This window comes from Phoca vitulina, unplaced genomic scaffold, assembly GCF_004348235.1.
Source record: "Phoca vitulina isolate PV1807 unplaced genomic scaffold, GSC_HSeal_1.0 scaffold32, whole genome shotgun sequence".
In the NCBI taxonomy this organism is placed as follows: domain Eukaryota; kingdom Metazoa; phylum Chordata; class Mammalia; order Carnivora; family Phocidae; genus Phoca; species Phoca vitulina.
The window spans coordinates 12,623,353-12,886,876 of record NW_022589735.1 but is presented as its reverse complement, the minus strand read 5'-3'; the positions used below and the strand labels follow the sequence as shown (position 1 = coordinate 12,886,876).

Here is a 263,524-nt window from a genome sequence, read left to right as displayed (position 1 = left end):
CATGGAGCACTGGGTGTTATGCACAAACAATGAATCATGGAACACTATATCTAAAACTAATGATGTAATGTATGGGGATTAACATAACAATAAAAAAAAAGAAAAAGAAATTAGAGGTAAGAAGAGAGAAATGGCTTTAATCGCCTGGGAAGGAGGAAGGCAATATTAACAAGGAAGAGATACACAGACTTCTGAGAGTGCTTTAACCTGGGACAGGCTGAATTCCTGCACTTCTACAGAGAAATTCTCCAACTCAGAATAGAGTGTTTATCTACTAAACTGCATAAAGATGGTATGGCAGATACTTGCCAATTTTCAGAAGCCTTGCTTACATTTGGGGAATTCCCCATATTATAAGTCCCCATAGGAGACAGGAGCAAATTCTAGACAGATGCTGAAAATTCTAGAAACTCACTGCTTGGGGCTTCTCCAGCAGGTAGGGTATGGGCATGTGCCCTGGGCCACAGCCTTTACATTGGAAGGCAGCGTGCAAAAGATGCAGAGACTGTGGGGAATTCCCACTGGTGGAGAAGGGGCGTGAATGGACCAGCTCCTCAGGCAACAGCAGCAGGGGACACACTGCGGGTTTAACATAGAGGTGGTGGCGCCCATGTTCTTCCACAATCTTCTCACCACGCCTGCTCTGTGACACCATCTTGGGCATTTTTTTCCCTAGCTACAGAGCCCCAAACTGGTTTTCAAGCCCTCCTATTGATTCTGTAACCTACCCAATATTCTTTTATGGAATTACTTTTCTGCCTAAAACAGTCAAACTGAGGGAATATATAACCTCACACATGATGTATATGAAATATACATATGAAACTATAATAGGAAATATATACGTACATATGAAATTCCCTGCTCCAGTGCAACAGATTTCTGTCAAATTCCCATAATCTTACAACTCGATAGAAGGGAATAACACCATTACCTCTATTCAAACCCATTATTTGACAGATGGGTTTCCTCTGCTGAGGGTTTAAGAGATCACCAAGGGTCAACCAACTCAGAGAGCAGAGTGAGGATGAGAATGATTTCTAGTTAAATGCCCTTCCCACCACACCATGTTGATAGCAACCTTGGTTATTGGGTGCGGTATTTCAGTTATAGATTGCTTTTGTATTGATTGGATTTCATTTTGTCTTAAGAAAGATCATTCTAGGTTTGTATTTGATTGAGTATTTGGTTATATTTGGTTATCTATTAATTTATTAGTATTAAGACAGACAAGACCATGATGGGGACCTCAGAAAAAGGTAGTTAACTAAGAGTTAGGACTCAATGGAGTAAGAATAGGAGGAATGAGGATATGGCAAGCAAGCTTGTGCTATAACTCTCCCTGGTTTGGAAAAAATACTTAATTAAAGCAGCATCCTTTCGTGTGGTGCTGCTTAGTTGGTTTTGCTGCTCTGGAGCCCAGAATATGAATGGAACCCAGTTCACAGATACATATAACAGTTAGAATATTTCCTCAACTCTGGACCATGTGAGGAAAACAAAAGGATTGGTGAAAAGAAATGAACTCAGTATACAATGAGAATTATCTACATGTACAACTAACTTAAACACAACAATACATAGTAAACAAAGTTTTCCATCACGTTCAAGTGTCAATTTCTGATTCCTTGATGCTTTGCAACAACTTACAGTTTAGCCTCTAGCTTAGATCAGTTGGAAAACTTTCACTTCTTGAATTGTCCAGTGCTGTAGATATTCATCTATATGTGAATGCATTTTTGTCCCATGCTACCTTGGCTTTATGTTACCTTCATATATCAGGGCCATAACTTTTTTGTGAAATGAACTGTTCCTCTCTACACCCAGTAATTGCTGAAATTCTTTGTAAAATACTGATATCCCAACAGGATTCCTCGGGAGAACTGTTTCTCTCCAACACACTTTGCAAAATGCCTGGCACTAATATACCACCTACTTTCTCCGGAATGGCTTCACTGACCTGAGCATTTTGTGCTCTAACTAATCTACACCTTACATTTTTTATTTTTCATTTTCTGGCATGACAGGAAAATGGAAAGTCTTGCTTTTAATCATTCTTTGACAAGTAGTCTGCCTTTCTTGTTAGGATCCAAGTTGAAATCAGATTCACCATTGTGTAGAAATGTGGACTTCACACACTCTCTCACACACACACACACACACACACACACACCACACACACCACACACACCAGTTCACATCCAGGATCAAGAGGCTTGCAAAGCCCAAACAGGGAGCCTACAGGATTGCCATATCCTTTATCCCAAGACACTGCTGAAACTCAAATCTTTTCCCTAAGCAGAAGGTATTTAGTCCTATCTCCTTGAGAAATCCAATTTTAATAACTTCCCCTTCTCTTCCAAAATGAAGCTGAACCGACAGCTCGCTTCTAACATCCTTTAAAAGTACCGCAAATTATCTACAGGATAGAGGATCCATTGTATGGGTTATCCAAACTATAATTAATCTAAAAATGACACATCCTGGGATGTATAATGCATTACCTTTCTGAAACCAAATTACAGCATTAATTATATTTGGCTTCAGCAAATATTAACATTTCTTTACATGCCCTAAGCCCAAACATCTAATGAAGAGACTTGAGTATAAGCTGGAATCACACTGTTCCCCAGAGAAAGCCAAACTTACCATTTAAACCACAAACAATAACCTACAGAGCAGTTCATCCCCACAGGACGGGTCAGCTTTAAGCCAACATTTGTTCTGTCCGCTAGAAACGGTGGGTCTGTCCCTTCCACCTGGACTTAGATTATCTTAGCTAGCCTTGCTGGTGGCAGAGTCCTTGATACACAAGGGCACCTAAACTGTTTTTAATGATATACTTGCGGCTCTCAAAGTGGATAATCGAGGTCCGGAAATGCTATTATTGTAACAGCTCCCACAGTAACCCTCTATGAGAAGTTCACTTGCTATCTGCCTGGAGTCTAAGGGTCCAAATGTTTCAAGTCTGGAAGGTGGGAGTGGGGGTCGAAGGGAGGCAAAATGACGTTCACAGCAGGATTCCTGAAAACATCAAAACACTGTCTGTTCTTGCCTTTTGTGAAGTCAGCCCTTGAGCTATTTGTTCAGGTTTCCCTACCAACTTCATGATGAATGAGGTTTTCCAAGGGCTTTTCCACACAGCACTGTTATTTCACTGGGCTTCGGTGAGTACTTTAAACAGATGAAGACAAAGAAAGCCAGCCATATAATTCAGTGTCTGATTGCTTTTCCACATGTCAGTAGTGAGAAGTACAACTCTGCCTTGAGCAGCTCTGAGTGGCTGCCTGATTGAATCCAGTAAAGGCTGATAAATTTTGGAATGCTCTTTCAGCACAAGAAAAATAGCATCTCGATGGAATATGGTACTGCAGTACTTTGTGCCTTGCAAGAGACACCTCGAAATCGGGGCTTTTCACCATGGGGCATGACGAAGGAGAAGCAAAAGGGCATTTTCCAACCCCCACCCCCATCACGTCATCAACATCTGGAGGATGAGAGCTGACCCACATTTTTTTTTTAACTTCAAATGATTTTTTTTTTTTTGGAAGCACTAAGTGCAATTATAGTACATAAGCGATGGGTTACTAATTTAGAAGCTAATTAATTTCAATAGTGAGTGTTTCCAGAAACAAAATCTTAAAAGATACAGGGAGGAATAAACAGAGAGTTTATTCTACTTATATAACACATTTTCTACCATCTGGGGAATGAAAAGGGTTTTCTCCAACAACTTTCCCGGGATGGGATGAGAAAAGAGACCCAGTACTGAGATCCATATGGGCTAGACCTTTGGAGCCTAGTAGCCTCTCTGTCTCTACAAAGAAGAAAATCTGATCATACTGGAGCGAGTCGACCAAAAACAAGGGGTAAAGAACAGGATCAAACTTTGGGGTACAAGTTAGTGCAAGGGGGAAGCAGGAAGCCCTGAGTTAAGCACCAAGTCACCTCCATGACTCAGCTGCAGAAACATCACCACTTGGTGCCTCAAAACCTTCCCTTGAGGGTAATTTTTGCTCATATATGCCTTTGAAAGAGTTGGTGTAAAAGGCTCTAAGTAACACATCCATGAGGAGAAGCGTTCCCTGGGACTCCGGGCACAGTATATTCTGCACAGCGACATAACAACAGCTCTCAGTAAAATTACACATAATCAATAGTCTGTCCACTGATCCAAACGCCCCAGGGGCCCATCTCGGAAGATTTTATAGTATATATATTCCAGGCGTGTGTATGGTGGAGCCTACTGATTCCCACACAGCTGTTTTCCTCCCGTTAGCACATGATGATTTTCAAGTGTTTTACTAGAACAGATGTTTTAAGAGCATGCTGAGTACACGTCTTTCCTCAACTTTTTTATTTACATACACAGCGGATTGCCATGCTGCTGTCCTTTTGATTCTGTGGGGGTAGGGTGCGACCAGCCAACAATGTCGACTTTCTTCAACATTCTTAAGCAGAGGCACTTCTGACTCGTTCCCTCCCCACGGTCATTGCTCGCAGAGACCCTCTCAGTCTCTGTCCCTCTGTCACTTGCTCTTCCTCTGATCCTTTCTCCCAACACACTGTTTGAACTCGGTTTCTGCACATGGAGACTTTTTAAGCTGGAGCAAACTGAATACACCCATGTCCTATATAGAATGCAATTTTCTCTGTTGGGTTTGTACCGGCTCCAAATAGTTGAATTTAGATAACAGCTTATTTCCTGAGAGTCAACACGTACTTCTGCTTGAACCTACTGCAAAGTCAATCCCCTATTCGTGCCACAAAAATCTGTTACCATGGAAAATAATATTCTGCCACACGTTCATCAAAAGAGGCTGCCAACCTTGTCGATTTTGCATCAGCAGAATGTACACAGCCCTAAATGGAAAAGTTTTCCCACCTAAAGAACATGATTTCAGGTCTTTAAAGCAGGGACTACAGATGGATTTGTGCCTTCAATAGTATGTTAAGTGATTCTCCGAAGTATCTTAGTAGGTAAGTAAAGGTATTTTCCCGGCCCTCACTCCTTGCCAGTTTATAAACTGCTTCTTTCAGGATTAACACAATTGTCCAAGGGACTTCAGAATTTTTCTAAATTTAGAAGATTTGAGGAAGCGAACTACAGGTGAGGAGAGAGTGATTATCCTTTTGAATTTCTCTCTGCCCATAGAGACAGGGCCTTCCTCTTCACAGTACTTAAATTCAGGACAGCTTTATTCTTCCCACAAATGCATCTTCAATTCAGAGCTTTAGGAATTGTCAAATGTCAAAATCAAATGGCCATTTCATGTCAAGCTCCCCTTCACAGCAAACCAATCAGCTCACAGTCAATTGTTCAACCAACATTAACAGAGTCCCAGTTATAATTTATGTTCTCTGCTACGTGCTGGGGATCTTGGTGGGAGGAGACATGGCCATTTTCTGGTAGAGAAGAAACACACTATACACAGTAAATAGCCTCTTGAGCCACCAGAGCCTTGTGCAGAGGACAGCACCAAGGACACTAGGGAAATACTCACCTCTCCACACGAATGAATGAACTCACTTTGAGGTAGAATTTCTATAGAAGGGAACTTCTCTTTCCCCCTTCCATTCCATTGACTACTTCTGACTGAGAAAGAAGGACTAGCGTTGGTGAAAACAAATGTTAATGATCAAAGCGGTGTAACAAGATGCTAAATGGGGCTTTTTTCCCTGCAATTGTGGCATGTCGGCTGAAGCATCAGATCTGAAGACACTAGAAGACGAGAAAGTGCTCTTTCTAAGGAGAGATGTTAGAGTATTCTCATAAGACTTATTAAAGGTGGCAGAACTTGCCTATCAGTGTCCATCTCCCACTTCCAGCCCACATAAGAGAAGGCTGGAGATTCATGAAGGAGTTTATTTAAAGGGAATTTATAGAAGTGGAGAAGGTGGTGACATTATGCTCCCCCCCTCTACCTCCCATAGGTCCTCGGCCTGTGGGAAGGGAAGTGGCTTCTCACCAGCAGATGGCTTCCTGGTGAGTATATCAGAGACCAGGCTTATGCCACCACTGAAGCTGAGTGCAAGAAAATTCTTGGCAGAAATTAGCACTAATTCCTAGATTTGGGGGAAATTCAACAGGCAGCCTCATGCCTGTTGAGGGACATGCCACGAGGGACATGCCATGACAGGGACAATCATTACAGGGCAAGAAGGGAGCACGGCATTTGTTCAGACTTGAGTAGAAATAAATTTGAAATTTCTGTGGCCAGGCGACACCTTGGGGAGTAGTAACCAGGCATGAAATGCCTGAAGGGGCCTCACCCGAGAAAACTGACTGTAACCAAGTGCTCCCAGCAGGAAGCATCTAGAGTATACACTGTTGGGGTCCGGGGTATCTGAGGAAAGGGCCACAATGCTCATTAACCCGCATGAGGGAAGAGTAGAGGGTGGAAGAGGGGAGTGGAAGGCACTAGTTAGTCAATGTCTATGCAACAGAAGGGAATAGAGATGTAGAAAACAACTCAGAACCCCGGCAGGGTCTGTGTTGGTCAGTGTGGGCCATGATAACAAAACGCCATATCCTGGGTGGCTTAAATAAGAGAAATTCATTTCTCACCGTTCTGGAGGCTAGGAAGTCCAAGATCAAGGTGCCAACCAGTTTGGTTACTGGGAAAAGCTCTCTTCCTGGTTTGCAAATGACCATCTGGTCACAGTGTCCTCACATGGTAGAAAGGGAGAGGGAGCTTTCCGATGTCTCTTCTTACGCAGGCACGAATCCTCTCATATCAGGGCCCCACCCTTAGGACTTCATTTAACCTTAATGACTTCTGCAAAGGCCCTGGCTCCAAATGCAGTCACACTGAGGGGTAGGCCTTCCACCTTTGAGTTCTGGAAGGAAACAGTTCCGTCCACAGCAGTGGCATTTAAAAACAAACAAACAAGCAAACAAACAAAACAAATAAATGGACTGTAGGAAGGCATCTGATGAAAATAAAATCATAGGTGCACTCTCTATCCACACACAACATGTCTTAAAGATAAGAGGTTGGGAGAGAAAGTGTCTGATTTTCCGCTTAACTCTTCTCTGAGGAAAAGAAATGGGAAATGATCTGTAAGTACAAAAACATGCCAGAAGGGAAGTTCATTAGAAAAGCAAATCACAATGAGGAAAAGAAGAAAAGGAAACAGGGAGAATGAGCCTATTGTGTTCATAAGAAACTGTATAACTAATTGAATGCATATGGAGTCTATGGTTGATTTATGGTGGGAAATAAATTTAAATACAAATGCCATGTTAAAAATGATGTAGGATCTTAAACTTCAAAACTCTGAGTTTATAGAATACCTAAGTATGTAGAAAAGTTTAAAATAAAACTGACTTGAAGAAAGAGAAATTATAGAAAGGAAAATTTCAACTGTGCATTTACTGCATTTATAAGAACCTGATTTATAACCAAATCTTTGGGGAAAATTTGTTGGCCTGCTTGAAAGAATAAAAGAAAATGTAAATATGCCAGATAAATGGGTGGGTTATTTATTATAAACTCTAAAATAGTCCGTGCTTCTTAAAGGAAAGAAAAAACTACAGTGAGATATGAATTTAAAGTAATAAAGTTCAAGATGGTAGACTCTGCATACGCCTTTGCCTCTTCTCCTTTGAAACTCATTAAAATGGCAGTTAAAAAAGACACAAGGAAGTAAATTCATAAAAGTGCTGAGAACATATGGGACATCAATGGACCAGATATTTTTGCAGATTTCTGGATGACAGAGTAGGGAATGAATGGTTCTACGTATACATGGAAGCAGAGGGAGCCATCACTCAAACCATGATCAGAAGGGAGGGCTGAAGCAGGAAGTTAATCGTGGAATTCTCCAGAAAGCACAAGTAAAAAGAGCAGGAGGACCAATTGCCAAAATTTTTAAATGCCATAAAATGGATAGAAAATAAAGTTGAGACATCCTTTGGACGATAGAGCAGAAACGACGAAGACATTGAAAATGGGAGCAAAAAGATAAGGGACATATAAAATCAATCCAGGTTGGCCAGAGTCTGATTAACAGAAATCCTATAAAAAGACACAGAGATACAAAGGAAGATTCCATTTTACCCTGATGAGGGGCCTGGGGGCATGTAATAGAATCCAGAAGAAAAGAAATGGAATCCTAGCACACTACATGTCTCGGCAGTAAAAAATAATTACATACTTATAGCAATATAAGAGATTGATTATTTTTAGCCTCCAAGGCAACAAACATAGAGAGCACAGAAAGTATGGTTGTAATTGCAGGACAGAATGTAAATGTTATCAACCTTGACAATATAAAAGCCAAAATTAAATTGAAGGAACGTGGGAAGAAAAAAAAAATGTAAAGAAGAGGCAGGCGAGAGAGTGAAAGGACTTAACGTTTTCATCCCAAGAGCAAAATCAAGTCAATTGACTAGCGTAGAGGGAACAAGAGATAGGATTATTGATACATTTTCTAAAGTTATGAAAAGAACCAAAAGGAAAACTGAGAATACTAATGTAACCACCGAAGTTAAGGAAAAGGGTGAGGGAGTCAAAGCATCATCTCTCACAGCAGGGAGTAAGGGGAAATTGTCCAAGGTCATCAAATTAAGAAATAGAAGTGGGTGGATTTTTTTCAGTAACTACCAGAATTTCTTTTTAATGATTCAAAGAGATGCTGGTGGAAATGAGCCTGGGAATGTGAGGAAGAAGGCAGGACGGTTTCCCTCCTCATCATAAGCTCGTCTGTATTCCTGATTTCTTACCTTGGGTCTATATTACTTGGACAAAAACAAATACATAAGAACAAATTCACCAAAACTTAAATATTAAGCCAAGCCAACTGTCTCCTTTTTCCAAATGCTGAGTGAAGTCAGGGCCATAATCAGGAGCGGGAAGCAGATTTAAATCTTGCAAGAAACTGACTGAAGAGTAAAACAGCCAATGTAAATAACTCAAAAGAAATGTATAGGAACTGAAACAAACAAACAAACAAAAAACATCTTTTATCCTGTCTCCTTTCTCTCTCTCTCTCTCTCTCTCTCTCACACACACCCCCCACAGAATTTGCACATATGATTATACCCCTGTATCTGTTGAGAAACGCAACACATTGTAATGACTATTTCTTCATAGATTCAAATAATAAATCCTTGGATAAAAATTAACTTATTCTAAAAATAAATTGTGTGTTCCAAGACACAAAATGTGAAGCAAATGGTAAACATCTTTTCACCAGCTTTCCCAAATAAATGATCAAAAGAGGCAAATACCCCAACCAGGCTACTACACCCCGAAGATGCTTGATTCAATCCAAGCGTGGGTTAGCGAACTTTCTCTATAAAGGACCGGAGGGTAAATATTTTCAGCTGTGTGGATCATACTCCCCTCTGCCATTGTAGCATGAAAACTACCAGAGACAATACACAAATGAATGGGCGTGGGTGTGTTCCAATAAAACGTATCTACAAAACAGGCTGTGGGCAGTATTTGGCCCAAGGGATACAGTTTGCCCACCCCTGAACGAAAGGATCCAGAACATTAAGGCAATTGCCAATTATTAAAAGGAAAGCACATACTCCACAACCTAAATCACTTTGGCTAATATTACAATAACAAACAATATCCCATCGAGTAGTGTTCTATGTAATTCCTGATGTTCAAGTGCCTTTTGAATAAGCTCTGGTCAAAAAAGAGCTAAAACATATCCATTCCATTCCCCTTCCCTTCCCATCATTCACACAACAGTAAAAGAAAAACAATGATCAAGTCAGCTGTCTCCGGTTAAGGGCCCCTTTTAGACAGCTAACATATTCGATCTCCTATTTCTCCATCAAAATGAGAAGCCCAAGGGCTTCAACTTTAGTTACGTTTGAAAATATCATTAAAGGAAAAACCGTGCCCCTCTCTCAATGACATCTAGCTTTAAATGGCTCACAAGGGATGTTTAGTGCTTGAAACAGCCGACATTGGGTAAACATAGAGATGAGCACCTGACCAGGACAGAGAGGGCTCGCTGAATCTGTAACCTTAATCACAATCAAATCACATTAGTAAAGCAAGTTGGTGTTCCAGGGGCCTAACTGAATATTAAGTTTGTTTGTTTGTTTAATGAATGGGCAGTGTGGATAAAAAGCGAGATTCAAATATCCAATCAGCTTCCACATGAAAATCCTGATTATATTTGTGATGGCTGTGAGCGAAATAGGGTCCTAAATAGAATTTTAGATAGCATTAATGATATGACCAAAAAGGATGAAAAATCACAAGTGACAAGGAAAAGCACATTTGTTATCTGACAAAAAAAAAAAAAAAAGAGTAACAAGGGATATCAGGATATCCTCCAACCACACAAAGGAATCCTCAAAACTGACTTGGGCAGCTCCTGTGAGATACTACATGATTATAATTACAATGCCCAAGTGCAAAGGGGAAAGACACCCAAACCTTACAAATCACAGTGTATCCAAGCTTGAAGGAGACTGACAACAATAACCCTTGGCACGTGTACAAAAGATTTAATTCTAACTAAAATGAATGTTGTATAACAGTAGAAGACAGGTTTGGGGAAAGCGTACTTTGTTTTGTGTTTTGTTTGGTTTTGTGTTGGTAGCTTTAGAGAAAAATAAGCTCATGAACATACCCAGTGAATACACTCCTGGGTACACACTAGCATGGATAAGAACAAAGCTGGGGAGGCAATTTGAGATTCAGTAAGATTTTTTAAATGATCAATTCTCTCTGCAACTACTCCAAATCCTTCACAGACAAAGGATATTTCCCAATTCTTACCAGAAGAAAAATATATGACCTACACACAAAGCTTATTTGTTCAAATCCCGCCCCAATCTTCACAGATACTTTTTAATCAACATGCAAATGAGGCATGCTTCCCTGCAAAATTACTGGTTCCTTATTTAATTTTAGCATTAAAATAATAATTGTCACCTAAAGACTCTTCCTTAGCCCAAAAGCTTTCAACATTTGAAAACTGTATGAGCACTACTCAGCCGAACATACACATTCATTAAAAGAAATAGGAGAGTCCACCATTATAAATGAAGGCTTCTTTTCCCTAGGAAAAAAACTGCAAAATAAAAGTAGGTCTAGAGGAACACCCAGTCCCCTTTCTTGTCAGTCCTGCCTTTGCTCACTGTGTTCAGGTACACACAATGTCCTATGAAATGACCCACACTCTTGATATTTCTTGGTCCCTATTTTGTCAAAACTACCCATTATCCCAAGTCTGGGGTGACCAGCTAAAGATCTGAGAAAGTATTTCAACCAAAGCTATCACTGACTGGAAAGGAGAGTTTAGCCCTTCCCAAATAGCAGATGCATTTAACAGGAACCCTCCACGCTGTGGGCATCCCTGGGTCCTGTGACTGAGTCAATGGGACAAACAGCTCAGGGCCAAGGGGCCTTAAGCACCTGTTGAGTCACACCATCTGTTCCGTCTTCGAGCTGACCTACACATATACCAGAATGTCCAGTGGACTAATCGATGTGGACTCTGTTTGGTAACTTGGGAGTTCATGATAAAAAGCCAGAGAAAAGAGTTCTCCATGACAGAGAGAGATGTGAAGCAGATAAACTCAGTCTGTGGACAGAGTGGTCAAGATCACTGGTGAACTGGCATCTTTAAGCAAGACATCTCTTATCTCTTACACAGTGTCAGTTTGAAGTTCATTTTTAAATCTCCATGAGGCTATAAGCTTGTATTTTCTAAAACATATTAAATGAATGTTTAAAAGTTGGTATATTTGGAGCACCTGGGCGGCACAATCAGTTAAGTGTGCGACTCTTGGTTTCAGCTCAGATCATGATCTCAGGGTTGTGTGATCGAGCCCCATGTCGGGCCCCACACTCAGTGTGGAGTCTGCTTCAGATTCTCTCTCTTCCTCTGCCTGTGCCCCTACCCCCCACGCACTCTCTTTCTCTCTCTAAAATAAATAAATGAATCTTTTTTTTAAACAAAGTTAATATGTTCGACATAGATTGGTGATGGACAGATGATGGATACATTTCATACACTTATGTATTTATCCCATTATATTATAGAGAACAGAATTAATATTTCTCAAAATGGATCCAAGAACCACATGTATCGGAATCACTGGCTATTTCTTTTAAAACACATATTCCTGGGCCCCACCATAAAGTTTCTGATACAGAATGTCTGGGCGAGCCAAAAGATCTGCACTTTTAGTAGATTCCCTAAATGATTGTAATGACAGTATTTCCAGGGAATGCTATGTTATACTGCTTCCAGGTCATATTTTGTTTATTGATGCCCAACATCATGGTAACATGCAAAATGTCTTAAGAAATAAGATAAGAGTTTCAACAAACTGAGGGTTGCTGGAGTGGGAGGTGGGGTGGGAGGGATGGGGTGACTGGGTGATGGACACTGGGGAGGGTATGTGCTCTGGTAAGTGCTGTGAATTGTGCAAGACTGTTGAATCTCAGATCTGTACCTCTGAAACAAATAATGCAATATATGTTAAGAAAGAAAAAAAGAAGAAGAAGAATGTAGCAGGAGGGGAAGAATGAAGGGGGGGAAATCGGAGGGGGAGAAGAACCATGAGAGACGATGGACTCTGAAAAACAAACTGAGGTTCTAGAGGGGAGGGGGGTGGGAGGATGGGTTAGCCTGGTGATGGGTATTGAGGAGGGCACGTTCTGCATGGAGCACTGGGTGTTATGCACAAACAATGAATCATGGAACACTACATCTAAAACTAATGATGTAATGTATGGGGATTAACATAACAATAAAAAAACAAAAACAAAAACAAAAAAAACTGAGGGTCCTAGAGGGGAGGGGGGTGGGAGGATGGGTTAGCCTGGTGATGGGTATTAAAGAGGGCACGTTCTGCATGGAGCACTGGGTGTTATATGCAAATAATGAATCATGGAACACTACATCAAAAACTGATGATGTAAGGTATGGTGATTAACATAACATAATAATAAAAAAAAAACTTAAAAAAAAAAAAAGATAAGAGTTTCAAAACCAACAATCTGAAAACAGTAGTCATCCCCTCCTAAGGCCACCAGGACGCTTGTCTTGGTGACAATGACAGCACAAGAAACAAATGAAAACATCCAGTCCTCTTGATTGCCTAGACTGGAATCTGGTATACGGTCATTTCTCCCTCATCTTAGTGGTTAAAGCAGCCACAGGGCCAAACCCAAAGTCACACACAGAGCCCTATCTATTTGATAAGGATGGATACCTGAAGACACATGTCAAATATGATCAAGTAAGTGTTGACAGGGTAGGCAGAAATGGGGTGGGGCTCTGAGATGAGGAGTAATTAAATGAGTAATTAAAACAAGAAGGAGCCTTATAAAGCCCAATGAAAATAATGTTCAATAAATCAAGTAATGTAACTCAATATTCAATCAAGTAACTTAATATTCTGCAAATGAATTTTGCATGTACTCCCCAAAAAAAGGGAAAAAAGGAAAAGAAAACCAACAACTTCAGACTGTTGCAGTAACTTACTCAGGTGACTGACTTCTCTAGGTGAAGTTACTGACCTACTAAAGACGTTCGAGCTCAGGCCAGAAATCATTCCTCTCCCAGCTCTGCCCTGTGGGTTCTCCTCTCTGAAATAACATCCACCAGTCCTGCAACTAACACTGAAATTATTATAGTCTATTTTTAAAACAAGTTAATTTTTTTAACAAGAAATTAAGTGGGTGCTTAAAATATATCCCATCTTTGAGTCTGATTTGATGAGCCTTCAAGAAACTTATGATAGGAACTTAAATAGGCAAGATAAACCAACTACGTAAAATAGAGAAAGAACACATCATTCATATTTCGTGTAATTCATCAACTATCCTTTTCTTTCAGCCTGGGTACTAGGCTCTGCAAAGGCAGGGGAAGGGGTCACACGGCAAGGACCCAGAAGAGATACAAAGTATAAACGATTTCAAAGAAAGGAAAAATCACCTAAAGGAAATCAGAAAAGCTTTTGTAGAGTAAACAGCACAGACGAGCCTTGAAAGATAGGTAAAATTTCAACTGGTTCTGATCTAGAGAATAAAAAGGGGGAGAAATCCAGGCGGTAAGAACACCATGAACAAGATATACAAGTAGAGGTTAGAAATAAATTGTGCACATCACAGCATAGAGGTTGAAACAATCAATATATCAAACATCCCATATGAGTTAACCACCGCATCAGAGGCTAGAAATACAAAAATTAATAGAACCTGAGCCCCCCTCTTGAAGAACTCACAGTATGAAGAGAAGCATGTTGAGTTCTTGATGGATGAGCTCAGAGGATAATCAGCAATGTGACAGCAGAGCCATGAAACAAGGCTGCACATTGGAAGGAGAAGAAGGAAAAGCCAAGGGGAGAAGGTTACACAGGAAGAACTGGGAAAAAACACTTGCAACTTTCAATTACACCACACTCAAAGATCAAACAGTCCTCATAAAGTTAAAACTATACCAAGATGCTATTTCTCACTGGTTAGGCTGACAGAAAACCCCATGCCTGGCAGTTGAGAGTACTGTTTGCAAGGCTCTAAGGAAATCAGGGCTCTCACATGTTGCTGGGGGAAATGCAAAAATGGTACAATCCCTTGGAGCAGGAGGATTTAGCAATATCTAAAATACCTTTTTTTTAAAGATTTATTTATTGGTTTTAGAGAGAGAGCGAGACAGCGAGAGTGGGGGCAGGGACAGAGGGAGAGGGAGAGAGAGAATCTCAAGCAGACTCTTGGCTGAGCACAGAGCCTGACTCGGGGCTTGATCCCATGACCCTGAGATCATGACCTGAGCCAAAATCAAGAGTCAGATGTTTAACTGACTGAGCCACCCAGGCGCCCTAGAATACCTTAAATTACATCTGTGGTTTGCATTGTACTCCAAGGGAGAGTGCTCCTCTAGATCTAATTTGGAGGAGAGAAGGAAGGACATATTGAAAACACCCAAGGATACAGTTAGCCAGATTCAGTATGAGTAAGATTCTAACATACAAATGATTGCTATTCCAAAATAGACGGCATGAACAGGGGAACTGAATTCAGACTGATTCCTGAGTAATTCTAAGGAATTATCATTAATGCTTAGATGTGCTAATGCCATCAGGGTTTGTTTTTTTTTTTAGGTTTTTTACATTAGAGATACACACTGAATTATTTATAATTCAAATAATATGCAGTCTGAGATTTGCTTTAATCCCCTTAAAAATAAAGTATGGGGAGATAAGAAAATCAAAGCAGCAAAGTGTTGACCATTATTGAAACTGGCTGATAGGTAAACAGGGATTTATTATACCATTTTTGCTTCTCCTGTAGATATTTGAAATGTTTTATAGTTGAAAAGTTTTTTTTTAAAAAAGGAATTACTGAAATATAACAGTATCATCTGGAGAGTGCCATGTCTTTGATGCTACCAGAAGGGAAAAGTGAACATCAGCTTCTAGGACTGCAGAAAGATCCAGGAAGAGAGCTCTCAGGAAGACCACTGGGCTTATCCATTTCTAGGACAATTACAGTCTGACAAAAGGTCAGACCAGCGGGAAAAGCCAGATGGCAAAAGCCTGGAAGAAGAGGTCAAGGGGATGAAATGGCAAAAATATAGAGAGACAATTCTTATAAGTTTTCCAGCCATTATTGAAAAGAGAGAAATTGGATATAGAATACAATCAAGTGTCAGGATGACTAATAATTAAATACCACAGTATCACTGAGTCAGTCGCATATTTCTGAAAGTCACTAAATCTTCAAAAGTATTATAATATGGAAATGGCACTAGGTTAGGAATCAGAATATCTAGATTCTTTTTTTTTTTTTAAGATTTTATTTATTTATTTGAAAGAGATAGAGAGAGAGAGCACAAGTAGGCAGAGAGGCAGGCAGAAGAAGAGGGAGAAGCAGGCTCTCCGCCGAGCAGGGAGCCCGATGCGGGACTCAATCCCAGGACCCTGGGATCATGACCTGAGCTGAAGGCAGCCGCTTAACCAACTGAAACACCCAGGCACCCCAGAATATCTAGATTCTAATTGCAAACATTAACTGGAAGAGCATATCCATCAGTGAAAAAAAAAAAAAAGGAGTAGTTTTGAAGATGTAAAACTCTAGGAATGTGGTTTGGGATCATCCTTCCTTCAAGGTACCTAAGAAGTGGGGAGGTTGTGGGCCATAACAAAGAGCCAAGAGAATGAAATTCAATGTCTTGTTCAACCAGCGGGCTCAACCACCATCTCTGCTTTGTACGTGAGCAGAGATGGAGGGATCCCTCAAACAAGAAACAGAAACAAGGAACCAGGCCCAGACTGGAGTATGAGTCTGCCTCTGGTTACCGCAAGGAAGTAATTTATTACCACCAGGCTATGGGGAAAGTTGGCTCTGACTTGGTCCACATGTCCCCTACCGTGAACTATCTCCAGATGCTAGCTAGAACTGCTACGCATCATCAAAAAGTTAAACACGTCTGAAACATCTCGTGAATAAGCTCCAGGCAAGTTTGAGGGAAAAGGTCAAGTGTGAGGACAGGAATTCCTGGGGCCCACAGCTCTAACCTGTTAGCTCTTTCATCTGACTCCAAATAAATACCTTGTAACAGAAAGTATATCGTCAATTCATTTATTCAACAAACATTTCTTGAGGCCCTAATATGCGTGAGACGCCACGCTAGGTGTTAGAGATGGAAAAGTAAATGTTCTTCACCGTAATAGCACTAACACTCATGACACTATCAATACAGTTTTGAATGCAAGGGAGCTTTACTTACAGGTGAGGAGGACCGGGAGAAGAATCATGATGCGCCAACATGAAAATATCTTCCTGACTCAGAAGGAACTGATCTGTTTACCCACACCTTGGGAGAAAATCAGGAAGCACGTTCTAGCAGAAAGCGATTACAAACAAAGCAACCGCAACCTATAAAGGAATACAGAGAAAATAATTAATTTCATAGAAAACTGAGAGAATTGGTGGGGGAGGGGGGATGCCCACAGAGAAATACAAAGGAAAACAACTGCACAAAAGATAATGCACTTTATCAACACTTCCCATTTTGAGTAGATAACGACTTCCCCTGGTCCTGGCAAGAGACTTTGCATAGGATTTAGAATGTGGAAGTAGTTAAAACACCCATCTACTTCAGGCTAGAAGGAACATTGCCAAATTTCATCTGTAACTAGACAGAGCAGAGTGTGGATCAGAAAATTACAAATGTGCTCAAGTCTAGGCTCTTGTAAGTTCTAGGATACTTTCCCTTGGCTTTTTTCAGAAAATACACTACACTTTATCTTGAACACTACCACTTTATCTTGAGTAGACGGGGCAAGTATGTTCTCACCTTGGTCAAAATTGCAAAAGGAACATAGGATGGGGGTTCCTACCTCTTCTCCAAAGTAAGGTCCTGGAACTGGACTAGCTCAGAAACTGGCAAGAGTGACGTATTTTACGTAGCAGAAGAGTTAAATCAAAGATGGATAAAGTTGGATTCTGCTTGCAAAGTAGGCAATTTCCATAGAAATTCACCGTATAATCAACTTGAGGAAGAAGCTCCTTGCTCAACTGCTCCTTGATCTCCACTTCACAGAACAACTCCATCACACAGGTACATAACTCTTGCATCCTTCACTAGGTACTCACCCAGGTTCCACCTTACTTGACGTGATTGGTTTGATAGGCAATTCCCCTACCTGACAGAAGAGGGCAATGTGGAGCTTTTGGCTTGCACAGGTTCAGCCCCCTGTTAAGCTCAGTGTTAACAATTCTGAGCATAAACACACAAATGTATGTTCTATCATCCAGAAGTGCAAAATCAGAAAAACGTTTGGCATATAAAGAAGACAAAGATGGGGAGCACTCATGTAAAAAAGAAATAAGAAAGGGAAAAAAAAAAAAGCATCCGAAAAGGGTTATAAGTAGGGGGGGTGGGAGTGTGAATGACCAGACCCATGCAGATAATATTCTGTCTCAGTTAATCACATGCTCATGTGCTTCCTTCTTCGAACTCGCTATGACAATGTCATTTGTCCATCTTTTGTTTATTTCACTTCATGAGCTCCTTGTCATTTAATTAATGCTTTTAAATGAAACATGAAATTTCTTTATCAATTCATTTGAAAATATATTCTGACTTGTTAATCTCTCTCTTCTTTAAGATTTCTATAGCTTACATTACAAGAAATGACAAGGGCAATTATCATTAAAAACCGAGCAGAACAAAGCTATGGTAATGAGGAGTGCTATAATTCATTCACCAAGATGTTAGGTGATAGAAGGATAAAATGAACCTACCTCTGTCTTTCTGATAACAAAGCAATTACAACTTGTAAAGTAATACAGAGAAAATAATAATTTAATAGAAAACTGAAAGAATGGTAGGCACAGAAAAATACAAAGGAAAACAACTCTGCACAAAAGATAATTCATTTTATCAAAACTTTCCATTAGGAGTCGAAAAAGACTTGCCAAAAATGTCAGGATGCACGGCAATATTTTTCCCAGGAAAAATAATTTTCTCTTATTAGTATTCAGAAGGGTGCTAGCAGAATGATACAGTGAAAAAAGTTCAATCTGTCTTTGGAAGTAGTAAGCAGTAAAGCATAAGAAGAGGTAAAGCAAGGATAGTATAATACACACACACACACACACACGCAGATGCACATACACATACAGACATACACAGATTTATACACACATACACATAACATCAACATACGAAGGCTTAAGTTAGCATTCTAAGAATCACAGACCAGAGACCCCAGGATTAACATTCTGAGCAAACAAATGATATTTGGACAAAGTGAGAGACAGCGGCCCTTATGACCTTCAAAGATGCATGGGAGTCCTCCAGCTGCCCGGATGGGATCAGCAGCCCCAGCGCGGGGCCAGACACACCCCGTTGGCAGAGCGCCCCTCTGGGGACCAGTGCCACTTAAGACCTGCTGCTTGAAAAGTGTTAACCAAGGAACTTCAGCATCAAACCGGCAACCAAGCTTCTGGTTGTAGCCCTGAAACTCACTCCCGGAGTCTTCAATCACCCCTGTTGTTTCATGTCTAAATTGGGGGTGGCACAGCTTACCTGTCAGGGAGGCCGTGCAGATCAGGTAATGATTACAAAGTACTCTGGAGCTCGGTATTAAATGTTACAGAATACAACACAGGCCAGACTCTGGCCTACCCATCTGACGCGGGCTCTGTCCCTCTCCCGTCACAAATCATGTCACTCTCCCAGGTGTTCTGATTGCCAAAGAGGAAGCCTGGCAATCAGGCTTTCCTTCCCACATTTAGGGAAGGTTGTGTCTTCCCACAATAGCTGCCAGAGCGGTGCTAAAGCGGATACAAAGAATGTACGTCCTTTATGAATGAAGAACGAAAGCAGAAAGCTGAAGTGAGTGTTTTTCTGTTCCCTGCATGAAGAATGCATTTCTCTCTTCCTCTCTCTCTCTCTCTCTCTCTCTGTCTCTCTCTACCTCCTCTCCACTCCCTTACCCATGCTCTCTTTTTCTCATTCCTGTTTTTTCAGGCTCTTTCACGCATACACTTATTCTTAAAGGTAGCTTCTCAACTTTACTATGAAATAAGGTTCATGTCCCATGTATGCATAGCATAACATGTCAGCCCTTCCCAAAGCCCCCACAGTCTGGGAATGGCCCGTCACCATGACAACCTGTAAACCTACACATGATGAACATGTGGTAATTCAGTGTGGTCCCTCATCAGATGCTTGAATCCCCTCCGTGACACGCTTACATGCCTCCAGTGATGATGAACTCTACTCGCGGCCTGTCCCACTGACAAAATTCTTACTTGACAGTTGTTTTGTATATTGGTCTAAAATCTGGTTCCCGATCGTTTTCATCCTTGTTTTAGTTCTGCACTTTGGAGTCACACAAATATCTAATCCCTTGTCTCTTTAAATATCTAATAGCAATTACCTGCCCCGTCAAAACTCTACAAAGCCTGGCTCGGAATTCTTCAAAGCTTTGCTGTTACCAGCACAGATATAGCTTACTTGATCTTCGCAAAGGACAGCCCTGTTTGACAGCCACAGGGTCATTTTTTTTTTTTTAAGATTGATTGATTGAGTTTAGAGAGAGAAAGAGCAAGCTGGTCAAGGGGCAGAGGCAGAGGGAGAGAGAGAATCCACAAGCAGACTCTCCGCGCTACACAGACTCCACATCGAGTCCGGAGCCAGACCTGGGGCTCGATCCAAGACCATGACCTGAGCTGAAACCGACTCAACCAACTGAGCCACCCAGGGGCCCCCCAGGATCATTTTTAATGGAATCAGGATCTTACTTCAATATTAAGGGCTTTAGCAATGCGTGCTTCTTTCTGGGGGCACAGCCAGATAAGTGAGGAGAGCAGAAGTGGGCAGGAGTTTCCAGGGGTGTCATGGACAGGTGGGGATGCGTTGGTGTGGCCACAGAGCTAGCCAGCAAATTTGCTTGGCTTGAGAAGAGGCTCTGCTCTCTGGGAAAAGAGCTGCAGGCTGGTGGGCAGGAGGCGGATGCACGTCAAGGAGAATGCAAAGCTCAAGAATGGTTTGAAATTGATGACATGAGCAATAGAAGTTGCAAATGTATGCTGTATTTGGTTATCGCTAATTTTCTAAGGTTTGGGAAGACTAGAAAAGTCATTATTTTACCAAATATTTAAGGAGTATTTGTTAAGCACCTACTGCTGCACGGGCACTTTTCCAGGCACTGGGAACTCCGTGGTGAAAAAGATAGACCTTCAAAGTCCTTGCCCTCATGGAATTTACATTCTAGTGAAGGACACGGACAGCATACAAGCAAATACACACAGATTACCATAGAGTGCGCTCTAGAAAAAGAAAGCCATTTCTTTTTAGCCTCTTTTATCTTTATGCTTCTTATCCCTAAAATGAGCATAACCATCCTTAAAACATAATGCTATTAGAAGAATTAAATTAGGTAACATAACTAGCATCTGGCACAAAGTAGTTGCTCAACTAATCACTAAGGTTATTACGTGACTTTGGCCACCCACTTTTTTTCCCTGCCCCACACAGGGTTTGTCCCCAGCAATCTATGGGGAGGAAGAAGTTGGGGAGCTACACGTTGCCGGCTCCCCAGTTCTGTCTATTCTGTAGCCAGATGAGTCTTGTGCCATGTAATCCACACCAAGAGACAGGCTGCTAACGGTCATGTCTCCGCAGAAGAGTACGATGGGTATTAATGTTTCCTCCTGCCCTGCATCCACATCCTGACTTCACCTTGGGAAACTATCCTTCCTCACACTCAGCTCACACTTGGCTCACTCGGCTTACCAGTGAAGAGAGTCTGATCCAAGAGCCAAATCTCCCACCCTCCATGATTGTTTGGGGGTAAGCCCAGTGACCAGGGATGGCCCCCCAGATAAAACCCTAGATCCTGCTGTGCAACTATCAGGAAGTGGTACATTTTTTCCACGGAACTTAAAATAGGGTGAATGTGAACTTGGATCTTCGAGGGGCCCTTTGTTCCAACAACACAGTGGGAAGAAGAGCCAAAAGAGGGCAGGAGACTGGGTCTGGAGAGAGATGTGGGCCCACTAAAGTCACACTTGAAGCCAATGAATATATGAAACAATACATCCCGTTTTTATGTAAGCTAGTTTGAATTTCAATTGGAGCTTCTGGCAGTTGAGGCTGAAAAAGTGCTTCTTCTATGTTTAGCTACAAGCTTATCAAATTTTCCTACAGCAAACATGGCCCGGACGTAGATGGAAGAAAGGTTAAGTGGTTCTTCAAGGACTTTTCAGTGACTGTTCCAAAGCCATACGAAGTTCAGTGTAGGGTGGCTAGGGTAGTAGGGGGATATCGGGTGCTGGCTTCCAATCAGCTACTTTACCCTCTCAATACCAACCAGGGCAGACCTCCTGGGCTGGGCTTTTCCATTCAACACAGATGTCCTCCATGTACTCTGCGTGCACCGTGCTCATTCTCTCCCTCCTCCTTTTGCTTCTGTTCTTCCCACAACCATTCATCCACCTCCCAAAGCTAACACCAGGAGTATCCACCCCACTCCTCACTCCTTCTTTCCCAGAACCCTCCACAACTCTCTGTGCCAGGGTCCTCCTCTCCCTCCTGCCATGCAAGTCTATCACTCCCAGCTTCAAATGTCAGCAGCTTTTCTTGATTTCTTGGGTTAGTGAAACTCTATGGAAAGTAAGGTCTCTCTAACCCAATATCCAGTAAGGAGAGAAGCTACAGCTGCTTTCCCCAGAGGATCTAAAATCTAAAAACATTTGACTCTATAAGATAGCTAAGAAACCAACATCTTGACCTCATCATGGGGAAAGGCATTCCAGCACACCCAGTGGGAAGTGTGCGTTCACTGGTGACAAGAAGTAGGCTGGACAGAGAAGCCATTCAGTAGTGAAGTAAAATTAGAAGAACAGAAGGAGCAAAGATAAGAGTTTAGGCATGTACATAGGGTATATGGGCAGAGGGAGACCAGTGTACTAGTGAGACTTCTCAACTGGTTCAGACGGTTCATTTTTTAATAAGTGGAGATTGTGTTGGATTACCAAGGCAAAATGAGATCACAGAAGCTCTGAAAGCTAGATTGAAATGTATACTCCACCATCATAGGCGATAGGAACCAACCGTGGGTTCTTGAGAAAAGAATCAACAAATTGCAGCTAGAAATAGGAATCAGGCAACAATAAACAGGAAAGGTTTGGAAAGAATGGGCCTAAAGTAGAAAAGACACTCCAAGAGCTGTTGCAGTAATTCCGATCCTCATGCGATTTTTTTTAAATATTAAAAATAAGTAAGTGTACAATGTTCAACTATCTATAAGAAGAAATCAAAGTTTATCCTGGTGATTTAACCTAAAACACCAGATGAATATCCAGTACCACACATCTCTACCACCACCAGCAAACATCACCAATGAGGGGACCATAGATGTTTGCCAGCATGCTAAACTCAGATATGAATGCAACTTCTCACGTTAATTCTTTGCAGCATTCACGCCCAGGCAAGAATCAATGAAGATATCTCAGCATCTCTAATCTTTAAGTGTTTTCTATGTTGTGCTCATAAAGAATGTACTCTCAGATAGACATGGATGGTAAGGAAATTAAGGGGTTTTGGGTTTTCTTCCTCTCCATACAGGGAGCATTTCATTTGTTCTTTTTAAATGACAAATCTACTTAGGGACAATGAGATCAATGTGTTAGTGCAGCTACAAATAGAGTAAATAAAGTCTATAGGTTCTCTGTATAATCAAATGGGGGTAAGGGTGATTTCCTATGTACCATTTAGACATTTTCCCTATGTCATCTCTGGAGCAATTTTTTGGACTCATCTCAAAAAAAAAAAACTGCTTAAAAAGTAACATTTCACTAAAAGGCACATTTTTCCTTCTTCTTCTTGTCAAGAGTGTTAAGATAAACACTGTACTTTCAGCAGATAAATAATCATTCCAAAAGACAGAAAATACTCTTGACATTTTTACAATAACAGGTTATTAATATAATTCACTGTGGCTGAAAGCCTGCAGAATACATTTATAATGCAGGCTGAATAAAGGTTAAGTGTATTTTCTGTTTTATTCTGCATCAAACATAAATACCTGTCATACCAAAACCTAGAGTAGACAGAACTTTCTTAGAAATCTATGAATCCCAGAGGAAGATGAGCCATTGAAAAAAATTCCTCTTCTCTAGATAAATTCCATATCAAGTAGACCTAGAAGCCAAGACTAAAACAAGAAAAAAAAATCACAATCAATCTCCAAGGTAATGTCTGTCAAAAATCACCCTGGATGCCCCAACAACACAATCCCACATCAGAATCACATTGCCTTAATGCTCTCACATCAACCGCCTGAGAATGAGTCATCAAGGAAATCTGTGCTCTTTCCACAAAGACACTGCTCTTGGTTTGATTTTGTTTTGTTTTTTTCTGGGCAGCTCCTCAAGAAGAACATGAACAAACAAAAGTGCATATCTTGAAACATACAGACATCTGCCCCGTTCTTCTGAAAATACCTCTTTAGGATTCTCAAGAAGTTGTGATCTTCAATTAAAATGAAACCAGAGATTATTTATATCAGTGAGCGCTCTAAAAATAAGCCAGATGACGGAGAGATTGGGTCTTCTACTAAAATATTTACAGGCCAAAGAATTTGAAGGGAAGCGGCTCTTGTTTTTCAAAGAACTTCTTTGCTCATTGTCGAATCCTAAGTATATATGAATATACATGGCTCTCAGCATAGTAGCATACTCTTCCCATCCACTAAAGGAGAGATTTACAAAACACATTTGTTTTCCAAAAAGATTCTGTACTTTATAAAAGGATGCACCATAGGTTTCCTTTAAAAAGCGTACTCCCTGCTGCGTTTAAAATTAGTCAATTTACAAAAATGTGAATTAGCCACAATTCTCCAGAAATACATTTGTTGCCTCAAACAAGGCGCCCTTACTGAAAACTGCAGGTCTGAATATTAGTTCTCAGGAAACATTTATTTCAAGCTCTTCAGTAAAATAAAACAGCATTTAGAGTTAATAATCACTGGCTTGTATTATTAACCTGGCATACGACAAAACAACTCCTGAAATCTTCAATTTTCCTTCCGCATGTGCTGGCAGCTCCCTGCCATTCACACCCATCATCTGCCTTTTTAATCCACCCTAGAACACAAAAAAAGGCAGGCCTCCCCTTAACGCTAGACTTTTTGGGGCACCTACATCAGGCCATGCCTGTCCAGCCCCAACCCCGCCTCCTGCCAACTACCCGCCCACCCCGGACTGTTCCACTCGGCTTCTCCCACCCCCACTCTTTCCTTTCAGCTCTCAGCTCATTTCTTCAGGATGCATTCCTTAACACCACCTCAGACTAGATCTCTCTCCTATTCTCTCATAGCCACCTGTATTTTTTCTTCACAGCACTTGTCCAGAGTTTGCATTTAAATAACTGGGCTTCTTTGACAAATATCTGTCCTCCCCATTCCTGGTTTCCTGAGGCAGAGACCGTCTGTTTTGCTGATCATTTCGTCTCACTGCCTGGTGCCAGGCATCGCACACAGTGGGCTAAACAAGTGAGTTCTACTCTCTCCTCAATTTTCTTCACCATTTTTTTCTAATTATTATTTGAGTATAGTTGACACAATTTTCTTCACTACTTTCATCCCTTACTTTATCAGTAAACTTTACTAAAAACATACACGCATTATCAATCACACTTCTTCAAAGAAGTGTACCGTCTACACCCATTCTTTTCCGCTCTTCTCAATGTCCTTCTACACCTAGGGCTGCACTGAAACCAGTCTCCCAAGGTTTGCCAATAACCTTCTCCTAATGAACAAATTCAGCGGCCACCTCGAGCTCATCCCCATTCACGTTCCTTCAATGGATGTTGATGTCCTGCCCTCCTTCCCTTGATTTCTCCCTACCCATCTCTTTCTCGACCCTTTCCCTCTTCCTCTTGGCATCTCCTCAGGATCACCTTCCCTTTCATCCCAGCCTTTCCTTCTGACTGACCTCCCTATCTCTGTTAATGATTTTATCATTCTCCCAGTCCCCAAGTTTTAGAGCTGGCCTCCCAGATATTCATTTAATCAATGCCAGGGGTTCCCTCGGGAAGATACCTACTGTCCAAGTTCCAGTTCAGGTTCTTCTTAAGACTCCTGCACCACTTCAACCTGCCTCCCCACTTTTGTCCATTCTGGGCACCACACAACCTTTTTCAAACACAGCTCAGCCACATCGTCCCTCCTTAACACGGCATCAAAAACTAAATAACAAAGCCTCAGTTTGATTCTAATGGACAACATGGCATTGCCCCCCTAGAAAAACTGAATGATTCCTAAGCATGTCTAGCCGTTTTCTAGTTTCTCACTGTTGGTCACACACAAACTCGTAACTACATCCTTCCCATTCACTCCAGGCTAGCTAAGTTTTATCCATATTTCAAGAACATTGTAAATACCTCCTCCTCTCTGGAAGTTTTTCTGGTGTCTTAAATGAATGGGATCTCTCACTCTTTCACCTCTCGTAAGCCTTTGTATTGGCTTGGTATCATAATTATTCATGCTCCAGAGATACCATCCTCATAAAGTCTTTAAGAATAAGAAGAATCACAGGCTTGTACCTCTGAAATAAATAATACATTATATGTTAAAAAAAAAAAAAAAGAAGAAGATAGTAGGAAGGGAAAAATGAAGGGGGGGAAATCGGAGGGGGAGACGAACCAGGAGAGACTATGGACTCTGAGAAACAAACTGGAGGGGAGGGGAGGTGGGGGGATGGGTCAGCCTGGTGATGCGTATTAAAGAGGGCACGTATTGAATGGAGCACTGGGTGTTATACGCAAACAATGAATCATGGAACGCTACATCAAAAACTAATGATGTACTGTATGGTGATTAACATAACATAATAAAAAAAAAAAAAAGAAGAGAGAGGTAGGCAAACCAAAAAAAAGACTCTTAACTATGGAAAACGAACTGATGGTCACCAGAGGGGAAGTGGGTGGGGGGAAGGGTGATGGGAGTTAAGGAATACACTTGCTGTGTGATAAGCACCAGGTGATGTATGGAACTGTTGAATCACTATACTGTACACCTGAAAGTAATATTACACTGTATGTTGACTAGCTGGAATTTAAATAAAAACTTTTAAAAATATTTTAAAAAAAAAAGAATAAGAAGTATGTCTTAACTTGGAAAATGAGCACAGTGCCTTGAAATCCCAGATTATACTGGAAATCCTCCTTTAAGGACTATATTTTCCCTAGTAAAAAGATTCTCTGAGGGATTTGTTTTAAGAATTTATTTTACCAGGGCTCTTAATTGTAAATAAATTATTTTGGAGAAATTATTGAAATTGTCAATTGGCATAAATCGAATTTTCAAGGGTATTTATTTCGATGGCTTCTAAGAGCATATGATGTTTTTGAAAGCGAGGCAATAATTAATAAGGCAAACAGATGAAGGGGTTCAGAACGTATCACCCCCAAAATATGCCACTTTGGTAGAAAGCTCCCGAGAAACAGCCGGTGCATAAAGAGTTCTATGACGTCTTCCTTCTACCTAAAAACAAGTCATGAAATTTCCCATGAGAAAAATGTCCTCCCTGTATCAGGAGGTGAAGAATATTTTCATCACAGACTGACAGTTGATGCCAAAATAGAGCTATCTAAACAAATCTACTAAAAATAACCCTTATCTCTGTTAGTTTCCTAGTCTCACTGTCCCACAATTTACTGCCCTTCAACAAAATTCCTTTGTCTTGTCACTTCTCCACAAATGTAACATTTCATTGTTTTAAAAAAGTATATAAGCTCTTGGTTCTACCTGCTTCTTCAACTCTTCATTTCTTTTATGAGGACTCTTGTGTGCATGTAAGATATTAAATGAAATTTGTGTGCCTCTCTCCTGTTAATTTAACTTTCAGGCCCAGGCACAGAACCTAAGAGGGCAAAACAAAGTTTAATCCCCCTTTCACAGGATGGAAGAATTTAAAGTTTTGAAGATTTAGTACTGGTACATTCAATACAAGTGCATTAAAAAAAAATGTTTTTTAACCCATCAGGAACACCTTTCTTAATTAACAAAGTATAAGCCAAAGGCCTACTGCTCTCATAGGAGAACATTTTTCATTTATTCAAAAGAAAGGAGCAGTCACTTGAAGAGAGTTGCTGGAGCCTTTGGAGTCTGTTACTAGAGAAATACCAGTGGGGTCTAAGGTCTCCCAAGCTAAAAGTTAACGGCCAGAACCTCCCTCTCAATCATTTTTCTACACCTACTACACAGATGAATAGGTAAAAGTCTGTTGTGAGTTGTGCTAAGACCTCCCACACAATCACTGAGGCTCGTTTATTTAGAACTGGTGGGCGTAAGCAATACAGAGTACATGTGTTTGAATGTCTTTTTCCTATATACATAAGGTATTGCTAATCAGTTACATGATACCCAGGAGCAAGAACATGGGGTTTCATCAAGAAGAATTATACCCTGAGTCTTCTGTTTGCAACAAAAGCTAAAACATTAACGCAGAGTAAAAATAAGTTTGTTGCATCTTAAAGTTTACAAACCGTTGGGAAACATCCACAAATTAAAAATGAACATTCTAAGAGTTATAGAAGTTTCTGGAGGATCTGAAGACTGAGATTGGTTTATGGCAATCAGTACAATTCCTGAAAGAACTCGATCTTTGTTATGATTGTTTTGTGAAGTCATTTTTTGGTGAGAAAAGTTTGCAGCACTACATCTGAGATGCCCAACAGATCCAGAATATTTACACCCACCCACACACACACACACACACACACACACACACACACTAACTTTAAAGAAAAGAAAATTTGTTTTAATTTCTATTAGACTATTTCTTATGGACTCGAAGCTGTCAGACGTAGAAACATTAGCTTTTGTTGTGCCCAACTTTCTTGTGATACTGTGCCTTTAAATTATTAACTTTTAAGGGAGGGACAAGGACATTGCTCCAAGCATTTTCCTAAATCGGCGTACTCTCCAGGATGACTGGAACAATGACAATGGCCAGGAGCCCATTGTTCAGTGTGACCTGCCTTACTGCAATGGCCCGGGATGCCTGAACACGGATCTGAGGTTGTCTTTCTGGTTTCAGTTGCCCTGTTCTGTGGGCATTGTTGCTGCTTTAATTCCAGTATTGTCGAATCTAGTACCTTCAGTTCCTTTGATAATTTGCATGCATTTTTTTTCTTAGAACAATGAAAGAATCGTCACAACTATATCATTTTTCATAGGAGCCAAGTAGTCATTTGCTCGGGGACAAGGGTGCAGAATTGGGAAATCAGTTCTCTCTTCCATTTTACAGTCGGCCATCTGAGCATCGCGACCTCTCTGCCTTATGACATCAATCAAGTATCTTACGTGCTCTTTGAAGCTGGTTCACTGTCATTGCTCTGAGATTTTCCAAATATGAAACCTCTGTAGGGGGGCATAGCTGGTGTGCACCATGGTTTCTCTGAGGCAATGACTCTGAGCTTTGGTGATGGGGAAATCCGAATCCTTTCCCTAGGGAGCCCTCAAGCTCTCTCTCTTTCTTCTCTCTGAGCCAGAGGTTCTCAAACTGCCCTATCCTCCACAATCACCAGAGAAGCTGATAAAAATCAATCCACCCAGGCCTGACCCAGGCCTGCTAAAGCCAACTCTGAGAAGACCTGGAGAGAAAGCCCCTCCCCTTCGTCCCTGGAATGGGGCACCTTGAGGAGCTGTGGTTTGGAAAGCCTCCCCAAGGTCAAGAGAGACCCACAGATTGCTGCTAGTGTCTGAGATCCCAAGTATGCTGAAAAAGGGACAAATGTGAAAACGAGATTTCAAAAATGGTAAGATATTTTTAAAACTTGAACTAACACCTGCAAAATATACGTGTGTGTATACATTTGCATATATTGTCATATGTATATATTTGTATATATACATATAGGCATACTACACGTAAATAATTATGCTATTCGTATGACAATTTCAGGATGTATTAAAAAATTCCTTCAAATCGCACTCCAGACAGTATGGCCTATTGATGGACCAAACATATAAAATCACATTTTGAGTACATTCTTAGATTCTCCTAATGTATCCGTGTGCCTGTAAGTACAACCTAATTTGCAGAAAACATCAAAAGTCAGAATTTGAGATTTTATGAATGGGAGTGAAAGAGGGCTAAATGGTGCCAACCCCCAACACAGGCCTGCACTTAGAGATAATGAACAGAAAGCACCACAATACCTAGAACAGAATAAATGTTGGCTGTTATATAATTAGTTCCTACTCACTTCCCACAACGCCATGGGGGCAAATATGTAAATTAAGAGACAAACTCTTGTGTTCATACATAAAAGTCCCAAGGTGATCTCTCCATCCGCCAACTTCTAATAACTCTTGTTTTGTTAAACATGAATTTGATCACATCCCTTGTTCAGTGTCTGTTTAGCTATATTTTTTCTTGTTTTTTGAGAGTGAAATTCTTTTGAGAGGAATTCTTAACTTTGTACCATAAATCCCCTAGAGAGATTGTGAATGCCATAAAATTCTATGTAAAGTGTTATATGTCTATGTGTGCACTCCCCTTGCTTTGAAAGTGGCACCTATAAGATTTTCAAAGGGATTCATGACCTCCCAAATTTAAGATTTTCAACAGAAACTATTGGTATGGCTCGCACCCATTTCAAGTTGCGCACACAAGGCAGCATCCCAGTCCCAGATTCTCAAGGTGCTTGATGACCAAGCACAAGCCAGGATCTGAGCCAGGATCTGATCTAGAACGCCTTGGACAGCCAGGTCCCCTTGGACTCTGTATGTGTTTCCTAGGGCTGCCATGACAAGGTATCCCAAACTGGGTGGCTTAAAACAACAGAATTTTGTCTCTCACAGATCTGGAGGCCAAAATTCTGAAATTAAAGTGTCGGCAAGAACACGCCCCTCACAAAGCCTCTAGGGGAGGGTCCTTCTTGTCAATTTCAGCTTCTGGTAACAAGCGTCAAGCACTCCTTATCTACAGGAGCAACTCCAGGCTTGGCCTCAGTCTTCATATGGCCACTTCCTCTGCGTGTCTTCTTATAAGGACATCAGTCATACTGGATTAAAGGTCCACCGTACTCTGGTATGACCTCATCTTAACTGATTATACCTGCAACAACCCTACTTCCAAATAAGGTCACATTCTGAGGTATAGTGGGTTAGGACGTCAACATGTCTTTTGGGAAGGACGGATTTCAACCCATGGCAGGCTCTATTCTTCCATTTACTTTGCTGATAGACATGAAGGAAGGAAGGACAACCAGCAGGTACTGAGATTTTTCTCTGACCTCCATCTGTGCTTGATACTTTAATCTTCACACACTCCATTTTTATCAACAAGGACACTGAGACTCAAGAAATTGGGTAACCTATTTAGTGATAAGGACCCATAAAAGGCCAAGTTTGAAAATGAATACAAGTTCCTGTGATGACATAGTGTCATTCATGTGTAGTTTTAGATAAAATTCATGCAATATACAAAACAGATCCCTGAGTAAATATGCTCCCTGGGCAAATATAATTGTATTGCATGTTATAATGTGTTTTAGAAATAGAATAAAGTGACACCAATAAATTAAACTAAACACTTAGCATCTGGGTGAGAGATAATCACAAGTAGAGCAACATTAAAATAAAAAAGCTTACCATTAAAGGTCCTACAACTAGTATACTTATTTATGGTTTATTCAGAATTCTGTAAGATAGCATTCCTTTCAAGTTTTATATTCTACTTTTTGGTTATTATGGTGTTTTACAGCAGAAAATTTGTTAGAAACATAAAAGGGGATGCTATGCCATCATTTTTGTCCCTGGGAAAAAATATGTGTATATTTTTATATTTATAATATATTATATTATAATATATTATAGAATGAGCATAAAACGAAACATGGTAAAGAGGATTCTGTTATATGAAATCAATATTAGTAATTTATGACATAACAAAGTATTAAATAGCTAAGCTTTTGAACAACTCCATAAGGATTAGAAAATTCTTACACATCATTCATATGTGGAATTTAAGAAACAAAACAAATGAACAAAGGCAAAAAAAGAGTGATACAAACCAAGAAACAGACTCTTTTTTTTTTTTTTAAGAGAGAGAGCACGTGGAGGGGGGAGGGAGGAGTGGCAAAGGTAAAGGGAGAAAAAGAATCTTAAGCAGACTCCATGCTCAGCAGGCAGCCCAACACAGCCCTTGATCTCATGACCCTGAGATCATGACCTGAGCCAAAATCAAGAGTCAGTCTCTTAATCAACTGAGCCACCCAGGTGCCCCTGCACTAAGAAACAGACTCTTAACTACAGAGAACAAACTGACGGCTATCAGAGGGGAGGTGGGTGGTTGGATGCGTGAAATAGGTGATGGGGATTAAAGAGTACACTTATGATGAGCACTGAGTCATGTATGGAATTGTTGAATCACTATATTGTACACCTGAAACTAATATAGCACTGAATGTTAACTATACTGGAATTAAAATTAAAAACTTAATTTAAAAAAAAGAGAGAGAAAAAGAGGGGGCATCTGGGTGACTCAGTCGGTTGGGTGTCCAACTCTTGATTTTGGCTCAGGTCATGATCTCAGGGTCCTGGGATCAAGCCCCACGTTGGGCTCCATGATCAGTGGGGAGTCTGCTTGTGGATTCTCTCTCCCTCTCCCTCTGCCCGGTTCCCCACTCGCTAACACTCTCTCTCTCTCTCTCTCTCTCAAATAAATAAATAAATCTTTAAAAAAAAATAAGAGAAAGAAAATTCTTACACAGCTACTCTTGAAAAAAGCCATTTGACTTTTTACTGAAAGAGAGCATCTGGATGTATTAATTATCTTGATCTTGGTAATCATTCCACAATGCACATGTATATCAATCAACACGTTGTACACTGTAAATACAAACCATGATATTTTTCAATTATTCCTCAATAAAGTTGGAAAAAAAAGAGTATCTCAACACATTGGAAATCAAAATGACATGAGTTTCTTGGCCTTTTGGCTAAGATTAAGTGTAGTATCTGTTCTTATCAGTTTCTCATTTTCCAGACAAGGCACAGGGACAGTAGAATTATAATCCTCAATGATGTCCATGAAAATGCTAAAATTGGAGGATTTTAATAAAATGTAATTTTACTTTATTACATTTTATGCATAATGTTTCCTTAGTTCAAAATCTACACAGGCCAGTCTTTCATAAGTCATAAAAGAAGCTGTGGGGAACAGCAGAAAGGGCATTAATCTGAGTGGGGAATGCAAGTGAAAGGTCAGGCTTGAGCAGGAAGGGGAGCAGAGAAAAGTAAAAAAGAAACCACAACACAGATCAGGAGACACGGGTGTCTGGCCCACACAAACAAAGCTCTCCATCAGACCTTCAAATAGGGGCGCCTGGGTGGCGCAGTAGGTTAAGCATCTGCCTTTGGCTCAGGTCATGATCCTAGGGTCCTGGGATTGAGCCCTGCGTCAGGCTCCCTGCTCAGTGGGGAGTCTGCTTCTCCCTCTCCCTCTGCCCCACCCTGCTTCTGTTCTCTCTCTCTCATGTTCACTCTCTCTCTCTCTCAAACAAATAAATAAATGAAATCTTAAAAAAAAAAAAAGGCCTTCAAATATTCAGATTCTGTCCTGAGTAAACCATCAGGGGAACAACCAGCACCCCAAGTTGCTCGATCACAATGAAGACTTGGTTCAAGTCTACTAGACTCCTTAAGAGACACAACCCACCCAAGTTGTCCCCAGAATTCATTCTTAATTTGTTTAAAAGATAAGAAAAAATATTTTGGATTGATGTGGATTATAGTCAGCATGCTGATTTCCAATAGGACTAAAAGAACAATAAGTTTCATCTCCAATACGTATATAACATTTCATGTGACTGTATGTTCACTTCATAGGACATGTACAGAAGCAGCTCTTTTGTGCCACAGAAAGAGCATAAACCTGAGGATAAATAGCCAAGCTGAGGTCTTCCATCCACCAGATATGTGAACCCTCATTTAACCCTCTGAGCTCTGTCTTTCCAATAGGTATCTTTCTTCCAACCCTTTTGCTTTATATTGTTTATGACAATTTCACTATCTTAAAATACATTTTTTTTCTTAAATTAGTAATATCTTTACTTTTAAAAAGGTTGGGATGTGAAAAGGCATGGCCAAAAATTAATATTTAATGGGCTCCGCACTGGGTGAGCAGCCTACTTAAAAAAAAAAAAAAAAAAGTCATATATTAAAAAAATCAGTGACCAGTCTTTCATCAAAACATGGTGAGTTGGGGGGCACCTGGGTGGCTCAGTCATTAAGCATCTGCCTTCGGCTCAGGTCATGATCTCAGGGTCCTGGGATCAAGCCCCACATCAGGCTCCCTGCTCCGTAGGAAGCCTGCTTCTCCCTCTCCCACTCCCCCTGCTTGTGTTCCCTCTCTTGCTGTGTCTCTCTCTCTGTCAAATAAATAAATAAAATCTTTAAAAAAAAAACAAAAAAAAACATGGTGCGCTGGCAGATTCAATTAAGACCAAAAATAATATACTCTATCCCTTAACAAATTCCACCTTTAAAATTGCTGTAAGTTTATCAAAAATGGAGGCCTAAAGAGAAAACACATAAATTAGCAGAAAATAATCTTTATTTTAAAAGGGCTATTAAGTCATCATGGCATATAATCAAAGAACTAAACTGGTTTTATGACCAAAAAACTGATCAAATTCCAGAAATGTGCTACCTGCCACGCTTAAACACCTCTTTGCTGAAATAGAGAAATGGCATGGGATTTAGAGTCAGTTGTATGACCAGTATGCAATAAATATTGCTTTGAATTAGATGTGATTTAATTTGCCATGACTTCTGCATCTCCAGAAACCCACTAGGAGCTTAGCTGTTAAGAGGAACTCAAGCATATAGTGCTTTTGTTAATCATTAATGGCCCTGTTCCACCAAAATTAAATTTCCACAGCTGCCAACCACAAAAGTTTGGTTGTCTCCTGAAGGCTAGAGTTAGAGTCTGATCCAATAACGGACAATGTAGCTCACCTTCAGTTATAAGCAATCACTCTGTAACCCTTAACCCTGCAGGTAAAAGGATCCAACCCACTAACCAAGCATAATGTCATCAAGAAAACTACTCACAGTTTTCCAGTTACAGCAACAGATTATCAAACATACTGATTACTAAATTTCTAAAGAAAATTCAAGAAAAACAATCCATCTCTCCTGACCCCATTACCTCAACCCCAATTCATTCTCTTAATTCAACTTGTAAGACCAGTCAAAATACAGTCATATTTGATGATAGGGAAATTTTAATAGTTAGCATTTATGCAATGCTCCTATGTCTTTGATGTTTTACAAGCACTATTTTATTTAATCATCACAACATACCCATAAAGGAGGTAGTGAATGTTAAATCCATTTTATAGATAAAATTACTGAGGCTTAGTAAGAGTAAGTGTTTTCCCAAGTTCACACAACTGGAAGAGGGATTTCAATTGGTCAGACTCCAGAGCCCATGGTTAAGAATACATGCTCCAGAACATCTATTATCAACATGAGAAGGTTTCCTTTATTTCTTTTTGGTGAAAAAGAATTTTTTTTAACAGCAAGATTGTATGTTTTTAAATATGTATGTGTGCATAAAGTAAAATCCACATTTATCCATAGAAAAATACCTGAAATGACATACTGGAGGCATTAATGGTTCTCTTTTCTGAGGGATAGAGTCATGAGGGAGAATTCATTTTTTTATCTGTATTTTCTACATATTTTTTTCATAGGCTCCACGCCCAACATGGGGCTTGAACTCAAGACCCTGAGATAAAAAATCACATGTTCTACCCACTGAGCCAGTCAGGCACCCATGTATTTGCTAATTTTTCTACAACGATCGATAATAAAAAAGAACAAAGTTATTTTGGTTATAAAAATAACACGCCAGAGTTTACATTGTCAGAGAAGGAAATCACAGATTAGGCTTATTTTAATGATGAGTTTAACAGAAAACAGAAAAACTGAAGGCCTCGATGAAAATTAAATGACTGTAAAATAGCATGAAAAGATGCTCAACAGCACTCACCCTCAGGGAAATGCAGATCAAAACCACAATGAGATCTCACCCCACACCTGTCACAATGGCTAGTATCAAAAAGACAAGAAAGAACAAGGGTTCGTGAGGATGTAGAGAAAAAGGAACCCTCTTACACTGCTGGTAGGAATGCAAACTGGTGCAGCCACTGGGGAAAACAGCATGGAGGTTCTTCACAAAATTAAAAATAGAACTACCCTATGATCCAGTAATTCCACCATTGAGTACTTACCCAAAGAAAATAGAAACACCAATTCAAAAGATATTTGCACCCCTATGTTTATTGCAGCATTATTTACAATAAACAAGATATGAAAACAACCTAAGTGTCCACTGATAGATGAATAGTTAAAAAAATGTGGTCTATATATAGAGAGAGAATAATAGCCATTTGCAACACATATGGATCTGGAGGGTACTATGCTAAGTGAAATAAGTTAGACAGAAAGAAAAATGCCATATGATTTTACTTGTATGCCAAATCTAAAAAAACAAACAAGCAAACAAAACAGAAACAGACTCATAGATACAGAGGACTAGTGGTCACCAGAGGGGGAGGGTATAGAGGGGTGGGTGAAAAAGGTGAAGGGGATTAAGAGGTACAAACTCCCAGTTATAAGATAAGTAAGTCTCAGGGATGAAAATTACAGCATGGGAAATACAGTCGATAATATTGTAATACTGTTGTATTACAATGTTAAGAGACGGTGACCACACTTATTGTAGTGAGCACTGAGTAATGTATAGAATTGTCGAATCACTATGTTGTACGCCTGAAACTAATAACATTGTATGTCAGCTATACTTCAATAATAAAAAAAAAGTTTTTAAAAGACTGTGAAATCGGTATGGATTAATAGAAGTTATATTAGGAAAGTCTTGTAGTTATATTTGAAATAGCTAAACATACCAATCTGGGAATCCAGTATTTTCTGAGGAGCACTTTACGAATCAATTTCTTTATGAATCACAAATGAAAGACAAGAAGTATTATAATGCTAGCCATGCTAAGAGGAGACTTCATTCATCTTAACAAGAAATTAACATTCTTGAGCAAAAATCATCATAGCATCTGACCTCTGATCTCCTTGTGGAAGGAAATTATATGTTCCAAATTCCTCTGTCTCTTGATAACATAACATTAAATCAAACAGTTGGAAATAGGGAAAGACTTAATATCTCTGACTGGAAACTATGAATCCAAGAGTAAATCTTCCTGGTTCCACAAACACGTCAATTTCAAGCTCTGTTCCTGAACCCTCTATTAACTGCTTGATTTTATTACTGATTGAAATTTATATCAGGGATGATCATTATAGCTATCGCATATTGTGATTCATTTATAATTTTAATAATTCAGCCTACACCATTCCCCATATGCAATAACTTCCTAAAATAGAGTAAGGGAGTGAAAATCAGGGATACTACATTTTTGTGTGTAGGCACAGACCTGGGTGCACTAATCATTTTTTTCTGAGCATGCCACCTCTCAGAGTGGGCCCTCGGCAGCTAATCCTTGTTCCTTTGCCTTTCTGTCTGAAGTGTGAGAGACTGAGGATACAGTCAGTGTCCGTGGGTGAGGGTTAGAGGTAGAAATCATTCAGTGTCTCCCACAAGACGGGAATTTGGTACTAAAGAAAAGAAGGGGGGCACCCAGGTGGCTCAGTTGGTTAAGGGTCTGCCTTCAGCTCAGGTCATGATCCCTGGGTCCTGGGATCGAGCCCCACATCAGGCTCCTTGCTCGGCAGGGATTCTGCTTCTCCCTCTACCCTTCCCCCTGGCTCTTGCTTTCTCTTGGTTGCTCTCTCTCATAAATAAATAAATAAATAAAATCTTTTTAAAAAAGAAAAGAAGGGGTCAGGAACTCAGTCATTTGAAATATCAGCATGATGTATATCGGCTCTGAAGAAACTTGTGTCAAAAGATAGTTTTTAAATAGGTAGAATCATGATTTTCATACAAATACCAAATGAATACATGTCAAGATATTATTTAACTCATTAATTAATGAGAGAATCAGTAAGATGTCAAAAAAGAATTCTAATGAGTATCCAAAGAATTTCCTATATGGGCAATGCTGAAATGAATTTTGCTAAAAGATGTGGTCAATATCCAAGGCAATAAAATGTAATATTTGGAATTATCTCGGGGGAGGCATCAATTACATCCCACGTACTTGACAGAACTTGTTTGCATCTCCCAGGGACCAACTGCTTTATTCTGAACATCAAACCTCTACACCACCCAGTAATTTTTGTGCCCGGTTACAAGTACTTCACAATTTTTCCTATAACACTAGTACAATCTAGATGTCCCCTAGGCCACTCTTCTGGGTGTACATTCTTCTTTAATATCCAAGCCCTGGCCCCGACACAGTAGGCAATCCTGCACCCTCCCCAATGTAAATAACAGTTCCCCTTTTGTCACTCCCTAAAGCACCACTAACAGAAGGGCTGTAGGATTTAACAGATTCCTCCCAAGGGTTTGGGAATAACAGAGGGGAAATGACAACACAGCATAAAACAAGATTTTAACATTCTTAATTTTTTTAAAGATTTTATTTATTTATTTGAGAGAGTGAAAGAGTACAAGCAGGATGAGGGGCAGAGGGAGAGGGAGAGAAAGAATCCTCAAGCAGATGCCCCGCTGAGCACGGAGCCTGGCACAGGCTCAATCCCCCAGGACCCTGAGATCATGACCTGAGCCGAAATCAAAAGTCAGCAACCCAACCAACTGAGCCACCCAGGCGCGCCAAGATCTTAACGTTCTTAAAGTTTATTTGGCTATCCCCACTCGTGGGAATTTCTCCTGCTTTACTCCATAGATCTCATCCAGTTGCTGAAACTCCACAAACCTTAGTTTCAGGGCACATACAGCAGCAGAACACCGAAATTTGACAGAACACTCTAGTGCTTTTCAGTCAAGGGCCTTCTTCCAGCTTCGGTCACGGTGGTGGTGGTGGTGGTAGTCAGAGAGCTTGAGTTTCACAACCCAAAAAAGCCACTGTTAGGCTTTTCTAAATAACTCAGCCTGAATTTCCATCCTTAACAGGGGAAGAACCAGCCAGAGCTTTGAAATTATAATTTTCCTTAACATGCTCCAGATCAAATCCTCAAACAGTGCTCCAACCACCACAAAAGTATCCAAGAGAAGGAAGAAATCGTAAAATGTACGTGTTCTCCATTTCTTTTTTTTTTTAAAAAAAAAAGATTTTATTTATTTATTTGACAGAGAGAGACACAGCGAGAGAGGGAACACAAGTGGGGGAGTGGGAGAGGGAGAAGCAGGCTTCCTGTCGAGCAGAGAGCCCGATGTGGGGCTCGATCCCAGGACCCTGGGACCATGACCTGAGCCGAACGCAGACGTTTAACAACTGAGCCACCCAGGCGCCCCTACGTGTTCTCCATTTCCAAGCGAACCGCATGAGTCATGTCACTTTTGCTCCGTGATAGTACAAGTAGTGTATATAAATTAGGCTCTAAGTACTTTTAAAGTTTAGAGATAAAAAATAAACTATTAATATGTAAATCAAATTTCACAATGTTATTAAATCGCCAATTAGAGACATATTTCTTCTGAATATTTCTAGAAGTTAAAATTACGGACTTTAGAATTTCTAAGATGTGGACAATAATAAAAGTGGCTCATTTTTAAATGTATTATGTACACTTCTGGTAAAGGAGCTAAGACGGCTTAAATCAGTGACACCTCTTCGGCGAATGACACAAATCATCAAAACCAAGGATGAAAGGACAAAAACAATACAGTAAAGGAAAATGCAAGGAAGGAAATCTCCCTTGTTTATTGTTGTTATTTCAAAACTCTCTCAAGGGCAGCACGTCTTGATTCTCACGCCCTCATGTAGAGAACATAGGAGCCATTTTATAGACAAAATAACTCGGGCATACGGAGGCTACATGATTTGTCCCCCATAGAGAGTTTGAAGTAGGAGGTCCAAGTCTGGAAATTACATCATCTGACTCCAAACCCAAAGCTTATTCTTTTCCACCATGCCATTTTAGGTTACAGAACGTAATTTTAATTATTGCAATATAGGTGTAACCAACCACATAATTTTGGAATTGTCTAGCAAATTCAATACCTTTAATACTAAGACCCTAAATTTCAAGTTGACTAGAAATTTGCAATAAAACCTCAGCACCCCAGTGCTGAACGAAATACCCTAGAACTGTAAGACCCACAGCTGACAGAAACAAATATTCCCATAATTGCTATCAGCCCTCTAATCATTGTCCCTGACTCCTCAAATCTTTTACCACTTGGTTGTACTTCTAAATGCTTGGTCTTGAATTACCTAGCTACTATAGAGTTGGGGAACCTGAAGTACCTTGTTCAGGGGACTGTGATTGTTACATCACCCTTCCCATTCAAATCACTGCACGGAAGAAATTGTGAGGGCAATAATTAAGCCCTCCAGCGACTACCTTGATAATCTGACTGCTAAATCCTTTCAATTGCACTGATCTTCAACACAAGAACATCCTTACTTGCAGCCAGGCTATCATCCCAGGCCATTTCCCTTTCTAGATTGCTGCTACATTTTCCCCCACATGCCTGCCTATGCAGGATCAGCTCATAGTAAATCTATACGCAGCACAGGAAACATCCCACAGATAATGAATTTTACTGATATCACGTAAGAACTGTCAATCATCACAGCTCCATTACCCTCATGCTGGCAGCATAAAACAAATTACCACATTTGCTAGTGTTCTTATAGTATGTGCTCTTTGGATGCTTTGTGTTATTTTTATCCTGGCTGTTCTTTGGAGATATTTAGTTATTCCAAGAGAGTGGGAGAAACAGAGGAAGCTAGCACGTGTCAGCTTCTCCCATGGTGAGATCTATCTACCTCACCCAAGATAATATTCTTTTTTTTTTTTTTTTTTTTAAGTAGGCTCCACACTGGGTGTGGAGCCAAATGTGGGGCTTGAACTCACCACCCTGAGATCAAGGCCTGAGTTGAGATCAAGAGTCCGACGCTTAACCGACTGAGCCACCCAGGCGCCCCCCAAGTCTTGAAAAAATAACTTTTCCTGAATCATTTGGAGCTTGCTGTTGGAAAAAGAATCTATTCTAGAAGAAGCTAGTACTTAATGCTTTGGAAGGAAATTGCCTGTTAACAATTTCAAAAGGAAGAAGGAATTTTCTGAAGCATCAATTCTGCTTAAAAAAATTATTCTTTTCTAGTGTCACCCACTCAAAAAATTGTAATAGGAAAGTAAATTCAACTCTCACTTAAAGTCAGCATGAAAAACTAGCTATGTATTTTTTCAAACTTCTTTTAAATCTCTCAAAATTACTGAATTCCAAACTCTCAGTAAGAGCCGCTTTTATGGTCTTGCCATATTTCTTCAAATATCGAAATCTCATAGATTTGAGACTGAGATTAGACATACTAATAGAGACCAGTTTTACATCAATTTATGAAACTTCTTTCTGTGTCTTAGTAGATGGAAGCAAGAATAATTCATTTCATGAAATCAAACATCTTCAAAAATAATTACATTTAAAAACATTTGCATATCTGAACCATGAACCACAAGGAAGGGGCCCTTATGGGCTGTGCCTTAGCTTTTCCCATGCAACTGCTTCCCCAGTGAAAAAGTATTTAATTAAATAAGTACTTAAAAGATTGAGATTTATGCGTGTCAATTCACCAAAAATATGGTTTTTCAAATGAGATAAGTAGTTGGGATTCTTTCCTTTAGCGAATAAGAATGTGGTCCAGGGCGCCTGGGTGGCTCAGTTGGTTAAGCGACTGCCTTTGGCTCAGGTCATGATCCTGGAGTCCCTGGATCGAGTCCCGCATTGGGCTCCCTGCTCAGCAAGGAGCCTGCTTCTCCCTCTGACCCTCTCCCCTCTCATGTGCTCTCTCTCTCTCATTCTCTCTGTCTCAAATAAATAAATAAAATCTTAAAAAAAAAAAAAAAAAAAGAATGTGGTCCATTCTGGGGCGCCTGGGTGGCTCAGTCTGTTAAGCGTCTGCCTTCGGCTCAGGTCATGATCCCAGTGTGGGATCGAGTCCCGCATCAGGCTCCCCACTCCACGGGAAGCCTGCTTCTCTCTCTCCCACTCCTCCTGCTTGTGTTCCCGCTCTCGCTATCTCTCTGTCAAATAAATAAATAAAATGTTAAAAAAAAAAAATGTGGCCCATTCTTTCTTTAAAATTTATCAGGAGTAGTACATGTGTGTGTATATATAATATATATGTGCAATATATAATATACACATGTATATATACATATATGTAATATATGTGCATGTGTAACATATGCACATATATGTACGTGTGTGTACATATGTATTGTGTTATATGTATGTACATGTGTGGTGTGTGTATATATGTAATATGTGGTGTATGTAATATATATGTGCATATACATATATGTAATGTAAAATATATGTGTAATAATATATATGTATATATAATATACAATAAGGGAAGAATAGGCAAAGGTAGAAACAGAGAGGAAGGAACAGTAATTTTGCCAGAAATGTTAGCACAATTTTACTAGGTAGGATTCACCCAGAATGAAAGAAAAACAGACGTAGTGGTAGGTCCAGAGTGGTTAAGACCAGCACTTCGCATGTGTATTCCTGAAGGTAACAGTGGCATCCATTGCCCATAGACATATATTGAAATAATCAACCCTCTACACCATAAGCCCTGAAGTCCCTTTCCCCCAGCACACAAGGGATCCAGGACTCTGCTGGGGCCCAACAGCTATTCTTAAGGCATCCTTGGGAAGCATCTTCATTGAGTGTCCAAAGAAAGAGAGAGCTACATTTGTAAGCCCAAGTCATACCCCTAAATGACTTCTGGGGAGGCTGCAAATGAGATGACATAGAGCAAGCACAGCAAAATTCCCACTCACATGAAGATTGACAGCCAATGGAAACTGGTCTAGACCCTGTCAGCTCCCGGGCACTCAGCCAAGCCCATCAAGGACAGTCCTCTCTGCCTCAGGTTCGCATGTTGTTACCCCAGCTCTGGAGCCCCGGCACTCAGCCTTCTCCCTGCTCTCCACCACATGGCCAGCTTCACATCTGTGTTCTCTTTATCCAGGTGCGCCAGAAGGCTGCTCTTGTTTCCCTTCAGGACACCCTGAACAACTAGTCAGGAAGAGTTTCAAATACCCATAAAGTAAGACTGCAATCATAAGCAATTAAAAAAAAAAAAACGACTCCTGGGGCACCTGGCTGGCTCAGTCAGTAGAACATCCATCTCTTGATCTCGGGGTTGTGAGTTCCAGCCCCATGTTGAGTGTGGAGTCTACTTAAAAAAAAAAAATTACTCCCAATCCATGAAGGGTTGGGGAGTGGGGGTGGGGTGTGAAGAGAGACTTGCATGGCCCTGTTGTCAGAAGACAAAACCACTTGATTCTTTCCCCTCTTCCAGAAAGAATCACAGAGAAAGGATAAAAATCACTATTGCCATCCAAATCACTATTGCAGCCACGCCATGAGACTCCAAAGAGAAAAAAAAAAAATCTACTCTTACTCAGGCAAGCTGGCAAGCAACAGAGGAGAAGGAGAAGGAGTGCTGGAGGTCTCTGTGTGAGGGAAAGGAAGCAGCTTTTCTCTTTGAAACGCAGATGAAGGTTAAGTCCTTGGAGAATTCTGACTGATGATTCTCTTTCATGAACGAGCACATCTTAAACACATTTCCCTTGAGAAGTGGCATCATCATGTCATTTCATGGTCAAGGTCACTAAAATGCTCCAAAAATAAGTTTGAAGCAGGGAGCAAAAGGAAAAAAGCAAAAAAAAAAAAAAAAAGGAGCTTTGACAACAAAATGATGACGTGAACAGGTACGTTGTACAGCGGCCCGAGGCTCCTAGACTGACAGGTCATTGAGCCCCCGCGGATGTGGTCTTGTGTGTCTCTTTCTTCCCCTAATGACTCAGCCTCTTTTCCGTGGCTGCACACTCATGGGAAGAAAGATGGCAGAGGACATGCACAGTAATCAGAACAATTAGTTTGGGAAGATCACATAACACGGATCCTAATACAAAGGGATACAGTTCAAAGAAAAATTCCAAGTCTGACATTTCTTCAGGGTCACTGTCAGAAGCGCTGGACGCATATGTGACAGTGAGCCTGGGCTGTTTTAGGGAGTCTGGCAGAAATGGGCCCAGCATGTCAAACGCACCACATCACCCAAGCCAAGCTCCGTGACTTCTTGGATGTTTATTTTTCAACCTTTAATCCAATACCAAGTCCTGTTCCTCCTTCTCCAGAAGCCTCACTGATAACTCTCTTTATCCCTTTATTCGATTTCTGTCTAGGCTGTGGTTCTCCGACACCTCCCCGGGCTGCCTGAAACAGCTCCCTGTCATCTGGGCACTTCCAAACTTCAGTCCAGTCCACAGTTCCTTGTCAGATCCCTGTTCCTAACCCACCATCTCCTCTAGTTCTTTCCCACCAATGTAAAACATGTTTTAGTTGCCCTTTCTTCTAACAGCAATAACCAAGAACAATAATAATAGTAGATCTCTTAAGCATATTGTCCTCTCCAGCCCACCACCATCCTCAGCTCTTTTCTTCATCATCATGTATTTGGAAAGCACGCTCTTCATTCAACATCTTCATGTCTGCAAACTCTCTTCTTCACCCCATCATACATTGGCTTCTGCCCCCTCCACCCCATTCCATAAGGCTCTGCCTAACACATCCATCCACATGCTTCCACCTGTTAAACCAACAGCAAGATCCCATCCTTCCCCTTCAGGATCTTAGTGCAACTCATAACAATAACCAAACTCTCAGGGAAACTCCCCTTGCCAACTTTTAAGATCACACTCTTACACATCCTTCCTTAGATCTTTGTTTTCTCTCTTCTTTTCCAACCCCTCCTGTCCTAACCCTCAAACTGTCGTGTTCGCCAGGTTCCATCCTGAGTGATACTTTCACCTTTCTAGCCCAAGTGCTCAGCCCAATAGTGGCCCTTAATTAATGCAGGTTACTGGCTTATAGACTTTTTCAGATTGATGGTGTCGTTTATCTATCCCAGAGCTCCCCATTGCATGCCAAGTAAAGTGTAAGGTCCTCAACCTAGAATTATAAGCTCTCTACCATCTATCCGTTCCTCCCTTTACACCTCCCTATTTCCCTTCTCCAACATAAACCTTTCCCCAGAAATCCCACCACACTCCCCACTGAGACTTTGCTCAAGTGGTTTCTTTGCTCTGCTAGACCCTTACCCTCTATCCTTTTATGCCTACACAAGCCATGCCCATCTTCTATGATCTGGCTCAAATTCCATCTCTTCTCCAAGGCCTGCCTGACCACTCAAGAGAACAGCCATCTTGCCCTTCTCATACCTTCCATCAGTTCTTCTCTATTATGTATTTGGATATATGTTTTCATGGTTACTCACCTGTTTGGGAAGGGATCTGGGAGGGATAGAAGGGTGTATGTGTCTGTAGTGGGGATGGTGACTGGGAGAGTGAAGGAGTGTAAGGATATGCATGCGTGAGCTCTGGGGTAAATTTCCCTAGAAGGCACTGTACTCCATTATCTGCTAATGGACATACCTCCTGTCAAATACAGCAACAGACCTCTACTTGGGGCTCAATAAATACTTGGTGGAAACCGAATTTAAACTGCCAGTCTTTATATGGTCCATTATGAAGGATCTCGTTGTTATGGACTGAATGTTTGTGCCCTCCCCCCAAATTCATACATCGAAATCCTAACCCCCAATATTATGGTATGAGGAGATAGGTCTTTGGGACATAATTAGGTCATGAAGGTGAAGTCATCATGAGTAGGATTAATGTCCCTATAAGAAGAGACACAAGAGGGGCGCCTGGGCAGCTCAGTCAGTTAAGCATCTGCCTTCGGCCCAGGTCATGATCTCAGGGTCCTGGGATCAAGTCCCGCATCGGGCTCCCTGCTCAGCAGGGAGCCTGCTTCTCCCTCTCCCTCTGCCTCTCCCCGTGCTTGTGCTCTCTCTCTCTCTCTCAAATAAATAAATAAAATCCTTAAAAAAAAAAGAGAGAGAGACAAGAGCACTTGCTTCCTCTCTCTCTGCTCTCCACCATGTGACAATATGAGAAGTCAGCAGCCCCCAAATCAGAAGACTTTCACCAGACCCCAACGGTGCTGGCACTCTGATCACAGACTTCCCGCCTCCAGAACTGTGAGAAATACATTTCTGTTGTTTATAAGCCCCCCAGTCTATGGTATTTTGCAACCGTAGCCCAAACTGCCTAAGACACCATGAACCACTACATACTCTCCAAAAGAAAACCCTGGGTATGCAGCATGGGGCGTGAGGTCCCTGAGGACTTGGGAAAAGAAATCATCCAATGACTCCCTCCCAAAAAACAACCCAGGCCCATCAACAGATGAATGGCTAAATAAACTGTGATACAGACATACAAGGGGTTATTATTCAGTCATAAAAAGGAACTGAATTTTTATATATGCTAGAACATGGATGGATCTTGAAAGCATGCTTAGTGAAATAAGCCAGACACAAAAGGACAAACACTGTGTGATACCACGTATATGAAATACGGAGGATGGGCAAATTCATGGAGTCAGAAAGAAGAACAGAGGGCAGGGGGCAGGGAGGGCTGGAGGAGGAGGTGAGAGTTGCTATTTAATGGGTACGGTGCTTTTGTTAAGGACGATGAAAAAAGTTCTGAGTAGAGGATGGTTACACAGCACTGTAAATGTATTTAATGCCACAGAATTGTACGCTTACAAATGGTTCAAATGATGACTATTATGTTATGTATATTTTACCATTTAAAAAAAAAAAAAGCACGAGAGGCCACCCGATGAGCAGATTGTGGAGAAGGCAGGGAGCCCCACTGGCCTTGCCTGGCAAACTCTTGACGTCTTCCCCAGCAGACTGCACACTTGCAGATGACGCAAGCCAGCTGAGACACAGGAAGTCTCACACATCTCACAGTGTGCTGACACGTCCTTTGGCATCTCCATCAGGGGGCAGTTCCTCCCCAAAACAGAATGTACCAGAAATTCCAAACGCACAGAAGCATCTCAGCAGCTAAGCTTCTCCGCAGGGGGAGGAGAGGATTTAGTCACCAGAAGGTGACTTTACCTCTCTCTTGAGGAGTCTGCCATGTTGAGCAAGAATCTCCCTCCCTCTGAGCTTCAGCCCACTTAAGGTAAAGTGGGAGGAATAACACCTACCTTGCAGTGCCATTGTGCTATTTTGTAGCTCAACAGACCTATGATACCTAAAACACTTGTTATGGTGTCTGGCCCACAGCAGACTCTCAACAATGGTAGCTAATAATACTAGTCATTCTTAGTTGTAGTCTAATATTCTCTCTATTTTACCAGCACTATGCCTCCCAGAAATGGAGTCCAGCAAATTCTTTCACACATCATCACCAAAACCAACACCTGTTCTTACTTGCTGAATCCCCAAGAAGGAATCATCTATTTCTCAGAGATTTGACAGTTCTGTATCAGAAAGAACGCATTGCAAACTACTGACTGGTGTTGGCAGCCGCAGAGAGTGACAAAGGGACAGAGCTGGAGAGAAAATGTTCAGGACTGCTGAACCTGGAGACTCACTGAGGGACAAACTTCCCGAGGCCCCCCCAGGCTGTGGCTGTCTCAGCATTTCTGAAGAGCACCACCAGCCTTGCCACTGCAGTCAGTGAGACCGCATCTAAATCTAAAACAGCCTACCTGACAAACGCCCCCAGAAAATGAGGAACAAACATTCGCCACGCACTTGAGACTCGGCTCTCCGGAGATCCGAGCCTTTCCTGTAGGAGGGGGATCTGTGTCCTTCACACGCATCCTCTGGCTGAGGTGTGCGTGTGAGGGAACTTCAAGCAGAGATAATGATGGAAATTAGGGATGAAAGAATTATTAGGTCAGCAGGCCCACTGCAATATCCAAGAGAAGGTAATTGGATCTTTAAAATGAAAAAAGTAAAACAGGGAGAGTAGATACTGCTCCATGCTGAGCACTCACAGAGGAAAGTCAAGTGACTCAGACAGTCAATCTTCAGTCCAGAACATTTCCCATCTTTGGGAGGAAAGGACTCCCGGACTTCCCCGTACTGATCTTCGATTCGCCCTTCACCCGCACCATGTCTATGATCACGCTCCAAGGCAAGTGCGGACGAAGAGAAACACCAGAACCTTGGGAAGACTGTGGCAGACAGCATGTCATGTGAAGGAATGGTGAAAAAAACTCATTTACTGGCATCTCCAAGGAACATCGATTGAAGAGGCAAAAGTTACCAGATAGAAGGAAAACCACTTTCTTCATAAGGGGAAAGAACAGAAATGCTGTGTTAAGTCTTTTGCTCAAACCTGGTATCCACATGGAATCGCCACAGAGAAATGCCCACACACCATGAATTACATAAACACATCTGGAAGATTCTGGATGGATCATTCCAGCAACGTAAATGCTCTCTAGACTTACAAAATATGTAAAAAATATTTGAGGATAAGATGAGAGAAAAGGGATAAGTGAAAAACCTTGAAAGCATCCAGCTTCGTATATTGTCTTTATGGCTTTGATGAAGAGCCTAGTTTAGTATTTTGTTATTTAACACATATTTGGATAATATAGCAATTTTCATATAACCAACGATGGGAATAGCAATGAGACATGAGAAGGAACACTGAAGATATTTTAGGTTTATCGATGTCTATTTCTACTACATATTGTTTGCACACATATATCCACACACACACACAAGTGTATACATATACATACATACTCACATATACCATATTTATACACATACACACATATGTAATAGAAGATAATACCTATCACAGATCCCCTATAAGGCAAACATTTCAAAATTCTCTTTTTTTAAAGATTTATTTATTTATTTTTAGATGGAGAGAGAGCATGCAAGTGGGGGAGAGCAGAGGAGAGAGAATCTCCAGCAGACTCCCCGCTGAGCGCAGAACCTGACATGGGGCTCAATCCCAGGACCCTGAGATCATGACCTGAGCCAAAACTAAGTCAGTCACTCAACTGACTGAGCTACCCAGGTGCCCCTCAAAATTCTTTAAAGGTACTAACTTACTTAATCCTCCTAACTCCCCATGAAGTAGGTACTATTAGCATCCATATTCATACAGACAAAGAAACCAAAACAAAAGAAATTTAGTAACTTGCCCAACATTTCCTGCAGAGCCCATTTGGAAGACAGACAGACTCCTGAATCCATGTCCTTAACCAACAAGAAAAAGGACACATACAAACACAAGGTATAGATATCGCTTGGACCTGGGCTTTCCCATGTCTAAATTAAGCACTGACTGCACCTTTTGTTATTCACAGAACACACTGAAACAATCACAATAAATGCTCAAAAAAACAATTGGAAAAAAAAATGTTTGAAACTTAAACTAGTTTGGAAAATCTGGAACAAGGTAATCCACTGAGATTTGAACATATTGCGTTAAATATTTTTTCTTCCGCTTGTCTTTAAAACTGTTTGGAGTTTTCATGAGCTGTAAAGACTCAAGGGAACCAGTCAAAGTATCCTTGGAGAAATTCTGAATACTACTAAAACTAGCTGTCAACCACAAATCAGTATCTAGCTATTTTCCAACCTATTTATAGAAGTGTGGTTGTGAAATACATCTAAAATACAAAACTGAGCACATTTATCTGAAGATGGTACTTTTAGCAACAACCTTTTCAAACAAACAAATGCTGACTATCTAAAGCAAAATAATTGCATTGTGTCAAAATGTTGGGAGTGGACTATTTAAGTCACCCATGAAGCTGGTATGATAAATAGTGGAATTTCACCAGATGGCAGCTTCATTCCAGCTACCCGAGGGCTTAACACTAGCACCAGCCCAGATCTGATTTTTTTTGAAAGAAAAAGAAATGTGTCAGAAGCAGACAACATTTCTGGATTTCCAGTGAATAGTCTCAGAGGTACTAACATTTCATGCTCACGACGAATTCAAGACTTTGAGATTTACTCTAGCATGTGTTCTATATCATATTCTGAATCAATTTTCTTTTCAGAGGTATTATTGTCCTGGAAATTAGACAAATGCCACATGGTTCCAAAGCCCCTTCTATGTTCATTCTCAATGTCTGCACATTAGCTTTATTCAACAAAATCAACCAGGAAAAATCAATACAAAAAGAATTTTCAGCCTCTTTGAAGCTCAAGATCTATAGAAAAGTAGATACATGCCAGGACCTTATGAGGTTCTGAGCAAATGCAGATGTCACTTACTGATATTGTTTCATTCGACAACAATTTTTTGATCACTGGTTCATTGTCATCTATGTTCAACTGGAAAGCTCTGGGCATTTTGTTTAATTATAGCTGACAACCTGAAACACATAGAGAAGTCTGATCTCCATTACAATTCATAGCTCTTAAATAGAAACTTGGGATAATCTAAAATATAGATCTCTGAACTGCTTTGGGGGGGGCACATTTTGTTCTAATTTCTAAGTACACAGAAATTCTCTTGATTTCTCTACCAAAAAGAAAATATAGCATTTAAAAACAATAGCATTGCAAGTTCTGCTCGATCATTTAAGCTAAACAAAGTCTTGATTTCAAGCAATATATATAATATAATATAATATATATATGATAAGAAATCTAAGTGGACAATAGTCTTCTTTTAAGAAGGCGATTTGGGCACCTGGGTGGCTAAGTCAGTTAAGCGTCTGAGTCTTGGTTTCGGCTCAGGTTCTGGTTCTCATGGGTCCTAAGATCGAGCCCCATGTTGGACTCTGTGCTCAGCAGGGAGTCTACTTAAAGATTCTCTCCCTCTGCCCCTCCCTGTGGGCGCTTTCTCTCTCAAATAAATAATCTTTTTTTAAAAAGGCAATTCAACATCCACATAGATTGGTAAAGATAACTACCAATTTTGCCATCATGCTAGATTCCAAAGGCAAAAATAAATAAATAAATAAATAAATAAATAAATAAATAAATAAATAAAAGCCATTATTTTCTGTTATAAGTGAAACCAAAAAAAGGCCAAAAGGCACACAACCTCATTCTATGAGTTATGGTTTTATGTTACCGTGGTTTTTCAAAATGCACTTTATAGAAAGGAGTTAAAGTACAATTCATGAGCTTTTGGGTACTCTGACTTTATGCACACTGTGTGTAGTAGAAGTCCAAAGGGTTCAGCACAAACCTATATCTATAATTAGTATTGTCAGGTTCCATCTACTGGGTCCTTCTATGCAGTGTACTGGGTGCTTTGTATATTGGGTGTAATCTTAATAACAACCTTTTCAGATTAACAAACTAAGGCAAAGAATTGTATATACTTGCCCCAGAGACACACGACACCATGTGAAAAATGTTCACTGGCCCCAAACTTAGATCTTCCTACAAAGCTGGCCTCTTTCTTCTAAATCACATTCCTCCCAGATGTTAATCCACAGTACCCATCCTACCGCAAATCACTCAATACACCTTGCATCTTCATTTTTAAAAGCCACAATAAGGGGTGACGAGGATGTTAACTAGACTTATTGTGGTGATCATTTCAAAATATATACAAAAATCAAATCATTATGTTGTACACCTAGAAACGAATATAATGTTACATGTTAATTATAGCTCAATAAAAAAGTGATAAAATTATATTACAGGTAATTGCAAATTCCTGGCAAAAATAATAAATTTAATTTAAAAATAAATAACTTCAAAGAACTAAGGCAAAATCTTATGCCTTATGGCTGCTGACCATGTTAAAATTAAAGCTGTTTTAGTAAAAATCTCATTTATTTTAGATTCCTTCCTCTTAGTTTAACTGGGAATTTCCAGGAAGAGAACTGTATGAAAGAGAGGTGATATATTTTCTAAAACTGATACAACTTCCCCTCCGTTACTACAGCCAGTATACCAATAACTTGACTGCTATAAATGATTGGTTTGTTTTAAAAATACATGGGCCTTGGAAGGCAGAAAAATACATTTAGTAGATCTACGCAGCAATGTGAACATGTGTATATGTTTAGAGAGATGGGGGTCTATAGATCTATACATAAGGTAGTTGTATAAAGTATACAATTTGAGGTTTTAATAATGGAAAGTTGTTAGTACTAATGTTCATTTTATTCAATATCTGGTCTCAGTAAAATGTGAGTTATTGATCCTCTTGTATAAAATATATACACACTTTATATGGTATTACTTTGAGATGTTATGAAACGTTCCCCTAAATTAGGACAATTTCATTATTTTGGATTGTACTTCCTGTCTGCATGATCTTATTTCAAATAGTTAATGGCTCATCCATGACATCCTTTTCACAAAATGTACTGGCAGACCAGGACGAACTATCTGGCTACTTTCTATCACCCCTCCCCTTTTCAGACTTCTTTTTTTTCATGAGACCTGTATAAGCCTGCCTCCTCATCAAAACCACACACTTTGAAGAAATTTAGGGTTGTGCTCAGAGAGGCGGTTCATGAAATTACTCAGCACCAAATGGAGAATGTTTTCAACAGCTTAGGAAATCCAAATGAACAACGCATCCCTAAAGATGGTCCTTGGGCCGAAGTCTTGATATCTGAATTGGAGAGTGTTGAAAACTCTCCAAAATTGGTTTGCAGGAGATGCTTACCGTGTGCTTCTGTGATATGCAAGTTATCAAATTTTAAAATTGCATGAGGAATTCATAAACACCCTGTACTTATAAAAAAAAAAAAAAAAAAAAAACCCCACCAAACCCCACAGAGTATCTCATTCACAGGATGAAAAGCATGTCACAGGGCGCCTGGGTGGCTCAGCTGGTTAAGCGACTGCCTTCGGCTCAGGTCATGATCCTGGAGTCCCGGGATCGAGTCCCGCATTGGGCTCCCTGCTCAGCAGGGAGTCTGCTTCTCCTCTGACCCTCCCCCCTCTCATGTGCTCTCTCTCTCAAATAAATGAATAAATAAAATCTCTTAAAAATTAATTAATTAATTAAAAAAAAGAAAAGCATGTCACAGCTGTGATGTTCGCCATGAAGCAGGACCTCCTCCAAGGGAGATGCATGGCAGTAGAGTTACAACTCACAGGCTTACTATTTAGGAGTGAACAAAAAGCTCAATAAGTGGAAAGCCTTTATATTATTATGTTGTGGGTTTTAGATGAGTTTGAGCACTTTCTTTTTACCTTTTAAAATAATAACATATTCGTATAATGTATGGTAGTGGTTGACACCAGCTACGTAGAGATCTGGGAGGCTGTATGATATAAAGGGAGACAGACAGATCCAAAGTCAGAAAAATTTGTGTCCATGCCCTACGTAGATCTAACTCTAAGCCCACTGGATAGGAAATCACATACTTTATTCAGGAAAGTTATAGATATTTTATTAAGAGATATACTTAAGGGGCCCCTGGGTGGCTCAGTAGGTTAAGCATCTGCCTTCAGCTCAGGTCATGATCCCAGGGTCCTGGGATCGAGCCCCACATGGGGCTCTCTGCTCGGTAGGGAGCCTGCTTCTCCCTCCAGCCCTCCCCACACTCATGGTCTCTCTCTCTCAAATAAATAAGTAAAACATTAAAAAAAGAGAAATATCCTTAAAAATTAAGTAAAGCTAGTTTATACTTTCCTGATTGTTTTCTTTTCTACACGCATTTAGGAAGTCTCGTTTGAATATGGGCTTTGAATAGTGAGTTTAGCCCGTCTAAGAGGGTTAAGATTAGGAAGATAGATAATAGCCAGTTACTCTAAATAACTAAATGTATATAGTTATAATAATAATTTTAAAAAACCTGTACCACACACCATGAGCTGTTTTAATCACTTAATATATATTATTTTATATAATACTGACACAATCCCTGAAAGGTCATATTCTTAACCCCATTTTACTGGTGAGGAAACTGAGTCTTAATGCAGCAAAATTACTTTCCTAAAAGGATATACTCTCAAATGGCAGAGCCAGAATCCAGGCCTAGGTCTCTTTTACTCTATGCTTTATGGCTTCTCGAAAATATCCTAAGGTACATCTCATCAAGTCCCCAGTCACATTTTTTCACCTATATAAGACATTTAAGTTGAAGAGATCCAGTAGAATTTTACCCAACCTCCAACATTAGCCAGCTTAGGGACTAGAACTTGACCATAAGCTATAAGGAAAATCTGTAATTTAACTTCAAACCATAAACGCCAGACAGGAATACAAATCTGTTCATAGCCCAAACTGAAATCGAGACCTTGCTTTCTTAGAAAAAGGGGGAAAAAATCTCCACCTGTTAACCATGAGTCAACAAACCACATCTTGTTGTGAAGCCACTCAGGTAATAGTAACCTCAGATATGGAACAGGTTGGGACAAGAATACAATGTCTGCGGTGAATACGTGAAGAGACATACAACTCACTTGGAGCAAACTTCGTTCCCTCAGTGGCATCTCCAGAGGAGGACCATTCACTGAGCCTGCCCTTCAGGAGGGAGGAAAACTGCACCAGGGTTGCGCCTAGAAAATTCTGACAGAGGGCAGTGATAGCACCCACCCCAAAACTCCCTTCCATCCTCCATCCTCCGCGATAAACTCTCTCTCCTCCTTGGGACATGTGGGGCCCAGGGCATAGGGGAAATTCCAAGAGAGACAGCAGACCACTGAAACAGCACAGAGCCTTCAAGCACGGGGCTCAGGGAGACCAGAGAGGCCTTGTTCCCATGAAGCCAGCTCTGTTTCTCCTTAACGCACATGCCTACGAACACACACAAAGCCTGTCGGGCTTGGGTGACTTTTATTCCTTTTCAACACCAACTTCCATGTGTCCTTGGTGTTTTTGAACTGGGTGAAGTTGTTGGTGAGCATGGGCCTCCTAAGAGCAAGGCTGGGCCCCACTCAGTGGCAGCCCGCGTGGCTTGGTCGGCTATCCCTCCAAGGGCAAGGCCAAGAGCTCATTCTGGCGCCACAAGCAAGGTGTAACACATTATTCAGAAGTCAAAGATGTGATGTAACTCTCTGAACTCAGATTTTCAAACTGAGCCCTTGAAGATAACATGGTGTTTCTTAAGGCCCTAATATGACTTTAAACATAGCTAACTCACAAGCATGCCTTTTGTTTGCTTGTTTTCTCAAAATGAAACACATCTGTGTTTCAACACAAAAGGTGTCAATGCAATGTGTCCATTAATTCTCTTCCTTTCCTAAATCCAAAAAAAAAAAGAAGGCCACGGCACACACTTCAACTGTTTAGTCCTCTTTTTGTGTTTCAAAGGCTCCCCATCAGTTGAGCAGTATGATCATTTGCACCATCTGTGCAAGGGCGAGAAGTGCATTATTATCCAAGCGAAGGCTAAGGGTATTCTAGCAAGAAAGGCATCCACTCGTCAGAGAAAGGTTATGCAGAAAAGCTCCTGCCAGAAAACTCACTGTTTCCTTCTCTTTCTCTCTCTCGCTCTCATTTGAAATTCATGAGGATGAAGTGCAGCTTTTGTTTCCCATCAATGAGATGAGCCTTAATACACTCTTGCCAAAAGCAAGCTTACACAGAGTAATTGTTTTTCATCTAAATTGCATGTCCAACCTGCTTAGTCTTCAAAGAACATAGATGCTATGGCTTTGATACCCAAATGCAGAATGACAAAGGAGAGGGTACAAGGCACACAGGCACGATGAGAATTTTTAATCACCCCCTATCTATCAGCAGGCCCTGGAACTCTGGGGCAGTGAGAGGGGAGAAAAAAGAGGAGATTATTCATAAGGTAGATAAGGTTCCATATTTCATTCGAGACCAACTCCTTTTTTTTTTTTTTTTTTTTTAAGGGGGAAAAAGGTGATTTAGAAGGAATTAAGATTCCCCAAGGTGTTTTTAATCTCTTTTCACTCCAGGGCCAGGTGCCCCATGTAACACTTAAAAGGGTTTCAAAAATGAAAGTAAATGCCTAGAACACAGGAAAGAGATATCCATCTACACAAAGCATCTGCCTTTGTTTAAGAAAAAAAGTAGTTTTGGCTTTATGAACTTCACATCCAGACGTTTTATAATTTTGATGCATTAGTTCTTAAAGACTTTTGCCCTGTGTACACTACAGTCAATATATAAAAAGAGGCAAAAAATCATCAATACCTAATATTTCTTTTAGATATCAAACCTCCTTTACGTCAACGAGTGAGGTCATTTCGTTGCACGTAACTGGAGAGTGTTTGCAAGGAGATCTATGCGATGTGAATAAAAACCACCCAAGGAGACGGAACGCTCCAGTCTGCTACCTATTTACCACTTTTAGCAGGTAGAGATGCCGTCGAAAAGCTGGGTGGATTTTGTCATTGATCCTTGTGCTTCACTGAGTCACCAGGTGCTGAGACAAAAGATTTGATTCTGTTTATTGCGTTTGTTCCAGTTAATTTAATTCTTCTTGCCTGGTTTAAACTTCTATTTTTCTAATTACCTTGCTAAGCTCTACCAGGACTGGAGCGCTGCTAGACCTTGCTTGCACTCAGAGAACGTGGGCACAAACAAACTCGCATCTGCGGCTATCTATAACTATAGCTACTGTCCTGTATCATGTCAACATGACAAGTTTTTGACCCTAGACAGCCAATAATAGAAAATATCTCCCAGCATACTGGCAAACAAGAGATGGGGTACTAGCAAGTGCATGAGGCTGCACAAGGCAGAGCAGGGGAAAGGATGTGGTTAGAGATGTGGGCATTAGGGTCGGCTTCGCGGTTAAATGCTCTATACAACATCACCTAAACCCTCTGTATTCTGGGGTCACCGGCCAACTGAGAGCCGTGGCCAATCTCCGAAATGACGCCTCCCGTCCTAACAGTCTGTCCTTTCCATTTCGGCGCTTGCCTTTCTTACTGGAGAATCCATTTCAGATTTGGAATAGAAAACGGCATTTTTACCCTACGATTATTAGGATGTTATTAAACACTAGAAAGCGCTGGCATTATGCAAGGTCCTTGAAAATATAATGTCAGTTTACAATGTTTATACTGCAGGTCCGGGTTTGTCTAGACACAATACAAAGACAGAGAGAGATGTTAGATACAGACGTTTACCGGAGACCCATCATCACCTGGCCTTTTATGACACAGGTAGAAATGTTCTAAGAAATTTCTGTGAAACTATCTTATGATTTAGAAACTGGACACTATACCCATCAAGGTCCAGGTATTTCTCAAATACCCAACCCACTTATGTATTAGCCAGGAAGTTGAGACTCTTGGTTATGGTTTTCAAAAAACCAAACCAAACAAAAAAAAACAACTTAAGAAAATAAGGGCATTTGGGGCACCTCGGTGGCTCAGTCGGTTAAGCATCTGACTCTTGGTTTTGGCTCAGGTCATGATCTTGGGGTTGTGAGATCGAGCCCCGTGGCATCTGCTTGGGATCCTCTCCCTCTCCCTTTGCCCCTCCCCTTGCTCGTGAGCATATGTGCACACGCGCTCTCTCTCTTTCTCTCAAATAAATAAATAAATAAAAATCTTTAAAAAAAGAAAATAAAGGAAATTGTTGATTTATATAACCTAAATTTTCAGGGGTATCACTAGCTTCAGGCATGGCTGGATCCAGACACTGATGTCACCAGGGCTTGGTCTCTCTTTGTTTTAATTTCTTGGCTCTGTTTCCTCGAATGCTTCTTGCATTCTTAGGCAGGCTTTTAGTATATGGTAGCAAACATGTTACCTCTAAGCTTAAATGGAGGCTAGGCAGGAAAAGAACATCTATCAGCTTCAGATCATGATCTCAAAATTAGAGTTTGTTCTTCTATCTTTATGTTAAATTAGAAGAAGTCAAGTCATTGGTACTGTGTAGTGATTAGAGACCCAAACTGAAAATTTCCGAAAAGGGCAGTATCACTATGGCAGTTCTTTAGGGATAGAATCTCTATTTGGTCTTTGCTAAAATAAATTATTTCATTTTACACCAAGCTCTCTTTGGCCGGATGCAATGGTGTCTTTAATGAACATGATCACGAAAGTCCTTTATTTTGCCCCAGTTTACTGAAGGACAAATGTACCAGAGGTCAAGAAGTACAATTAAAAGAAAAATGGGGAAGACAAGGATTCTAGTTCTGACCCCAGCAGTTTGAAAAATCCTTAAACCCTCGGTTTCGTGAGCCATAAAACAAGAGAGCTGAATGAAGTAATTGTAAGGCTTGTTTCGGGTTCTAAAATGTTATGAATCCATGTAGTGCTGACCTTGCTGTTATAATGTTGCAGGTTTTGTTTTTTGCTTTCTTGATAATATTTTTCCCTTAACAAGGGAAACCTAGGGTTCAGAACCCTAGTAAACACTGACCATGAAGTAGGTCAGAAACATCCTGCAAGAGATGAAAGCATACCGAAGTTTTGCAGGAATTAAGTAGCTAAGCCAGTGGCGCATTCTCCTGAACACTTAGCCTTCCACGGGAAAATAAGCAAGCACAGAAAGCAGTCTACCCAACCTCAATGCAAGCTGAGTACCCACATATTGATCTTCTGTCTGACTGGGTCACGGGGTTGCTGGTATACATTAAGTAGGGAAAGGACTGAAAATTACATTAATTCAAATGGCTAAATCAATATTTAACAATGCAGTTAGTGGTAGTTGACCTTAAATGCACCTTTAATAAAACAAAGGTGATTCAGGCCAGCCTCCAGCATATGCCATTCAGAAATATGAATTAATGCAGAACAGATACGTTAAAGAGTCCTATGAACACAGACACCTTTGCAGATCAGGCTGACTGAAAGAAGGTCGAAGCTGCTCTCTTAACAAAGGCAACTTGAATTTTATTCATGTGATGCTATGCCTTCATTCATCACCTCCCTCCCTTGTCTCAAGGCTTGGGCAGCCTTGATTTCAGCATATTTAAAAAAGTAGGAAAAGGATTTCTACAACTATTTCCCCAGGAAATTATTATAAATCTTTAGCGATAGCTTTGTAACCTTGAGCACTCTCTTCCCGAGCAAACATAGATATTACCAGTTGTTACTCCAGGAAGCCTGTCTTACTATAACCTGATTTGCATATATTTGCGTATAACCGTATCAGTTTGGACTCGGCTTGCGTTAAGGATGACTGAAGGAAGTTTGCTTATGTTAAAAGGGCTACAAAAAAGAAAAAAACAATTAAGGAACAGATCGAGGCGATCTCTTCAAGACGTCAGAGAACAATCTCAGATGTTTATTAGCTATCAGGCTCACAGATGTGAGACTTTTCCAAATGGCCTTCCTGCCTGCAAACTACCTTAAGCTATAGAGCATTCTAGTTATCACTACTAAGGACTTGGTGATAACTCCAAGGAAAAGGTCAATCTAAGAAGCTATTTCAATATACCTTAAGGCCGCAGGAGGCTCTAGGGAATTGCCGCAGGAGCAGAGGAAAGTTTCCATGATTTTCTGACCCAAAGATGCCAGGGCCAGTGGTGCCATTTCCTTCGCACTCCGGTTTGGTTGCAAGGACAAATGTGTGATAATTAGAAATTCTCCTGAAACATTTCCCTTTGATTTGTTGCTTGGTGAGGACTACAGTTCCTCTGCAGCCTGGCTGCTCTCAGGTTTGTCTGCTGGTTACCATGGCAACGCGGCTCTGCGCAGCCGAGGAGCTAAATCAGCATTCTGCCTCCTGCAAGCTTCTGGCAGTAGAACTTCAGTAGGCATCAGGCAGTAAGTTTCGCCGCTGAATGTAAAACCAAATGCCGAAAATACGATCGTACACTTGAAAGGGTGGAGAACATTCCACAGAACGAGATCACAGTTTCTTTGTCATCAAGGACAGAGAACAAATATGTGATCTCTCCTAGGCCCAGCCACAGGCCCTCTGGTCGGGGTGGGAGGGGAGTGCAGGGCACTGGCAATAAATGTGAGCATCCCCAGCTAATGCGGAGACACGAACAAAAGTTGCTTGTGACGCCAAGAAAGGCCAGCAACAGCTTAGCTCCTGGGGATTTCCTCTGCCCCCGGGGCATCCCACATACCAACCACTAGGCACATCCACCTTTTCACATCATCTTGATGTCCAAATATTCACTAAATTTAAAAATATTGCAGGACAAATGATCCAATCAAGAAATGGGCAGAAGACATGAACAGACATTTTTTCAAAGAAGACATTCAAATGGCCAACAGACACATGAAAAAGTGCTCAACATTGCTTGGCATCAGGGAAATCCAAATCAAAACCTCAATGAGATACCACCTCACACCAGTCAGAATGGCTAAAATTAACAAGTCAGGAAACGACAGATGTTGGCGGGGATGTGGAGAAAGGGGAACCCTCCTACACTGCTGGTGGGAATGCAAGCTGGTGCAGCCACTCTGGAAAACAGTATGGAGGTTCCTCAAAAAGTTGAAAATAGAGCTACCATACGACCCAGCAATTGCACTACTGGGTATTTACCCCAAAGATACAAATGTAGGGATCCGAAGGGGTACGTGCACCCCGATGTTTATAGCAGCAATGTCCACAATAGCCAAACTATGGAAAGAGCCAAGATGTCCATCGACAGATGAATGGATAAAGAAGATGTGGTATATATATACAATAGAATATTATGCAGCCATCAAAAGGAATGAAATCTTGCCATTTGCAACAACGTGGATGGAACTGTAGGGTATTTGCTGAGCGAAATAAGTCAATCAGAGAAAGACATGTATCATATGATCTCACTGATATGAGGAATTCTTAATCTCAGGAAACAAACTGAGGGTTGCTGGAGTGGTGGGGGGTGGGAGGGATGGGGCGGCTGGGTGATAGACATTGGAGAGGGTATGTGCTATGGTGAGCGCTGTGAATTGTGTAAGACTGTTGAATCACAGACCTGCACCTCTGAAACAAATAATACATTATATGTTAAAAAAAAAAAAAGAAGAAGAAGAAGACAGCAGGAAGGGAAAAATGAAGGGGGGGAAATTGGAGGGGGAGACAAACCCTGAGAGACTACAGACTCTGAGAAACAAACTGAGGGTTCTAGAGGGGAGGGGGTTGGGGGGGTGGGTTAGCATGGTGATGGGCATTAAAGAGGGCATGTACTGAATGGTGGGTGGGTGTTATACGCAAACAATGAATCATGGAACACTACATCAAAAACTAATGATGTAATGTATGGTGATTAACATAACATAATAAAATAAAACAAAAATGAAAAAAAAATTATAGGAAATTCATAGTGATAAGTGCATAAAGCCCATTGTGATAAATGCCTACATCAAGAAATAAGAAAGATCTCAAATAAATAACCTAACTTTGCATCTCAAGGAACTAGAAAAAGAAGAATAAGCAAAGCCCAAAGTTAGAAGAAGGAAGGACACAGCGAAGATTAGCGTGGAACTAAATGAAATAGAGACTAAAAAGACAATAGAAAAGATCCATGAAACGAAGAGCTGGTTTTTTTAAGATAACACAATATTGACAAAACTTCAGCTAGACTGGGCAAGAAAAAAGGAGAGAGGACTCAATAAATAAAATCAGAAATGAAAGAGAAGATATTACAACTGATACCACAGAAATATAAAGGATCATAAGAGACTACTGTAAGCAGTTATACCCCAACAAATTGGACAACCTAGAAAAAATGGATGATTTCCTAGAAACAGACAACCTGCCAAGACTGAATCATGAAGAAATAGGGAAGCTGAACAGACCAATTACTAGGAACGAGACTGAATTAATCAAAAACCTCCCAAGAAACCAATGTTCAGGACCAGATGGCTTCACTGGTGAATTCTACCAAATATTTAAAGATTTAATACTAATCCTTCTCAAACTCTTCCACAAAATAGAAGAGAAGGGAATACTTCCAAACTCACTTGATGAGACCAGCATTACCTCGATACCGAAACCAGACAAGGACACCAAAACAAAAGAAAATATAGGCCAATATGCCTGATGAACATAGATGCAAAAATCTTCAACAAAATATTAGCAAACCAAATTCAACAGTATAATCAAAGGATCACACACCATGATCAAGTGGGATTTACTCCAGGCATACAGGCTTATTCAACATCTACAAATCAATTAGTGCAATATACTGCATTAACCACATGAAGGAAAAAAATCATGATCACCTCAATAGATGCAGAAAAACATTTGACAGCATGTTTGGTTTTTTTTTTTAATTTTTATTTATTTATATGTCAGAGAGAGAGAGAGCATGAGCAGGGGGAGAGGCAGCGGGAGAGGGAGAAGCAGGCTCCCCGCTGAGCAGGGAGCCTGACGTGGGACTCGATCCCAGGACCCTGGGATCATGACCTGAGCTGAAGGCAGACGCTTAACCGACTGAGCCACCCAGGCGTCCCCATTTGACAGAATGTTAAAATCAGTTATATTTTTTTTAAAAGGTCTAGATGAAAATTAAACGGAGTGCTTAAAATGATCAAGATTGGGGCACCTGGGTGGCTCAGTCATTAAGCGTCTGCCTTCGGCTCAGGTTGTGATCCTGGGGTCCTGGGATCGAGTCCCGCATCGGACTCCCTGCTCGGCGGGGAGTCTGCTTCTCCCTCTCCCACTCCCTCTGCTTGTGTTCCCTCTCTCACTGTGTCTCTCTCTGTCAAATAAATAAAATCTTTAAAAAAAAAAAAATTAAAAAAATAAAATAAAGTGATCAAGATTAACTTACTTTGTACTTTTCCCTATAGATTTGTTTATAATTAGACAAATCTGAACCCAAAAAAACATTGATTACTATATTTCTCATCTCCCAGGCTATGATGTTTAAAACAGTTATAAATTCACATTTCTGATAGACCTAGCTAAACATTCAGGCAAAGAAGTCACAGAGATAACAGGGTCATGTAAATTATCTATGCAAATTATGAACTGCATGTAAATATTTATTTTTTCCTTTATCAAAACTATGCCAATAACCTGATAACATCTATCAAAGGCCTTATAAGGGAGTCCTTGGTCCCTAGGAGGCTAAGGAGAAATAGATTATTGCAAACCAAACGATCTCATTGAAAAACAACTCAAAATTCAGGCCTTATCATTTTTTTAAAAAGATTTTATTTATTGGGGCGCCTGGGTGGCTCAGTCATTAAGCATCTGCCATCAGCTCGGGTCATGATCCCAGGGTCCTGGGGTCAGGCCTTGCATGGGGCTCTCTGCTCAGTGGAGGGCCTGCTTCTCCCTCTCCCACTCCCCCTGCTTGTGTTCCCTATTTGACAGAGAGAGACACAGCGAGAGAGGGAACACAAGCAGGAGGAGTGGGAGAGGGAGAAGCAGGCTTCCCGCAGAGCAGGGAGCCCATGCAGGGCTCAATCCCAGGACCCTGGGATCATGAACTGAGCCGAAGGCAGACACTTAACTGACTGAGCCACCCAGGTGCCCCAGGCCTTATCATTTTTATTAGCAGACACACCACTTTTTAAAAAAGATTTGATTTATTTATTTGAGAGAAAAAGCATGAGCAGGCGGGAAGGGTAGAGGGAGAGGGAAAAACAAACTCCCCGCTGAGCAGGGAGCCCAATGCACGACTCGATCCCAGCACCCTGGGATCATGACCCGAGCCAAAGGCAGATGCTTAACCAACTGAGCCATGCAGGTGCCCCGCAAACACACCATTTTTCAAGACGAAGACCTAACATTTGCCAAACGAATATCTGGATCTGAGATTCTGGTTAATTAAACACAAAACATGTGCACTAGTAAAAAAAAAAAAAAAGAAAAAATCAGTAATGTGTAATACAAAGAACAGACACTCTCACTTCTAACCCATAAACACGGTCAGTCTCCTTCAAAGCACGGAATTTCATTCCAGGATGCAACAAAATTTTAGAAGTGTCAAGGGGACTTCTGCTTCCCCTGAAGATGTGGAATGAGTGTTGGCCAAATTTTTCTGTAAAAGGCTAGATGGTAAATAATTTTTACTTTACAGGCCATATGGTCTCTGTCACAACTACTCAATTTTTAGTCACAGAAAAGATGTAAACACAATGAGCATGGCTGTGTTTAAGTGAAACTGTATTTATGGAAACAGGTGATGGCCCACAGATCAAAGTTTGCCAACACTGAGTACAGAAAGTCACAAGTGAACGGTACTCTCACCCCAACAATGAGAGCAAGCTGAAAGATATGCAAAGAATACTTTTCGAGCCCATCAGAGAGCCAAAGTCCCTGGGTAAACTAACGAACTAAAAGCCAGAGTGACAAACTGCCATGGATGGGAATAAGGAAAAAAAGTTACAAATCCAACAAAAATCCTGAAAGCCAAGTAGGGTTGGTAGAACAAGTTAGGGTCCCTGGGAGCTCCAGACACACAGAGTCTACACTTACTCATCGACTTTTTCCTAGGCCTAAACCAAGCTGTCCTAAGAAAAAAGCAGAAGAATGGAGAGAGATCTGCTCTGTGGCACAAACATACAGGGCTCTAAGTCTGATGGCGGAGAGGTGAACCCGAGAAACCGTCCAGCCCTGGGAATCCTGCATGAGTCCAAGGTCTCCCACTGAGGAGGGACAGAAATGCTGAGAGATACCCAGCCCTGAGGCATAGGCACTCTGGACGTGTGGAAGTCGCAGGGCAGGATATTTGAAGGAAACGCTCTGAGAGCCCAGGCCTCATGCTGAGTAGGAAGCAGTATTGAACCACGGGGGAACATTGAAGTCTGTGGCACACTGATCGTAACTAACTGACTAAGTAACTAACTGACTGACTAACGCAACGACAAAGCCCAAACTCAACTCACTACGGACTAGATTGTTCCAACCCACCACCTTCACGGCCTGAGAGAAGAAGGTGTATTTCTTCCAAAAAATAAGCATTATTTACCTCAGTCTCCCTGTTCTTACACTCAAAAAAACAAGAACAAAAACAACAAGAAAATATGACCCATCATCAAGAAATAATCAATAAAACCAGATGCAGCAATGGCAAAGATGTTTGAGTTATGAGTCTTGGACTTTAACACAATTGTCAAAATACTAGAAAATAACATTACTTATTTCTGCCATATCTGAAAAAACAATCCAGTCTTATTTAAAGGAGCAATATAACAGAACGGCATATAATCTTAACACATTGCCCATAATCACAACAAAGAATAGATAAGATGCTACTGAATGAGGAAGCATACTAGAAACATTAAGCTTTTTAGGGAGAAGCTTAATTAAGTGGGTAATGCAATACACCGTTAAGACTAGGGCAATCTTGATAACAAAAAGGGTACTAAAAATCACTTCATAATTATTGAAATAATTACTGGCCAAAAAGAAGCTTGATTGCATTAATGGCTCTATAAAATACTGCTATCAAAAATTATTCTCAAACATAAAATTTCTTTCTAAAAAATTACATCTATGTATATTAAGTCACCTAGTACATATCCACTTTGTTCAACTTCTTGGCCATATCTGTTTGCAATGCCATGTTACTTTTTTTCTAAAGAGTGTATATGCTAAAGTGAGCTTATTGGTATTAATTTTTCACAAAATTACCAGCAAATCTTTGTTAAATTTGCATTGCTGGCTAATCAATTTAAACTTGTTGACACGTTCAAATGACTCTTCTATATAGACAATAATATTTTTAAATTAAGACTATATTCTCTCTAAAGAGGCTGAGATACCTGATAAGCTCAGAGCAAACTCTGTTAAATGGAAGATAGTCTGAACTCTAAACTTTTTCCTATTGAAATACCTTCCATAATTATTTTCACAGGTGCTATCTTTTTACCTCCATATAATGTACACATTATCTCTTTCCTATTTCTGATTCTTTTTTTTTTTTCTGTTTGATTCTTCTAAATGCAGCAAAACCTTAGGACTTCTCCATTCCATTCCAGTCCAGTATATAAACTTATCTTACCAGAAACACAGCTCCATCAAAAGATTCAACCAAAGAATTGAGATATTGCCAACCACTCCTACAAAACCGCAAAATTAAAATTTGAAACCACTGCATTTGATTAAGTAGTTTGGTTATGCTCTTGCTTTTTAAGGATAACTTTCAATGTCTTCTTGTTTATAAGTGTTGTTTTCGGTTACTGAAATTTGCTAAAAACTTAAGTTTTGGTGTTAAGTTTGTTGAATTGTTTGCTTGAAGATTTTTAGCTCATTTTGAATAACATGCACTAAGATATTGAGTGTTTGTTTATAAAAATGTTTAATGTTATTGTGAGACACTTAGGTCGGCTTAAAAGTCAATGTTTGAAGGCTCAAACATTTCCACAGTCTGATTGATGACAGGCAGTAGAGAGAGAAGGAGCTTACTGACAGTCTGGTGCCTTATTGTGCTTTGTGTACATCAGCTTTGTTATAAAATTTTTGTTATTTTCTTATCTTTGTGTGATAATGACAGCTTTTTTAAGGTTCTTTATTTTCTCGTTAACCTTTGTTACTGAATCTTACAGTATCACTGACAAGGTCATTCGTGTCACTTTCAACAAAATGAAGCCACAGTACCTTCTTTTTAATTCCATAAATTGAAAGAACAAAAATTGAATTACTATTAGAATTACTGATCTCTGTTGGCAGCATCTGATGACACTTAACAAAATATTGGCGTATATCACTGTTTGCACAGTTCTTCTGCTAACGGAGCCAATGCTGTAGGAGCCATGGCTTCACTTTTGTATGTGCCCAGGAAAACTTGAAGTTGAAAAGGAGCACAATTAATTTAGAGGAAGACTCATCTGATCTGAAGAGACATCCTACATCACAGAGTAAATATACCTTCTACAGGGGCACATGTTAAATTACTGCCTTCAGGCAGAGTCTTTAAAACTACTAACTCTCGAAGTAGTTCCTGATGGTCCTTTAGCAAATCAGTGTCTTCTGGTTTTGTTGTGGCTTTTTAATAGACTATTTTTGAGAGTCGTGTTAGGTTCACAGCAAAGTTGAGCAGGAGATACAGAGATTTCCCATACACCGTCTGTCCCCACAAATGCACAGCCTCCCCTTTAATCAACATTCACCACCAGAGTGCTGCATCTGCTAAAATCAGTGAGCCTACCTTGCCACAGCATTATCAAAGTCCAGAGTTACATTAGGATTCACTCTTGGTTTTCCACAATCTGTGGGTTTGATTAATGTATCTTGACATATATTCACTATTACAGTTGAATACAGAGTAGGTTCACTGCCCTAAAAATCTTTTGTGTTCCATCTATTTATCCCTCTTCCCTCTCCGTCCCAAGCTACCCCTGATCTTTTTACTGTCTTCATAGTTTTGCCTTTTCCAAAATGTCATAGAGTTGGTATCAAACAGTATGTAGCCTTTTCAAATTGACTTCTTTGACTTAGTAATATGCATGTAAGTTTCCTCCATGGCTTTTCATGGCTTGACAGCTCATTTCTTTTTAGTGCTGAATAATAGCCCAGTGTCTAGATGTATCACAGTTTATTTACCCATTTACATACTGAAGGACGTCTTGGTTGCTTCTAAATTTGGGCCATTATGAATAAAACTGCTATAAACATCCACTTGCAGGTTTTTGTGTGGACCTAAGTTTTCAACTCCTTCGGGTAAATACCAAGAAACATGATTGTGAGATCATATAGTAAGATTATGTTTAGTTGTGTAAGAAACTGCCAAAGGGACTTCCAAAGTGCCTGTACAATTTTGCATTCCCACCAGCAATGAATGAGAGTCCCTGTTGCTCTACATTCGTTCCAGCATTTGGTGTTACCAGTGGTCTGAAGTTCGGACGTTCTAATAGGTGTATAGTGGTACCTATTGTTGTTTTAATGTGCATTTCCCTGTCTTCTGCTTTTTGTGTGGTCAGTGGTACCATTATGGTATTCATGGTGAATGGTAAACATTACCCATTCATTATCTAATTCATTAAGAAAATTCTTAGTATTTAATTTTTATTATACATCTACTTCCATTTTTGAGGTCATTGCAGACTAAAAGCCGTGCTGCAACCCCCAGCTAACAATTCTCTAGAGTAGGTATAGAAAGACCTCCCAGTGCTGTGCCCCTTCAGTGGAATAATTTTAAATGTGTGTTTTGCACCACTCCCAGAGTTTCTCTGCAGAACTAAGCTCCAGCCATGTACTATGGAAAATGGCTTAACTCTGCACCCTTTACTGGCCTCCTTCCTTTCTGATTCCTTTCCCCTCTACCCTACCAATATTACCTGCACTCCATAAATAAAGCACTTGCACTCTAATCCTTGTCTAAAGTTTGCCAAAACTAAGATATTTGTAGATTTATACCATAAAATGAATAATGAAATCTCTCTATGCAAGAGCAGTCAGACTATTCTCTCTGTGCACTTCTATTTCAGCTCCCATTTCATGAACACCTAACCCAGAATTTCCCACTGATCCCACCTTATGTCAAACTCATGGCTTCAAGAGTTTCCGGCTGAAGCAGTGGCCTCGGGGTAACTGGCTAGTCCACCAGGTGACCTGAAGGGGCAACAGCACCAAATATGTCTACCACTGCTCCAAACTGGAGGAAGTTAGGTGTCTCTCATCATTATTGACCAAGAACACTTCATTCTTATCGTTGAGCACCCTGCATGCTGGTCTTGAAAGGGAGATATTGGTTACATTGCCAACACACCGCTTATAGGTCTCACATACTTCTAGACAAGACCACGGAAGAATCCAGAAACACAAAATGGAGGTCTACTTAACACTTCCCAGCTTCCTTCAAGGCAACTAACAGTAATAATATTTTGTTTTTAAGTGGAAAAAGAAACAGTACAAATGCTGAACTAGATGGGGCACCAGGATGTTAGAAATAAACCAGGTCTATCTCAGGCAAACTTAATGAGATTGCAAAGTCACAAGGGCAGACACTGAGTGTAGACTACACAAAAGCCATTCACAGAATCCTTCTCCCATTACTCTCTCAACTTCACCACTGGAACCCTAGAGCACCTTCTCAGGCTCCCTGCACCTACGCGTAGCCTCATGACCCAGTTATGGCCAGGGATTTGTATGGAGATACTACTGGGTGGGACTTTGGAGAAAGCTTCTTGGAAGAGGCAGACTGGCATGCCCCTTCAGCCCTTGGCCACTCAGACTTCCCCTTTCTATTTTCTTATATTCAAAAATGATGGGTTGAGGTCCAGTAGCCATCTTCCAACAGTGAAGAACAAGGAAAGATGGCAAGAAAGATGCCTGAATGCTTGATGATATTGTTGACACTGTGGAGTAGCTGCACCAGTCTCTGGACCTCTGATTATATACATATAAAATCCTTCTCTGTTCAGGTGGCTGCAATAGGGTTTACTTCTAGTCACAGTGAAACACTTTCTTAATCAAAATGCATCCAAGTTTGGGCGCCTGGGTGGCTCAGTTGGTTGGGCGACTGCCTTCAGCTTGGGTCATGATCCCGGAGTCCCTGGATCGAGTCCCTCGTCGGGCTCCCTGCTCAGAGGGGAGTCTGCTTCTCCCTCTGACCCTCCCCTCTCTTGTGCTCTCTCTCTCACTGTCTCTCTCAAATAAATAAAAAATAAAATCTTTTAAAAAAATGCATCCAAGTTCTTTCAATAAAAATACCTAACACTCATTATACCTATAGAAGTGCTTCTCTCTCCACTAGTCTTTGTTAATTCTACCTAACTTGCCCTAAAATAGAGTGGTGATGACTTACGACTGGTACATGTCAGATCTGAAGTGTCATTTGAATTCAACAATTTTTAAAAAAAAATACTACCAAACAATCTTAATATACTTACTTTCTTTTTAATTATTGAGCATTTTTTAGAGGTTACCTGATATTTTGTTTTTATGCATATAAGTCATCACAACTTCATTGAAAACTCCTTGAGGGCAGATACAGGATCGGACACTTGGGCTTATCTTATGAAATTTATCAGTAATTAAATGGAAGTACTTTGCACGTCCTTTTAATTTTTCTAGTATCAGGAACTGTTAGAAATGTTTTCTTAAAGCTTTGTGTTCTAAATGTTTTTAAAAGCTCGAAAAACTTTCTCTGATTCAAGTTATCCCCAAAATTAGCTTGAAAAGTAGATTCCTTCTTTCTTAGATTAGTTTTAGGTAAACTGATTTTTATATCCCCTTAAAATTGTTTTAAGTTGATTGGCAAGAAGCCAGCTCTCAAAACTGCACAAATTAGCCACCTGACTTAGTTATAAAAAAAAGCAAATAATTCATTTGAATCCCTCCCCCCAAAAAGCTATTTTTTACTTCCCTTAGAGTTGATCTGCTTTTAAATGAGAAGATGATTGTAAATCACTGTGAATTGCTCCTAGACTGTGTTATATTGTTCCCCAAGATGAACTTTAAGAGGCAACTTGTGATTTATGTATTTGTGATCAAAATAGAGACAGCTTTTTGCTGTGGGAGCAATTTGTATTCTATTTTACATCCTTAGTCAAATGCTAGGTGTACGACTGAGGTAGAGGGATGAAGAGGACTAGTAGGTCTCAGTGCTGGAATCTACCTGGTTTTGTAAGATCTACACGTGAATCACTTGATGGGTCACAAGCTGGTCTGCAGGATCTACTTGATAATTTCTATGTATGGATCAGTCTTTTTTTCCCAACTACACAGGGTTACTGGCAGGCAGGAAAAGTGCCTTGTATACATCATTTTCTATCTTCACTGCATGATGTGCTCCTGGGCACATCGTTGAAATGGAATGAATACCATTCAAATGATTGTCTGACACCTCATAAATGGATAGCTTTTTTGGGAGACTAAGCCCTTCCAGTAATTACTAAAGAGAGAAGAAGAGAGTGTCCTTGATTCCCAGTATTTGTAAGCACATATTTAATAAGACAGCTTCTCAAGGGCATTTCTTTCCACTTTGAAAATCACTTGGAAAATACTTAGCACCTGTTCTTAGAATCGGTATTGACTTGAAGGAAAATGCTTACAAATTCTTTATGAGTTATTTCTTCTGTAGTCTTCCTCTTCCTTATTGTATTCTCTTACTGCCAAAACCAAAAAAACAAACAAACAAAACTTCAACAATCTCAGTTCTGTAGTAAAGTAAGCAACCCTTCACCTTGATTTTAAAGCCTCCCCGTTTGCCCTTCTGATTTTATCTGCTATGACAATTACTTGTTCCAGCCAAGTAACCTGAATTATACAGTCCCTAGATGTAAATCATGTATCCCTGCTTCTACCTTGTCTTGCCATTCTCTCTACCTAGGACACCTTCCTACGGCCTTTGCCTGTCCTGATTCTACTCATCTGTGAAGACATCTTCCAAATGTTACATCCTCCATGATCTTCCCAAAGGGAAATGAGCTCTTTCGTCCTTAAGCCTCCCTGGTCTCTTGTAAGGTTTCCCAGGGTTCTCGTTTGATTTTGTCATATAAAATGATGAGGTCTCCTTTACATAGTTTTGTCAGCCTGTCACACAGAACTAGAAAACACCATTTATTCAGTGGTAACTGTGCCTGGGACGGCTAGCTCTCTGCATGTTGGCACCAGGTCCTCACCGTGACCCGTATCACTATCCCCATTTTACAGATAAAGAAAAGCTAAGCACAGAGTGGGGACTCAGATTTGGGCTTACGTATGGGGTGACCAACAGTCCTGATTTGCCTGGCATGCGGGATTTTCTGAGATGCGGGACTTTCAGCGCTGAAACTGGGACAGTCCTAGGCAAAATGGGATGGTTGGTGGTTCTACTTCCAGAATCCACGTTCTCTCAGGAAGCCCTTCAGTGCACTGCGCACACCCAAAGCCTCAGAGGTGGGAGAGGGTGGCTATTACCCTCCAGCAGGGGGGAGCTTCCACTCACACGCACACACCCCATCCTGCCCCAGTCATGAGCACAGCTGGGTCACAGTGAGTGAGCTGCTGACAGGAAGGGAAGCCCAGACTGGGGTGTGGGCTAAAGGAGGTCCCCCCACATCTAGCCCTGTCCCAACTCCTCCCCCTAAGCTTAAGTTGGCTTCTCTCAGAGGCCTAACTGCCAAGTTTTGGGGACTTTGATGGGTTAGTGGGTATTAGTTCAATACCTACACTCTCGCTCCCTATGGGGGAAACACAACAAAATGCAGATCTTTGCAGAGTGGCAAGAAGATGCTGGAAAAAATACATTTACTCAAACACCTGATTGACCAAATCACTCAATCCCTTCAAACACGTCAAGGGAAGGCCTAACACCTCTGGAGACCCTGAGTGCTTCAAACATACTGACACAGCCAAGGCTAACAAATCTGTCCACCCAGACAAGCACAAACAACAACCATCTGACATAACCTGGTCATCCGAGACTATCTGCCCCAGAGAAACAGACTACCACCCTGAAGCGTCCTGGACAGACAATTTGTGCAGAAGCAGGCTGGACTGACATTTCCTGCAGCTTCAAGTCTCGCGAGTAGAGATCCCCGTGGCTTATTTGGGCCTGACCATGCTGTGATCCCTCAGGATCAAAGGTTCCAATCCTGGGGCGCCTGGGTGGCTCAGTCCGTTAAACGTCTGCCTTCGGCTCAGGTCATGGTCCCAGAGTCCTGGGATTGAGCCCCGCATCAGGCTCCCTGCTCAGCGGGGAGTCTGCTTCTCCCTCTCCCTGCTGCTCCCCCTGCTTGTGCTCTCTCTCTGACAAATAAATAAAATCTTAAAAAAAGAAGGTTCCAATCCTATCTGCTCATTTGTGAGGATTTTAAACCTATGGATGACCTGACCTTTCCCCAGACCAATTAAACCAGAGAGTCCAGAGCACTGCACAGGTGAATACGATGTGCACACAGGGTTCAGAACCATTGCTCTAGAACAATGACTCACTGCACTGCCCCTGGGCTGGCATCACTGGCAATTTGTTCTTAGGCTAACAGGGAAAACTATGCTATAAGATCCAACAAATTCTGTGTTTCCCTTGACTCTCCTTACAACGAGAGGTGTCTCCATCCGTGGGAAAATGACCCGAGCGGCAGAGCTTGGGCAAGAAAGATTTAATACGCTATGTATGTGAAGATGTTTAACACAGAAATATAACTCTGTGATACTTAAGCCACAGGATTTCGCCTCCCTGTCTCCATTTTCCTTCACTGGATCCAGCTCTGTCTTTGCTGTTTTTGCAAGCATTTTCCCTAAAGTTGAAAGTCTCTTGAGAGAGCACTCCCAGGTCTCAGAGTTAGCTTCCCACCGTGATCTGGAGAGTTGCCTCTCCTGAAGCTATCCACCCTATTGTAGATGTTTTTATGTCCCAATCTAAGTCATGCTAGAGCTGCTCAGTCTTCAGTTAAGTATCAGCCTCCCGTTTACACTTGTTAATTTGGACTCCGGAAGTGGGTAAAAAATTTCAGGACATTGCTTTGTTAATTTCAAATAACTTATAGAAAAAAAATTATTGGAATGATACTCTGAAAATGTTGTGGTCCGAATTTTCTAACATTTACTTCTTAAAATTATCCTAATCACAGTAATTATTTTTCTAATGTTACATTAAAAGTGGCAGTTTAAAATGTTGGACAGGAAGAAGATGTGATTTAATGAAGGGCATCTTTCTCCACAATTGACAGGGATGTTAAATCTTTTTTTTTTTTTTTTAAGATTCTAATGTGGTCTAATTACTTTAATTTAAAATTCTGGGTATGCATGTTTTATTCATGACTTTCTAGATGATTGAGAAAGTTTTTGCTGCTCCTTTGAAGCTCTAACTTTGGAAATATAACAAATAATGAAGCCATCATATTTTCAAAATGCTCAGATAGAGGAGACTTTTGAAAGACAGTGTAATTGTGAATCAAAGCTTAATCAGCTGCTGTGAAATGAGTTTTTAATTATTGCATTGCCCCTGATATGCTGGAGTTCAGCAAGGTTAGGAGAATGACCTCAGACATATTTCCTCTGGAAGGGTGGAATGTATTTTCTTCTGCAGCATATTACCTTGAATATTCCGAAACTAAGTCGTTCTGCTTCCCATGAAAATTCTTCTCAGAAACAATTTTTCATGCTAACCCTTGGTTAATCTCACACAAAAATTGAAAAGTGTCACTCATTTTTCTCTTACTAAAATGTATTATTTTTGCAGTGGACATAATGGCTTCTGAGTCAGAATACTCACCTACTCCCCCCTGAAAACTCCACATTTTCCAAAGCAGTTTGTAAGTTCCTTAAAGAGGGTATGAGAAAGGGTGCTCAAAGCATAAATCTTTAGATTTCAAAATTCTGATCAAAATAACTGGTTTTAATTCAAGTGGCCAAAGATAACACAGATTTTCCAAACCGGGGAAGTGTGGGTTTGCAAAAAGAAGCTCTCTGGACAGCCAATGCTTGACATCTCTTGAGGTCAAGTTCAACTCAAATTTCCATTTTTAGCAAGTGGTAATCTGCGTGAGTTGAGAGTGGAAGAAACACGATGTACACAACTTCTCAAACATTCTGCCTCCAGTGTAGATATCTATACTACATATATTCTAATTTCAGATCACTAAATAAAACTGAGAGATCTGAACTTAAACATTTAAACATTTAAGAATCTTAAGAAAATTAGTACATCATCACATGCCCAAAGTAAAATCAAAAGACTTGATTTCAATTCCATTATCATGTTTTTCCTTTAGATTGTAAAAAACAAAAACAAAAACAAACACACACACACAAAACAAAAAAAACAAAACAAAAAACCAACTTTTGCCAAATGAAAATCTAGGTTCTACCAAGAAATTGGCACTCACATCTTGACCTCTTCTAAAGCTCTCTTTGAACTGAACTTCCAGTGCAATTTTTAAGGAAGGGTGTTTAACTCACTTATGTGAAAGTCAAAATCTCTCCATTGCCTTAAATATATATATTCAATCAAATCAAAGAAACAGGTGTAGATGTTGCATGAAGCATGACTCAGAGTTCCTACTGACAGTTTTCCTTTTTGAGGAATGCAAACAACCTGAGGCTCATTTAACAAGAATAAGTAGGATCCTGAAATAAGTCTTACTTGGAGAAGAGTCGTCATTAAAATGCTGCACGGAGGTCTGATTTGCATAAGATCTGATTACATTTGCTAGCTGTTCACGTATCTGTGCTGAATCGATGTCACTTCATCAACATACAGGTTATCTTTTCTGATCACTTTAGAATGGCCTCAAATTCTAATTGAGAAATACAGCACTGCACTCGCCACACGTCCCTCTGTCACAGGCTTTGTGTGCTACTGCTTGGCTGAACAAGGAGATCCATCAAATCTTATCCAGCATTTCTAACGTTGAGCAAACCTGCGGAATTTATTTCTTGAAAATGCCACCTATGAAATGATCAGACATCTCTGCCACTGGAAATGGGGATGATAAGAGCCAGCAGACGTACTAGAAAGAATAATAGTTAGCATTTATTGAGCAATTACTAACTGCCCGATCCTAAGCTAAGTGCTGCCCAAGCATTAATTCTATCATTGAACCTTCTGGTAGCTCCTGTTAATAATCTCATGCTTATTGGTGAGAAAACCAAGCCTTAAAGAGGTTAATGTGCCCAGTATCACAGGCTCCTCGGTGGTGGAGCCAAGACTCAAACTCTGAAGTCCATGCTCTTCAATAGATGTTTCCCAGGAGCTGAATGATCAATGTCCTCTAATTATGCAGACCCAACCAAAGTTAAATCAAAGATCTGCTCTGTTGAAAATTGAAACTTCCGAAGCAATTCCACCTCATTGAGACAAAAATCCTTCCAAGGTGTCAGCAAAGAACACTGACCTTTCAATGACACTGAGCCCAGAATAGGGCCTGAATCCCCTTCCACCTACACAAACACACACACACACACACACACACACCCCTGCATGTTGGTTCTTCATATCTCAGGCACTACCTCCTCCAGCCCTTAACTTCCAACCACAGGAAAGGAAAATTGACAGAAAATCAAAACAATGCTTTCCATAATGCACTGAAGCTCAGTTTCTGTTCAGGATTTCTTCTGTAGGCACTGCAAACATAGTCAGGAATTGGTGAGAATATGGTAAGCAAGTAACAATAATAGAACTAAAGAAATTCCCCAAATTATTATGGAGCCATAGTGACCACTGTGCAACTGTATGGTTAGCACTAAACACAAACGTATGTCTGAACCACACACAGAGATACACCCATCTATGAACATGTGAACATGAGGCTGAAGGAGGGCTGTGGAATTAGATATCCACCAACGTGCAAATGGAGGGCTTCTGTTGCACATGGCCAAGGTCCCAGTTCCACCTACACTCTCTTGGAATACAAGCAAGGCATTTGTGCATAATTCCACTTCTCCAAAAAAGACGAAAACTCAAGGACTGTGAGCCCTAGCCCTTATCAGAATGTTGGGGCTTCCCTTGCCACATATACTGAATATGGAAGTAATTTAAATTGCTAGAAGCCTTGCCCTGCTGAAACACACCTGTGAAAACAACAAAAAAATCCAGATTAAAATAAGGGATCATTTTATGTAATTAAGAGATCTTTGTGTGGCTGAATTAGAAACATATCAGCTCCTAAGTACCATATATGATATTCCACAATGAAGACCATCGCTTCTGGATATATTTGCCAAGTCCCAATGATTCAATCAGTAAATATTTATTGAGTACCTACTATGAGCAAGGCACAAGGACAGACACGAGGGAATATAAAATAACTGAGGCTTGTGCTCCTGCAGTCCTTACCCTCCCCGTCCACCAAAATCATCAGAGGAAGCAGAACCCAGACAGGGAGCAGAGCAGGCCAACTCACCTGAGCCTGCTCAGGACTCTGTTTCCTCATCTCGGGTTGGGTTACAGGCTTTTACTTTGCAGCACTGTGTGCGAAGCTGTTTAGGGAGGCCGAGGTGCTAGTGTGGTCCGCGTTACGTATGCAAGGATTTTAATCAGTTGAGTGGAGACTCTGTGTCTGAATACAGGATGCAGTGTTGCCAATCCTGGAAACAGTCTTTCTTTTTTCCTAAGATATGTGAATGAAGAGTTGCTGTCTTCACCGGGAGGTGGCACCTAGGGTTCTGAGGAAGGAAATGCATAAACCTTATGCATGGACCTGTGTACAAACAGCTTCTGCATAGACATACAGGATAGCTTTTTTTAACTTACTAATAGGAGCTGTACACAGAAGTAGCTCCTATTAGTTAAGTCTGTGTCAACTGCTTGGATTTTTTTTTTTTTACTTGTACATTTAAGGCTTTTTCTTTTGGTTCATTAAAGTCTGAAAGTTGCATACGCTGGGGCGCCTGGATGGCTCAGTCAGTTGAGCCACCGACTTTTGATTTCAGCCAGGTCAAAATCTCAGGGTTATGAGATTGAGCCCCGCGTAGGGATTTGTGCTCAGTGCAGAGTCTGCTTGAGATCCTCTCTCTCCCTCTCCCTCTGCCCCTACCCCCACTCACACTCGCTCTTCTCTCTCTCAAATAAATAAATAAATCCTTAAATAAAAAGAGAAAGAAAGCTGCATATGCTAAGTGTGAATGGGGAAAGAAAGCACAAAGAAGGCAATTACTCTCTAGAAAAAAATATTACTGGATGTGCTCTTAAAACTAAGCTGAATTAATCACGAATCTATCTAAATCCCTGAGAGAAGACAAAAGGTTTCCAAATTATTCCATCTCATCTGCTGTTCACTGAACTGCCAGAATTCACACAAAAGTAATATGTGTAAAAACAACAACAACAGCAACAAAGCAGTGTTTTTCTATTTCAACTGAAATACCTAGACTCCAGATTAGTTTCCAGAACACTGCGAATCACTTTTTAGCATCTCTGAGTGGCTCTTGTACCTGTCCCCCTTGTCAGAGAAATCACTAATACATTTTACTCTTTCACTTAGGACCAGTATTTAACTTACTTTGGCCTGGGGAAAGGAGACATTTGAACCATATTTGGATCAGTTTTACGCGCTGATTAGAACAGAAGGTTTCCATGCACAGTCAGAACAAGAGCCTAATGAGCATCAGACAGATAAGGTAGGTTGGCGTGAGGACCTCCTCACTGGGCTCTGTGCCTGATGTGAGCTAAGCGGCTTCTCCCCTCTTTCGCGCCCACAAATATGGAAAAACATCCCTTTCTCTCCCCTCACAAATGCTGTGGAATGGATGTGAAGAAGCTGTAACCAAACTTCCCTTTCCACTCCCATTTTTTAAAAGATTTGATTTATTTATTTGAGAGAGAGAGCGCGCGCATGAGAGGGGGGAGGGGCAGAGGGAGAAGCAGACTTCCCGCTGAGCAGGGAGCCCCATACGGGGCTCGATCTGGGGACTCCGGGATCACGACCTGAGCCAAAGGCAGACGCTTAACCGACTGAGCCACCCAGGTGCCCCTTCACTCCCACATTCTATTAGAATTCCAGGTTTCTCTGCTTCTATCGGTTATTGTAAAATCTTTTACCTGGTGCCTGGCCTCCAGCCTCGACCAGTGAAAGTCACCCTAAATCATGCCCTGATTAATCTCCTCTCCACGATGACTTCAGCCCTCACTGCTTGCAGAGTAAAATACAAAACTCTTTAACACGGTGTTAAGCCTCTCCACGTCAAGGCCCCTGGGGAAGTACATGTCAGCCGTGCCCCCATCAAGGTCATGGTGACAACTGAAACATGTCCCCACACACTTCCAAACACACCTAGGGAGACAGTATGTCCCTGGGGACACATAGACAAGCCTCGTGTCACTCTGTAGATGCACACAAGCAGCCCCGAGTCTGTTTCTAACCTTGAATACACTTTTCTGGGAGACATCTCCCCTAACGTAAGCTCTTAGACTCCTCCATTAAATACTTTTTTTTTCCTCAAGGCACATAAATTAACAGGAAAAAAACACATAAGCATTAAACAATTTGAAAAATGTCAGGATGACATAGGTTTCCCTAAAGTGCTTAGAGTTTTGTAGAAGAGGATTCTCATGTGAAATGTGCATGACTAGTCCTATTTCCCCTAAAGCCAAAGGAGGAATCATTGTCCTATAAAAATGTAAGTAGAGCAAATCCTGGCTCTGCCTTCCCCAAACTTCCCAAATTTGATTCTCAGTTGTCTCTCCTACTCATATCTTTATTGCCCAGATTCTGCAAAAGCTTGAGGATATTTTAGCTTTGGCATTTTTTTGAAAAATAACAACACGACTTCCTGGAGCACAATACAGTAGAAGACACTAAATTTGGAACTCCTTGAGAGTAAACACTGTTTTAATTATATCTGTGGCTTTATTTTCTAGCCAACTGCCTGTCATTATTAGGGTAAGAACACGATGGGGAAAGCAAATGGTGGAAGGCAGGGGTTTCAGCCCTTAATCTGTCACCTACTGTGATTTGGAGTGAAGCCCTTAACCTAACTCAGTCTGAGTTCAGCTGCTAAAGGGAGGTAGTAATACCAGCCATTCCACAGGATGTTGTTATGAGGACTAAATGTGATAATGTATTATAATGTGGTTTGTAAATGATAAACACTCCATGATATTAGTTATTATCACTCCCAAGTACAGGCTTGAAATCATAAAATGAGTAGAAAATAAGACAAAGCTGAGCTCCTGCAAAACAAAAAAATCATGAGCGACAACGTCAAAACCTGAAAAATGTCTTGTCCATCTGAAAGTCTTCCAGTAACAGATCTCTACAAGAGAAGGGGGAATAAAAGAAGAAAATGCCTTTGAAATGTGGCAAATTGGATTTGGTTTCTGTTCCCCCAGTTGAATTGGCCAAATCCAACAATAAATGGAAACAAAAACTTTTGTTTTAAAATGATGTGGTTTATATGTCAACGTCATTTGTATTAGACTGACCTGCCAAATGAAAACAAGTATAAAAGATGGATAAGATACACAAAACAGATATTTGGAGTCCGTAGAGATCAAGTAGATTAGCCAGAACTTGAAGGACTAAATCCCAGAGAGAAAACAAGCAGTGTGTGCGTCAGAGGTAATCTTGACATTAGCCTCCACGTTTTCCCTCCATACCATTTTCTGACTCATTGCACAAGAAAAGAGCCAAACTGAAAGCAGTAGCTTGGAATTTAAAGCAGTCTCACTGAAGATGACTGACTGACTGATTGGTTGATTGATTGATAGCCAAATTTAAGGATTTCGCAGACCAATTTGATAGCATATTTAAAAAGAAAATGAAAAAGATCACTGACAAACTGGAAGACAGGTCTGCAGAAATGTCCAGCTTGAATCTTAAACAGAAAAATGGAAGGACAATACAGAAGAAAGCATCAGATACTGAGTAACTCATGATTAAATGCTCTAACATACATATAATTAGAATCTCAGAAGGAGAGGGGAAAGAATGGGACACAGCAACATGGAAGGCACGAATTACCAGCATGGGAACTGAAATGGAGATTTCCTACAGCTATTACAGAGCCTTAAAAAAACGAGAGGATAGTATGGATACATAATGTTCATGGATTAGTCTCCATGTTGTACAGATATCATTTGTCCCCAAATTGATCTAAAGACTCAATGCAATCAGAATCAAAATTCCATAAAGAGGGGCACCTGGGTGGCTCAGTTAGTTAAGCCTCCGATTCTTGGTTTCGGCTCAGGTCATGATCTTGGGATCGTGGGATCCAGGCCCACGTTGAGCTGTGCTCAGTGTGGAGTCTGCTTGAGATTTTCTTTCTCCCTCTTCCTCTGCCCCTTCCCCCCAAAAATAAATAAATCTTTTTTTAAAAATTCCAGAAAGACATATTGTGGAAACTTAATAAGGTGTTTAAGACAGATATAGAAAAACAAGGGAACAAGAGCAGCAAAGACAATTTTAGAGAAGAAAACAACAATGTTGGAGGACTTAGAGTAGGAGATATAGGACATACAAAGACTAACTATAAAATTATAATAACTGGTGTGCCTGGCTGGCTCAATCAGTAGAGCACGTGACTTTTGATCTTGGGGTTCTGAGTTCGAGCCCCACGTTGGGCATAGAGTTTACTTAAGAAAAAAACAAAAAGCAAAAAAAAAAAATAGAAAAATTTTTAAATAAGTGGTAAAATTATAACAATTAAAATAGTGCATTATTGGCACAAAGACAACAGATCAACAAAACTGAGTCCAGAAACCAATGCATACATATATGGTTATGAAAGTGCCATCACATGGCAATGTAGTTTAAACAAGTGTTTAGAATAAATGATGTTGGATCATTGGCTATCCATATGGGAAAAATGTTACCGTTGATCCCTACCTTATACCATAATAACAAAAAGAAAAAAATCAGTTCCTGTTAGATCATAAATAATAATAAAGCTTCTAGAGGTTAATACAGAATATATTTAGAATCTCAGTGTAAAGAAAGATTTCTCACATAGGACATGGAAGGAACATAAAGAAAAACATTCACAAATCAAATTTCATTACAATTAAGAAAATCTATACATCAAAAAATACCATTATAAGAGTGAAAGACACAAGCCGCCAAGTAGAAAAAGATATTTGCAATATTCATTTCCAAGAACTCATGTCCAGAATATATAAGGAAAATTACAAATCCACCAGAAAACACAGGGAACCCAATTTTTAAAAATGGACAAAAATTCTTGTATGGGTATTTTGGGTTGTATGTATATATATGTGTTTGTGTGTGTGTGTGTGTGGTATATATATATATTGTCCAAATTGCCTAATAAGTATATGAAAAGATGTTTAACATAACTCATCATAAGGAAAATGAGATATCACTACATAATCACATTTTTTAAATGACAATACCAAGCGTTAGCAAAAATTTCAATCATCTGGAACACTAGCAATAGGAGGATACGCTAGTAAAACCGCTTACTGTCAGTATCTGCCAAAGCTAAACATGTGAATCCCTATTATCGGACAATTTTACAACATAAAAGCATACATGATGCACAAAAGACACAGATAAGAATGCATATATGCGTTAAGTTCTCAAAGCCAAAACCAACCCAAACGTGCATCAACAATGGATAAATTGTTGGAACAATTTATAATAAATGGTGGAACAGTCTTTGAATAAAATGCTATGCAGCAGGGGTCAGCAAACTCTCCAGCCTGTGGATCGAATCCACCCCTGCCCATTGACAGCATCGTCTAAGGCTGCAGAGTCCAGGAGCTGCAACACACAGCATATGGCCTACCGAGCTGGAAATACTGCCTACCACAACCTTTACAGAAGAAGTTTGCCAACCTCCGCTACACAGCAACGAAAAGCAATGAGCTACTACTTCTACAGCTACACACAACAAGACAATCCCGAGAGATGTCATACTGGCGGGGGAAAGCCAGACATGAAAGGATGCATGTTAGCATTTAGTTTATATGAAGTTCAAAAAAGTAAAAGTAATAGGAGTGACAGAAGCCGCAATGCTGGTTACATTCTAGGAAACGTCATAACTTGCTTAGAGGGCAATGGAACAGCTGACCACTGTCTTTAAACGTGACCCTGTCGTTTATTTATTTATTTATTTTAGATTTTATTTATTTATTTATTTATTTGACAGAGAGAGAGAGAGAGAGAGAGCATGAGCAGGGGGAGCAGGAGAGGGAGAGGCAGGCTCCACACTAAGCAGGGAGCCCGATGTGGGACTCTATCCCAGGACCCTGGGATCATGACCTGAGCTGAAGGCAGATGCTTAACTGACTGAGCCACTAAGGCACCCCTGGCCCTGTCATTTAAAAGTGAGGATGAAGCAAGCAGAACTGGAGAGAAGTACCCACACCCGACTACACCTTCCCTGCCAAACCATGGAGGTCACTGGCAAATCTCTTAGAGCGTCAGATCCCACGATGGCTTCCCAAGTTGGGAAGACAAAAGGAAGCAAAATCAATTATTCAATAGCTCCTGGGCAGTTAAGATAAAATCTTGTCTCAGATCTCCTCTGATCCCCATAGGTTTTAACTTCTTTTTATTTGAATAGTAGAAACACACACACACACACACACACACACACACACACACACGCAACATGAACTATAATAATCTACACTAAATAGTGTTTCAGTATCAGCTAAAAGACTATATCTACCCCAAATCCACCTCCTTATTCAGATGCATGAATGAAATTGCCTGAAGCTCGTAAGAGTATTGATTTTGGAACAATAATTAAAATCTAATGGAGTTAATCAGTTTCACATAGAACTATAAGTTTCATCTAAAGACATGATAAATTGCTAAATAAGAATATCTGACTGCTGATCTACTCAATTTTTAAAAATTCAGATTTCATTTTCTGACAATGTTATTCATTTTAACTGAGAGAACTATTCAGACCATCTGAAGTGCTGGATGTTTTATTCTAAGAACGGAAAGGAAAAGAGAATCATTTGGTTCTTTATGGGGGTCAAATTATACATCAAATAAAGTATGAAGTTCCTTCACCAGATACATTTCATAAAGTTAAATGGTTCTTTCAAGATTATGCTGACAATAGAGTCTTCAGTCTTTGTTATAATATAGTCTACGACCTCACTAATAAGGATAATAATGTATCATCAAAAAATGCTGTTAATTGAAAACTGCAAGTCTAATTAACCAGGGATGTGACCATGCATAATATATTATTAATAGAATAAAAAGATTGCATTACACCAACACTACACAGAGAAAAACTACAAGGACAGTCCACAGTTCAAAGACTCTTCACATCCATTTTGGCAAAAGTTACTGATGGTATTTTCCTTTCATTAAACGGTAGGCTTCATAGCAAAATGACTTAAAACCAGAAGAAGAAAGTCGAGCCAGATTTAAAAGATGGGTCACAGGGCAGCTGCTTGGGATCCAGTCTATAAAGGGTCCCCACACACGGCTGGACGACATCAGAAATACGGTGCCAATTAACTCATGTTTCCACGTGAAACTCTTTACATAACGGCTAAAATGTAAATGGGTCCCACTCCCAATGAATTAGTTCCCTCTAATGAAAAATATAAATACTCTGTCCTTGCACTCACTTCTTTCCATTGAGTATTTTGTGATATACACATGCACATTCACTACTGTGGGGGTCACGACTATGTCTGGAACCAAACCTGGAAAGAGCCAGCTGAGAGTTACCGGAAGTCAGCAGTTATAGGCAATTAAATTTCAACATTAAAGAACATGTGGTACAAGACTGTCTCTAGAGAAAAATGGATTTATTTTATTAACTAAATTTTAAATTCCATGCCTCTTAGGATGTTCCCTTATAACAGGAAAGGCCTTTTTAAGGATCTAACAAGTCAACTGTGCTATGGGAAAATGGAACTCACTTTGCCAACATTAAAAGAGAGAATCCAGATCAAGATGACTTATTGACAGCATGTTAAAATCTCCCCATTACAGCAGCTAGTACTTAAAACGGTAGGTTAAAGAGCATGGATAAAGATACAGATATGTAAATACATTTATTTGTTGAAGAAAAGAAAGTAAAGCCTCCAAGGGTTAGAAATAGAGAGGAACTCACTGATCGATACGAAAGACTCAGGGATCGAAGGAATTTGGATGTGAGTTTGGGATACTGAGACTGGGACCTCAAAGGTCTCACAGGATCGCTTTCAAATATACCTCATACAAGACAGGTGGCTCACGCCAGGCTCTTCTGCTGTTCAAGCTGGGAGCTGCTTGTCCAAAAATACCTCTGCCCACCTGTACACAGATGTGGCTGGGGGAAAAGTAGAATCTCCCACAGGAAACAGAACCCAGGCCTACCCCATGTAGAGTACAGAGCCCAGGGTCACCCCAACCGCACAAAGCGAGAGCCCACACTAAACTCCATTCCAAAGGGCTGGGATGGAGGGGTTTTAAGGACTTCCTAAAATCCAAGGTGTCTCTGTTGATTGAGCAAGAGCTAACTTTGATTCTTTTGAAATAAAGAATAATAATGAAATAAAAGTAAATAATAATGAACGAGGCAGAATTTCGGAATACAGGGAAACCAAAAGGCTAATCCAAAAGTACTTCAGGTGCCCTTTATTTTCTATCATCAATATTTAAGCAATAATCAGATATTACCATAGTATTGCATCACTTTAGCCCTCTGTGAGATGTATTTTGCTTTAGATAATAAAGCAGAAGTGGGGCGCCTGGATGGCTCAGTTGTTAAGTGTCTGCCTTCGGCTCAGGTCATGATCCCGGGTCCTGGGATCGAGCCCCGCGTCGGGCTCCCTGCTCCGCGGGGACCCTGATTCTCCCTCTCCCACTCCCCCTGCTTGTGTTCCCTCTCTCGCTGTGTCTCTCTCTGTCAAATAAATAAATAAAATCCATAAATAAATAAATAAATAAATAAATCTTAAAAAAACAAAAGAGAGAAAAGCAGAAGTGGACCCCCATATCTATCACTTTGCATTTACAGAGAATAGACAAAAGAGTTTTGCCACAACCAGGAGATGGCTCCAAATTGGGGTAGTGTTCTAATTCATTTTGTCTGACATGTCTTCATCTGAGCATGTTCAGTGAGCATGGCTCTCTCTGCTTCATAGTATGAAAACTAAATAGGAAGCTGGAACTATTTTTCCAGAGAGAGATTTCTTAATGGGAATTCTGAACTCATTACATGTTTCTTTTGCTGCAATATTTTAAAATTTTATTTCTGGTAAAGGTGTGTATAAATCTTAGTGTGATTAGCATCAATAAAAGAAACAACTACACCAATTGCTACATTCGTTTGCTTCCTACAAGGAAAACATATGGGAAGGGTTAGTAGGCTTCAGACCTTTACATAAAAATTTGACTGAGGATCGACTGAAACAATCCACTTTTTGATGTATTGTTTTGATAAGTTCATTTTTTTTATTTTGTTCAACAAATGAACAAGATTTGAAGCCATAGATATATAGATACATAGATATAGATATATAAAATAAAAATAATAGTGGGTGATGTGCTGAAAAGAACTTTAAAATAAGTGTTCAAGATCTTTAAAGATGGGTAGTAAGGAGGGCACTTGTTGTGATGAGCACTGAATTCTACACCTGAAACTAATATTGCACTGTATGTGAACCAACATTTAAACAGAATTTAAACTAGAAATTAAATAAAAACTTGGGGGGCGGGGAATAAAGATCTTTAAGAATGTAAAAGTGGTATTATGGTTCATAAAATAGAAACAAGGGTAATGAAGCAAGAGGTACTTAGAAATGAACATTGTAATCACTGGAATCTAAACATTGGAAAAATAGACCATATCATGCATTGGGCACAGCCAAAGAGAAAAATTGCAAAAGTGGAAGATGGAATTGAGGAAATCTCTCAAAGCATACCATAAGGAGATAAGACACAGATATACAGAAGTAGATCTAGAAGTCCCAAATGCACTGAACAACGCCAGAGGGAGAGAATGGTGGAAAAGCAACATTCAAGGAGATAATTGCAAAGAATTATATAAAATTGAAGAAAGACATAAAACCTCAAGTTGAAAAGTCCACTGAGTGCTACACAAAATAAATTTATTTTAAAAACTCCATGCCTAGGCATATTGTTACTAAAACAAATAAACAAAAAGTTTAAGAAAGTAAAATTCTTAAAAGCTTCCAAAGGGAAAAGGCATTAACTGCCAAAACTGGCAGATTGGTGGTAGACATCTTGTAATAGCAACATCAGAAAAACATTTCAGGAACAGAAGTCAATGGACAAATATTTTCAAAGGTGTACAGGAAAATAACTATGAACAAATTGTCATCTTAAAGTGATAGCAAAAATAACACTTCAGACTCAGAACTGAAAAAAAACTATCCACAGACCTTCACTGGACTGTGCTACCATTAGCAAAAAGAAGAAACTTCTAGAAGCAGAAATGGGAAATAGGTACAGTCAGCAAAGACAAGGATAAAACGTACCAGCAAATTTAAATGTGTCAATTTTTCAAATAACAACAATATTATGTAATTTTTTTTAAGTGTTAGAACTTAAATTCTGTGCAATAATCATACAACACTGTCAACCAGTGGCCTGTGGAAGGCAGCTGAAGCTTTTCATTTTGTTCAGCAGTAGCTGGAGATATTTATTCATTTTAGAATTTGTCAGGAAAAAAAAATACTATTATCAACTAATTCAAATTTAAAATAAAAATAGAGGGGCACCTGGGTGGCTCAGTCGATTAAGCATCTGCCTTCAGTTCAGGTCATGATCTCCAGGTCTTGGAATCGAGTCCCACATAGGGCTCCCTGTTCAGTGGGGAGCCTGCTTCTCCCTCTCCCTCTGCACCCCCACCCTCGCCTGGACTCACTCTCTCTCTCTCTCTCAAATAAATAAATAAAATCTTTAAAAAAATAAAATAAAATAAAAATAAAGAAGGTAAAGAGGGAAAAGTCATACCGAAAAAGAAGAATTTTCCTCTATAGGATACAGAAGAAGAGAATTTTCAAACATATCTTGGGGATACCTGGGTGGCTCAGTCGTTAAGTGTCTGCCTTCGGCTCAGGTCATGATCCCAGGGTCCTGGGATGGAGCCCCGCATCGGGCTCCCTGCTCAGCGAGAGCCTGCTTCTCCCTCTCCCACAACCCCTGCTTGTGTTCCCTCTCTCACTGTCTCTCTGTCAAATAAATAAAATCTTTAAAAAAAAAAAAAACATATCTTGGATTATGCAAGTATTTTCTACATGTCCTGAGTATACTAGCCAGTTAAAAGTTAATTCCACAGTCATGATTCAAAGGTAGTTCTGAATAAAGTACAATATTATATTTATTCTACATACCAAATCTCTAATTTTTTTTTAAAGATTTTATTTATTTATTTATTTATTTATTTGAGAGAGAGAGAGAGCACGAGTGGGGGCAGGGAGCAGAGGGAGAAGCAGGCTCCCCGTTGAGCAAGGAGCCCAACATGGGGCTCTCGATCCCAGGACCCTCAGATCATGACCTGAGCTGAAGGCATATGCTTAACCAACTGAATTACCCAGGTACCCCTCAAATCTCTATTTTGAATATATGGAAATATTTTAAACAATTTTTAATGAAATATAATTCGCCAATATTCATATTAAAGCATTTCTAGGTACCCTAGGCCGCAGGTGATTCCCTGTTGTTAATATGCTCAGCATCAGCATCACTGAAATATCTCTACTAAAACGAATGAAAAACACAATTCTCCTTTTTCAGTTGTCAATGGAAATATTTTTCTTGTTCAGCATAATGAGGTGAGACTTATTTTTGGTAAAGCCCCTTGTAAAAAATATGCATAATGAGTTTCCTTTTAGAAAATATGTATAATAAATTTGTATACCAGGATACAGCCACAGAAAAGGGGGGAAAAATCTTACTTGATAACAGTACAAAGTTCCTCAGTTAGCAATATCAAGACTCAACTAACATTACTATCCTACTGCTCAAAACGTAAAAAGCACTGTTTATTTTTTTTTTAAGATTTTTAAAATTTGACAGAGAGAGACACAGCGAGAGAGGGAACACAAGCAGGGGGAGTGGGAGAGGGAGAAGCAGGCTTCCCGTGGAGCAGGGAGCCCAATTCAGGGCTCGATCCCAGGACCCCGGGATCATGACCTGAGCCGAAGGCAGATGCTTAACGACTGAGCCACCCAGGCACCCCAAAAAGCACTGTTTGGTCTACCTTTCAACCAGTGTCCTCACATCTTAGCCTTCTTACTAAACTTACTTTCTTAGTAAATTTACTAAGCTTACTACAGGTTTTCATTTCAAGGCCAGAGCGCCTGACGATGAGCTGCCGAAATTGTAATTACTATTCCCACATACGCACGGTCATACATAAGAAGAATTCAAAGCTCTTTCAAGTCATGAATATTGCCATTCTCTGTTGGGATGAATTTTTCCATTCTATAAAACAGAGATGTGAAAGTAGGAGAAATAAAATGAATGTCTATTTCCCACATCACACACTGAGACAAAGAACAAAAGGAAGCTCAAGGCTTTTGCACATTAAGTGTCTTGTTATACTGGATACCATAATAGTACACAGAGATTTCAATGCCATATAGAATATTCTAAATAAAACTAAGTTAAAAAAAAAAAAACATAGAAAAGCAAAGAACCTTTCCAACTTCTTGTATAAAGCAATGTTAACAGAACAGCTCAGCAAAGACAGTTTTCCACCTTGAAGAGAAAGGTTGTAATTCTAATTTTTACTTTTGAATAAGCTCTTGCCGCCTGTATTGAACGTGCTTCAGTCTAATTGAAAATGAAAAATCTTCAAGTTGGAGAAACACAGTGACATTCAGAGCCTCAGGCTTGACTCACAAGTAATATTTTTATGGTTGCAGAAAGTGGAAAAACAGATATTTTGGCTTGTAGTATTAAATTTAATTCATAAAGTTTAGTAGCAATACTTCTGAGAACAGAGAAAAGTCAGCTTTCAATATAGTTAGTCCAGAAAAAGAAAGATATATTGCTGGTGCAAAATTGCCTGCTCAAAATTTCAAAGTATAGGCTTTAGGGTTCTGAAACAGGGGGAGATATAAATAGTTTATTATACATCTCAGATTGCAAAAGTATCAAAAAGATTCCCTTGAGTTAATATAGCTACCTAAAATCAAAGAACAAAATAACAAAGAATGGAGTTCTTTATTTTTGTCAGTTCTCTTGTCATTCATAATAAATTAATAGAATTCTGGTTTTTCTAGTTTCCTGCATAGATATTATGAGGACCATACGAAACAGCTTAGAAACTAGCTTATTTTTACAAAGAAATTATACATTTTTAAGAAAATCAAGGGAAGGAAAGTCTTGGTTTGTGAGTATATGCACAGAATAGAAACCACTTCTGAAGATCGAACCACATTCTTTCATTGTTATCTGCCTATAGATCATTGTGCTGACCCGTTTGAGACTGTTATGCCCAATGAGTAAGTATAAAAATGAAGAAAATTTTTCCCAAAGAGTAAATGCACCATCTTGTTCATTTCAGGATTTTATCTATATGGTGGTGGGGGAGGGGGGGGAATGCCAACAACTCCAAATATTCAAGTAATGACTTCAAAAGGGCTTTTCAGTTTACATTATAATGTACACCTGTAATAAAACAACAAAGCCCTTTAAAAATACATTAAGAGAGGAAAATAATTACATTTATAATTTAAATGAAATTCTGCAATTCTTCACTTTTAAGGGAATATAATTTTTCCATCATCTACCTGATTCAAATCCTATTTCATCTTAAGAAAGAAAAAAAAAAAGACCCTGTTCCATCTTTTCAGAAGGCCAGCAAACATTTTACTTTATTAATGGTATCTAATTTTCAGTCGACAGAAATAGATCGTACCAGAACATTCTTCCCTCACTGTCACCATCCCAAAATTCCTTATTTTTTCTGGTGCCCTCAGCGAATGCAAGATTTGATTAACACCAGTTACTACATTTTTGTTCTACCAGAATATTAAAAATATAATGTGGCTTCCTCAAATAAATTTGCAGAGGCATAAAGCTTCTTATAGCATATATAGCACAAAGACAGAAGTGTAAACATTAAAAACAACTGAAAAGAACTCATATAACACTTTACGCTGGAATGAAAATTAAATTTAAAAAGAATATTCTACATTTTGGTGTCAGTCGTGGCTCAAAAGAAGCAGATGTGTAAAATTTTGTCAAACGATACACACAAATATTTTAAAACCACAATTAAGGAAACGTGTGTTTACAAAGACTATCTGATTATAGACTTATTAGTGATTTTTTTTCTTTTTTCTATATCTCTTTTCCAAATTTTCTACAAAGAATGAATGTTTTCTGTAATGAGAAAAAATGATCAAATTAATAAAACATATCTCTGAAAAAATCCATTGACGGGATATCCAACAAGAGTTGGTTTCATGGATGAATTTTTTCAAACCTTCAATAAATAAGCAGATATTTTGATCCTGTTTATACTTTCCCAGGCCATAAAAAAAATTTTACAGAGCTATCGTAAAAATGATATTAAACTTAATAAATACAGCATGAAAAACTACCAACCAATCTTTTCCTGATTATATATGTACAGCTGCTAAATTAAATATTAGCATATAGACTCAAGGAGTTTTATTAACAGATTATTATGCCATGACTAAATAATATTATCAGGAATAAGAGGATGGTTGAATATTAGAAGACTGTTGGATGTAACACTTAATATTTGTAAAATACATGATTATAGATGTGAAAACTCAAAGATATTTTCTTTAAAAAGCTATTAAAATCATGTGAAAAGATGCAAACTGATTAAAAATCAGTTGCATAAAAAGCAGATTTTCTATGTAAAAAAATCATAAAATGTACTTTAAAAAGAAAACTTTCAGAAAGGAAGACAGAATAAATTAAACAATAAATGAGTAGAAACTACATTTTTTAAGGTTTAATTGGGGATAGTGGGAGATAAAAGTAATCTTAAATGGGAAGATCTATTTTTAGGGGTGATTAGGGAATTATGAAGCCTCTTGAAATTAATCTAAGATTCAATGTAATATAACCAAAATTCCTACAGATTTCTTTTTCTTTTCTTCCTTTCTCTCTTTTTTGTCTTTTGTTTTGTTTTTTTTACCTGGACAGGAAAAAAAAAAAAAAGCCATTCTGAAGTTTACATGAAAGACTAAGTGTTTTTAAATGACCAGGAAAAAGTCTTAACAACTAAATCTAATGACAGGGGAGTAGCTCTGCCAAATATAAATATACATGTGACCCTGGAACAACACAGGTTTGAACTGCCCAGATCCACTTATACACAGATTTTTTTAAATATAAATAAAGCACAGTATTGTAAACCTATTTTCTCTTCCTTATGATTTTCTTGATAACATTTTCTTAAATCCTTTTTTTATTTTTTAAAATTTTATTGATTTGAGAGAGAGAGAGAGAGAGAGAGAACAAGCAGGGGGAGGGGCAGAGGGAGAGGGAGAAGCAGGCTCCCCCCTGAGCAGGGAGCCTGATGCAGGACTCGATCCCAGGACCCTGGGATCATGACCTGAAGGCAGATGCTTAACCAACTGAGCCACCCAGGTGCCCCCTTAATAATATTTTCTTGGGGCACCTGGGTGGCTCAGTTAAGCATCTGCCTTCAGGTCAAGTCATGATCCCGGGGGCCTGGGATCAAGCCCCGTGTTGGGGAACCTGCTTCTTCCTCTCCCCTCTCCCCCTGCTTGTGCTCTATCTCTCTCTCTCTTTCTTAAATAAATAAAAATCTTTAAAAAATTTTTTTTCTTTTCTCTAGCTTACTTTATTGTAAGAATGCAGTATATAATACATATAACAAATACATGTTAATCTTTTGTTGTCAGTAAGGCTTCTGGTCAACAGTAGACTATAAGTGGTAAGTTTTGGGGGAGCCAAGAGTTATAGGCAGATTTCAACCTCACAGGGGGTTGGTGCCCAACCCCCACATTGTTCAAAGAAGGATCAACTGTGTATTATGAAACTGTAATAATTAAAAAAATATAGTATTGCACCAAGAGAGAAATGGATCAATAGAACAGAATTTTAAAATGTAGAAAAAGACCTAGGTATTATTGCTCATTTATCATCTGATAAAGGAGATATCTCCATTAGAAAATGCTAGACCAGAAAAAGTGTGGGGACAACTTATTAGTTATTTAAAAGAAAAAAAGAATTGGAAGTGAGACACCTACCTTGCTGTTTACTCCAAGTTAGTCCCAAATGGATCACACATTTGGAATGCTTTAAAAAAAAATAGAAATACCACAAAAATCCATGGATTTAATAGAGTATTGGAATGAAGAAAGCCTTTCCAAACATGTCACAACTCCAAAATCCATAAATAAAAAGATAAATAAATTTGGTCACCTATTTGGTAAAAATAAATTTATACAGAAAAAAAGTTTAATAGACACTTAAAGTCAAAACACAGAGAAAACTTGGAAGAATGATTTGCAGCACTGTAATGAAAAAATTTTTCAACTACAAAGAGCACTTACAAATCAACAATAAAAAGGCTAAGAGCCAGAATGAAAAAGAGGCAAACATATGACCTACAAATGACCAAATAGTCACATAAATATTCAACTTGCCACCTAAAGAGATGTTAATTAAAACAAATATCTACCAGTTTGGCAAAAATTTAAAATCCTTAATACCCAATGTTAGGAATATTGTGGGCAAACGGAGGTATAAATGTATTTACTTTTTGGAAGATAACATGTCATATATATCAAAATATATCAAAATGTTTAGGATACAAACTCTTTGATTCAAAAATTCTATATCCAGGAATTTAACCCACAAATACGTTCACACAAGAGTGCAATTGTATATAAATACATAAATACAAACACACACAAATTTCTTTACTGGAATATTTATAATAATAAAAGATAAGTAGTACATTACTTATCTATTACAGAAATACATAACAAAATTTCTGAAAATGTAGCTGCTTAAAACCACGGTAAACATTTACTATCTTCCATGGTTTCTACAGGTCAGAAATTTAGGAAAACTGCAACAGGATAGTTTGTCTCTGGTTCCTTCATGGGGCTGCAGTCATCTGAAGGCTTCACTAGAGCTGAAGGGTCCACATCCAAGGTGACATGGTGGTTCTGGCTTTTGGTGAAAGACTGGCTTCCTCTCCAGAGGATTGCTTGAGTGCCCTTACAACATGGCGGCTGATGTCCTACATAGAACATGTAGACCACGATCCAAGTTCCAGGGCAAAGCCACAATGTCTTATATGACTGTCTCAGAAGTCACACACTGCCATTTCTACCATATTCTGTTCTTTGGAAGTGAATTACCAAATCTAGCCCACACTCAAGGGGACAGAAATTAGGCTCCATCTTGGAGAAAAGGAATGTCAAAGAATGTGTGGATGTATTTTAAAATCACTACAGCAGGAGGGGAAGAATGAAGGGGGGGAAATTGGAGGGGGAAAAGAACCATGAGAGACAATGGACTCTGAAAAACAAACTGAGGGTTCTAGAGGGGAGGGGGTTGGGAGGATGGGTTAGCCTGGTGATGGGTATTGAGGAGGGCACGTTCTGCATGGAGCACTGGGTGTTATGCACAAACAATGAATCATGGAACACTATATCTAAAACTAATGATGTAATGTATGGGGATTAACATAACAATAAAAAAATTTTTAAAAAAATCACTACAGCAAAAAACTTAAATGTCTATTAATGAAAGGCTGGTTAAAGGAAGTATGGCCATCATTTCCAAACATTTTTTACAGCATACTCCTTCAGTTAAAAAAAAAGAGAGAGAGAGAGAGAATTTAAACACACATGTCTGATATGAAAACATAAATTATATTTTCCAATTATATACATAACATGAATTATAAACTTGATAATATCATGTGTATGTTACAAAATAGAACCAGAAATTTTGACTTTTCAATAAGATAAGCATAAGTGGAAGAGCTAATAATATTTTCTTCCCATGACCCAATGAATCATCTTGAGGGGAATGTACATACTTAAGAGACCAATGAAAGATACGTAGTCATTGAAAAAAGAAATGATTCTATGAATACAAATGAGAAAATGCATCCAAATAAGAAAAGCAAAATGGTAAACATTAGGTATCGGTTGATGTGTATATTCTTTGTTAAAGAATATACACATAAATGCTCACACACACACATAAAATTTATACAAAACTATGAAAGAAACTTAATAATGGTTATCTCTAGGAAGCAGATTTCATCAGACGGGAGATGAGAAAAAAAGTTGTATTTATCTTTTTATTCCCTTCCATAACTTTTGAACTTAATATGTACATGTTTTCATTTTGATAATTACTTTTAATGTTTAAAAAAAATATATGCAGGGTGCCTGGGTGGCTCAGATGGTTAAGCGTCTGCCTTCGGCTCAGGTCATGATCCCAGGGTCCTGGGATCGAGTCCCGCATCAGGTTCCCTGCTCAGCGGGGAGCCTGCTTCTCCCTCTGCCTCTCTCTCTCTCTGTCTCTTATGAATAAATAAGTAAAATCTTAAAAAAAATAAAAAATAAAAAAATAAAAAAAATATATGCAAATTCGTATAAAATGAAAGCAATGCAACAAAAAATGAGTGAAGGACATGGGAAAATAGTTCTCAGGGAAAAAAAAATTAGTAAAAATGTCTCTTAAACATTTTTTTCATGTTCATTTTCACTTATAGTAAGAGAAATGTAAATCAAAACTACACAGAAATAACACTTTTCCTTTATCAGATCGGCAAATACCCTGAAGTTTGATAACACGCTGCCTTGGCAGGGGAGAAAGTCACTTTCATTCAGTGTTGTGAAGGCTCTAAATGGATACAACCCCCGTGGAGAGCCATTTGGCAATATCTGCCAAAATTTAAAATGCACATACCCTTTAACCCAGCAATGCCACTTCTAGAAATTAATCCTACAGACATATGCAAATAACATATGTCCAAGGTTCTTTGTTGCAGGATGGTTAATAATAGCAGAAGATGAGTATTAACCTAAATGTCCATAAACAGGCATCAAGTAAGATAAATTACAGTAAATCCTTTCCATGTAGTATGACAAAGAGATTGGAGTAAGATCCTCCTTACATATATAAGCTCAAACACATTATTAAATAAGGGGCACCTGGGTGGCTCAGTTGGTTAAGCGTCTGCCTTTGGCTCAGGTCATAATCTCAGGGTCCTGGGATCAAGCCCCACATGGGGCTCCTTGCTCAGTGGGGAGTCTGCTTCTCCCTCTCTCTCTGCTACTCCCCCTGCTTGTGCTCTCAATCTCTCTCTGTCAAATAAATAAATAAAACCTTTAAAAATAAAATTAAAAAAAAACATTATTAAGTAAAATTTTTAAAGAAGCAAGGGCAGGGGCGCCTGGTGGCACAGTCGGTTGAGCGTGTGACTCTTGGTTTCAGCTCAGGTCATGATCTGAGGGTCGTGGGATTGAGCCCCCCATGGGGCTCTGTGCTCCATGGGGAATCTGCTTGAGATTGTCTCTCCCTCTCCCTCTACCCTTCCCGCTCATACACTCTCTCTCTCAAATAAATCAATCTTAAAAAAAAAAAAAAGCAAGGGCAGAACACGGTGTATAGTGTGCTACCATTTGGAAAACAAAGTGGGGAGGATATATATTCATATTTGCTTATTTACATATAAATTCACTGGAAGGAGACAGAAGAAAAATAAATGCCAGTTGTGGGGGGGGGATCTGAATGTCGGGCAGACAGAGCAGGGAGGCAGACTTTTCACTCTCTACACTTTTATACCTTCTGATCTTTGATCCATTAAAATAAATAAATAACATAGTACAGGTCAATGATATTGGCTAACACCTAATAGTCACGTGCCTTGTGCTAGACAATCTACTGTTTTACATGTTATTTTATTTAGTTCACACATTTTACAGATGAGGACACTGAAGCCCAGGGAGATGAAGAAGGAGCCAAAGACCTACCATTAATTAGTCAGGGGGTAGGCCTGGTCTATTATCCCAGGAGATCTGAGCCAGATGCCATGCCACCTCTCGCAACTAAAAGGTGTCAACAGTAACACTTTGTTAGAAGGCACAGTTGTGATCACTTGTTCTTCATGCCAGTCAATAATTATCAATACAGAAGTGATTTTTTTCAGTGATATTATCTTAAGACTTTATGGAGAATATTCAAACGGAGTCACCAGAAATGCACTAAAAACAGCAATCAGGAAATGTAGATCTTAGCCCAACTCTGCCATAACTTTAATTTCTCTTGGCCTTCATTTCTACCTAGAAAAGATGGACTGAGGAAATATCTAAGTTTCCTTTCAAAATCCAAACCCATTACGGAACCCAAGTCACCTGCACGATCACAAATCTGCCACCATTTTGGGGGAGTCACCCTTTCCTGTAAAGCCAAGTCAAATGATTTATGTGCTTACCCCAAGTCATAACGGACGGAACCTCCCCACCTCTTCCCCCTTCCAGGAGTCATATTTCCAATGTGTGTACGGCAACATGAGTTGTTGCCAGACCGTAAGCCAGACCACAAGGAAGCCTGCTTCTCTGCAGCTGCCAAACACCTGCCCATGCTGCAATCTGCTTCCATCCCTTACTCATGGTCACTGCCAAGAGCGTGGACACCGACACCTCTCTTTATCCCACCACAGCACCGCTCACACAATAACAAGCATTTTCAGGCATTACTGAAAGGTTATAAAACAAGACAGAAACAGCTATAAATCAATAATGAGGGAATGCCCTGTTGTCTATAGAGTATTTGAATCACTTGGCTGCATGAGGGGCTGAGGGCAACGCCTATTTCTAATGAGGAAACAGGAGAAGCTCGACTCCTTCCTCCTTTTCTAAGCCCACCACTTAAAATAAAACTCCCTTTATGAAAGGCACAGTAATCTGTAGTTATAAGAGGGAGTTTTAAGCCAGATAAAGTTGGTTTTAGTCTGAGTGTGGGTTCCTAGAAGGGGAATGCCCAAGGAAGTGCCCACCGAGGAGAACTCATGAGCTTCCTTGTGCTTAACCACCCATCCCCTGAAGGTCATAAGCTTAATAAAGAAGGAGAAAACAGCTTTGCTGTTTCTCCTAATTAAAACATCAGCTCTGTAATAGGTGAAAGCAAAGCCTTCACGTTTCCAAGTGATTTAAAAATCCCTTCCTTCAACAGTGTGACAGAGAGCAAGAAAATTTACACACCCTTGGGGCAAGACAGTGAAAGTGTATGACTGTCCTATGCAGGTAGATGCAAATCACTGGTGGGGATGCACTGGTCAAATCTGTTAACAAATATTACAGGGCACACTGTATATCTTTTCCAGAAACAAAATGACCTCAGATCCTGTATTAACAACAGTAGGAGGAGTTTCATTATGTCAGTGGCAACCTATAGTTAGTCTCTCAAAATCATTTTAAATGATCACATGGAGAAGACAAAGGGCAAAATACATGGCATCTTTCAGGTCTTTAATGATGCTAGAGACCTCTCAGATTACCTCCAGCATTCTGTATGATTTTGCATTAACTCTCCAGATGAGCACCCAAATCGTGGGAAGCAGTGTCCTTTTAGAATTTCCATCTACAGCTGTTTTAAATTACTCGAGTCCATTCTTCTATGGCAGTTGGCATCCTCCTTGACTCGAACAGATGAAAAGATAATTATGTCAGGGAAACGGATGGCTCTGTTTTTCCTACTTCAGGCATGAGAAGCACCTCTTTTCCTGGGCTCACCACCTCACCCTCCAAACCGCCAACGAAGATATTTGATGGTATTTCCTTCAGAATGGGCCGGGCTTTTCCTGGTGAGTTCCAAGTGGGTCTAATCCTGCGTCTAGTAATTTTCCAAAGGAGAGCACGCTATATTGTTCCATGCCCAGTGGATTCCAACATGGGTATGAAGTCCAGTGTCCTAGTAAGGATGGGCATGGGCAAGATCCCCTGAAGTCAAGCCTGGGGTTAAGGCACTCCCCAGCCCCTCACCTCAGGGCCGTGGCAAGACAGCGGTCACCTTGAAGTCATTGCTTTGTCAGCAGCTGGTGGACGTTTTGTTAGTTGGGGGGGGGGGGTGTCCAAGATGCGGTGACTGAGCAACCTCTGGGGCCGCAGAGTGTAAAGCAAGGCAATCAGAACTGATGCCATGGAAGAAGTGTTCTGACTCACACTGACATTCTATGGGGCCAGGGCCATGAACTCTCTGGGGCCAATGCCATGATTAGATGGTATGGTCTTCATTTGCAGATCTCATTTAAAACAGGCAGCAGGCAGGTGGGTGTGGGGAGTGTAGTTACGTACCCATACAAGCCAGGTATGGTATAAGAGCCATGCGTTTCTTTTTTTTTTTAAAGATTTTATTTATTTATTTGACAGAGAGAGACACAGCGAGAGAGGGAACACAAGCAGGGGGAGTGGGAGAAGGAGAAGCAGGCTTCCCACTGAGCAGGGAGCCCGATGTGGGGCTCGATCCCAGGACTCTGGGATCATGACCTGAGCCGAAGGCAGACGCTTAACGACTGAGCCACCCAGGCGCCCCGAGCCATGCGTTTCTTCCGTAGCTACTTGTCTAATTCCATGCCAGATGGTTTTCTAAGAATGGGGACATTCGACCATTCCTCGAACTGCAGCTGCTACCCTTTCTTTGCTCCCGTCATCCCAATCAGCAGTTTGGATGGACAGAGAGGGAGCGCAATACCACAGACTCTCCACGAAGTCCGCTCAGGACGCAGAGAGATGCTTTCTTTCCGTCAACTCTGCTCCTCACTTCCAGAGCCTTGCTGGGGAGCAGAGTAGGAGCTCCTTCTTAATGAATACTGAAAGGGGTGGAGGTCTGGCTCTTCCTTGTAAACCTCTGTGGAACATGGGGCCACCTGGTGCCAAATGCCCTCAGCTTGGGGCTTCTAGATCAAAATCGTGAGAATTAGCAACTGTTACATTGATACCTGTTTTTTCTGGTGACTTCTTTACCTCTAAATGCATTTGGAAGCTCCAGGTGACCTGCAAAATGTCAGTGAAGCTATACACAATGACAGAAAGAGCCATGAAGAGTCCCTTTCGGGGTCAGCCAGCAGGGGAAGTAGTATAGCACTGAGCATTAAGAATGGCCGCTAATCAAATTTCACCAAAGGCAAGTTGGCTTGACTCAGAACTTCCCAAAAAGAGTAAATAAGAAATAAATTTGTCTCGATTCATTTTGGCAGCCAACAGATAGAATTCGGTTTATTTCCTTCTGTCCAACAGAATAATGTTCTTTGGGTTTTTTTTTAAAGCAAAGAAAAAAAAAAACTAGACGAAAGGAACATGGCAAATTACAGATCGATTTTTAAATAAATTCTCTGCTTCATCCAAAAGCAGTACCGAGTTCACATCAGGCATAAGAAAACCAGGATAAACACTAGACAATTGAAAATTTAATCAATTGTCGATGCCCTTGAAGGCCACGAGGTACTGAGTAACAGCCTGCAGGACTTTGTGAAAAGCAAGTCAAGTCAGAACGCAAACATCCTGTCCTCTAATGGGGACACGCGCACCAAAGAGAGATGATGCATATTTACTCTAGATTTGCGACAGGTTTTTTTTTTATTCCGTCACACACAAGGTAATAAGGTAGTGATCCAAGCTGCCTTCAGCCTTAGGGTTTAAAATACACCTAAGCTCCCACAGTACACTAAGGAGTTGATTATCAACCATTATTTTAGAAAATATAATGTCTTATGTCTTGAATGTGGGGTTTATACATTTATCATTTCCTACACCAGATACACTGACAACTCTCCCCTCTACGGATAATTAAAAGAAATTATAAATGTCTTATATATGCAGCATAATTATCACTTTTACCTTACAAAATACAATTTGCTGCCCACACATTACCATCTTATCTGGCCATTTAACTGCAGATAATGATCCTTTATGAATCTAGCCCACAACCTGGAGATTTTCTATCTCATGTTCCTTTGGACCCTTGCAAAAACAATATAGAACGCCTGCAGTGTAAAATTAGGCCTAAACTTAATTATCTTGCAGCCTATTTCCTGAGTTTAATTAACTTTTCTGAGTGGTTTCTACTGCAACGAGGACTAGGCCCATTTGGTATTATTTAGTGTCATAATTTCTCTTCCTTCTCAGTTCCAAGGACACCACAAGCTTCCTCCAGCCCTAATTGCCATGGCGAATGCAGAGATAGGAGAACTGAAAAACAGCTATAACCAAAATTAAGAATGAGCTGCTGTGCATACTAATATACGGACGGAAATCTGTGAGTGTGCTATCTATAATCCCTTCTGGCCCCTAAATGAACTGACTTTAAATATTTAATTATCTTGTTAAGTAAATTCAGATTATAGATTCAAATCCTTGTCATTGCAGATCATTGGGCTATTTCAGAAGTAGAATAAATTGGAGCCACACCAACAGCCTTTTATAAAGTAGAATATGACACACAGTTTACAACAGAAGCTGTTCTCCTTCTCCATAGCTTATGGACTCCGAGAAGACTAGACATGGCTAAGACAATTGGCCTCTAGAAAGTGTCTGAACCCTTCCCCATGAGTAATAGAGCGGCCTTCAGAGCCCAGCAGAAAGCAACGCAGACCGTTCCATCATTAGCTCTGCAGGCATGGGCCAGTTACTCATCTCTAATAGCCTAGGTTGGTCAGCTGTTGAACGCAGATAATGGTAAATGCCGCCCTCGTGGGTTTCAATGATTAAAGAGATAACCAGTAGGCTTCCTCTACCTCTCCCCACACCCCCATATAAAATGTCTTAGGGAAGAAAACAGTTTCCCTCCAGGGAATTTGTGAGTTGACCTTTTTTTTTTTAAGATTTTATTTATTTATTTATTTATTTGAGAAAGAGAGAGCCAGCGGAGGGGAGGAGCCAATGGAGAGGGACAAGCAGACTCCCACTGACCAGGAGCCCGCCAAGGCGGGGCTCCATCTCATGACCCTGAGATCATGACCTGGGCAGAAATCAAGAGTTGGACGCTTAACTGATTGAGCCACCCAGGGGCCCCATGTGGGTTGACTTTTAACATGCCAGTATGTTTTGTGAATGGCTGAGAGGAGATGTGAACAGGAAAATAGACTTGAAAGGGGAGGAGGCCTCTGGTGAGACAGGTAAGAATAAAAAATAAATAAAAAACAAAAAACTAGAGGAAAGGTTGGAGAGACCTAAATGGTATTTGTAACAACAACAACAACAAATTGATAAACAGAAAAGGCAGTACAGGGAGGAAGAAAAAGAGAACATAAAAAACCTGGATATTCTGACGTAAAGTGCAAGAAAGAGGGCCACTATTTCTAGGACGGTCTGTGACTAAAACCAAGGAGAATTCAGGAAGAACACAGGAGGTCAGTCTAGGTCAGTCTCTAGCATCCATGTCATTCCTCCAAACTTACCCAAGATTTTGGTGTTGCTCTGCGCAGAGCCTCTCTTCACTTTAGCTAGGGCTAGGGAGCCGCTGAGGGCTGGGATTGAGAGATGCTTTAAACCTTTCAGATGCCACCAGGTACTTCACACCTAACCCCCTCTCCACTCATTCACTCATTCTTGCTGCTGGTCCTGTGGTGTAACTGAGATTTTCCTTGTTTTATGCTCATTTTGCATCCTTAGTTCTACAATGAGGAAGAATGTCTCACCACTGTCCTGGCTCAGAAGGATGCCTTGACCTGGCTCCATTCAGTGGCCCTTTGGTCCCTCCTTGGCTAGCCATGGGGAATTTCCATCCCACACCAACATTCATCTTTTAACTGTCCAGTCTAGGTACAAGGGGAGGTAAAATGAGGTATGCCTAAGATTATTCTGAGCCACGGAAAGGGGCATGTCTACTCAAGGAAGATGGGAGACAGACTGACATCAATAGTCATGGGCAGGCATTGGTCACGTGAGACCCCCCCCCCCCACAGGAGAGCAAAGAAAAGGACAATCACTGTGGATCTTTGGCTCAGGTGACACGAGATGCGACAACTTTGGCTAACACCAATGCTAACGGGTGATGCTTGCGATGATCCTCCCTAAGCTTTCAAGGGTTTTTGTTCAGTCTCTAAAACACTAAGTGTCTCTGGAACCATTCTCTTCCCCTGCGCTCCATGTCCATATCTGAGGATGTCGGGGTTGAACTAGGCAATGACATGGACTGAGATCCTGGTGGTTTTAGTATTGCTACTGTGCTCTTTTCACAGCCTCTCATAGACCAGGAAGAACTCTCCTCCACACATTCAACTTCTTGCCGCTTTCATTCAGAATTTTCAAATCTACCTTGTCCAGGGAAACAATCCTGAAGAATTAGTCCAATATCTGATTCCACCCTTCAAAAGCAGAGACTCCTGGATAAGAGAGGGCCTCCATTTTTCTCACATTCCATAGGTCCATATCCATGGCTACCAAAGGCCCTCACAATCTACGTACTTGTTCCTACTTTACCGTAAATTAAAATGCTTTGTCTTGAGATCAGACTGATGCACGGAGGACTTCGGACCTGCTGTGTTCCCGCCCGTGTCTCTTTCCCCAGCCTCCCACACACTGCGCTGCACAGGCCTTCAATCATCCTGCACAACCTGCTCTTGTACCTGCTAACACCATCCACTGTCTAAATGCAGCTAGTGGCTGTTTATTTACAATTAGATCTGTCAGCTGGAAAGCAAACATTCCACGTTACCGAATCAATCAATGTTACAGGGAAAGAAAAAATCAGGTACAGCATGAAATGGAGGACAGGAACATAACCTTATAATGCAGCTGTCCTTGCCCAATGCCATTAGATGTTCTCAGCACCAAGAATTAATATAACCACCATCTATGATCAGCTGTCTTCTAGGCATGGATTGGACACCTGAGAAATATAGCCTACCAGAGGAGCCTACCCATGGACGCCTACCCATGGATGCCCATGACCTTCATCTGATGACATGAGCAATACTGACCTCCAGGCTGGTTCTCTATCATGGAACCAGGGCTTCTGCCCTCAACTAGGTTTATCGATTGTATTTCCTCCTTGATTCTAGTAGCAGTTAGAGCTGAATCACACATAGTGATATTGGGACTTAAAAACGGTATCATACCACCATGTTGTGTATTTGGAGGCACTCTCTCATTTTGCAAACCTCAAAGAATGATGAGTAACTTCTCTTCATCATAAAGTGGATCAGCCTAAGTAATCCTCCCATTTTTCTATTGATTTATGTAGTTACTGATGTTCAAGACCCTGATTTGAGTTTGGCTGTTAATTCACCAGCATATGCTTGGTGGATGCACACACTTGCCCGGTTTAGTCCTCAAAATTAGTAAAGCAAAAGGCAGCAACACTTTAGTAGGAATATAGCAACAAAAGCTTAACAGTATGATTGATGAGGCTCTTCACTTACCTGTAGGATTTTTGTTTGGTTTGTTGTGCCATTTTTTTTTTAATAGTAATTGATGGGAATCAAGATGGGGAAGGAAGGGATACTAATTATAAAACTGGAGGGTCGCTAAACATGAGACTCCAGTACACAACCCAATATTTGTAACCCACAAAAATTCCTTATGAATGCATGCGTACTGGTCCGCACCCCCTGAAACTCAGTGCACTTTGATTGCGCAGCATTTCAGATAAACCCCATAAATGTCCCCCTGGTGTGCTGTGAATTTGAAGGTTTCCCCTCTCTGTGCTCTGGCTCCTAACAGGAAACTCCACCACACTCTGTGCAAACACAGAAACATCTGCAGTAGCCACTTACAGCTTATTGAAAAGGCACAGCCAAGGATACTACAAGACCCCCTATGCCCTCGTTAGAAAATAATGCTGGCGATCAACAGAAATACGATAAAACTCACAGGGCTTAAGGAATCAGGAAAAGATAGTGAAGGCCTTCGGGACAAAAAATAAAACACTCCCAGCCAACCAGTGGAATTAGGAGTACGGGGATTAGCCATTAGTACATGAAGAGCCTCCCATTTTCTGAATCTGGGCTTGCTTAAAACCACAGGCCCAGAATCTACCCTTTGCATTTCAATACCTCAACCCCAAGGACAGTAATCTCCTTTTATACAATCTGGTTCACGTAATGCTCCAAAGCAGCCTTATGAATCCTGGGCTTCCCAGAGTACACAGACGAGGACGTGGTTTCAAATTCTCAGCAAATGCTGGTGGATAGTTACATTGGAGGTACATGTAGGTAAACTCTGTGAAGGATCAGACTGAAGGGAAAGCATTTAGACCATTGCAGACCTCTCTGGGTATGAGGGGATAAGGACTTGAACTAAAATGAGATCAATACAAGTTAAGAGAATGGGTCCAGTGCTAGGGTATCAGCCAGAGGGTACAAAGTATGGGGCAGCCATTCTCCCTGTTCCTGGGACCAAATATGAACATTATGGATTGAAATGAATCCTTTTCCTCTCTCACAACAGCTCACCACATACAAATTTTGTACCATCTACTCAAAGTCACTGTGTTCTTTTTATTTTTTTTAAGTTTTTTTTTTTTTAATTTATTTAAGTAATCTCTACACCCGGTGTGGGGCTCGAACTCACAACCCCAAGACCAAGAGTCAAATGCTCTTCCTACTGAGTCAGCCAGGCACCCCTCAAACTCACTGTGTTCTTATGGTTTTCTTCATTCTTTTTGTTTTGTTTTGTTTTGTTTTGCTCCTGGAAGAATCCCTCTTTTCCCACCCACCCTATAAACCCACTTTCATCCACCATGACAGCCAAGTAACAACATCATGTTGGTTTGGATTATTTGGGTTAATGTAACAAAAATGGGTTCTGGCTAATATTAGCAAAGAAAAAAAATTAGGTTTGTGGAAGGAAACAAAACAGTATATGAAATGGAAGGGCAAGAAAGATAAGAAACTGGATCTCAGAAAAGGATGAAAAGCAGGGTAATGATGGGAAAAGAACAGACAGTCCCTCCACAATCACCAAAAGCATGAGTCAAATCCAACTCTTCCCAGTATTATGTTGTTTTGCTCGGGATGCAATTTCCTAGGTTGAGATCCCCATGGAAACTGCATGGAAGGTCCCCCTTGCCGGTACCAAGGGAGGGTGGAGGGGACCCAGGCAGGCGTTACCAGTGGCTGTCCGAGACAACCATGTGCGGAAGTACTTACACATGGGCAAACTCGTACCCGCAGCAACGGCGTGAAGCTTAGAGAAATGACCTGTCAGGCTCAGCTCTTAAAAGCTCAAGTCCATCCAACTGGTCCTCATTTCAGGGCGAAGCATATCTTGCTCCACCATCTGCATTTGGTGCATTTTATTCCTTTCTTTAACACAGAAATTTCTTATTGCACCAAACATTCCCTAGTTTTAATTCCCCACCCTTGCCCACTAAGTAATTCTGATTAATTCTGTTTATCACAGAGAGCAAGATAAGGCTACAGGAATGGTCTCAAAAGAAAAAAAAGAAAAGAAAAGAAAAGAAGGTGCGCCCGGGAGGCTCAGTCCGTTAGGTGTCTGACTCTTGACTTCAGCTCAGGTCATGATCTCACGTTCATGGAATGGAGCCTGCATCCAGCTCCAGGCTCAGCGCGGAGTCTGCTGGAGATTCTCTCCCTTCCTCTCCCTCTGCCCCTCCCCCCTGCTAGCTCTCTCTCTCTCTCTCTCTCTCTCTCTCTCAAATAAATAAATAAATCCTTAAAAAAAAAAGAAAGGAAAGACATCTTTAACCATATCAATGCTGTCCAACAGAACTTTCTACGATACTGGAAATGTTCTAAATCGAGGCTGTCCAGTACAGTAGCTACTACAATGTGTCTATTGAGCCCTTGAATGTGACCAGTGAGCCGAAGAAACTGAATTGTATTTAATTTCAACTAATTTAAATATAAATCTAAATAGCCAAATGTGGGTAGGATCTACCATACTGGACGGTACAGAACAGATGTAGAATAGCCAAGAAATTCCTTGTTCCATTTATTTGGAGACTGTATGGCTTTTATGTCCTACTGTACTCACGTTTGCCGTGAATGTGGGATGTTAAAAGCTACATTAAGTATTTTTCCAAGAAAGTTAAAGGCAGCTCTATAACCTTTGTACAAATTCAGCAAGTAAGGCACCTTCTGGGTCAATAACTCACCTGAAATCTAAACCACCCCCAAGGGATGCCTGGGTGGCTGAGTCGTTAAGCGTCTGTCTGCCTTCGGCTCAGGTCATGATCCCAGGGTCCTGGGATCCAGCCCCACATCGGGCTCCCTGCTCAGTGGGAAGCCTGTTTCTCCCTCTCCCACTCCCCCTGCTTGTGTTCCCTCTCTAGCTGTCTCTCTCTATATATCAAATAAATAAATAAAATCTTTAAAAATAAATAAACAAATAAACCATCCCCAAGTAAATACATATAGACTTGCAACAAGTCCTCTAGCTCTGGTTCTCCCTAAGTAGAGACCTTGGGCAAGTCGGGCTTTCTTTTTCATTTCTTGAAAAGAAAGAGACCAGACTAGATGTTTTCAGGTCTCTTTTCCAGCACCAACAGCTTTCATTTTTATCTTTCCCACCAAAATCTAGAAGCTGTAGGGCAGGAGCTACAAACAGAGATGGCCCCAGGGTCCGGGCTGGTACGTGAGTGAAACTTACCTGGTGGGACCGGGAGCCAACGGAACACCACACACCCCCGCCAATCCTACAGCTGGGCACATCAGCCCATCCTCTGGAGATTCTGTTTCCCAAAAGACCTCAGAAATCCTTTTTTATTGTTGGAGTCTAACGCAGTTTTTAAGAAAATCTCTGTTGGCTACACGAATCTCATCCGTGGACAAGGCATGACAGAGATTGCTTCAGATACATGATAGCTAAAAATGTGGAGCACTCATCTATTCCCGTAGTGACCCCCCCTTCAGAATTTTCTGACCTCCTCCGTCACCCCAGATTGGTCTCAGTTTAAATTTATAGTTCCAAGCTCCCCCTTCTAAGCTCCAAACACAATTTAATTAAAATGTTAGCTCAAGCCACAACACCACATGGTTGTGAAAGTGGCTTTGTCTCTAATAACTGGGACAGAAAAGTCAGCCTAACGTGCCAATGATAAGTGACAGATGCCCCAACTCTCAGTTTTCATTCGTGATGCTATGCGGGGAATTCAAGAATTCTGTGAGCCATTAAAATCTGTATTTTATGGGAAATACGTTCAACTTATGCTCCAATAAAATTGCAAATAATTACTGTCTAGAAAATTCTAACCGTTCACTGAAGCAGTTACTTGTCAACGCCACAAATATTGCTGCAGTAACAGGGCATAAACACTAGGTGGCAGCATTATATCATTAAACATTCTCCGTACTTGAGATTGAGGTAATGTTTTTTAAAAATCGTCTTGGTACAATTCAAATCAAGCTACATGCCTTCTAGATCTCTTCTTAGCTGATTCATGTCTTTAGAATTTTTTTTTTAAAGATTTTATTTATTTGACAGAGAGAGACACAGTGAGAATGGGAACACAAGCAGGGGGAGTGGGAGCGGGAGAAGCAGGCTCCCCACTGAGCAGGGAGCCCAATGCGGGGCTAGATCCCAGGACCCTGGGATCATGACCCGAGCCGAAGGCAAACGCTTAATGACTGAGCCACCCAGGCGCCCCTCATGTCTTTAGAATTTATTTTTAATCAATTATGATTATTCAAAGTCTATTATTATCGTGGCTTAAGTCATTCAACCCAAATTAGGCCTTAAAGTTTTAGAAAGTTCAGTTACCTATACCTTTGGGGTTAAATGGTATAAAATTGCATAAGGGGAATGTTTTAATGTTTAAAGTGCATAAGGGGAATGTTTTTTAACAAAAGCCCTTGCTTATTATTAATCTATTTGTGTCAGAAGCCCTTGGGAGTGATGAATGCTGCATTTTCTAAGAGAAATCCTGGAGGGTTAGGATTCATGTTTTAGAGTCCAAGAAGTACCAAACAGTAGTGCAGAAGACAGTGTAGAAAATAAGCAAAGAATCTGTTTTAAAGTCCAGGAATCACACCTCTGTGTACTCTGGAAATAAAACCCATTTTCAGGTCTCAACCATAGTGCTTAAAAACCTGGCCCCCAGCCACTCAAGAATCAGACCATCCCTTCCCATTCCCCCTTCACCCACTCATCCTCAACTCCGTTTTCAGTTTGCCACTGGACACTGCTCTCTCCTTGCAAATTCAAAACAGAACATATAATTTACCACAATAAAAGTGTGTGTGTGTGTGTGTGTGTGTGTGTATGGAGATAGATGGATATTCATTATGCCATAATATCAACAAATATCCAGAAAGGATTCTTTATTTTTTAAAAGATTTATTTATTTATTTATTTATTTATTTATTTATTTATTTAGTGAGCAGGGGGAGGGGCAAAGGGAGAGGGAGAGAATCTCAAGCAGACTACCCACTGAGCATGGAGCCCAAAGTGGGGGGGATTGATCTCATGACCCTGAGATCATGACTTGACTTGAAATCAAAAATTGGACTCTTAACCGACTGAGCCACCCAGGACCCCCCAGGAAGGATTCTCATAATTTTCAATTATTTCATAAATGTCCTCAATTCTTTATTTTTTTTTTAAGATTTTATTTATTTATTTAAGTGAGAGAGCAAGAGTGGGGTGAGGAGCAGAGGGAGAAGCAGACTCCCCGCTGAGCAAGGAGCCCGATGCGGGGCTCTATCCCAGGACCCTGGGATCATGACCTGAGCCGAAGGCAGACACTTAACTGACTGAGCCACCCAGGCGCCCCTGTCCTTAATTCTTTAAAAAACAAAACAATCGTGCGTTCTTTTTATGATCGCGGGCCCTCCCTCTTACACAATTACATCTGGCTAACGTCTGCATTTGGACCTGGGGATCCACTGCTGGGAGAAGCCATGCCAAGGCCAATAGGCAGGTTTTTGACCTGGGCCACTGACCAGGAGGGCTCACTCCCTTAGTAACCCCTCGCAAAATGGAGGACAAAGCCGCCCCGTCCCCATTCCTAGAGGAGGCACAGAAGCAAATGCCTGGTCATTTCAGAAGAGCCATTTTTATCCCTGATTTCAGGAATCATGAGTTCAAAAATAACACAGCAATTCTCAGAGCAGCCTGATACAAGCTGAGCAATATTTTCATTGTAAAGGAAAAAGATCTCTCTTGCTTTCCTTCCTTTTTTTCTTTTTTCATTTCAGGAGACAAGAAGCCGATATATTGAATCATTCCTTTCCTGAGGGACACCTGTCAGCCCTAGAGGACCTTCAGAAAACCTGAAGGAAGTTACAGACACTCTCCGCAAAAAGCTTGCATGCGCTGAAGCTAAAAGTACACATTTTCAGAGGAGTGGGGGATCAGGGACCCACCTTGGCCCCCGTATGAATAACCTTTGGCACGTTCAACCTTCATTGTCTGTGAGAGCCGTGCTGTGCACAGACGGAAGATACCAGAACACACTCAGCTGAGCAGAACACGCCTGACCATCTCCCTCTCCTCAACCTAAATACCCACTTCCTAGTGCGTTTGTTTGCTGCTTGCCTGGCATTTTATTTTGTATTGTTTGGCTTTCACCACACAAGGCCTGGAGGGGATCTGTAGTGTGTCTCTCCGAGGACCAGCGCCGAAAGCCACATCCATGTAAGTCACAGGGATGAAAGGTACAGCACAGGGGAGTCCACAGTGCTGTGTGGTGAGAGATGGGTCTACGCCTGCGGAGAGCACCGCATAATGTACAGACTTGTGGAATCGCTCTGTTGTACTTCATCTGAAACTAAGTAGACTTGTGTGTCAACCGTAGTCAATAAAAAAACTAAACTAAACAAACGACAAACAAATAAATAAAAGGAAGCTGAGGGGACTAAAAAAAGACAATCGTATCCAGAAAAGCAGGTAAGGAAGCCAAGGCGAAGCGCCAGACTCTGGAGCTTGGCTGGTGGGCGAATAAATTGGGCCACACAGTCTACAGGGCAATTTGGCGATCTACCAAGTGACTTAAAATTCTGCACATGTCTTGACCTAGCACCCCTGCTCCTGGAAATTTATCCTGAGGAAATAATCATGTGGGTGGTGCAGCCAAAAGGGTAGAGTCATAACAGTGGTTCTATAATGGAAAAATTAGAAATAAACTGTCTGACCATGTTGGAAATGTTAAACCAGCTCTGGGACTGCCATTACACAAAATAATATTCAGCCTTTTATATCAGGTCGATAAAGGTTAGTGGTACTATTGGGATATATTTAATATATTAAGTGGGAAAAGCAGAGTCTGAAAGAGTTTCTAAATGATTCTATTTTGATAATATCTATTTTGCTAACATACCCTGAAATACTCTGCACAAAGTGGTTAACAATAATGCCTTGGATTCTATAATTATGGTTGGTTTTATATTTTGTCCCTTCTTCCCTTTGATTCTTATTACTTCTATCTGTATTTTTCTACAATACATACATATTGCTTATACAATAAAGAAAAATAAGTGTGTTCCAAACATGAGTACAGTCTGAGGATCCTCGATCATTCAGGTCAGTGGCCCAAAAAGACAGGAAAATTGGAAAGCAAGAGAGGTAGCCACCTGTCAAAATGAGCATCAACAAGAAAACTGAAACCAAGACACTTATCGCCACAGAGCAAAGCTTCAAGGTAGCAGCCAGCCCCCAAAAGGAGAAATTCCATGACGCACAGCGTCCATGGCAAGAACCAGAGAAGCTTGAGGTAACACTAACACCCACCAGTCCCCTCATTTTCTCCTTCTACTAAAGTGATTCTTGATATGGAAGATTTTCATACAAAGCTGATCATGAAATAAACCCAAGTTTCTAGAGCTTTATAAAAAGTGGCTCCAAAAGTCTTAGCCTGGCAAAAAGAAAATTTTTTATGTGCTCAGGCACATCCCTGCCCTAGTCCAAAGAAAACTGTCTCATGTGTAGACGAGAAACCTGTACCTTTTACCCTTTCCTACCTAAAGAAGATTAATAGCAGAATCCAACTTCTCTGTCAATGGTGCTTTTGAAAAAGGGACTTTGTTTCACATAAGAACATTTGAACTTGTTCCGTTGTAAGTGTGAGCACTTTTAACTCAGACACATGTTAAAATCTCAGAATAGGTTCCTTAGATTTGTGAGCCTCCATGATTTTTCCTACTATTATCTATGCTCCCAGTCTTATCTGCCTTTCCACAATCTAAGACCCATCTCCAAAGCATGGAATTCTTCAGGGATAAACCACAAACTCATCAATGACACTCTCATTTTTAAAAAAAAAAATCCCAATTCCCTATTTGCATGACTCAAAGACTATCCTTTGTGACTGTATTAGCTGAGACCAAAACCTCAATGTTAAAATTATGGGTAGAATAATTTGACTTATATTTGGAGTTCCCATTTGGCAAAAGTAATAAAAACTCAACTTTCATTTATTTGGAATGCCTTCCTTTTCATTGGTTGTATCTAAGTTTGGGGGGGGGGTTATGTAAAGCCAAGGTCTTGAGAGGTGTGTTCCATGGTTCTTGGGTCATCATCCATAATGGTATCCCCCAGGCTACACCCAGCTGCCCCCCAAAGGCTGAGAGGAGTCACACCTGTGTGCGTGTGTGGAAGTTCATCAACTTTGTGCCAATGGTTGTTTTCTCAAACCAAACACCAAGAGGTCTATCCAAATGGGATGAGTTCAGCGTGCTTTGGTGGTAGAGAGATGAGCATGGCTGCCTTCCAAATGTGATGAGTTCCGTGAATGAAAGAATCTTTAGCCTAGATGGAAAAAAAAAAAAATCATTCCACAGATTCTACAACTGGAAACTAATTTTCTTTATCCAAGTATTTTTCCTAGGTCTTTTTATATTAAAGAAAAAAAGCTAGTTATAACTCATCTTCATTCAACTCTCTTAAACCTTCCAATTTTTTTACATTTTAATGATTCTAAATTACATATTCTGGAGGATAATTAATTTAGACCTAGCATGTACTTATGTGGCATTAAATCACCCTGGTACAATATGCCACCTTCCCCAACAGATGCATTATCCCAGGGTTAACACTATGCTCTTCATAGGGTAATATTGTGCCTCTTTTCTCCTGTCAATCCAAGCTGTAGTAGGTGCTCCATAAACACAGGCCATCCTGTATCCCCTTATGATGATGGCGCATCCCGCCAAGAGCATGGGTGCTGAACTATGAGTGCTAGATTTGAAAACCAGCTCTGCCACTTAGTAACAAGGTAATCTTGACCAAATCACTTGTGTTCTCTACATCTTAATTTCCTCTTCTGTAGAATAGGGTAATAATAGTACCTGTCACATGGAGTTGTTTAAAGAATTAAATGATATAATGTACATCAAGCACACAGAAAAGTGTGTGATATGAATATAGGCCATTTTTAAGATTTCCATGAAATCAGGTCATAAATCAGATCATTCTGAAGTGAATCACGTTTTCTCACACTACTGTCTGCAAGAGTACTATGTATTTGTGTCGTTTTCTTAGGTTTTTGGTGGGGAAGGGGGTCATGTTTGTTTGTCTGCTTAGCGTCAAATGCCTAGTGGCTAAACCAGCAAAATCAAAATCAAAAACAAAAATAAATTATGAAAATTTAAAAACCTTGTAATTAGACTCAAATTCCAGACTAGTACATCAACCAAACCTCTAATTCTGTAGATAAATAAAACTTCACCTTAAGAAATCCTACCACCAACATCCACTCTCCCAAGATGGCAATGCCCATATACACAAAGAGTGTCTAAATAGAGGCACCTGGGTGGCTCCAACGGTTGAGCATTGGACTCTTGACTTAGGCTCAGGTCATGATCCAAGGGTCCTGGGATCGAGCCCCACGTTGGGTTCTGCTCTCACGAGGAGTCTGCTGGTCCCTCTCCTTCCCTCTCTGCTCCTCCCTCTGCTTGCATTCTCTCTCTCTCTCAAATAAATAAATAAAATCCTTAAAAAAAAAAGAGTGTCTAAATATAAAAAGACCCATATAAAAGAAAAGTCACAGAATTGTGCATGCCCTCACTTAATGGCATACTTCCAGAGGACAAGCCTCATGTATTCTGTAGACAGTGCAGGCAAAGAGGGCTTACCCTTCCAACAAGGACTCTAAGGAATTATAATTTGCAAGATATATTCCTTTGATACTGTGGATATTGACTCTTTCACAAATGCAAGTTACAATATTGGGGTTTTGTTCTTCTGAAACATCCCATGAAAAGGTCACCGATCAAGTACTCCTTAGCCAGGTAGCTAGATGCGTGTTGATTTAAAAATCCTTCTAAAGATAACTCTCTCTGCCGTGAAGAGGCCTTCTTAGCCCTGGGCATTTCATTCATCATCCTTAGCTTTTGCTGAAAAAAAGTTGGCTTTTCACCTCTCTCTAAAGATCAAATCTACTGTGCTCAAGACAAATTGCTTCCTTCTTCGAGCCTTAAAAATATATGTTTACTTCTAAGTCCTAATGAAGATACATTACTTCAAAAGCCAAAAAGTAGAGGTCCCAGATACGCCTTCTGAGTGAATCCCAAGAAAGGTTGTTAGGTTGTGGGCGTAAGAGGTTTCTGCTGCCTTGAATCAATCCCTTAAAGTGTTCCTCCAAGCTCTCTGCAGTCGGTGCTAACCAGCAGCCTCAGAGGGTCAGAGAAGGGCCAGCTACTGGAAATGACTTGGACCCCTGACACAGCGACCGAACAATGAAATGCTTCTTTTTCCCTTAAAGGAGGATAATCCTCCACTCTTTTCATACAATACGCTCAGAGGGGAAGACCAAAATAGAAGCGGAAAAAGCTTTCCACAAAAGATGTAATAACAATTTTCTTTACTTGAGCCCATAGAAGGCAAGTGGTTAAGAGTATTCTACTGAACTAGGAGATACTCAGAGAGACATCAAGGTCCAGAAGAGTTCAAACCTCCTCCACTCAACTGAGAACAAATACATGACTTTGAAGGACAGATACCAGCTTCTTCTTTTCCCAGAACCTCAAAATGATGCACATTGCAGTCAGAGGTCTTTATGGAAAAACGAGGGGGGAATGAGGTGTGACGATCTTGAGCAATTTTCAAAAGAGCACTCAGCAAGACAGTGGCAGGTCAGGAAAACTGCTGTCCTGCCTCTGAGAGCTACATTTCATTTTCTCCAACACAAGAACTGATCCCGGGTGCCCAACTACTAGAGGATCACAGTTATACAAATGTTTCTTGTTAAGAAAACCAGCTGAAAATGTAATGTGGAAAAGCAAAATATCATCTCCACACACGTCTTAACTGTTCCTAAGATACTCCAGGCCACAACAACCTCTCCTGACTCTAGGATGCACAGATTCAGGTCCAGTGGTTTCCGACCTGGCTCCGTGGATGACCCTTTGGGGAGAACTTGGGAGAGTAAGAAGAGCCAGGTTAACTCTGCCTTTCTACCACAACTTCAACCAGCAAAGCTCTAAGCTTACCTGCTTCAAGGGGTCCATGGTATTTAATTTTTTTAAACAATCGAAGCTAACCCTATACCTTTAAAAATGAAGGAACCAAAGCAAAGAGAAGTTAAATAACCAGAAAGAAGTACTGTTGAAAGAATGAGTGGCAGAGATCAATATGTAAACCAAGGCCTGAGATCTAAAAAAGCAAAGGAGGTGAATTTAGTTCATCCGAGGACCCAGGAGGATGAGCACTTTCAAGAAATGATTCCTCATAAACACATATTAGAAACCCAAGGTGGGCTTGGTTGACTGACTTAACTTAATATTGGTCCCTCTTCCTTTGAACCTCATTTTCTTGTAACAGGAAATACAAAATGGCAGCATGACTACTAACCTTTTTCATCACAAATACATTTATCCCCCTGCAAATTACCTCAGTGATTGATTCTATTCCTTTTTTCTCTTTCTGTCCTAAATCCCTCCTCCTTCCCATAGCTACCTCTTCAAACCCCTACCCTTCTATGAGGTTTTCTTCTGAATCAGTAAAACCAGCTTGGCCCCACACAACGCCGTGTAAGGTGTCTTATCCAAAAGCATCAATTCTATCAATCTTGCATCTGTGGGCAATTTTATTTTGTGAAACACACAGAAAAAGAATACTTACAAAGGGTAACATAAGACTATTAGTCCCCTTCATATAGTGGTAACAGTGGAACCAGACGACACAAGGAATCCTACAGCTAGAGGATTTAAGGACTGAAGAGTCCTTAAACAGACCATTCAAACCACCACCACCACCTTCACAGAGCAACCTCCTTAGGCTCTGACAACAAGAAACAATTCGAAAAGCATCCAGAGAAAAACTTTAACATGAACTTTAAATAAAACTGTTTGCATGTCTTCTCTTGTCAGTTCAGTAACCCCATTTCCACAGTCTGTGCTCGTATTATTTTTCTATTTCTGTTTCTATTTTATTTGTGTCTTTTGACCCTTCTATATACTCCTCTTGGTTCTGCAAATCCCCTTCTCCTCCTGAAATGCCAGACTATCCACTAGGTTTCAATAGGGTCTGAATAAGAAAAAGAAAACATTTTTCTAAGCTCCTCCATACTATATTCTTAATTGGGCATCTGAGTTGCTTTTTCTCAAATTACCCAAAAGCCTACTAGCAAGTAAATATTATTGTTAATATTTTCATACAGTATATTCTCTGTCTTTTTTCTCTGTAGAGGTATGGATGGATCAATAGGGGGAGGGGGGTGTTCTGAATCGCATTGCTTGTGTTTTTGTAAACTTTTTTATTCAACAATATCTTCTGAACATCTTTCTATAACATTAAAATTGATCAACATTATTGTTCTCATGCTCTTACGGTATTCCATCATCTACATGCCATAACTTATTTAAATCCAGGATGAATCCTGCCTTCTGAGAAGTTGCTTCTTTAGTCTGGTTCAAAGTGTTGATTATTCCAACAGTTCCTAAGTGGCCTTCCTGTCTGTTTTCCCCCCTATGATGCATTATCCACATCACAGCTGACCTTACCCCCTCCTAAAACACAGGGAGGATCGTGCTACTCCCCTTTTTACAGCCCTTCTACTACTCTTTAGTAAAATCCAAACTCCTTCCCAGGGCATCCAAGACCCTCCCAGAACCTAACCTGGGATTCTTGCTCCATTCCCAGCATCCCCATCTCTCCCAGCCCATAACATAACAGACTTCTCACCACTTCCTGCTCACTCCATGGAAACTCAAGCCTCTGTGCCTTCCTGTAATGTCCTTCCCCACCTGGTCCACATGGCTAATTCTCACTTCTCTTTTAAGATCCTCCTCCACAGCCTTTCGTGCCAAGAGCAGAGTTAGCTGCTTTCTTTTCTCTGTCTATGAAGCCATTTCTATATTTCTATACAATGGCATTCATCATATTGTATTATAATTTTTTATGTAAATATTTACCTTTCTCACAATCCTGGCTTTATCCCTAATGTTTTGTACGTTAACCTTCCCTCAATAAATGTTTGTTGAGGTGAATTCAATCCCTCAACCTGTGGACCAGGCACACAATTGGATGGGATCAAACATTCAGTGCAGCTGAAGTTCTGAGTCCCAAGGATGAAGTGCATTTCCACCCCTACAGCTGTAGCCCTGACATCAGCAGCAATTGACATTGCTAATCTACGTTTTCTCCACTAACTTCCAGCTTGTATGCAAGGGACAGAGTCTAAAGGATGGTATCAACTAATAACATTTGAACTCTTTCTATTGTAAGGAGGGAATGATGAATTCAGGCATTGTGTCCAACATGCCATGATAATCGAAAACTCTTGGAAGAGGTACACAATTGAGAGAGCCATCAATACTGTTACGGAAAACAATAAAAGTCGGGCAACAATATAGAGGTAACATTTAAATGTGAATATTGGCAAATGTGAAACATTTCATTAACTTTACCAGTCTTTATGACTTCCTTTTCTTTTCCTCTTCCAAGAAATAACACAGAACTTTCTGCTGAACAATCCACCAAGAAATATCAGATGACTTAGTCTTAGACGGTGTTTTCAGGAAACAAAAGAGAGAGAGAGAGAGAGATGTCTAGACAACATTGGTTTCGGTGATATCAATATTTAGTTTCTAGTTTCCTCTTAGGCTTAGTGAAGCATGACAATTGTTTTTTCAATAAAATACAGTCCTACAGCACTGCAATACTAATCATGTGGTGTTCTGCATTGCTTTGTACCGTTCTCGTGCTGTTCCTAATTGCCACTGATTTATTGGATGCTTGGCCTCCTAAGCATGTTCGTATGGACACTGAAACCCAATGAAATCAAAATCAATGCTGTGATAACGTGAGTCTGAAAAACATATAAATGTTGCCAACTTAATGATCCTTTCCTTAACAAACCACTAGACATACCCAAACTCAGACTTGCCCTAAGTCAGTGAGAAGAACCATGTTTCGTTTACTGTTCCACTTTTTAAAGAACTGTAACAAAGAAATCGAGACGTGCACAAATCCTAAGTGCACAGCGCAGTAAATGTGTACAAAGGAAGCCCACCAACGTAACCAGGATGTAAATCATACACAACACCCCCAAAGCTGCTCTTGCCTGCTCTCCCCAGCCCACCTACTTAAGTAACTCATATTCTGGTACATTAGCTTTGCGGTTTTCTGAACTTTACATAAAGGGACTCAGTACAGCGTACACTCTTGGGTCTGGTTTCTTTTGCTCCAAATGATCTTGCTGAGATGCATCTTTGTTTTTGCGTGTGCCAAGAGTTTGCTTCTTGTCATTCCTCCATAGAAGCCCTCTTTTTTTTCTTTTTCTTTCTTTCTTTCTTTTTTGTTTTTTGGGGGTTTTTTTGTTTTGGTTTGGTTTTTTGGGTTTTGGGTTTTTTGTTTGTCTGTTTGTTTCAGGAGCATCTACACAAACAAGCCAGCTTACTGAGGAAAACATTTTGAGACACGTGGCACTTGGTGTTAGAATATAAAAGTTTTTGCCAAAAGAGGAAACAGTGAATAAGATGACCTTTTGAAATAACCCGATGTCAACTGTTAAGAAGCAGCTGTTTGAGACGAGAAATGGAACAGCAAAAAGAGCCCTGTGAGATAAGCCAGAAAAATGGTCTTGGAAAGAAATGCCCAGAACTGGAACATCTATCTTGGTTCAAAAGCAAATAAAATTGGCCCTTTGGAAAAGATTTTGATTCAGGCTGTCTTTGCTCTCATCTCTTTCACAAATTCTCGCTTTTTTTCCTGCTTCTGCCGTTCTGCAACTGTTCTGAAGGCCACACCTCCACGGGCGACCGGGTTTTGCCACACCTTTTCTCACACCGTATGGTACGTGACCAACAATTCCTCACATAAAAAGGCATTTTCATTCTGTTTCTCCCCTTTTATCTTATTTTTTTCAAGATACTTTCATCTTTAAGTAATCTCTACACCCAACGTGGGGCTTGAACCTGCAACCCTGAGATCAAGAGTCACACACGCTACCGACCAAGCCATCCAGGGGCCCTCTGTTTCTGCTTCTTTTTAAACACAGGTTATTAAAAGCTTTCTTCTTTAAACACAGGTTATCAAAGGCTTTCTTTCTATAAAAAAGTAAGTTTTTGTATTTCCATTACGGTGAGCTACCATGTCATAGAAGTTTATAAAATTAATAAACTATTGCTACCAGCTAATTCTAATATTTAAGATACAGAAATTTTTACTAGTGCTTCATAAAATTACATGCATTTAAAACATAAATTATTTTTATTCCATTATGATAATGTTTATTAGGGCAATTATCAAAATAATCTCATAAATATCAGTGCCATATACTGAATATAAAAATATCCTTTTCTTCTCCCTTACAAAAAATCCAAATTCACGAAAAAAAACTTCCACTAGTTTTAATACAACTCATTTGAGGTACATTTACTATAGTTTTTAAAATAGATTAATTGGGGCACCTGGGTGGCTCAGTCGTTAAGCGTCTGCCTTCGGCTCGGGTCATGGTCCCAGGGGTCCTGGGATGGAGTCCCACATTGGGCTCCCTGCTTGGCGGGAAGTCTGCTTCTCCCTCTCCCACTCCCCCTGCTTGTGTTCCCTCTCTTGCTGTGTCTCTCTGTCAAATAAATAAAATCTTCAAAAAATAAATAAATAAATAAAATAGATTAGTTGATTCCAGTGAATCTGGGGAAATTTTTTTTTTAATCTAAGCTTTTCCCTAAACCATTCCACTTAGAGAAGGTTAACTCAAGTTGTCACAGATTTAAACTATTTATCAGGAACGGGAATAGGCATGTTGGGATATTTACCACAGAAGAGAGACGGTAGGTTGATTGGTCACCACAGGAGTAGTCTGATTTCTGGTTTGTTTGTTTTTATTTCTGGTTTTAAAACCAAATCCAGATATAAGAGGGCATCCAAAGTTCATTTCATTGGCTACCCAAATATACGGTAGTAAATTAAAAGTGGCCTTAAATTATTTTAGCTCTTTCCATCAGGAGAGTGAGTCTACTTCCCCACAAGTGAGTCACTTTGTGATTGCTTTGACCAACAGACTGAGGCAGATGGGATGAATGTGGCTCTGAGTTCAGGCTTCAAGAGCCTTGCCACTTTGAGGCCACCCCCCTGGATCTGCTGCTTCCACAGGAGAAAGCTTCTGCTAGCCTCCTGGGGGAAGACAGCGTGTGGAGCAAAGACAAGTTCTCTGGGCTGCAGTCCCTGATGGGTAATTGTTTGTATCAACCTGACCGACCTCACAGATGCCCAGATAGCTAGTAAAACATGTCTTGGTGTGTCTGTGAGGATGTTTCTGGAAGAGATTAGCATCTGACTCAGTAGATTGAGTGAAGAGATCTGAGCTCACCAGTGGGGACAGGCAGCATCCAATCTGTTGGAACAAAAAGGGGAAGAAAGGACAGCTTCTCTTTCTTTTTCAGCTGGGACAACCATTCTCCTGCCCTCAGACACTGGAGCTCCTTGTTCTCAGCCTTCAGGCTTGGACTGAATTATACCACCAGCCTCCCTGGCTCTCCAGCTTGCAGATGGCAGACTGTGGGACTTCTCAGCCTCCATAACTGCCTGAGCCAATCCCTATAATAAATCTCCTCATGTATGTCTACATGTATTCTATTGGTTCTGTTTCTCTGGAGAACCCTGACTGATACACCAACCAACAAGCATGCAGAAGACAACAACTACGTGCATATGCCCCAGATAAGAGCAGCAGAAGAAAATGCCCAGCTGAGCCCGGCCCAACTTTATGAAGAACAACAACAACAAATTTCTCATGTAAGCCCCTAAATTTGAGGGAGGTTTGTGACACATCAACAGGTCAATGAGAGAGGCACCCAGAACCCATTTCATGATGTAACATACCCATTCAGTGAGGAAAACAAGCTAGTATAGTTGGGGTTTCACTATCTGGTCTCCTATCTCACATTTCTACTTCAGTTTTCTGCCTAATTTAGTCCCAATTTTTTCAAATTGGAGCAACTATACTTAACTCCTAGTATCTGCCTCTCCCCCCATTTACTTCCCAAATCAATCCCACTTCCATGTTACCACCTAAGACAAATACACCTAAGATCCTAATTAAACTTCTCCCTGCCACCACTCTTCCTTTCGACCACATTTCTGCAAATGGGATAGAGTCCTGAGCCTACCCTTCATAACCCTTCATGAGACCCTACCCCAAAGCAGAAAAGGCAGGAGTATTGACCCATTGGTCCCCTTTCCCACTGATCTAGAGTTGCTCCCAGATGTGTTAACCTCCCCTGTGCTTCCAAGCTGGGCATATGCCATAACCTAGAAAGTTCCTTACAGCACCTATAGCCCCAAGGAAATCCTGGGGCATTAGGTGAAGCACTGGAAGGGGAACCTTATCACCTTAAAAGGAGTGGAAGCCTGCATGGAACTGTCCAGGACGGCTACAGCTGAAATCTGAGGGCAGCCAAGCACACGTGAATCACTGTGCCAGCCACACCTGCTATTCTGAGTCTGCAGTCTTATATAAAAGATCTCCTGGGACATCGATGGAGCCCCTGAGGTGGTCATGCAAACTTTGGATCTCCATGAATTACTGAAGCTTCTGCTTTCAGACACCATTACCTCAATTAAACTGATCTGTGGCCAGGTTGCTCTTTCTAGGACAAACTTACTGCAAGACAACCAGAAACACCTCCATGGAGAGCCACTTGATGTATGATTATATTTTTTAAAAGAGCAAACCAAAAATTGGACAGAATCACCTGTCGTTTTCAGAACTTGTTTTCAGAACTCTGATGCCCAAGCCCCGCATCAAACCTGTAGAATTCTGAAATCTATAGGAGTGGGGGTATTTGTACAAGCTCACAGTGTGGTTCAGAGAGCAGAAAGCTTGAGGACAACCCGTTAAGAAAATGACTCTAAAACAGGATTCATTCACCACTGGGTGGCACCAGAATTTCAAAGATGAAAATTTCTACTCCGGCATAGTTTGCTTTGAGAATACAGTAAGCATATTTCCCTTTTCTCTCTATCCTCCACATCTCCCCAATTTTTTGAAAAGGGGTATATCACACCAACATAAATATCCCACTCAGTATCAGTGTGGCACTTTCTCCTTGAATTTATTTAGGTTATAACAAACTGTCTTGTTCTGCAGGGACCTTGGAGGGGGCTATTTCAGCACTGTCCCCCCTCTTTCCCTTCGCATCTTCCCTTCCAAGTGCAATGTCTGGAAGAAGAAAATCCACTGTGAGTACCGGCCTCAACAGCAAGGAGTGATTGGACAAAAAACAATTATATGACAAGTCCCGAAAGCCATATTTAGCCATTTGTAGTTTTCAATCCCTGCCCTTTCCCAAAAACCATAACTTCAAAACTACACCAGAATCACATTTATCCTTTCCAAACTCCCACTGCCTCAGTGCAAAAGTATTTGACAACTTTTTAACAGCTTGGTCCTCTCTTCTTTCTCAGAGCTTTGGCACATTAAAAAATCCCATACAGATAATAATGTCATTTAAAAATTTATCTGAATAGTCCATTTGTTTGAAATCTGCTTGAGGTCACTGTATGTAGCCTTGCATGCATTTATGTTTAAATGTGCACTGAACAGAAATGGCTGGAAAGATAACAAGACAAATAACATTTATTTTATCAATCCTATAAATATCTACTGAGCAACTGTATGTACCAGGCACTTTGATACACACCAGTGGGGAGATACGGGGTTGAACACAACAAGAAGATGGAAGGTCTCCTGGACTTATATTTCTAGTTGAGAGAAATATGGAGGGGGGTAGCAAATAAACGAATAAAATAATGAGAGTGACAACTCTTCCAAAAAGTAAAGCAGAATGAGGTGATAGCTTTGGCACAAGGTGGGATTAGTGTTGACAAGGTGGTCAGGGAAGGCATCCCCGAGGAGGTAGCATGTGGACCAAGAATAAATGATGATAAGAAGAGCCATCTAGGCAGGGAGTACAGCAAGGGCAGCAATCTGGGGTTGGACAAGCCTGATATACGGCAGGTCAGGAAGGAAGCCAAGGTAAGGAAGCATCAGCCACATGAGGTTGGAGACATGAGCGAAGAGAGACCTTGTCAAGGCCAGAGACTGCAATCTCCATATATATGAAATGGGAAATCACCAGAAGGTTTTAAGGAGGAAAGCAGCATGGTCTTATTCATTTATTTATTTATGGTAACAGAACATTTAATTACATCAGTTTCCCGTCAACACACTAGTCATTTAATGATGATTACACTGGCCATTTCCACTGGTCGACAGGAGGCTCTTCCACCAAAGGCTCCCGTGGTTTCCAGTGTATCATTTTTCTCGCCAGACTTACTTCATTTGCAGCCTCAAGTATCCCCTCTGCTAGTTGGCCACCCTGAAGTTGGTCTTCTAATTTCTTTTTTTTTTTTTTTTAAAGATTTTATTTATTTGACAGAGAGAGACACAGCGAGAGAAGGAACACAAGCAGGGGGAGTGGGAGAGGGAGAAGCAGGCTCCCCGCCGAGCAGGGAGCCCGATACGGGGCTCGATCCCAGGACCCTAGGATCATGACCTGAGCCGAAGGCAGACGCTTAACGGCTGAGCCACCCAGGCGCCCATGGTCCTCTAATTTCTTAACATCTGGCTCCACTTTAACCAGACTCCGCTTCTCATTTGCAATCTGTTTTGCATACGAGCCATAGGCTGCATTTTTAGGAATTTGCTCAAGAACATCAAGAGTCTTTGTGTACAACATTGTTAGCCGTTTGTGTGGACTCTCACATATAACCAATTGCACCAGGCAGGCGGTCTTCCTCAGCAAACCCACCGTGACAGCATCTACATATTTATTTTTTAGATCATCTCAGCTCCTGATTGCAAAGGGGACACAAATGGAAGCCGAGAGAACAACTGGAACATGGCAGTAATTGTCTGCATGGGAGGTGATGGTAGCTTGACTAGAAATAGGCATAGCCATGGAGAGAAGTGGTCACATTCTGGAGTGTTCTGGCAGGACAGACTTGCTGATGGACTGCATGCGGGGAATGAGGGCATGAGAGAAATCAGCAACACCTCAATTCCTGTTTGATCAATGAGGTAGATGGGGAGACCAATTACGAAGGGTAAAACAGGCAAGAAAAGTCTAGAGGAAAACTCTCAATTTAAAACACTGGTTTGGTCACACAAAGTTTGAGATGTTTATTTAGTATGGGAACAGTCAGAGGGGAATTGTGAGAGTTAATAGTCATCAGCATATGATACTATTTAAAGCCTGGATAATATCCTATCATATCCTATAAATATCATATCATATAAATATTATTTAACAGCTGGATAATATCACCTAGAGAATGTGTACAGATAGAAAAGAGTATCAGGGACTGAGCCCACTGACTCTACATTGATGCTGTCCTGTTCCTCTCTCAATAAGACTGTACTGGTTATGGAAAAAAATGATGTCATTAAGATCAATATTGGTGAGAATAATAATATTCCATATGGTATTGCAAAAAATAAATAAGGGGGTGGCTGGGTGGCTCAGTTGGTTAAGCGACAGACTCTTGATTTTGGCTCAGGTCATGATCTGGGGGTCATGAGATCGAGCCCCACATCAGGCTCTGCACTGGGGTGGAATCTGCTTAAGATTCTCTCTCGCTCTCCCTGTGCCCCTCCCCCCTCCCACTCACACGCAAGATTTCTCTCTCTCTCTCAAAAAGAAAAAAAAGAAAGAAAGAAGGACTACATAAAATATCTAAGTGTCTGACACAGTAGACAATCAAGAAAATATGATTTTTTTTTTTTCCTATTTCCTTCCTGGGTAAAAAATGGACTTGGCAGTAAATTGCAATAGAACCAAAATCTTTCTATTAGTTCAGATGTCTTTGCAGCCATAGGAAGTCATGGTAATCATCTGCCTCCACATTTCCAAAATGAGATTCTTCCTTTGGGTCTTAAGAGGTTGCCAGGATCTCTATTAAGCCTGAGTTAATAAAGTTGAACAGATTTCTCGAATGCAGACCTTCACAAAGGTCTTTAAGGGACAGACCTTGTATGCAGCATTTCCTGACTTTCACAAAGGCTAGAGAAATCGTCCACAGAGCACAGTTTAGGAAAACACTGACTGGCTCCATGCACATATTTTATAGATGAGAAAACTGAGCACAAAGGGGATAAAGTCACCTGGCCTGGAGCTTGTTGTTATAAAACCTACCATTACTATGAAACTGCTTGCCCCAACTTTCCCATCTGAGTGCCTATTCCTGCTATTTTCCTTAAAGATGAATCAATGAGTTAATGAGGGGTCAACAATAGGCTTCCCAGGTTGATAAGATGCCCCTGGTAGGCCTCAAGTTCCTTCCTGGGTCTGAAGGGCTCACATGTGATTTATGAGGACCGGCCTAAGAATCACTATGTTACATATCCCTACCAAGAAAAGGGAGACAGATCTTCCATTTTTTTCTAAAGTACAAACTATTACTATATTTATGGCTTTGCTTCCAGTCATCTGTGTGACTTTGGATCCATCCATATCATGTCAAATCTCTGAACTTCCATTTATCTGGCTGTTAATAATAAGGGCAGTAAAATGAGAGTTAATATTTGCTAAAGCTTTGGCCCATAACACAAAGTTTCTAAATCAGCAGAAACTATCCCTACCAGTGATCAAAAGAACCATGGACTTTCTTAAAAGCCTTATCTTCCCCATCACCGTTTTGCAGAAAAGAAAACTAGAGTACACAAATACTAAACCCTTAGTGGGTCAGAGGGCCTAATGCCTGAGGCATGAGGCAGGGTTGGAGGCCAGCTTTGTTCGTGCAGCCCCTTCAATGCAAAGCCCTCCGGTGTAGCTCATGGAGGAGTCAGAAGGACTTCCGTAAAAAGACCTGAGAAGTGGCACCTGGGTGGCTCAGTCGTTAAGCGTCTGCCTTCGGCTCAGGTCATGATCCCAGGGTCCTGGGATCGAGCCCCACGTTGGGCTCCCTGCTCCACAGGAAGCCTACTTCTCTCTCTCCTACTCCCCCTGCTTGTGTTCCCTCTCTTGCTGTGTCTCTCTGTCAAATAAATAAAATCTTCAAAAAAAAAAAAAGACCTGAGAAGAGCTAATGGTGGGTACAGCCAAACAGGGGGGTGGGAGCACTACCCGAGAGGGTGGGTATGATGGTTTGGGGATGTCATGGCAACAGTTTGTAGGTCTACCAACTACAGCTTTGAGATCTTTAATAGATGTCATCTACCTGATTTTAAAACTGTTTTTTCTTATTTCTAATGATAATCGGCTTCTGAAGTATATGGGACTATTATCCCACGAAGATTCCACTGCACTCCCTAAGTTCCCCATCGTCACTTACTGAAACTGAAGACACTCTCAAAGTACATTCATTTAGCTCAAACGGCTGAGAACAGTTAAAAAATAATAGCCTATGGGAGGAGCTTCTGTCACCTTATCCTATTAGTATTATGAATATAGGATGTGAAGCAGTTAGCTATGACCGCATAACCATCTCAGAACATATGGGTTTAAAAAACTATTGTTTTGGGACGCCTGGGTGATGCAGTCGCTTAAGTGCCTGACTCCTGGTTTCAGCTCAAGTCGTGATCTCAGGGTCCTGGGATCGAGCCCAGCTTCTGCTTCCGCACTCAGCGTGGAGTCTGTTTGAGATTCTCTCTCCCTCTCCCTCTGCCCCTTCTGCTCATGCACTCTCTCTCTCTAAAGTAAATAAATAAATCTTTTTTAAAAAATAACTTGTTTCTCAGGAGGCTACGGGTTGGCAGGTAGTTCTACTGATCTAGTTTAGCCAGATTTTGTGTAGGCTCAGGCTGTGGCAGATGGCAGGTCCACTGGGAGCCGAGTGCTCCATGATGGCTAAAATGACTCAGCTCTCCTCCATGTGGCCTCACATGGAGCGTGCCCCAAACTCAGACATGTTGTCATGGTGACCAGAGGGAAGCCAGAGAGGAAGCAGAAACATGCAAGACTTCTTGCGGTCTACACTCAGAATCATCATATCATCCCTTCTACTGCACTGTACTGGCCAAACCAAGTCACAAGACCAGCCCAAGTTAGGGTGGGCAGGAACTACAAGGTTACTGGACAGGGGTATGGATAGAGGACATTAAATTAATTGAGATCATCGATGCCTTCAATCTAACACAGGGTGGAAGGGCAAAATTTTATCCAAAGAGTAGAAAAGGGAGGATAGAGAATAAAAGTTATCTGCGTTCTTAATAATCTCATGCCTGGAAATCTCATTCTGTTATCGAGGCCTCAAACTCAAGCAAACTGGACTCTTCATCTGTAAATCTTCGTCTCAGTTTTTTCTATGCAAGTAAATCATCTACACAGATAAGATTGTGTTTTACAATGGTCACAGATTAAAATTCATGAAATACTTAAAATATTTTATCACTTGAGTTCAGCCCAATAATTTTGTTTGGATTTTTGTTTGATACAGAATAAAAAAAAAAACTTTAACGTCCTTTTTTTATTCTTCTAATTAATGAGCAACTGTAGTATTTGCATTTAGTGATATGGTGGAACACCTAAAAAGAAAGAAAAATAAAAAAGATTAACTTCACTGTGAAAGAGCCTTCTCTAGTATGACAGATTTGTCATCAGTCAATATTTATATTTGAACCCCCACTGTGAGCAAAGAACCATGACGAATACAGTACAAAACACATTTCTTTAAAAATATACTCTGAAAAAAATAAATAAAAATAAAAGTATCTTCTGATTATAGAAAGTGCAGATGAGGCAGGGGTGATAAAAACACTGCTAATATCATTTAACAATGAATATCAAAGCTGTTGTGTTGGGCATATTTTTTTAAGATTTAATTTTTTATTTGGCAGAGAGAGAGAGAGAGAGAGAGAGAGAAGCACAGTGGGGGAGGGGCAGAGGGAGAAGCAGGCTCCCCACTGAGCAGAGAGCCCAAGGTGGGGCTCCATCCCAGGACCCCAGGATCATGACCTGAACCGAAGGCAGATGCTTAACTGACTGAGCCACCCAGGAGCCCCGGGCAGGTTTAATTTAAAGAATGTCTAGTCATGCAAACAGGAGGAAGCTGAAGCCCATTTAGGGAGAATGAGGGAGGAATCTCTGAGGTAGCACATACTCAATATCTTCTAAAAGGAGGAAAGACAACAAGATTGGAATAAGACCTAGGTCCCCAGGAGTAAGGGGTCAGTGTAAGTGACCCCACAGCAGCATCAACATAAGATGAAGTTCTTGAGGCGAGAAGGTAATGTGATCTTAGGAGTCACACAGAATGTCGCTGTGGTCATTTACCGAACCACACATGTGTGTTTCAGGTGTGGTTGATCACGTCTGTCTGAGCAGAGTCTGAAAGAGAAACCTTCTGTTGTAGCTCTTTATAGTGAGGGAAGAACAGGCCACTTGGCTGAAAGGGCTGTCACTGGCCGGATCAGGAGTAAACTCCAAGTTCCTTCCTGGTACTCCCCAGAGTTTCTTGGAGATCAGGTGGCCTCTAAAAGATGTGGAAAAGGGAGCAAGCCCTGCCAACAAGGAGGAGCATCCAGCAGACCTTTCAAGCACAGATCATGTCCTACAAGAGCCTGCTCCAGAAGAGGGAAGTGAAGCCAACGGACCCAGACCAGGAATTGTAAGTGTCAGGTCTCAGACCTGGGGGGGGGAGGGGGGAGAACAGACGAGAAGGGAGTGTTGCCTCTTTGTATAGAAAAGGTCTCTTTAGCATCTCAAGGACAGGAAGCCTCCATGCGACCGGAGGTCTGTGGTTGCCCACCTTTATTATCAAGGGCTGGAGAAAAAACAAGAGTGATCCCACACACTTTAGGAACCTAGGACGTATTAACGTATGACACAAGTGTATTTTGCTTATAGGGTAATTGCATAGAAGAACTGGCAGGGTTTGAGGGTTTTCATGTTATTCAAGCTGAAAAAAGAAAACTCAAGCAGAGGGGGACAAGGAGCAATGCTAGGAAAGCTTTGAAAAGCATGGTTGCAATCCAGGACTCAGTTTGTTCAAGAGAACTCAGGATTTTCCAATGAAGGGAAAATGGGATAGAAAGAAAGAAAGAAAGAAAGAGAAGAAAGGAAAGAAAAGAAAGAAAAGAAAGAAAAGAAAGGGGAGGGAGAGCACTGAATCCTAACCACTAGACCACCAGGGAGCATCAGAAGGAAGGAAGGGAGGGAGGGAGGGAGGGAGGGAGGAAGGAAGGAAAAAAAAATACAATTAAGAAAAAAGAAAGAAAATGGGATTATAACACACTTGCACTGTCCTGTCACACTTACCGTGTCGACCTGTAAGTTTTGATTTTAAGTTCCTTTTAATCTAGGAAGATAGGTTTGGTTTTAGGTTAGATTTCTTTGACTTCCTTATAAGCAGGCACGATGTCTGGGGCTTTTGGTCTTTTGACTTCTGCTTTGTTTTCTACTTTAAATTTAGCAAAACTGCTAGCAGAGTACCAATTATATGTAGAGGAATTTAATTTTTTAAAAATTCCTCAGGAGTTCCAACTATAATTGCTCAAAGAGTCCTGTCTTAAAAAGAAAGAGAATTTTATAGGCAGGTTGTTAGGCTCAGCCCAGACCTAGAGCAATCAAGAGAAAGCCTCCAGAAACCCATTTAAAGGCATCACCATGGGTACACACAAACACTGTGAAGACAAACACTGTCCATGAGACGCGACAGGGGAACAGAAAACATAATATAAAATGTAAATGGATTGAGGGGACAAGGAACCATGTGCTTTACTTTACTTCCAGGAGACTGTGTGTAAATAATTGAAAGACACAGGGCTTTGGATTCCACAATCCTGCCCTGAATCCCAGCTCTGCAGCCGTTTCACTGAATGTGTGGACTAGGAAAAAGAGACAATGTATTTTGAGTTTGGTTATGTTATCTTCAAAATGGTGAGAAACATACCTATTCCCTAGCGTTATTAAGAGGATTAAGTAAGTTTCTCTGTGTAAAGTGCCAGGCATATAGAAATTTAACAATGATTAAATTCCCTTCCAGTCTTTATCCTCTGCCCCTGGAAACCCAACAAAAACACTAGAACACAGTTTCACAGATAAACAGCCTATGTCTCCGCAGCCATCAAGAGATGATGGTTCAGTCCAATCACCAAACTCCACCTTAATTTACAGCGTTTTCATGGGTGTGTCAGGCAGAGGTAGAATTCAAACTCTGGTTTACCAGAAATCTCAAAATGACATCTGAGCTGTCTGGGCTAAATGCTCACTGTGCCTGTGGGGGAGATGGTAAGCATCTGGATCTGTATTTGAGTCTCAGCCTTGTCACTCACAAGCTAGGAGACACGGGATGAGTTCATTAAACTCTCTGAGCCTCAGCCTTCTCCTCTGCAAAATGAGGACGATACCTCTCTTCCAGACTCACCTCCAGTACTGCACACAAGCGTGTTAGGAAGCCAACCACCATCACCATAAACATGGTGGCCTTTCAAAAATTCTGCCCCAAAAAACAAAAAACAAAAAAACGAAACAAAACCTGCCCATTGGCCACCCGACTGGGTCGTCTTCTGCATTGTTTGATAAGTAGTAGAGAATATTTTTTGTTTATTAGCCATGTGCATTTTTTCTTCCACAAATTAATTGCACGCTTATGACCCAACTCATATCTTAAAAGATCCTATGAGCTCAATTCTCAAGACCAAACCATTACAGATAGCACTGTCTCCGTCCCCTTCCGAAGTCAGCCCAGCTGCTCTTCACTGTTTTAAAACCTTGGGGGATGAATGGCAAATTGAAGACATGTAATCAACAGTAACACAGAAATGCATTAGTATATGAATCTCTATCTCTTTGCCTGTCCTTAAGTGATGGTAATTCATGCTCTTCTAAATGCCTGGAGATTCTGTAGGGAGGCATCATTATTAGTGTTCTTTGTTATTACCATTGTTACAAACAGGTGAAATAAACAACCATCTAAAAAACAGGATGTCAAGGGGCACCTGGGTGACTCAATTGTTACCTCTGCCTTTGGCTCAGGTCATGATCCCAGGGTCCTGGGATCGAGCCTGTGTCAGGCTTCCCGTAGGTTCCCTGCTTAGCAGGGAGCCTGCTTCTCCCTCTTCCACTCCCCCTGCTTGTGTTCCCTCTCTCGCTGTATCTCTCTCTGTCAAATAAACAAATAAAAATCTTTAAAAGGGGGGGGGGGCACCTGGGTGGCTCAGTCGTTAAGCATCTGCCTTTGGCTCAGGTCATGATCTCAGGGTCCTGGGATCGAGCCCCACGTTGGGCTCCCTGCTCAGCGGGGAGTCTGCTTCTCCCTCTTCCACTCCACCTGCTCTCCCTCTCTCTCTTTTTCTCTCTGTCAAATAAATAAATCTTTAAAAAATAAAAATAAAAAACATGATGTTGGGATTATCAAGAATGATAGAGGGAAAATACTAAAAACTCTGGCCCTGGATTTACATAGAGATGCATAAAAAAGATAAAAGTCCATGTCTTCAAAAGGAACAGTGATGTAGAATAAGTCGCTAATTATATTGTTAAAAGTAATCAGTTAGCCAGAGACAAATCCTAACATTCGTGGTCAATTCATTTTCAACAAAGGGGACAAGACAATTCAATGAGAAAAGAACAGTCTTTTCAACAAGAGTGCCAGCAAAAACTGGCAAAGGAGTCAAGTACCAGGACAATGTACAAAAGAATGAAGCTGGACCCCTACCTCACAACACACGTAAGAATCAACACAAAATAGATCCAAGACCTTCTGCTTACATAAATGTTAAAACTATAGTACTCTCAGAAGAAAACATAGGAGGAAAGCTTCGTGAGCTCAGGTTAGGCAATTATTTCTTAGGTCTGACACCAAAAACACAAGTGTAAAAGAGAACACTGATAAACTGGACTTCATCAAATTTAAAAACTTTGTGCTTCACTATCACCAAAGTGAACAGACAAAACCTATAGAATGGGAGAAAATATTTGTAAATCATATTTCTGAACAGAGACTTATATCCAGAACACATAAAGCATACAGCTCAATAATAAAAAGACAACCCAGTTTGAAAATGGGCAAAGTATTTGAATCAGTTTTTCTCTAAAACAGGTATGCAAATGGCCAATAAGCACAGAAAAGATGCTCAACATCATTAGTCATTAGGAAAATGCAAATCAAAAACATGAGATACCAGTTCACATCCACCAGAAGGGCTATAACCAAAAAGAAAAAAAAAAAATAGTAAATGTTGGCAAGGCATATGGAGCAATTGGGACCCTCATCTATTGCTGATTGGAATGCAAAATAGTGCAGCCACTTTGGAAAACACTTTGGCAGTTCCTCAAATAGTTAAACATAGCAATTTCACTCCTAGTTATATAACCAAGACAACTGTGCACACAAAACGTGTACACACATTTCCATAGCAGCATTATTCATAATAGCTAAAAACTGGAAACAATCCAAATATGCACCGACTGAAACATGGATCCATAAAATGTGGCATATCCATACAATGGAATACTATTTGATCATCAAAGGGAAGTACTGATACATATTACAACAGGATAAAACTTGAAAACATGGTAGGCGAGGGATGCCTGGCTGGCTCAGGAGGTAAAGCATGCAACTCTTGATCTTGGGGTCATGAGTTCAAGCCCCACATTGGGTGTGGAGCCTACTTAAAAAACAAAACAAACAAAAACCAAAACCAAAAGTATGCTAGGTGAAGGAAGCCAGTTACAAAAGATCACATATAGTATGATCCCATTTAGATGAAATATCCAGAATAGATACTTTCTGTCTCTATATGAAGTGTTTCATCCATAGACACAGGAAACAGTGATTGCCCAGAGCAGAGAAGCAGGGAGGTAGGAGGATGGAGAGTTACTGCCAATGGGTACAAGGTTTCTTTTTGAAGCAAAGAAAATATTCTAAAATGAGAGGACAGTGGTGGTTGCATACCTCTGTAAATATGCTAAACATCACTAAGTTACATACATTAAACAGGTGGACTTTATGTTATATAAATTCTATCTTAAGCTGTTTTTTAAATCCTCAAAAACAGTTACTTTAACTGAGACCCTCTGATTTTATTCTAAATGCTGGTAACAATAATTATAACAGCTTACTGAGTGCTTATTATGTGCCAGGCAATATTCAAAATCTTTACAAGGACTAATTCACTTTTCTGAAAACCTGTTAGGCAAATACCATTATTATTCCCATTTTACAGATTAGAAAACTAAAGCTATTAAGTAGCATCCTAAGAATTCAAACATAGAGAGTCTGTGTTTTTAAATAAAATATGGACCTGGTCCTGTAATCCAACAGCAAAATATGGGGAGGAGATCCCTGAAATTCAGAGAGTTGGGGAAATTTTAAAATATTATAACAAACAGGGGCGCCTGGCTGGCTCAGTGGGTGGAGCGTGCAATTCTTGATCTCAGGGCTGTGAGTTCAAACCTCACGTTGGGTGTAGAGATTACTTAAAAATTTTAAAAAATCTTTAAGGGACACCTGGGTGGCTCAGTCTGTTAAGTGGCTACCTTTGGCTCAGGTCATGATCTCAGGGTCCTGGGATCGAGTCCCACATTGGGCTTCTTGCTCAGCAGGGAGCCTGCTTCTTCCTCTCCCTCTGCCCCTGCTTGTGTCCCCTCTCTCGCTGTGTCTCTCTCTGTCAAATAAATAAATAAAATCTTCAAAAAAAAAAAACACATATTGAGTAAATGTTGGCTATATTTCCAGGATTACCAAGCTATTTTGACAATCCTTTAGAGTAAAACATAATTTTGATAATGCTAACAGTGTCAATGGTGATTATCTCTGGAGGCTGAAGATTATAGGGGCTTGCTTAATTTTCTTTTTTATATTTTGTGTATTTTGTTTTATAAACAAAAAAGTGTATTTTAAAAAACTATGGCCCAACATTATGAATGTAGTTAATGGCACTAAGGTGTGCACTCTAAAACAATTAAGATATTATGTATATTTTACCACAATAAAAAATACCAAAAAAATCCATAATGGAGACACTAAAAATAATACAATGTTCATAAATATTTCTCTGGAAATAATTGTCAATTTGTATAAAATCAAACAAAGGCAGAATAGACAAGAACTATGCAGGAGGTCTGAAGATACTGATACTTAAATCAAAGAACACAGTTTCTTCAATCTGGTAACTCTGGAGCTAAATTCATACATTTTGCCAAATACTGCAGCTGGGATGTCTGAATGTCCGAAGTGCTGTGAGGAAGTCAGCTCCTACAACCTCACAAGAATTAACTGTCAGCATCTCTTCCCAAAGCCATATTCAATGGCACCATGTTGGTAGCTTAAAACCAGCCATGGTGGGAGCATTTACACTCTGGCAAATGCTACAAATCAAAGCTTTGCTTTTCCTCGAAAATCAGCTGACCAGCACATCGCTGTTTAAATTATAAAAATGTAAATTGACAGAAATGTATACTAACAGAATGCCTAAAATCAATGATCTCAACTCATTTTGTAAATTTAAATACAGTGAGGAGCAGTGAAAAACATACCCAAGTGAGTGGCGGAGCAGGAATAGGAACCTGGGTTTCCAAATTTCCTTCCCTTACATCATAAAGACCAAATGCCCAAAGACAAAGGTTCCCCACCCTTTACCTAACCAAATACCAGCAGGCATATCAGGTCCATATTTTTGGACTTCAGAACGGCTGGATATAATAACCAAAGATTATCATCATTGCACAAGACTAATTTCTGGAACTACGGACCTTGTTTCACTGAAGAAAGAAAAACATTCTGGGGCGCCTGGGTGGCTCAGTCAGTTAAGCGTCTGCCTTGGGCTCAGGTCATGATCCCAGGGTCCTGGGATCTAGCCCTGCATTGGGCTCCCTGCTCAGCAGAGAGCCTGCTTCTCCCTCTCCCTCTGCCTGCCGCTCTGCCTACTTGTGCTCTCTCTCTCTCTCAAATAAATAAAATCTTAAAAAAATTTTTTTTTAAAAAGAAAAAAATTCTTACAGTGAAAATTCAGTGAGTCGAGTTTAAGGAGCTAGAGCTAGAGAAGACTTTCAACATTATGTAGGCTGGGGGTTTAAAACCCAAAAGCATATTTTGAGAACCCAGTGAATCAAAGCAGGCAGAATGAGCAATTGGGGAGGGCTGAGGACAGAGGTAGACTGCAGAGATCAGCCCCACCACAAGGGGACACTATTACTTAGTATCTGCCAACTATTACCACACGGATCCTATTTTTTAGGCAAGGTCAGATAACAATGTTCTATATGAAATGTTTAAAAAACTTCTAATTATGAAACATGGCAAAGGCCAAACAGAAGCTGTCAGCAGGCCAAATCTAGCCTAATATCTTTCATTCTGTAGAAGAGAAAGAAGTCCAGAGATGTTAACTCAACTTACCAAGTGAGAGAGCCCAAATTCATTGTTCTGTTTTCTAGTTCACAAGCTCTTTACAATCTCTACTGATAAAGATATAACATGTGACTTATTGGAGAGCATCAGCAAAATAAGACATTTGAATCACTGGTGGTCTTGCTTCAAACTGCTTGCTAATTGTCAGTTCCTGTGTCTTGTTAGGTTTCCATAATCTCAGTTTCTATGGGAGGAGATAATAAAGTCTCTGCTATCTTTATTTTAGTTGTATTCTACTTACTATCATTTTTTTGCCAGTGTGTATGCTCTTTTTATAGCTATATTTATATAAATGTCCTACACCAGTTGTTTATCTTTGATCGCCTGGCCTTTGTTTTAATCTTCACACACAAAAATGAAAGCTGCTGCAAAGGCTAGGAATGCCTTGAGCAGAGGTCATGTCTAAACAATTGAAGGGGTCAAAAGGTGGTAGTTCGGTGCCTGCTGCTGTGGATTGCTATCCAGCAGTCAACTGCCATTAATCTTAAAAATAAGGCATCAGAAGTCACATTTTTCTCTCTGTGGTCGTATGCCTTCAGAACCTCATTCCTGTTTGAACATAAGGTCCAAACATAATCTGGATGTCTTCTTTGGAGAAATGTTTGTTCCTGTCTCCTGCCCATGTTTTATTTGGATTATTTGTTTTTTGGTGTTGAGTTATGTAAGTTCTTTATAACCAGTGGTTACCAGAGGGGAGGTAAGTGGGGGAATGGAAGAAATGGGTGAAGGAGATTAAGAATATACTTATGATTGGGGCGCCTGGGTGGCTCAGTCGTTAAGCATCTGCCTTCGGCTCAGGTCATGATCCCAGGGTTCTGGGATCGAGCCCCACATCGGGCTCCCTGCTCGGCGGGAAGCCTGCTTCTCCGTCTCCCACTCCCCCTGCTAGTGTTCCTGCTCTCGCTATCTCTCTCTCTGTCAAATAAATAAATAAAATCTTTAAAAAAAAAAAGAATATACTTATGATGATGAGCACTGAGTAAGGTAAAAAATCGCTGAATCTCTATATTGTACACCTGAAACCAATGCAACACTGTATGTTAACTATACTGGAATTTAAAAGAACAAAAACAACAACTTGAATGTCTCTGGGGAGAACATGCACACCGCCCCTTTCTACCACTTTCTGCTTGCTTCCATCCCCACCTCACAGTCTTACCTTTCTGGCTCTTGAAGGTATTTGAGTTTGTGACCCCTGGGTTCTAGACTTTCAGCACACCCCATCTTTGACACAATTTCTTATGATTAGGAATCAACTCAACATCTTACGTAAGAGTTCAGCCAATACTGTCTCAACGACTTCAGAGTTGCTTCCCATAGACTGGTAGCTGCCGCCTAAGTGAAATGACCTATCATCAGATGATTGCAGTCATTTTCGTCTTTCAAAGCTTCATCTACGTGGCCATGAAATTCAGCATTCATCTGTTTATTCCTATTACCTGTAAGATAAAGCTTGACCTAGCCACTGGCATGTGAGGTCCTTTATCATTCAGCCTCTACCTAAGTGTTCAAAGCTACTACCTTCTTCACCAACACAAAGTGTCCCCTTACACACACACACACACACACACACACACACACACACGGCCCGTGTACTTATTCGCTGGCTTCTCTCTCTGCTTTTCCAACCTCTCCTCACTCTTCAGAGTTTAACACAAACTCCACCTATTCCTGTAGGCTTTTCTAAATCATCCCAGATTCGAAAGATCTTGCCTCCTTTTAAATGTAAATAAACATAGTCTCACTTCCATTTAAATGCTCAATAAACATTTGGTAAATGAATGAATGAATTCCAGCACGACCACATTCTTAGGGCCACTTAATCATGGCCAAGTTGCTTAACGTTTTTAAGATACAGTTTCATCATCTGTAAAAATGTGGTTTGGACAAGAAGAGACTGAGATATTGTTTTGAAATTATCTAGCAGAGATGCTACAGAGACTCAAAAGATATTAGGCAGTATCAGCCTGATTTACTGCCTCCCTCCCTCCTGAGTTGTTAATTAACTTTTCCACTATGTATGGTGTCTCTCCCTAGCTACATTATTGGATCAAGAACCCATTTCTTAAAATTTTTTTCTGTCATTCACAGTGGCTAGCATGGAGTTTTGCTAATAAAATATTGATGAGTCAATAGCTTCTCTCTTGAAAAATATGTCCAAAGACTGGTGACACTGGAATTCCCTCCTTTAGAGACATTCTCTCACAAGTTAAGCATTGCCCCACCTAAAATCCAAACCTGCCTGGGAGATAGTAACAAATTATGTTAAATTAGTTATTAATATATGCACTGGTGAGACTTTTTTGTTTACAAGGAGCAGAAACTAGCTTGCAGATTGTTGCTAGTATGCGAAGTATGATACGGGTTTGTTTAATCCAACACCTTAGTAGAACTTACTTTATTTAATGTCTTTCCAACATAACTGCAACACAGAAATAAGGGGGACAAGAACAATACAGATACGGCACTATAGAGGAGGACAAGGAGTGAAGTGGGATGCAGGTAGCATCACAATTGCAGCAAGATGGCACCAGGAACCACGGTGACCGGCTGTCATGGTTTGCCTCGCTGGTTATCAGCTGGTTAGAGCAAAGAGCTCACAAGGCCAAGGCTAAAGGTTTGATTTCCTAGGAAACTTTGCTCTCTTCCACGGTCAGAGTCGTGCTTCACTTGAGCCAGCCGTCCTCCAATGTCACTGACCAATCACAAGGGGAATAAGGAGAGAGAAAGTGCAGCTACTTTGCACCAGATCCTTCGCCGCTGCTAGGAATGTTGGTGGAGGGACGCTGATGTTCTCCTTGGGCACGAACACTGAGTGAGTGAATAATGTCACACAAAGAAACTCTCCTTGTGAGCTTCCTGCTTTATATGGGTCTGAAATAACAATAATATGTAGCAGAATCTCCTCGATTTCATTCTAATATTGTGAGGCAGGCCTGGCAGACAGCAAGCTCAGCAGGTCTGGTCTCGGATCCCCTACGGTTCCAGAGCCAGAAAGCAGCAAAAATGCTGCTGGAACCCTCACGTCCTAGCGATTCTCTGTCTTTGTGGTGGTGGCGGCGGCGGCCGTGATAGAGGTCACAGCTGCCTGTGACCCAGCAAAATACACAGCCTGAATGTTGAGCTTGACTTTGTATGTTTCCCTTCCATAAGAATTCCAGAACTCTTCAGGTCCCAAGAACCACGCGGGGCAGCCCGAAAGCTCTCGTGCATCTTCCCAAACATCAGCCGTGGCATGCTTGTGGGCTGATTATTTCCTGCATGTGTAAAGGCTTTACAAAGCTCATCCACATTCTCCACCCTGTTGCTCAGGCCCAGGGGATCCAAGAAAAGCATCCCCACTTTAAATGTTTAGATGCTGCAAGATTCTGCACCTCACTCTTTCACGTCTTTACCTTCCCGTGGACTTTTCTGCCTAAATCCACAGTCGTGCGGTGTTCATATTGGTAAACTGAAAGGTGCATTTCCCAAACACATTTATTTTTCCTTTAGAACAAGTGTGGGTAGGATGAAAACCACTCTGTGTCATACTTACATGTTACTCATTAACTGACTTAAAAAAAAACAACAGCCTCAGCTAGATTAGGAGTCATGTGAAGAAAGAGTTTCCTGCAATGTGGGAACGGAGCAAAGCTAAAACGCGGAGTTTTTCACATGATTGGGGGGATTCAGAAATGAGCCCTTGAGCTTGTTTCCTGACTTGGTGATCGACACGCGCACAATGGTGAAGAAAATTCTGTTTCCCAGCGACACAGTATTCCAGTTTGACATTCCAGGCAGCCCAAGAAAGGCAAGCACGGAGGCCCCACACAGCTCCACAGACAGCCCTGGCTCTGTGTTTCTCAGGTGGGTACATCCTATGGGTCGCCCTGGTGGCCTCAGCCACCCGACAGGTGTTCCTTGGAGAGCTCCGTCCCCAGCCCCGGAGGCCGCAATCTGCCGAGGGGAAGGAGAAGGCATAGCCTAGGCATTTGGGCCAGGGGAGAGACGGGGTACAGAGCAAAGAATGTGACTTGCTAAGCAAATAGAACTATTACCACTATTAAGGGAAAATAATGGTTAGTGCCTTATTTAGGACTTTTTTAGTACTGGGTGACTGGCCAACTCTGCCCTTTTTTAATTCTTGATCACTTTCAGGTTCATAGCAAATGAAGTCAAATAGTTGAGCCAAAAACTTACTTGGGTGTCAGAATTACCTATGTTATTATCAAAAGAGTAAATCTGGGGGCTTTCTAAATTAATTATCAAAATAGTATTAGCTGTACTGTGGGTTCAACTATTTATTCTACAGTGATTTAGAGCAGCTTTGGCCTGATTGAGAACACACTCTTTTTTAGCTATAAATATTAATATCTATATAAACATCACTCTGATAATTACATATTTTTTAAATTTTTATTTATTTGAGAGAGAGAGAGAGAGCACAAGCAGGGGGAGCGGCAGAGGGAGAGGGAGAAGCAGGCTCCCTGCTGAGCAAGGAGCCCGGTGGGGCTCGATCCCAGGACCCTGAGATCATGACCTGAGCCGAAGGCAGACGCTTAACCGACTGAGCCACCCAGGTGCCCCGATAATTACATATTTTTAATGAAAATTCAGGTTATCAACTCTTTATTCATTTTGGCCTCCTAATAATTCTCTAGGAACTTACAAAATGTAGAAATCAAATCCAAGTGGAAATCAGTTACAAGGAAAAGTTTCTCACCCAACTTTGATGTAAACTTTAATCTTACTTCCATGTGAACCTTCCAAGTGAAGCCAGAAAAACGACCTCCACCCTGGAAGTTTACTTTGACACAACACCGTAGCCAGAAAGTTGATCATTTCTTTTGTTTTTTCACCATTTTAAATCATTTATACAAAAAGGTGCTCCTCAAAATTATAGCTTTTAAAAATTAAATGGAAACCAAGAAATCCCATTTCATTTAATGGTGTTTGCATATCAGAATGTCAGGTTACAAAAATAAGTGAAATAATTTTAAAAAGAAGTTTTGGGGACAAAGAGCCTGAATTTATGCTAAATGTTGCATAATACCTCTATTTTTAGGTTAGCTTAGTTTTTCCATCCATTATGAAAATGAATCTGACTTGCACTGTCTGAGCAAGAGCACCACTCCTGTGATTGAGAATGTAAAACCTCTGTATTATTTCCATATTTTGCTGAATTTCGAATGTTTCTCAAATCATTTTGTCTGCTTAATCCACCTCTTCCGTAGATAATGCCAGCTCTTCTAGGAGCTCAAGGTCTAATCAGGAAAAACAAAATTAAATTGCAAAACAAACAAATATTTAAAATATATAAAATACAGAAAGTATAATTTAAATAAACATACATATTATTTAAATAAATTTAAATAAATAGAATAAAAATAAAATAAAAACCTGCATCAACCTAAATTCAAGCCTCTTTCAAAAACAGCCCAGGCCTATTTTACCTACATATTAGAATACTCAATATCAAATGTCTATATTAGTATCTATAAATGGTTTTTTTTTAATGTGTATTGGAACCCATCTAAAAACATTACATGTATCTCCAAACAGTTTGGGCATTGAAGGACTTTCTGTTTGGTTGAAAAATCTACTTAATGTATTATATATTAAATCATTCAAAATATATCGTGGAAGCATTTAGACACATGTTGGTTAATTATTTGAGGTAAAAAATAATACCAGGTAAACACTTCCCTTTACCTTCTAAAGAAATACTAAGAATTTATGTGGCTGATGTGGTATCCCATTATCATTTCCCAAACCAGAAGTAATAAAATGTACTCTGAGATCAACAAACCACTTCAAATAGGTACAATTTATGCAGTACTCTTATTCAATCATTCAACAAAGATTTATTAAGTGACTATCATATGCCAGGCTATGTGGAACACACAATGGACAATCATAAGCCAGACAAACCTACTCTCTGCTTTCAAAGAGGTTATTAGTTTAATGTCAAAGAAAGGCTAAAAAATTATGAATGCATGAATGCGTACACCCATATATACATAATTCTTATATTAACATTTATTATCATAGGCAACAAGTACAGGGCTGAGAAAGAGAAGCAGATAGGGAAAACTAACTTAGATGGGATGGCAAGTGAAGGACTCTTCAAGGAAGTGATAATTCAGCTGTCTTAGAGGATGAGAAAAGAGCCAACCATGGAATGACCGTGGAAAGGCTGTTGCCCTGAGTGGGGGGGAAAGATCTTAGGTCTTGAGAAACCCCGGGAGAGTGGCATCTGATGAAACTGGAGAAGGGGTTTAGAATTCTCTCTTAACTGCAGTGGGAAACCACTGGGTGGTTTAGAATAGGGGAGTATCACAATGTGTTATTCCCTTTAGAAGGGCATTCTGGCCCCGCTCTGGGTGATTTCCAGGTTTCTGCTCAGCCAAGCAATACTGCATCTCGCCCACGTCTCCCTGTGTGCTGGGGTAAGAGTGTCTGTAAGCTATGGACCCAGCAGATTACAGGCACAATTAACCCTGCTCATGATGTCAACTTGTGTCCCAAAGTGTTGTGTCATTTATGCTCCTACCTGCAACTATTCTGCTGTCCACACAACATTGGCAGTGTCTGACTTTTTAATTTTTTCTAGTCCAGAAGCTGTGAAATAGCATCTCGATGGGGTTTTAATGTTCATTTCCCTTATTAATACAAAAGGAGCATCTTTTCAACATGTTTATTGATTATTTTCATTTCCTCTTCTATAAAACACCTGCTTATGGATTTATGACCCTTTGGGGCAGAAGGCAGGCGGGAAGATGCGTTATTATCTTTTTCTTATTTTTAGATAGTTTTAAAAACACTCCAGATACTAATTTTCTGTTATATGTGGTGTAAACATTTTATTCCAGCATATGATTTGTCTGTTTGCATTCTCTATCATATCCAAGTTCTTACTTTTAATTTATCAATGCCTTATTTTTTTAATGATTTGCACTTTGTGACTTGTTTACGAAATCCTGCCCAACCCTGACTGAGGTCATTAGAATGTTCTTACATATTGTCTGTTAAAAGTATGTTTTCTTACTCTGTCACACATTGCTGTCTTAATTAATATGACTTTATAATAAAAGCTTTGCTGTCTGATAAGACAGGACTCCTTACCTAGTTCAAAAATGACTGGCTATTCTTGACCCTTTCGCTTTTCCATTTAAATTTTAGAATCAGTTTATCAAATGAAGACTTATTCTTAGTTGAAATTGTATTAAGTCTACTACTCAATTTGAAGAAATTACTTTAAGTCTACTGATCACTTTATTGTGTTCAATATACCTATTCATGCACATGGTATGTCCCTCCATTTATTTAAGCCTTCATTAATATCCTTTGATAGGGGCGCCTGGATGGCTCAGTCGTTATGCGTCTGCCTTCGGCTCAGGTCATGATCCCAGGGTCCTGGGATCGAGCCCCGCATCGGGCTCCCTGCTCAGCAGAAAGCCTGCTTCTCCCTCTCACCCTGCTTGTGTTCCCTCTCTCGCTGTGTCTCTCTCTGTCAAATAAATAAATAAAATCTTAAAAAAATATATCCTTTGATAAAGTTTTAGAATATTCTACGCAAAGACCTTACACATTTGTAGATTTATTCCTAGGTACTTTATACCTTTTTTGCCATTGGAAATAGCATTTTCTTTTGTTGATGTTACATAGAAATGTAACTAAACTTTGGGAGTTGATCTTATATTCAACATTCTTGCTAAATTATTATTAATTTTAACAATCTGTAGACTAAGAGATTTTCTTTGTAGACAGTAATAGTATTTGAAATAATAAAAATTTTGTTTTTACATTTCCATTCCTTACTCCTTTTAAATCTTTACCACACAAGGACGAAACTCCATGATAATGTTGAGTATAAGTAGTAATTCCAGACATTCTTGTTCTTTTTTTTTTTCTGATTTTAAATGGAATGCTTTTAACATTTCAGGTTTTATCAGTCCTTCTCTCCCAGGTTAAAAAAGGTCCCTTCCAATTGAGGTTTTCCAAGATGTTGTTGAAACTACCGAGTGTTTTCCTGGCCTCCATTAAGATGATCCTCATTTGAAAATCTTTGACATTCACAATGCGCATAATACCTCAACGTTCAAAACCACAAGAAATCATCATTTCCCAAAATATAAAAAACATTGGGCAGCCTTGAAAAATATAAATTACCCTAACCTCTTCTTTTTTTTCCTGGGAAGAGGTTTGTTTGTTTGTTTATTTTTAATGAAGAATAACTGACAGACAATACTGTATTAGTTTCAGGTACACAACATAGTGATATTTTTATACATAATGAAATGGTCACCATAATAAGTCTAGTTACCACCTGTCACCATACAAAGTGGTTACAATATTACTGACTATAGTCCTTATGCTGTACATTACATCCCCATGTATATCTTATTTATTTTATAACTGGAAGTCTATACCTCTTTTTTTTTAAAGATTTACTTATTTATTTTTAGAGAGTGTGTATGCACACGCGTGCAGGGGGAGAGGGAGAGAGAAAGAAGCAGAGTTCCCATGGAGCCCAATGGCAGGACTCCACACGGGGCTCCACACAGGCTCAATCCCAGGACCCTGAAATCATTCTTGATCCAAAATCAAGAATCCACTGCTAACCACGCAGGCACCCCTGGAAGTCTATGCCTCTTAATCCCCTTTAACCAATTGCCTCCATTTCCCTACCTCCCTCCCCTCTGGCAACTATCAGTTTGTTCTCTGATTCTATAAGTCCGTTTCTGTTTTGTTTTCTTTGTTTTGTTTTTTAGAATGCACATATAAGTGAAATCATACGGTATTTGTCTTCCTCTGTCAGACTTATCTCACTTAGCATAATACCCTCTAAGTCCATCCATATTGCCACAAATGGCAAGATTTCTTTTTTTTTTTTAATGGCTAAGTAATATTCTGCTGTGTGTGTGTGTGTGTGTGTGTGTGTGTGTGTAACCTCCATACTGTTTTCAATAGTGGCTGCACCAATTTACATTCCTACCAACAGTGCACAAGGGTTCCCTTTTTGCCACAGCCTTGCTAACACCTGTTATTTCTCATCTTTTTGATACTAGCCATTCTAACAGACATGAGGTGGTATCTCATTGTGGCTTTGATTTACATTTCCCTGATGATGAGTGATGTTGAGCATCTTTTCAAGTGTCTGTTGGCCATCTGGATGTCTTCTTTAGAAAGATGTCTATTCAGGTCCTCTGTCCATTTTTTAATGGGGTTGTGTGTTCTTTCTGCTGTTGAGTTGTATGAGTTCTTTATATATGTTGGATGTTAACCTCTTGTCAGATATATCATTTGTGAATGTCTTCTCCTATTCAGTAGGTTGCCTTTTCATTTTGCTGATGGTTTCCTTTGCTGTGCAGGAGCTTTTTAGTTTGATGTAGTCCCATTTGTCAATTTTTGCTTTTGTTGTCCTTGCCTGAGGAGACAAATCAAAGGAAAAAAAAAAAAGAACCAGAAAGATGAGGCAGCACTAAGCTGGAATGTGGGACCAGGGTGGGACCAGCCCAGGCCTCCTCAGACTCCTTCAGCGCTGGCTTGGGGATCACCCCAGGCTGCAGTCAACACTGACCACGGCAGGTCCAAGGTAGCCCTGCAGTCACATTCATGATGCTTCCACCCAGTGGCCCCGCTAATTCTGTTTCTGTTCATCTACTGTCCCAGCTGCCACCAGTAAATGGCAGAGGAAATGTTGGTCCTTCTCTCCTCTCCCAATAGCCTTGATTTTTCTTAGTAACACCCACTTCTCCTGCTAGTAGGGAAAGAACAAGAGCACTTTTGGTACCTGAAGAAGAGGAACACTATAGACATCATATTATGACCCATTTTCACTCGATGAGCCCATTGTCCCAGCTCCTGTTTGATGGAGTTGTAGAGATAAGGGCATATTTAGAACCTGGAGGAAGCTGAATTCTGAGAAATGGGTTTCCTTCTCCAGGAGAAGGGATGAGGAGGTAACAATCAAAGAAATCAGGACTGTGTTAAGATCATAGATTAGAGGGGCGCCTGGGTGGCTCAGTCGTTAAGTGTCTGCCTTTGGCTCAGGTCATGATCCTGGAATCCCAGGATCGAGTCCTGCCATCAGGCTCCCTGCTCAGCAGGAAGCCTGCTTCTCCCTCTCCCTCTCCCCCTGCTTGTGTTCCCTCTCTTGCTGTCTCTCTCTCTCTCTGTCAAATAAATAAATAAAATCTTAAAAAAGAAAAGAAGAAGATAGAGTAGTAGTAGTCGTAGTGTCAGAAGCGTGGAGTGAGTATTTCAGTGAATGGCATACCTCTATTCTTAGTGGGCAAGGTTCATCGGCAGGACCTGGGAACTCTGCTGAGCCTCAGAGGAGAGTGAAAGACAGGTTTCAGAAAGCAAAGAGATGATGAAATATGCCGGGATGTAGTGAAATGGAGCTGTGGAAGTTAGAATGAGGAGGTAAAGTACACAGGAACAGGCATCTCTGACAGGAGGGTTAGAATTTTCCAAGCAGGAGAGAACAACTCCCCAGCAGCTAACCTGGCCAGGAGACACAGACCTGCAGTCTCCTTCCCAAACTTTGCCAGACACTTCCCCACAGTCTTCATATACCAAGCACTCAATATTCTCTCAATACACATGTTCTATCCTCGCACCAGGCTTTTGAACATGCTGGGAGCCCTCCCCTGACTGTCTCAAAAATTCCTATTCATCTTTCATGTTGCACCTCCAGAACGGTCTACTCTAACATCTGGGAAGACTTTCTATCTCCAACCCTCAGAAGTAGTCACCTTTTTTATTTGTTGGCACCATATCCAACATTAACCACTTATCAGAATCAGGAGGGTGTATTTATTACAAAATCAATGAAGCTTAAGCCTCCACCCTCACATAAGCCCCTTCCAAGGCCCTGGGAGTGTGTAGCAAGCTCTTCACACAGCACACCTTTCTGTAAGCCTTCCGGACAATACTTGAACTACAATTATGAGTGCAATTTTCTCTTTACAGCAATTTTCTCTGTCACACTTGACCTCCCGTCAGGTGGGCAAGGGCTTTTTTGACATTACGGACTAAGAGGAAGTTGTTTGGAGATACGTTTAGTTTGGGATTGCTGGAATTTGTTTATGCGATTTGTCGTGTGTACGTTAAGTTGTTCCTAGCCAACCTGGCTTCCTGGAATATTCCCACCACCCACTAAGGGCCAGAGATAGTATCATGATAGGAATACGTCCTCCTGGTACGGTTTACCAGCAGTATGTAGGCAGTGAAAGAGAAATAAGACTGGAAATGCACAAGACCAGAAGCTAGTTTCTGGTAAATTCTTCCAGTCATCAGATGTATAAATTGTAAGTGGTGGACTCTGTCCTCATTAATGCCAATACGAAACAGAAGTTCTCTCCTGTTCGGACCATAAACTCGATAATGCAGCTGCTATCATTACAAGTTCACCAAACCTTTTTTTTTTTTTTCTTCCTTGGTGGTAATTGTATGATTTATCAGAATTTCTGGTTTATGGGATACAAACCCAAGGTAATACTAAAAACACTCATTGCCTTTCTGTGTGTGTCACATAATAGATCACATCTTAGTATGACATTATTAAGAGGGGGCTAGAATCCAAAAGAAAATGTCTAGCTTATCAATAAAAATTAAGGTTTTTCTAGAGAAAAGACTAAACTATCTCTTTATTGAAAAATATTACAAAACTGTTGCCATGTGAAGACACCAATGAGTATCATCTAAAAATTATAAGTATCATATAGCACGTCAGGCAGTTAGTTCGTAAGAGTGTTAAATTACTTTTCTGAATTGGGAGCTGTTTATGGAATTTGTTTGCCTTTTCAAATTAATAATTTGATTTCTTTCTGCAGTCTAAATAAATATTCACTTTCATATCTAATTTTTTATTCATAATGTTTCTTAAAGAAGACCCTAAAGTTGTTATTAGCTTCAGGACCACAAAACCTGGATCTGCCCCTGATTCTAACTACCTCTGTATCTGTGTTCTCCAACAGATCTGAGCTTTTTATATCTGTAGATGTTGACATAGACTATGTACTTATAGTCTGCTGAGCAAAGGAATGGATGTGATTCCCCGGGAGTGAATCCCTGAGTGGAACTCAGGCTGGCTTATAAGTGACCACCTGTTAGAAGTTTCTCATTTGGGGTGATCTTAAACATATTTATAGGAAAACTAAGTTTTTTTTTTTTTTTAAAGATTTTATTTATTTATTTGCGAGAGAGAGAGAATGAGAGACAGAGAGCATGAGAAGGAGGAGGGTCAGAGGGAGAAGCAGACCCCCTGCCAAGCAGGGAGCCCGATGCGGGACTCGATCCCGGGACTCCAGGATCATGACCTGAGCCGAAGGCAGTCGCTTAACCAACTGAGCCACCCAGGCGCCCCTATAGGAAAACTAAGTTTATAAAAATGTTTCTCGTCAGTGTTCAGTTCATTAAATTTTTCACAACACCTAAACTTGTTTTTAAAAAACAATTAAAAAAATTAATAACCTATGCTTTAACCCTTGACTCACTTTTTAAATAACGTTTTCAAATGTCATGAAAATCTATTTTGGATGAGCTTATCTTTAAGTCCCTACTTTGATTAAAAGCTTTTTATTGTAACAGTTTTTTTTTTAAAAATCAGTCAGGTTCATTTACATCCCTTCCTGTCTGTCTGTCTGTCTGTCTGTCTCTCTCCTCCATGTCTAACGTAAAGCCAGGGAAGTGTGCCTGAGTTGCAAGTTCTAGGAGTTGCCTCCATGGGTAACTATGTGGAGTTACAAGAGGGCAAACTGGCCAGCCCTGCCAAGAAGTACAGGAGTGATGAATGACATTATTAAGAGGGGGCTAGAATCCAATAGCATGAAAATAACCTCTACTATTTGCACAGTGACTTACTCATGGGAACTTTTTACAGATGGGACCTTACTAACCTTAGTGGCTTTTTGCTATGGTGGAGGGATTATGGTAGTTGCTACCCACAGTGCTTAGATAATGAAGAAAGGAACAGAAAAAGGAAAAGAAGTTTTCTCCTGTGGCTGTATGGCAAAATTAAGCTCATGAAATTAGGTCAGGTAGTGAATGTACAGCCAGAGAGGTGGCCAAAATGGCATTATCCAATGTCATTGACCAATTTATTCACTCGGCATGGCTTCAAATTATGTGGGCTATTTCAAAAAAATCAAATCCATCCTCAAGGGTCATTTAACTCAGTTTCTTCAGCCCACCCAAGGTGATTTTTATAACCTCAGAGGGGACACTGGTTTCAAAAGTATGTATGCGACTCTCTTTGAAAGAACAAAGTTAAGAAGACCTACCTGGAATTCTCTATTCTCTACTGACCCATGATGTGATTCTCTGGGTTTCGGTTAAATTTATTGGTAAAAAAGACAAGGGTATTTGTCCTAGATACTTTTCAGGAGTGGTGAAACAACCAGTATGGTGGGTAATTTCATTTAACAAACAGTTATGGGATACTTTCTATAATCCCTGTGTAGGGATATTTTACATGGAAGACTTCCTGGTGTATACCTGGTTTTGACACTTACTAGCGGTGGAAACTCTCTGTGCCTCACTCTCCTTAATGGTAAAATGGGGACAATCATAGGACTGTAGATAATATTAAACAAGATAATACATGAAGTGCTTGGGGGCATAGCAAATGTTCTAACAAGGTTATCATAAGGCAGTAGGGATAATCCACAGAGGAATAACGGTATATTCACTCACCACCTAGAACTCTTAAAGGCTAGAAATACAACCTTTCCTCTCTATCTACAGCATCTGGCACAGAGAAGAAACTCTATAATGAGAAGGGAGCCTTGCAAAGTAAATAAATGGCTGCAAACCCAGCTCCTGATTTTAGGCTCCGATTTCTGTGGGTGACGGACACACTGGCAGGCTCCCATACAGACAGGCAATGTGCATGCACTATGAAGATGAAATTATTAGCCTAACTCTCCCATCTATAATTTCCCTCTGCATGTTTACGGCTGATCCCCATGTTGCAAAACTTACATCTAGAAATAACTGCACATTTCAAATGCTTAGTGCCACAAAATAAACCTTACCTAATGTGAAAAACTAATGGCTGTCGGGACTCTCTGGGGGGGGGGGGGGGAGAAAAAACAAACCTATTTTATTAGTTCCAATAAATGCATAGGGGCAGAACAATGTGCCATGAATAAGCCTCACTCCAAACACGCTCCTGTGAAAGGGAAATAAAGCCAGAAGCAGGAATGGTGAAGTCATACCAGTGCATGCATTTATCTCCCAGACTTGTCCTTTGGACCCTGGGAAATACTGGCTTCCTTGGTCCTCCGTCTTGCTCCAGAGAAGCCTCCACCCCAGGCACGCACGCAAGTCCTGCCTTTGCACGTTCTCATTTGGCACAACGCTCCGGCAGAGTAAATTCTGTGCGGTCCTTCAAGAGTGGACCAGACATCCCTGCCTTCAGACAGCCTCCCTTGACACCCTTTCCTGGGCTACGTGATATCTTTTGCTTACTTCCATGACAGCATTTATCACACGCTGCATTCATTACTCTTGTTATGTTTGTCTTTCTTCCTCACTTGGCTGCCTTGTTTCTAACCAACCGTTCCGCACAGTTCCTGGCACAAAATAGACAACAAAAAATGTCAGATGGTGGTGGGCGACAGAGCAGTGAAGAGCTCCCCTGAGATGACAGGCAAAGCTGGTCCTTGCTGGGGGGCTGCTGGCCTGGCCCCAGGAAGGCTGAGGCTCAGCAGAACAGTGAGGGCACACAAGGGAGGAGTCGGCTCAGTGCGGGAGAGCAGCTAAAGGCAAAGCCAAAGGATGGAGCAGACCCTCTGACTCACTGTCCCGGACCCTCTCGCTGTTCCACAGTGATTTATTATTAGATCTGAACTAGCATTTGCCTATACCGTGGTCCCAAATGTTTTATCCTTGCAACGGGGAAAAGGGAGAGGAAGAATTACAAGGAGCCATAGAGGCTGAGATTTCTGTCTTCATAAACTGAAGTGCAAACTTGATTGTAACTTATTTTCACACTGAATTCAGTTTACAAATAAACTTAAGGACTGTGAAATTGAATTAAACTCGATATAAGTGAAAAAAAGAATGTAACAAAACATCGGTTTTTAATTTAATGAATAATCCCTCACATACGCCACACGCTTTCCTACCTTCGCGCCTCTGCACTTGCTTTCTCTGCCCCGGAATAACATCTCCCTCCAACGGCACTAAATCGACAAGTGTTTCTTGTGCCGTATGTCACTAGAAATCCAGTGGTGAATACAACAAGGGCGCTCTATGTTCCTACGCTACTCTCATCAGAGGAAGTCACACATGAACAGGGTTTTGAGCGTCTTGCATAGAGGAGGGTAGGGCACAGGTAATGGAGAACAGGGTATCGACCCAGCCTCCAGGCTGTAAAGCGATGGCAGAGGAGATGCGGTTCCCAGCACGAAAAAGAAATGGTAATTCTGTGACATGATAAAGGTGTCAGCTAACTCTACTGAGGTAATCACATTGCAATACAGAAATGTCTCAGGTGAACAGGTTGCGCACTTCCAACTTACACAATGTTATCTGTCAATCGTATCTCCATAAAAATAATAATACTTTGTTTAAAAAGAAATGAAACATAAGAGGTGAGCTGAGTGTGAGGCGAGGGAGTGGCAAAGAAAGAGCTAGAACCCAACATTGAAGAAATAGCATCTTAACTATTCTCTGTGGAAGAGAAGAACACGTTTCAAACTACTGACAGGGTGGGACAATCAGAGGAAAGGACACAGAGCTCAGACACACTTTCCTCAAAGAGTAAAAATGAAACTCAGAGAGGCTTAATTTTGTCCCAAGTTCCAACAAAATAAAACACCCTCCAGAAATAATATCATCCCTATTTCTCCCCCTGTCAGAGAGAGTATCCAGTTGATACAAACCCTGAGTTAGCAGTTACTCTCTCCACATGCCACCTTTGGAGAACAAAAGATACTCATTTCTCCCTTGTGGCTGTGCCTCGTCATCAGCACTCAGGCTCTGCCCGCGGACCCCTGCATGATTCCACAGCACCCAACATCCAAAAGCAAATCCAATTCCAAGCCAGTCATTTACGTGAACATGAAGTCAACCAGGAGGCTCACTCCAAAGTGAGGAAGAATGGCCAACAAAGGCTTATGAGTTACCAACTGCCTCCCATCCCAGTTTTATACCAAAACTCTGCCTCTTAAAACCATAAGCATTTACTATCTCACACAGTATCTGTGTGTTCTGAATCTGGAAGTGAAGAGCTTGGTGGTTCTAGCTCAGGGACTCTTGTGAGCTTGCAGCCAGCTATCAACCACGGCTGCAATTACCCAAAGGCTTGACTGGGGCAGGGGGGTGCGTTTCCAAGTGACTCCCTCACACACCTGGTGCATTAGTGCTGGTGTCTGCAGGAGGCTTCAGTTCCTCTCCAGCTGGTGAGAGGGTTATTTACAACATGGCAGCTGCCTTCCCCCAGAGCGAGTGATTCATGAGACAGGACCGTGAAAGGCACAATGTCCTTTATGACCCAGTTTCTGAACCACACCACCATTTTTGCAATATGTTGTTGGTGAAACAGGTCAGCCCTGTGTATTCAGTATGGCAGGGGACAATACAAGGGTGAGAATGCCAAGAAAGGAGGATCATTTGGAGCCGTCTTGGAGGCTGGTGACCACAAGAGCTATGGGGGTGACACCAAGGCTGCCACATGGTTCTAATGTGAAGGTAGCGTATGCCGAAAGAACAGCCGGCTTAGAGTTGCACAGGCCTGTGTTTGTGTTTTGTTTTGTTTTGTTTGCCCAGGCCTGTATTTGATCACAATGCTGGCACGTGCTGTGTCACCTTAGTCCAGTTACCTGAACTTTCTAAACCTCAGCTTTCTCATTTGTAAGATGGAAAAATAACACCCACGTGTGAGGACTGTTTTGAGGATTAGGTATGGAGAACCTATACTGATGAATACCGAGCACTCAGCACTCGAGAACGGTTAAGTATTATAGTTACAAAGTAGGCTAAATGTTACTATAGCAACACAGTTGGAAGTCCTGACCCACACAGCCCTGTGTCAACTCTAAGGGCTTGTCTCGATTTGTTTCTTTATCCTCATATATTCTTTTATAACTTACAAATGACTTAAAGCTAAACATGGGGTGGAGGCAGTATATAAAGCTAAAAAACACTTATTTCTGTTTATATATTTGAATAGAAGTAGAAACCATGAAAACTTTAAGATCTAAACTTGAACCAAACGGCTGTCAGGCTATTGCATTTTTCCCATATGGCTGAAGTCCATACTATGATGACCTTAAAGAAACATGGAAATTAGGTAAGGGGTAGGGGGAAATGTACTGTGCTCAGGAGTTTTCTCAAAATCACAGTTTTTCTGTAAAAAAAAAAATGTCATTGTCTCTAGAGAAAAACACAAGTTCCAGTGGTCAAGTTGTGTCTCATGTCAAAATGAAACATTTTTTCAACAGGGCTACTGGTTTATAAGGTTAAGGTATGTTCTTTACTCAGAAATTTGAGTTTGGGCTTCGCCTTTGATGCAAATTTCTCCACCCTTAGCTTCTTCCCCAGTAAAATAAGAGTAAGGACACTATGCGAAGAAGCTTCTTCATGTGTGTACTCAGAATATTAACTCTCTAAATTCATGCACCGAAAGTTTAAGTGGAAAAAGCCCAGGCTTGGCCCTGACAGCCCTCTGTGACCGGGAACAGATCACTGACCCTCTCCTTTTCCTCATCTCACAAAATGGAGAAATCTACCAGTAAGAGGATTTTTCCAGACAATGGAGAATTTAAGGGGGGGGGGGGGGGGTGGGAGAGAATGAAATGAGATGAGATAAATAGATTAATATATAGAGATAGATAGATATATAGATATTTAATTATAAGCTCCTTCTGGGAAAAAAATAAATTCTTTTCAGGGATTACTTTATTCTTACAGTATCTAAGATTTATTTTAGTTGCTATCTGAAGTGGTGTATTTACCACAAAGCTAATGAAGCTGAACTTTCAGGGCTGATCACCTGAATTAACCTCTTCTAATTCAATATTCTCTGTCTGCACCTAATTTTCTTTTTTTTTTTTCTTAAAGAAGTCCCCCATATCATATAAGCTGCAGGCCCTACAAAATTGAATCTGCCGCAGTCGCTGCTGTTAACACAAATACACATTTTTCAACCAAGATCAATTTTCTAATATTATCACTGGTGTCTCATCATTATCAGTAAATGAGATAATATCCTACCAACAGCTTAACAAATCTATACAAGAAGCTATTACTACAGTATGAATGGGTATTTCCAAAATGACTGATTCCTGGAATAGATGGAAATAAAACTTATCCCCTCCACGCCTGTATTATTTTTCAGAACATTCATATTGTCATTTATACAGGATGGTCACATTACATAAACCATATAATTCATGAACCACATATACTAGAGTATATAACATATTTAATGTAGAACTTAATTTTAGCATAAAACATAGATAAAGGTGGTAGTATCTATATTTTCCTTCTCAAAAGAGAAGAAAAATATTACCAAATCTTTTATTTATCTGTATTATTATAGCCCACATTTTGGGGAGTTTGAAGAAATACAGATTCCAGAAATTCAAAAGTTGCTGTACCGATAATAATTCCTTTCTGAGCTGAGAAGTAGCATAGAAGAGTAGTTAAGAAGAGCAGCTCCTTGGGGCGCCTGGGTGGCTCAGCTGGTGAGTTTGAGTGTTCCATTCTGGGTTTTAGCTCAGGTCCTGATCTCAGGTCCTGAGATCCAGCCCCACTTTGGGCTCCGCTCAGCTCAGTGCAGAGCAGGCTTGTCTCTCTCCCTCCCTCCCCTTGCACGCACCTTGCACTCTCTCTCTCTAAAATAAAGAAATAAATAAAATACGAAAGAGAGAGAGAGAGAGAGAGAGGGAGGGAGGGAGGGAGGGAGGGAGGGAGGAAAAGAAAAAGAAAAAAGAAAAGAAAAGGGAGGGGAAGGGAGGGGAGGGAGGGAGAAAAGAACAGCAAGTAGACTGACATGGGGTCCCATCTCATTGAAGTGGTTTGAAAGTCTGAACTTCAGTTTCTGCTCCTCTTAAAGGGGGAGTGATAGCTTCTACTTCATGAGGTTCTCACAGGGATTGAATGAGTTACCCTACTTGTGAAGTGCTTAGAAACCTACCTAGCATAGGCAAGCACTGCGTAAGTGTTATTTAAAAACACTTTAGGCTGATTTCTACCTTAGACTGTAGTCTCACAAACTGCTTTAGCACCCTGGGCAATGACTGAAAATTTCTCATCTTATTCCACTGTCATTCTCCCACTAGTGATAACACCATGCTTCTAGATCACGCACTGAATTGCCTCATTTCTACTGGAAAAGACTATGTGATTCATCTTGGTATCTCCCAAAGGTATTATTTAGTCTTCTGTCCTTAGCAAGGACAGGAGTAATCCCTGAGAGTATTTTTGGGTTGCAAGTTAATCTAGAATTAGCTAAAACAGAAAACCATGTAGCTTCATTTAAATGTTTCACGGCATAGGATTATTATGTGTTTTTATTTCAAAAGGGTTTTTAATATTTGCTGAATTGTCCACACTAGGAAATATAATTATGAATTAATAAGCACATCTCTATTGGGAGTTGCCTCCTTTGTCAGGCTGTAGGAGCAGCTGACTGAGAGGCTGACTTGACTTTGAACTTCCAACAATATCTGGATTTACAATAATAAAACACAGTGTGCTTTATTGTGGCCCTAAACCATGATGTACCTGTAAACACTAAATGATTGGGCCATTAATATGTAAATTCTGAGGTAATGCTATAAAGCATGGTAAATATTTAACTGAAATATCAAACCACCTTCCTTAAAGTCTTATATCTGAATGACAGGGAAGGAGTCTGGTTAATTTCCTTGTAATTCTATCAGTGGCCCTTAATTAATGATAAATAAGAGAAAGCACACATTGTGATGAAACATTCAATCATGCTGACACCAGTTTTTCATCTCTTCTTTGGATACCAAAAAGCAAAAGCATTGTTTATTCTTGAATTCGAAAGAAATAAAACCTTCCTACTATGTGCCTATTAGGTTTTCCCATGGTGCCAGAGGCTATATAACCATAAGCAAACCTATAGCTTTATGTAACCTTTGCAGCCTTTCAAAAAAGCATGGTTAAGAGCAGAGTGATGACCATAGTTCTGTGAGGTAATTTTTTTTTTTTTTTTAAAGATTTTATTTATTTATTTGACAGAGAGAGACACAGCGAGAGAGGGAACACAAGCAGGGGGAGTGGGAGAGGGAGAAGCAGGCTTCCCGCTGAGCAGGGAGCCCGATGTGGGACTCGATCCCAGGACCCTGGGATCATGACCTGAGCCGAAGGCAGACGCTTAATGACTGAGCCACCCAGGTGCCCTGTGAGGTAATTCTTAATATGGGCCAGCCTTGATTCCATAATCTTGTCACAAAAATGACAACAACTTAACATCTATTATATGCTTCCTATGTGCCAGGTACAATACTAAGCCCTTTTCACAGATTAGCTAATTCAAACTTCACCTTAACCTCATGAAATAGGAACTATGATTACTGCATTTCCCAGATAGAACACTGAAGTTAAAAAAAAAAAAAAAAAAAATGAAGTACTTAATTCCCACGATGTAAGAGTTGGACTCAATTGTAAGACTCTAAATCCCATGTTTTTCCTACTTCACTGTACTCCAGATCTCGTAACCTTTAATCTCCTTCCAGTGTGGAGTAACAGAATTGGGCTAATGGATGTAGACCTTCTAAAGTAAGTGCGGTGCTTAACATCTGATGTGAGAGCTAGATGTGACTCCAAAAGCATAAGCTACAAAAGAAATAAGAAATATACTGGACCTCATCAAAGTTAAATACAAAGACACCAACAACAAAGTGAAAGCCAATTCACAGAATGGACAAAAATATTTGCAAATCATGTATCTGATAAAGGTCTAGTATCCAGAATATATAAAGATTTCTTACAACTCGATAATGAAAACAACACATTTAAAACTAAGCAAAGGTGGGGACACCTGGGGGGCTCAGTCAGTTTAAGCCTCTGACTCTTGATCTCAGCTCAGGTCTTGATTAACGTAATGTAAATGTAAAAACTTTAGAAAATAGTTTAGTGGTTAAACATAGAGTTTAACAATATGACCCAGCAATTCCACTCCTTAGTATATAACCAAGAGAATTAAAAACCCATGTCTATGCGAAAAACCTGTACATGGATATCATAATAGCCATCTGGAAACAACCCAAATGTCCATCTACTGATGAATAAAATGTGGCTTGGCCACAGAATGGAATATTAATTGGATAAAAGAAAAAGGAATGAAGTACTAGTCTATGCCACAACGTAAATGAAAGAAACTAGTCACAAAAGGCCACATGATTCCATTTTTCAAGAAAGATTTTATTAATTAATTTGAGAGAGAGAGCACGCACAAGCAGCAGGGAGGGGCTGAGGGAGAAGGAGACTCCGTGCTGAGCAGGGAGCCCGATGCGGGGCTCAATCCCAGGACCCTGGGATCACGACCTGAGCTGAAGGCTGACACTTAACCCACTGAGCCACCCAGGCGCCCCAACATGATTCCATTTAAATAAAATGTCTAGAATAGGCAAAGTCACAGAGATAAAAGATTTATGGTTCCCAGGGGCTAGAAGAAAGTATAATGGGATTGACTACTAATGGTTACAGGGTTTCTTTTTGTCATGATGAAAATGTTCTGGAATTATTGGTGATAGCTGCACAACCCTGAACCATTGAACTGGAGATTCTGAAAGAGTAAATTTCATGGTATATGAATTATGTCTCAAAAAGGTGTTATTGAAAAAAAAGCTAATGAAAGATTTAAAAAAATCATTCTTTTTTTTTTTTTTAAACTCATGCTCTGTGAGTACAAAGCATAAATGTAATTTTTCCATGACAGACAAACTGGCCTCTTGATTTTCAAAAGGAATGACACATTTTTATTAAATTAGATATTATAGATCAATATTTTCTTTATTTGCCATTTAACTTTTTTTTTAAAAGATTTTATTTATTCATCGGGGGGGGAGGGTGCGTGTGCATGCTGGGTGAGGGGCAGAGGGAGAGGGAGAGAGAGAATCTCAAGCAGACTCCCTGCTGAGCACAGAGCCCAACACAGGGCTCGGTCTCACCACCCTGAGATCATGACCTGAGCCAAAATCAAGAGTCAGATGCTTAACTGACTGAGCCACAGGTACCCCTAGGATTTTATTTTTTTAAGGTAATCTCTACTCCCAACGTGTGACTCGAACTCACAATCCCGAGATCAGGAATTGCACACGCCATTTAACTTTTTGAAAACATCTCCCTTTCATCTTTTCACTGAAACTATGCCAGGTTAAGGTAAAGATGTGGGAGAATAAGTTAATAATAAGAAAGGGTTTAAGCCAGGGGCCCATAAGACCACCCCACACTGAGAGATTCACTAGATGCACTCACAGAACTCAGCATACAGTAGTACACAAGGCTAAGATTTACTACAGTGACATAGTAAACTGGGTCATAATGGGAAAAGATGCAGGTGGAGTCTGGGGGAATCCATGTATAAGCTTCCTTATGCCCTTTCCCTACCATGAAGGGTCACAGAGAATAAATAACCCTCTTCCCCAAGCAAGGAAAATGTAACAACAGGTATATAATGTTTCTGACCAGGGAAGCCCTGCAGAGAGGTGGGATCCACAGTTTTTATTGGAGGCTGGTCACATAGGCACCCTCTGCCTAGACATGCTCCAAATGGAATCTCCCAGAAGGAAAGCAGATGTTGAGCATAAATCATATTGCTTGCACAGCGTAGGCCCAATGAGCCACTTTTATCAGCCTGGGAAAAGTGGGAACACCCCCAAAACCTAAGTTCCCAAGGATCAAGCTAAACCTAAGTTCCCAAGGATCAAGCTTGCAAATACGTCTTTCCAAGAAGACCTGTCCCAGGTTTGCTACAGTAACTCTATTCTGCAGAGGGGTGGAAAACCAGGACCTCAAAACCACCGTCCAATGAAACACAGATTCTTGAGGGAAAGACAAAGAGGACTAAGAGGCTCTGGAAGGGTTAGCAGGGATTCAAGGCCAAGGAGACACCATAAGGTTTGGCTCCTAGATCTAAAGTCTACCCATATCTATGACCTGGGAAAAGCTGGACTGGTTCAAGGAATAGCCTTAGGGTCAGTTAGGCCTGATCACTTTGAAGTGATCCCAGGATTTTCTAGCTTCACTCCTAGTTCCTACCACCATCCTCGCCTTCCACTCTCTAGTCCTCCAGGTGAAGGCACCCCACCCCCTGAGTGCTTTCCTGGAATTGGTGTGTCTTTCGCAGGAGAGATAAAAGGACAGAGAGATGAAGTGCAAAGGTCTCTGACCTTTACCTTCCACCTGTGGTATTCAAGAAAGAATCCTCACAGATGTACAGATGTTGAAATGGTTTATCACCAAGAACAGAGTTCATGAAACACTTACCAGCCCAGGTGCCCCTGCAGCCCAGATGTAAAGGTCACAGGGGCAACCCTGAGAAATAAACCCTAAACAGGGGGGACCTCGTGTCATCCTTTTCTCTCCTGCAAATGCTTAGTAAGAATTTATCTCATGGAAGACTGGAAGGATTTACTTGCTGCCTGAACTCTTTTGGGAGTCGGTAACCACCACAAATCAAGTAGAATATATTTGAAAAATAAACTGGAAGAGGTATCTTTTTTTTCCCCCTGGAATATATTTCTGTTACATAAGAATTATTTAATTTTGACCAGTGAGTTACAAAATGCATCATTACAGGGCAGGACTCAAAGCGCATGCCATGCGCGAGAACAGTTTAGGTTTCTGCGGCTGCTTGGAATCGCTAAGACTTTCTACTTTCTCTGTATCTTTTTCTTTTATCACGGGTTCGTCATTTTCCTTCTACTTCTTTCTTTCTTTCTTTCTTTTTTTATTACAATATTTATTCCACCTCTTTTTATAGTAGTAAAAGACAAGAAAGGACCAAGTGCCTTAGAACTAGATATGCCCTAAGTTTGGTATATCCAAACAATGGAATAACACGTAGCTTTCACCCATCAGCCTCCTCCGCTTTCCCCCTTTCCATCACTCTCATCTCCCCCAAACAATTAGAAACTGACTGGAATTTCAAAGCGTTCAAATATCTGCAGCCAATTGTTTTCTTTGACAATTTCATTTCTCCGATTACCCGGATATAAGATGGTATCTCACTAACAGATGATTTCTAATAAAAATTCCTGCATGTTAGCATATGCGTGTACCTGTGTCTTCCACATGAATAGTTTTTTTTAAAATGGTCCCTTCCATAAATATTAAAGTTCATGAAAATCAGTAAATTCTTTTTTGCTAAGTTGTACTTTTAGCCCTATGAAAAAATAGACAGTAAATTCTTATTTAGCAGCCGCCTTTCAAAATCTTCAAAGCTCTGCCTTCAAGATCAGGCAGCTATATAGGAAAATCAGAGTTTCCCAGAATCAGACTTGGTAGCCCCGATGATTGGCTTGACAGAGAGGGAGGAGACATTCCTGGCAGAGATCAGTCACCCAGGGAGGGACCCTGCATCTAACTATCCACGTTTAATCTTCACAGAGAGTCAAACTGTCTTGAATCTAAGAAAGTCAACTTAGATAACAAGACACAACAGAGGAACCATTAGCAGGTAAGCCTGTCCCCAAGATAATAATAGCCTTCCATTTCATTTGCCTTCCAGTGAGGCAGGGTTTTACTAGGACTAAAAGAGATGTTTTCTCTGAAAAGCTGAAAAAATTGCTTCCTCCAGAAAATTAAAAAGTTAATTTGATATCAAATAGCGTTAAGTAGACTTTAAAACAGGTAACAATCCTATGTCTCTCAGGCCTTCCCTGAACCATTGTGGGTTCTATGGAAAGGTGATAATCTGGAGCATACTCAGAGATCTGAGAGCATGAGTGAACATGCAGATCTCTGTCGGCTGTGCAAGAACCAGGGCTATTAGTCTGCAGAAGCAAAGCTCAGAAGCCAGGCGGGGAGAGACCCAGGGCATTGGAGGGTCAACTCAGATATTTAGAGGTTTGTCATGTGGTAGAGTCAGTGTACATGGCCCAAAGGGCTAAAAAGGAACAACTAAGAGAGAAGAGATGACATTCCAATCATCATAAAAGAGAACTTGGAACAATCAGAATTCCCAAGGATGAACTGGGCTGCTGTGAATCATAATGAGTTCCCTGTAGCCAGAGGTATTCAAGCTTTTGATAGATTCGTTCAACTTCTGCATTCCTTTATCAAGTGTTCACTCTAGAGGCTCAACACTGGTTACAGAGAGGTGAATGAAATGGTTATGATTCCTGCTCTTATCCAACTGAGAGTCTGGTGAGGTGATTTGCTCAGAGGTAGACTCTGAGGGAATCGCTAGAGAGGACTCAAAACATACAACCAGATAGGACCTGTCAAGTTTTTCTGAATCTCAGGAAACATTCCATGAAACAAAGCCATGGGTTTTTCTACATTTGGAGAGCCCCAAATGTGGAATGAGCCAGCCAGATTAATAACTCTTAGCTATGGAACAGCTTTCAGCTAGCTTAAAGAATATTTGGGAGACTGTTGGGATTAGGGCTTTAAACTTTTAACTGTGGGTCTCCAAAGTACCTTAAGGAAGAAGCCTCAAATCCATTTTCCTAAAGTGAGCTCTTAGAATCATCCTTTTGCTCTTGGTGACAGTTCTTGTAACTTAGAGTTACATATGCTTTATGGTTAGAAGATACTTGGCCTTTGGAAAAATGGAATGACAGTATTTTATAATTAGGAACATCACATAAGGCTGGTACACACTGAAGAAACAGACGAAAAATGATTCTTTTTAATGGTTTGCATTTATTCTCACAATTAAGTCCTTAACACACAACACTGATTAAGTACAATCTAGTCTTGCCTATTAGTTATAATTAGTGAAGTTCATTTTCTAATCACTTTGGCAATCAGCACATTTCAAGATATGATCATTTTACCTTAATCTTAATTTCACAACTGTGATCTTAGACTGGATCACCTGATGATTTGGAAAGATTACCTGTTGTAACTACAAGGCCCCTTCGGGTTTGCCTAACTTGACCAGGGGGCAGAGGTGAGAAGCTTTGGGAAAATTCCAGGAAGTTCACTTTAGTGAACCTCCCAGAATAGCTCCAGGCAACACAGAATTCACAAACACGTCTTCATGGAAAATAAACTGGCACTAACAAAAGCTCCTTTCACTTTTTTTTTAAAGCATATTTTAAATACTAAGACTAATCCAAAAAAAAATCTATTAGCAAATTATGTATTAATCAATGCTAGAATGCTAAAAGTTTAAAAAACAAGAAAAAGAACAAGGTCAGGGACTAAAAAGTCATAAGCAGCAGGAGAGAACTTGTTACTCAGTTTCCAGGACAAGAGGGAATGCTTTATAGAAACTTCTAGATACAGACCTGTTTTACCTAGTACTTAAAGAGAAAGGTTTACTATCAAAAAGAACAGTGATACTTTACATTATTATACAGTTTTCTAACCATATTCTTGAGCAGACCATCTCTCTGCTGCTGGTTAGGCTCAGACAATTAAATACTGAGAAAACCCTATGACCCCTAGTCATACACACGCACAGGATCACAAACAAATAAATCACAGAAGTAAGATAATAAGGATCATGGGGCTAACAGTAAATTGGCAAGTTTTCAGTTCATTGTTAGGCTTTCAAAATCTAACAAAACACACTGTTTGGCATACTTAGCCGAGGGTCACTATTTCCTAACAGTGGAACCAGCCAGAGAGAAAATCAAAAGTGTAGGTGTGGGTCCTTGAATCAGGTTTCAGGCCCAACCCTGTCCCAGTATTAGCCCTCTCCTCCGGCGTTTTCCCTTGCATCTTGCCTTTTCCTCTGTCTGTGGGGCTTCTGCCAACATGCCCAGTGGGGCTCCAGGCCATCCATGTGCCTTCCGATCGCCCCACCCCAAGTGGAAAGAAGTCTTCTCTCCAAGTATGACAGTTCTTTCAGCCAACTCAGAAAGCCTGGCTTCATGAGTGAAGAGGCCCACCAATAAGAAATTTACAGCTAACGAACCTAAGAATTGGCAGAACCAGGAAGTGCTGATACATACCAGCGAGACAGATATTCTCAGCCTTCTGGTCCAAGGAGGTGATTCTCCTCTCTCTAGGTGGGATCCCTGCTGCTCAAGAACCCATCCAGCATGCTGAGACTAGGACAACCTTCAGTGGTTTCTTCTCTGAGGCATAACCTCTATGGTACTAGAGGCCCACAATCTACTACCAGTGAATCTGAGGTAGAAAGAGCACTGAAACCACACAACTTTTATAACTTTGCTAGCAGAACCTGAAGTGAAGTGATGTGAGACTCAAAGCAACATCTATTTATCTCACTCAGTGGGAATATTCACACGTTTAGCTGAAGAAATCTTATCTGATTGAATCACAAGCTGGGGATATTTTGTAACACACAGCATACGTGTTTCCTAAAATCCAAAAATCCCTCTGTATCCAAAACAATCTGGCCCCACGGGTTTTGGATCAAGGCCTGGGCATCTGTAGTAGCTTCAAAATTAATTCCAGAGTTTTCCTTCACTATTTCCCTCAGGGAGCTGAATGAATTATACAGGATATTGTGGCTAAAAGGAAAAGGTCACATACAGAAATTAGAAGTCCTCATAATTTAGTGGGGAATTTAATGGGAAGGGAGTACTTTTAGACAGCCAGGGGTTAGGGTAGAGTCTCCCCCAAAGCCCTAGAGAAGACAGTATTTACCCCTTAGCAGTCTCATCTCTTTGTCTACCTTTGCCTAATACTCACCCAGGAAGGAAGAGTACAGAGAGGGAAATCCATTCCTGAATTCAGTGGGGAGCTCACCATAGGGTAAGAACTGCCTTCACCATACAAACAAGTTTTTAAATGATGATTTGATTCCCTCACTAAGCCAGAAAAGTTTGCTTATGGAGTAGCAAAAGCAATAGAATCCACAATATGGAATAAGCTCACTTTTATGAGCCAGCCTTGGAATCCAAATTCTTTTTACATTACTCTTTTACACGAGAAAATATATTCTGCATACAAATGCCACGTGGAACACGATGCATTTCCAAGTTGGATGCTAGCTGTAATATGTAGTGTTCTTCTAAGCATCATCACTTATTGTCCAAGAAATATTTATTGGGCACTTTTATTCACAGGTTCTAGGAACAGAAGGTTCAACAAGAGACAATGAACCAGTCTTCACACTGTTGACACACGAGGGAGAAAGATGAGAGGGGGAGAAATGTAATACAGATTAAAGTAAACATCTCTCCATGTAAAATCAAGTACTCAATAAAGTCACAGTTTTCTAGTTATAATTCTATACATCCAAAGTCTCCTAAGATGAGTTTCATCTTATTTAAAAGCAGCTGCATATTTTCTGATCCAGAATTTGACATGCTAAAAGTTTCACAGTGAGTAACATAAAAGCCTCCAAATTTTCACAAGTGTAAGAAACTTTCTAATTACATATATTTATCCTCCAAGTTCTGCTAGTAAGAAAGAAGCTACCCAGGGGCACCTGGCTGGCTCAGTCGTTAAGCGTCTGCCTTCGGCTCAGGTCATGATCCCGGGGTCCTGGGATCGAGCCCCGCATCGGGCTCCCTCCTCAGCAGGGAGTCTGCTTCTCCCTCTCCCACTCCCCCTACTTGTGTTCCTGCTCTCGCTGTCTCTCTCTCTGTCAAATAAACAAATAAAATCTTCAAAAAAAAAAAAAGAAAAAGAAAGAAAGAAGCTACCTGGAAAAGAACAATTTACAAAGTCTCAGTAGAATAAAAGCATCATTTTCCCAAAAGTGAGACATGGAGCACTATTTGAATCTTAAAACAACAGTGCTGAAGTTCATCATTAAAAAAAAAAAATCCCAACTTTGCCAAAAGAAGATGGAATGTTAATGTCTGATCAGATAGCTGCAGTCCACATTTTTAGAAAACCTGTCTCAACATTCTACATACCAACCTTCTGAAAACAATAGTCTAGTGCTATTGAAATGCCAAGGTTAAATTTTCTAAGTGGAAACCAAAAAAATAACAGCTACCTTCCCTGAAATCAGGAAATCCCAGTATCCCACAACACAACCCAAGGAAACAAAGCCTTGGACTTACACGCATCCTTTTTTTTTTTTTAAAGGATTTTATTTATTCATTTGTCAGAGAGAGAGAGAGTGAGCACAAGCAGGGGGAGTGGCAGGCAGAGGGAAAAGCAGACTTCCCGCTGAGCAGGGAGCCCAATGCAGGACTCGATCCCAGGACCCCGGGATCATGACCTGAGCCGAAAGCAGATGCTCAACTGACTGAGCCACCCAGGCATCCCAGGCATCCTTTTCATGATAGTAGTATTTGGTAGAAGGGAAGCAAAAAGAGCAAAGGCCTTACTTCTCCACAAGGCAGCTCCCAGGGGGGTAGTTGAAGGCACCAGGGTCAACAGAAATGGGAAGCTGTATGTAGAAAGCACATAGAAGAATTACGTGCTTGTTACCTTAGCCCAGATTGCATCAACCATATAATGCCAAGGACAGAAAGTCAGTCCATACTTGATGTTAATCCCCTGAAGGAACAACAAAGAAATAACCAAGTCTTGAAATGAATCATGGGCATATGCAACTCCCTCTGTACTTTGAGGTTTCTAAATGCAATGACAAATCCCCAGGGATGGAAATGCCAGCCTGGAAAGCAATAATCAGGATCCTCAAGAGTAGCAGAATAAGGTCTGGGAGGTGTGGATTCTGTACTTGATGAGGTCTTTCACTGGGGAAATTTGGACAATGTGGAAAATTTGGAAGGTCATTAACTAGGAAAGTGAAATCAATCCAGTAGGCCTTTGTTCAGTGTCTCGAATTATGAGACACTAATTTGGCACTGAAGGGAGAATTACAAAGATGTCCAACACATCACCTCCATCTCTTTGGGGAGGTAAGCCTCTACACATATAACCATAAATTGAGTATTGTGTGTTATAATAACAAAAGCTAATTGCTAATACTCATGAGACATCCATTACATGCCACACTCCATTCTAAAGGGGTTTCCATGTTTTATTTAATTATCACAACCACTCTATGAGACAGATACTATTATTCTGCTATTTTACAGTGAGAAAACTGAAGCTCAGAGACGTTGAGTAACTTACCTAATGTCACATAGCTCCTAAGTGGTATATCAGCGATCTAAACCCAGGCTCCAGATGCCATTTACCCCTGCCCACTATACAGTAGAGCATGCAAAGGATTCTAATTCTGTCTGTGGTAAATTATGGGGGCAGGATGAGGTAGAGAGGTGGGGAGAGAAGAGGGAGCTTCCAGAAAGTAAGGGCAATTGAGGTGTGTGGTGCCTCGGTGAACACAATATAACCCCCCACAAAATAACTGGGTCCCCTAGACCTAGTTTCCTTATCTCCGAGCAAGACTCATGAGTTTCTCTCTCAGGTCCCTTTGAATCTTTTAATCACTTCAGAACTCAATATGTCACCTCTTGTGACATCACCAGAGACAGTACAAAAAGAGCTTGGAAGAAAACAAGTGAATAACAGCTATGTGACATTAGGAGAGTTGTGTACCTTTTCTGAATCTTAGTTTTCTTAATTGACACGATGGAATAATCTTCATAAGGTTGTTGTAGAGATTCAGTAGTCTACACAGTGCCTGGCAGATAGGGGGCACTCGATTAAATTTAATCTCTACTTGCCCCCTTCCTTTTGCTTTAATTGCAAAAAAATCTCACAAGTTATTGAACTCCCCCAAACCTTAGATGAGGGACTTAGATGTGTGACTGGCTACACATTAGAATACCCTTTGGAGGGAGATTAAAAAATAAAAGATAGGATATTTGAGGCCATCAAATATTTTCTAAAATATCTGCAAGGTTTTAATTTGCAAATGCATCCATTTTATATCAAAACACTTTGTCCTCTTGATTTCCTTCATTACCCAACTCAACTACCTTACTGAACAGTCACGTGATAAACTGGAAACCAAGAGATGAAGACTTGTACTATTTATAAGCCATGATTCATATGGCCTAGGAAGCTTTCAACATTCCTTAAGTCATGCAAAAATACATAGTTTAATTAAAAGAATGAAGAACTTTGTAATGTTACATACTGAAATAAATGTGAATGGAAGTGGACAATAAAGTCCTATCCAAAAACACCTGCCATAATTTGAAGTTTTATTACCAAAGATTAAGTAAAGATAGAGATCTTGATACATACCCATAGAAAAGAATAGATAGATATCATATTGATATCCAAGAGAAAAAAAGAGTATATAAACAGAGGTTTTGTTTCTTCTTTCATTAACTCAGAATACATTTTTTTAACTAGCGCTGGCTCAAGAGATTTGAGACTTTTCGTCCCTTTTTACTTCTTTTTAACTAAGGTTTAACTTACATATATTAAAGTACACCAATCTTAAGTGTACATTCAGTTAATTTTTACATATGCATTCACCTATGTAACCATCTCCCAGATCAATATATAGAACATTTCCAGCACCCCTGAACATTCTCTATCCCCTTTTCTGATACAAAAAGGTAACCTCTATACACACTTTTAAATACAGCACTGTAACAAAAATAGGCAATGGTCAATGAGGAAGTAAAGGAGTCCTAAACCTAACTTGTGTCTTCTGGTGTGTGCTAGAGTTTTTCATTACAAAGAATACTCATGGGCAGTTTAGTAACCAAGAGATACCCAAGGCTCTTAACGATTTTGCTCACTGGATGATAAACTGAAAGCCACAGCCTGGGACATTCTTACTCTGGAAGAGTCAAATGACCCATTTCTTTCTTCTAGAGGAAAATGATTAAAGAATGCATTGGGAGAATTAAGCCAGACTGTTTGCAAACTCCGTGTCAATATGAATGACTCATAAATGACTCAAATTCTGCTTTGTGGTTAGCCAAGCCAAGATAGGTAATAACCATGAGTCAGTTAGGGCCAAACTCTTGATTGGATCGTGAAGCCATCAATTGTGCACAGAGATGCCTCTGATTTGACATCAATGGAGCATGAACTTTGAGTTGTTTTCTAACTGTGATAATTTGACATTCTTGCATACATTTCTTTTTTGCAATACATTTCTTTTCAAATTTTTTATTTAAATCCTAGTTAGTTAACATACAGTGCAATGTTGGTTTCAGGAACAGAATTCAGTTGTTCATCACTTACATATAATACTCAGTGCTCATCATAAGTGCCCTCCTTACTACCCATCACTCATTTAACCTATCCTCCCACCCATCTCCCCTCTAGCTATCCTCAGTTTGTTCTCTATTGTTAAGAGTCTCTCTTTTTTTTTTTTTTTTAAGATTTTATTTATTTATTTGACAGAGAGAGAGAACGTGAGAGAAGGAACACAAGCAGGGGGAGAGGGGGAGAGGGGGAGAGGGAGAAGCAGGCTTTCCGCTGAGCAGGGAGCCCGATGCGGGGCTCGATCCCAGGACCCTGGGATCATGACTTGAGCCGAAGGCAGACGCACTCAACGACTGAGCCATCCAGGCACCCGAAGAGTCTCTTATGGTTAATTTCCCTCTCACCTTTTTTCTTTCCCCCTGCCCAAATGTTCACTTGTTTTGTTTCTTAAGTTCCACATATGAATGAAATCATATGGTATTTGTTTCACTGATGGACTTATTTCACTTAGCATAATATAGTCTAGCTCCATCCATGTCATTGCAAATGGCAAGATTTCATTCTTTTTGATGGCTGAGTAAGAGTCCATTGTGTGTGTGTGTGTGTGTGTGTGTGTGTGTGTGTGTGTGTGTGTGTGTATACACATACCACATCTGCTTTATACATCAGTCGATGGGCATTTAGGCTCTTTCCATAGTTTGGCTAATGTTGATGATGCTGTTATAAACATTGGAATGCATGTACCCCTTCAAATCTGTATTTTTTTTATCTTTTGGGTAAATACCTAGTGGTATAATTCCAGGAACATGGGGTAGTTCTACTTTTAACTTTTTGAGGAACCTCAATACTGCGTTCCAGAATGGCTGCCCAAGTTTGCATTCAATAGGTGCAAGAGGGTTCCCCTTTCTCCACATCCTCACCAATACCTGTTGTTTCTTGTGTTGTTAATTTTAGCCATTCTGACATGTGTGAGGTGGTATCTCATTGTGGTTTTGATTTGTATTTCCCCGATGATAAGTGATGCTGAACATCGTTTCATGTGTCTGTTAGCCATCTGGATGTCTTCTTAGGGAAAATGTCTATTCATATCTTCTGCCCATTTCTTAACTGGATTATCTGGTTTGCAGATGTTGAGTTTGGTAAGTTCTTTATAGATTTTGGATACTAACCCTTTATTAGATATGTCATTTACAAATATCTTCTCTCATTCCCTAGTCTGCCTTTTAGTTTTGTTCATTATTTCCTTCACTGTGCAGAAGGTTTTTATCTTGATAAAGTCCCAACAGTTCATTTTTGCTTTTGTTTCCCTTGCCTCCAGTGACGTGTCTAGTAAGTTGCTACAGCCAAGGTCAAAGAGGTTGCTGCCTGTGTTCTCCTCTAGGATTTTAATGGTTTCCTGTCTCACATTTAGGTCTTTCATCCATTTTGAATTTTTGTGCATGGCATAAGAAAGTGGTCCAGTTTCATTCTTCTGCATGTGGCTGTCCAGTTTTCCCAACACCATTTGTTGAAGAGACTGTTTTTCCATTGGATATTCTTTCCTGCTTTGTCGGAGATTAGGTGGCCATATAGTTATGGGTCCAACTTCTGGGTTTTCTGTTCTGTTCCATTGATCTATGTGTCTGTTTTTGTGCCAGTACCATACTGTCTTGATCACTACAGCTTCGTAATGTAGCTGGAAGCCCAGAATCGTGATGCCTCCAGCTTTTTTTTTTTTTTTTTCCAGGATTGCTTTGGCTATTCAGGGTCTTTCGTGGTGCCATACAAATTTTAGGATTGTTTGTTCTAGGGCTGCGAAAAACTCTGGTGGTACTTTGATAGGGATTGCATTAAATGTGTAGATTGCTTTGGTTGTCTAGACATCTTAACAATGTTTGTTCTTCCAATACATGAGCATGGAATGCTTTTCCATTTCTTCGTGTCCTCTTCAATTTCTTTTATAAACGTTCAATAGTTTTCAGTGTACAGATCTTTTACCTCTTTGGTTAGATTTATTCCTAGGTATCTTATGGTTTTTGGTGCAATTGTAAATAGGGTTGATTCCTTCATTTCTTTTTCTGCTGCTTCGTTATTGTTGTATAGAAATGCAACATATTTCTGTACGTTGATTTTAAATCCTGTGACTTTACTGAATTCACATATTAGTTCTAGCAATTTTTGGGTGGAGTCTTTCATGTTTTCTACATAGAGTATCATGTCCTCTGGAAATAGCGAGAGTTTGACTTCTTCCTTGCAATTGGGATGCCTCTTATTTCTTTTTGTTGTCTGACTGCTGAAGCTAAGACTTCTAGTACTCTGTTAAATAGTAATGGTAAGAGTGGATATCGCTGTCTTGTTCCTGACCTTGGAGGAAAAGCTCTCAGTTTTTCCCCATTGAGGGTGATACTAGCTGTGGGTCTTTCATATTTGGCCTTTATGATGTTGACTTATGTTCCATCTATCCCTACTTTGTTGAAGGTTTTTTTAACAAGAATGGATGCTATATTTTTTTGCATCTATTGAGAGGATTATACGGTCCTTATCCTTTCTTTTGTTAATGTGGTGTATCATGTTGATTGATTTGTGAATATTGAACCACCTGTGTAACCCAGGAAGAAATCCCACTTGACTATGGTGAATAATTCTTTTAATGTATTGTTAGATCGGATTTGCTAGTATCTTGTTGAGAATTTTTGCACTCATGTTCGTCAGGGATATTGGCCTGTAATTCTCCTTTTTAGTGGGGTCTGTGTCTGGTTTTGGAATCAAAGCAATGCTGGATTCATATGACTTTGAAAGTTTTCCTTCCATTTCTATTTTTTGGAACAGTTTGAGAAGAATAGGTATTAACTCTTCTTGAAATGTCTGGTAGAATTCCCCTGGGAGGCCATGTGGCCCTGGACTTTTGTTTGTTGGGAGATTTTTAATTACTGATTCAATTTCTTTGCTGGTTATGGGTCTGTTCAAATTTTCTATTTCATCCTGTTTCAGCTTTGGTAGTTTGTAGGTTCCTAGGAATTTGTCCATTTCTTCCAGATTGCACAGTCTGCTGACATACAATTCTTCATAGTATTCTCTTATAATTGTATCTATTTCTGTGGTATTGGTTGTGATCTCTCCTCTTTCATTCACGATTTTATTTAGTTGGGTGCTTTCTCTTTTCTTTTTGATAAGTCTGGCTAGGAGTTTATAAATTTTATTAATTCTTTCAAAGAACCAGCTCTTAGTTTCATTGATCCGTTCTAACGATTTTTTTTCTATATCATTTATTTCTGCTCTAATCTTTATTATTTCCCTTCTTTTGCTGGCCTTAGGGTTTATTTGCTTTTCCTTTTCTAGCTCCCTTCGGTGTAAGGTTAGGCAGTGTATTTGAGACTTTTCTTGCTCCTTGAGGTAGACCTGTATTGCTATATGCTTCCCTCTTAGGACCACCTTTGCTGCATCCTAAAGGTTTTGGACCGTCATGTTTTCATTTTCATTTGCTCCCATTTACTTTTTTATTTCTTCCTTAATGTCCTAGTTAACAAATTCATTCTTTAGTAGGATGTTCTTTAACCTCCATGTATTTGTGGTCTTTCCAAATTTTTTCTTGTATTTGACTTCAAGTTTCATAGCATTGTGGTCTGAAAATATTTTTTTGCAACACATTTTTTTCTGGTAACTTTCAGGTCATTTAGTAAGAGTTGGGAATACAATGAGTGACAGAGGGTGGTCTACTGGGCAGCAAGGCAATCAGATCCAAGAGTTTGGTTCATGCTTAATCTAAACACCTGAGCTAATACAATATTTTAGTTTGGTCAAACTATAGATTGACTGTCAATAAGTTTTCCAAACAGGGACACCTTTAAAAGGGGACCCTACTGTAAATAAGCCATAATAGTGTGACTAAACCAGGACTCTCTCAAGCAAATGAGAATGTACAGTCACCCTAGCTATCATAAGCCTTCATAAGCCTCAGAGTTCATATTGATTACCTCTTAATTCCAATGACTTCTTTACTATTAAACTAAGGCTTTTATGGTGGCAAAGACATTTGAGAGAGGAAAAAACCTAGGACACATGAGAGATTACAGATGAGATCTAGCAAGTTAAACATATCAATGTCACTGATCTAAGGATGGAGCATTAGCTTCTGATACAAGGATATCAGCTTGAAGAGGGTTGAGGACTCAGAGGGGAACAGATGTTACACCTTCTACCGCTTTAGTAATACCTTCTCGCACATGACATAATACTCCACACACTGTGGGTTGTCATTAAATAATATGGGCTGATGATCTAAGGGAGGGCAGTAGCCTCCATTTGTCAAAATATTATTCTGGTCAAGAATAACATGATGATGATAATCAACAGTTTAAATGAATTGAGTGTTTACTAGGTACCTGGCATGCTTTACTAATTCCTTTACATACATTAGCTTTCTAAATTCCCCAGCGATCCTATAACATAGATACTGCTGCTATTCCTATTTCTCCTCCCAGATGAGGAAATGGAGTTTTACAGGAGGTAAGCCAGGTGTCCAAGGTGGTCAACTGTGCATTAGGATTCTTAGATCAGTCCGAATCTCAATCACTTCACCTCACTTCATCCCTGCCCCTCCCCTGCCGGGACTCTTTTGCCGCAGGGCAAATTCCCTGAAGGAGCTCCCACAAGGGGGGTTGTTTACTGAAAGGACACCATGGACAATCCCTCAGACTCAGAAGGGGCAGAAGAACAAATACTGTAGGACCGCATGAACAGTGCAACCGAGAAGCCAGGAATCAAGACCACAGCCACCAGCTCTCACCTCCTGTTTCTTTGTAGTACCTACTACTAATTTATACATTTTTTCGAAATCTGGAGGCTTGGGATTCTATAGGACCAAGCATTTCCAATGTCTGAATCTCCCTCTAATGTGTGTTTTACTAACGAGCTTATTATTTATCTTTTTGATAAAAAGGAAAGTTGAACTTTTGTTTCTTGGACTACTACTAAAAACAGAAAATAAATTCTGATTTGAATCAGCCTGGGATCATAACACACAGGGAAACATTCTGTTTTCACCTGGTAGGCTTTTAAAGGTAGAAGTCTGTAAAAAGAAGCAAAAAGCCCTATAGGAAGGAGGTAAATGCACTTAGGTTTCCCCAGTGAATAGATCTGAATAGTTACTCTTGCCTCATGAAATTTATTTAAAACTGTCATTTCACAATAGGTACTTCCAACATTTCTGTGTAAAGCAGTTTCTTCCCCCTTCCCTCTTTTAGTCTCTATAAGATAGAAAGTGATACAGCTGTAACCACGAAGTATACAGCCCTTTCCTTGAGGCCAGCATTCTCTTACTTCAGTGCTGTGTTCCATTAATAGATGCACATTCCAGCACAAAGCACAGTACCTGGACCAGAGCCCAGTTCTGACTTCCAGCCTAGAGCCTTTTCAACAAGTTGTGCGGATATGTAAGGGGGCTAGGTAGGGAGTGGGTATGACTTATGTGTAACCCAAAACAGAAGAACGTGAAGCATCCCATAGCCATCCCCTGCCCCTTCCCACCATCTGATACCCAAGTGTCTGGTCCACGTGTCTGGTTGTGATATACAATTGTGATAGGTTTTGACTCAAGTTCTGTGTATGTACATTTTGTAAATAACCATTTACTGAACTCTTTCCCAGTGGACTATGAACTCACTTACAGCATGTAGGGGCTTATTTATGTTTACATCTCCATCACGCAGAATATAGCTTGGCACATCAAAGGTACCAGAAAAATATTGGTTGGAAGTAAAGAAGGCAGGAAGGCAGGCAGGAAGGAAGGAACGGACAGACAGACTGCAAAATCTACCTCAAATGAACGGTCTATTTATAAAATTCAAACAAAAGCAAAGTAAAGCTGTGGTTACTTGAGGAAAATAGAAAAACTTTCTTACTTGCTTGAGGTGTTTTCTGCATTCACTCCTCCCCTGTTCCTCTTTTGCTCTCTTTTTTGTTAAATAATTCTTAAAAAGGAATGCTACTAGAAAACAAATTGGAAGAAAAGATAACAAAATGCTAATAGGAATTGTCAGAAAGGAATAATAACAAGAAAGTATGTAAAAAGGAATGAAAATTAAAAAAAAAAATAGAAAGTACACAGTAGGTGATATAAAGAAAAAAACGTAACCTGCAGAAACTCCTTGAATAATTAAGTATTAACTGCTTCCAAACCGTATATTAACTGCACAGTGCAGACTGCATCGTCAGAACATTTCCCAGGGAGGAAAAGAGAGCACGCAAAACCTAGGCGCAAGGGAAGAGAAGGGCCAGCCCTCATAAGCATGGCATGATTAGTTCCCAAAACAAGCAAAGGAAGTTGCTGTATGGATGTTTCTCTAAGAAAACATGAAAGATTCCCTAACTTTAAATCACTGCCTGTGGATTATAAACAGTGATTCTTGGACTTATTTCGGAGCCAGACCATCTGGGAGTCATGGGACCTCTCTGACCTGTTTGAAACACTTGCAGTCAACTAGCAGACAAGTGATAAGTAGCATGAGCTACTTTTTTTTTTTTTTAGTTGGAGGTCTGAGGTGGGAGGAATTTGAGTTAAATTTTTTTTTCTTTTTTTTTTTTTTTTAAGATTTTATTTATTTATTTGAGAGAGAGAGAATGAGAGAGAGAGAACACATGAGAGGGTATAGGGTCAGAGGATGAAGCAGACTCCCTGCCGAGCAGGGAGCCCAATGCAGGACTCGATCCAGGGACGCCAGGATCATGACCTGAGCCGAAGGCAGTCGCTTAACCAACTGAGCCACCCAGGCGCCCTAAATTTCTTTTTTTCATTCATTCTCTTTTTTCCCTGCAAATTGCAAAAAAAAAAGAAAAGAGAAAGAAAGAAAGAAAGGAAGGAAGGAAGGAAGGAAGGAAGGAAGGAAGGAAGGAAGGAAGGAAGGAAGGAAGACTAATACTACTCAACATTAGAACATCCCAGGTCACCTAGAGTTCCAGAAGATCATGGTTGAGCAACACTGGTTGGAAACAACCACCCAATGATTCTTTCATTTATTCAACACATATTTATTGAGCATCTAATAAGAACCAGGCATTGTGGATAGAATGGCAGACACAACACACGAGTCCCTTGTTTTGGGGAAGATTCCAATCTTATGGGAGTGGACAGATAACAAATGGACAGAGAAGATAATATCTCTATAAGACCATCTCCTGCCAACTTCCTCTTCCCTCCTTTTACTCCAGGCACAGTAGAGGACAGGAGACTTCTTGCTGTCCCTAGAATGTGCCAAGCTCAGAGTTGCCTCGACACCTTTACCCATGCTCTCCCCACTGGCTGCCAAGCTTTGCACCCGACTTCACACGCTCCCTCCTTCCCCTCCTTCAATTCAGACACATCACCTGTCAAAGAGGCTTCCTCCGGCTTCCTATGTAAAGTAGGCCTCCCTCACTCTCCACCGTTTTCTATTTTATTTTGTTTGTATCTCCTATCTGTTGAAACTGTGTTCTTTATATGCTTACTTTTCTCATTTTCAGTTCCTCCACTAGAATGCAAGACTCACGAACACCATGGGCTTTGCCTGTATTGTTCACTTGTATATCACATGCATTTAGAACAGTGCTGTTAGAAATGCTCATTTATTCACATCCACATTGACCAAGTATCTAAAGTCAGAGGGCCTCATCTATTATTATCATCTGCACTACGGTAGCCAGTCTTCAGAGATGGTCCCCAGTGAACTGTACTCTTGCTATTCACACCTTGAATGTGGGCTGGCCCTGTGGCTCACTCTTGACCATGAGAAAGCAGCAGAGGTGAAGCCGCCTGACGTCCAAGGTTATCACATAAGAAGCCTTGCAGATTCCCCCTTAGCATTATAGAACACGTGCTCTGGAGGAAGCCAGGCACCAAGTAAGAAGTCTAAGGATACTGAGACGGCCATGTTGTACGGAAGCCCAGACTAGCCATGTGGTGGGCCATGGAGGGAGACGAAATGCTCAGCTAGTCCCCACCTGCTCCAGCCATCCCAGCTGAAGCACCAGACATGGGAGTGCACCTGTAGCTCAACTGAGTCTTCAGATGGTGCTCCAACCCTGGGCACCATCTGACAGCGACTGCATGAGAGACCCCTAGTGAGGACGATCTAGCTGAGAACCCTGTCAGCCCACCGTACCATGAGCGGAAATAATAAATTACTGTTTTAGGCCACAAGCTTTGAGGTAGTTAGTTATGCAGCAATAGATAACTACAAAGTGCAGCCACCAACGATAGCTCTAGATTCGAACATTTCCTTCCCGACGGACATTACGGATGTGTCAGGGTCCTTGGGCTTTCCCTCACACAAGCTCTCCAGTAAGCGTGCGTCTCTGCGATTAATGAACTTTTCTTTTGCCCTGTCCACTCTCCTGCACCCCGACAACCACCCAGTTGAAGTCAGGAAAGCTGAATCTTCATCCTCAGGGGATCGCTGTCATCTTGGCCAAGCCCCTACACCCTCTGAAGCTCAGGCTCTTCTCTGAAAAATGACTGTAGATTTTATTTTTTGATTTTGTTTAGTGTGTGGCAGGCAACCCTCTCCCCCTCCCTGAAATAGAACCCAATACAGAACATAAATACACAAGAGAGATGAAGTGGAAGTGGTCTAGCAGAGGCAGGAGAGGCCGTGTGTCTGAGTGGTGGGATGAGGGAGGCTGGCGTTGTAAGACCTACATTCAAACACCAGCTCCTTCTCTCTCTAGTTCAAAGCACCCCGACTCCCCCAGAACCTGGTGTGAAAACCACGATACTGGATGGTCTCAGAGGCCTCCTTACATCACATGTGATCCGTGACATTAACCATGCAGAAAACAGACATCTACTTTAAAACTTCAGGATTGATTTTAATGTCTTACTTATGGGTCATGGTGTATTTTAATTTTTAAATAATACTGGACTGGAAGAGTTTTTTATTGCTTCTGCTTTCTCACAGAACCAGATTTTATGCTAATGTGTGCCAACTACCTATTCCTAGACCAGTAAACCCTTACCACCTTGTCCATTGCTCCAAACACGGGTGCTAAGCTTGGTTGGTGCTTCATCCCTAGAGAGGAAGAGAGGACGTCAAATTTCCCCATCGGCAGTATAACCTGACTTGGGAAATCCTGGTTTACAACCATTCTATATAGTTTTTCTTTATATTATTTTCAAAAGCCTATAGAGTAGCAGATTCCATGCCCTACTATAGATTCCCATTGCAATGTTTAATGGCTGTACTCATCAGGAATGCCCTTCCTCTCAGTAAAGGTCCCCTTCACATAATGCTTCTCGACTTTCATTCTTAAAACTCTATTTAGAAGTCTGAAAATCAAATTCTTCAGTGTCACCGTATGGCTCGCTTCTGAACTCTGTGTTGTTCCATTTTCTCCTTTGAATATTGAACTTAAATTGAAAACAGGAATGGTCTGATGAGTGCTCATGAAATTCTTTGACTTAGGACACTGATACATTGAATATTATGCATAGTTAAATTATTACAGGTTATACCTTGATAAGAGCATCCACCACCTTCTTAAACATGTCATCAGACAACAGGCACAAAATCCCAGGTATGTGATGACACTTGATATGTACCTACATTGTCTAATAAGTACATAGCCTGCCGTGTGTTATAAATTAGGTAATTAAGGGACCCATACATTGCACCATTATCTTCACTCAAATCTCCAAGCTCATATTTGAACTCTGCCTCTGAGACTATGGACAGATGTACAGTGTATCTGATCAACGTGAAAAAGAGACCAATTTTGATCGATATTCCAAGCAGTTAGGTAGAAATCTCCTACCTCCTGAAAAGTGATGGATTAGGCATGTTCTACTGGGCCTGGTTCGGTAACTGGAAAAAGTAACAGCTAGAACTCCTCCCCTAATGTTTGCCAAAACTGCCTTTTAAATACTGCATTCCATTTTATTGTATAATAACCCTATGAATAATCAAATTAGGAAGCTGTTTGACAATGTCTTTTAAACACAGGCAAATGTTACTAAGTAAAATAATACAGTTTACTTGCTCCTTTTTTTTTTTTCTAATTTTATTTATTTGACAGAGAGGGAGAGCACAGGCAGGCGAGTGGCAGGCAGAGGGAGAAGTAGACTCCCTCTGAGCAAGCAGCTTGATGTGGGACTCAGATCCCAGGACCCTGGGATCATGACCTCAGCTGAAGGCAGATGCTTAACGGACTGAGCCACCCAGTCGCTCCTTACTTGCTCCTTTCTAATTCCTCCCCACTCTAGGAAAGGACTATGTGCTATTTTTTCCACCTGCCCCTACACCCATCCCCCTCCCCTCCTTTCTCACTTAAGACCACATTATTGTAAGTCTTCATCCCACACACTACAGAATAAGTTGTAGGGTACTCACGTGCTCATTAATTGAGCTGCAAGCCCATGCTGAGGAAGTTTTGAACACTTGCCCTTATTCATGCATCCAAAGGGGCCTGACTGAGGTTTCTCAAAAGGTTAAACATGTAACTACCATCTGACCAGCAATTCCACTCCTAGGTATTTACCAAAAAGAATTCAAAGCAGGGACTCAAACAGGTATTTGTACATCAATGTTCACAGCAGCGTTATTCACAAGAACCACAAGGCAGTAAACTCAGCCCAAGTGTTCATCAGCAGGTGAACGGATCAACAAATGGGGAATATACATACACTGGAATATTATCCAGCCATAAAAAAGAATGAAGTACTGAGATATGCTACAGCTTGGATGGACCTTGAAAACATTATATATAGCGATTATGAGTCAAACACAGCAGGAAAAATATATGACTGCACTTACATGAAGTATCCAGAACAGACAAATTCATAGACACAGAAAGTAGAATAGAGGTTACCAGAGACAGGGAAGAGGGGACGAGGGGGTATTGTTGAATGGGTATAGAGTTGATATTGGGTATGACAAGACGTTTTGGGTATAGACAGTGGTAATTGTTACACATACTGTGATTATATTTAATGCCATTGAATTGTTCAGTGGCATTAACTGTATACTTAACAAAGGCTAAAATGATAAATATTATGTTATGTATATTTTACTGCAATCAAAAAAAATACTTGGGGGCAAAAACTGAGCTCTCCTTTGAGCTGTAGCAGACACGTGAGATTTAGGGGAAGAGTCACTACCCAGAAGTTAGGAGGATGATAACCTCACCTACATTTCAGGCCCACACCTATCCCCTAGTAGGAGGGGTAGCTAGAGAAGGGACCTGGAGGCTAAAGGTGTAATGTCCCCAGGAAAAGCCAGCTAAGGACACCTAAGAGACAGCTTCCAACCTTTAGGTCACCCAGAGCCTTCCCCACCACACCCAGCCAGGCTTCCACAGGGGTCACTGGTCAGGAGCTCCCCCCCCCAAAAAAATGGGGGGGCACCTGGGTGGAGCAGTCGGTTGACTTTCTGACTCTTGGTTTCCCCTCAGGTAGTGATCTCAGGATGGTGAGATTCAGCCCTGCCTCCAGCTCCATGCTGAGCCAGGAGTCTGCTTGAGATTCTTTACCCCTTTCCCTCTGCCCCTCCCACTCCTGCCCTCCCTCTCTCTCTCCCCCCCCACCAAAATAAATAAATAAATCCTTTTTTCAACTAACATCTTCTTTAATTTAAAATCAATTAATTAACCTATAGTGTATTATTAGTTTCAGAGGTAGTTTAGTAATTCATCAGTTGCATATAACACCCAGTCCTCATTACATCAAGTGCCCTCCCTGATGCCCATCCCCCAGTTACCCCATCCCCCCACCCACCTCCTCTTCAGCAACCCTCAATTTGTTTTCTACAGTTAAGAGTCTCTTACGGTTTGTCTCCCTCTCTGATTTCGTCTTATTTTATTTTTCCTTCCCTTCCCCTAGGTTCATGTTTTGTTTCTTAAATTCCAAATATGAGTGAAATCCTATGATATTTGTCCTTCTCTGACTTATTTCGCTTAGCTTAATACCCTCTTGTTCCATCCATGTCATTGCAAATGGCAAGATTTCATTCTTTTTGATGGCTGAGTAATATTCCCTTGTTTATATGTATACACCCCCTCTTCTTTATCCATTCATCTGTAGATGGACATCTGGGCTCTTTCCATATTTGGCTATTGTGGCCATTGCCGCTATATACATTGGGGTGCATGTGTGTCAATAAATAAATCTTTTTAAAAAAATAGGGGGTAGGGGGAGAGAGAGAGAGAGAGAGAGCACGCACAACCTACCAGGCCAACTCTCATGGAATTTACATAAACATTTTTCTTTTACTTTTATTTTTCAAGTGTCAAGACAATCAATTTTGGAGCAGGCAGGCTACAAAAAGATGCTTTTGTTCTCTCAGCCTAATCACATAGCTACTAAATGCAGAGGGAAAAAGAAAGCTTTGGACGGGAATTGATCCCCAAAATGTATGCAATTATCTGAAAGGGCTGGTGTTTTCTTTTACACACACCATACATACACACATATACATACATACACGTAAACACTATGATTCTGTAGTCTTTGTACTTATTCTGAAATCTAAAATCAATTTTAAAAGAAAAACGAAGGACTTGCAGTCCCAGCCAGAGCAGAGTTAGTGATTTTTTTCCCCCAGCCATGTCATGAGCTACTGTTGCCACTTGTCATTGTTTTAAAGTAAATGCGGGCTTCCAACAAGTAGGTTTCACACTACTCTTACTCTCAACTACTCTGTAGAGAAGTAGAAAACCACCAACACATCCTTTACTGGATATAATAAGGGCATGCTTAGAATGATACCTGGAACGTGGTAGCTCTCAAAAATCTGTGAGATAAATGATGTTTGAAATGCAAAACTTCAGACGGCCTCACCACGTCCAAACCTCACCAAACAGATGGAAGAAGAGGCATTCATGTCACTGGGGGGGGGGGGGCGCAGTCCGGGCTGAGCGGCTAAGGAGGTTGTGATGAACGCCTCCCCGCCCCCACCCCCGCCTGGGGAAGGGTTAACCAGACAACCACTAGGGACAACCACGTCTCACTACCTTTGTCACTGAACCGACCTATTGTTGAAGCCCCGACGGAGCAGTCCCCAGTGAGGCAACATCCTGTTTGAATCATTTAGGCCGGGCCCCAGGCCAGCCCACACAGCGCATCAGCGTGAGAGAGCGCCTCGCTCAGTCGTAACCATTTCCTGGCGCTGCGGCCAGGCCGCCCGTTTCTCAAACCCCCCCCCCCCCCCGCCCCCCGGTTACAGTCGGGGCGGGCAAACAGCCCCACTTACCAGGAGGCTAAATCTACGGAGCCTAGTTAGGCCAGTGTTTCACCTGCATGGCCAATTAGCTTCCTGCCCCGAGCCCGACTAGTTCAACAGGTTTCCTCGCACGCGGCCGGGGCCTCCCGGGTTGGGGCGGGAGCCCGTCACTTGGCTTCGGCCCGCCCCTTCCCTCCCCGGCTCGCACGCCCGCGCCGACCAATCGCCGCCGGCCGGACGTGTCCAGGTTGGCGGCCCCGCCGTGCCGCGCCGCGCCGGGCCGGCCTGGATGCGCCGAGCGCCTGAGCGCGCGGGGAAGGCGCGGGGAAGGCGCGGTTCGCAGGGCCTGCGCGCCGGGCGCTGGCAGCCGCTGGCTGGGGGACGCCTGAAGGTGCCCTCCGCACGCGGCCCCGATGACCGAACTCCAGCAAGATGTGGAAGACACAAAGCCTGCCAAAGTGCTCGCGAAGAGAGAGAGCAAAGTTGGCGCAGCCCAGTAAGTATTCTCCGCAGGGACCCAGCCCCGGTGGCCGAGAGCGCGCAGCCCAGACGTCTCTGCCAGGGACCGGTTTGGAGTGGGTCTTGAGCGTGGACAGACGGCCCTGTGGCTGGAATTCTTTCGGGGGCGCCCGGTCGCTTTTTTTTCTTTCTTTCTTTTTTTTTCTTCTCTCCGATGCTGTGTTAGAGGAAAAGGCACGGCAGCCCTTCAGGAATGTACTGCAGCTTGCAGTCCGGTGGGGATGTGAAGGATTGGAGCTTTAGAATTCCCAAGGGAGGTCTGGGGCAGGCGGTCAGATCTCTGAAGCAGGTCAGGAAACAGCGCTAAGGTTTATTTCTGTTGCCCTACTTCTTCGTGACGTGTGTGAAGATGAAGTTGCCACCTAGATGTCATCTGGTCGTTCCCTTCACGGTGATGGGTGTTTTGTCATTTGATTCAGAGCTTCAGGGTGTCTTTCTCCCATCCCTTCACTGTTTCCCCTCAAGAGAGGGGAAAAGTGGTGGAAAACATGAAATATGATTTATCTTTCCTCTTAAAGACTGACTTTGCTTGGGAACTTGATACAAACTTGTTAAACACTTTTTTTTTTTTTTGAGAGAGAGAGAGAGAGGGTTTAGGAGTGGGGTGGGGGAGCACAATGAATATATAATAATATAAAACACTTCAAATATTGGGTTGTGACTATCCTCTTAACAGATTCATGTTCATAATAAGATTTGCACATTGTTGGGCCTATAAACTCTTCTGGTTTCGGAAACTGAAAACTGAAATATTTGGAACACAAGGATTAGCTTCCTGTAATAAAACTTATTTATCTTCCCCTGTACTACTTTTTTTTAATCCAAAAGTAGTATTTCCATGATTGTTATTCCCAAACATTCTTGTTTGAAACAGGAAAAGAATCTTTTGGTATTCGCTTCTTTTCTATATACTGTAACTTTAAGTGGTACTAAGATAAATATATAAATTGTTAAGATGAATAAATAAGCCCAATTTTTTTTTTTTTTTGGTACCAACCTGTTGGGGTACCTAAAAAATAGTTAAAATTCTATCTGCTTCATTTCAACATGTACTCATTTTTTTATGACACAGCCTGGTTCCACTTAAAGACTGGTGTTTATAAAAGCATCTTCCATCTGTGTATCAGAGTTTGGGCTGAAGTTTTGGAAGAAGACTAGCTTTTATTAGCTGCTTTGATTTATTATTTCAGAGGCTTTGGTCATATTCTCTTCCAGTGTCTGCTTTCCTTGGCTACCCTTTCTTCTGCCCCTCAAGCTTTGTCAACTTAAGCTGATACTCTTTCCTCTTCAATGATAGATAACACATGATTGAGGAAAAAAATCCCATAGGTATAACCCTCACAAAATGTTTTTGTTTTCTTAGCCCAAAATAAAATCCTAACTCTATTCTAATCATTCAAGCCCAAGAAAAAGCTAAACTAGCAAAGGACATCTCTCTCCTTTGCACTTAATCATTCTTTTATAATCTTCTCTTAAAAAGAGGTATTGTGGCATTCTTAAGCAGCCCTTGATAGATGTTTGAGGTGACAGGAGTGTTAAGGGGCACAAACAACGCTGGAGCCCAGGACTGTGAACCCCTAGTCCAGAAGTCAGCCCCAGGCAGTGTTAAGTTCCAGTTACACAAAGCAGAATGAGTCAAGTACACCCAACAGCTCCTAAGTTTTTACATCTTCACATTCCCAATAGTCTGCTCAGTTAAGGAGATCACATTTTAGTAGATGGAGAAAGTCTGTTACCTGTTTAGATGAATTCTCTTAACTTAAAACTCTTCAGATGCTGGCAAAATAATTTTATAGGAGATAATCATAACCATATTGAAGCGGAAGACCCCAAAGAGCCAGACCTTCATTTGGAACACCTAGTTTGACAAATTCATTTTAGTTCAACTAATATTGGAATACCTACTATGGGCTCCATAATGGTGGGAAATACAGAATGAAGGTGATGTGGTTATCTGCCCTTATGGAACCCAAGAGCTGTGTTGAGGAGAGGCATACATATATGGATAGATAGGTCTGTATCTGTATATATCTGTTACTGCAGGTCTGAGGACATTGGTGTCCGTGGCCATATTAAACCCATAAACAAGGTACCGCTATAAAAAGTTTGGCTTATAACTGAATCTTCTCCACAGTGAGGATGTTTGCCCATTTGGCAGTCTTTAGTAAATTTTTCTTGGTTTATGGAGATTTTGTTTGTTTTGTTTGTTACAAAGTGGTAATTTGCAGGCCTGCTAAAGTCACTTCTGAGTCAATCGAAGACTTTAGACACTCTACTTCCTGAGCTTTTGAACTCTTGCTTTGGTAACAGAATAAGAGTGATTTTAAGAGGGAGGTAGATACATTATCAGTGTTATATGTATTGTGATAATTGCATGTTCGAAATCATTTGAGGAGCACAATTTTGATGCTTAGAAACCCAGTCTAACTTCTTTGTTTTGAACTTTGTAACTTAGATTAATTATCACTAAGCTCAGAGTCGTTGGGAGTCCGAGTGTCCCGATGGACGTTTTCTTCTCGAGTGTTAGAATGGCTTGCTCTTCCTACACAGCCCTCATCACCTAGAACCCAGACTCGTAATGAATAATAGCTGGCCTTTACTGAGAATCCTCGCTTTACTGAAAGGCAGTGTGCTCAACACTTAACGTTCATTTTCGTACAGGATTAGGCAGATACTGTCATCTCCATTTTACAGATAAGAACATGGAAGGTCTGAGAAGTTAAGCAACTAGGCAGAGACCCAGTGAATAGAGGACAGCTCAGATTCAAGGCCAGGACTGCTTGCTCTAGAGCCTGAACTTGAATACTTTATCCCTACTGTACTCCACAATCTGTGATGGCCCTCCTGACCTCCTCTCCTCTGCCAAGAAGTTCAGACCTTTTATGATCTGAGCACACGTAGACCATTTCAACCTCAATCCTAATATTAGCATGCACATCTTTTATAGCTAAACACTTGGCGCTAGCGGCCCTCTACTTAGGAGGTTAGGACGCAGAAGAATAAGGAACAGGTATGCCAAATGTACTTCTGAGTAAGGTTCCCTTCATTCTCTCCTTCTCACCTCTATTCCTTTGCTCAAGCAATTCCCTCTCTTCTTTGTCTCAGTATACTTCTATAGATCATCTCAAAATTCCCTTCCTTTAAAGCCTTTCCTTGTCACTGGCCATACTTAGCTCTTCCTTATCTGGGCTCACCTTGCATGTTTGTGATCTATTCCAGAGAATTTAGCTGCCACTATTATTGCTGTTAATTAACAGTAATGTTTATCGAACATTTATTATGTACAAAGTACTGTTTTAAGTTGTTAACAGATATGAACTCACACACTAGTCCAGAGTATATTAGTTAACCTTAAATTGATTGCAGACTCTGATCACATTTTTTCTTACTGAATTTCTCAGAGGGCCCAACGAATAATCTCTTCCAATAACCATCTGTTGGTGAGCAAGGGAAGCTGAGACCCAGCCCCCTAATTAAGGTATATAATATACTTAGAGCTGACATTCCGCTTGACTGTCTCCGGGGAAATCTTGCTCCTTTAGAATTTCTTAATCACATTTTCTATCAGTAGCATTTTGAATTTTTAGATACATTGACTTGCCCGAGAATTTTGACTTATTCATCTTTATGTTAGCAGTGAGGTGAGGCTGCCCATTTACTCATCACCAAAATGCATATTTGATTTAAAAATACTCCTTCCTTACCAAGAATTGTTAATTTAGCTGTATATTTCCTTTTGAGATCCTAGTTTTCCCCTTTCAGTACTTTTTTCATTCTGAATGTTATGTTCCCCATATATAGACATTTCTAACAAACCCTTTTTTTTTTTTTTTTTTTAGGTTTTATTTATTTGAGAGAGAATGACAGACAGAGAGCATGAGAGGGAGGAGGGTCAGAGGGAGAAGCAGACTCCCTGCTGAGCAGGGAGCCTGATGCGGGACTCGACCCTGGGACTCCAGGATCATGACTTGAGCCGAAGGCAGTTGCTTTATCAACTGAGCCACCCAGGCGCCCCAAACCCTAACTTTTTTGACACATATTTTCTGAGATACACTTTTATTTCATAAACTCTGTTGTGGATCTGATTTACTAATAGCTAAGTTATTTTCAATGAATTGCAAAAAGTATCTAAAATGACTGATATATTTCTGGACAAAAGTTATCTTGATTCATATTTCAAATAATGAATTTTATCACATGTAACATATTTATAATGCGATTTTAATTTTTAACACACTTTAATAATTTGAGACATAAGAATTCTAGACATTTATTCAACTCGATATATATGGAGAAAGAGAGGATGGATGTGGACAACATAAACATTTACCTTAAAAGGAAACTCTCTTGTATTAGCAAGAAGAAATAATGATTTTAGGGACATGTTTGACATTAGTGAATTCAAATAAAACTAAGTGACCGTGAAAGCATTTATCATGCAAACACAATAAGGGTTGAAGTTAAGAATTGGTCTTGCATTGGAAACAAGAGGAGCAAAGACAAATAATGTTTGAGGATAGCTTGATTTCTTAGTGCTTGCTTAATTCCAAACTTCCAAAGTGCTCATTTAGAAAGAAAATCTCCATATTGTATATTACCCACATATTATCTATCTTTCCGAGTGTGTATGTGTGGGTGTGTCCACATTTTTCTAAAATTCTAATTTCCAGGTCACCAGTTCTGACAGGTTATCCGGTGTACTTTTTAATAGAAACTTTGGAATAGGAAGAAAAAATTGTAACATTAGAAACTATTAAAATTTTATTAAAATGAAACAATTGGAAGAGTTTGAAAAGATGGAGAAAAATTAAATAGTGTGCTTATCTAAAATGTTTTTGGAAAGGAATTTAATGAATCAAATCAGTCCTCTAGCTAGAGGGTACTATCCTAGGAAATCGCTGATTTAAGGTAGTTCATAAAGATGTTGAGAATGCAGGCTCGGGCCTACTTTACAATAAAAAAATAGAGCAATGATTTTTTTAAAAAATCCTAGTGCAACCCACACATGTATCACAATTTAAAAAAAAAAAAATTTAAAAACTGATGCCAGAAAAAAAAAAGACTCTAGGAAACAAGGATTTGAAATCTAACTTTCCTGTCTCCTGAAGTGTGACCCTGGCCAGTTACTTAACACCACTAAGTCTCCCTTTCGTCATCTGTAAAGGGGAATACTTAAGTCAGCTGTTTCGTAGATGCTTGCTTTCATGTTTAAATGAGAAATGTAAGAAATTCACTTCACCTAGTGCCTGACATCGTGAGCTCTCAATAACGGTAGCTCTGTTCACCTTCGGTGTTGACGGTCTGGGACTTGCTGTGGAGTGGGGGGGTGAGGGAGGAGGCTGACATAAAAGGTAATTAAATTAGTCAAAATTCAACAGGCCTGACTCTGACAGTCGCATGCCCCCCGTGTTGTAGTCAGTGAGCCTCTGTTACATCAGCTAGACCTTGAGGACACTCGGGACGGTACCCAAGCATTTCCATGAAACCAACATGGCACCTTGGTTTTTAGTTTATGTCAAGAGGATCTCCTATTGTAACTGTTTAGTGACCTACCAGCTTATTTAAATATTGCTTACTGCTTTGGTGTTATCCCATCTGTGGTCCAGGACTGTTATCTATGAGCCATTGATTTTCACATCCTGCTTCCTGGCACTGAGTTTTATCTCATGGCTCCTCATCTTTAAACTGCTGATTGTTTTTCATTTGCTACACTCCAGTAGAACTCTCCCTCACCATCTTTCTAATTCTTTAAATGCTCAGCTCTAGGCATTTCACACATTTTCAAATGGTGTAAAGCAGAGGTCCTCGAGAGAGATTCCTCCACAGTCACTTTAATGACTGTTCTTTCTCCTTAAAGGAAAGCGGGTGTTTTTATCTGAACTTAAATTTGATTATTTACTCCTAGCAGAGAAGCCGAACCAACTTAAACTGCATTCCATAAGGGAGACTAATTTGTATGCTGTCATTGGTCATTCTGTCCCATTCAGGATGGGACATGATGTCTCAAGAGGCAGATTATTTTTAACAAGTTCATTGAGATATATATAACATATCATAAAATTTACCCATTTCCAGTGTACAATTCAGTAACGTTACTGAGTGGTGTGCTATTGGCATACCTGGTTTTAGAACATTGTCACCTCCCCCCCAGTAAGATTCCTTACACCCATTTATATATATATTTTTTAAGATTTTATTTATTTATTTGAGAGAGAGAGTGAGAGAGAGAGAGCACAAGAGGGGGGAGCGGGAGAGGGAGAAGCAGACTCCCTGCTGAGCAGGGAGCCCGATGCGGGACTCGATCCCGGGACTCCAGGATCATGACCTGAGCCGAAGGCAGTCGCTTAACCAACTGAGCCACCCAGGCGCCCTACACCCATTTATATTTAATCCTCATTCCCACCCAGCCCCAGGTAACCACTTGTCTACTTTCTGTTTCTACAAATTTGCCTTTTCTGGGCATTTCATATAAATGGAATCATATAATATGTTCTTTTTTTTTTTTTTAAGATTTATCTATCTATTTAATTATTTATTTATTTGAGAGAGAGAATGTGTGTGTGAGTGAGAGGGAGAAGCAGGCTCCCCACTGAGCAGGGAGCCCGATACGGGGCTCGACCCCAGGACCCTGAGATCATGACCTGAGCCAAAGGCAGATGTTTAACTGACTGAGCCACCCAGGTGCCCCAATACCTGGTTTCTTGTATCTGCCTTCCTTCACTTGACATTGGGTTTTTGAAGTTCGTCTGTGAAGTAGCATGTCAGCAGTTCATTCCTTTTTATTGCTGAATAGTATTCCACTATATGGATATACCACATTTTGTCTGTCTCTTCATTTGTTCATGAACATTTAGCGTGTCTCCACTTGTTGGTTATTATGAATAATGCTATGAGTATTTGCATGCAAGCCTTTGTGTGGACATATGCTATTAATTCTCTTGAGTATATACCTAGAAGTGGAATTCCTGGATCATATCGTAATTCTGTGTTTAACTTTTGGAGGAACTGGCAGAGTTTTTCCAAAGCAGCTATACCATTTGATGTTTCTCCTAGCAATGTGTGAGGGCCCATGGTGTAGATTTAAGAGAAAATGCTTTCACAGTGCAGGGAAACAAGATTGTAAGCACTTTAAATATGGATGGGTGGCTTATACTTTGTAACATAATGAATATCTGTTGATTGCTGACTAAGCAACATTCATACTTAAAATTTTGAAAACTCCTCCAAACTGCAGTGTTATCGAAGATGTGAACAGATGTTACAATGTTAACAAAGATAACTCTGGCTGTCATACTTGGGTACATTTTTTTACAACCTCTTAAAATTTTGCATGTAACATTTATCACTGTTTTTTAATGACAGAATAATATAAAGAAGAAATTTAAAAATCGGACCATAATCTCCCCCATCTGGGTTGACCTACTTTAAAGCAATATGTGTATAAGGTTAGAAAAATAAAACAATGTAAGCTGTGTACAAAATGAAAAATGAGAGCTTTATTTCTGTCTCCCATGTTCATGTCCTTGTCTCAAAGGTAACCACTTGCTGAGGTTCTTGTTTTGTACTTTTGCTGTTGGCACTTATGGCCAGAATCAAGTTTTTTGTTGGTTTGATTTGTTTTAGAATATCCACCTCCCAGTATGCATGTAAGTATGTTGGACTTGGTAAAACGAAAGACTGTGGGAGGATTACGAGTGATCATACTCTACTTGGACAGCATACCGTAGGAGAGCTCAGTAAATGGCAGACGGTATTCTCATAAAGCACTGTTTTCTCAAACTTCTTTGCAAAATAGTCATCTACCAGTAAAGTGGCCTCCTCGGTTTTAGCATTGAAGGATAAATAAATCCATCAGAACACGACTTTCTTGAGTGGACCTTAGGAACGTGGCATTAAGTGGAGGGTCAGATTTCTGACTGCACCATCCTCCAGTTATCAGTTCATTTTCTCATCTCTTCTGTTCCCCTCTCCTAAATGAGGGACCCTAGACAGGCCCCTGATGACATGAGGTAGCGATACCTGGGCTGCCATGTGAACAACTAGATGGAGGTCACAGTAGTGATGAGATGGGTTTAAAAAAGAAGTAATGGAGCGGAGAAGTGGAAATGTGAAGGTGGCGACTATGAGTAAGGAGATGAGGAGCGAAGAAAGTCAGAAAAACTCAGGAGGGATATCAAGTTACATGGAAAAGAGAAAAAAAAAAGTTAATTTACCATTAATGTGTGCGATCTTCCATTTGTTTCCTAGCAGATGTTTCTTGTCTTCTCTCCATATGCTGTTCAGTAGCCTGTTGGTGAAGTCTCTGGCACTGTGATGGGGAGCAGACATGCCTCTTCTTCCCTCATGGAAATACTGAGCTGTGTATAAATGTTGTTTTCTTTAAGTGCCTATATATCAGGTTTATGATTATACCCATTTTTGTTTAGATGTTTGTCTAGATGTTTCGAATTATGTCTTCCGTCTTATGCAGTGAGTTAAAAACTGGGAAGAACCTTAGAAATTGGCTAAATTTTGTGTCATTTACTATTAAGGATTATTACCTGAAAGACAGTGATCTTGGGATCCTACAAATTATTTTTTTTTAAGATTTTATTTATTTATTTGACAGAGACACAGCGAGAGAGGGAATGCAAGCAGAGGGACTGGGAGAGGGAGAAGCAGGCTTCCCACTGAGCCAGGAGCCCAATGCAGGGCTCGATCCCAGGACGCTGGGATCATGACCTGAGCCAAAGGCAGATGCTTAACGACTGAGCCACCCAGGCATCCCGTACAAATTATTTTGAAACCCCTAGGATGTAGTGCTATAAAGGGTGTATTGCGAGTTGAGTTGCCATAGGTTAACAGTGATGAAAAACTAATTCATCATGACAGCTTTTATTATCACAGTATTGTTTCTATAATTCTTTGGAAAATAGCACCTCATTTGATCCTAACAACTTAAATTTTATGCTACATAACATATAATGTGGTCTTCTGAGAGCTTATAGGAAACATCAAGAATATTTTCCTTTCCTCTTATAATAAAGTTCCGTAGTATATAAAGTTAGGCTAGTTTTCACATGAAGTCGGTAGATTTCTTACATTTGTTTTTTATTTGATCAGAATCTTTTCTGAAAATTTTACAAAGAATCACAACACCTTTGTAGAAATCTGATACTAAAATCACAGAAGATCAGACTTTTCATCAATACCTGAAATGAGAGAATAATCAGTGGCATATGAACTAGGAGAAAGGCAATATTTAATAACTGAGAATGACCAGAAAGATTTGCTCATGTTCTCAGCTGACATTGACTAAGTAATTCTGTATGTTGGGCACCATGTTGGGTGTCATGGCAGTCCCCAGTTGAAGAATATAAGGCCTTTGCCCATAAGGAAAATAAGAGCAGAGGAAAGGAATATTTTGAGAGCAGATCTTTTTTTTCAAAGAAGAGACAAGGTAGCTTCAGAAAATATATTAAAGCTTAGATGAGGTGTGATATCATTGTTATGTACTAGACACCATTCAGAGTGCTTTTACATATATACATGCAATGAGGTAGGTACAGTTCTCATCACAATTTTATGCCTAATAGAGACTCAGCGACTTGCCCAGGATCATAACAGCTTGTGAAGTGTTGAAGCCAAAATTCAAATGCCCAAGCATTCTAATCTGAACCGGCCCCTCAAGATCGTTACTTACATAAACAACCTCAGTAGATTTAGGAGAGTAAAGACACAGAAGGCAGAGTACCTCCATGAAGTGTCTCTGATCCCTGAGTAGATCTCTTAACTTTGATTGGTCTGTTTCCTCAACTATAAACCAAGATTCCTTTCCATTCAACACTTCTAACATTGAAAGGATGTCTAATGTTATGTAGAGGACAGGGTAGAGGGAGCACCTTTAACTAACTTTGGGGCACTGGGATTTTCTCTGTGTGTTGTCAGACACAGGTCTGACTCTCTAGCTCCTTCTGCTCAGACCTGACCACAGGGAACTTAATCATAGCAGTTTCAGCTTTATACTGTGATTTGTGCGACAGTCATTCATAGGTTCCAGTTTTTAAAAACCGTGGTTGGGTTTTTCTTTGCATAAGCACAGAGTGTTTCTACAAAGTAATGTGACTGCTTTGTTATAAAAACATGTGAATGTTGTCTCTTTAAAAGTAGTCACCAAAGGAACCCAAGAACTTTTCCAAAAATGCTGCAATTGCACAAAACCTTTTTGAAACTCTTCTTACAGAGTTACTTTCAAAGCCTGGAACCCATTCTTTGAATAGTCATAAGGTTGGCAAATCCTCGTCCTTTGGGAATGAATTCAATTTCTGGAAACAACCTGAAGCCAAATGTGGTGAATACGGTGGATAAGAACAAATTAAATACCTTTAAACCACTCTTGGATAGGATCATTTTTGATCCAAAACCAAGTTGTGACTATAAAATAATAAGACCAAGTTTCTAGTGATATTTACAAACTAGTTTCTATATGTCCAACTTCAGGTTATTACTTTGTAACCTCATTATGAAAACAAGAAACTGTTACAGTTTTTATTCTGTCCTAAAATCATTTTTCAGTGTTTATAATCTACCCAGGTAGGTGTTAGACATATCATAAGCATTAAAAAAATACATTGAGTATGCAAATGTAACATGTGATATCTTTTCATTGAAGTGTATTCCCTATGTATTGGGGAAAACAATTTGTGAAAAACTTGCCCTGAGTTTAGTTTAAAGTAAGTGAAATTCAGCGGTCACAATCTTCTTATATTATCTTGTCCTTCATTACAGATTAAGGGAATATGTATGCTAATTACATTTTTTCAGGCCCTCTCTCCATATCAGAACTTTACACCAGATGGACTTTTTTCACGTATGCAAGGCATCACTCCTGACTTTTCCACAGGATGGCTATCAGTTCTCAGCATGAAACTTTCCACTTTTGTCCAAGTGTCCCGTTAGTTAATATCTGTGAGATGATTGATCTGCTACTACCTGTTAAGTCCTAGAGCATTAAAGATAAAGATAAAGAGCATTAAGTCCTAGACCATTAAAGATAAGCATCTTTTCTTGTTCCCAATTTTTGGTCCAAATGGGTTTATTAGCATAGCAGTTTTATCTGAGATCTGATTTTAGTGCTGTAGTGTTTGGTAACTTGTATGTGCTTTGTCTCCACTCTTCTGTAATCCACTGGAATTCAACAGACATTTCCCTACTGCTTACTCTCTGCTGGGCATACAAGGCTAAAGGACATGTGTGCACTGGCCTCAGGAGCTCACAGGCTGGGGAGAAGAGAGTGGGGATATGGGCACACACACATATAACTAATACCATGTGATAAAAATTTCACAGTAGTTGTCTGCTGCTAATGGGAACAGAGATGTAGGCAATTTGTTTTCCTTGAGGTGAGCTGAGGTAAGAAGTGATGTTGAAGCGTGGTTGAGGGGCAGTAGAGAATTTGGCCTCAGCTGAAGGGAGAAAATTATTCCAGGCAGAAGGAAGAACAAAGATAGGTCACTTGAGAGTTCAAAATCATGTTTTTGACACATATGTAAAGGTCTCCTGTGGCTGGAATGGTGGGGGCCAGGAGAACTAGGAAGAGCAGACTGGGGGCAGACCTGGAGCCCCCATTTAGAATGCTCTTCCTTGCTTTGTTCTTTCTTCACTTCCAGCTTTGGCTCTGCTACTGATTTTTTGGAACTTTAGGGAAGTCATTCGCTCTGGTCTTCACTTTCCTCCTCTGTAAAGAAGGGGAGCTGAATGACCTGATTTGTTAGATTCCTTCCAATCTGAAGAGGAAGAGTCTTTGAAGAAACTGCCCTACTTCTCTGCACTCTTCTGTAGCCTTTGTGTAAAGAATTCTATCAGACTGGAACAAACCAAGGAAAGCTTTTTGAGTATGACTAGAATCCTTGCTTTCTTACTTGGTGTTGTGCTCTTTTATTTTTTTCTTTCCTTTCCCTAGGTAAACTTACACCTGGTTAAGGCAGACCTGCCACTGGAACATACCTAAACTGTCCTCTCACAAATTTGTAGATACTTATCAGCATTCATGTTGCATTTAGACATCCCTGCTTTGCCCTTTGGCTGCAGCTGACAGGGTCACAATGCCTTCTGGACTGTCATAGTAGAAATGTCAAATCAAGTAACTTAATGTCAAACCTATAGCACACATGGAGACCAAACTTCTTACCAGTAGAATTGCAAGCTTCTCGGCTATAGTTCGGGTCTGAAAATAATGGTATATTGCACTGGAATACAGATGACAATTTAAGGTTAAAAGACCTTTTGCCTCAGAAATGAAGTCAGGGATATTTGCTTACCACTTCAACTTAATAATTATTTTAGCATTTAAAAGCACTTTATATTTTTTAAAGTACTTTCATGTACACCAGTAGTTGAATTTAACACACATATTCTGAGAACTTACTCTTGTCAGGTACTGTGCTGTCCATCTTAAAAGTAAAACAACCAGTTATTTTTACCATCATAATGGGTTTACTCGGGAACAGCAGAGAAATTGCAGTCTGGGATGAGCAAGCAATAGCAAAAGCCACTGGCAGGTCCACAGAACAAAGGAAAGGAATGCTTCTTTATAGAGAAAAAGGAGAAGTTGGGAGGGGCTGTTATAAACAAAAAGGCCATTGGTGTAAACTGGGAATTTGAAGCACAGTGGCTTTTCGTTGGCTGATTGACGACAGTCTCTCATTGGCTGGGCTGTTGCCAGGCCAGGAGAAAATCTTCTAGGTTTTCCTTTTGGGAATGCAAGGTCTGTCTCTTTCTGTTGAGTCTGCAAAGTGGGGCAACTAGTGATACAACTTGGGCTCCCCGCCTTCCGGCCTCCTGACTCCATTTTCCATGAGGTTTCCTTTATTAAGTTTCACAATACTATGTTATAAGGATATTAAGTTGTATTAGACATGGACCCTGCCCTCTAGAGCAGATTTCTCTATAATTTGAGCACTATCTTACTATGACATTAAATATGAATTTCAATCTATTGTGATAAATAAGAATACGTACAAATTCTTTTTTAAGAGAAGAGCGGAGGAGAAAGTAGCCCAGTGTGGGGACTGAGTAGATAAAGTAAATCATGAGAATGGTTGGAATTTTCCAATGGAGAGAAGAGTAGAGTCCCAAAGAGAGAACCTAGGAATGATTTTATGTTGGAATGAAGGACAAAAGAAGAGGCCACAAAGGTGATGGAAAATAAATGGCACAGCAGAAAAAAAAGCAGTAATATTAAATGCTTGAAATAGAATCATGAAAAAAATGACCAAGGGAAGGAGACTCTCAAGACATAGCAAGGGCAGGTGCTGCCAGTAGCCGCATTAAGAGAACTCCTGAAGGGCCCTTGGCATTTAGCAATACAGAGATCACCAGGGAACTCTGCCAGTGAAATTTTAGTGGAGCACTGAAAATGGAGGCCAGACTATAGTGAATTGGGTTAATGGGAAATGAAGAAGCAGACACAGCATGGGTAGGCTATAGCTTCAAGAGATGCCACTGAGAAATGAAGGAAGGCGAGGGAGGTAACTGGAGGAAGTGAGGTCAAAGGAAAGTGTTGTGCTTTATTTATTTTTTTAAATTTAAATTCTAGTTAATATACAGTGCAAGGTTTTGTTTTGTTTTGTTTTTCCCCACACACACAAAGATGTTAGAACTTTATTTTGAAAAAATTAGGAAGATAATGACCGTCCTTGAGCAGTGACATGATCAAAACTGGGCTTTTATCCCCACAGCTGTTCATGACTGAAGCTCAACCAAGAGTGAGTGTTGAAGAATCATGGTAGATTCAGCAGCAGGATCTGTGATTGGGAGCTGAGGGTTTAAAGTGATGGGCTCAGAGATGAGTCTTTCTTTATCTCAGCTTCATCATGGGTGATAGGTCCATTTTTTAAATTTAAATCCAATTAATTAACATATAGTGTAGTATTAGTTTCGGAGGTAGAGTTCAGTGATTCATCAGTCTTATATAATACCCAGTGCTCATTATAGCACATGCCCTCCTTAATGTCCATCACCCAGTTACCCCATACCTCCACCCCTCTCTCCTCCAGCAACCCTCAGTTTGTTTCCTGTGAATCAGAGTCTCTTATGGTTTGTCTCCCTCTCTGGTTTCCTCTTGTTTTATTTCTCCCTCCCTTCCCCTATGATCCTCTGTTTCATTTCTTAAATTACACATATGAGTGAGATCATAGGATAATTGTCTTTCTCTGACTGACTTATTTAGCTTAGCGTAATACCCTCTAGTTCCATTCACATCATTGCAAATGGCAAGATTTCATTTTTTTGATGGCTAAGTAGTATTCCATTGTCTATATATATGTACATTGCATCCTCTTTATCCATTCTTCTGTTGATGGACATCTAGGCTCTTTCCATAGTTTTGCTATTGTGGACATTGCTGCTATAAACATTGGGGTGCAGGTGCCCCTTCGGATCACTACATTTGTATCTTTGGGGTAAATACCTAGTAGTGCAATTGCTAGGTCATAGGGTAGCTCTGTTTTCAACTTTTTGAGGAACCTCCATACTGTTTTCCAGAGTGGCTGCACCAGCTTGCATTCCCACCAACAGTGTAGGAGGGTTCCCCTTTCTCCACATCCTCGCCAACATCTGTCATTTCCTGACTTGTTAATTTTAGCCATTCTGACCGGTGTGAGGTGGTGTCTCATTTTGGTTTTGATTTGTATTTCCCTGATGCTGAGTGATGTTGAGCACTTTTTCGTGTGTCTGTTGGCCATTTCAATGTTTTCTTTGGAGAAATGTCTGTTCATGTCTTCTGCCCATTTCTTAATTGGATTATTTGTTCTTTGGGTGTTGAGTTTGATAAGTTCTTTATAGATTTTGGATACTAGCCCTTTATTTGATATGTCATTTGCAAATATCTTCTCCCATTCTGTCGGTTGTCTTTTGGTTTTGTCGACTGTTTCCTTTGCTGTGCAGAAGTTTTTTATCTTGATGAAGTCCCAATAGTTCATTTTTGCCTTTGTTTCCCTTGCCTTTGGAGACGTGTCTAGCAAGAAGTTGCTAAGACCAAGGTCACAGAGGTTGCTGCCTGTGTTCTCCTTTAGGATTTTGATGGATTTCTGTCTCACATTGAGGTCTTTCATCCATTTTGAGTCTATTTTTGTTTGTGGTATAAGGAAATGGTCCAGTTTCATTCTTTTGCATGTGGCTATCCAACTTTCCCAACACCATTTGTTGAAGAGACTGTCGTTTTTCCATTGGATATTCTTTCCTGCTTTGTCAAAGATTAGTTGGCCATAGAGTTGAGGGTCCATTTCTGGGCTCTCTATTCTGTTCCATTGATCTATGTGTCTTTTTTGTGCCAGTACCATCTTGTCTTCATGATTACAGCTTTGTAATAGAGCTTGAAGTCCGGAATTGTGATGCTACCAGCTTTGGTTTTCTTTTTCAGCATTCCTTTGGCTATTCGGGGTCTTTTCTGATTCTATACAAATTTTAGGATTATTTGTATCCAAATTTTAGGATTTTTATTCCAAAAATAAAACAAGAGGAAACCAGAGAGGGAGACAAACCATAAGAGACTCTGAATCATAGGAAACAAACTGAGGGTTGCTGGAGGAGAAAGGGGTGGTGGCATGGGATAACTGGGTGATGACCTAGCAATTGCACTACTAGGTATTTACCCCAAAGATACAAATGTAGTGAAAAAAGTTGATGGTATTTTGATGGGGATTGCATTGAATGTGTAGATTGCTCTAGGTAGCATAGACATTTTAACAATGTTTGTTCTTCCAATCCATGAGCATGGAACGTGTTTCCATTTCTTTGTGTCTTCCTCAATTTCTTTCATGAGTATTCTGTAGTTTTCTGAGTACAGATCCTTTGCCTCTGGTTAGATTTATTCCTAGGTATCTTAATGGTTTTGGGTGCAATTGTAAATTGGATTGACTCCTTAATTTCTCTTTCTTCTGCCTCATTGTTAGCGTATAGAAATGCAGTTGATTTCTGTGCATTGATTTTGTATCCTGCCACATTGCTGAATTCCAGTATGAGTTCTAGCAATTTTGGGGTGGAGTATCATGTCATCTGCAAAGAGTGAGAGTTTAACTTCTTCTTTGCCAATTCGGATACCTTTTATTTCTTTTTGTTGTCTGATTGCTGAGGCTAGAACTTCTAGTACTATGTTGAACAACAGTGGTGATAGTGGACATCCCTGTTGTGTTCCTGACCTTAGGGGAAAGCCTCTCAGTTTTTCCCCATTGAGAATGGTATTTGCTGCAGGTCTTTTGTATATGGCTTTTGTGATATTGAGGTATGTTCCCTCTATCCCTACACCATGAAGAGTTTTAATCAAGAAAGGATGCTGTACATTGTCAAATGCTTTTTCTGCATCAATTGAGAGATTATATGGTTCCTGTCTTTTTTTTTTTTAAGACTTTAGTTTTTATTTATTTGAGAGAGAGTGTGAGAGAGAGAGCACAAGAGGGGGTAGGGTCAGAGGGGGGAGCAGACTCCCTGCTGAGCAGGGAGCCCGATGCAGGACTCGATCCCAGGACTCCGGGCTCATAACCTGAGCCGAAGGCAGTCGCTTAATCAACTGAGCCACACAGACACCCTGTCTTTTCTTTTATTAATGTGATCTATCATGTTGATTGATTTGTGAATGTTAAACCACCCTTGCAGCCCAGGAATAAATCCTACTTGGTCGTGGTGAATAATCCTTTTAATGTACTGTTGGATCCTATTGGCTAGTATCTTGGTGAGGATTTTGGCATCCATGTTCAACAGGGATATTGGTCTGTATTTCTTTTTGGTGGGGTCCTTGTCTGGTTTTGGGATCAAGGTAATGCTGGCCTCATAGAATGAGTTTGGAAGTTTTCCTTCCATTTCTATGTGTTGAAACAGATTCTGAAGAATAGGTATTAATTCTTCTTTAAATGTTTGGTGGAATTCCCTTGGGAAGCCATCAGGCCCTGGACTCTTGTTTGTTGGGAGATTTTTGATGACTGCTTCAATTTCCTTGCTGGTTATGTGTCTGTTCAGGTTTTCTATTTCTTCCTGGTTCAGTTTTGGTAGTTTATATGTCTCTAGGAATGCATCCATTTCTTGCAGATTACCTAGTTTGTTGCCATATAGTTGCTCATAATATGTTCTTATGATTGTATTTCTTCGGTGTTGGTTGTGGTCTCTCCCCTTTCATTCATGATTTTATTTATTTGGGTCCTTTCTCTTTTCTTTTTGATAAATCTGGCCAGGAGTTTATCAATATTATTAATTCTTTAAAAGAACCAGCTCCTATTTTTGTTGATCTGTTCTACTGTTCTTTTGGTTTCTGTTTCATTGATTTCTCCTCTAATCTTTATTAATTCTCTCCTGCTGGGTTTAGGCTTTATTTGCTGTCCCTTCTCTAGCTCCTTTAGGTGTAAAGTTAGGTTGTGTATTTGAGACCTTTCTTGTTTCTTGAGAAAGGCTTGTATTGCTAAGTACTTCCCTCTTAGGACCGTCTTTGCTGCATCCCAAAGGTTTTGAACCGTTGTGTTTTCATTTTCATTTGTTTCCATGATTTTTTAAAATTCTCCTTTAATTTCCTGGTTGACTCATTCGTTCTTTAGTAGGATGCTCTTTAACCTCCATGTATTTGAGTTCTTTCCAAATTTCCTCTTGTGACTGAGTTCAAGTTTCAAGGCACTGTGGTCTGAAAATATGCAGGGAATGTTCCCAGTCTTTTGGTACCAGTTGAGACCTGATTTGTGACCCAGTATGTGATCTATTCTGGAGAATGTTCCATGTGCACTCAAGAAGAATGTGTATTCTGTTGCTTTGGGATGGAATGTTCCGAATATATCTGTGAAGTCCATCTGGTCCAGGGTGTTATTCAAAGCCCTTGTTTCCTTGTTGATCTTCTGCTTAGATGATCTGTCCATTGCAGTGAGTGGGTGTTAAAGTCCCCTACTTTTATTGTCTTATTGTCAATGTGTTTCTTTGATTTTGTTATTAATTGTTTTATATAATTGGCTGCTCCCATGTTAGGGGCATAAATATTTATAATTGTTAGATCTTCTTGTTGGATGGACCCTTTAATTATGATATAGTGTCCTTCCTCATCTCCTATTACAGTTGTGGTTTAAAATCTAATTTGTCTGATATAAGGATTGCTATCCCCTTTTCTTTTTGATGTCCATTAGCATGAAAAATGGTTTTCCAGCCCTCACTTTCAATCTGGAGGTGTCTTTAGTCTAAAATGAGTCTCTTGCAGACAGCATATTGATAGATCTTGCTTTTTTGTCCAATCTGATACCCTGTGTCTTTTGATTGGGGCATTTAGCCCACTTACATTCAGAGTAACTATTGAAATATATTAATTTATTGCCATTGTATTACCTGTAAAGTCACTGTTTTTGTATATTGTCTCTGTTCCTTTCTGGTCTGTGTTACTTTTGAGGTCTCTCTTCGCTTAAAGGATCCCCTTTAATATTTCCTGTAGGGCTGGTTTAGTGATCACATATTCTTTCAGTTTCTGTTTGTCTTGGAAGCTTTTTATCTCTCTATTTTGAAAGACAGCCTTGCTGGATAAAGCTTTCTTGGCTGCATATTTTTCTCATTTAGCACCCTGAATATATCATGCCAGTTCTTTCTGGCCTGCTAGGTCTCTGTGGGTAGGTCTGCTGCCAGTCTAATGTTTCAACCCTTGTAGGTTACAGACCTCTTGTCCTGAGCTGCTTTCAGGATTTTCTGTTTGTCCCTGAGATTTGCAAGCTTCACTATTATATGTCAAGGTGTTGACCTATTTTTATTGATTTTGAGAGAGATTCTCTGTGCCTCCTGGACTTGAATGCCTGTTTCCTTCCCCAGATTAGGGAAGTTCTCCACTATAATTTGCTCCAGTATACCTTCTGCCTCTCTCTCTCTCTCTCTCCCCTTCCTCTTCTTCTGGGATCCTACTTATTCTAAAATTGTTTCACTTTATGGTATCACTTATCTCTCAGATTTTCCCCTCATGATACAATAGTTGTTTATCTGTCTTTTTCTCAGCTTCTTTATTCTTCATCATTTTGTCTTCTATATCACTAATTCTTTCTTCTGCCTCATTTATCCTAGCAGTTAGAGCCTCCATTTTTTATTGCCTCTCATTAATAGCCTTTTTGATTTTGACTTGATTAGATTTTAGTTCTTTTATTTCTCCAGAAAGGGATCCTCTAGCATCTTCTCTGCTTTTATCAAGCTCAGCTAGTATCTTTATATTCGTTATTCTGAACTCTAGTTCTGACATCTTACTTATGTCCATACTGATTAGGTCCCTGGCAGTCAGTAGTGCCTTTTGTTCTCCTTTTTGAGGTGAGTTTTTCCATCTTGTCATTCTTGCAGACAGTGGTCGTTTTTCTATTTGTAGAGGTGCATCTGTTCTTACCTTAGATCTCTGGTTGAGTTCACAGGTGTTCAGAATGATTTGATAGCTATCTAGCTGGGTTCCTGGGACCAGACAAAACTAGGGTCTTCACCACCTTGGACTCTTCTTACAGTATTGGTTTTGTTTTTTTTTTTAAAGATTTATTTATTTATTTATTTATTTGACAGAGAGAGACACAGCGAGAGAGGGAACACAAGCAGGGGGAGTGGGAGAGGGAGAAGCAGGCTTCCCGCGGAGCAGGGAGCCCGATGCGGGGCTCGATCCCAGGACCCTGGGATCATGACCTGAGCCGAAGGCAGACGCTTAACGACTGAGCCACCCAGGTGCCCCGACAGTATTGGTTTTTAAATGAGAGAGCTTTGTGAGGTTGTACATAAACTCCCAGAAAGCAAGCAGAGAGGGGGAAGATGAAGATGTACCACAAAGGTGGACTGATAGAACAAGCCCAGAGGTGTGGGAACATGGGCTTGAACATCACTAGGAGAGAGCCCTTGTCTTCTGAAACTGGGGGAACACACAGATGCAGTAGATGCAAATACATGCCATTGTAGATCAGGGGAACACACATGGCTGCACTCCTGTGAATACTTCAGTTTTCTGTTTTCCTAGCTAAGTCATGATGTGGCCCCTTTCTTCCAGAGGGATGGGTTGTGTGTGGCTAGGGTCTTGGCAGCATGGAGGGTGTTTAGAAAGCAAGCTGAGGGAGTAGGAAGGGAGGATGGTGAAGGGCTGCCGACGGGCCCGTGACAACAGCATCAATCCACAGTAAGGGCTAATTTTCCCCCTTCAGCAGTGCTCACCATTTAGGGTTGAGAAAGTAAAAAGGCTGATGTTGAGCTGATCTTGTGGTGTTGATGCTGGCAGAAGGACTGGCATACCTGGAAACTGAGGGTGAAGCTGTCACAGAGGTTGTCTGAGCTGCTTCAGGAAATAAGTCCAGAAGGCATCGGTCAGCTTAGGAGAACGTGGAATATCAAAGACTGTTATCTGTATCTGAGGCCAAAAAGTACCTGGGCGGGAGTGGTGAGGGGCGGGAACTGGGATGATAGAAGATTACAGGCAGACAGCAAGAGAGAGCATTTTTATATGGAGCAATCTGAGCAATGACTTAATGGAGTTAATACCAAGTGGGCAGATGGCATTCACGTGGACACTGAAGGATCCAAGTTTCAAAGTTCTCCAGGAAAGGGAAGTGGTCCATATGTTGGAGGATGCAGGCAATAAGGAACATTAAATGCAGCTCTGTCAAGACTAACCCACAGGAGGTTGGACTTTTTGTATGCCAAGTAGAGGTGAAAATTGACTTCATTTTTTAAACACAAGTGAACTAACACAATCAGAAACAAGAGTAGTCAATACATTAACTGGTCATCAGAAAATATTTTAAAATCAGTTACCTTCTTACCAACAGTAACAAATTTAAAAAACAAATTGGAAGAAAATGTACAAACAACAAGAAATATGAAATAGCCAGAAATAAGTTTAAGAGGAGTTAAAAATAATATAGCTACTACAGGAGACAACTTAATTAATGGAGAGGTTTACCTTCTTTGAAAGGAAAGAAAAACTTAACATCATAAAGATAGTGTGTTCCTTAAATTTTAAGTTCAAACAGAATTTCAGTGACCCTGCAACGTTACAACTGAATCGAAAATTCCTCTGAAAGAATAAGCATGTAAGAATATGCAGGCTAAATCTAAATGATAGAAGGTAGACTTGTGGTTTGTCATGATGGATTCTCAAGCTCTAGGATTGATTTAACTTTAACACATCTAATCCGTTAGCTCCTGATCTCATCACCAACCACCTTCTTTAATTTTTTTTTTCATTCATTTGAGAGAGAGAAGGGGAGAGCAAGCACAAGTGGGGGGAAGGAGAGGGAGAAGCAGACTCCCTGCTGAGCAGGAGCCTGATGCAGGGCTCGATCCTAGGACCCTGGAGATCATGACCTGAGCCAAAGGCAGACGCTCAACTGACTGAGCTTCCCAGGCGCCCCTAGGATTTAACTTTAACACATCTAATCTGTTAGCTCCTGATCTCATTGCCAACCACCTTCTTTAACTGAATATTTATATCACTCATAATTTTGAAACAAACTCATTCAAAACCCTATTTAAAATGTATTTTCCAAGGTGTATTCAAATTTATGCATTATGAAACTTAGAGTTTTTCCTGTGAGCCTCATGCGTAAAATTCCTCCCTAAACATTTACTTGAAATATGCTCTGGTTTAAGACATTGAGCATAACTGGTGTCCCAAAATACAATGTTATCCCCTTTCTTTCTTCTTTTTTTAAAAGATGTTTTAAACAAATTAACATATGTGATTAGAACAAGCACACAGTAGTAACCTTGACCACCACAGGTCATAGCAAAAAATAAAACAAAAATCACTAGTAATTTTATCTCCAAAAGAAAATTCAAACATGGTTTGTATTTTGATTTTGGATAGTGCATTTAACTAATATTGGAACTTCATTCCTGAAGGTAGCATTACATACTCATCATTAATGGGGACTATTTTTCCTTTTTCTTTTTCTCCTTTTTTTTTTTTTTTTAAAGATTTTTATTTATTTATTTGACAGAGAGAGAGAGCACACAAGCAGGGGAGCAGCAGAGGGAGAGAGAGAAGGGGAGCCCGATGCGAGACTCGATCCCAGGACCCTGGGATCATGACCTGAGCCGAAGGCAGACGCTTAACTGACTGAGCCACCCAGGTGCCCTAATGGGGATTATTTTTCCAGAAGTACTAGTTTGTGCTGATAAATTTACCCCTCTTTGCCAGCCCACATTGTAAGATCACCGCAAGAAAGAATCAAAATTGACCAGTTTGCTTCTCACTTGGCCTAATAATCTTGGGCTTGGTTTCTATTCACCTCAGTAGTTCCAAGATATTAGTGGGCATAAGACTTAAGTCTTAAAACAGTTTGAAATAGGGGCACCTGGGTGGCCCAGTTGGTTAGGCATCCAACTCTTGATTTCGGCTCAGGTCATGATCTTAGGGTGGTGAGATCGAGCTCCGTAGCGGGCTCCACATTCAATGTGGAACCTGCTTAAGATCCTCTCGCTCCCTCTTCCGCTGCCCCTCCCCCCACCTCCTCCCTCTTTTAAAAAGAAAAACGGTTTAGTAGGTTTAAGTGTGTTCATTTTTACAGGCCACCCACCATCTCCCAGGTGGTTCTGATATAGAAAGTGCTTAGGCCCCACTTTCAGAACCACTCATTTATGGAGTTCACAGACAGATTTTACCAGAAACCATATGGCTCAAGCCTACCCAAAATGATCTGTCACGGAAGAGAGGAAAGTGCTTCAGCTTTATTTGTATTCTCTGTCCTGGTTTTGGTTAAGTATTGTCTCATTCTGTGTGTTCATGTCTTAAGCCCGGCTTCCATTAATTAGTAAGAAAACAGGGCCCCCCAGGCAAAAGCTTTGAGGCTTCAGAGCCTGCTCACACCCTTTTCCACATCTTCCTCCTTCTCTGTCTCCAAAGACACCCTTTACCTGGTCACCTACTGCTGTGCCCCCTCTGTAAAACCAGCTTTCTCTCAGCTATGGTGGGAAGATGCCACCAGTGACTTCATGAGTTGGTGGTGTTACTTCATAACAGTAAAAGAGAGAGATGCCTTCCAGTACCCCCTTCCCGGTTCTGGCTTACCTTTACAGAGATTGCTCCAAAGAAATACAGGGGAGCATAATGGGGTGGGGGTCGGAGGAGCAAGCAGGGATGGTGGGAAGGGGATTCAGGTATACTACAAAAGACAGGCTTCCCATTATCTGCCATGATTGAGCCAACAAGACTCTGCAGGTAGCTGCTCTTCAAACAAGCTAGGCTTCAGCTTAGAAAAGACATTGCCTCAGCATTCTTTCTAAGATAACCTGACAGCTTGGTATCTGGAGCTGTTCAAGGAGAGGGTAGGAATTACTGTTACATTAAAGCTCTTTTTCATGAACAGGATTCTAGGGTTTTTGTTCTAAGAATTGGCAAGAACTTCTTGCAAAGATAAGGGGGCAGCTGGCATTTGTGGCCTATATTTATGGGACAAAGTCTGAGAACCGAATACTTTTGAGAGAGAGCTGATCTTTGCCACCTAGAAGGCCATGTTTTGTTTCAGACGCACATACTGATTGCTTTTTAGATGCTTACTTTCCATCCCTTCCCTGTGCCCAGGAGGGCTGACCTAACCCTGCAAATTCTCAAAGGCCAATGAGCGCATCTATGGGAAAGCCCAGACGACCTCAAGTACCAGCACAGCCCAAGGCCTCACTGACAAATAATATTGATGGGCCAGAGGAAATGGGTGGCTGTGCTGTCACATCACCATGTGTGTCTGCTGAGCAGCATGTTTCTCTCAAGAATATCCCTTGGGTTTTGAAAGGCAGGGTTTGGGCGGGCGGGTAGGGTGGAGAGAAGCAGGTGCAGCATGGGCTGCAAGCAGGATACAGGTGTGGCACCAAAATCCCACCTACCGTCATGGGGGCTCATCCATTTAGATATATTCTGCTCTCAATGACAACCAGCTTCTTGTTGACCCATGTAATTGCAAATCTCTTTTCCTTCATCCCCAAGAAGACCTAATTTGGCCCAGGTGTTGAGATTAGGGGCTATTTCTGTTTCTTCTCCCCAGAGTAGCCAGATCAGCTAGGCCCTCAAGAAAAGAGACCCCAGCACATGGAAATACCAAAGGGTTACCTCCTACTGCCAAGCTGGTGACAGCCATGCGGATTAATGCAGGGAATGTGAACTCTTCCAAGTCCCATATGGATACTCAGAAAATCCAGCATGTGCCCGGAGATGATTTAGTTCATTCTAACCCTAAGTACTGCAGAGGGGGGAAATAATTTTCCCTCTACTCTTCTGAGTTCTTAGCTGAGAGTCCCATGATAAAAGGTAGATTCACAAGAGAAGAACATTATTAACTTGTTTGTCTTATGTATATGTGGGAGATACCCAGGGAAAAATGAGTAACTCAAAGAGGTGGCTTTAGAACTCAGTATTAAATTCCATCTTTATAGGGAGAGGGGAGGGAGGATGTGGGCCTCTCAGGGGAGAGTAAGTGATTTTTACGGAAGATGAAGGGCCTGAAGAAGAATAGGCAGGAGGTATGACATTTTCTGACAGTTTATCTGGGTGGGTGTGGTGTGAACTTCTAGTCTACTCTTTTGTGATGAGTCAATCCTTCATGGTTGATGAAACTCCCAGGGAATTCCTTCTGGAGAATCTGTCTTTAGGCAGGGAAGGGGAGTTCAGAGAAAGCCTCTCCATGCATTTGCTCTCCTTCAAATGCCTACAGCTCAAAATAGTCCACACACCGAAGCCACTTCTTTTGGGGTGACATCTCCTGCTACTCTTCAATAATAATACGTAATGTTAATACCTTCCCTGAACAAGAGCTAGATTTCACTTTTTTTTTTTTTTAAGATTTTTATTTATTTATTTGTGAGAGCTAGAGAGAGCATGAGTGGGGGGAGAGGCAGAGGGAGAGGGGGAGAAGCAGAATTTCCGCTGAGCAGAGAGCCCATGCAGGGCTCCGTCCCAGGGCTCCAAGATCATGAGCTGAGCCAAAGTCAGACGCTTAACCGACTGAGCCACCCAGGTACCCCTCACTTAATTTTTTAATCAGTTATAATTGTTAATCCTTTTTGGGTTTGATATTGGTATTATGTTTATCTTTTTTTTTTTTTTTATTCAACTTCTAGCATGCATACTGCAGTGATTACAGATGCAGTGATAATGTAGGGATTTGCTTCAAAATAAATGGGAGTTGGGAGAAGAAGGGGAGAGAGAGATGAAACGAGATTGGCCATGAGTAAATAATCATTCTTTTGTCTACTTTGTATATATCATAAAACTCAGAGTAAATAGTTGGAATTTTTTTCTAATCATTTATGAAAATAAATAGGAACTTTTACTCAATTAGCTGTGATGTAAACTAAGTATTAATCCCCAAAAGTAGGCCAGCCTGAGTTTTTCTAACAAGATCTTTGACTGATCTTCAAACATTGTCACTATTCTATGAACACCACTTAGCTTCACTGGTCAAATAGAAAATGCATACACTACCCTAAGCTCCTTTACCCCAAATTTTTAAAAATGGGGGAAAATTTTTCTAAATTCAAGCGTGATAGGACAGAGAACAGCTCTGTGCAGTGCAGCTCTGTAGTACATGCTGTGGGAGTGGAGACCTGGTGTGGAGGCAAGAAAGCCAGAGTCTCATTCAGACACTGAAATGTGATAAACAACCCTTATATGAAGATGCCCCTCCCAGAAACCACGTGTTGGGCTGCTCTTAAGAAGCCACAGATCTGGGAATAAATTCTTTTCCTTGAGCCTTATCCATTTCAGAGGTATAAAATGAAGACAAGCAATCTTGTGTTCTTCAGGTTTCTTGGAATCTGCAATATCTAAGCATTGCCCTTTAGACTCTTAAAAAAATAAAACCAACTAAGGTGTGATGGCCCCTCCCAGTAGCAGTGATGAGCTCATACGGGCTTAGTAAGGCCAACTCTCCTACATGTCACCCAGTTGCCTGGGAAGAAACAGTAAAGCTTCCTCAATGGAAATATTCCTTCTTGATCCACAGTATTTGCTGTATCCTTTTGTCAGATCTTTGCCTGGGAAAATTGGAAGGGCAGACTATCACCTCACTAAAACGCCCCTGACCAGTTTGGTCCAAGTTTGCCAGAACAGGATCCACCCTCCAGTAGAAAATTTCTCTGGCCTTTCCCATGCCAGTCTTCCCAGGTCCAGGAATCCCCAGTGAAATACATCCCTTCCTGTTGCTATTTATGCTGTCTGGTGTAGCCAGAAAGGGCTCTGGGCTGAAATCAGAATGCCCAGCCTCTAGTGCTGATGTGAGGAACATGAAGTACTTAAGGGAAATGAGTAGAGCCCTTTTTCCCAAGGGATACAGAAAACCCTGGACCCTGCCCTCCAGGGGCTTATGATCCAAGGAGGGAAAACACAAGCAAACTGTAGGCATTCATAATTTTAAAACAAACCCCCTGTTAGGGCATGCAGTTGCCATGGCAGTCATACCTTATAGAGTACTGGGAAGGAGCATTCTGAAAAGGAGGGTCAGTCCTCAGGGCACACAAGGCACTGGGCAAGATTCCCTATAGGACGAAGGCCAGCCAGAGCTAAATCTTTGAAGATAATCAGTGCTTGCCGGGGCCAGGAAAGACGTCTTAGGCTGCCTAAGCGCACGACTGGGGCAACATGATGGGAGGTTAAAAGCCAAAGAGAGAGGTTCCAAATTGCAGAGGGCCTCCTTAATTCATCTTCAGCTGCATCCTGTAGGTACTGGAGAATCGGAAGTGTTTCAGTGGGATGGGGGTGAGGAGATGATGTAACTCTCCTATCATATTTGGGTTTTTCCAAGATCACAGGGTAAAGTGATCTTCCATATAGACAGAAGGCATGAGATGGAGGAAGGGTCTCTCAGAGCTCACATGAGGTAGGGAGGTACAGTGGTCCAGGCAGAAGACCTTGAGGACCCCAGCGAAGCCAGCACACCTGGGAAAGAACAGGAGGGGGCATAACTGGAGAATATTAAGTAGATAAATTCCACAGGTCTTGGTGTCTGAATGAGTTTGGCACGAAACAGGCAGTCAATGTATGGGAGTAATGGAGGTTCTAGGCACTCAGATTATTGTGTAGTCAATCCCTCAGTGCTCTTATTTAGCTTCCTTATTTGTGATGTGGATAATAGGTGTGGCACACACTCGCCTTGCCCAAGTTTCATGGGCACTGGCATGGTATCATGCACAGTATGGGTATGCATGCTCTTTGCGAACAGCAATGCAAATTTAAAGTCATTTGGAAAATCCAGTACAAAGGGGTGGCAAGAGGGAGGAGGCAGAGAACAGGTGTTTGGCCAACCAGTGTATTTTTAGCACAGGTAGAGAAAATGCATATTTGGTGTGGGAGAAATTAAGAACAGGAAATAAGGATGTCAAATGTAAGATCTGTTAAAATGTATTTAGGGGAACCTGGGTGGCTCCGTTGGTCGAGTGTCCAACTCTTGATCTCAGCTCAGGTCTGGATCTCAGATGCTTGAGTTAAAAAAAAAAAAAAAAATCTATTTAGGTTTACTGCTTATATTTTCTTGAAAGAGGTACTAATTTTCATGTGTAAATTACACTAATTCTAATTCTTCCATCCTGTGCAAGTTAGTTATCTTTAAAATACTGGGATAAACATTTCTTCTCAACAGCAGTGAGGAGTTACTCTATAATTATTACATATGTTAATACATATGATATATCATATATTTGATTATATCATGATATTAACAAAATATGATATATGCTATATTGTTTATGTCCTATATGATATATAATGATATAAATAGCAAATAATTCTCTGACAATAATACATATAAAACACAGGGATAGATTCCAGGGGAGAAAAACACGGATAAGAGACAGTTAATGGGTTTACTTTCATGAGCAGTTTACATTAATACTTTTGAATCTTACAACTAAAAATAATCCAAAAAAGTATTCTTTTATAATTTTTTGCCATAGAGATAGCATGAACTCTTCTTTGCTTAAGTATCTTGTTTGGAAGTGTTTTAGTTAAACCAAGGCTTCTTAGAGGAAACTGTTTTCTCTACTGTATGGATATTGCATTTTTAAAAAGTGAGAGGGGAGCTTGGCTGGTGCAGTAGGTTAAGCGTCCAAATCTTGATTTCCGCTCAGGTTATGATCTGAGGGTCATAAGATAGAGCCCTGCGTTGGGCTCCATGCTCAGTGGGGAGTCTGCTTTTCTCCCTCTCCCCGGCCCTCCCATCACTCACATGCTCCCTCTCGCTCTCTCTCTCAAATAAATAAATCTTTTAAAAATATTAATTTATAAATAAAATAAAAAATAAAAAGCGACAGCGCCCTTCTTGTCTAGTGGTTGAGTCGCATTGATTTTCATTAGAAAGAAATCCTGAGCCTCAGTAATATAGAGCACTTAAGCAAAGAGAATTTTCTCGTGCCCTGATGACCTCCAAAGGACCCGTGCCCATTTCGATCACTGGGGGTGATGTGGCAGGAAGTCTGGAGCCGACTTCTGGAAATTCCTGTATGGCACAGCCTGGTGAACATGCTGAGCTGTCCTCACACACACGCAGCTCTGAGCCGTGAGATCAGAGTACAGAAGGCTGAGGAAGTAGTACAGCTGAGCTCGAGTAGGGGAAACGACGGAGGGACAGTATGCCCGAGCTCTCGCCAGTGCTATTTTGGAGTCTTGTGGCAACTTTTAACTGCTGCAATGCCCATGTACGTGGGTCTTTTAGCTCTTGGGCTTTTGATGTTTTGGGGGGGGGGTTTGTTTTTTTGTTTTAACCTGTCTAGAACAGAAGGAGTCCCAGGAAATGAAGGGTGTCAGAGGAAAGAAAGCACTTTAGTCATCACAGATGACAGCCAGGGTGCGAGCAGGCAGCCCGATCTCCTGTCTCCGGTGTTTCCAGTCCAAATGCCTCCTCCAGCAGCTGAGGGCCAAAGCAGCAGAGCCTGTTTCCACGGACACAGTGGGGGCTCCACAAAACAAGCACAAACATTGCTCTTTAAGTCGGCTTCCGGTGGCCCTGGGTCGGGGTGGGGTGTTGTGTGTGTGTGTGTGTTTTGTTTTGTTTTTAATTTTAAACGTTACTGTGCTATTAATAGGTAAAATATTCCCTTCTAGTTAAGTACATGTATTTCTGGCATGGTACATTCCCTCTGTCTCCGGAATGAAAGTCACTCTCATGCATGGTAACAAGAGAAATGAAACTTAATTCAGGAGGCATTCATTTGTATTAACACAAAGTCATGTTCTGCCCATGTCATTTATTAGGGTTGTCCTGCTTGGGGGCGGCGGCGGGGGGGGGTCTGCCTTGTCCCCTTTCTCTCTTACCACCTAGTCCTCTGCCTTCTCTCTGCTGGAAGAATACCTATAAATCCCGACTCCCTCACATTCCTCTCGTCCAGCACCCATCTATCAGAGGAGATGAACGTCATTTGCTCAGGAGTATCATTTTTCTTAAAGATTTTATTTATTTATTTTAGAGAGAAAGAGTGTGTGTGTGCGAGCAGGAGGGAGAGGGAGAGAGAGAGAGAATCTCAAGCAGACTCCTCGCTGAGCACAGAGCTGATCTCACGGGGCTCGATCTCACAACCCTGAGATCGTGACCTGAGCCAGAAGTAAGAGTCAGGCGCTCAACCGACTGAGCCACCCAGGCGCCCCTCATGAGTAGCATTTTAAGAAAGTTGTGCCTCGTCTTAGGGCAGGGCCCTCTTATTTTCTCAAAATCTTGAGGCTCCTGTGCTCAGCAGCACCTTTCTACCTCAGCCACTTGATTTTTTATGATTCTACTCACCTCTCAGGCTCTTCCACTAAAAACACCTTCTCTTTAGAACTCCTACATCCATGTTAATTATTCCTTTCTCTTTCCTTGCACGCTGTAACGTTTTATGACTTCTGCCTGAAGCCTTTGTCCTCCCAATTTTGTACTATCCTTGGTCCTCTTTTCCTTTAAAATGCGGTTCCAAATTGATATTTTTTGATGGAACCCCACATAGGCATTAACATCTTTATTTGGGTTTTAATGAGGTTGATAGAACAGTGGGTTTGGTTTTTTTTTTCATGTGTGCCAGTTGTCTTTATTTCAAATGTAAATCTGTTCAGAGCAGAGACAGTCCTTACATATTTGTTCTTTCCTTCTTCCTTGCCATGTTCAGGATGTGGTAGGTTCAAAGACTATGCTTGTGGCTATTTATCTTGGATATCAGATCTCTTTTGGTGTCAAGGTGTTTAAAAATTGTGGCCCTCCCCAAAGCTCGTTGAAAGAACTTCTTAATTTTCCTTAAATTCTAGCATTCCTGCTCTGGGCAATAGGCACATTTATGAATTTGAGCAGTTCCAAGTCCAACGTATGTAAAACAGCTTTGCTTTTATCGTTCAGAATTGCCTGTAATTGCAAATGGCTATTTTATTTTAGGGCATATTCTTTTTCTATACCGTGTCCTGTAAATATATTCCCAGTGATCCAGTTGCCCTCCATAATCTAGGTTTTAATTTATAGTTGTTTCTCAAGTACCTGAGGTACTTTCTGATCTTATTTAATATTTATGATGTTTTTGAGTATTTTCCATAATAGCTAAAGATTTGTTAATATTGTACTTAATCTAAGTATTTTTTCCCTGGATTTCATGCCCTTTTCTTTTGTATTCCTATCTTTCTGTTTTGCTAAGTGTTTCATTCTGCTTTTAAAATTTATTTCTTCCCCAAACACATCCTTCAGGCCAAAGTTTTCATAAATGTCTTCGAATGTATCTTAGGTACATGAAAATGGCTTATTCTGACATTTAGCAATTGCTGGTAAAGAACAACTTCAAAAAAGGAGTGGAGATAGAAATACAAAAGCTATTTAAAGTCCTTGCCCTGAGAAAATTATATTCTTGTTGAGAGGAGCTGTATTAAACATATTTTTAGAAATTTTGTTAGCACTGAGCAATGCAACATACAAAATACTATTTACATGCCAAGGGCGTAAATAACAGGGAATTCACCATCAGCAACATCAATTTGCCTTTTCTGGAAATTGGAAAAGTCAATTGCTGTCTCCTTGATGTATTTTCTTGTCATTTTATTTTGTTGTTTTCCATTTGTGCTTGGCCTCAGAGTACCGCTACTGAGAAGTTACTTAGTTTGATTATAATTTTGCTTGCGATCTTCGTTTCTTCCAACAATGAAGACAGTCTGTTTGAGTTGTCACAGGGATTCAAATTATCGCTCACCTAACTAATGATCAGTGTGAGGATTAAGTCCGTACACAATGCTGATTCATTGTAAGGGAAAGTGGGAAGACAACCTTTTTCTCCCTTCTTGCACGTTCAGCATGGCCCCCTTCCAATAGAAGTTGTACGGCACACCTGGGAAGGGGTTTACCATGTAGGTTGAAAGAAAATGTAAGTCCAGCCCTTCTTAAAATGCTGATTGTTGGGGCACCTGGCTGGCTCAGTCAGTAGGGCATGGGACTCCGAATCTCCGGGTTGAGTTGAAGCCCCATGTTGGGTGTAGAGATTACTTAAAAAAAAAAAAAAATGCTGATTTTTTTTTTTTTTTGTCCTGTGCTACAAATATACTCAAAGTTGTCTGGTCAGTAAGTATTAATTGCACAATATCTTATATCTAGACACTGGAGCTAAAGAGATGGGGGCCAGTATCAGAAAGGTCTATAATTAGACATGCCCCGGGCATGGAACAGTGTGTAGTTGTGGGGAGTTGGGAAGGAGCAGAGAGGATAGCCCAGGCTGGAGCCGATGCACAGAGGGAGGATAGAACACGATGTAAGCGAGGCCGCGGGGAGAAGACCAACATGGCTGGAACACAGAACTCTTTTTGAAAAGGAGAGGAACATGGCAAAACTCTGGCAGTTCTTGGCTCATATCCAGATGCCGCAATCCGATGCCCAATAGAAAGCCATTGTTGGTTCTGGAGCGGCAGCCTGACGCAATGGAGGTGGTATCTCGGGAGGATGAATCGGGCATTGATGGCCCAGGCGACTTGCAGAGGGGGATCCCGGAGATGACTGCTGTGTGTTCAGAGGTTGAAGGGAAAGGTCTGCAGCTGCAGCTCTTCTGCACTGGTGACTTCATCTTGAAGCAGGGACAAAATCCCTCTCGGGTTGGTTTTTGTTTTTTTTTTTTCCTTTTCTTGTAAACATAAGCTAGTTTGAGTTGGGTTTCTGTCCCTTTGGAACCAGAATCCTGATGATCAAATGCTTTTTGGAATTGAGTCGCCTTAGGCTTTGGAAGCAAAGCAGTGATGTGGGCAAACAGAATTAGGAGAAGGTAGAAAGGTGGGAGTGACTCCCGTGATGGCTCCTGGGACAGAGACTTGCCCATTTGAATGCGAGCAGAGGGGAGCTCTGTGGGACCAGTTTAAAGAGGTGTGTTGGGGCCAGTTGGTGGCCCATGGTGAGCCATTCCTCCATGCCTGGGATTGCAGATGAGCTCGAGCTGTCGCTCTTGGCTATGGCCATGTGCTTGGGACTCAGCAGAAAGAGTTTCCAGCTGGCAGAACCTCTCCTCTGCAGTCAGATACTCCTTTTGCTGTTGTTCTTTTGGGTTCTCTTGGTTTCTTAGATACAGCTTTTTCACGATATGTTAGACGTCTATTGCTAACAATAGACATCTGTTATATCTAAAACTAGGTTTGCAAAATCCCTCCCACCCAACTACATTTCCTATTGCGTTCCCTGTATTTGTTGGTGGCAGTCCTATCTTCTCCATCCCCCAGATAACCTTGGGGTTATCTTGGATGTTGCTCTCCATTGCTTGCTCTCTTCTCTCTTTTGGTGTTATCTCTGGATTCATTCTCCGTGCAGTCTCCTGCCTCTTGCCTTCGCCCTCAGCCCCCCACCCCCACCCCGTGCTTGGCCACTGATGTAGTATAATCCCCCCAAAGTCCATAGCTCTTTAGACCCTCACGATGGCTGTGTGGGAAAAGATGGGCACTTCACACCCTGCCGCTTCATTCCTTCTGCTTAAAAATGTTTCATTTATCCCTGCTGCCAACCAAATGAAGTCTAAAAGCAGCCCTCTCTCATTAGGAATCAAACTTTCCAAGGACGTAATTGCCACTTCTGTCTGCTACCTATACTCCAGAGAAAACCGGACTGCTCGATTTCCTTGTGCATGTGTGACTCTTCCTTGTCTGCCTGTTTTTGCTACTGCCTTCCCTTGTATTTCTGGTGCCCTTTTGGTATCTCGACAAGTCTAAGTTGTATGTACTCAGCTCAAACGTCAATCCTTCCCCCGTGACGGTTGCACAAATACAATGTCTCCCCGGACAGAGAGGTGGCAGAGATGAGTACAGTGTCGTAATGGGAGGGTTTGATTTTCTCCATCCACAGGAATGGATTTATTTTTTTTAGTTATTTTTATGTATTTATTTACAGCACAAATAGAAATATCATTTACACTTCTGGTTTCTTGTCCTGAAATGTATTTCTGACAGCTAATGAGAAAAGAAATATTGCCTCCCCCATACATACACACAATGTCATGCTGATTTCCTCCACAAATCTTCTCTGATTCTCCTCTTCACAACTAGATTTCTTTTTTTTTTTTTAAGATTTTATTTATTTGACAGAGAGAGAGACAGTGAGAGAGGGAACACAAGCAGGGGGAGTGGGAGAGGGAGAAGCAGGCTTCCCGCCGAGCAAGGAGCCCGATGTGGGGCTCAATCCCAGGACCCTGGGATCATGACCTGAGCTGAAGGCAGACACTTAACAACTGAGCCACCCAGGCGCCCCTCTTGCTTATTAATTTTCAACCTTAGCTCTCCACTTCCTGTTTTGATGGAACATAAGAGTCAAATCAAACTAACTCCCTGCCTCTACCTACTCCTGATGTTACGTAGGCATACCCCTCTTTCTAAGTCCTACTTTCTCTTTTATCTCTTTCAAGAATACATCAACCTACATTTGATGAACAGCCAGTGCATAGGTTTTCTTGTGAGAGCTTGGGGCTGTGGTTGGAAGGATATGAGTGAGGGGGTCAGGAGCTGAGGAGGGGTGAACAGGGCAGGTCACCAAGTGTCTGGAAGGCCACTGAGGACTTGGACTCAAGGAGAACTGGGGAGTCCAGGGAGGTTTTCCCTTCCCATAATACTGTGATCCATTTCATGGGTGCCATCTTCTCTCTCTGAAGATATTCATTAGAAGACTTTGGGGTTTTGTTTTTCTTGTTCACTTGTTTGTCTTAAGTTTTCTTCTGTTCTCTGAAGTTAGTTTCCTAAGGAGTTTACTTTCCTGTTGGTTTATCTCAGTCTTGTCATTAAGACTTCAGGTTTTCAAGGGTCTGGCAATCCTTTGTTGTCATATCATATTTCAGAAAGAGGGACTAGAGAGCTCTTCTGGGATCTATGGACATAGATATGGGTAGTGGACATGGGTAGTGGATTGGCATCTAGCCTGGGGACTACTGATTCCACATGGAGGATGAGAAGGATTTACTGTAGGGCTCCACCCTCCATACTAGGTACCCTGGCTTTCTGCAACTAAGTTTGCTCTGTGTTTTCACTGACTCCCCTTCTGATATTTGACCTCCATAGCTAAGTGTCTGTCTGCCTGCCTGACGATGGGTCTGACAATGGGGGCTAGGGTCAAGAGGAGGCAGTCAAAGATCTCTTACACACACCTTTAATTTAATATAATGTATTCATCAGCTTCTTAGTCCTCTTCCTATAGCATTTCATTGGACTTTGACGGACCAGATTACTGTTCTCTTACCTTCCACTGATGCCCATATTCTAACTACAGCTTCCTTACTTTGCTGCACGAGTTAATACTGTACTTTCTACTTCCCATATTCCAGAAATTTGGGAACTTACTCGAGGTAAGTTGATGGTTTCCCTCCATGATTATAAGCAGGAGTATTATTTGTTTTATACTTATTTTAACGGGCCTCAGAAAGGAGAGGCAAACATTTGCGCTCCATTCCTCCCTTTTGAACTAGAAGCCTGTCAGGTTTCATTAAAGGTTTTGCTGAAACCAAAGAATACTATGTTTTTGGCATTTTTTTTCTCCCTGCCAGTAAGCCTATCAAAAAAGAGGTTAATTTGTCATCGACATCTTATTTTAATGTTAGGCCAACCCCTAATATCCACTTAACTTCTAACTGTTTAATATCAGTTATTTAAAAAGTCAATTCTGGAATATTGCAAGAATCAGTGATATAGTTGTGATAAGAAGTGTTGCTCCTGAACGTTTCGATCAACGGCCCAATAGAAAAATTGGCAAAATGTACATACAAACAGCTAAATCACAAAACAGGAAATTTCAAAATACATGAAAATACACTCAACCTTACTCATAGAGAATGGTAAATCAAAACTATAATGGAATTTTTTTTTACCTCTCATATTTTCAAAGATCAAAAATTTAACACCAGTCTTCATTAAAATTATTCTCGTTATCATATGTGCCAGGTACTCTGCTAGGGACTTGGAAAAAAAAATTTTTTTTTTTTGTTTAACACTTTATTATTAAGAATGTGTAAACACTGCTTTGTATTGTGGGTGTGGGTTACAAAACCTCTACTGAAGGCAATTTGGCAATAACTATACATTTTTTAAATTGTGTGTGTTTTGACACAGGTGTTTAATTTCCAGGAAATTATCCTATGGATATACTGACACACACAATAAACATACACAGACATTTGTTGCAGTGTTACTTGTATTTGTAGTAAGACTGACATCCACCTAAATGTCCGTCAATCAGGAACTGGTTAAATTATAATTTACCCATTGCGGTGGAACTCTATGCAGTCATTAAAAAGAATGAGGAAGCTCTGTGTCTACTCACAGGGAAAAAGAGCCAAGATATATAGTAAATAAAAAGGAAAAAAAAGCAAGCTGTGATAGCACGCTCTCATTTGTGCTTAGACAATACATAACCTCGTTTATGTTCACAGACTCTTGCTGGAAAGACACACAGGAGCTAGGAACAGTAGTGGGTGCCTCTTGGGAGACAAACAGGGCCACCATGAAACAAGGGTAGAAGGGAGATTTGTTTTTTGATTTGTAAATTTTTAATTGAAGTAGAGTTGATACACAATGTTACATGAGTTGCATGTGTGCAACATAGTAATTCTACAGGTCTGTACATTATGTTTCCATCACCACAAGCATAGTTACCATACAGTATGATAATACCATCGACTATATTCCCTGTGCTGTGCCTTTCATCCCCCTGCCTTATTGACTCCATAACTAAAAGCCTGTATCTCCCACTCCCCTACATCCATTGTGCCCATCCTCCTGCCCCTACCCTCTGGCAGCTATCAGTTTGTTCCCTGTATTTATGGGTCTCTTTCTGCTTTTTATTTGTATTTATTCATTTGTTTTGTTCTTTAGATTCCAAATATAAGTGAAATCATAAGGTATTTGTCTTTCTCTGTCTGACTTATTTCACTTAGCAGAACACCCTCTGGGCCCATCCATGTTGTGACAAATAGCAAAGTCTTGTTCTTTTTAATGGCTGTGTAATATTCCATTGTGTGTATATACTGCATCTTTTTTTTTTACCATTAAATTCTTTTTTTTTCCACTGTAGTATCTTTTTATTTTATTTATTTTTTATTATTATGTTAATCACCATACATTACATCATTAGTTTTTGATGTAGTGTTCCATGATTCACTGTTTGCGTATAACACCCAGTGCTCCATGCAGAACGTGCCCTCTTTAATACCCATCACCAGGCTAACCCGTCCCCCCTCCCCCCTCCCCTCTAGAACCCTCAGTTTGTTTTTCAGAGTCCATTGTCTCTCATGGTCCATCTCCCCCTCCCGATTCCCCCCCCTTCATTCTTCCCCTCCTGCTATCTTCTTCTTCTTCTTTCTTTTTTTTTAACATATAATGTATTATTTGTTTCAGAGGTACAGGTCTGTGATTCAACAGTCTTACACAATTCACAGCTCTCACCATAGCACATACCCTCCCCAATGTCCTTTATTCATTCATTTATCAGTAGATGCTTGGGCTGCTACCATAACTTGGCTCTTGTGAATAATACTGCAGTGAACATAGGGGTGCATATATCTTTTCGGATTGGTATTTTTGTTTTCTTTGGGTAAATACCCAGAAGTGGAATTACTGGGTTGTGTGGTATTTCTATTTTTAATTTTTTGAGGAACCTCCACATTGTTTTCCACAGCGGCTGTCCCAAATTACATCCCACCAGCAGTGCATGAGGGTTCCCCTTTCTCCACATCCTCACCAGCATTTGTTATTTCTTGTCTTTTTGAGTCTTAGCCATTCTGACAGGTATGAGATGGTATCTCATTGTGGTTTTGATTTGCATTTCCCCAATGAGTGCTGATGATTAGACACATCTTTTCATGTGTCTGTTGGCCATTTCTGTATCTTCTTTGGAAAAATGTTTATTCGGGTCCTCTGCCCATTTTCTAGTCAGATTATTTGTTTTTTGGTGTTATGTGAGTTCTTTATATATTTTGGTTATTAACCCCTTACTGGATATATCATTTGCAAATAGCTTCTTGCATTCAGTAGGTTGCCTTTTTGTTTTGTTAATGGTTTCCTACACTGTGTAAAGGCTTTTTATTTTGGTGTAGTCCCAATAGTTTGCTTTTGCTTTTGTTTCCTTTGCTTAAGGAGACATACCTAGAAGAATGTTTCTAAGGTCAATGTCACAGAGATTATTCACTGTGTTTTCTTCTACTAGCATTATGGTTTCAGGTCTCACATTTAAGTCTTTAATCCATTTTGAGTTTATTTTTGTGTATGGTGTAAGAAAGTGGTCCAGTTTCCTTTTTTCACATGTAGCCGTCCAGTTTTTCCAGCACCATTTATTTTTTTTTTAAATTTTTTTATTGTTATGTTAATCCCCATACATTACATCATTAGTTTTAGATATAGTGTTCCATGATTCATTGTTTGTGCATAACACCCAGTGCTCCATGCAGAACGTGCCCTCCTCAATACCCATCACCAGGCTAACCCATCCTCCCAACCTCCTCCCCTCTAGAACCCTCAGTTTGTTTTTCAGAGTCCATCGTCTCTCATGGTTCTTCTCCCCCTCCGATTTCCCCCCCTTCATTCTTCCCCTCCTGCTACATTCTTCTTCTTCTTCTTTTTTTTTTTTTTTTTTCTTTCTTAACATATATTGCATTATTTGTTTCAGAGGTACAGATCTGAGATTCAACAGTCTTGCACAATTCACAGCGCTTACCAGAACACATACCCTCCCCAGTGTCCATCACCCAGTCACCCCATCCCTCCCACCCCACCCCCCACTCCAGCAACCCTCAGTTTGTTTCCTGAGATTAAGAATTCCTCATATCAGTGAGGTCATATGATACATGTCTTTCTCTGTTTGACTTATTTCGCTCAGCATAATACCCTCCAGTTCCATCCACGTCGTTGCAAATGGCAAGATCTTATTCCTTTTGATGGCTGCATAATATTCCATTGTATATATATACCACATCTTCTTTAGCCATTCATCTGTTGATGGACATCTTGGCTCTTTCCACAGTTTGGCTATTGTGGACATTTCCAGCACCATTTATTGAAGAGACTGTCTTTTCCCCATTGTACATTCTTGCTTCCTTTGTCATAGATTAATTGACCATATAAGTGCGGGTTTATTTCTGGGCTCTCTTTTCTGTTCCATTGATCTGTGTGTCTGTTTTGGAGCCAGTTACCATACTCTCTTGATGACTACAGCATCGTAGTATATCTTGAAATCTGGGATTACCATACCTCCAGCTTTGTTCTTCTTTGTCAAGGTTGCTTTGGGTATTTGGAGTCTTTTGTGGTTCCATACAAATTTTAGGATTATTTGTTCTAGTTTTGTGAAAAATGCTGTTGGTATTTTGATAGGGATTACACTGTGTAGATTGCTTTGTCCATACTATTGTGGACATTGTAACAGTATTCTTTCAATCCATGAGCACAGGCTATCTTTCCATTTGTTTGTGTCATCTTTGATTTCTTTCATCAGTGGTTTATGGTTTTCAGAGTTCCATTTGTAACTTTTGAATTGTGTACTTCTGTTTCTAGTACTTATTCAGAAATGAATATGTAGGGTGCCTGGGTGGCTCAGTTGGTTAAGCAACTGCCTTCAGCTCAGGTCATGATCCTGGAGTCCTGGGATCGAGTCCCATGTCGGGCTCCCCGCTCAGCGGGGGGTCTGCTTCTCCCTCTGACCCTCTTCCCTCTCATGCTCTCTGTCTCTCATTCTCTCTCTCTCAAATAAATAAATAAAATCTTTAAAAAAAAAAAATTTAAAAAAAAAAAAAAAGAAATGAATATGTAGACAGGTACATAAAATTTAAAGTTTCTAGACAAAGATCTACTGTATCAAAATTGTAAATGAAAGACTTTTTCCTGGCTTACAAAATCTAGTTTGGGAGATTTTGCATTTCCTTTGCAGTTGGAGAGGCCGAGGGGTCTTAGAGAGGCCCTGCTCTGCATCACCACCCCCTGCACCTTTGTGCCCTGTCTGCACCCTCCTTATGGTCACCATGATGTCTCGATTTGTACTATGGCTGCTGCCCAGCCACCCCCAGAGCCCTCCTCTCTCCTTGTAGTCCATCTTGTTCCCACGTAGTGCCGCCCTCGCCTGCCAGCCAGCCTTGAAGCCACTAAGCAAGCAGCACACCAAAAACAGGGGTTTGGTGGGGCGCCTGGGTGGTTAAGTTGGTTAGGCGTCTGATCCGTGATTTTGGCCCAGGTCATGATCTCTGGGTTGTGAGACCGAGCCCCACGTTGGGCTCCATGCTCAGCAGAGAGTCTGCTTGAGATTCTCTCTCTCCCTTTCCCCCACCACCCCCCCAAATAAATAAATCTTAAAAAACAAACAAACAAGTGTTTGGTGCCCTAGGTCTTGGCCTCCCCAGGTGTACCCTAGTTTCCAGTATAGCGTTTCAGCACAACACTGTATTGTGACAGACCCGGCCTTAATCACGACAGTCCCACTTCCAGGATTTTATCCATTTAAGATCCTCTGGTGAAACATAGCCTATCTTCAAGTCACTTCCAAACCTTGTTGGTCAAGACTGTGGTTTCAGCATATGGTGATCAGGGATTTTTTTTTTAAAGTGACAATGGATTTAAAACTACCCTCATCCATGCTACCATAAGGGAATTGATGACATTTTTTATGCTTTAACTTAGACTGATTTAACTTGAAGGTAGATTCGAACACAGGGATTCACCACTGTGATTAGAAAGGAACACAACTGCCTGGACTGAACCATAGGAGGTACTTGTTTACCTGAGACGCCACTTAATCACTCACCTGAGATGAAACTTAATCATCATTCTGCCCAATAGCTACTTACTTTGACTTGCTTGGGATGATGGCCGAGTACAGCTCATTCTCAGCATGAGGGACAAAGGGCCTGGGAGATTAATGGGACAGGAGAAAGGAGAGCTGAGTTTACCTTAAACTCAGAGAGGACTCTTTCCAGGAGGAATGGAAGAATTCCAGTTCTGAAAGAAAAAAAAAAAAAAAAAAGAATTCCAGTTCTGAAAAATTGTGAAATCTGAGTCATCTCATCATCAGATTAATAAGGTCTGGAAATTGACTCATATTACACTCTCAATAGGGACTGACTGTCCAACAAGTTTTTTATTTATAGATTGTGTAACAGTATGGGGCAGTGTCTTATTGAAACCAGCACTTCCTAGCTGGTAATAAAAAAGCATTCCCCCAAAGGGTAACATCAGGCTTGGTTGGTACAAGCAGGACTGTCTCAGTGCCCTGGAATTCCCACTGAAAAGCTTTCAGGGCCCATAAGTGATACTTACATTGGGTTGGAGATGGGAGAAGAGAAAACTTGCCAAGGCCGAGTGAAGGTTGATCGTGTGTTTCCAGCATCTGGTTCTTCTGAGGCTACTTAAAACTGTCAGTCACTTATCTGTGTCACCTGCCCAGCTCAGCATCCTGCCCTGCCAGCAGGGACCCTTCGAGTAAACATTTGTTGAAAGAGGAAGGTTGGAACACCTGCCGTTAGGGTCACCTCTAGGGCCATGTCTAGTGATCCCTGAGAGGCTCAGCACATTTTGCAAGTACTCAGTCGATGGTTGGGCAGAAAAGAGCCTTTGCCATCACTGCAGTTAAGGGTGTGGGGCAGAGACAGGCCCACGTGGTGCTGTGGCAAGCAGACACTGACCTCACCAGGAAGGCAGGAGAACTCACGGAGGAGGAGGTGGGATGGGTGATCACCATTATACAGAATCCTTACAGGGTAAGATCCCAGACTGGTTCTTGAACAGACTAAAGCATGTCAAGCATGGAAAAAAATACAGCCAGGTCCTGGCTCATGGTCTGGACAACAAACTCAGGGAAGACCTGGAGCAAATGAAGAAGATTTGGACTCACAGCGGGCTGCGCCACTCATGGGGACTTCGTGTCTGAGGCCAGCACACCAAGACCACAGGCTGCGGTGGCCGCACCGTGGGTGTGTCCAAGAAGAAATAAACCTTTAGGCCTTGTCTATTAGTAAATCAAGAGAGAGACAGAGAGAGAAAGAGAAAGGAAAAAAGAGGAAGATTGTTCTTTTGGTTTGGTTTTTGTCTTGTTTTTTAGTTGACTCTTGTGGTCAGTGTCCCTGAAAGGCCTTGTCTTCTTGGTTATTAAAAAAAAGAAAGAAAAATACCTGGTTTCTTCTTTTTCATGACTTAAACAAGACCTGTTATTTCATCTCTCTTGCCGGTGAGTTCAGCTTTACCGACAGTAACTTTAAAGTTACAGAGGGGCCTTGCAGAACCATCTCATTGCCCTCCCACACCTGGCCAGTCTTTGCTGTTTGGATTCTATTATAGTTTCAGTTCACTGCCACAACACCTCAGCGGGGAGGGGTGCTTGTGGGAGTGAGCTTTCCTGTGTTAGGAATTCACTTGCTTGAGTTTCCATAGCATCTTTTTTTTTTTTTTTTTTAAGATTTTATTTATTTGAGAGAGAGAGCACTAGCGGGGCATGGGGGGGGTTGGGAGAGGGGCAGAGGGAGAAGCAGGCTCCCCGCTGAGCAGGGAGCCCCACATGGGGGGATGGGGGCTGGATAACAGGACCCTGGGATCTTGACCTGAGCCAAAGGCAGATGCTTAACCGACTGAGCCACCCAGGCACCCCTGTGGCATCTTTAAGTCAACAAAACTCTCAAATTGAATGGGCCCCTACATGGATTTCACTTCCTCTGTGAGACACTGCAGAACGAATCCCACATCAGTCAACACGTATAAATGACCACTAGGAGCATCAAATGCTGAGCTGAGCACCGTGGAAAAACACAGACGTTCCCTGTTCGTAAGGAATTTAGTCCAGGAGGTGGATAAATAAGACATTTGCCCAGAGCTAGGGGTACCTTAGATCTGCCAGGCCATGTAGCAATAGGGCTCCCTCCAAACAGAGGGGCAGCTTTTGGTGAGTGCCTCTTGGGGGTAGGGTCCTTCTCAGTACGCAGAGGTGCTATGCAGGATAGCAGCGGCTCTGGCTCGTGCATAAAATTCAGTAAATACATAAATAAGTGCCAAGTGGATGATTGAGGTTCCACACACACTTATTCTCCCTGCTTAAAGAGGGCCTCACAAGTGGATTACCGTCTGATGCTTTTGAAGAACTCGAATAATGTGTGTGTTTTGGGGAGGGCGGGTGGGCAGAGGTATGCTCTAAAGCCCCTTAACCGTTCTACGAATTCAACTTGATGCTAAAATTAAATAGAACCCTCTATTTCAAACCGAAGCAGTGTTTTCCTGTTAATATTGCAAAGACTTCCATGTGCCTTTTGTCACATCACACAATTCAATTACAGACTGAGCTCTTCGAATGTACCTAAGTGCTTCTGAGCACTTTGAGAATTGAAGAAGTGGAAGGTGGGGGAATGCTGACGTACTTCGGAATGCTAACTACCATGTAAGAGCATCCACTGTCGGTAGGGATTGTTAACTGGCTACGTTGTCAGATACACTTGGTCTTGATTTTGACCCTACTGCAGTCTTACTGGAACGGGCTGGAACTGGCACACACTGTGAAAAGTGGTGAGCAAGCAACCACAAAGCTTCAACTAACCACTCGCATTTCCTGCCCGTGCGTGCAGTCCTGTGCAGGTGAAGACACCAAATGGTGGTCAATTAGGATTCAAAGTAGCCAAACTGTCATTGCAATGCTATCTTAATATGTTTTCCTTTATGTTCAGCCTCCCTGGAGCTCTCACATTCCCAGAAATGTGTCTTGTGAGTTCTGTGCTTTGCAGGCTGGCACGGAAGAAGGTCTGGCCCATGTAAAACACCACATATTCTCCCTTCCCACGTTCCTCGCCCTCCTCTTTCATTCCCAAATTGGAATTCGTGTCCCCGGTCCCTAAGATTGAGGGAGCTCAACTCCTGCATCCACCCCACTGGTTACCTCCATTTGTTAGTGGTGTCGTGTGCAAACCCTCCTAACTTGTTTGCCCCTCTAATCCTTCTTTCACCAAAGTCAGCCCTAGTTTTCTAAAAGCCTGTTGATGATGATTAGATACCAGCACTCACCTAGACCCTGTGGTCAGTATAAAAATCATTAAGATCCTCACCCTGCCGTGGAGCCCTCTCGCACTGAAGAGCTAATGAGGGGGCTAGATGGAAGGACAAGTGGTTGGGGGCGGGAGGTGGGTGGATGGCAAGGGAAAGAGAGAGAGGATATGAGGATGGGTGTGTACCCAGAGGCCTCCTCGATGGACAGACCTAAGCTTGACAGATGCCGGTTCTGTGAACTTGGGCAAGGTGGATGATATCTGAGAGCTTCAGATTCCAGATCTCTGAAGAGGGGGTTGTCATAATTCCTACCCAGCCTGGGTGGCTGTGTAGATTAGAGACTGCAAACGGCTTAGAGAAGTGCTTGGTTAAAATACCAACAACCCAAAGTGGGACCTATATATAACTACAACAGTGGGTGGTAAATGACACAAGAGAAATGCAAACAAAGGGGTGGGGGCTCGAAGCAGGAAGGCTCACACCTGGCAGAAGGCCACGCGTGAGCGTGTGCGCCGAGCACGTGTGTACACAGGCCCTCCCAGCCTCCGGGTGATCTGTCGCCCCGGCACGCAGCTAGCAGGGCAGAGCTGAGCAGTGCGGGGCCCACGGGCGCACACCTGGGAGCCACCCAGTTCCCACAAAGTCGGACATTTAGCTGCCACAGCAGGCATGACCTGGAGCTCATGCCCTTGAGGGGCCAGCCGAGAGGCAGCAGAATGGAGATCTGGAAAGGGCACGGCCGTCCAGGTTGACTTCAGCCTGCTATGGGGATTGAACATCATTCCCTTCTCCAGAAAGCAAGGTGTTTTCATCGTTTTTCCTTCCACCCCCTTCCCTGGATGTCTAAGGCCAAGCGTTCTTCTCTATTCTCCAGCTCAGAGGCTGAGAATGGTGTGGAGGAGAAAAAGAAGATCTGTAAGTCGCCAGCAATCCAGTCCCCAACCCCGTCCAGCGAGGCCGAGTCCCCAGACCAGAAGAGAATCCTTTCCTTGCGGTGAGTCCTGGCAGTGACAGTTTGTTCTTTGGGGCCTTTGGGGACAAGGGGTTGCTGGGAGGAGCCCGTGTTTCCAGGTTGGTGGTGGTGGTGAAGAGTCAGGATCTCCTGTAGGCAAATAAACCCCTGACAAAGAAGGTGGGGTGCCTGTCTTTGAAGCTGAAGCTTGCCTTCCTGCCTCGTCTCTTGCTGGCAGCATCCTTCCTCCTCCCTGCCCCAGCGTATGGCAGAACATCTGCCCCTTTCTTCAGGGACGGCTCTTGCTACCTGATAAAGCCAGGACAGCCCCCTGTCTGGCACAGACCTCGGAAGCACCTGCAAAGGTGGCCAGGGAGCCCATGAGATCTGCCCAGGTGGGAGTGCCCGTTCCACCTGTGCGAGTGCTCACCTGCTGCGTCGCCTTCCCGGCAGCCACCCGCTTGGGATCCCGGGCCGGGCTGTGCCTGTCTCGGGGGGCCGCTGCTTCCTGGGGGCCGGTGCTGGGAGCCAGCAGCAGTCTGGTCATGAGCCTGAGAGGAGCCACGTTCCCCGGCACTCTCAGAGCCTCCACTTACGTGCTTGCTTTCCCACAGAAGGAAGAAGTAGGAACTTCACGTTGCCTTTTTTTTTTTTTTTTTTTTTTTTTGCCCTGAAAAGAGAATGGCTATACCCGTGGTCAGTTACGGGGCAGTGTGGCCGGGGGTCCTTACCGAGCGGTGGAGGGATCGCTCTCCTTTCTCCTCCCTGATCCTGGAACTGTCAGAACTGCACCTTTCGGGGTCTCCTGGCCTCTGCCAAAGGGTAATTAAGTAACTCCTGCCTTTCCCTTTCCTTCCTGGCTACCCAACCCATTCCTTCTCTCCAAATCCTTACTTCATTCAAGACCAAGCGTAAGTCTCATCTCTCTCTCCCCCAGACTTTTTCTTTTCTGTCGCTTCCAGTTCTCTCGTCTCCGGTTCTGCATGGCTGGCTTGACACAGCTCCCGTTCAGCCCTCTTTTCTCTAGTTTCCTGTCCGCGCATCTGGCCGCACTCACCGCACGAGTCTCTGGGCAAAGGCACAAAGCATGCGGTTTCTTGAATCTTGCACCATTACTGGCCGGCTCCTGCGGGAGCCTGAAAAGGGTGCCTTGAGTCCGCCGCCCCCAGGCTTGGGATGGGAATGACGCACCCAGCACCCACCGTGAGAGCATGCTTGTTAACCGGCGCGGGCGGGGCCTCGGTGTGGTCGCACAGAGCCCCACGCTGGCTTTACTGTTCCGCTCTGGCCGGCTGGAAATTCCTGATTTTTGAATAAGAGGCCCGACATTTTCATTTTGCACTGGGCTTTCCGTCCAGCTCATAGTCACCTGTGAGAAACGAGAGTACCACAGCTCAGGAGACACAAAGACAGCGGCACTATGTAAATCAGCACCCCGTTCACAGAGCGCCGTGCTCTGCAGACGAGTCCATTCTGCTGTGGCTATTGAATCCATCAAGGGTACAGCTGCCCTCCTCTAGGAGTCGCATTTGCTGACGGTCCTTCGAGGGGTCGTTGCCTTGGCAGTTCCGTTAACGTTTACAAAGGTGAATCAGTAGAGGTGATTGAGTCAGATCAGTGGATAGTATAAGTAGTAGGTAATTTGACATTTGTAAAAATAGTTTTATTTTTGAGTTCAGTGTTTACTCGTAATTTCAAAGAAAAAAAAAGTGATTCCTAGAATTCAAAAGGAACTTATATCTGTGAATAGGTTCACTGATCTGTAGCTAAATCCAAATCTTCACCTGTGGTTAGAGCAACATGGACCCAAACTGTTGGGGCTGGCAGGGGCCCAGAACATCAGATAGCCCGTCTTTTCACAGCTACAGAAACCCAGAGTCTAAAATCTGACTTCAGTCATTTCTGTCTCTGAGTCATACCCTCATACCACCTGAATTACTCAAGATTCTTACATTTGCTTTGAACCAAATAGTAGTTGTAACTGAGCCTCTTTGTAAGGAATCACATTGTGGAATCATGGATTTCATGTGTCATTTTTCCCAATAATAATATTAAAAAAAAAAACCCTACATAATTGTATCCTAAAACTTGGTCCTATGTAGACCTCTGAAAAATCACACATATATAGACCTCTAAAAATCAACACGTGCATTCCACTTTGAAATGATTCTGTGTGTCTGCAGGGCTGAAGACATGTGTAAATTCACACATGTACTCAAATGGAGAGCCAGGACCAGAATCACCTTAGAAACACAAGCTGGAGCTCTGCCCTTACTAGAACAAAGGAAGACTTCACTTGCAAACACAGTCTTCATTTTTATCCTGATTTCACTTCTGTTTTCCCTACTCTGGGATGTTTTGTCTCTCTTTTCCTCATACCCACCTCCTGCTCATCTTCTGAGTCCCAGTGTATTAAACCCAAATTGCACTATTGATCTCCTCTTACCTCCTGATGGACTTAGTGCCTCTTTAGTTCCTCCTAACACCCATGGTATGTATTATTTGGTGCTAAGTCTTGTACTGCCCTTTTAAAAAGTTGTGTGATGAAGTCACAGGCTCCTTAAGGAAAAAGACCATCTTGTGTGCCTAATGGCCTTTAATACAATGCCCTCCTCAATTAACACATGTTAAATATTAATAGAATTCTGAAACAAAAATATTCTTTGATTGAACTGTAGCTGTAGTTTTGTTTAATAATTTGCCTATACTACTCCTCTTTTATTGCTTAGAATGCTTTTGAGATGGTATAATGACCTTCACAATTCAGTTGATATTTCTCCCTTCTACAAGTCCACATTTCTCTGCAGTTTGAGATTGTAGGCTGGTGAAACCATCCTGGTCTCCTACACACTGTACTGTGTAAATGCTCCTAGAGTATTATGAGTGATCACTGAGGTCAAGAAAAGAAAAACGAATGTCAGGTTTTCTCGTGAGATGGGATAACAATCAAGATTTATTACAATACAATTAATGAGTAGCGTACAAAATTCACCTTACCAACTCCCTTGATTCTCTTTCCTCAGGTCAAAATCCAGTTTTGATGGTGCCTCTTTAGCAAGTGATAAGAATGACTGTAAAACAGAAAGCAAAAATGAATCTAAGATGGACAGGAAAAAGTATTCGTCTTCCAGCCAGGTAACTTGGGAAGGCGGTGTGCGTCATGTCAAGGCAGGGGCACTAAACCCAAATGTGCATCTTCCTGCTGGCCAGGACTCACATAGGCAGAGATGGCAGAGAATCTGGAAGAAAGAACAGGATGCAGTTCCTTCGGTTGATTTTTAATCAATATCGTTATTTCACCACTGACCTTTCAGTATATTCTGGGCAGTGGTGAGTTCCATGCCATGACCCCTAACTCTGACAAGCGCCCTGAGAGCAGGGACCCACACAGTCATGTGCTGGTCTAATAATTAGCCGAGACCAGGAGAGCTGTGATAGCCTTGCATTAAAATTAGAGTCTGATAGGACACCCGTATGAATGGAAGGGTACCCAGCGGCACACGGAGGGGGGAAACCTGTGAACAGGGTCATGATTCTCGTCCAGGAGTAGTTTAGTTCTGCTCTAAAACACACCCAGACGGGTGTCAAAGCCCAGTTCTGTGTCTTAGAGTGTGGCATACTTACTGGGGTCAATGGGTTGAGGTGGTTATTGACACTTCACCCCTAAATACTTGAATACGTGTTTCCTAAGAACTAGAACAAAAACAACAACAACAAAAACCCACTGGCACACACAAGAAATGTAACTAAATAGTAAATATACCAAAATATTATTAATGTAAAATCCATTTCGGATTTCCATAATTGTCCCAGTACTGGATGCCTTTATAAATGTTTTTTGCTCCTCTATCTCTAGAATCCAGTCAGGAGGCACGTATTACATTTATCTGTCACTTTTAATATAGAGCATTCCCACCAACCTTTTTTTTTTTTTTTTTTTCGTTTTACGTTCACATTTTTGAAGACTCCATGTTCTAGGTTTTTTGTATTACGGATTTTTTTTTTCTTTTGGGCCCAGGTTTTGTTGTTGTTGTTGTTGTTGTTTTAAGATTATTTATTTATTTATTTGTCAGATTGAGAGAGAGAGTATAAGCGAGGGAGGGGCAGAGGCAGAGGGAGAAACAGGCTCCCTGCTGAGCAGGGAGCCCCATGTGGGACTCGATCCCAGGACCCTGGGATCATGACCTGAGCCAAAGGCAGACGCTCAACTGACTGAACTACCCAGGCGTCTCTGGCCCAGATTATTTTTAAACCAAGTTATGCAGCTGATTCTCACTGTAGCCATTAAAAACAAAACAAAACAAAACCAAAAAAACCAAACAAATCTCAGGAAAGCGCTCCTGGAATACCTAGCTTTAATCCAGGTAACGTTCTAGATTCAGACTGTACTTTTTAGGAAGCAGCATGAGGAGACCTACTTTACATGAGGTGTTTATAAAATAGCTGACTTGTGGGGACCACCTTTCATCTGCAGACCTCTCTAAACTCTTCCTCGGAGCAATACTAGGGCCAGTCCTGCCACTGAGACCACTCCCAGTTTGGATAATAAAACATGAAGGGCCTGCTTGTACTCTCTGTTCTGCTCACGAGACTTTTTTTTTTTTTTTTTATCAAAAGCGTCCTGTCAGGCAGAGGTCCAGTGGAAGGAGGACCAGTTCTACCTCTTAGCTGTGTGGCGCCAGTTCAGTGACTCAGTTTCCCTGAGGCACACTGTCCAGACCCATGGAATGGGAACATCAGCTCCCCGGGTTATTTTGGGGATGGTATTTGTGAAGGCAGGTTACCAGATGGAAATTGCTGGCTGTCTATTGTTGTTACAGCTGTGTAAACACATGCCTTCTACCGCCCTAGAGAGTCATCTCCCCCTGACACTGGCTAAGGAAATGCCCTTACAACAAAAGTAGTGGGAGTGACAATACCAGGTGGTGGGTCTTTCGGATGAATTGTCCCATTTAAGCCTTATGGCAGCCCTCTGAGGCAGGGAGTGTATTTGCCCTCAGGCACAGAAGAAGAATCTGAGGCTCAGCAAGCCTCCCTCACTTGGCCACACACACCCAAGGAGAGGTGTAGCCAAGACTTGAACTCAGGTTTATCTGACCCTTTAACCACGGCCCTCCTCTGAGAGTCCTTGTATCTGTAGTGCCCTGGGATCTCCTGCCTTCTTTGGTGAGATCCCTTGGAGCTTCGTGTCATTTTTTATTAGGGACACCCTTGTCGAGCCTCCTGGGCAGAACGGTGACCACCAGCTGCAGCGTGGTCCCAGATGTCTGTCTAACCGGCAAGTCACTCATCTTGTTGGAAAATGAAACCTTTGTGCCCTGCCCTCTCTGAAGGCTTGTGCTGAAGACTGTAAGATCAGACAGAAGGAATTCCTAAAGAGACTCTATCAAGGGAGGGGAAATTTGTTATGTAATTTATTTATTTATTCTAAAATTTATTTATTTATTAGAGAGAGAGAGAGAGAGCGGGGCAGGGGCAGAGGCAGAGGGAGAGAGAATCCACAAGCAGACTCCCTGATGAACGCAGAGCCCGCCGCGGGGCTCGATCCCAGGACCCTGAGATCATGACCTGAGCCGAAATCAAGAGTCGGACTCTTAACGGGCCGAGCCACCCAGGCGCCCCTTGTTATGTAATTTAAATTGAAGTTCAGATTTACGATGTTTCACCAAGAAATGCGAGCAGTAACGCCTGTATTGTGTTCTCACCGTAGTACAAGGCGAATATGCACTTCCACAAGTTGTTCCTTGATGTCCCAACTGAGGAACCACTGAGGCAAAGTAAGTCCCGGCCTGTCTGACTTATTTGACGGGATGCTAATTGGTTTGGGGGAAGAACGCGGGCTCTGTCTGGGGCCTGAAGCACCCAGGCGAGCAGGTCTTTTGAAAGTCACGATGCAACGGGGGTGCTAGCATTCAGCTGTCACCCAGCTGCTTGAGGGACAGTGGAAGGGGAAACCGAATCCCTCCCCATGACAGGGAACCCTCCAAGGTGATTCTGGAATGATCTCCTCACCTTCTGTATTGACCGCTGAAATGCACTGTGTATGGGTTGTCCTGAGATTTGGGATAACAAGACTGGAGGAAGAGGGGCCGCTGAAAGAAGGCTGAAAGGAAGCGCAGATCCTAGTGCACAGACGTGTGTCCAAGCCTATACGACACGGGGCGCTGTGATCACCCCCAGACATCCTGCCCGGCATGCCAGTGAAGACCTCCTCTGCTCCTCTTAGGTTCATTAGGACCAGGGTTCCATTGTGGCCTCTCAGTGTACCCATGTTAAGCAGGAGGCTGGATTCCTGCCATGATGCCCACACATGTGGGTCACATGCTCTTCCCACACTGAGACCATCAATTTCAAAAGGAGTCATTAGTGACAGTCCCAGGGAAGGAGGGGCAGGAGTGCCACCACGAGCTCAAGGTGACACGCCTTCCTCAACAGAGGAGATTTTGAAACTCCATTCTGGAACTCTCATTTGTAGTGATAGACTTGCCTGGCCATTCTGACTTCCATACTAAGGCATGTAAAGACTTTGAATTAAATAACAAACTCTCATCCCCATAGCTTTATGCCATGAAAGATGGCTGACGAACAGGTGAAAGATCTTTTGAGTATGAGTGTATTATCTCTGCCAATCCTGGGGAACCAACATATTTACATAATTTTTATTTCATATGGAAATTCTAAGCGCTCTTATACCTGTGTCTATTTTCCCAGGTTTTACCTGTGCTCTCCAGAAAGAGATATTATACCAGGGGAAGCTCTTTGTATCAGAAAACTGGATTTGTTTCCATTCCAAGGTCTTTGGAAAAGACACTAAGGTTGGTATAATTTTTTAAAAAGGAAGCTATGCACTTTATTATATGTTGTGAATATCAATTGTTCTAAGCGTAGCAATGTTGATAAATATTTACTCTTAATTAGACCTTTATATCTTTATTTCCTTTATCGTGGTTCCAAATATTACAGGTTCTAAATGCCTCTAAATGACACTAACTTCCCTTTTTTCCTAAAGACCACTCTCCGTTTATTTCCATATGTACATAGATCTCTCCCACAACCCTGCACTAAATCCGTTCTACCCAGATGGCACCAGAGAACTCTCAAAGTTGTCCATTTGGAGAGCGTGCCATGATTTGTTTCAAAGACCTGTATTAAACCCAAGACCATTTTTTTAAATAAATATCGATTTTTACACCGTGTTCCTATCAGTTACATCAGACACGTAGAAAAACAGGCTTAAAAATAAGCCACTTACTGGAGCTCACTTTGTACCATCACCAGCACCAAATGAGCAGGAATTGGAACACTTAAGGCCTGGTCTGAGAGACTCACACATCCACATTCCCCAGGGGACAATGACTGAAAGTTCTCATTCTCATTAAACTGATTTGGGGGAACACAGCCCCAAGATACCTGAGCTGTTCAGGAGGATAGCCCAGAGGAACTGGCAGTTTTCCCAAGCCACTGCTTTCCAAGGCAAGGACCCTGGGACTGTGTCATAAGAAGGAAAAAGATAATTCCATCCCACTGACATTCTTTCCCTTTGTCCTCCAATGTCATAGCGCAGTTCATTCAGGCCACCAGAACAAGGAGTCCGAGAAAGTCCTTTTTAGGTTCGCGTGACCTAATGAGTTCTTAATCCTTCTGATTCCTGGGCGCCTGGGTGGCTCAGTTGGTTAAGCGACTGCCTTCGGCTCAGGTCATGATCCTGGAGTCCCGGGATCGAGTCCCGCATCGGGCTCCCTGCTCGACGGGGAGTCTGCTTCTCCCTCTGATCCTCCCCCATCTCATGCTCTCTCTCTGTCTCATTCTCTCTCTCAAATAAATAAATAAAATCTTAAAAAAAAAAAAAAAAAAAAAAAAAAAATCCTTCTGATTCCTGATTATTAATAAGCAGCTTTTATATTCATGAAGTCGCTGACTGAAAACTTTTTGTTTTGAGTGGTAGTTATGTTTTATTTAAATACTCTCCCTAAAGCCCCTGGCAATCTTTTAGATAATGACTATGTAACAAACAATGGAAATTCTTGATTTTGTTGGTGTTGGGTCAGCCGACTAGCACACTGTTCTTTAGGTCAGACATGTTATTTTAATGTTGTTTTGTAATTATGTAGAGTTGTGTTTAGACAAACATATTTTGATAAATAGTATCACCTGAATCAGTATAATGCAAAGCAGTGTTAAGCAGTATTCCACTGTATTTCTAGATTTCTCAGTTACAAGAACTTGTTCATGGAGTAGGGAAGGGGTTGGGTAGAAGGGATCTCCAGTTCAATGTGATAAGATAATTCTCAGGAATTTAGAGCCAACGCCTCTGACCAAAGTAGCAGGGTTGGAGATATTAGTGAATGAAGAATGAGTCTTTGTTAAAGGATGAGGGAATTCTAAAACTCAGTAAGTATACTTTGAAGCCAATATGATTCTAGCAATGGTTTTAAAACCCACCATCTACCTAAGAGAGAACTGACCAGACGGAAAAAGGGAAAAGGAAACTAGCATTAACACACTGGTTTTCTAAAGACATAACATGGTGGGTCTTGGTAGACCTTACTTTTTTCCCCCAAAGTTATCCCAGTGTATAACTTCTGAGTTACCTCCTACACTTCAACATTTGGGGCAGTAGAGTTCTTTGGCAATTTTAGGAAATGTCTTATTAAGATTAGCCCCTCATTCTTCCCTGGTCTTCCCATCTGGAACTTGGAGGGGCAGTAGAACATTTCTGTCTCATAAACCTAAATATGGGAATGCAAGTGTTCAGAATTAAAAGCTTGTTTTTCTTCCTTCAAGCTGGCAGCTCTAACCTAAGGCCCTCCTCTTCCCCACTGACCCTGTTCTTTTAGAATCTGCAAAGCATTTTTACAAAATAAATGTTCAAGTTAGTGTGTGTACCTGTGGAGGGAGTCAAGTCATTTTACCGTGGATGTGTGTGACTCTGTTTTCCAGGATCAAAGTGATACGATCCTTTTCTCTTTGAAACAAGACTGGCTTGGGGGGATATAACATAAAACTATTGGAACATCTATTCTTCATGTTATCTGGTACATGCTTGTAATACATTGTATGAAAAAGAACCCACATTTTGGATTGGATTGGTTCAAATTCCATTGTTGTAACCTATTATTTTTATGACCTTGGACAAGCACCTACCTCTCTGAACACGTCCTAATCTCTTAGAATATGTACTTCATAAGACTGTCCTAATTAAATGACTTTCTCATCTGTTGTAATTCTCTATTGTTTGAACCAGAAAATAAAGTTAGAGTTCATTTCACCCATCCTCTTTTTATGAGACGAATGAGGAAATGAATGACTTTTTTTTTTTTTAATATGGAACACTTCATGAATTTGCACTCATCCTCATGCAGGGGCCCTGCTAATCTTCTCTGTATCATTCCAATTTTAGTATATGTCCTGCCGAAGTAAGCAGAATACATCACTTTCTTAATGAGTGCTAGGCATTTTCCATATATTACCTCACTTAATCCACAGAAAATCCTGGGAAGCAGTGCAGATTATCTCCATTTTACAAATCAGGAAACTGAGGCCTAGAAAGGGTAGCTTGTAAGGTCGAGTAGGTCACGTAGAGTGGACCGTGAAAAGTAAAATAGCCACTTGTTTAATTAGCAAAACGAGTTTATTCAGGAATAGGAGAGAAATCACAATTCGAGCCATGCAAGCTACCGCAAACCGTAGGCAAACCACAGGCAAGTCGAGATCGAAGGAGAGAAATGTTAAATTACAGAGAAAAGAAGGAAGTTGGGAGGAGTCGCTTTAGACAAAAGTCCATTGGAGAGAAGTGAGTGTTCAGGCCTTCTCATCGACTGAGCTTGTTGCTGGGCAAGGAGAAATCCTTCCTTCCTCCTGCTGGGCTGGGTAGTCGAATGGGCTTATTCCTGTTGGGGTCTGCAACTGAGGAGCAGAGGTGGTGCGTGAGAGTGGCCCCTCCTAGCCTCCAGGCTGCATTTTATTTTATTTATTTATTTATTTAGATGAAGAGGTTCTTTTTTTTTTTTTTTTTTTAAGATCTTATTTTTATTTATTTGACCGAGAGAGACACAGCGAGAGAGGGAACACAAGCAGGGGGAGCGGGAGAGGGAGAAGCAGGCTTCCTGCCGGGCAGGGAGCCCAATGCGGGTCTCAATCCCAGGACCCTGGGATCATGACCTGAGCCGAAGGCAGACGCTTAAGGACTGAGCCACCCAGGCGCCCCTCCAGGCTGCATTTTAAATGAGGTTTCCTTTATTCAGTGTCATGAAAGTAACATAGCTGAGAATTGAGGTCCCAAGGTTTTCCCTACCCGCACGTACCTAAGGGTAGAGGAGAGCCAGGAGTGTGCGGAGATTAGCCCTAAGTGGACGACCACAAGCACACAATTTCTTTAGAGCCCTGGGCCTATCTTTAAGATGACTGTGCATTTTGCATTCATTTCCTCATCTCAAGACAAAGGTTTCTCGCCCAGCGAGTAGAATTAATGCTGCAGATTTACCCTCTGGTTTTGTAAACAGAACTTTGAGGAGACTCGCTTTTCATCCTGGAGGCTGGAGAGCTCCCTGATGGTTTTGATTTCTTTGTTAACCTTAAAAAAAATTTTTTTTTCCTTCAACATAAAGATTTGAAGTCGTGTTCAGTGAAGCCTGAACCAGTCTTAACTGATTCTGTTTCAGATCTCTATTCCGGCGTTCTCAGTCACCCTAATAAAGAAAACCAAAACTGCCCTCCTGGTGCCAAATGCTCTGATTATAGCAACAGTCACAGACCGGGTGAGTAGGCCTTGGAGCGAGGGCACCTTCACTTTGTCCTGTTTGTGTATTGTTTCCCCTCACAAGGTGCTTTATTCTAATATAATTGTTGACAATTTTGATTTTCCTGCTGACTTAATTCTACTTGCTTGACCAAGGTCGAAAACATAAAATTCTTTCCCAACTTCCCGTTCCCTAATATCTCTTAGAAGAAGCTAAGCTGATATATTGAGTTTCTTTAATATTTAAAACAGCCACAGCCACCACATGGTTGAGGGGGTGAGGTAGGCTGAGACTGAGGAGTCTCTGGGGTGGGGTGGCCACCCTCCCCAGAACCTTACTTGGTCCCTCTCCAGAGCCGTCCCAGATACGTCAACCCAGTGCTTGCCCTGCATGGTCAGCTTCAGGACCAGTTTCTAGTCCCCCTTTGCTTCCAGGTTGCTTCAGGTACTGTTCTGTATAGAAAGTCTAGAGCTACTCCCGACTTGGGCTGCCCCACACACGTGCAACCAGAAGTATTTGCATTGAGAGTGGTGTTCATTTCAGTTTGGCCAGAAAGAGGGAGTGGAATAGTTCGCCTACTCATTTCTCACTTGAAATTATTTTTTTAAGATTTTACCTACTATTTCAATGAAAGCAAAAAAGCTGCATTCCATTTCTAACCCTACTGGGTAACTTGAAGAGGGAAGGTGGGTGGAGAAAAGACAAGAGAGCCTAATCTGATGAGGTGGGAAATAGGTTAATATTTTGAAAAAAAAAAAAAAAGGTGTTTTAATACTAATGGCTAATGAGCATTAAGTACTTCTCGTCAGGCACACACTAAATGCTTTCCTTCTGTTTTTACATTGATTCCACACTGCCACCTAGGAGGGGTAGGTGTTGTTAAAACTGGAGCCAAGGGTCGCTTGAGTATCAGACTCGATTTCGGCTCAGGTCACGATCTCAGGGTCGTGGGATCGAGCCCCGCACTGGGCTCCGCAGTCAGTGCAGAGTCGGCTTGAGATTCTCTCTCTCCCTCTGCCCCCCCATCCACATACTCTGTGTAAATAAATAAATAAAATCTTCAAAAGAAAAGAAAAAGTGAAGCCAAGAGTGGTTTTAGCAGTTTGCCCAGTACCCTCTTATAAGTGGGAGAGCCAGACCTAGCAACTAGGTCTAACAGCAGAATCCACAGTGTTAACTCCTTTGGAATACGTGCTTGCTGGGAAAGCCTATCAAGTGCTCTCGTCGATGAGTGACAGGGATAATCACAAACTTCTGGAAAGGGGCTCTGAAAAGATTCTGTGGCCCAAACAGACAGAGGAAGACTGAGTTTTAGTATTTTCTTAACATCCTGTTCTTGCTAAAATCGTTTTTCCTTATGTCCTGTGTCTCCAAATTCCTTGTCTCGTCTGATTTCACTTCTTTCCCATCGCTTACGTATATGCATCCACTCGAAAATCTCCGTATTTGTACAAGGGAGAATCTGGAAGTGGCTTGAAAAAGAACAAGCCTGTGAGAGCCTCTGGGAAATTGTTAGTGGAAATCTAGGTCAGAACAGAGAGGACCCTTTGGGAATTGTTAAATACCTTAAAAGAAAGGGGGCGGGGAACAAGCTTTAAAGAGGATCTAGCAAATATCACTAGCCTTTTTTTTTTATTATCATTATTATTTTTAAGCCTGCCTGGGCGTGTTTGGGGCATCCATGTCAGCGTATTAGAACCTTCATGATGCTTTATTACTTAAATGAGGTTCGACGGTTTTGTTGCTGTTGTGGGGGAAGAGGTTTGGTTTATTACAGAAAATGGAATAAAAAAAATGTGTGGGTGAATGAGACTGTAGACCAAAGAACAGTCTCCATCATTTGAAAAGGAAAAAAATTATATACAGATAAATTGTTTGCACTCTGAACCCTCACATCTTTCCACGCAGTATCTGTTAATAATGACTCTGTCTTGTTTTTCAGTACATATTTGTCTCCCTACTCTCCAGAGATTCTACTTACAAGCTACTAAAATCTGTGTGTGGACACTTAGAAGTGAGTACAACATTCCTGAGCCTCAGTTGCTGTCTCTCTTTTCTATTTCCTCTGGTTTCCTAGTTGATCTGGTTTTTCATTTTGTTTCATTAATTTCAGAACACGAGCGTCGGGAACAGTCCCAACCCGTCTTCTCTTGAGAACAGTTTCCGGGCAGACCGCCCTTCATCTCTGCCTCTGGTGAGTTGCCTACGTAACTATCTAAATCCAACAGAAGGGGGCATGTGTCCCACAATGACACTTCTCCTTACACCAGGATCAGGGGATGGAAGGAGTGTAGACCTTAATATCTGAGGGAAAATGTGAAGACACAGGGCATTTCTGTGCTGAAGTAAAGGGGGGCCATAGGAGGCTATAAACTTTTTTCAAGTAACTAAAGAGCTGTCCTACGAAAGAAACAGGATAGTGGACTGTCTGGGCGAGTGAGTAGTCGGTGGAGGTGTTTGTAAAATCTTGCTGTCTTTGCTTGTCAGTGTTGTTTTAGAGGGATTCGCCAGTCTCTTAAGGTAGGGGCATGATTCATCCCCACAAATCGTTGATTGTCTTCTATGTTCCAGGCACTGTGCTAGTGTATGCTGTAAGGACACCAAGAAAAATCAAAACTAGTTCTTGCCTTTGAAGACTTTATAGCTTAGTAGAAAAGATGAGGAACATCCAGAAATAATTGTGAAAGAACTCTGTAGTGACCAAGTGAAAGAGGTTTTTTTTTCCCCTTTAGATTTCGTTGACTATATAGTAAATCTCCAGTGGAAAGTAATTCCCCCCATTTGTACAAGATTTATACCTATGATGGTATAATGTCGGCCCAAGAGAGTCCTCACCATATTTATTCAAGTGCTTATTCCCAAAATAATTACTGTTAAATGCTGGAATACCTTGGGTGCAATGGTATGAGCCCATGGTTTTCACATCTCCAAATCTTTCTTTTTGAGAGCTGTCAAATAGTACAGGGATTGAAAACTTGTACACATAAAAAGTTGTCCAAGAATGTTCATAGCTGGGACGCCTGGGTGGCTTAGTCGGGTAAGCGTCTGCCTTCAGCTTAGTTCGTGATCTCGTGGTCCCGGGATCAAGTCCCACATTGGGCTCCCTGCTCTAGCAGGGAGTCTGCTTCTCCCTCTCCCTCTCCGAGCCCTCTCTCTCTTGCTCTCTCTCAGATAAATGGATAAAATCTTCAAAAAAAAAAAATAATGTTCACAGCTGCACTGTTGGTAATAGCCTAAAAATAGAAACAATTCTAATGTCCATCATCTGCTGAATGGATCAATAAAATGTAGTATGTCCATACAGTAGAATATTATTTGACCACATAAAGGAAGGAGTACTGACACATACAACATGGAAGAACCTTGAAAACATGATGCTAAGCAAGAGAAGCCAGACACGAAAGGCCACATATGGTATGATTCCATTTATACGAAATGTCCCAAACAGACAAACTGATAGGAAAAGTAGATTAGTGGTTGCTGAGGGATGGGGGAGGGAGAAATTAGGAGTGGCTGCTACTAGGTAAAGGGTTTCACTTTGGGGGTGGTGGAAATGTTCTGAAATAAGCTGCTTGATGTTGTGATTATTCTAAAAACCACTAAATTATATGCTTTGAATGATGACTTTTATATTACATAAATTTTTATCTCAGTTAAAAAAAAAAAACACCTTGGGCGGGGGAAAGGAGTGGGAAGTAGTACAAAATAAAAGCCGACACATATGATTTGGAATCCAACAAACTTGGTTTCAAATCTGGGTTCCACCCAGCTGAGTTATGCCATCAGACAAGCTCTTTAACTGCTCTGACTCAGTTTCTTCATCCAGCAAAATGCCAACCTCATGATACTGGGGGTGAAGATTAAGTGCAGTCATCTGTCTGACAAGCTCTGCATCCTGCCTGATACATGATAGGCATTCAGTCAATAATTATTAAATCGAAGAGACTTGAATTCTTCAACTTTCTATCCCCTATATATTCTTGCATGAAATTGAAATGAATTATTGAAATGACCAAAAGATAGCTAGTATAAGACACCTGTGGTCCCTTCAGTTCTTCAGCATTTGGGGGATATAAAGTAAAACATCCCTGCTTTTTCCCAACTGCTCACCCCTCTATCCTCCCTCTATAATTCAAAAGTGATAGCACAGACTCTCTTTTAATTTGGTTGAGGGGGGTAAGAAAAGCTAAAAATTTGCTTTCAGTGTCTAATTTGTTAAAGCCATTTTTTCTTTCATTTCCAATACCTTTTTTTAAACTATGATTTAAAGAATACCTTCACATTTAGAACATGGATTTAGAAAACTCTGCGTCTATTTTTTTCTCGTATATGTCTGCGTCATTCACTTTTTCTCATGACAGAGTGCTAATGAGACTTTTCCAGTTTGACTCTGGAAACTTTTCAATCATCAGCAGTTCTTTTTCCAGACATTTGTTGTTTTCAAACAAGTTGGCCACTGCTGACAAGATTTTAACTGCCCAGAAAAATCTGTTTTGGTCATCAAATACTCTGATCTGTCGGGGAAATCCCAGCGGTATGGAATAATCCTCTCTTCTCTTTCAGTATTTTATAGGTGAGGCCTAAGTGAAAGGGCCGGGGGTTTCAGAGGCCTGTCTGTTTACTGAGGGGAATTGGACTCTGTACACTTCCTTGTTTCCCTTCAGGATTTCAACGATGAATTCTCAGATCTGGATGGAGTGGTTCGACAAAGAAGGCAAGACATGGAAGGATACAGCAGCTCTGGGTCTCAGACTCCTGAATCCGAGAACTCGCGAGGTCTGAGAAATTTCTGTATGTTAACTAAAATGTAATGCTCCACCAAACATCCTCATCTCCCCCCTTTAAAACAAAAACAACACCAACAAAAGCCACCTTGTCAATTAATTAAGGGACTAATTAGCAATTAATTAACAATTGAGAAGGGACTCTGGAGAAAGGGTAGTTCAAAAGTTTTAGGGAAAGGACGTGTCTACATGGTAAAAATCCATTTCTTTATACATATTTAATAAATGTCTCTTAAATCGACACAATATTAGAGTGATTGAAAAACACAAAATGTCTTTTTTACCTCTTCTTTCAGTCATATTATTCACTGTTCTAGCTGAACGGTCCCCATGAGTCAGTGGGCTAAGGACAGACTGTCCTTATATAATTTTCTGACTTCCTTAAGCATTGAATTTCAATACCTAACCATTAAACCAACTTGTGAGAAGATCCATTTATATTCTCAGCCATTATGCATGTTGTGAGATTGATTTGCTTCGTGGTTGATGCTGTGTTTTTAAATGCATTGGGAAGAAAACTTAGCCAGCCCCATTTTGGCTTGATAGATTTCCATGTGACAGAATCCCAGACAGTTCTGAATGTCTCCAAGGGAGAAACAAAACCAACTCGGGCAGATGCCCATGTGAATAGAGTGCCTGAAGGAAAAGCCAAGAATCTCCCCGTACATGGTAAGGAACAGAATGTCTTGGGTAAAGGGGGTGGTGGCGGTCATCTGCTTGTAACTTTTAAAGGGCCCTCAGATGTCAGGGGCACCTGGGTGGCTCAGTTGGTTAAGCACCCCACTCTTGGTTTTGGCTCAGGTCACGATCTCAGGGTTCCTGGGATCAATCCCTGCATCGTGCTCCCTGCTCTATGGGGAGTCTACTTCTCCCTCTCCCTCTGCCCTTCCCTCTACTCGTGCTCTCTCTTCACAAAAGAAATAAATAAAATCTTCAATAAAAAATAAAAGGCCCTCATATTTCACTTTATGACTGCCTTTCATATCCCCTCCCTTCTTGCTGTAGGTCTTTGTTCTGTGCATATTAATTCATATACTCATTCACCAAACAGTATCCAGTTCTGTGCTTTATTGTGAGGGATACAAAGGTGAATAGCCTTCCTGGAGGTCCCTTCATTATTTTTAGTATTTTGAGAATGTTATTCAAAAATTGGTGATAAAACTCAAATTATTAAATTATTGCTTATTTAGTAAGTATTCTAATAGCTGTTTACCAATTATATTGATATGAGAGCAAGGATAGACACCTGGAAGGCTTCAGTCAACGTTTTCTTCAATGTCTATTATCCGGGAATAATTGCCTCTTTCAAGTACCTCTTCCCCATAGGGACTTTGCTGGATGAAGGAGGTGTGTTGTAGTTTAAAAACTGTCTTGTTTTTTTGTTTCTTCCCCCACAACAGGTCAGTCAGAAACCATTGGAGTCTTACACAAAGTCAGGTCTCAGACATGTATGACTCTCCACCATATTCTTATATTTTACGCAATCATGTAAGTAGATGAATTTACTATGAGTGACTTAAAATCATTCATTTCTCTAAAAGAATAATCTCACACTTCCAAGAGTCATTGTAAATCTCAGTTGTCTCTCATGTGACCCACATCTTTCCTTTGACAATTTTTATCTCCTATTCTAGCATTTTGTTTTCCTTAGGCTTAGGTCACATTTTCCTATTCATCCCCTTATTTAAATAAATAGAAGGGGGGAGGGAAGACCAAACTGGGTCAATTCCAGCAGAGGACTACATTCTGAGTGGATACTATTAGTAAGGAAATTGTTCTGTGGATGATGAAGCATCTTTGGCCTTACTATTTATTTTCTCATCTATCCCATGTTCTCTGGATGGAGACCAAAACAATGTCAAAATGCCATCATCCCTTTTACTGTGAAAACTCAGGCATAGACTTTAAGACATTTCCCCTCAGCTTCCAGCCTTTAACCAGTTGTTTTTTTGAAAATAGGCTGACCCAGTTCTAGGCTGTTCCTTACTACCAAGGAGGATGTGCCCAGTTTTGTTTGCAGATAAAGAAGGGAACTTGTGAGTCACTAGAGAACAAGACTGGGCACTCACTGGCCAGGGCCTCCTGGTAAGGGACACAGCACCACAGGGGAGAAGGAGCACAGCTCGGTCATCCACCTTGGGCAAGGCTTTGCGAGACCCTAGTAGAATGGCCATTGTTTGTAAGTTGAGGAACCTGGGCCAGAAGATTTTAAATCCCGTTCTAGCTCTCAAGTTTTTGACAAGCATCAGCCTGTTGAAAAAAGACCTTTTTCAAGTCTCTGTGGCAAGTTAATTTTGGAGAATATCTTGCCTTACAGGTACCACACTGGCTCTGAGTTGATGGTTTCAGGTCAGTTCATGAGCCTATTGAGAACTTCTCTTTTATCCCTTTGCAGTGTGTGTGCATTAATCATCTCAACCTTCTACATGAGATACAGAATTAATACTCTGGAGGAGAGGCTGGGGTCACTGACCTCCATTGTGGACACTCACCATCATGAGTAAGACGATTCCCTCCCGTGCTGTCGTCTGCTTGCTCCTGAGACTAGTATAATGTGGGGCGCTTACCATCCTTCTTAGCAAACATGAGTCGAGGTTACGTTCTGTATGAGACATTTTGTTAAGCGTATCTGTGGGAAGTAAAGGGGTAGGTGGGAGGGTCCTAGAGATGAATGCCCTGACTCTGAACTGTTCTTGCTAGAGTGTTGCCAGTTTATCAAGAAACAAGCCTGACTTTACATTATCTTGTTCTGGTAGCCTAAGACTCAGTTGTGACCTTGGCCCATTTATTAAAATATACCAGTTTATCTTAGTAAAATGGCAGTGGGTGAAGACATTAATAGGAAAGAAGCAGTTGAAGTAACTCAGCTCATTTATCATGCATTAACTCTTTATATTGACGAAACTCTTGACCACTTTTAAGATCTCTGTGACTAGTGGGCGCCTGGGTGGCTCAGTTGGTTAAGCGACTGCCTTCGGCTCAGGTCATGATCCTGGAGTCCCAGGATCGAGTCCCGCATCGGGCTCCCTGCTCAGCAGGGAGTCTGCTTCTCCCTCTGACCCTCCCCCCTCTCATGCTCTCTCTCTATCTCATTCTCTCTCTCAAATAAATAAATAAAATCTTTAAAAAAAAAATTAAAAAAAAAAAAAAAGATCTCTGTGACTAGTAATTAGCTGAATGCATCTGTGAAGATTTTCCATCACTGTCATTTTTAACATGTCTGACCTAATTAAACCTTTCAGACATAGAGCTCTTTCCTTCAAATCCATATACATAAGAATTTTGATCCATTACCTAAAAAGTGAAATAAATTACCCCATGTTAGAAAGCATACTTTTAAACCAAGTTCTTTTTTTTTTTTAACTGTTGGGTTTTTGGGGGGTTTTTTTAGTTTATTTATTTATTTTAAGTAATCTCTACACCCAGCGTGGGGCTCAAACTCGTGACCCAGAGATCAAGAGTCATGTGCTCTTCTGAGCCAGCCAGGTGCCTAACTTAAGTTCTAAAAGTAGAGATACTCATTTACAGAGTTTATACCATGTGCTAGAGACTCTATTAGAATAGATATATATATGCACAATTTTCTCTCATTTTATTTACCGTAACCTTTTAAGATAACTTTTATTCCCATTTTACAGACGAGGACAATGAGACCAAATAAATAATTTAATGTCATACAGTTTATAATAAAATCAGGATTCAGATGCACATCTGTATGACTACACGGAGGACAGGCTTTCCAGTCTACCAATGGCTTGGTTGTAAGGTACAGCCTAGGAATTGGATTAGGCTGTTTAGAGCGTGCTTCGGAATCATCTGGATGGCTTGTTAAAACAGATTGCAGGGCCCATCCCCAGAGTTTCTGATGAACTAGAACTGAGGACCTGAGAATTTGCCTTTCTGTCAAGTTCCCAGGTGATGTTGATGGTGCCAGCCTGGCTCTACACTTGGAGCACTACTAGCCTATACCCTTCTAGGGCCTCTTTATGCTCAAACAACTACCTAAAAGTCTTGTTCTGTGGCTTACACGTCTGCTGGCATACAGGTTCTTTTTGAACCATAATATATACCTTTGAGCCAATAATATGGAAACATAAAGAACAGTCTAGAACAGATTTATACCCTGCCCTTACTTACTCTCTCCCATCTTGTTCAAGATGTTAACATACAGGGGCGCCTGGGTGGCTCAGATGGTTAAGCGTCTGCCTTCGGCTCAGGTCATGATCTCAGGGTCCTGGGATCGAGCCCCATGTCGGGTTCCCAGCTCAGCGGGGAGTCCGCTTCTCCCTCTCCCTCTGCCTCTCTCTCAAATGAATAAATAAAATCTTAAAAAAAAAATGTTGACATACTTTTTCTACACTCATCTAGCATGCCCTCCTAGTTCACTATCATATATAGGGTTGATTTTTTTTTTTTTACACAAAAATGTACCTCATGTCCTATTATCATATGTTAACTTGGTGATGATGGGGGGGAAACTCCACTAACAAGGACAAAAGGAATATTCAGTCCACTCTTTAAATAATCAACTTAGGGAGAAGTACAGTCTGAAAAATCATCATTTGAAGGAAAAATCACAAGGATTATTTATGACATGAGACCAGGAACACCCATGACAGGAAGAAGATGTTCATAAAGTAATTTATAGGACCTGAGCTTCTCCCATGTCTTTTTCTCTGCCAAGGTGATCCAGCCATGCTGCCCAGTAGCTAGACCCACACTTGTAAGTGGGTTGGTTAGTTGTCGCAGAATCCATACCTTTTACGGGCTTTGTTAGTGTGTCCGTAGCTTGTATGCTGTCAGAATTACATGTTGACCCATCAGCTCTGTGGGTCTCCGTTCTCGCCTCTAGACACCGAAAGATTCCCCTTCAGGTTCCTGTTTGGGATCTAAGATTTTGATGGTGTGGCTCAAGGATAAAGAAGGAATTGTTTATTTTTAGTAAGGGTAAACAGAAAAACATCTGATTGCTTTCTTAATGTTTAGACGATCATCAGTCATTCACCAAGTACCTGTGTAAAATAATTAGACCCATCACTGCCACCCAAAAACTTAATGGCTGAATAAATTACAACTAAGAAATATGGAGAAGATAGAGACCAGGGTTGTTAACCTTAACATGAAAATCTGATCAACGGCTTTTTAGACCATCTCTCCAGGAAAATGTACATACAGCTCTCAATTTCCTACAGTTTCAGCTGGTATAGGACCCCAGTGGGCCCTGGGGGAGAGCTCATGCCGTAAATAGTTCAAATGGTGCACAATGAATACATGTTCCATTATAAGACAAGGGCAGTTACATGGGCATGGCCAGTCTCAAAAAAAAAAAAAAAAAACTACAAAAGTCTCACACTTGAGCAGCAATTTGACTAAAATTCCTATACATTCTGAAAGTTCCTGTGTAAACGGTCCCTCCTCCCATGAGAAATAAGCCTGTGACGGAGAAGAGCAATAATTCTTGCCCATTTCTGCTCTGGTGGGGACAGCGAGGATCCGAGGGGAACAAGAGGTCTAAGAAACTATGTGCTTGAGCAGAATTGCCTGATTTTTTTGTTCGGAAGCCAGGGCACAACACTGCCACTTCAACGAAAACAGCTCAAGAGACATCCAGCTGAGCTTTTAAGATGCAATCCCCTCCACGTCCAGTCAGCTTTGGGGGATTACGACAGGGCCTTCCCGACGTTAACAAGTGAAAGGCTCATGCTCGACTGCTGTAACCGAGTTTTCTGTTCAAATAAATTTAAAATGTGTTCATTCTACTTCTTCCTTTGCCATCCCCTGCCCACAACCATTTTTCTCTTTGTTCTTACAGACAGACAGCACCATCCGGCCTGGGGTCACAAGTACAGTTAAATGTGGAGGTCCTCTGCCAAGAGCTGACGGCTAACATAATGAAATTAGAAAAGGTGACTCATTTATTTCCTGGGTTGGGGCGGGAGCCGTAAGTGCCTCTTGATGGCCAGAGAGCAGGGGTTACGCACGCAAACACCTTCGGGGTGTAGCAAGCAGCCTGTGTGACCAAAAACCCAGCCGGGGGATGTCACGGTAAATAGGAAAGAGTATTTTTTTTTTTTTATTTCCACCAAGAAATTGGTTTCAGTCTCATTCTCCTTGTGGGTGTGTCTTTGGCTTTTCCTCCTTAGTTAGAAAGATTTCTGTCCACCACAAGGGCCCGACAGCCGGTGACCGCTGACACAGGGCTCAGTGGAGGGACACAGCCAGCCCCACCCAGGCTGATGGTTGCCATACGTGAAATACTGTGTTCAGTCTCTGTTAGAACCCTGCCAGATGGATGTCACTCTTCTGACAGACGAAGAGTCCAAGTTTCCAAGTAACTGGCTCAAGGAGACACGCGGAGAAAGTTGGCAGATCTGGAATTTGAACCAGGTCGGATTCCAAAGTTGTGTTTGGGGCTCCTCACAGTCCAACCTGAGGCCTTGCCAGGAAAGCCACTGATGTACCTTTACCCTCTAGAAGTATCTAACAGTAGGGCAGTCCTCGAGCAAATCTGTCCTGAAGCCTATGTCATTCTTCAAAGCCAGGAGGAGGGCGGACAGCGGACAGGAAGATGGGCACAGGAGAAAGGGCCCAGAGTTAAACCTAATTAACATTTCTTCACTTCTCCTTCCAGTATATGTCTATCTCTTCCATCTGGTGGTTTGTTTCTGCCCTAAACCTTAAGGAAAGGTTTCAAGTGCAGGGTTCAGTTCAAACTGTTACCACAAATGCCCAGCATGTGGTGGGTTCCCCTAACAGTGTAGTCATGATTCCTCGGTAAGAACCATGAAATACAGGGGCGCCTGGGTGGCTCAGTCGTTAAGCGTCTGCCTTCGGCTCAGGTCATGATCCCAGGGTCCTGGGATTGAGCCCCGCATCGAGCTCCCTGCTCAGTTGGGGAGCCTGCTTCTCCCTCTCCCACTCCCCCTGCTTGTGTTCCGTCTCTGGCTGTGCCTCTCTTTCTCTGTCAAATAAATAAATAAAATCTTTTAAAAAAAATCTGAAATACAAATGAGCCAAATGAGGTTGGTTTTGCTAGACTAAATGGTAGTTAGCATTCAGCTACTGAAGTATTGAGCGCGAAGGAGTTTCCAAAGTTCAGTTCTAAACCAAAGGATGACCTAGAATTCCTATTGAACCTGTGGACAAACTTGGAAACTTTTTTTTTTAACCCAAAATCATCCTAGAGAAGGTCGGGTGTAGCCACCCGAAGTGTTTTCTTTTCTAAAATGTGAGTTGCTGAGAATTGAAGAGAATTTCTTTATGTTTCATGACATGCTTACAGATGTTTGGCTTCTGGGCATCTGTGTGGCTCAGTCTGTTAAGGGTCTGCCTTTTTGCTCAGGTCATGATCTCAGGGTCCTGAGATCGAGCCCCACATTGGGTTCCACCCTTAGTGGGGAGCCTGCTTGAGATTCTCTCGCTCCCTCTGCCCCTCCCCCAACTCATGCTTGTGCCCTCTCAAATAAAAATATATATATAATCTTTCTTTTCTTCCGTGGGGTTCCTCACTCCCATCACAGTATTGCTTGTTGAGAATTCCTTGCTCAGAATTCTTGAAAGTTCACTTACCCAACAAACATCTACTGAGCCCGTTTTTGATGCCCAACACTGTACTGTAGTCTCGAGATCCAAAGATACGTCACGGACCCTGGGCCTTGAAACTCAGTCCTCTGGGAAATGGGTAATATCTAGTAGGAGTGTTAAACATTGATGGTTTGAATCAGACACCACATGACACACAGGCTCTGTAAGGATCGGTTTCCCATTATCTCTGCATTTAGGTCACACTTGGTGTTGCCAAGGCTTTGTTCTTTTCCTTCCATCTGATTTCTCTTGGTCTTTCCTGACACTTTCATCTTTGTGCCACTCTTTTCATTTTTAGCCCTCTTTTTTTTTTTTTTTTTTTCATTTTAAAGTGGATTATCAACGGAGTTGGAATCCATTAAGCAGCATTTGCCTGATCTAAATTGAACCCAGGGGGTGGCTTTTTTTTTTTTTTTTTAAGATTTTATTTATTTGACAGAGAGAGAGCAGGAGCACAAGCAGGGGGAGTGGGAGAGGGAGAAGCAGGCTTCCCGCGGAGCAGGGGCGGGACCCAGGGGATCCCAGGACCCTGGGATCATGACCTGAGCTGAAGGCAGACGCTTAAGGACTGAGCCACCCAGGCGCCCCAGTGGCTTTTTATTCAAGGTAGAATAGATTCATCTCAAACATTACACAGGTCATGGCAAACGGGCCCTTGATAGACTCCATTCTATTTAGTAACAGGAACTTCTCTCTCATTATTTCCAGATACAAAACAACCTACAGAAGCTGCTTGAGAATGGTGACTGACAGACCGGATTGTTCAGGCCAACATGATACCTCGAGCTTCCCTTTGAAGAAGGTGTTCCCCTCGGCATTCTGGCGGAGCGCTCCCTGCTGGCCAGAGGAGCAGGCAGACCGGCCTCCCCAGCCATGTTTGCACTTGAAGGTCTCCAGCTCAGGAAGGGGTGGGGGCGGGATAATTCTGGTTCCTGTGCAATAAACATTGACCCTCTGTCTCTGAGGAAGTTCTCAGTGCTGCCGCCTGAACACAGACCCATCTCTGGAGGTCTCAGGACGGGCCTGGTGGACACTCTCTCGGATGATTGTGGTTCCACGGTTCTCGTGACTGTGTCAGCAAACACACTCCACTCTGTGCCTTCTTAGTCCTTTCTGTGCTCCTTTTCTCTCCTTTACACCCCTCTGAACCAGCCTTCGAACTAAGGGATAGATCATGTGCCAAAAACCTGATACGGTCCTTTCAAGAATTAGACCTGACTCTTCCAAAACAGACTTGCCTCAAACAAACACCAGCATTTTTTCTTTTCCACTATTCTGCTGTTCTGTTCTGCTTGAAATCACCCTGTGTATCTTCTCAATTCAGGATGGGCAGGAATACCACAAAGCAGATTAAAAATAATCCTGTTTATGTTTTGTTTTGTTCCTATAACTAATACTTAATTGGACTGATCATCACCCACCCCAGATCAAGAATCTATGACCACATGTGACTGAAGTACTAAATTAAACTTATTCTGAAACCAAAACTAATCTTTAAACCAAAAAGTACAATATGATTTGATACTGGATGAAAAACACTGAATTTTTAAGTTTATAGGTGGACTATGTTATAGTTTTGAAAGAGGATGCCTATATGGAATGCTGAAACCCCTCTCAGCATGACAAATGCATGCTTCTCTCTTTTGCTGACTAAAAGAAGTAACTGGTGGTTTCCTAACTTCTATTTACCATATGGGATGGCTGGTTTTTATTAATAATTATTTAGGTACCATAAGATCTGTAATATAAATGATATTCTGTTTCTATTGGCAATGCATTTTATAATCATTTCTATGAAATGTATTTTGTTTAATCAGATAAGCTAATAAATGAATTGGTTACATCTTTTGTTATTTGTTAGCCTGCTGGACAAGAACTGTGCCTGGTGCACCCCCCTGGCTTTTAATAAATACTCACTGGTTAAAATACCCGGCTAACACTGTGTTTTGTCAGTTTGTAAACTCTTTTAACTAAGACAACATGGCCTTTTTAACTGCTTCTCACCTCCTCTCTACTACTTCCAACTCACCCATACTTCTCTCCTCCCAAGTATCCATTTCAAAACTCAAAAATGATCTAAATTCTGGGGTGGCATTGATACAGGGGAAAGAAAATGAACTTTGAAATCAGAAAAATAATGCTTTATTCCTGGGTCCACATTTTATGAGTTATGTCACCTGAAGATTTTTGGCCATTTTCCCCCATTTTATTTATGTGACTAAAAGTACCAACAAAAAATGTCATTGGGAGGATCAAACGTGATGATGTCTCTAGAGCACATCAGGGTCACGCGAGTAGTACACTCTCATAACAAGGGCCATATTCGTTTTTTTTAGAAATGTCTGACGTTCCAGTTCCATAAAAGTTCTGTGTCAGTATAGTCCAAACCCATTAGGGATTCAAGAATGGGTAAGCCACCCATACAGAGAAATTTTACAACATATGAAAAGCTTTAAAAGGTTCAAATTTCACAGCAAAGGAAACAAAACTAAAAGGCAACCTTCAGTATAGGAGAAGATATTTGCAAATGACACATCCGATAGTGAGTGAGTATCTAAAAAATATAAAGAACTTATACCAAAGTTCTTATAAAGAACTTTGTCCCAAAAACAAATAATCCAATTAAATGGGCAGAAGACATGAACAGAAGTGTCTCCAAAGAAGACATCCAGATGGCCAACACACATGAAAAGATGTTCAACATCACTGACCATCAGGGAAATGCAAATCAAAACTACAATGAGCTGTTACCTCACACCTGTCAGAATGGCTAAAATCAAAAACACAAGAAACAAGTGTTGACGAGGATGTGAAGGAAAAAGAACCCTCGCGCACTGTTGGTGGGAATGCAAACTGATGCAGCCATTCTGGAAGACAGTATGGAGGTTCCTCAGAAAGTTAAAAATAGAGCTACCCTACGATTCAGGAATCGCACTACTGCATATTTACCCAAAGGATACAAGAACACTAATTCAAAGGGATATATGCACCTGTTTGTAGCAGCATTATTTACAATAGCCAAATTACGGCAGTAGCCCAAGTGTCCACTGAAAGATGAAGAAGTGATATATAGGCAAATAGTGATATATATGAGATTATATATATATATAAGTGTGTGTATACATAACAATGGAATATTATTCAGTCATAAAGAAGAATGAAACCTTGCCATTTGCGATGACATGGATGGAGGTAGAGGGTATTATGCTAAGCAAAATAAGTCAGAGAAAGACAAAACTGGATGATTTCGCTCATATATGGAATTTAAGAAATAAAAGAACAAAGGGGAAAAAAACAGAGACAGACCAAGAAAAAGACTCTTTTAACTCTAGAGAACAAACTGATGGTTACCAGTGGGAGGGGGATGGGTGACATAGGAGACGAGGATTAAAGAGTACACTTACCAAAAAAATAAAATGTTTGAATTTCAGGAATTAGTAATCTGCTCTCTAGAAATTTATCCTGAAGCAATAAGCAGAAATCTAGTCTAAGATTTATATGCAAGAATATTCTTTGAAGAATTATGACAGCAAAATATTAGAGATTCTAAATATTCAATAACAACAATTAAATAATACAACTATTTAGAATTGTATTGTCAAAGAATGGCATTAAAAATACCATTAAAAGGGCGCCTGGGTGGCTCAGTCATTAAGCGTCTGCCTTTGGCTCAGGTCATGATCCCGGGGTCCTGGGATCGAGCCCTGCGTTGGGCTCCTTGCTCAGCGGGGAGCCTGTTTCTCCCTCTCCTACTCTCCCTGCTTGTGTTCCTGCTCTCGCTCTCTGTCAAATGAATAAATAAAAATCTTTAAAAAAAATACCATTAAAAAGGGAGGCACAAAACTATATGATATGATCCCAATTTTGTGAAGAAATTCCTACATATATGTGTATATACACCTATATATACACATGGAAGCACACACACACACACATTGACCTTTTCTATATTCTCTAAATTTGGTAGAATGAGCAGTTACTACCTTTTTTTAATCAGAGAAGTTGATTAAAAACATTAAGTGACTCTCAGCAGGGAATGAGATCTTACAATTGTGCCCACCCTGCCCAATAACACTGACACTAGTTCTGTACCAGGAGCGACTTCATCAGTGGTTTTTCCAACATCCACTACAGTGTTTTCCAAAGAGAGAGAACACACATCATCATTTCTAAATTCAGTGACTATTTTTGCTCTGGGTATGCCGTTACTTGTTTTTTTGTTTTGTTTTGTTTTGTTTTGTTTTTGTTTTGTTTCTCGTTAGATAGCTCCTAAGTCTAAATCTGGTACAGATGAATCTGAATGATGATGTCTGGTCATATGTCGCATATTAACTCCAAAGAAGCATGGGAAAGCAAGCATCTGGAATTTTTCAGCCTCTACCACCTAGATTAAAAAAGCAGGGAATTCTAAAGTAGAAAAGAGTTTCAGATGTTGAGTGGTCAAAATAACAGCAAATGTCCACCATATGCCTTGCCCTTTAAAAACTTTAGCATTACCTTTCTAGAATCAGGGAAAAAAAATCTTAAGAAGAGATTAACTGGTTGAAATTCTATTTCTGTGCATCCTAACATTTTCATCTATGATGAAATATATACTATTTGGATGAATGGAAATCGTCAGTCTCACATAAACTGAAAATGCTATTATTATTGACCTCTCAAGCTTTGTGAATATTTAAGATACTTTCCTACATAGACTCTACAACACTCCAAGGCATTTCCCAGGTATTCATTTATGCAATTCTTTGAAACCATCCCAGACACATTTCTCTTTAAGATTTTATTTTTACATAATCTCTACACCCATGGTGGACCCCAAGAGTCTCATGCTCCTCCAACTAAGCCAGCCAGGCACATTTTTTTTGTCTTCCACAACTCATCCTAATTCATAAATTCATGGCATCAGACTGAAAATTTTCCAACTTAAATGTGAATTTTCTCTTCTTAGGTGGTTTTGTTTTATGTATCCTAATAGTGAAATTCAGGTGATGCTCTCCTTGTTTATCTGTTTGTTTCTGGTGATCTAAAGGTCATGGACACTAACAGACCAGGTAAGTTTTGCTCTCAAGCATTTTTTTTTCAAGATTTTATTTTTAAGTAAAAATACACCCAACGTGGGGCTTGAACTCACAACCCTAAGATAAGGAGTCATATGCTCCACCCACTGAGCCAGCCAGGCACCCCTCAAGCATTTTTTTAAGTCAAAATTCTACACACTGGTAATAGTTATGCTGTCATTTGGGATCTATAACCTGATCTTCTCACAAAGAAGCCCAGTGGTATAATATTCTTTTTATGTGCTTCTATCCCTACCAATAATGATAATTTTACCAGTTCTTGATTAAACCAAAAAATTAAAGACATTAAATGAAGCATCTTTGACCACTGAGTTTCTATCATTCTTTGTTTTTTAGAAATGTTAAGCCTTACCAGAGCAATCTACAGGTTCAATGCAATCCCCATCAAAATTCCAATGCCATTTTTCACAGAAATAGAACAGTCCTAATATTTGCATGAAATCACACACGCACAAAAAAAACAACCAAACAGCCAAACAAAGCATCCTGAGAAAGAACAAAGATGGAAGCATCATGCTCCCTGATTTCAAACTATATTATGAAACTATAGTAATCAACACAGTATGCTATTAGAATAAAAACAGACATATAGATGAATGGAAAAGAATAGAGAGCTCAAAAATAAACCCATGCATATATGGTCAACTAATTTATGACAAAGGAGCCAAAAATTTATCATGAAGAAAGCATAGTGTTTTCAATAAATGGTGTTGGAAAAACGGGACAGCCCCATGCAAAAGAATGGAAATGGACCTCTATCTTACACTGTACACAAAAACAACTCAAAATAGATTAAAGACTTGAATGTAGGAACTGAAACCTAAAATTTCCAGAAGAAAACATAGGCGGTGTGCTCCTTGACATTAGTCTTGGCGATGCTTTTTAGGATCTGACATCAAAAACAAATACCATAAAAGAACAAACAAGTGAGACTCCATCAAACTAAAAAGCTTCTATACAGCAAAGGAAACCATCAACAAAATGAAAAGGCAACCTACTGAATAAGAGAAAATATTTGCTAATCATATATCTGAGAAGGGATTAATAGTCAAAATCTATAAACTCACACAACTGAATAGCAAAACAAACAATGTGATTAATAAATGGACCGAATAACTGAACAGACATTTTTCCAAAGACATACAGATGACCAACAGGGTATGTGAAAAGATTCTCAATATCACTCATCATCTGGTAAATGCAAATCAATATCACAATGAGCTACCACCTCTACCTGTTAGAATGGCTATTATCAAAATGACAAGAGATAGTAAATGCTGGCTAGGACATGGAGAAGAGTGAGCCCTCCTACACTGGTGGTGACAATGTAAATTGGTGCAACCACTATAGAAAACCCATGAAGGTTCCTCAACAAATAGGATCCAGTAACTCCACTGCTGTATATTTATCCAAGAAAACCCAAAAACACTAACTCAAAAATGTATATGCACTCCCATGTTAATGGGACATTGCAGCATTATTTACAATAGCCAAGATATGTAAACAACCTAAGTGTATATTGATGAATGGATAAAGAAAGGGTAGTGTATATATTACAATGAAATATTACTATATGACATTAAATATCTATTATTTCCCTAATATGTGTATTATTCAATAAAAAAAAGGAAATCTTGGGAGTTCCAATCCAAGAAGGCAGTGTAAGAACACCCTGAACTCACCTTCACCATGGACACACCAAATCGACACCTATTTATAGATCAATTTCTCCTAAAGAACTAACTGCTGACTGAACAGCTTCCACACACCAAAAGATGGAGAAACCACATAGAGAATGGTGACAGATGGGGACATAGTTACAAAGGGAAGTCACCCTTGATGATGCAAACTGCAGTGGGGAGGGATAGTACTGAGGGACCCTGAGCAGATTCATCTGCCTTAGGGGACAGAAAAAAAAAAAAAAAAAAAAGCCACAGTTTATAAGAGCAACATAAAAGATCCAGCCCTAAAACCCTACCAAACAGCAGGGGAGCTGTTGGAACGCTCCGTGGGTCGAAAGGACTGGTGAGCACCACAGTTCATGTTTCCTCTCTACCCTGATGGCATGGACAGGAGCAGAGTGTGGGCACCCTAATCGGCCTGCTGCCTCAGCGAGCCCCTGGCTCCTAATGCACACCAGCCTCAGCATGGTCCACAACAGGACATCCCTGGTCAGGGCTCACTATAGCTCCAGCCTTTCACCAAGGTGACACACGTGCAAAGCACCCCAGAAGACTCCAGGCCCACACTACTTTGGCTCCAAACAACTCGCAGGGGGCACGGAGCACCCCAAAATATCCTGGCTTTTACCCAGTTCAACTTCGGCTGGCCTCACAGGATGCCCTCAGCACAGAGCCTGGAACTAACTCAGCCCATACACACTTCAGCTTCAGCTGTCCTGCCAAGGTTCCCTCCAAACAGAGAGCCTCAGGACCCCAAAGTATGCACCCACTTCAGCTTACGCTGTCCTGCAGAGGTGCCCTCTGCGCAGAGAGCCCTGGGACTTCCCCACCCATGCGCATGTCAGCTCTAGCCATCCCACCAGGGCAGCCCGAGTACAAAGTGTCCCAGGACTCCCAGTCCATACCAGTCACAGCTCTAGCCAGCCAACCACAGTTAGTGGGCACACACAGTCTCCACAAGGGATGACCACACACAAGGTCATTCCTTCAAGTTTCGGAGAAGTAGCTGTTCCACCTAATTCATAGATACAAAGAAATGCAAACAAAATGAGGAGAGAGAGGAATGTGCTCCAAATGAAAGAACAAGGCAAAACCTCAGAAAAAGAACTAATTGAAACAGAGATAACCAATCCATGTGATAAAGAGCTCAAAGTAATGGTTACAAAGATCCTCCCCAGAGGAGAGAGAAGGGTGGATGAACTCAGTGAGAACTGCAACAAACAGAAAATACAACAAAGAACCAGTCAGACTGAAGAATACAACAACTGAAATGAAAAATACGCTAGAGGGAACCAACAGTAGATTAAAGGATACAGAAGAAAAGGTCAGCAAATGGAAGACAGCCAAAGGAAAAAAGAATTTTTTTAAATGAGGACAGGTTATGGGATATCTTGGATAACATCCATATCCTGGATATCTGGGAACAAACATTTGTATTACAGAGATCCCACAAGGAGAAGACAGAGAAAAGTGGGGCAGAAAACTTGCTTGAAAAAATAATGGCTAAAAACTTCCCTAACCAGGGAAAGTAAACAGACATCCAGGTTCAGGGGGCACAAGGAGTGCCAAACAAGTTGAACTCAAGGACATCCACACCACAACATACAATAATTAAAATGTCAAAGAAGGGCTCCTGGGTGACTCGGTCAGTTAAGCATCCAACTCTTGATTTCAACTTAGGTAATGATCTCAGGGTCATGGGATCAAGCCCTGCATCCGGCTCCACGCTCACATGGAATCTGCCTGAGACTCCCTCTCTCTCCCCCTCTTCCTTTGCCCCTCCTCCCACTCGCTCTCTAAAATAAATAAATAAATATTCAAATACAATAAAATGTCAAAAATTGAAGATAAAAAGAGAATTATAAAAGCAGCAAGAGAGAAGCAACTATTTATGTACAAGGGAAACCCCAAAAGGCTATCAGCTGATGTTGCAAAAGAAACTTGGGGGATCAGAAGAGAGTGGCATGATATATTCAAAGTGCTGAAAGGAAGAAACTTACAACCAAAAATACTCTACCTGGCAAGATTATCATTCACAATGGAAGGAGAGATACAGTTTCCCAGAAAAGAGAAGTTAAAGGAGCTCATCACCATTAAACTGGCCTTATAGGAAATGTTAAAGGAACTTGTTTAAGTGGAAAAGAAGAAAATTATGAAAGGAAAAAAATTCATGAGTAAAAGCAAACACACAGTAGAAGTAATAGACCAATCACTTATAAAGCTAGTATGACTGTTAAAAGACAAAAGTAGTAAAATCAAATATATCTAAAAAAATTACTTCAGGGATTCACAAAATAAAAGATGTAAAATATGAGGGGGGAATATAAATGAAGTTCTTTTAGAACATGTCTGGGGGCACCTGGGTGGCTCAGTCAGTTGTGTCCAACTCTTGATTTCGGCTCAGGTCATGATCTCAGGTCGTGAGATTGAGCCCCTCGTTTAGATTGACCTCCACGTGAGTGGAGCCTGCTTAAGATTGTCTCTCTCCCCCTCCCTCTGCCCCTCCCCACTCATGCACCTCTCTCTCTCACAAAAAAAAAGTGTCGGAATTTAAGTGACCATCAACTTAATATAGACTGCTATATACTTGAGATGTTATATATGAACTTCATGGTAACCAAAAACCAAAGACCAATAATACACACACACACACACACACACACACACACACACACACAAAAGAAAGAAAAAGAAAGCCAAGCATAACAAAACAGAAAGTTGATCACAAGGAAAGAGAGCAAGAGAAGAAAGGAATAGAGAAGAACTATAAAAGCAACCAGAAAACAATTAACAATAAAATGGCTATAATACCTATCAATGATTACTTTAAATGTAAATGGTCTAAATGCTCTAATCAAAAGAAATGAAATGGACAAAAAACAAGACCCATCTATATGCTGCCTACAAGAAATTCACTTCAGACCTAAAGACACATACAGACTGAAAGTGAAGGGATGAAAGAAAATATTTCATACAAATGGAAGAGAGAAAAAAAAAAAGGACAGCAATACTTATATCAGATGAGACAGATTTTAAAACAAATGCTATAATAAGAGAAAGAAGGGCAATGCATAATGATTAAGGGATCATTCTAACAAGAGGATATAACAATTATAAATATCTATACACCCACCACTGGAGCACCTAAATACATAAAGCAAATAATAACAGACATAAAGGGAGACATTGACAGTAATACAATAATAGTAGGGGACTTTAACATCCTGCTTACATCAATGGATACATCATCCAGGCAGAAAATCAATAAGGAAACAGTGTCTCTGAACAACACATTAGACCAAATAAACTTAACAGATATATACAGAACATTCCTTCCCAACCCAACAGAATATACATTCTTTTCAAGTGTATATGGAACTTCCTCCAGGACAGATCCCATGTTAGGCCACAAAACAAGTCTCAATAAATTTAATGAGACTGAAATCATATCAAGTATTATTTGACCACAACATTATGTAACCAGAAATCAATTACAAGAAAAATTGGAAACTGGAAAAAAACCCACAAACACATGGAGGCTAAATAACATGCTGTTAAATGACTAATGGATCAATAAAGAAATTAAAGAGGAAATAAAATATATGGACAGAAATGAAAACACAATGGTCCAAAATCTTGGGGGCACAGCTAAAACAGTTCTTTTTGCGGGGGGGGGGGATTTTTTTATTTATTTGACAGAGAGCACAAGTAGGGGGAGCGGCAGGCAGAGGGAGGGAGAAGCAGGCTTCCCCATGGAGCAGAGAGCCCGATGCGGGAATCTATCCCAAGACCCTGAGATCATGACCTGAGCTGAAGGCAGTTGCCTAACCAACTGAGCCACCCAGGCCACCCAGGCGCCCCTAAAGCAGTTGTAAGAGGAAAACTTATAGCAATAGAGGTCTTTCTCAAGAAACAAAAAAAAGTCTCAACCAATTTAACCTCACATGTAAAGGAATTAGAAAAGGAAGAACAAAAAAAGCACAAAGTTAGTAGAAGAAAGGAAATAATAGAGTAGAGCAGAAATAAATAACATAGAGACTAAAAAAGCGATAGAAAAAATCAATGAAACCAAGAGCTAGTTCTTTGAAAAGATAAACAAAATTTATAAACCTTTAGCTAGACTACCAAGAAAAAAGGAGAGGGGACTCAAATAAATAAAATCAGGTAAAAGAGGAGAAGTAACAACCAAACCAAAGAAATACAAAAGATTATGGGTGTACTATGAAAAATTATATGCCAACAAATTGGACAATCTAGAAGAGATGGATAAATTCCTAGAAACATACCATCTTTTAAAATTGAATCTGGAAGAAATAGAAAATCTGAACAGACCAATTTCTAGTAATGAAATTGAATCAGTAATAAAAAAAAACTCCCAAAAAACAAAAGTCCAAGACCAGATGGATTCACAGGTGAATTCTACCAAACATTTAAAGAAGAGTTAACAGCATTCTCAAGCTATTCCAAAATGCAGATGAGGAAGGAAAGCTTCCAAATACATTATAAGAAGCCAGCATTATCTTCATACCAAAACCAGACAAAGACACTACAAAAACAGTAAACCATAGCCAAAATTCCTGATGAATATAGATGCAAAAATCTTCAACAAAATATTAGCAAACTGCATAAAATAATACATTAGAAGTATCATTCACACAATCAAGTGGGATTTATTCTGGTGATGTAAGGATAGTTCACTACCTGTAAATCAATCAATAAGATATGCCACATTAACAAAATGAAGGATAGAAATCATAAGATCATCTCAATAAATGCAGAAAAAGCATTTGACAAAAATCTGACATCATTCATGATAAAAAAACCTCTCAAAAAATTGGGTTTTGAGGAAATATACCTCAACCATATATGAAAAACCCACAGCTAACATCATACTCAGTAATGAAAAACTGAGAGCTTTTCCCCTAAAGTCAGGAATAAGACAAGGATGTCCACTTCACCACTTCTATTCAACATAGCACTGGAAGTCCAAGCCACAGCGATCAGACAAGATAAAGAAATAAAAGGCATCCAAATTGGTAAGGAAAAAGTAAAAGTGTCATTATTTTCAGGTGACATGATAATATACATAGAAAACCCTAAAAACTCCACCAAAAAACTGCTAAAAGTAAATTTAGTAAAGTTGCAGAATACAAAATCAATATACAGAAATCTGTTGTATTTCTATACACATATAATGAAGCAGCAGAAAGAAAAATTAAGGAAATAATTACATTTAAAATTACACCAACAAGAATAAAATACCTGGGAATAAACTTAAACACACAGGTGAAAGTCTTGTACTCTAAAAATTATAAAACACTGATGAAAGAAATTAAAGACAACAAAAACAAATGGAAAGATATCCCACGCTCATGGATTGGAAGAATTAATTCTGTTAAAATATCAACACTACCCAAAGCTATGTACATATTCAAGGCAATCCCTATCAAAATACCAACAGCATTTTTCTCAGGACTACAACAACCCTAAAATTTGTACAGAACCACAAAAGAACCCATATATAACCAAATCAATCTTGAGAAAGAACAACAAAACTGGAGGTATCACAATTCCAAACTTTAAGATTATTATAATACTGTAATTATCAAAACAGTATGGCACAGGAACAAAAATAGACACATAGAGCAATGGAACAGAATAGAGAGCCCACAAATAAACATACACTCTATGGTCAATTAACCTATGATTAAGGTGGCCCGAATGTACAATGGGGAAAAGATGGTCTCTTCAATAAATGGTGCTGGGAGAACCAGATGGCTACATGTGAAAGAATAAAACTAGACCACTTTCTAACACCATACACAAAAACAAACTCAAAATGGATTAAAGACCTAGATGTGAAACTTGAAACCATAAAATTCCTAGGAGAAAATAATAGTCAATAATCTCTTTGGCACTGATCTTAGCAACATGTTTCTAGATAATGGTTCCTCAGGCAAGGGAAGCAAAAGCAAAAACAAACTATTGGGACTACATCAACATGAAAAGCATTTGCACAGTGAAGGAAACCAACAACAAAACAAAAAGGCAACCTACGGAACCGGAGAAGCTATTTCCAAATGACATACTGGATAAAGGGTTGATATCCAAAATATATAAAGAACTTACACAACTCAACACCAAAAACTCCCACATAATCTGATTTAAAATGAGCAAGGACCTGAACGGACATTTTTCTAAAGAAGACATACAAACAGCCAATGGACACATGAGAAGATGTCTCATCATCATTAATCATCAGGGAATTACCAATCAAAACCACAATGAGGTATCACTTGACACCTGTCAGAATGAGTACTATCAAAACCACAAGAGACAACAAGTGTTGGTGAGGATGTGGACAAAAGGGAACCCTCACGTACTGTTGCTGCGAATATAAATTGGAGCAGCCCCTGTGGAATAGTATGGAGGTTCCTAAAAAAAAAATTAAAAACAGACATAGCATACATTCCAGCAATTCCACTACTGAGTTTTACCCAAAGAGCACTAAAACACTAATTTGAAAGGATACGTGCACCCCTATGTTTACTGCAGCATTATTGACAATAGCCAAGACAGGGAGGCCACCCAAGTAATCACTGACAGATGAACGGATAAAGAACATGGATGGACCTAGATGGCATTATGCTAAGTGAAGTACATCAGAGAAAGACAAATACTATGATTTTACTTATATGGGGAATCTAAAAAACAAAACAAATCAACAAAAGAAGCAGAAAGAAGCCCACCGGGCAAACTGGTGGTTGCCAAAGAGGAGAGGTGTGGGGAGATGAGCAAAAAAGGGTGAAGGGCAGTGAGAAGTACGGGCTTCTAGTTATGGAATGAGTAAATCACAGGAGGAGAGGTGCGAGCACAGGGAATGAAGTCACTGGTATTGCAATGCCATTGTATGGGGACAGAGGGCAGCTGCACCCGTGGTGAGCAAAGCCTAATTTACAGTGTCTGCTTTTCGTCTCCTAAATAGCGGTTACAGGTCTAATTCTACCTTCTACGGAAGTGTATTTCCTCAAAGAACATTTTATTTTATTTTTTCCCTCCAAGAACATTTTTAAAAAGCAACAAAGAGATGTTTGATGTTAAAATGTTTAGTGAAAAAAATGGGGGTGTGAAATCACATGACAACATCCAGGTAAAAATACTCGGCCATGTGGACAAATCCTTGGAAGGGAATACCAAGAAAATACTCACTAATTCTTATAGTTTCTTGGGTGCCTGGGTGGCTCAGTTGGTTGGGCGACTGCCTTCGGCTCAGGTCATGATCCTGGAGTCCCGGGATCGAGTCCCGCATCGGGCTCTCCACTCAGACAAAACCACTATCTCAACGGGTCTTGGTGAACCATGTAGCCCATTCTCCTTCAGTCTTTAAAAATTTCTCATATATATATATATATTCCTCCAGAAAGTCACTTTCACTGTTCTTTCTGAAACTGATGGACTATAAAAAGCCTTCTGAGACACAAAAGTGACAGAGTATGTCACACAGGGAAGCATGTCTATCCCTCTGTCCAGCCGCCACTGCACTGATTTGGGGACACATTAGTAAGCTCCCTTCTGTCTCTAGAAAGCTACAATTATGCATTTTCCTTATTCTGTTTCTAATTGTCCTTAAGCTACATGTGCATAAATAAATTCAATCCTATATTTTTTTCATTTTCCCTCCCCATATGATAATGGGATAGACCAGACAATAACATCTAGACCTAAGCAATGTAGGCTCTTGCCCTCCCCCACTCTTATGCCCTGGTCAGGCAGTGATCTGATTACCCCTTTGCAATTTTTCCACTTCAAGATTATGAGTGTGGACTCTATTCCTTGTTATCTGCACATACGTGGACCACAGAAGAAAGAAACAAAATTCTTCCCCAGGACCTAGAGCTGAGCTGTCCCAGCGCGAGCTACCCTAGTGAGAGGGCATTCCAAAGCAGTGGAAACAGGAGAGAAATAGCTTTGTTAGCTGCCAAAAGGAATGTGTGTAGTTTTATCTAGCTAGAATCACTGGCAAATCACTCTAATTTGTTTTATTTCTAATTTTTAATACCTCTATTGAGGTATAATTTATATCCAGTATACTATGCATGTCTAAAGTGTAGAATTTAAGTTTTAACCTAAGTACATGCTTGCAAAACTGTCACCACAATCAAGATAATAAACATACCCATCACCCCCAAATTCCTTTGCAACCGCTCTGTTGTGCCCCCCTCTACAATGCCCACCTCCAAGCAACCACCGATATGCGTTCTGTCTCCATATATTTGTTTGTGTTTTCTAGAATTTTATATAAATGAACCATACTGGTATGTACTCTTTTGTCTATTCCTTCATTCAGACTATTTTAACATTCATCAACTTTTTGCATGTTGCAATAATTGATTCCTTTTTATTGCTGAATAATTTGTGTGTGTGTGTGTATGTATGCACCACATATCGTTTATCAGCCTGAGGATGGCTATTTGGGATGTTTCTAGTTTTTGTTTATTACAAACAAAACGGCTATGAATATTCCTGTACAAGCCTCTGCATGGACATCCACTTTATTTCTCTTGGCTAAGCACCTGGCAGTGGAATGGCTGGGCCATACAGAAGGTATATGCTTAACTTGTTAGGAAACTGCCAAACTTGTTCCAAAGTGAACAATTTGATATTCCCACCAGCAGTGTATGAAAGGGCCAGTGTATGAAAGATCCTCTGCATCCTCACCAACACGTGATATGACCTGTCTTTACAACTGTAGACTTTCTAGTATCGGTGTACTGTGGGACCTCGTTGCAGCTCTGATTCGCATTTCCCTAATGACTACAGATGCTGTACGTCTTTTCATGTGTTACTTGAAACCATCTGTGTATCTTCTTTGGTGATGTCTGTTCAAATCTTTCGTCCATTTCTATAGAACCGTTTTCTTATTATTGAGCTTTGACGTTTCATTATGTATTTTGGATTCAGGTCCTTTATGAGATACGTGATTTGCAACTATTTTCTTCCAGACTGTGGTTTATCTTTTCCTTCTCTCTCTTTTTTTAAATATTTTATTTATTTATTTGAGAGAGAGAGAGAGCGTGCACAAGCAGGGGGAGCAGGCAGGCAGAGGGAGAGGGAGAAGCGACACTCCGCTGAGCAGGAAGCCCACCTTGGGGCTTGATCCTGGGACTCTGGGATCATGACCCAAGCCAAAGGCAGACACCCAACCGACTGAGCCACCCAGGCGCCCCTATCTTTTCCTTCTCTTAATGTCTTTTTTTTTATTATGTTACGTTAATCACCATACATTACATCATTAGTTTTTGATGTAG

At 40.9% G+C, this 263,524-nt stretch overlaps 2 protein-coding genes, 1 non-coding gene and 1 pseudogene across 8 annotated transcripts; 2 read left to right on the top strand and 2 right to left on the bottom strand.

Moving 5' to 3' along the window:
* Window positions 1-32,440: 32,440 nt before the first annotated feature.
* On the top strand, window positions 32,441-32,616 carry LOC116645331 (annotated as a pseudogene).
* Window positions 32,617-122,056: 89,440 nt separating this feature from the next.
* On the bottom strand, window positions 122,057-124,522 carry LOC116645109 (NADH dehydrogenase [ubiquinone] 1 alpha subcomplex subunit 5-like). The gene is made up of 3 exons (XM_032425084.1): window positions 124,474-124,522; window positions 122,425-122,655; window positions 122,057-122,223 (listed from the first exon to the last, which is right to left on the bottom strand). Exons 1-3 carry the CDS (start codon window positions 124,520-124,522, stop codon window positions 122,081-122,083), a joined length of 423 nt encoding a protein of 140 aa, XP_032280975.1. The 3' UTR covers window positions 122,057-122,080.
* A 2,774-nt stretch (window positions 124,523-127,296) lies between these two features.
* Window positions 127,297-249,950, top strand: GRAMD2B (GRAM domain containing 2B). Of its 6 annotated transcripts, none has more exons than XM_032425285.1 (15): window positions 127,297-127,439; window positions 224,272-224,391; window positions 227,373-227,484; window positions 230,060-230,126; window positions 231,061-231,164; window positions 235,011-235,106; window positions 237,031-237,102; window positions 237,202-237,282; window positions 239,753-239,864; window positions 240,419-240,541; window positions 241,273-241,360; window positions 242,268-242,372; window positions 245,685-245,778; window positions 246,183-246,259; window positions 248,165-249,950. In XM_032425285.1, the coding sequence occupies exons 1-14, from the start codon at window positions 127,312-127,314 to the stop codon at window positions 246,252-246,254; spliced, it is 1,374 nt and encodes a 457-aa protein (XP_032281176.1). In that variant the 5' UTR covers window positions 127,297-127,311; the 3' UTR covers window positions 246,255-246,259; window positions 248,165-249,950. The 6 variants fall into 6 exon arrangements, with proteins under 6 accessions (XP_032281176.1, XP_032281174.1, XP_032281177.1 ...); XM_032425283.1 differs by having other exon boundaries at window positions 246,140-246,259; XM_032425284.1 differs by lacking the exon at window positions 127,297-127,439 and adding an exon at window positions 179,778-179,999 and having other exon boundaries at window positions 246,140-246,259; window positions 248,165-249,949.
* Window positions 233,668-233,771, bottom strand: LOC116645343. Its single transcript, XR_004301943.1, has one exon. It is a non-coding gene; the product is annotated as a U6 spliceosomal RNA (small nuclear RNA).
* Window positions 249,951-263,524: the final 13,574 nt, after the last annotated feature.

Excerpts from the sequence above, each read along its gene's own strand:
- LOC116645109 (XM_032425084.1), bottom strand. The coding sequence starts at position 124,522 with ATGGGGAAGATAAGGCTTTTAAGAAAGTCCATGGTTCTTTTGATCACT. Across the intron at positions 122,656-124,473 it reads CATGGTTCTTTTGATCACTG|ATGCTGTCACGGTGGGTTTG; the intron begins GTAGGGATAGTT and ends ATAAATATGTAG. Across the intron at positions 122,224-122,424 it reads AGAGGACCATGGGCGCCTGG|ACCAACTTCAGGGTGGCCAA; the intron begins GTGGCTCAGCCG and ends AGAAATTAGAAG.
- GRAMD2B (XM_032425283.1), top strand. The coding sequence starts at position 127,312 with ATGTGGAAAAGGGAGCAAGCCCTGCCAACAAGGAGGAGCATCCAGCAG. Across the intron at positions 230,127-231,060 it reads TGAGGAACCACTGAGGCAAA|GTTTTACCTGTGCTCTCCAG; the intron begins GTAAGTCCCGGC and ends CTATTTTCCCAG. Across the intron at positions 240,542-241,272 it reads CAAGAATCTCCCCGTACATG|GTCAGTCAGAAACCATTGGA; the intron begins GTAAGGAACAGA and ends CCCCCACAACAG.